Genomic DNA, 243,793 nt, shown 5'->3' with positions numbered 1-243,793 from the left:
TCCACTCTAAAGCGGTGGCTCTCACCCTGATGCACGGAACCACCGGGGAGCTTTGAGCAGCCCAGATGCCAGGGCCTCACTGAGATTTGATGCTATTTGTGCGGTGGGGCCCACGTTGGGATCTGGTAATCCTCCATGCAGCCCCCACCCGAGTGGTCTGACATGCGGCAGGGCTCTGCATGCGCTGAGGGCTGTGCTGTGCGGTTGGCCTCCCCATGGAGCTGGAGCATGAGGCCCGGGCCTCGGGTCCCACATCTAGACTCTAGCTGGGCCCCCACTCCAGCCTCACAGCAGCACCACCTGCATAGCCACGGTGGCGAAGTTGTCACTGCTACGCCCTGAGCCTCAGCTGTCCCCCCTGGCGGAGTAAGGCTGCCCACGGGCCTTCCCTGGGGGAGTCCTGAAGTAGCTGCTGTAGGGAGGGGGGAAGGGAGGGTTAGCAGGCGAAGCTTCACTACAAAGAAAATCAGCTCAGGGATACCAAAACTAGCTTTAATTTGTCCAAAAGCCACACAGAGTTGTGTAGAAACTGATCCTGGGAGGGAAGCTGAGACAGTCCATGATGCGCAGGCCCCAGGTGCCTCTAGAAGTTCTCCAGCAAGCCCAGGATGCGCTTTTGCTCGTTCTCCCGGAACTCCGGGCTCCGGCCGTCCCCGATGTTCTCTGCATACTCTAGGGGGACAAAGATAGAGTCAGGAGTGGATCCCAGGCATGGGGTCCACCATGGCTGTGTCGCTTCATACCTTTCCCAGAACCCCAGCTCCCACAGAGGTACAAGTTGCCCTAATGCCCCCACTGTAGCCAAATTCCTTGGGGCCTTGCCTTCGAGGCCCTCAGTGGAAAGGCGCCAACTTATCTTTCCATGCTTGGATTCCCCTCCTAGCCACACCCTTCACTTCCGCCCTCATTTATTTATTCACTTCACCCTCATTTATTTATTTACTCAACACACACGGCGTGGATGCTACTAAGGTCTGAATGTTTGTGTCCCCTCCAAAATTCATGCTGAAACCTCATCCCCAATGCAGCGAAGGTCTTTACAGGGTGATTAGGTTCTTACCATCTAATTACAAGATTAGATTAGGTCTAGATTAGGTCTAATCTAGAGGGATTAGACTCTTGCAAAAGGACTCCAGGGAACTCTCAAGACCCTTTGCCCTTCTCCCTTCTGCAATGTGAGGATGCAACAGGAAGGCCCTCAGCAGACACCAAAGGTTGGCGTGGTGCTCTTGGATCCCCCACCTCCAGAACTGTGAGGAAGTACATTTCTGTTCTTCATAAATTTCCCAGTCTCGGGGATTTTGTTACAGCAGCACGAACAGACTAAGACAGACAGCCGCTGGGCAGACACTGCTCTGGACTAGTGGTTCTGAGTGTGGACCTGATCAGCAGCAGCTGCAGCAGCACTGCATGGAAACTTACTAGAAACATAAATTATTGGGACCACCCTAGACCCACTTAACAGGAAACTGGGGTGGGGCCCAGTGATCTGGGTTTTACTGAGTCTCCAGGTGATGCTGATGTATGCTCCAGGTTGAGAACCTCGTTTTGGGAATGGGAATAAAGGAGTGATGGAAACAGATGCAAATCTCTGCTTGTGTGGAGCCTACTTTCTTTCTAGTGAAGGTCACAAACCAAAAAGTGAACAAAATACACAGGTGGCTGTCAGCAGGGAGCATCTGCTTAAAGATCAGAAGGAGATGAGTGTGGAAAGGTCTGGGAGCCAGTGGCAGGGCAGCCAGGGCAGAGGATCTAAGGTGGCGGGGGGCGGGGGCGCTTCCTTGGTTTATCTGAGGGTCAGCGAAGAGGTCAGTGTGGCCACAGCCTGGAGCCACGGGAGGGGGCCATACCCAGATGCACCATGTGCACCATGGTAGGGGTTGTGGCCTTTCTGTGGGGTGGAAGTCCCTATGAGGGTCTTGAGCAGAGAGGAGTGACGTGATTTGACTTTTGCCAGATCCCTTCCGATGCTGTGTGGGGGACACCACGGGGGAAGCAAGGGCAGGGCAAGGAGATGCGACATGACAGTGGCCTGGATCGGGCAGGTAATGGTGGAGGTGAGGCGACGTCTTCAGCTTCTTGATGTTTTCTGAGGGTGGCTCCAATAGGATTTACAGATAGACTGGAAATGGGGTATGAGAAAGAGATGTGAATCTCTTGGTGGTTGCAATCACCAAGAAATACGACAAGAGCAGTGGAGAGGCTGACAGTGAGCCCATAATCCCCCCAAGGACTGGGGGGAACAGGTGCTGGTGCCAACAACAGGGAGGGGCTGTGTGGGGGGTTGCAGTCCCCTGACACAAGCTTCGACAGCTGGGTGTATTCAGGGAAGGGAGGGAGAGAGAATGGTCCAGAAGTACTGGAGCATGGAAGACCCCCCCATGTCTCCAGTGGTAGGAGTGGTGTGGGAGCGCCAGGCTTCAGCGAGACCAGGAAGAGAAAGGAAACATTCCTGAGGAGCGTGAGGCTCCAGGCACAGTTCTGGCAACAGTTCGGCAGAGGATACCACTGGAGAGTGTCACGGTGGGCAGGTTTGGGTTCTTGTCTCCCCTGTTGTCCCAGCACAGTGATCCTTAAGACTCTGTCTCATTTTTTAAAAAGTGTCCTGGTAACCCAAAATAACATGGTCACCCTGGTTTTTTCTGCAGATGGTGAGGGGTGATTTGGTGACCCTGGACTTCCTGCAGTGGCTCCTAGAGCAAATGTAGGGGATCTGGTGGGAGAGGAAGGAGGAGGATGGGGTGGTCCAACCCCTCACTGCCCTCTGACTGTCCCCTGCCCACAGCCAGAGAGGAAAAGGTGCAACATCGGGCTGCGACCGAATCCTAGCTCTGACTCACAAGTGCCCTTGGGTGGTCCCCTCTGAAAATGTTCAAATAACAAACGTCCAGGGAACATGAGTTCCCTCCCTGAGCCTTCTTTGCTCAGGTCAGCAGTGGCACTGGAGAAGTCCCATAGCCCCTCCGGGTCCCCTCCTGAGACGTCTTCTCTGTGGAAGCCTGCCTGGTCACCTCTCACTCCCACGCCCAGCCCCAGGCCACTGCCTCCAGCACACGTGGGCCTGACTGCCAGACCATCCTCCCTCGGCCTCTCTCCCTAGATGGAGAGCTGCACGAAGGCAGGGGCTTTTGCCCTCCTCCCCGCTGAGCCTGGCCGAGGGCCCCCAGCAGAGTGGGGTGCTGAAGGATCTCCTGCAGGGGGTGACTAGGATGGCTGCTTACACTTCTGCCCCCTGGTCCCTTACTGGGGCCTGAGTTGAGAAAGAAAACGGAGAGAACTCTCTAGTAAGAGGCTTTTGCATAACAAAACACCTGCTGATCCAAACCAGACAAAGACTGGGGAGAGCAAACAAAGCGTGTGGCCTCTCACGCTCCCCGTCAGCCCCACCCCCGCCAATGCGGAGGGGGGCGGGGGGGAAATAATTTGGCTCCTGCGACCTCTTTATTTTGCCCCGTTCCTCTTTCTTACTTTGGATGTGTGCCAGAAAATGGGATTTGGGATTCAGGCGTGTGCCAGCTGTGTGTCTCCCCCCGGAAATCATCCTCTTCTGTTAGGCCCATCCATCACCTCCAACAGCAAATGGTTGTGATGCCTCCTATTAAGGCCTCTTAGAGAGAGGGCCGGGGTGACGAGACAGGAACTGAGCTTCGGGAGAGGGCTCTGGGGCTGCGTGTCAGTGGTATCTCTTACTCACATGTGAATGATACAGTTGCTGCCCCAGGAGAGAGAGAAATGGCCATGATGGCATCTAATATCCCCGGAGGCATGGTCTGGAAGCAGGAGTCTTAATGGATTGAGCTAACATTTGGCTCTCCTAATGTCTTCTCAGACCCAGGAGGGAGGGAAGTGGAGAACCAGTCTGATGCTTTGGGGCAGTGATTTTCCAACAGTAAAGCCAGCTTCCTTGAGTTCTTTCTAGGGATGCACAAAGCACAGGGAACCCATACCTGCATCAATTCCCTTTGCCGAATCACCTGTGCCGAGGCCTCACTTACACATGCCGATGGTACACAGAGCACCCATCCCATGCGCAAGTCTCCACTGTCACTCCAACTGTGCTAAGAAGCAAACAGAGTCACATCACCCATTCTCTGGAAAGAGGATATCCGACTGGCCCGCAGGCAGTGAATGGCTTCGTGTCCCCTGGAAGAGGGCCTGTCCCACACAGAGCGGAGTGGAACTAACATGTGCTGTGCACTGCTATGTGCCTGCATTATCTATGTTGTCTCACATGTAACCTTTGCAGCAACCTTACAAGGTAAAGAACACCATCCCTATTTACCCAGGAGGAAACGGGCTATCAGAGAACTGAAGCAACCTGCCCAAGTCTAGGATGTAGAGGAGCCGGAATTCAAACCTTGAAACGTGTGGATAGGGGGAAAAAAAAAAGGCCCTTAAAAAGCCACTGGGAGTAGGCTGGTCCTCACAGCAGCATCCTGTTACCTAAGCAACAGGCTACCCTGCCTGGGCCCCGGTCTCCGGGAAAAACCCCTGCTCTGTGAGTGTTCCAAAACAGGAATGTCTTGTGCTACAGGGGCCTCGGTGGCCAGGACAGATGTGGGTGGACTGGCTGGGGTCACATTCTCTTATGCCAAGTTGCCAAATATCACAGCTGGAAGGGTTCTCAGAAATTTATTGCAGCACTGAGGGGGCAGGTGAACGGCCAGGGTCCCAGAGTGAGCCAGCCACAGAGCCAGGCCCAGAACCAGGTCCGACGACCTGGCTTGGTGCTCATCCACTGCCCGGCGAAGCTGCACCCCCAGGCACCGCACCCTCACCCTTTGCCCTTGCTCATTCTTTGTTTCTATGGCAGAGTCCTATTTGGAGCAAATCGTGGTGGTGCCAGCTACCTCTGGTTATTACAGCTGCTGCAGCAGTTTATAAATATTGAACAGAGCCCTCCCAGAGGTCTTGGGAAAGAGTTCTCTTTGCTGTATGTGTGTGTGTGCGTGTGTGCATGTGTGTATAAGAGGAAAAGAGACTGCAGGATGAGGGGAGAGGGAGAGAAGGATGAGAGGAGAGAGGAAAGAGGCTAAGTTGGTGGAGAGTGAGAAAGATGGCATACACGTCAACTCCTTTCTCTACTTCCCCCACATTTTCAAATGCTCTTATAATAAAGGCTTTGATGGAACTCAGAAACAGGCAGCAGTGCTGAACACATAAATATTAAAGCAAACTTTAGACAGCAGGTTTACTATTCAGACATGGAATACAAGCTGTTCTGTTTATGTTGAGGGGGAGAGGGAGGGGGCACCGAGGCTGGTGGATGGGGAAAAGTCATCTTCCAGGGTGGAGACCTGGACCAGTATTCACAAGCCTGGTTCAGATCCATGAATCTTAAGCCTTAAATGTTCACCTTTTTAAAAATGCAGGAGGAAGAGGGAAGAGAGAGGAGGAATGCCCAGTATTTTCACATTGAAAACTCTTGAAGATGTACACATAACCACAAAATAGAAACCGAGAAAGGAAAATCCTTCAGGTCTAACAAGATTCCTTGACAACAACAAGGAACTTGGAAGGTTGAAAGCTGCGCTTCTCCAGGAGTAGAACATTTTGCTAGGCTGCCGGTTCTAATTTCATCAGGGATGTCATTCAAATGAAACCCGCTTACAGAGAAAGACCCTTGCTTACAATGCTAACGGTCAAGTTCTCAGAGTCCCATGGATGTTTTACCTGGTTGGAAAAGCACCCACTGACACCCACCCACCCCCACAAGGCCCCGGGAAGTCGAGCCTGTGTGCAGTGACTGCCTTTCCCGGTGGCATCTCAGTCCAAGCTGCTGCTAACTCCAGGCGGACGGATTAGGTCAAGGAAGGAAGGAGCTTCCATTCGCTGAGTATGCAGCTTGGTCCCAGGCACCCAACTGCATCTCAACCTTGGAGGCTTCCTGAGAGAGGCAGGATTTATTTTACGTGTTTTTTGTTTGTGTTTTTTACAGAGGAGGAAACCAAGACTTAAATATGTTACCTACTAACTTGCCCGGAGTTACACAGAGATCCAGAATTTATGCTGGTCTGAGCATGTCTGATCCTGGGTGAGCCTGGACACTAACTATAACAATAAAGACAGCTAACATGTAACAGGCATTTTCCAGGTGCCAACCACCATGTGAGCACTATACATACAGCACTTCATCTCATTCTCACAGCAGCCTTCTGAGACAGGTTCTCCCCATCTTACAGATGCAGGAGCAATGGCTTGGAGAGGGGAAGAGCTGCCTGAGGTCAGACACTAGAAAGCGACAGACAGAGCTTGCTTGTGAACCTGGGCAACTCACTGCAGGCTCCACCGTCTTAGCACAGTTGGTTCTCCAAGAGTGGTTCTCCCTCCCTCTCTGCATACCACCACCACACTACCCCAGGCAGCGCTCAAGAGAGCCCTCTTGGGTGAACTGGGTGTGAGGCCTGGGGGCAGCAATCCTAAGGCAAATGTAACATCTTTGCTGGAAAGCTCTCGAGGTGTCCTTAAGATGCCTCTGAGCCCTGTCAAGGCCGCTGGCTACAGGGCTAACATACAAGTCTCTCTCCATGATCCTTTCCTGCCTCCAAATGCCCTGCAGGACACCGTATCCATGACCAGGTGCAAGTCACACACACGTCAACATGTCATCAAAAGATAAATCCTATCAGCCTCTGCAGCTTTACAACCACACAGACAAATTGGGTTACCAAGAGCCCCAAATCAATATGGAAATACGTTTATGAGCTACTAGGAGGAGATTTTAAGCCATAAAGAATACTCGCAAATCAAAGGGCCATGGGCCAAATTCTAAAAGCATTTAAGTTCCTGGCTCATTCTTTTTGCCCAGCAGTGAGAGAGTTTTGAGTCAGTAATCCTCTAAGCTCTCCTCTGCAAACCAGCCGCTGTGCAGTAGCCGTGGCTGCTCCCGGGCATCTGTGTGGTCCTCCAACAACTTTCACCAGGAGACAAACAGCGGCAAGACCGGCCAGCGGCTTCCACTGCAACCCTTGGCACAAATATTGATATTTCAAAGCATTCTCAGGTCACAGCTCCAACGCCACAGCCAAGGCGATGACTGCTCAATGATGCCCGTGCACAGCTGCCTACGGAAACCCTTCCCATGCAGCCAGCCACAGAGACAGAATGCAGAATGGTGGCTGCCAGGGGCTGGGGGGAGGGAGGAACGGGGAGTTCCAGTTTTCCAAGATGCAAAAAAAGGCCTGTGGATAGATGGTAGTGATGGTAGTAATGGTCAAAATGATAGATTATTATTACAATAATAAAAAATAAAAAAGCAGCCACGCTTTCCGTACAGCCTTCCGTACAGCCTCCCTGGATCTCTGGGCTCCTTTTCATGTCCAGCCAGATTAACTGTGAGTTAACTGTGCCACCTTCATTCCCCTTGGACCTCTGTATCCCAGCACCGGCTCCATTCTGCTTTGCGCTATGGTCGGTCACCTGACTCGTGAGGGAAGTATGCCTGCGGGGGACAGAGTCTCCTGGGTGTCTCACTTATCTTAGAAGCCTGCCTAGCACCCTGTGATGGGCGCTCCCTAAAGGTGGGTGCCCTGCATTTTTCTGCTCTCCTAAAAGCCCGTAGGAGCATATGGGCCAATCAGCAGTTGGCACATTCCTTACCGCTGTGCATAGCTCCTTCTGAGTCTGGATCCAGTTTACATCACCAGAGACCCAGGAACCTCCACTAAGCTCAGTGAGTCTCAGTCTCCTTGTTACCCCGCTTTCTAGGCCTGTTGTGAGGACCAGAGGTAATGACGCTGCACCCCAAATGTCTGACCCAGAGGAGGTAGGAGCTCGGTAAGTGACCACTCTACCTACCATGGTCCTGGATTTCTGGAATAGCACAAAGAAGCCTACAGCACCACCTCAGCACGCACCCCAACTGCAGCAACTGACTCCTTCTCTCTGCCAGTCGGGGCGCCGAGCACCACAGCGATAAATGGCGGGAAGTCTGTTGCTGTCCTCGCGGAGCACACGGCCCCGTCTGCCCTTCTCTTTGTGGTAATCTCAGTCCTCAGACCACGGTTCCCTAGGAGGCCCACAGTCCTCCGGCCAGAGGTGCTGCCGGTTCTGGGGAAGGCCGGACGTCGGGAGTGCCGAGTAAGCCGTGTGCAGAGCGAGGGGCTTTAATGAGCCATCAATTATTCCCTGCGCTCTTGGCACCCCCAACAGAGGAGGGAGGAAATTGTGAGAGTGGGGGCTGAAAAATAACGGGAAAAGTCCCCCGCTGGGCTTGCCTCATCAGCGTTTTCCTGAGACCTCAAGGGATACATCAGCTGTCATCCTGCCAGCAAAACTTAGGAAATATGTAGGCCATAAAATCAAAGAAAAAAGCCTGCATCTAATTAGTATGTTAAAGAAAAAAAAAGGAAGCAACCCAAACTGAAAAACAAAATTAAAATCAAAGAGGACAGACTGATGAGCTGGTTTTCTTTATGAGGCTTTGTTTTCTTGGGTTTTCGATTGAAGGAAGGGTAGGAGGAGTGGGGGTGGTATGAAAAGGAGAACCAGATGGGCTTTTTGGACGGGGGTCCCAGAAGAGCCCAGCCTCCCAACCCTCCCACCTCCATGGGAGCCTCAACCCTGTCAACCTCAGCACCACCCTCTCCACCCAAGTGAGGGCTCCTGAGGGTTCTTGCAGCACCCTGTTCAGGGGTGCTCCCAGAGGCAGGCCACACCACACAGGCTCCACACCCTGCTGCAGACTGGCTTCCCCTGGCGTGGGTGAGGCAGGACGGGGCATGCCAGTGGCAGGGCTGAGAACCCTTTATGACAACATTCCATCTACAGAGAACTCTTTTAATTGCCAGCGTGATGTTCGGGGCCTCTTCAACCTGAGCAATGGCGTTCAATTCCCAGACTCTAGATATCACCTCCACACTGATGACCTCAAATTTCCCAAACGATTCCCCTAGCACTAATGAGAATGTCTGCTGTCTGCTGGTCAATCAACGGATGCAGTCACCCCTGGTACACCAAACTCACTGTGCACCTAGCAGAACTCAGAAGCCCGGCCCAGCCACACCCCACCCAACACTCCAGCCTCCTGCACCTCTGCTTGGACCCCCTGACCGGGCTATCGTCCTCCCCAAGGCCACTGCATCCTGCCCTGTCCTCCTCCGGGCCTCTGCTCCCTCTGCCTGGTTTGGGCACCAGTCTTAGTCCTGAGGAAGAGAAGCGGCTCCCTCCCTGCTTCCATAACTGCCTCTGTGACACTCCCACCCTCAGCACACTGTTCACAACTTGACAAGTGCTTAGCACGTTCTAATTAGTTTTGAGCCTCTTCCCCTAGACTGTGAACGCCTGAAGGATAGGGATCTCGCTTATTCCTTTAGTATCTCTAGAACTGGACACAGAGCCTGGCATCGAGCAGGGCCAGCTGAGTAGTTCCTGGAGCATGCGTTCCACTGGTCTTGGATTATGGTCAATCATTTATACTCTATGTCCCCGGAAGGGCGTAAACTCCATGAGGGCAGCTGCGGTGTGACACCTCTAGCACAGCACTTAGCACTGTGCCCAGCTAGCCCTGAGGAGAGTCACAGTCAATGTTTGCCACATTAAATTCATACAAGGGTAAGGTTTCCTTCCACAATGTCTGAAATTGTTACTGGTTCCCATCATGTGCTTGGCATTGCTCTGGGTGCTGGGGAGACACAGTGAACAAGGCAGACAATGTCCCGTCATGGAGCTTATATTTTAATGTATGAGACAGACAAGAGCAGTAAACAGACACATAAATAAAAACAATCACAGGTTGTGATAAGGGCTCGGATGGAAAGAATCAGGGTGCTATGATGGGAATAATGGATGCAGAGAAGTGGATGGATTCAAGGTTGAGTTCAGAAGCAGAAGAGGTGGGATGGACTAAGGAGCTGGCTATGAAGGGTGATGGGGAGAGAACTGAAGGGCTGAACCCAGGCCTGGAAGGATGGCTGCGAGGGTCTGCATGGAGGTGGTAGAGGTGAGGGTGGGCAGAAAGCAGTGGGGGAGAAAAGCAGAGGGGTGGGAGTGAAGATGGCGCCTGTGCAGACCCTTCACCAGTTCACTCATCTGCTCGCTTGCCCAGGCGCCCACTCAACAACCCTCCACTCACTGTCCAGCGTGGGCTCAGCGCCTTAAAAGGCACTGGGGAAATAAAGCAGGATCCAAGGGAGACAGAGGCCAGGGCTCACAACAATGGGAAATTGCAAATCACTTAGGTTGTGTGTGGCAGGGTTTGAGAAAGAAAAACATCCACTACTACACGTCAGCACCCATTAAAAATGCTTTCCCTTTCTTGGAAGATCACTGTTTTGATTACAAGGATGGAGGTGCAGGGAGAACACTCAGTGCAGGATAGCAGAACTGAGTGTAGTAAGAAGTTCTAATTGAACAAGTGGGCGTTAGAAGTAAATGCCATTTAAAGGCTGGAGTTGCAAATCACCACAGCTACCCCTCAGGGAGGAGGCGAAATGACGCTCTGAGCAGTAATTCACACGAATCTGACACTGAGGAGGAGCCCCCAGGGTGTCACTCCGGAAGGCATGAGTGGGGCTAAGTGTGTCCACTGGACCCCTTTACTCTCTTTTTCTCTAAGGAGAAAACAACAGATTCCAATGCCTCATACTCTCTGTCTACAAAATGGGCACAATGGATTTACCATTCCCGGATGGGGAGGGCTGAGCAGACACGAGATTTCCAGTCCCTATGCCTTCACTCACAGTGCTGTTTCTTTCTGGACTGCCTCTGTCCTAGCCTCTTAGACCAGTTCAATGCCACTGCTCTCACAAGGCTTCCCACAGGATTTTGGCCATGTCTCACTTAAAATAATGACGACAATGATCTTCGTGGTATTTTGTAATACTCACACTAACGTTCGCTGTTAACTTGTGTCACCTCATTCAATCCCCTTGCCCATTCTAGGCAGTCACAAGAACAACTGGTATCTTGCCTGAGGTAACAGAGTAAACAACAGCGCCAAGATTCGGATCCAGAAGCCTCTGACCCTAGAGCCCACGCTCTTAACCTTGCTTTGCTTCGCTGTGTGGACTACATTTATCTTCACGTTTCATCTGCCACCTGGAATGGGAGCTAGAAGCAACTTAAAGGCAAGCTCTGAGTAAATCTAGCCTAGTCCTTCATCTTAGAAATGGGTAGAATGAGAGCCTGAGGGGAACACTGATTTGTCTGCAATTACCCAGTTCATCTGGACTCTCCCTGAACTCAGACATCGTCAGTACTGGAAATTCCCACATGGGCCTCCACTGCCACACGTGCCAGCCGGTGCTCCCCAGTTAGTCCCTAGGTGGCTGAGGGTGGGGCTGTACCCAGAGCTCAGAAGACGGGCCCTGCCTTGTGACTGGGGGCTTGCTCACTGGCCAGAGGCCTCTCCAGCTAAGTCAGGTCCAGTCGAAGATCCAACAGCATTTAGGGAACTCCATGGGGTGGGTGGGGAGGAGGGATACCCACACTGACTGAGCACCCACTGTGTGCCAGGTACAGACTGGACGCTGTAGTACCTCCTGTAACCTTTGCAAAATTTCTCCCAGGTAAATATACAGCTGTAATCATGCTCGTAGCTAGGGGAGGCAGAGCTAGGCCCGGAAGGCAGGCATACTCTTTCCACCACTCCACATTGCCTCAATTCACTGCAGAATTCCAGTTACAGTAGTCCCCCGCATCCTGACGGATGTTCCAAGACCCCGATGGATGCCTGACCCTGCACACAGTACTGAACCCTATGTACACTGTGTTTCTCCCTATAGATCCACACCTATGATAACTACATAACTATGATAAAGGTTAATTTATAAATTAGGCACAGTAAGAGATTAACAACAATAACTAAAGAAAATAGAACAATTATAACAATATACTATAAAAAAGTTGTATGAATGTGGCCTCTCTCTCTCTCAAAATATCTTATTGTACTGTACTCATCTATTTCTGGACAGTTGACTGTGTGTAACTGAAAGCAAAACTGTGGATAAGGAAGGACTATTGTATTTCTTGTCATTTCCTTGCTTTTTTCCCTAAGAAAGCAATTTCCTTCTACTATGTGTAGTTTGGAATTGAATTTTTTGCTTTTTTAAAAAAATTAACAACTGTTTCAAGCCCTTGTGCCTCTTGTTTATGGTTGGAAGTTCTGGAACTGGAGGGTCAGAGGCAGAGAACAATGAGGCTAGTCTTCAGTATTCTGACAAAGATGACCTGGACACACAGTGAAATGGACAACTTAGGCTTTCAGTGCAGAAAATGCTCCGCACCAGGGATACTGACAGAGCCTCAGACCTCTGGAGCCCCAGACATAAGTAGCATCCAACTCACCCTTGATGATATGCCTGACAATTTTGATGGAGCTTCCTCGCATGTTTAGGATCTGGTGAACTCTCTGGCGAATCTAATAAGGGAAAAAATGGGTAGAGAAAGACAGACAACCATTTGTCCTGACACACTAGAATGTATCACCTTGAAATTATTTACCTCACCCTATCCCTGAAAAAGAAGGCTCACATAGAGTAAAGGAATTCAAGGAGAGCGCGATCCCCTTCTTTCCCTGAGACTCTACCTAAGCAGCTGGCGAGGAAGGAGGCAGGGATAGATAGGCCCATGCAGGGGACCCTCCTACCTGGGGGACATTGGCATTGCAGATCTCGGCCATGATGTAGCAGATGTGCTGGAGAACAAAGAGCCCTGCATCTAGGCGCCGGAGGTAGAACTCCTCCTCGATGTCATTGTCTATGATCTCTCCTCGCCGGACCATGTCCTAGAAACAAATGAACATTTAGGAATAAAAGCTGGACAGTGAATGGGAGGAAAGAATGGACTCCTAGTCTGGCCATAATACACACAAAAATAGCAACTACAACAACAGCAAAAGAAAACTACCTCATCTTTTTGATTTGTCTACATCTCCCATTACTCTAAAGTACCTTTCACATTCTTCATTCTTAATGGACTATAGAGGCCCCAGGAGGCGAGCTTAAAGTCTATTTTTTCCTATCTGATGAATCAGGGCCAAAATGATCTCATCCACATATAAAAAAAGCTTAAAAAAAAAAAAAAGCTGAAGGGACACAAATCTAAGCTATTTATCTGCTTCCACTCATTTTTTACTCTTTGGTTTGGGCCTCCATAATCTCTCTGTAAGGTACAGTTGGCCTCTGACTTACCATGGATCAACTTTATGATGGGGTGAGAGTGACAGACATGTGGTAGAAACTGTACTTCTCCTGCAAGGCTGGCAGTGGCCTCAGCTCCCAGTTAGCCATGCATTTTCTTTTCTTTTTTTTTTTGAGATGGAGTTTCGCTCTTGTCCCCCAGGCTGGAGTGCAATGGTGCGATCTCAGCGCACTGCAACCTCCGCCTCCCTGGTTCATGCAGTTCTCCGGCCTCAGCCTCCTGAGTAGCTGGGATTACAGGCATGTGCCACTACGTCCAGCTAATTTTTGTAGTTTTGGTAGAGACAAGATTTCTCCATGTTGGTCAGGCTGGTCTCAAACTCCTGACCTCGGCCTCCCAAAGTGCTAGGATTACAGGCGTGAGCCACCACACCCGGCAGCCACGCATTTTCAACTCATGATATTTTCAATTTACAGTAGGTTTATCAGGATGCAATGCAATCGTAAGCTGAGGAACATCTGTACGTTTAAATCTCCCTTCCAAATCAAGTTAACCACAGCAGAGAAAGGTCCCCTTTCTCCACAACTCTGAAACCAATGGCACAGGCACCCAACTTGCGAACATAAGCCCTCTGGCCTAGGTGTTTTGTCAGAGGCCATGCTGCATTTCACACGTCCAACACCCCCCAGGCCAAAGCCCTAATTAAGTCACGGGAGTCTCCTTTGTAACCCTAGACCTCTCAGACTTGCTGTCCTCATATCCAGTCCTCCCTAGTAGATTCCTTTAAAAACAAACAAACAAACAAAAAACAGCTTTATTGAGATATAATTCACATACAATTAATCCATTGAAAGTGTACAATCTAACAACTTTTATATATTGAGTTGTGCAATCAATTTTTAACATCTTTACCATCCCCCAACCCCAATCCTCCCACCCCTCATCCTGTGCGCTGTGAACACTTCTGCCAAGATGGCTCAGAGCCCTACTGCTTTCCCTCCTTAGGATTCTGGGGTATGGTTCAATCTCACATCATTTTTAAGCTACATCCATCACAAAGGCCTTCCTGATTTTTATTTAAGGCTAACAACTCTCCTTTCTAAAATTGCTGAGAGCACCTTGACAAACCACTCTGCAACATGACCTCCTCTCCTCCCCATCATCTTCACACTGACTTCAGTCCCCACCAGCTCTCTCTGTCTCCAGCCTTTATTTCGTGGGAGTGGACTGTGAGCTCTGTGAAGGTAGGGCCCTAGCTCAGTACATATCTATGCAGCCAATGAGACAATGAGAGGAAAAAAGACATCTCCGTTTTTTTGTTTTGTTTGTTTGAGACAGGGTCTTACTCTCCTCCAGTCTGGAGTGCAGTGGCATGATGTCAGCTCACTGCAGCCTCGACTTCCTGGACTCCAGTGATCCTCCCACCTTAGCCTCTCAAATAGCTAGGACTACAGGTGCATGCCACCACATTCAGCTAATTAAAACTTCTTTGTGTGTGTAGAGATAGGGTCTCACTATGTTGCCTGGGCTGGTCTTTGGGCTCCTAGGTTCAAGTGATCCTCCTGCCTTGGCCTCCCAAAGTGATGGGATTACAGGTGTGAGCCACTGCATCCAGCCAGACATCCGGTTTAGGCTATGAGCTCTCAGGAGTGAGAACTGGGTGTGGGGACTTGTTCTGCGTGACTAGCACATGGGCCTAAGAAGGCAGGTACTCAATATATGCTTCTGATGGCAACAATCCATTTCATAATTCTGTTGGTAGCTTTATGGCCACCGTTCCTTCTGACAACTCGGGCTCCTGTCACTGACGGAAGCCCTTGGGATCCTGCTTTCCACTCTTCCACATTCGAAGAACTCACCACTGTGGTCATCAATCTCCACCAAGAATCCTTCAGAGACTATTTAGACACAGATAATGCACTTCTTTATTTGCCCGGGGGGCCAGCCAGTAGCAACACAAGGCTACTTTTCATCTTGTTCCTATGAGACCTCTATCTTTGATGTGGAATGAGTGAATCTACTTGGGAGGACTGGATATGAGGACAGCAAGTCTGAGAGGTCTAGGGTTACAGAGGAGACTCCTGTGACTTATTAGGGCTTTAGACTGGGGGGTATTAGACGTGTGAAATGCAGCTTGTGCCCCTGACAAAACCTGAATCCTCTTTGGCCTGCAGACTGCTAGGCCCTGTACTGCCTGGCAAATCACTAACACTAATTCCTAGCTTCATTTAGTAGCAAATTCATTGGTAATCTGGTAATGGCATTATGTTCACGAGGTAGTCATGGAGCACTGGACTGATGTCCAATGAGTTTAAAAATAGAAGGTTCTCTTTAGTTTCTCATTTACTCATAATCATGACTTCCTGCTCCGGAACGCTGAAGTGTTCAGCAGTTACTACCAAATTTTAAAAGGGCAGGAAAGGGATTATTCGTCCCATTGTATGAATTAGAAACCAAAGCACACAGAGGTTAAGTTGCTCATAATTACCAGTTGCTAGAAAACGGATTCCCCAGGGATAGGAATCGTGTGGGATTCATCTTTGATGTGGAAATGAGTAACTTGGCACAGTGTTGAGACCTCTGGCCCTACTAAGTGCCTAATGGCAAGAACACTACTCTAAGCACTGAATTAAGGCAGTAAAATAAGGAAAATGGAGGTAAGGGAAGCCCTGGTTTTAACCACTGAAGAGGTCGGTGGAAGTCACAAACTTTTAGGAAATGGCCAGAAAGTAAGTATAGTGTGCCCACATGTTAAAATAATTGTGATAGGTGCTGATCGGGGTTGGGTGAAATGTAAGGGCGTCCTGGAAGAAGTGACTTTTGGGTAAGGTTTCAGGGTACATGATGGGCAGAGACAACAGCATGGAGTGCCTTAGAGGTACAGTCTTTGCGTTGCGTGAAGGCCCTACAAGAAAAGACTTCTGTTGGCCATACTTTCTGCTCACCCTCCCTCACCCCAGCCCAGCCCAGACAGGCCTGGGTTCCCTTCCTGGTCTTGCCTTGCTCCTCGTGTTGGTACCGCCCACTCCTCAGTCTCTATCATCATATATTGAAAGTCTACAATGTGATGTGCCTCACAAAATGTTCCCTGAGATCCCCAAGCAGATATGATTTTTCAGTCCCCTTCAGTGGGGACTCAGTACAAATCCCCACACCCTGGATTTGTACCTCTGTTGTGGTACCTCCCACGGTCTGCCTTGAACTAGCCATTCAGATCCATGCCTCTTCCTTGTGTGCGTTCCTTGAAAGTAAGAGCTGTACTGTGCTCATCTTTGTACCCTAGGAAGCCCCTTGTGTAGCATTTTTTGCTTAGTAGGCTTTTTTTTTTTTTTTTGAGGAGTTTTGCTCTTATCACCCAGGCTGGAGTGCCGGGTTCAAGCAACTCTCCTGCCTCAGCCTCCCAAGTAGCTGGGATTACAGGTGCCCGCCACCAAACCCAGCTAATTTTTGTACTTTTAGTAGAGACATGGTTTCACCATGTTGGCCAGGCTGGTTTCCCCTTCTGACCTCAGGTGATCTACCCACCTCGGCCTCCCAAAGTGCTGGGATTACAGGCGTGAGGCACTGTGCCCAGCCCTTAGTAGGGTCTTGGAAAGCATTTGCCAAACAGTATTGAAAAACAATGAAGGGAGAAGTTCAAAGCTTTTTAATGAGCTGTGTGTGCTGAGACTTGCATGGCTGGGGCAGAAGTGAAAACATCAGGAAATGGGGAAGGACTGTGCCTTGGAGGGTGAGCTGATAGCAGGCATACAGGCTGGCCAGAGAAGTCAGATATGATGGGCTACAGACTGTCAGCCAGCACTGTGCAGGAAAATGTCATGAATCAGAATATGCAAACAGCCAAATGATGGACACATCGGCTTAGAGCATGGAGAAGCAGGTAGAGTGCATAGCTGGAAGACCAGGGTATCAGCCTACGTGAGAAGGGGAAGGGAAGGGAAGAGGCCCAGGAGGTTACAAACAGGGGAACCTGAAGTGGAACTCATTCATTTACCCACTCAACAGAGATGTCTTGAACAGCTAACTGTGCCAGGTGCTGTGCTGGGACAGCAAAGATAAAACAGTCTACATAATCGAGGTGCTTATAATCTAATGAGGTTAATGAATATGAAATTCTTTTTGAAAAATGTAATAATGACTATTATAAAGGACCTTTCAAACTGTACTGAGTGCTGTGGGAACCCACAAGAAGGCTGGACTAAGTCTGTATGGGGGGTGGGGTCAGGAGTGCTTAAAGAAAATGTAACATCTGAGCTGGATTTTGAAGGAGTTTGACAGGCTGAAAAGGACATTCCAAGCAGAGGAAATAATAGCATGCATAAAGGCACAGAAAAGTCAACTTGGAGAGAACAACAGTGGGACATCAGTATCACTAATGGAAACAGAAAGGGGTAAGAGGAGGTTTTTTTGTTTCTTGGCTTATTAGATCACAGCTTTCGGTAGATCATATTATTTTTGATTGATTGATTACTACATACTAGACATTGCGTGAGGCAGTCTGGATAATAACTACTGCTGTCATTACCCACCTACCAGAGAGGAGCAGCTCGTGTTACTGGGGGCTTACTATGTGTCAGAATAGTGCCAAGGGCTTTCTGTATATTAACTCCTTTACCTCTCAGAAATATTGAGAGGCAGGGGCCAGGTGCTGTGGTTCACATGTGTAATCCTAGCACTTTGGGAGGCTGAGGGGGGTGAATCACTTGAGGCCAGGAGTTTGAGAGCAGCCTGGCCAACATGGCGAAACCCTGTTTCTACTAAAAATTCAAAAATTAACCAGGAGTGGTGGAGCACATCTGTAACCCCAGGTACTCGGGAGGCTGAGGCAGGAGAATCACTTGAACCTGGGAGGCAGAGATTGCAGTGAGCCAAGATCGCACCACTGCACTCGGCCTGGGGGACAGAGCAAAACTCCGTCTCAAATAATAATAATAATAATAATAATAATAATAATAATAATATTGAGAGGCGGGGATTCTTACCCCCATTTTAGATGAGGAAGCTGGCTCAGGCAGAACAAGCTCCTCAAGGCTAGTGGGTGGCAGAACTGGGACTCAAACCCCAGTCCATGCTCTTTTCATGCTACCATGTTTGTGTGGGTATAGATTTCAGAGTTGTCTGGAGAACAAAGGAAGATGTTAAATATTAGTGTGATAAGGAGGCTCACGAATGGAGCTTAGCAAAATTAAGTTTCTCTAATTAGGTCAGCAGTAGCCCTGGTGATTTTTTCCTTTTTCATACTTTTCTCCATCATCTGATCTTCTTTTAACCAGTTAGGTACACACTGCACCTTCTAGTTTCTCTATATTGTCATGTAGAAAGAACAAACTCAACAGAGCAATGCCAAACTCCATTTTCTTCTCTTTCCTCAGAACATCAAGACTCTGACAATGTTCAATTCGACATTCTACTTTTAGCCGTATGGCCACATGATTTGAAAGTGAAATTTTCAAATGTAGATCTGAGATACGACTATAGCTCATCTCCAAGAAACGCATCACCATTGCTGCACTGAACATGCACAGAGATGAAACAGAGATTGGCTTCTGAAGACGAAGTTTCTGCCCTGACAGTTTTAGAAGTGCCATAGAAACCAGCGTGCAGTGAAGTTGACTGTTGTCAGGATAGCCCTTATCTAGCCTGTTACAACTCTGTGGCATGGAATATTTACTGCTGAATGGATTCAGGGAAGCCAAACATAAATGTGTACTCAGTGTTTAAAAGGAAATAAAACAAGCAGAATGATTATGGAAAATAAGAAAGTGAGAAAATGTGGGCAGTTCTCTATCTTCTCAAGTTTTAGTCTGTTTTAAAAAGAAGATGGCGTCACCTTTATTCTCCACCCATCTTACTCCATATAGACAGGGTCAACTTATAAATGGATTAATACACTTCTGACTCCTTTTATGGGTCCCCAAGATGCCACATAAAAAGCTGATCTTGAGATAAGGACTCGAGATGATTCCTTGGCTATCTGTGTGTGAGGAGGTAGAGCTGGCCATCTGAAAGAACTTCGAAGGGTGCCTGAAACTCCAAAATGGCTGTTGTAAACTCCACCCATGATCAGCTGGCTAGGAGTCAGTCTCTGGAGAAGCAATGTAAGAGTTCTAGAAAAAAATTATCACCGCAAGCTTCTCCCTGCCTTATACCTTCCCTCATCAAAGGTCCTGGAGGAACTGAAGCTGTCTGATCTATAATAATACTCTGACGGCTATGCACTAAAGATATACAAGTGCACTTGTTTCTCTAGTGGCAGGGAAAAACTGAATTATGCCCAACCGACCAATGAGACATGTTTTAAAAATGGCAAGGAAAAGAACAGACGGAAGTTAGCTGGCCCATGTGGAGATCATACCTGCCTCCCAACCTCCTTAGTATATGGAGACTGAACTAACAGGTTACAAATATCCCATTCTAAAGAAGGCACCCAGCTTCCCCTTGCCTTCTTTCCCTCTCAAGAGACCTTGTGTGAGTGCAGGAAATATTCAAATTAGATACTGGAACTCCACTTAACTATGATATATATTATAAATTCTACAAATAAGTTCCTCTGCCAAGGTGGAACAGAGTCCTAAGAAAATGGGATCAGATCCCAGCTCGAATACTAATTTACTAGTGTCCTTAGGCGAGTCATTTAACTTTTCTTGGCCTCAGCTTCTTTGCTTGGAAACAGGAAGCCTGCACTAGATCAGGGAAGGCAAACAGAGTTCATCCCAAGTGCCAACTCAACCCACTGCAGTGAGTACAGAATATGATACAAAAATCTGTCGTGAAGCCGAGGCGAAGCTCAGCGGAAGCAGCCCTGAAATCATTAGCAATGCCCACCCTGACCGCAGGAGGGGAGAGTGGCAGTGTGCCTCACCCCTCTTTCCCTGATCCAGTGCTCCTGAAGGTTCCTTTTGGCTTTGATAATCTGGGGCATGTCCAGGACCAAAGCACTTTCAATAGCCAGCTGTAACAGATTTCTACCTGAATATTGGTATGTGGATGGATTTAGGATGTTGGCTGATGGCGTTCCCAGAGAGAGGAGCCGCTATGAGAAATGCCTCAAGCTGGAGACACACATCACCGCTGCAACAGGACATGATGGTCAACACTGACGATTAGCTCATCCTTTCATCAATAAATTCATCTTTGCCGTGACAAAGACACAACCCCTGGATCTGCTGTGACCTTAGGCCATTTTAAGACAACAGGGGCATGCAAATCACATACCCTTCAAATGGGAATGTGATGAGCAGAGATTAAAGGGACGTTCCAGGAATCCAGTAACTTCCTTAAGTGTCGTAAATATTTCTCACTTTACAAAACTTCAGAGTGAAAATCTATATGTACGTTGGACTGTATCTGAACGAGACAGGAGAGTTAAGATTTAAAGGGAGTCTTCCACAAATCAATTCACTCAACTCTCACCTTTGAAGAGCCTGAAGGTGACTGTCTTCTTTGTGAAGCAATGACAACTCAGCATCCATGCAGCATTTTTTGCTGTGCAAAGCAGGGCACCTGCATTAACCTTACCTGCTGTACACGCCCTGTGTTGGGTATGTACAACAAATACCATTTTCAGATTTCACAGATGGAAAACATGAGACAGATGCCAAATGACTACCACTGGGTTTCAGCTGGAGACTTGAGTGGAATGTGATTCCACAGTCCCAGGCCTTTTCTATTAGTCCTTTCACACTGGCAAGAGATGGACAGCAAAAACCGAATCCTAACAATAGGGAAACTTCTCAAGTCCTTACTGAGTGCCAGGCACCGTGCTAAGCACTTTCATGGATTTCTCATTTTTCCTCTCAAGAATTCCAAGAGGTAAAAACTATTACTATTTTTACTTTTCAAATGGGAAATTGAGGCTTAAAGAGATGAATCTCTCCTAAGGTCACAAAGCTCACGGGGAACAGGAAACAGAACAGACACAGGACAGAAACTCATGCAAATTTGGCTCCAAGGCTGTGTTCAATTTACAGTTCGAAAAAGGAAAAAGGCTTTGTTTTATGTACTTTTCATAGTATTAGCGTATAAACAAATAGATGGGATATTTTTCTTTATGCCGTATCTGGTGACTAATGCAAACCAGTAGCATTAAAATGTAAGATCACCTAGCTTCTTGGCCTATAATTTCCTCTTACATTGAAGAAACTTTTAAAAGGAAAACAAAAAAATCTACAGCTACACCAGCAAATTCCACATGCAATCTGAAAGAGCTTAAAAAAAAAAAAAAAAAGAGAGAGAGAGAGATACTCTGATAGGTTTTGTTTTGTTCATTCTGTAAGAGAGGGTTAGAATAAAAACTTAGATGGTAATTCAGTGAATGGCACATTAAGTAGAACAGATTGCAATTCACAGCAGCATAAGCCTGTTTGGGGGCTGCTAAAATAAACAGATTCATCTCCGAAGATACACAAGGAGGTGGTATGTGCAGCACCAAGGTGCCATTTCTGCAGGGTTGTGTGTGTGTGTTTCTCCCTCTTCCAGCCACATACTCACTTTAAATGTTAATCTGTCCTCAGGAGCACTACCAAATCACCATCTTTCCACACACCTCCATCTCTTTCAGCAGTCAAGTCGCAAGCCCTCCAAATAAGCATGTGGATGTCATTTCTAATCTGCCCCTGACAGGCAGTGAGCTGCCCCTTGCTGATAAAAGGAGACAGTCATAAAAGAGGCTGCTATGAAGCCAATACGAACCTCTCTTGCTTTAATAACATGGGACATGACTCAGAGCTGAAACCTGAGGCCTCCACTCGGTCTCTAGTCATGGGTGGGAATTGCCTCACCATTCAGAAAATGCTGGTTGCCTATTTTCTTCCAAAGCACGGGGAGAAACTTGAACCATGGGAGAGGGAGGTAACTAGAGATGGGAGAAGCATCAACACCAGCAAAACAAATCTTCTTCCAAAATCTTCTAAAATAGGGCGGACTATTAGAGAAGAATCCTAGAAACTGCAAGTCTTTTAGCTGGAAAGCTGAGCCTGGAGAATCAGTAAAAGAAAATTCTTTCAAAAATGCACAGCTAACTGATGGCAGCTTTGGTAAGAATCCAAGGCTCTCAGACCACAGCTTTGCCCATAAACAAGTGACTGGCTACACATGTTAGTTCTGTCTTAGCACATAAGCATGTGGCAGACTTTTACAAACAATCTCATTAATCTTCAAAATGACCCTATAATAAAGCTATCATGAAAATGAACACACACACACACAGGGCAAGGCATTTCCCAAGTGAACAGAGATCACGTGTGGCAAAGCTGGGATTTAATCTTGGGCTTGTATGACGCCATACTCATGTTCCTTCCATATTACCATGATGTTGCCATCACAAGTGTGATGCAAATTCTAAATTTACTTAAATTCAGTCAATTTCTAAATTTACATCCCCAATAAAAAAAAACCCAGACTGCTCATTTGAATTTTGACAACTTATACTCCGGTCTTGAGAGAATCAGTACTTCTGTGATAGCAGATACAATAATACAAGGCTGAAAATGACAACCCTACTGGAGAAACGGAGAAAGTAAATAAGATTAGTCCCTATTTGTGAAGACTTAGAGTTAGTTTAGAGGGAGAGACATAAGCATGCAGGCCCAAAATACTTGTAATAATAGCTACCACTTAGGACATACTTCCCTGTGCCAGGAAATATTCCAAGTGATTTACATATACTACATTTACTTAGTCCTCCCCACAATCCTACATGATAGGTACTATTATTCTCATCCTTTTCACTCATGAAGAAACTGAAGCAGAGAGTTTAAGTAACTTGCTTGTAATCACCCAGCTGGTAGGAGTCCGAGCCAGGATTTATGTCTATACAGTCTGGCTCCAGAGTCCCTGATCTTCAGCCTGAGACTGCAGTGCAAGGGTGCACTTGGGGCAAACAGGAGGGGCTCCTGGTGGTCTCAGGGAAGACTTTCTGCAGAAACTGTCAGGGAAACACTAAGCAAAATGCTTAGTACATGACAGACACTCAATACATGTTTATTGACTAATTTGTTTCTCAAAACTCTGAAGGATACAGAGTAATAAATTAGCCAGCTTCATGAAATGGATGTGGAAAAGATGGCAGAGAGAGGTATTCTGGGCAGAGTTCAGAGCAACGGGCCACTGTCTAGAAGGTTTGAGAAAGCACAAGGTCAGGAAGCGCGAGTGGTACAGAATGGCTTTCGCACATCACAAGGGTGAGGGATGTAGCTAGAGCAGCCAGCAGGCACCAAACTGGGCGAGGAGGCACCACGAGGCCAGCGCAGAAGGTTAGACTGCATCCCGAAGGTGATGCAAGGCCACTGTTTATTGTGTTTGGGTGGAGAAGTGCATACATGAATTTTCATTTTAGAAAAATCTTGGGTTGTTGTGTAGAAAATGAACTGGAGGGTCCAAACCTACAGATAGGCAGACTAGTTAGTTAGGCAGGTGCTGCACTAAGGGAAGAAAACAAATGATGGTAGCCTGAATGTAACTATTGGTAGTAAAGAGAAAGAAAAGTGGATAGGCTGCAGAGATATCAGAGGTAAGCTGACCAGACTACGAGAGGTGGGAGGTGGAGACAGAGGAGTAAACAGATGATGCCTAGGTTTTTGACCTGGTCAAACTGGTAAACTGCCCTAATATGGGGAGTAGGGGAAGCGATTATATAGGGTCAGGGCCACAAGCCTGGTTTTAGACTCGCTAAGTCAGAAGAGCCTATGGGTGATGTCCAAGTGGCAGCTGGCTACATGAGTCTGCAGAGATTGAGGAGGCCCTGGCACCTAGCCCCGATCTCAGCAGACCTTGCAACAAGCCTATGGAGCTTGGTAGAGGGAGAGCCTATTAGCACCACTGAATGAGGACAGAGAGGATCAGAAAGGCAAAACAGTGCCCAAGGTCATACTGCAAGGTAAGTGGCAGAGGTGTGAGACAAGAATTCAGGTCCTCTGACTTCTCTTCCAAGAGTAAGAAGGATGATTGTGACTGGCAAGGGGGCAGGCAGGGAGGCAGTAGAGGGTGAATGAGCAAATGGTCGGAACTGGATATTAGGTAAAAGCACCACGTCCTCTGCCTCCAGCCCCCTCGTCACTAGCCTTTACTGGCTGTAAGCTGTCTTTTGGCAAATCTATGGACTGAGAAAGTTTGGGAACCACAGGTTTAAAGAAGAGCCTAGGCTAGGCGCAGTGGCTCAGGTCTAACTCCAGCACTTTGGGAGGCTGAGGCATGAGGTTTCCTTGAGCACAGGAGTTTAAGTAAACACCCTGGGCAACATAGAAAGACTTTATCTCTACAAAAAAATGCAAACATTAGCTGGGCGTGGTGGCATGCGCCTGAGGTCTCAGCTACTCAGGAGGCTGGGGTGGGAGGATTACTTGAGCCCAGGAGTTTGAGGCTGCAGTGAGCTGTGATCACGCCATGCCACTGCACTGCACTCCAGCCTGCGTGACAGAATGAGATCCTGTCTTAAAAAAAAAAAAAAAAAAGGCTGGCAGTGGGAGAGGAGCTGGTAGGAACTCTCAGCAGGATTCTTTTTCAAAGCTTGCCCCAGAATCTTCCAGCAAGTTAGCAGAAAAATCGATGGCAGCCTCACACTTTCACTGTCTACCATCTCACCCAGTGTGTTAGGCGCATGTACCCCACACATTCACTCCTGCACTTCACCCCCTTTCATATAAATCTTTAAATGAGTCTCGAATGCAAAGGACAAAATCTGTTTAAGACATCAAGTCCTGTGGATACTGTTTCATTATAAGGAGTCCATCTTTTTCTTTTCAGGTAAAGCCTGGAATGATTTAACCGTGACAAAATTAGCATGCAATTTGTAAGTCATTACAGTGTAAAGTATGTGGTAAGAACACTTTATTGAACAAATCTGCTGAGTATAATTTTCCCAGGAACTGAAAAAGAGAAAACCTCTCTCCAAGGCTCTCCTCCCTCTTTTAGAAAAACCCTGCTAGTACCTGTATAATTATGTCTTCCTTCTGACGGCCAAAAGCCAGGCACGCTCTGTACATTTAGCCAATGGAAACGGGAAGGAATCCACAAGAAGTCAGGATGCCTTCCCAACAACAAGCGTCTTAGTATTTTCTGGGCTTCAAGTCATTTGGGGAGTCAGGTGAAATCTGCTGAGACAAGAACCCTGGATATTTCCAGATCACAAGAACTGCTGCTCACTAGATGGGTCTTAAGAATTACATGCCCTTGAAAAGTTCAGGCCTAATCTTGTTCACCAGAAACCACTAGGGTATGTCCAGAGACATTATGGCCCTGGAATCTCAGAGACTTTGAATACAACATAAAAGCAGAAGGCCACTGCCCAGGACATGGAAGTCTTTGCTAGTTACAGATTATTGTAATACGTGATTTGAACTAAATGTGTATACAATTATCTCTCAGTCCTGTTGATTCTTCCAAGTATTTTTCGTTATTAAATATTGCTACAGTTATGCCACAGAATCCACAAAACCGTACTTAAATATTTTTAGTGACGGGTCTAATTACAGAGAAAACACAAATCAGGGTTAAAAATTAGTGTTAAGAAATAATGTGGAAAGCCCAGGGTGACTCGCCCTATCTTCCTTAACACTCACAGACAGATACTAATTTCACCTACTGAGCAGTGGTCTTTCATTTACTGAATGTCAGGCACAATGTCCTGAGAAAATGATGAACAAGAGAGATTACAGTCCCAGAGATAGACAGTAAACAAATAAATGAAATAATTACAGGTTCTGAAGCAGCTAGGGGGAGAGGGCTCGCTTACATATGGTAATCACTGAAAGCCTCTCTGAGGAGGCGACATTTTACTGAGACCTGATAGCAGAAGGAATAGCAAGGAGAGGAGGCTCAGGGCAGAAGGGAGTGGGAAATGTAAAGAAGAAAAGAAAGGCTGTGTGGCAGGAGGGGCCTAGTGGCAGGAGAAGGGGTTGGAGAAGCAGGGAAGAGTCAAGTCATGCAAAACCTTCTGTAGCAGGGAATCAGGACAATGGGTGTGTGCATGTGTGTGGGGACGAGGCAGTGGGGACGCAAACAGTCCCTGTAGAGAAAAGAAAGCTAAAGGTTTTCTGACCACCTTCTGTGTGCCAGGCCCTGTGCAAGCAGCTTTTGTGCATAATACATTCACTGACATCATATCCCTACATACATAACTTCTCAAAGTACACAAATTGGGACATACACCTTAAACACAAACCAAACACCACCAAGGAAGAAAATAAGGACAGGGCAGTTCAATTGTTTGCCCAGTCGGAGAACCAGGAAAAAGCCTGGCTATAAAGCCCATGCTTTTCCTCTCACACCCTCCACTCGTGGAAGGTACCCCTCCTCTCCGCCTTCACTTGGCTTCCCACTGCTGCTCCTTTGCTGTTTCACTCCAGACTGGAAATGCCCTAGACATCCCTACCTTTTTAGGTTCAGCACGAATGCTCAGCCACAAAACTAGCCCCCCTAGAGTTTAGGGTGACTCCAGCCTTAGAGGACCTCTCCCCACTCCCTGGACCCTCCAGTCCTCGGCCGTAACACCGCCCCTAGGCCCATTCTTTTCTTGGCATTTTTACTTCTCACCCCCAGCCAGTGCCTGCCTTTGCAGGCACCTCATCAACATTTGCCAAATGACTAGATTCTCTCTAGTGACCTGGTTAACTGCAAACCATGGGCACTTGCACTGCACCCAGAGAAGTCTGAAGTTCACAGGGAAGGTGATGGCTGAGACAATAAAAATACCAATACTTGAGCCTGTTATCTTAGGTTTTTTGGTTGCAGACTTGGTGAGGTATGTGAGAGATTATTCATTACTGATCTGATAGTCAATGTCATCAAAATGCCCGAAAAATAAGCATTCAATTCAAGTCAACAAATATTTGCTGAGCTCCCAATTGGTGTAGGACATTCAAATTTAATGGGGGTGAGGAGACAAACTGTCTGCGACTTCAGAGAGCACACCGCATGAGGCAGAGGTGAAAAGGAGGTCGTGTTGTTCTAAGTCACTTTACACCTGTGAGGCGGCTTCATCTGCTAGGATGGCGCCTGAGTGCTGGCAGCAAACGCTGCTCACAAACTCATCCCTCACCCCTACCCGCCCTGGCTCTCTGCATAACACTGAGGCTGCTGAGCACTAATGGCCTTGGAATGTTTGCCAGTGCCCAGCAAAACGGCCTTGGCATCAAGGAGACAGATGTTTGTCAGGGAACGGCAGGGCCCCGGTGCCCGTGGCACACAGCAGCTCTGTGAATGCTGGGAGAGTGGCTGCAGCGATTACTCTCCGTCAGTGCTAATCAATTTCACACCCTCTTCAATGCTGATAATAGATAATCTTTTGGGAAGCAGGCCAAGTTTCCTAACAGCTACGAGCAAGCTGCTCCCTGACACCCAGCCACTTATCCGGTCTCCCTCAAAAAAAGTCTAAGCTGCACCTCAAACAAAGCATCTGACGGTGCCAACACTGTTCTGCTAGACGACTCCTTCTGGCAAGGGGGATGCTCTCAGGAAAACGACTGTCTGCCTTACTAAAAAGTTACACAAGAATTCCAAAGGAAGCTAGGAAATTCTAGCAGTAGCAGCGGCGGCGGCAGCTTCTACTTACTGAGCGAAGTACTTTCTATACTTTATGCTTAGTCTTCATAATAACCTTTAACGGGAGGTGTTTTGTTTTTATTTTTTGAGACAGGGTCTCGCCCTGTCACCCAGACTGGAGTGCAGTGGCACAATCTCGGCTTGCTTCAACCCTCACCTCTAAGGCTCAAGTGACCTCTCGGGCCTCAGGCTCCCCAGTAGCTGGGATTACAGGTGTGTACCATCATGCCCAGCTAATTTTTGTATCTTTAGAAGAGATGGGGTTTTGCTCTGTCGACCAGGCTGGTCTCAAATTTCTGGCCTCAAGTGATCTGTCCGCCTTGGCCTTCCAAAGTTTTAGGCCTACCCTAAAAAGGTAGGCTGTCTGGCCTCCCAAAGTTCAGGTGTGAACCACCGCATCTGGCCCAAAGGGAGGTGTTTTTATTCTAATTTTACAGATGAGAAAACAAAGCTTAGGAAGGTCACCTCGATTGTCCAAGACCTCAGAGCTAGAAGTGGCAAGATTACCTTTTCTACTAGACTGCACCTCTATCTAGAAGACCAGTCAGTCACTGACCAACCTATCACTGTGCTTTTAATCCATTCCATTGTCCAAAAATGGCAGAGTTACCAAAGGGTGTTTAACTTAACCTGAGGGAATGAGGGAAAACAGGAAGCTCGAGGGGTTGGATCACCTTGCCCAGTATCAGGTTATAGCCCAGAAACTGAGGCTACATGAGGCAGAGTGACAAGCCATAGCTGGCAGTGATTTAAAGGTGGTGATTGCTCTTAAATCCTAGGTCCCCTGACTCCCAGGTCTTCCTTTTGCCACCCCTCAAAACCTCCCTAGCAGACAACATCAGGGATTCCGTCAGGGCTGGAGTTCTAACTGTCTAATGACTGTTTCTTTACAAAAGTCCAGGGAATTTCAAGTTGTTTCTAATTATCATTCAGATAAAGAGAAGGGGTACATTACTCCCACAATTTAACAACCACTGAGTGTCCTTCATGTCCAAGTTACTGTATAGGGAAGAAAAGCTAGAAATGGAAAGTTTAATTGAAGAACAAAGGGGTTGGGGTGAATTGGAATGAAAGAATTGTGGTGGAACATGCTAGTATCTAAAGTCCAGCCTCAGAATTTAGAGTCTTTGCCTTTTATCTTGCAGTAGTATCACTGTATAAAAGGAGAAAGCCCCAGTTAATCAATTCAATCAATCCACAAACTTCTGAGGACTTACTAAGTTTAGTGATCATAGAGAAATCACAAGAATGAAAAGTACAGCTACCCATCTGCTGGGGTTCATGAATGAAGGTACATTTTATGAAAGGGGAGAGGTGGATAAGAAGCGGCAAAGACAAACAGGACACAGGTAACAAGGCCACTGTCTCCCCACATCTCCCCAGCCCTAGTCTCTCACTCTGGCCTGAGGCATGCCCTGAAGGAAAATGCTGGTGTAATTCCCAATGCACACGAAAGCCTTAGCTGAATGGTCCCAACACAGGGGAGGGGAGGGCTATACTAAAATTAGTCCTTCCACCAGTGAAGTTCAAAAGCCTCAAGTGTATCTTTAAGACAAGACTGAAAAGAAGGATGGAGTGATGCAGCAAAACAAGATCACAAGGAAAATGAGGTCTCCTGTAGACTTGGAAAAAAGTAAGCCAGGCGTCATTTTACAATGTGACTGAAGACTTGAGAAGTATCTTGTAGGGGAGCCAATACAAATCGGACATTAAACAGTGACAGGAAAACTTACCCTGATTAAGGAACACAGATGGAAAGCTACAGTGGCCAGAGATGGCAGAGAACAAAATGGAAGGAAGTAAAAAACACAGAGGGTGGGGTAACACCATAGTAAGCAGAGTCCCTCAAGAAAAAACGTCCAGCAGGTGTCCCTTCTCTCAGCAGCCATCAACATGAGAAAACAAGAGTTAGCCCTTCAGAACCTGTGGTTTGGCTTGGCTGCAATGCATCTGAGCTTCCGTTCTCTAGGTCTCCAGTTTTCCATCTGTAAATGGGGTAACTGGGTTCCAGGACCATTCAGTTTCCTTCCAGCTCCTCTACCCTGTGATCACCCTTCCTCAGCATGTCTCCCTCAGGATTTCAGAAGCCAGCAAGTGTGAGTACTAAGACATGCTCTGCCAACATGGTACCAGGTCAGAGCCCTGTACTTTGGCCAGATTTTCGAAGAGAAGCTCTTGTCAAGGGTGCCTGTGCTGTCCACCCAGACTCCCAGGTCAGACCTGGATGTATACTACACATTCTTCTTCCTGAAAGGCTGTCACTGTTGTCAGAAGGGCAGTCATGACCACTTGGCAGACCATCATCTGCTCTACTTTTACAACATGTTAGATGGCACTGCTGCCCTTACCTATCCTGTGGGGAGATACGAGGAACAAAAGGGAACCAAATGGAGGGCAAGTCAATAGCTGGTAAAAAGAAAGACAGGGATACATACGTGTTTTTCCCCTTCAATCTTCTTGTCCGCCACCTGCATTGCACCCAGATATTTAAAATGCAACTCCATTAGTCTGTCAACCTGAAAGAGAGAGATTTTACAGGCCTGAGTGAGAAGGAAAGACAACGCACAGCAAGAGAACAGTAGCGCTCTTATTCATCTCACTGTCGCTCCTTACAAAGGGAGGCCTGCTCCGGCACTCCTTACAGCGGATGAGAGAAGCTTTGCTTAGGGACACATCAGGAATGGATCAAAGGGCTGGGGCAGAACAAAGCAAACACTTAGGATGAATGCAGTTTGAACCAGGCCATTCCCGAAAGGAGGCTATGCATTCTCAGCCCTTCTAGAACTCCCAGGAATGCACGTTGTTAAAAACAAATAAATAAATAAAAATTCAAGTCCCTTCTTGCCAAGAGAAGGAGCTTGAAGTTACACACTTGATATTCACTTACAACTTTGCAGAAATTTCTTTTTTCAAACTGAAACCTTTCATGTTCAGATTCTGCCCCAGAGCTGATCTTTTTAAAAAAATGCCTGAGTCAAATCTTTTTAGTTGCTTTTGAGTCAGAAGACAGAGCAAGAAAACCTCCTTCAGCAACTTTAAAAAAGGCCCTGACTTTTGCTTGGCAGTAACTTAAAAATCAGTTTTAAGTTGAGCAAAGTCATGCTTCAAACATGGCTTGAGGAACACTCAGTGGGTTTGAAAAAGTTTTGTTTTTTTCCCCAATACTCCAAAATGACTGAAGAAACACTGTGAAGCCAGCCCAGACTCCTGACTTCTCTTTTTATCAGGTTGGCACCATCATAGCCCTTGGCAACTCTGGCATTCATTTACCCAGGAGCTGATACTGGTTGGTTAATAGGAGATGTTCCGTCAACATGCCATCAGATAGTCTGAGAAGACTGTGGTCACACCTTCTTTAGCCAACACTGATGACCCTAAGACCTTAATGTTTCAGCTTATAAAGTATTTTCATGACCATTATTTCCTTAAACTTTGAAAAACACCTGACAAGGTGTGCAGGGAAGATAGGTAGCAAACCCCATTTTAAAGATGAGGAAACTGAAGCACAGATGTTAAATGATGTCACCAGGGTGACGTGACTACTAAGATACTCCGTGTCCTAACTTGAAGGCCTCTTCATCATGCTATACTCCTGGTGAGGGTAGAAAAAATGGTCAGAGGTAGCTCAAAGAGACAGTCTTAAACCTTTCTTGGGTAAGTTACATAATGTCTCTAAGCTTCAACTGCCTTGCCTGTCAATGCAAATAATAACTATACAAGGATAAATAAACCACAGTGTTGTGAGAATATATGCAACGATGAAAGTCATCTGTTCTATTATCCAATCCACAGTAGTCACTCAATAAATGGTAGCTCTTATTACTGTTAAAAATCCCATCGTCTGGCATACTAGATAAAGATATAAAATATCCATCTAAACTCATGTCACTGGGTTCCCAGCTTCCATAGCCCAATCCATCTAATCTCATGTAATTGCAGTCCCAGCTTCCATAGCCTGATCCATCTAATCTCATGTAACTGTGTTCCCAGCTTCCACAGCCCGATCCATCTAATCTCATGTAACTGTGTTCCCAGCTTCCACAGCCCGATCCATCTAATCTCATGTAACTGTGTTCCTAGCTTCCACAGCCCGATCCATCTAATCTCATGTAACTGTGCTCCCAGCTTCCACAGCCCGATCCATTTAATCTCATGTAACTGTGTTCCCAGCTTCTACAGCCCTATCCACCTCATGTAACTGTGTTCCCCAGCCCATAGCCCCATCCATCTAATCTCATGTAACTGTGTTCCCAGCTTCCACAGCCCGATCCATCTAATCTCATGTAACTGTGCTCCCAGCTTCCACAGCCCGATCCATTTAATCTCATGTAACTGTGTTCCCAGCCTATAGCCCGATCCATTTAATCTCATGTAACTGTGTTCCCAGCTTCCATAGCCCGATCCATTTAATCTCATGTAACTGTGTTCCCAGCTTCCATAGCCCATTCCATCTAATCTCATGTAATTGCGGTCCCAGCTTCCATAGCCCATTTAAGGCAGGCTGTACCATTTCCTTATCATTATCTTCATTTTATTACCACCACCTTAGTAAGACCTTATCTAATTCACCTCCCATTGACCCTCCAAGATGAGTATTGATGTCTCCATGTTGAAGCTGGGGAAACTGAGGTTCAGAGCGGTACACATCTCAAAAGTGGCGAAAACAGGCTCAAATCTCAAGTCTGTATCCAAAGCCAATGCTCTTAATCACTTTGCTATGCTGTGCAACACCCCTCAACAAAAATCCTAGTCTAATTCATGCTCTTTGGATCTAAAAATCCCCCTCAAGCACTACTAGTGGTATCATCCTCAGGTGTTACGACTCCCAGGAGAATGCATTTGGAGATGAAAAGCAGAATGACCAGAAAAGCCTTTGACATGCAAAACAACAGGGCCCAGATGCTAGAAAAGAGAATTCTAGGGTAGGACCACTACCTAGTGGTCAGATCACATCAGGTAAAGAGCCTTTCTATCAGTCCTGGTCCCATCTTTACAGTCCAACAGTCACCCACCTTCTCGCTGTCATTTTCAGTGAATTTATTCAGAAGCCGGGTTCGCTGCTGCCCTCTCAGGTTCCGCAGAAGGGAAGCCAGGATCGAACAGACATGCTCTGGGTTGGGAAAGAGAAAAGAGAACATGCTGAGATCAGAGCAGTAATTATTACCTCTCTTCAACCTCGTCTGGTTCTATCGAGGGGGGGATAAGTAGGCCTCTCTGACTGCTGCTATTGATTAATAAGACAAGAACCTAAATTGTGTCACTAAAAAACCGAACCGATCTTCACACCGCACAAAAAATATATTCAAAAGGGATGATATCCTCAAGGACAACTTGAGCAAGTGAATCAAAACTAAGTTAGAATTCCTTTTCCGTCTGGAATTAATTGATTTTTATTGTCCACAACAGAATCTCAAACTAATCCTGCCTTTACAGAAATAACCTGTGAATAGAATATGAACACCAGCCATGACATGAACAAATAATGGATGAGACATGTTCTATCGAATTCTCAAATTACCTTATAGCTTTCCCAAGTAAACAGCCTGGAATTAAATATGAAATATGACAGGGACCCAGTGCTATCACTTGCATTCTGGGGCAGCTAACACCCCTGCTTCGAGTTTAAAGGTGGCTGGACTGTAAGCACTTCAAACCAGTTAACAGGGCTTTCTGAGTTCAACAACCTAGCGGCTTCTATTATGAAATACTATTATTCTACTCTGGGAAGAAGAGGGTAATTGAAGGGTATATTACAGGCTTCAGGTGTAAAGAGATTCTTTTCTTTAAAAAGAACTTTCAAAAAATCAAGAATAATGACCTTGAAAAGGAGGTGACAAAAGTCTACTCGTGGAGAAATGGCAGAACAAAGTTTATTTTGAAATAAAATGCTCACAGTGTGAACAACAGTTTATTTGAAAACTGAGGAGCATCTTCCTATGCCAAAGTTACCTTGGGTTCCCAAGAATGTCACCTGACTATGGAGGTCACAAGGAAGCATTCTTACTTCTCGGATTATAGCACGGATATCATTTTGTGCCAGTGTGTTTTTCTTCACTTAATAAGCATCCCCCACCCCCTCGCTTCCCTAATTTCTTAATGTTGGAGTTATAGAGTCCTTAAGATTTCTATTTTCTATTTATATACACATCCCTGGTGATCTCATCTTGTCCTATGGCTTTGAAAACCATTTATATGCTGACGACTCACAAATTTGAACCTATAGGTCAGTCCTGTCCTCTGAATGCTGACTGATGTATTCAACTGTCTACCTGCCCTCTCCACTTGGCTGCCTAACATCCTATCAACCTTTTTTCCTTAACTTTTATTTTGAGACAGGGTCTCATACTGTCACCCAGGCAGCGGCACAATCAGGGCTCACCGCAGCCTCGACCTCTGAGGCTCAATCAATCCTCCTGCCTCAGTCTCCTGAGTAGCTGGGACTACAGGCACACAACACCATGCCTGGCTAATTTTGTAATTTCTGCAGAGATGGGGTTTAGCCATGTTACCCAGGCTGGGGCTGAACTCCTGGCCTCAAGCAATCCACCTGTCTTCACTTTCCAAAGTGCTGGGATTACAGGTGTGAGCCACTGTGCCTGGCTGGTTCTTTTAAACTTAACATGTCCAAAAATAAGCTCTTGATCTTCCTCCTTAAACCTGTTTCCCATAGTTGTTTCCATCTAACTAATGGCAACCAGAATCTCCAGTTTCTCCCGCCAAAACCAGTGAAAATGCCCTTGATTCTCTTCTTTTTCACATGTCCCACGAGAAACCTCATCAGCTTTACCTTCAAATCATATCCAGTATCTCACCTCTTCTGACTACTACCACCACTGCTACTACACTACCCTCGTCCACATCACCATCATTTCTTGCTTGGAATAGTCAATAGCCTACTAGTGAGTCCGTCTGCTTCCACCCTTGTCTGCTTTGGCCTAATCTCCATAGAGCAGCCAGCACGATTCCTTAGGTTAACACCTAAAGTCAGGTCTGTTTAAAACATTCCAGTGACTCCCTAACTCAGACTAAATGTTGCTTCTAACGTCAGGTTGTTCCTGCCTCGGGGCTTCTGCACTTGCTATTTCCTCTGCCTGAAATGTTCCTCGGCAGATTATCTGCATGGCTTACTCTTTAAATCTGGTTTTACTCCACTGTCATCCTCTCAGCAAGGCTTCCCTTTGACCACCCTATTGAAAAATGCAATGCCTTACATGGCTATTCTCAAGTCTTACCTGCTTTATTTTTCTCTTCGTCATGTGTTACTTTCTAAAATACTCTATTATTTATTTATTTATTTATTTATTTATTTATTTATTTTGTTCACCATCTCCCTTCAATTAGAACACAAATTCTCTGCAGGCAGATATTTTAAGTCTGCTCTGTTCATTTCCACATCCCTGGTTCTAAAACAATGTCTGGCACATGGTAGGTGTTTTGCGAATACTTGCTGAATGAATGGGAAGAAAGCAGGTTATCAATATAAAAGTTTTCAGTGGTGGAGGTGGGCGTGGGGGCAAACAGGCCACTTTTGAATTCTGGATATGTTTCAAATGCCTTCAAATACCTTTTGCACTTCTATATATAATGCCTACCCCCAATTCAGAGCAATACTACTTTTGCATTGATATATGCTTTCAAACTGTTCAGTTACAAAATGGTCCTTAAAGAGTTTTTGTACGTGGGAGTAGGTAAATGGCTTTTTCTGAGGGTGCCATCAATTTCAATAACATATTTCTAATTGGTAGAATCCATTTTTTTAGGTATTGAAAATACAACATTTTTCTTAAAATATGCTGTGGACAGAGGTACTATATACCTTCTCAAGACCCCAGGCTCCCCCAGTATCTTCCTCTCAACTTTTATGTAAAGCTGGGATTGAGCTGGTGGAACCTCCATCTGCCGTAGTCACTCACTGGGGTGGGGTGAGGGTAGAGAGTAGTGGAGAGGGCCCTGCCTCCACAGGAAGACAAAAAACCCCACGAACCCAAGGTAAGGACGGTGAGCTAACAGAGCTCAGCTCAGAGTGAGAAAGTAGGGTAAGAAAGGAACGTCTGTGAAGACGCACTTCGGGGAAAGTGCTCCGACCTTTGTGTATGCCAAGAAGAGAAGGTTAGGGGCGGGAAGAACGAGGGACAGGATCAACTCTGTAACCTTGTGCCAACCAAGCTGGAAGTAGCTGTGATTTCTTCAGCTGGTGAACAGATACGGGACAGGCCATAACAAATGCAGTGAATTCTAACAAGATCAGTTCTGAAACTTTAGAATTATTTAGTATGACAGCTGGTGACAACATCCTGGTATTATATACATGACAATCTGACAACTACAGAGGAAGAAAAAAAAAAATCAGAGCCAAAGCTCTCATTGATTATTTGAGACAAATTTCTCATTGTATGATGGAAAAACTGAGGCCCAGAGAGAAATGACTTGTCCACACAGCTAATTGGTGGAAGAGGTAGAACTCAAACTTCAGATTACTCACTCCCTCATTCACTGACCAGTTTACCTCTGTGCCTAGCAAGTGCTGAATGTTCAGGGCCAAAAACAAACAACACAGCCTCCCTAACCTGAAGGAGCTCCTCATTTGGTGAAAAAACCGAAACAATTACAGCACTGTTACAAGTTCCATTACCGAGGGAGGCAAACAGGACGTGGGCAACATAGAGGAGGCACAACTGACTTCCAAGGATTCCCACTGGACATAACCAACAACTGAAAATCTTAAAAAACAAAGAAGAGCCATAGCCAACAAGACAGAGAAAAGGAGAGAACATTCCAGGCAGAAGGAACAATACATGCAAAGATCAGTTTGAATCAGTTTGAATGGAGTGCCATGTCCATGTGGCAGAGGGGAGGCCAGTGAGGAAGGCAAAGGTTGACCATGGAGAACAGGGGCAAGGGCCTACCAGTGAATTTTAAGCTGGGAGAGAGAGCATTGGATCTGAGTTTACACCAATCTCCTCAGCAGCCACAGTCCTTTCAGAGATCAAGATCAAGAAAATGTTTCTCTTTCCTGATACATTTTTTGTATTTCCTTATCAACGTTCCTTCTTTGCCTGGGCTATTAGGAAGCTCAAAGATGAATTTATACTCAACCACAGAAAGCAATTTCTTTTATTCTTTTGTTGTTACTGATTCCCTTCACCCCCTACCAATGGAGTTTAAAATAAAAGCAATGGATGTATGAGGTAAAAATCAAACTACATGAAAAGGTACAATGTGTACTTGATATTTATTGAGCATCTATACTATTTCTTTTCTCATATTCCTTCCACAAACTCATTCTTCTCTCCCAAGAAAAACTACAAAGTACCTTGTGAACATTTTCAGGGGGAGAATTCTGCATTTCATATATAAAAATATTCCCTAATATATCTTTCCATATTGGCACACACACTTCATTTTTAAAAATGGCTATCTAGAATTCCACTGAGCTTCTTTATCACAATTTTAACTAGCGCCCATTCCCGGGTATTTTAGGTAGTTTCCAGTTTTGTGTTATTTTATTCTTGCTGTTAGAAGCAATGCTGCAGTGAGTATACAAGTCCACATATTTTGGCTTACTTTTGCACAAATATTCTGAAAGTCCATTCCTAGTAGTGGAATTAGGGCATCAAAAGAAATTTACATACGAAATGTTGAAAGACACTGACAAACTGTCTTCCAAAACGGTTATATCAATGACATACCCACTATTAGTATATATATGAGCATCTGTCTTCCCATATCCTCACTCAGATTGCACATTATCCAACTTAGTAATTGTGACAACCCACAAGGTGAAAAATGAGATCTTCTTTTGATTAGCATGTGTTTGTTCTTGTTACGAATGAGGTGAAACATCTTTTCCTATGCGTATTATGGTTCTCCAGAGAAACAGAATAGGATATATAAAAATATACAGAAAAAGATTTATTATGAGGGATGGGCTTGTGCAATTATGGAGGCTGAGAAGGCCCGTGATCTGTCATCTGCAGGCTGAAGGCCCAGGAAAGCCAATGGAGTAGTACCAACCCAAGCCCAAAGGAATAATGTCTTGCCAGTGATTTGGGTATCCCACAGCCCAGTCAACTGAACATAAAATTCACCATCACACTATGTTTATTGGCCACTTGTATTGCTTTTTCTTGAACTGCCTGGCCTTATCCTTTGTTCAATTTTGACTTCTATGAACTCTTCATAAATTAAGGATATTACCCTTTTCCATATATGTTGCAAATAGGTTCCCTAATGTAACATTTGTGTTTTGACAAATTCTTATTCAAAGCTAAGATTTAGTGCCACCATATTGTTTTGCTGAAAGCTCCTTCAAATTCCTATTTGAACATAAGTAGGGTATAATAATAACTGTCATCATTTTTATTGTTTATCTATGCCAGTAGGCTTGAGTCTGTACACAATTTTTTCACTGAATCCTTACAACTAAGCTGTGGAAAAGGTACCATCCACATCTCCATTTTATAAATGTGGAACCCAAGGCTCAGCGAGATTAACTGACTTAAGGTCATGTGCTTGAGTAGGTGGCTGGATCTTAGATCTGAATCTAAGTTGCCTGATTCCAAACTGTAAGCTTTTCCTACCATGTTATGTTTCCCACATATAAAAGGCAATCATCAATGCTATTAAAGAAGGAAGGTAAATGAGACCATGCAAAGCCTGAAAATATGCCTCATATTTGGGCTCACTGTGCCCAAAAGACAGGCACTATATAAATGTGGATTTAAAAAATTAACAGTTTTAACAAGAATAAAATGAAGTAAAAGGCCATATGGAGTAAGACATGAATAACAACCGTCTTTCTCTATTTTACAGAATTAGTCTTTGCAGAAGCAATTTCCACCACAGTCTAAATAAAGAAGAGACTTTGGGTTTCAGGCAGTTCCACAAAAATACTGAACCAGAACTTCTCAATAATTTTCTCTTTTAATCTTGCTGATTAAGATGGATGAGAAAGAGTTGCAAGAGAATGTTCTTTATATACCTCAACAAGATGGGGGAGGGAGGGCTGGGTGCTGGTGGTGCAGAGAGGGTATCAGGAGCTGTAATTTTCAAAGAGAAAAATGTAATAAACAGAATAACCATCTTCTTTGGCAGCAGATGACACTTGCATGCATTTCCACGGCTCACCCCTGTCTGGAGCAAGATATACCATGATCAATTGCAATGGTATATTAAGAATAAATGACATTTACCTATTTGTTTGGTATTTAAGGCCAATTGATGCCTATGGCCTTCCACCTCTCTATCTGGATGCTGAGGCATGCCACAGGCTACCGGTGCCTATGACAGGGAAACACTTCAGCCATCCCAAGTTTACACATATATACACACACCAAGTTTCATTAGCTACTAATAAATATAGCTTCCCCAAGAACAGATTTCAGCCCAAGGTGGTGTCAATTTTTCATGCACCAAGGAGATGCGGAGAGCTGCTGGCACAGGGAGCAGGGGAGATAACAGGTTTATCTGCTGGCCAACACTGCTCAGCTGCTCCGTCATTTCGACAGGATAAAATGGAGGTGAAGGATGGTTATGGAGCTGTCAATGCAGACCGGGTGGATGTGGTAGTTCCCACTGCAGAGAACAGCCTCTAAGGGAGGGCCCAGGAAGTGCAGAAAACACACACGTGTGTACACACACACACACACACACGGAAGCAACATGGCTCCACCAAGGGGAAGGCTAGGCAAATCTACATTTTCAAATCCCTAGGTAGGGAGGTAGGCAGCCTGGCATCTAGGTGGAGCATTAGAGCGCCAGGATTGAAATTGTGCCAGTGAGAGTCCCTGCCTGCTGGGCTCCCTGCTCAACAGTCAGACAACCGGCTGCCTCAGACAGACACTAATTACTGAAACCGCCTGGAGGGAGGCTCTAGCCCACCCTTCCCCCAGCTCAGCTCTCTTCAGGGCTTCTCAAGGGTGATTAACGAAGGGTTAGATGCCTGTTTCTATGTGAGAGGGCTAAAAGTTTGATTTTCCAGGGGGCAGTTCGAGTTTTATAATTTTCAGAGCTGGAAGGAGGGGTAGAAATCTCTGATCTGATTCTGGGGTTCTGAGTATGGAAACAATAGCCCTGAGAAGGAATGTGATTTGCCTCAGGTCCAAAGTATCTTTGTGGGCCACTGGAATCTAGATCTGCATTTTTTTCCCTCCAAATCATGACAGACATTTGCGAGACTGATGAACACGGAGGCATGCGTACCCCTCCCAAAACACATACACAAATGTAACATTTCCCACGGAGTTTCAGAGCAGTCACATCTCTTAGTGATGGCTCCTTAGTTAAGAACCCTTGATCTAGTACACCCAAATCAGATGTCCTTCCAGAACAGCACAGACTGTGGCAGTCACTCCAACCAGCCAAAATGGTGTGCACCATTTCTGTGAAGAGTGGGATGGACTGGCATTTCTCATCCTTACTCTTAAAAAAAAAAAAAAGTATGGTCCACATTCTAGTAGGTGTTTGGTTAACATTACCCGTTCTCTATGAGAGCTATTTATCCATAGACAGGCCTGCTTATAAGTAGGCCTATTATGGTTCCATTGCTGGAAAAGGCACACAGGCATATGGAGAACACTAACTCCTGGGATCTGCTCCAGACTGCCAACAAGTGAATTAATTAATCTTATGTGGGGCTTTAGGATCAGAGAGACATGGATTCAAATCTTGTCTCTGGCACTTACTAGCTGGTTAAGCCATAAGCATGGAGCTTAGCCTCTGAGTCTCAGTTTTCTTATTTGTAAGATGGGGCTGTCCCTCCCATCTATTAAATCCATTCTTTCAAATGAGATATGTGTATAGTAGGCACTCAACAGAGAGCAGTTTGAGATCTGTTGTACTGAAAAAGAGAACCACAAGGGATTCGCTCACCTACGCACCTGTCATAGATCACCAGATAACTCCTTCCACACTGCAACCTGATCACATGTCTGCCACTGAACATGTTTCAGTCAGCCTGGGTCATCCTAACTAGCTCCTGCTGAGAAAAACAGAAATCTAGATTGCTTGGCTTTCTCAGCTGGTAGGGCTATTTTCTCTAACTCAAGATTTGTTCTAACCCTAAAATGGAGCAAGGCCAACTTCGCTCAGACTCTCTAATCCCACAATAAATTAAAATAAAGTGCTTGTGTGTCGTTGGCTATAAAGCCACCAAATAATACAAGATTCTGGGAGACCTGCAGACAGTGCTAAGGCGGGTAGTGACTATTTACTAGTAAGGTGACGGACACAACACATCTAAGTAGAGATGGTCCTATCTTTTAATAAAAAGAAATGTACTTGGCCATGATAATCATTTGCCTTTTGGTCTTCCTGCAAGAACTGAAAATACAATGTGTGATCTGTAAAGAAATGAAGATTAGCTTCTTCTTCTAGAGTTTTATAATCTTAGGATAATTACAGGGCATGAAGTGGTACATCACCAGCCCTCCCTTTACTCAAAATTCTGAGTACCCACTATGTGCCAGGCAATGTAGCAAGTACTAAGACAATAGCGATGAAAGACAGCCCACTCTAGAGAAGTCCATCATTTTATGATTAAGGCTAAGAAATAAAAAACTACAATAGAGTATACTGGCATGCATGGAAAATACTCAGCCCATATGTGAAGAGCCCCTAATTCAGTTGGGGTAGGAAAGAGGAGGGCCTGAGAAGGAGTGGCTACACACTGAAAGTTAAGAGGTCAGAATTGAGACCTGAGGAAAACATTCTCCTCTGAGACTCTGGGAGAGATGCAGGGCTGGATGTATTACATTGGCAGGTGAGTGGCCGTGTGCTAGCAGCTTCACGTTTTCAGTGGTAAAGTTGGTGGACAGAAACCAGGATTTGGGGTTCTACAGGCACACTTAGTTTTTGGAGCCTAGAACTGGGCCACATTCTTGGAGTCAGCGATAAATGGAATACAGATGGTTCCTGATTTATGATGGCTTGACTTATTTTTTGTCTTTACGATGCTGCAAATGCAATATGCATTCAGTAGAAACTGTACATCAAGTACAACCATTTTTTCACTTCAGTATAATATTCAATAAATTATGTGATATATTCAACACCTTAAAAAAAATAGGTTTTGTGTTAAATGATTTTGCCCAGCTGTAGGCTAACGTAAGGGTTCTGTGCATGTTTAAGGTAGGTGAGGCTGAGCTAAGATGTTTGGCAGGTTATGTGTGTTAAATGCATATCTGACTTACCATATTTTCAACTCACGATGGGTTTTTTGGGACATAACCCCCTGGTACGTTGAGGAGCATGAGTCCTATGTACACTAACAAGTCTCCCAGGGTGGGAGTGGGAGAATAGAAGGAAAAAAGTGACAAGGTGCACAGTAACAATCCCTAAATTTGACTTTCTCAACCTCTGTGCCAAGAGAGGTGCCTCCAGATTCTAGAGGGGTCCTGCTGGAACCTCTGTTGAAGTTTTAACATGGCGGGGCAGGGGAAGGCTCTGTTCACCAGAAAGGAAGAGGAGGCCCTAGCAAGTGGAGCTGGGTCACAGGAGGAGGCTTTTAGGAATCTTTGGCACAGATTCACTCATTTACTCACGAAATAGGTATAAGAACCCTACAGTGTGTTAAGACTCATGACAGAAAATGCTATGCGAGATGATGGATATGTTAATTTGTTTGATTGTGGTCATCGTTTTATAATATATACTATTCATATGTCAAAACAAAAAGTGGTATACCTTAAATATATAAATTTTTCATATGTCAATCTCAATAAAGCTGTTAAAATTTAAAAAAAAATAAAATTACAATTGGGCTCATGCTTGTAATCCCAGCACTTTGGGAGGTCAAGGCTGGTTAGATTGCTTCAGGCTAGGAGTTTGAGACCAGCCTGGGCAACACAGTGAAACTCTGTCTCTCAAAATTAGCTGGGCATGGTGGTACACTCCTGTGGTCCCAACTACTTGGGGGGCTAAAGTGGGAGGATCACGTGAGCCCAGGAGATCAAGGCTGCAGTGAGCCATGATCGCACTACTGCTCTCCAGCCTGGGTAACACAGCAAGATCCTGTCTCTTAAATAAATACAAAAAATTACATGATAGAAAATGACAGGGGCAGAGACTAATGATGGAGAAAATGCTCTCCCAGCCAGAGGAGCTAAGAATGGTAGGAAAGGTAGCATCAGAGTTAAGACTTGAAGGACAGGTACAGGGAAGAGGGGAAATGACAGCAAGGATATTCCAAGCAGATAGACCAACATGAAGTAAAGAATTAAATTATAAAGCACAGGATATGGACAAAGAACTGGAAAGAGATCAATGTTGCAGGAGGGAAGGAAGTAATGAGGTTGGAAAGATGGGGTGCAGATCACAGACAAATATGAACGTTGGACTATGAAAAGCAGACCCTCACCATCATCCTGATGGCCTGGCATTTACCTACTGGCCCAGCCTGATTGGTCGCTCTGCCCACCCAGCTTCAGAGCCTGCACCTGCCTTCCACAGCCCAAATGCTTAAGAAAGACACACATGGGTCAGCCACAGTTCTATTCTTAGGATGGAAAGGGTCCCTGCACTCCAACCATCAGGCCCACATCTTGGCAAGACCTTGCAGGGCCACCTTAAAATCCAAGGCCATGCTGCAGAGCTGCCTTTGTTTCCATAGAACATCTAAGGCCATTGGCTCTTTTGTTTTAAGGAAATCAAACAGCAGTGTTCTTCTCTCACTTCCAAAATTACAGCCTGTGTCTGTTTTATTGCCGAACCTTGCCGCCCACCTGCCCCCTGCCCCCTGCCCCCCAGAAGGACAGACGTCCTGGTTTCTGATAAGACTCTAGATGCAAACAGGATGTTTAAAATACCCTAATTAGATCGATCTTGACTTCAGCAGTGGTGTGTTGGAATACAGATTAATCTGTTCCATGTCTGGCACTGGCAGCTGAAGTAGCAGGAGGCCCTGTCAAATCAAGCCATAACATTACACTCCTCTGCCTTTATTATTATTTTTTTCCCTTCTTACATTTCATTATAATGGACATCTGCCTAGCAGGGGATGTGGCAACCCAAGAAGAGTCACGCGTGTGTGCTCAGCCACTCTGGCTGAATATTGATGTAAGTCAAATCAAACACCCTTCTCAAGACAGATGGATCTGTGTGAGCATCTATATATAGCCCCTTTTAACACATACACAGTGTACATATATTCCTATTCTTCACAAACACTGAATATTGCATAAGTGGCAGGCACTGGGCTAGGGGCTGGGAACTTCAAGAGGCCACATCTATTGCAAACCTACTATATGCCTGTGTGTGCTTTACACATGTTATCTCATTTAATTCTCACAACAATCCTATGAAACACATTTTATTAGTCTTCCCATTTTGTAGACAGGGAACTAGAGACTGAGTTGGGAAAAGAAATTTGCCTTCCAGGGTCTCACAGCTAGGAAGTGACCTAGTGAGCTTCGCCATAATACAACTTGATTGTTTTCCTCAAGAGTTAAAATATACCCAATAGGCACATTAAAAAAAAAAAAAAAAAAAAAAAAAAAAGCACCAACCTCACTAGTAATGAAAGTAAAGTCATGGGATAGTTTCGTGTGGTGAAGCTTTCAAAACACCTAACGCTTGGAAGGATGTGAGAAGATGAGCGCTCATTCTCTGCAACACATGTGAGTGCTTATCGTGTTGTACTGAAACTACCCTGTTACAGGAACCTCAACAGACGGTAAACTCCTCAAAGGCCAGGCCCACGTCTCAGTCTTACCTGTACCTTCAAGGTCTAGTCCTGTGCTATGAGTTCAACTAATGCTGAATGTGATATCATAACAAACCACCATGGTAAGTTAGCTTGAAGAGGTACATATGTATAAAAAGGGAGTAACTGGCTCTCTGAGAGGGTCTGGATGAACCAAATCCTGAATAAAGAGTACGGAATTTATCAGGGAAACAAAGCGGGAAACGCATTCCCGACCAAACATAATAAGCTTAGAGGCCCGGAGGTATGAAGGAACATGGCATGGGGTGGGCTGCAGGGGGTGGGCAATAAGATGGAAGGTGGGGTGAGAGAAGCAGGAGGCCTGCACACTCAACTACAGAGTCTGGACTTTCTCCCACAGGCCCTGTAGGATGATGGAGATAAGCTGCCTGACCAGGTCTGTGTTCCACAAAGACCATCCTGGAAGGAACAGCTGCAGGGATGTACACTGGAGGAGAAGCAGGGTCAGATCCAGACACTACAGAAGTACAGGCATCAAGCACAATCTCCTGCACCCGGGTATATCTAACAGTTAATTCTCCCCAAGCAACAATGGAAATAGTTAATGATCTTCTGGAAAGAATCCGGATTTCCTTCTTTCTCAGGGGAAGAAGGGAAGTCTGCTATAGAGAACACTAGAGTTAGGAGACAAGAGTTTCTAGTCCATGCTTTGAGAAAAATCTTCTCTGTAACTTTGAATAGGTCTCTTTTCTACCTATTCGCTGGGTCTCAACATCTTTGTCTATAAAATGAGGTGGCCTGGATGATTTATAAGGTCCTTTCTCAGTTCAATTATAAGATCTTAGTTATCAAAAGAAATGTGAATAGCTACCCAATGACCTGGCAATTCCACTCCTAGATATTTACCCAAGAGATCATGAAAACCTATTACCACAATAAAACTTGTACAAAAAATTTTTATAGCAGTTCTGTTCATAACGGCCTGTCAATAGGAAGAATGGAAAAATAAATCCACACACTGGAATACTACCCAGCAGTAAAAAGGAACAAATTACCAGGGGATGCAACAGCCTATGGTGAATCTCAAAAATGGTATGCTGAGTGAAAGCCTAACCCAAAAAGAACATACACTGTATGAATCCATTGATAGGAGGTTCTAGAGGAGGCTAACCTAATCTATGGTAAAAACTCAGAACAGTGCTTACCTCTGTGAGGCACAGGGAGGGATCTGCCCAGGAAGGGGCATGAGAGAATGCTCTGGGGTGGTGGGAATTTCTGTATCTTGACATAGTTTGTATTTGTCATCACTCAAATGGTGTACTCAAGATCTGTGCATTTTACTTTTATTTAAAAATGCGTATTATACATATGAAACTCAGTTAATTTATATGCATGCTAAAGTGTCTAAGGATGACGCGTAATGCTGTCTGAAACTTACTTTCTGCATCAAAAAAAAAAAAAATGGATGGATGACAGAGAAAGACATGGATAAACATGTGGTGAGGCAAATACAGCAAAATGTTAATTGTAGAATCTGGGTGGCAGGTACATGAGTATTTGCTGTATAGCTCATCCAACTTTTCCGTATGTTTGAAAATTATCTTAAGAAAATGTTGAGAAGGAGGCAAGAAAAAGTGTGCACTTGGAATATGAATGATGAGATACCCAAAGGCTATTTTTCCAGAAAGCAGTTTTTATGTCTGTTGTTTGAAATTTTGAATGCCTTTTCCATTGAAATAGGTCCACTGAAACCCATTTAATGTGAAATATTGCCAAAATTAACTCAGTAGTCTCATCTTTCAGTTGTGATGAGGCTCCACAAGCATTGTCTAAGCACCTACTGGGTGCAAGGCAATATGATAGGTGTTGCCTTTGGTTAACTCACTTGTTTTCACTGTTCCCGTGGGATTCCATTCTCTTCTTTCAGAATATTCCAGTGCATTATGGATTTTAAAAGTGTTTAAGTGTTACCTTAACTAATTTACAGCGCCGTATCTGTGGGAACACGTGCCTTGCAGCAAGAAGTGAGTATGTATGCTCAGGAAATGCTTCTCTGTGCTACATTGCTTCTCTCTATGAATGCAGAGTGAACAGACCGGAATGATGTGGCATCTGACATCACCTTTCAGAGCTTGGGCGGAAGGCATGAAGTTTCCTAGGTCAAGCGTTCATATATTAGGGAAGGCCCATATCTCAGATGGGTTGAAGGAGAGGTCCACGAAGTCTTAAGTGCTTGCGATGTGTGTACACAGCCACCTCCTGTGGAAAAGGAGATTCCAGCCTGTAGTTTCCTATCTCATTTTCTACGGCTCCTACAATGGGCTTTGTCAGTGAAACCAACCCCATCGCTACAGTGGCAGCAGTGTGGACTGAGGAAAAATGTTAACTCTGGGGAGTGCCATGAAGAATGAGCTCGACACCAGTGACTGGAGGAACTCAGAGAAGGTCTGTCTAAACTCTGCTCAAGAGAGATACTCTATACACCAAAGGGCAGCAATCAGACTGGCTGAGACTGCCAGTTGCCTAATATCCATTCTCTTCTTTCTTTTTTTTTTTTTTTTTGAGATGGAGTTTTACTCTTGTCACCCAGACTGGAGTGCAATGGCACGATCTCGGCTGCAATCTCCACTTCCTGGGTTCAAGCAATTCTCCTGCCTCAGCCTCCCAAGCAGCTGAGATTACAGGTGCCCGCCACCATGCCCAGCTAATTTTGTATTTTTAGTAGGGACGGGGTTTCACCATGTTGGGCAGGCTTGTCTTGAACTCCTGACCTCAAGTGATTCACCCACCTTGGCCTCCCAAAGTGCTGGGATTATAGGCATGAGCCGCCATGCCTGGCCTCAGTTTCTCTTTTTATTTATTTCTTATTTTTATTTTTTGAGACGGAGTCTCACTCTGCTGCCCAGGCTGGAGTACAGTGATGAGATCTCAGCTCACTACAACTTCCACCTCCCAGGTTCAAGCGATTCTCCTGTCTCAGCCTCCCTCGTAGCTGGGATTACAGGTGCCTGCCACCATGCCTGACTAATTTTTGTATTTTTAGTAGGGATGGGGTTTTACCATGTTGACCAGACTAATCTCAAACTCCTGACCTCAGGTGATCTGCCCACCTCGGCCTCTAAAAGTGCTGGGATTACAGGCATGAGCCACCACACCCAGCCCATTCTCTTATTTCTTAGTCATAGTACCCATTTTATTTGGAGGGATACTGTGACCAGCTTAAAAAGCACACAACCATTACAACTTCCCTTATAGTTGGTTATGACCATGTGATTAATGTCAGGTCAGAGACTCGGGTTGAACTGGTATTTGGGACTTCCCGGAGGGGACATGTGTCCTTCGCCCTTCCTTCTCTCCTTTTTGCTTTCCTGCTGTTTGGAATATAGACGTAATAACTGGAGCTCTAGTGGCCATCTGGGACCACGAGGCAATCTTGAAAATAGAAGCCAGGCACTTTTACAGGTGCTTGGGGCACATTAAAAAGCACACAAACATCCCTGGCCCCGTGATAAAAATGGCAGAATAGAGTGACAGTAGGAACCTGGGCTCCCAATGACACCACGAAGCTGCCATTCCAGTCCTGCTGACCTCTGGACTTGTTTTGCCCAAGAGAGAAATAAACCTTTATGTGATCTATTTTGTTTAAATCATTGTTATTTCTAGTCTCTGTTACTAACAATCAGTTGCAACTCCTGATACACTACCCCAGTAGGTTCTTTTATAGGAAGTCCTAAGTAGGGCCAAAAGAGAGACTGAGAGCCCTGAGAATTCAGGGGCTTATCCCAAGCAAAGTTGAGTGCACAGTCACACTCATTTTTGGAAGCAGCTGCACAATCCAGTGGGGAAAGTCCTAGTGCCAAACATAACCATTGGTGAAAAGGTGCATCCCCTTCTTTTCGCCTCACTCTCCAGGGTCTCCTTAGAACTCTTTCCCATTATTACACATGGACTCCAAAGAACCTGGCTGGAAGCAGCGACAGTTTTTTCTTATTAACTCACATCCTTGTAATGGAAGAAATAGTAATAAATGCCTGGAGTTTCAGCACCTTTATTTTATCTTCGTATTCCACATTTACTCACCTTAGCAGCACCTACACCTGGCAGTATGCTGAAGAAGTGCTATGCGGCTGGCTTCTGAGCTTCGGCCCGAGTCCTCTAATGAAGACAGCTATACGTCAGCGCGGCTGGTTCACTTTCGTTTCCTGCAGCGCATCACTTTTAGCAATAGCTCATCTAAAGTAATTTAAACTGACTCTGTGCCCTGGAAGCTCTTTCAGGATTTGAAAAGTATATTATATAGTTACCACTCCTCTCTCTACCCCCATCCAACTAAACACATAAAACATCTTTAGATCTTAAAATGAGACTTTGGTCTTTTGTAGAGCCCTTTTCAGTGGTTTGCTCATTGTCTTCTCCACTAGCCCTGGACAGCATGCCAGGGCCTAGAGCCACAAACCCAAGGCTGAGCATGAAGGCTCAGCTGGGAACTTCCCCACATTCTCCCTCATCAGCAATGTCTTTGTTCTTCCATTTCCCCACTGTCCAAGCATCAACCTACCCTGGTGCAGGAGAGCCGAACACCACAGTCCCAATGCGGAGAAGGTGTTCACACTCCTCTGAAAATCCTCCCTGGATGCCTGCTTTAGACAGAAATTCAGTTGGTGGGGGAGGGGGCCTGTTTCCAGGGCCTTCCAGGAATGATCTAAACCTATCTCTTCACTGCTTTCATCTTACTCGACAGTCCTGCCTTTCTGCTCTTCAAACAGCCGCTCCCTCCTCCTCCTATTCTTCCCACATTAAGCAGCAAAGTCCTCCTTGAAGCTGCTACAGCCTCACCAACTGTTGAGCTCCACACACACTCACACTCCCTCCAGGCTCCAGGGCTTCAGCTGATTTCCACAGAAACTAGAAAAGCTTGCTGCAGACCCAAGGCAGCCTTATGTTCATTTTCTTGAAGTCTGACTTCCCGACCCTTCTTCCTTCAGCCAGTCAGGCGGCAGTTAGAGGACAGGAGGAATTTCAGTGCTGCACTAACATAGCTCTTTCTTTTCTAGTCTCAGACTAACAAATGAAACCATCCTATAATCTTTCACCCTCAGAGACCACTGGAAAAACAGGCAGTCATCTCTGTAGTGAAAATGCTTCAGGACTACATTCCAACAGGGATCAGACTCATCACAGAGAAGAGATAAAATAACCCAGTTAATCCTGAAGAACATACTGCATTTGTGAAGAATGAGTCCATGCTGTTTTATTAACCTGGTACAATCAACAATATATATTGGTAAATATATTAAGTACTTTGTTGCCATCATCATTTTCTCCAAAGTTAATCTTTCTATACACCGAGTGCAACCATTTTAGAATTGTACAAATAAAGAACTAAGGGCCTACAAAATCTGTGTGCCTTTCCAGACAGGTCTTTCTGAGGAGCAAAAAAACCATTTATTAGTATTGTGTGCTGGATTCACATGCTGGGTGCTTCATATACTCTTTCTCACTTAATATTCACGACCACCCCTGGACTGAATTATTCTCCCCATTGTATAGATGTGAAAAAATACGGCCCAGAGGTTATGCACTTTCCCCAAGTTTTCAGAGATACTGAGAGCCAGAGAGTCTTTGATCTCACTTCATGAGCCAGCTGTCTCTCTACCACCCTAAATCTGCCTTCCTAGTGGCAAACTAAATTTACTAGCACCCAACTTTCCAGGGCGCTGCTTAGCAGAATGAGTTGTGAGAAATAAGCAGAGAGTCCATTTTGAACAAAGCTATAAACTGAAACTCCAATGTCCCTTTGCTTTATATAAAACAGATGGTTTCTGGCAAAAACTAACTTCAAAGTAATTTCTGTGAAACAAATTCTACTTGTCTACCACTATGGAATCCAAGATGCATTCCCAAGGAAAGAGCTCCCCGGCCCGCTTCATCATAAATATTTGGTAAAAGGGAATGATCGGCAGCCTCGGCAGATGCTGGACACGGTTGCAAATCAGCAGCAGTGCATCCTTGCTGGCAGCAGTATTCCATAACTCCCCTCAGCCTGGCCATGTCGTCTTCTCTGTTCAGGGAAGACACCCGCACCAGGGCCAAGGGAATTCTTCCTGCTCCTAGGCAGCCTCTGATATCACCCTGGTAGCCCCGAGAAACCACATGTGGTAGAGTAAGACACACGCTGGCACAGGAAGCAGAAAACACAGATTTGATTCTCTAGCATAATATTAATAAGCATAGTAATAATCAGAAAGGCACACTTCCTTTCTGGGACTCAGTTCCCCAACTGTCTCTTGAACAGTCCTGAGATCTGGAAGATCTCAACAGCTATAAAATTCTTCCCTTTCTCTATGACAGTGGTCCTCAGTGGGGGGTTGTGCAGGGGAGGGTTAGGAGGATTCCAGTGTTTAAGATATTCTGCAATTTTTATGTGTGTGTTTGTGATGACTGACTGGGGGTTGCTACTGACATCCAGCTGTGGCAAGAGGCCAGGGATGCTGCTGAACACTCTACAGTGCGAAGGAGAGCCCCCTACAACAAGAAATTATCTGGTTCAAAGTGTCAATAGTGCCAAGGGTGAGAAACCCTGATCTAAGTTATTTACGGCATCTAATGGTATACAGCTGAACTATCAATAGATTCTATTGCTAACATATATATTCCAGCTAGGAAAATGCCTAAATCCAAGGCTTTTGCTCATATCAGCCATTGATTGTATAAATTAAAAATTCCACATAAGGTAAAATTACATGATGTCTAAGGTTGCCTTAAAGTATTACAGGAAAAAAAGGAGGGGAGGGGAACAAACAAGACTGGCAAAATGTTATTCACTGAAGCTGAGTGATGGGTACATAAGGATTCAATATATAATTTTCTCTACCTTTGTATATTTCTGAAATTTTCCCTAATAAAAAGGTTTATTTTTTCCTTTTAAGTATACTTAAAGGGATATAAAGGACAAAAGGGATTCCCCCACGCGTAAGGCATAGTCCTTGCCTAGCGGAGCTCACAACTGAGTGGAAACAAGCAAGCCAACCACCACTGTACAAAATGGATGCTGCTGGGAGCAGAAGAAAGGCAGCAGTCTCAGAACAGAAATGGAAAATCAGGAGAGGCTTCAAGGAGGAAGTAGAATGAGCGAGATTTCAAAGAATAAGTAATCAGTCTTACAGAGACGTGGGTAAAAGAGCATCTCAGTGAGGGGACGCATCCAATGTCAAGACGTGGAGGAGAGAAAAGAGTAACACCAGGAGGGGCTTCCCTAGTTTAGACTAGGTGGAAACAGGGCAGGGGATAAGCAAGCGGGTACCGACAAGAGAAGGCCAAAAGGGCAGGTCTTCTGTCATGCAAAAATCTAGATTTTATCCTAGACCGTATTAAGAAGCCCTGAAAGGATCAAGCAGCAGAATCACGGGATCTTATTCATACTTTACAGCCACCAGAGGCAGTTCATTTGTGTATGAGTTCCCGTTCACACTACTATAAAGATATTACCTAAGACTGGGCAAATTACAAAGAAAGGAGGTTTAATTGACTGACAGTTCTGCCTGGCTGGGGAGGCCTCAGGAAACTTACAATCATGGCAGAAGGTGAAGCGGAAGCAAGCACCTTCTTCACAAGGTGGCAGGAGAGACAGAGAAAGCACGTGGGGGAAACTGCCACTTTTAAACCACTGGATTTCGTGGGAACTCCCTCATTATCACGAGAAGAGATTGGGGGAAACCGGCCCCAAGATCCAATCACCTTCCACCAAGTCCCTTTCTGGATACGTGGGAATTACAATTTGAGATGAGATTTGCATTGGGACACAGAGCCAAACCATATCAATCTGTGTCTTCTGGGACGCTGGAAGGAGCACAGGACAGACTGGAGAGGGGCAAGAATTCCAATAGTAAGCCAGTTATAGAAGGTTGTCGTTATCTGAGAGAGGAACTAAGGGGAACAGGGTTACTGGAGATGGTATGAATTGCAAAGAGATTAAATTCAAGAGGTACTTATGTTATTATGTTATTCCTAACTGATGTCATTAAATGAACTCCAAAGCAGAGACAGAAGGAAATGTTTGCCTTAAGGAAACCAAAACCAGGATCAACACAGAAGAATCTACAAAAGATCTTAAAAGATAAAATGAATTTAGTAGATTTAAAGATGATACTCAAGGAAGACAATAATATGCGGACTATGATTCCTTCCTGACTCTCCGTTTCTGAAGATTTTAGGCTTATACAAAAGCTATGACACTGTGGCTAGAAGCGTCTATTCAGGCTGGTGTAGGAGGGAATCCAGTCATAATTCTGCATGTTAAAATCTCAAAAATGTAATTCTGGGAAAAATACTTTCAAAATTCTTAAAAGATACTTATTTACATTTTAAAAAGGGGTTTATTTGAGAAATATATAAAAACATGACAGAATACTTCATAGGCCACTTTCCACAATAAAATAGGCAATAATTACATGCGTATTTTTGTGAGCATAAACACTCAGGTATACCAATGACAGTGGTATGGGTATGACAGTTATAAGCAGACAAATCCTATTCATAATGAGGTAGGTAAGAAAAAGGGAAAATGTACAGGTGCATATCACTAGGGTTGGTGATGGTGTGCACCCAGCTTTATAATTTCAGTCATCTGAAATACTGTGATGAATAACCTAAATCTTGATGAGATCAATCAAAAATGATGCTGGGTCACCACTGTACATATGCAGTCATCCAAAGAGCCTAGATCTTGAGAAATTTTACATTGAACAAATGCAGATACACAAAAAGACATCTCTTCATTTACAGAGGAAGTTTCAACGTTTTTGCATACACACACAATGCTTATACACAAAGGCAATGGTGTGATAATGTACTTTCGTCAAGTGGAATTTGCAAAAAATGCATAAAATGAATTCGAACTCTATAAAAGTCCCTACACAATTTATACCTGCAGTATTGGAAATGATGCAAAGATGAAATACACAGCAAAGTGAATTGTAAGAAATAAGGCTAACAATTTAAAATAGTGGTGGGGGGAGCCTAAAAAAGGAAAAAAAAACAACAGAAAGAAAATTTGACATATGAAAAGTATATTACAGAGACAGATTATGGGCAATTACACAAAGCTAGTCCATAAGAGGTGGTCGACTTTCACGATCATTAACTATATTTTCAAGTCTTGTGTCACAATAAATTGCTACTTTTTTCTTTTAGGACATGGCTCTCCTCGGAGAATATATTCACATTCATTTTCTCTGGTGCTGCTCTTTTGGAAGTTTTTCTGATTCCTGTGATTCTGATTTTCAGGATTTTAGAGTTCAGGGATTTCAACATTCAGGATTATGGCATTTGGGATTGTATCTTTCGGGATTATGATCCAACCCATTTAGGAGAAGGTTGTCCTGGTCCAGGTACTCTGCCTGTGTGGTTACCCCTATTAAGTCTTGACAAAGACAGCAGTCTGGCTCACTGAGCTTTTAGGTCAAACCCCAAGAGCGCAAAGCTGAAATACTTGCCTTTCCCAGAGTCCCACCACATTCTCTGTGCCTTTGTATATGCTATTCCCTGGCCTAAAAGCTCTTCTGTTTCTTGTCCACTTGGGAAATTTCTACCTAGTTTGAATCTTTCTAATCTCCTCAGGGAGACTGGAGGATCTCCCAAAGTTGACTGGAAGTCCATTTCTTCCTTCGGTGCTTCCAATGACAACTTCATAACCTCTAATGTATGTATTGTAATCATTATTTGCATGCTGTCTCCCCACAGAAAGGTAAGTGCCTCTAGGGTGGGTCTGAGGTGGGTCACTGTGTCTCCCAGGATCTAAACCTTGCCTGGAATCATTAAGTGTTCAACAGGTATTGTCTGAAGAACTGAAGAATGATGAACTCACGGAAGAAGTCAGTTGAGGTTTCCTTTGAGCCACCTTACAAAGGTTTGCACAGAGACTTCCTAAATGACTCCAGTTCTGGGCTAACTCCTTAAGATGAGCCTCTGAATCAGATGTGGGCTTCTTTCATCTTAAAGCTTAATCCTGAGCTCATTACTTGCCAAATGCTTTCTGTCATCTGGGACTTTTGACAAAGATAAGACATGCTAGGAATAAATATTTCCAGATCCACTTTTTAAAGGCCATCCCCAAGAGACTCCCAGGTATGTGAGGAGAAGGGAAGAGGACTTACATTTGTTAAGCATCTACTACATGCCACAATAAACTTGTGAGGCAGATATTAATATCCCATTTTATAGATTCTTGCTACTTAAAGTGTGGTCAGAGGAGCAGCAGCCTTGGCGTTACCTGGGGGCTGGTTAGAAATACACCTTAGGCCTCACCTCAGACCTACTGAAGCACAAGCTGCATCGTAACAAGATCTCCAGGTGATTCGTCTGTGATACAAACTTTAAGAAGCACTGTTATAGATGAGGAATCTGGGATCAATGAAGGTAATTAACATGCCAAAGGTTACACAGCTGGTGTGAGCTGGGATTTGAACTCATGTCTGCATTTTCTAAAAGGCTGTGTATTTCCCACCACACTGCTACTGAAACTCATGCCAAGCTTGTAGCTTAGAAAAACACATCTAACGTTGTATGAAATATATTTTAAAAACTTTATTACAGCATGGTTCATTATTTCAAAATAGAAGAATAAAGTTATTTTTAAAAGTTCACATCCCACATTACCAAATACAAAAATCCTAATCATAGAGGTTTCCTGCCTTGGCATGCCAGAATTAAAAATCTTTCTAGTTTATTTCTAAAACAGCTAAAGGTACTGGATTGTTGCCTTGGTGATTAAAATTCATGTAAATTCTTAGTTCTCCGATGTCTCGAGAGACTGAAGCCTGGGATCAAGAACACAGGCTTTGGGGGGTCCTAGCAGACATTAAACTGCACAATTTGAAAAAGTACTTAACTTCTTTGGGGCTGTTTTCTCAGTAATAAAGCCGGCTAATGATAACCCACATGGAGTTGATGTTAGGGATAATGACATCACGTATACACTGGAACACAGCAAATACTCAGTAATGTAAGACACTATCACACTATTGCCATCATCAATATCTACCGCAGCCTCAGACCAGATGACACATCATCAGGAAAATCACCCAGTTAACTAGGCTAGCAAACATTGTTATTCCAGAAGTTTGCCAGCCAGCAGGCATACTTAACATAGATATGATTTATTAGTAATCAATACATTTAAGAAAGTTGTAGGCTTTTTTTTTTTTAAGTGATTATCAAAATGACATGCTTAACTTATTTTATGATAACCCTGCAGCTAACAGGGACAAATTTTTTTTTTTTTTTTTTTTTTTGAGACGGAGTCTCGCTCTGTCACCCAGGCTGGAGTGCAGTGGCCGGATCTCAGCTCACTGCAAGCTCCGCCTCCCGGGTTCACGCCATTCTCCTGCCTCAGCCTCCAGAGTAGCTGGGACTACAGGCGCCCGCCACCTCGCCCGGCTAGTTTTTTGTATTTTTTAGTAGAGACGGGGTTTCACCGGGTTAGCCAGGATGGTCTCGATCTCCTGACCTTGTGATCCGCCCGTCTCGGCCTCCCAAAGTGCTGGGATTACAGGCTTGAGCCACCGCGCCCGGCCAACAGGGACAAATTAACCATACTTTTCTTTCTACTTTGGAGCCAGGGACAAGGAAGAAAAGTGTTATTCAGAAAAAGTTTAAGGAATGTAGAAGAGACAGGGGAAAAACAATGAATGTAATACACACCACAACACTACCATGTCATACATGTGCATAATTTTATAGTATATAAAGCACTTTCTCGTGTATTATCTTATCCAATTCTCACATACTGTGAAACACTGTCTCCATCTTAAAGGTGAGGAAACTGAGGTTAAGAGAGCAAACGACACTCAAGTCACAGAACTCAAGCACAACAGTCATGGCAGAAACACAAACCCAAGTCTTCTGAACCCAGCCCAGGGCTACTTTCTATGAGACTACCCACGTGATTTAAATTTACTACTCTCACAAAGAGAGATGTTCAGCGTCAGAAAATCACCCCCAGGACCAGTTCCCAGCAAGTTTCTACAGCCCCATCCCCAGAGGTGACCTACCCAGCCTAACATACACACCCTTTAATAGACTGCTCCTAAAAGACAACAGGGCTGCTTCTCTTGAACCTGATACTTGAGAATAATTTCTGTTTGGGGATCCTTTGTTTGGCTACCTGGAAACAATGTTCAACATCTTTTCAACCTCCTTCTTATGCTAATTACAGCTCATCAGCATCTGGACACCCACAAGCAAAATCAATCTGGCTACAAAAGCAAGCCAACAACATTTTCTTATTATAAAAAAAACAAACAAGTAAGACTGCAAGATGATTAAATACACAGAGCATTTCCCCAGCAACCTGCAGGCTGCTGCATATAAAAATCACATCCAATATTACAAGAGTCCAGGAAGGTAGACACTAACAAACATCTCACACACGTAATTGTATTCTTTATGAGCAGTGAAATGTATACAAGTTTATTTTCAGTTTACTCCCTTCCACATTATATCTTCTGTTAGATGCCAACATGTCTAACACATTCAAGTATTCACACATTAAAAAAAAAATTCCATTTGAAAGGCATCTTCACTTCCCCTTCTTATGCTATAACCAAATGAACCTGGATGCATTAGCCTTCAGTCTGCAGCTCACTGTCTTACTACCCTGAAGTCCCAACACATTCACAACACTTAGAAGAGCCAATGTCGGCCAGGCATGGTGGCTCATGCCTGTAATCTCAGCACTTTGGGAGGCCGAGGGGGGCAGATCACCTGAGGTCAGGAGTTTGAGACCAGCCTGACTGACATGGTGAAACCCTGTCTCTACTAAAAACACAAAAATTAGCAGGGCCATGGTGGCGCATGCCTGTAATCCCAGGTACTTGGGAGGCTGAGGCAGGAGAATCACTTGAACCCAGGAGGCGGAGGTTGCAGTGAGCTGAGATGGCGCCATTGTACTCCAGCCTGGACAAGGACAGCGAAACTCCATCTCAGGAAAAAAAAAAAAAAAAAAGAGGAGCCAATGTCACCATCTAAGCCCAGCTCACCTTTCCAAACTGCTATTACCTCCACAACCTAATCATTTAACCTGAAATATATCCTGCCTTCTAAAAATACAGTCTAGTTCCTAACTGTATTAAAAGGCCCTCCCCTGCTAAAAAAAATGCCCAAGATGCAGTGAGTAAAAACAGTATATCCATCATGAATCCCTTTATACAAAATTACACACACACACACACAGTCTCTAACATGGTGTTTGAATGGATGGCGTCCATGATGTTTTCAGTAATTAACTCTGGCTGGTAGGATTGGGAGTGATTTTTACCTTCCCTTCATCTTTTTTCACAATTTAAAAATTTTCTACATGAGTTTATTTTATTCACACTCAGATAAAGCAATAAAGCTGTGTTGAACAAGCCTTCCCCAAAGACCCACCATTCAAAAATCTTCCAGTGGCACAGAGAGAAAGTAAAAGGGGTGCTTACTAAGGCTTGTGCTGTGAGAATGCTGGCCAGTAGCTCTCAACACTCGCTGGGCAACAGAATCCAGAGCCCCTACCTCCTTTTTTTCTTTCATTATTCTCTTTTTATAGGAGGATCTGGAGCTTTTTAAAAATATAGATGCTTGGAGCCCCAGTCCTCAGAATTGTTGGAGGAGGGACATGTATTTTGTCAAAGTTCTTTAGGTGATAACTGACCAGTCAGGGTAGAAACTACATATTTATGTCTCATTCTCAAGAGGGGGACAACAGGGAGAAAGGCCAGAATGCTAAGGGAAGTGTTTACCTAAAGGCACGTAACTTTGCAAGGTAACCAAGCAGGGAATGGTTAGGAGCAGAAACTGAAGGCTGAGTAGTGCTGGGCATCAGGTATGGAAGACCATGAGTAGAGTGGATACAGTGGGTACAAAGACACATCTTAAGGTCTGAAGACCAAGAAGAGGCACACAAAGTGAGGCAGGGCAAAATGTTTGGGATTGAGAGATGAAGGTTATTTATGCAGTACTGGGGCCAAGACTACTGACAGCTTAAGAGACTGAAGAGAAAAGACACCAAACAGTTTAAATTATCCCACTACAGGTTAGCAACCTTAATTTATGATTTAAAAAACCAAAACAAACCAAAAACAGAAGAGCACTGCTTGTGATTCAGTTTTTGGAAGCTGCAGGAAAATCCCAGGTACAGTTCCTAGGAAGGCCAGGTACTAGCTGTGTGACCTTCAGAAAATGACAAGTTATCTGGGCCTCAGTGTTCTCATCTATAAAGTATGGGTAATAATACACAGCTCATAGGGTTACTGTGAGGATTAGGTGAAATGAGCTAATATATTTAAAAGCCTATTAGTGGACAAAGAACAAAAAAGGCCCCCAAATGGCAACATTAGGAAGCATATCCCAGTAAAGATTAAGTGTTCACTTTTAATAAACCAGATCCCACAGTTAATTACTTCCTAGTTCCTAAGTTACTTCCCCATTTTGGCACCACTTACAAATGCTGGAGAAATAACTAAAGGAGTCTGGCTATTTCTCTACTTTTGTTTCTACATTGCTGGCATTTGTTTTATCTATAAAAGAGATATACTATACCCTAAACTATTTCTATAAAACTTAATCAAGATTATAAATGAAAACTAACAGAGTTATACTGACACAATAACAGAGCATCAATGGAAAATTCTACTTCTAAAATAAGAATTCTGGTAATACTGCCCCTAAAAAGCCAAGTTTCTACCAGGCAAAATGAAAAACACAAAAGAAAAACAGGAGTGATAAGTGTTTCTCCTTCATCCTCCCCAACCAAGCCCTCAATATCAAAACTGAATTTGGGCTAATTAGCTGAAACTATCAAAATAACTGAAATTAGTACTATACCTATGACCTGTAAAACTTTGGGAGAGTCCTCTGTCAGCATAGCATAGTTAAAATAACCAGCCTAACACCAATGACTACTAACACCTAATGAATACTTACTAGGTACTAGGGCACAAGTACTGTCCTCAACACTGTCCAGAGATTAACTAAGTCAATCTTTGCAATAGATCTACAGGTCCTTCCAGGTCTGGCTTCTGCTTACAACTATCTAACCTCCATACTCTCCTCAGCAAGGACTGGTACCAGACTGGTCTCAGAGGATGCTCCTGTGGAACTTGGTAAAAATACAGATTCATTGACTTTATGCAGACTGCTGGAATCAGAAACTCTGAGAGGACGTCCTCAACATTTCAATGAGATTCCTGATGATTCTGATGGTCAGCTAGGTTTAAGGCTCACTGCAGTTTGTCCCTCCCAACTTTTTTTTTTTTTTTAAAATACATGCTGCTTTTTCCATTGACTTTCCTTTACCTGGCTAACTTTTACCAAAGGTTTGGCTCAGGGGGCCACATTCCTAGGGTGGGGCTGTTTCTAATCACCCACTCTCACTACCCAGGTCGGACGGGGAGCCCCTCCTGTGCTCCCACAGTGCCTCATACTTCCTTCTACATCTTTACCTTGTAACATAAATGCAGGTTTCTGTGTCTGTCTCCCTAGCTGAGCTGTCAGCTCATTTACCTTACATTTTTACCTCATAACAGAAATGCAGGCTTCTATGTCTCCCTAGCTGGGCTGTGTGAGCCTGTTTACCTTCTAACTACAGCACCAAGCCTGACACAAAGCAGGGACTAGTGGTTTGTTTAATATAAGAATGAATGAAGCCTCACTGACCTGCCTTTGGGGCATCTATCCATAGAAATAGACCCTCTGCAAGGGCAGTCTAAAATGGGAGCTTCAAACTGAAACAGAAGAGTCTGGTACCTATTTGAAGACATAATGAATTTGAAAAGGGCTAGCATAACCAGGATGGTAAGTGAGGGTCCAGGGTAATATGCCATCACGCAAAACAGTGGCTGTCCCGTTTCCTAAGAAGCTCCTGTTATGACCCAGTCTATCCACATATAAAGTCCTGGGTCACAGCTGGGCTTCGTACCCACAAAAGGCAAGAGGTTTATATCCTGCATGTAAACATGAAAACTGGAAGAGGTAGGGACCCATTCTATTTTTGAAAGAAGGCAAATGTGCAATAACTATATTACCATATTGAATGCTGACCTGCTAGAGACTACATCAGACACTCATGATCATTATTTGTCACAAAACATTCTAAGAAAGGTTTTATCAGGCTTATTTGACTGAGGAGGAATTCAAGGTCCAGAGAGAAGAAATAACTTGCCCAAGGCCACTAGCTAGCTTGCGGATAGAGCTGGGTATGAAATCAGGCCTATCTGCCTACAAAAGCAATCTGCCTTCTATGACTCTGTGCTGCCTCTGGATTACCAACCAGAAAACCACTGGAGCCACCCTGGTGTTGGAAGAAGCTTTAGAAGTAGACCTAGGCTCAAATTTTGCTCTGTCACTAATGTGCTAAACGGTATTTTGGTAACTGACAAACTCTCTGAAATTCACCTGTGAAAAGAAGACAGAAATGCCTAATTCATAAAGGTACTTATGTGCACCTGTAAAGCCCTGAGGCTTAGTAGACAGATGCCCAATAAATGTGAAGTGACCATTCATCAGTTTTCCCCACTCCCTCGAAAGAGAACAGTTGCTTCCAGAATGGCAAATTCATCCTGTCTCACTGTCTTCTTCAATGGCAAACAGCTACGCTGTGCTCTACTTGGAAAGACCTGTGGGTAAATCCTTAATATGACTTGAACCAGTTAACAAACCAGATGTGCACCACTCAAAATCATCCCCTCAAGCCTGATGAAAGGAACCCCAGATCCAAAAACATTGTTTATTTCAGCATCCCTACATTTTGTCATCTGAGGTCAGGAATAAGACAAGCAGCTGGAGGTAAAGAAAAGGAATTGATCCAGAAACTATTCAATTATAAGATTTTCAAATAGCAACAAAAAACAACAGCAAGACATTTTCATCATTATTTAACATAAACTGCTGCTAGTACATGGCTTAATGCCATCCTTAAATACTGTTCACTCTTCACTGGCTTATTGTTCTGACCACTATAACCAACTCTGTGATTATCAAGCTTGAAGTATACAAATATGGGCACACGGGTAGTGGGGGCAGCCTCTGAATCCTCTGTTTATAGGTTAGACAGAGGAGAAATAGGGACCTGAGATTCCTTGGTATATCCTCTCAGGGAAGGTTTTTATCTTGTATTCCACATAGAACTGGCAAGTTTACAGCCGGCCTCTAGGACTGGCAGATTCAGGAAGGAAAAGAATTTCTTCTGGCAAGTACTTCTAAAATTACCAACATAGAAGGAGGAGGAATACAAACTGGAAACTCATCCTCATTCCAGCCACGAATACTAATGAAACAGGGTCTATGCTAAGCACTTGATCTGTATTATTTCATTTAATCTTCACTTGTCACCCTTATGAGATAGATCCTAAGAGTAACTCAATTTTACAACAGAAAAAATTGCAGGCTCAGAGAGGTTAAGCAACTTTCCCAAAGTCACACAGCTGGTAAATGACAGAACCAGGACACCAACCTAAGTCCTGTTTTAATCCAAAGCCCATGTTCTTCAGCATGTATATCACAATAACTAGCTATACATGCCGAGTGCCCACTGTTGCCTCTGCCATTCCTTCCCTGGCATAATAATTAAATACTATTTATCCTTTGAAGAGTACTCAAATGTTATCTCATCTCTTAAGCCTTCCCAGAATCCCTAAGGATACTCCTTTCTCTGGGCTTCTTCAACCACTAATGGGACATTTATTATAGTGTGATGTCCGGAGTTGGTATTAAAATGATCTAAACCAACATTTATCAACCCAGCTGTTATGGTCTAGATGTGGTTTATCCCCACCAAAACTCATGTTGAAATTTCACTGTCAATGTAATGGTGTTGAAAGGTGGTGAGACCTTTACAAGGCATCTGGCTATGCGAGATCCACCCTCACAAAGGGATTAACGTAGTCTGGTGGGAATGAAGCAAGTCGTGCTCTTGCTGGACTAGATTACTTACCGCGAGAAGGTTGTTATAAAGCAAGTCTGTCTCTTGTGCTTGCTCTCTCCACACAATCATTTCGCTTTTTGCCTTCCACCATGAGTTGACGCAGCATGAGGCCCTCACCAGATGGGCTGCCTGATCTTGGACTTCCCGGCTTCCAGAATTGTGAGCCAAATGAACTACTTTTTTTAATACATTATGCAGTCTCAGGTATTCTGTTATAGCAACACAAAATGGACTAAGATACCCCCAACATTGTGTTAGATTTGCATCAGTTACTTCAAATAATTCTTACCCAAGAAGGTAGGTGTTAATTTTGATCTTAAAGATAAACAAATAAACAAACATATATTGAAAACTACTACAGGACAGATGCTGAGCAGCCTTATGGTAGAACCATAAATTGGTTAACTCATTAACAACACTCTGACTTTCATAATGCTCTTAATGACTAGCATGTGTCTCATGTTGATTATAACCAGTACATGATACAAAGGTGTTAAATAAATTCATTTATTCATTCACTCAATATTTACTGAGCACCTACCATGCACCAAGCACTACGATAGGCGGTAGAAATGCCAAACAACAATTTCATCAAGTTATTTTGCCATCTGCCCCTGATAACTTCTATAATTTGAAACGGTAAGAGTCCCTACCACTACGACGACTTGTCAAAGCACCAAGGTCTTCTGATCAAGAACTCCTGACTATCAGCAATTCAGAGAAGAGCAGGCTAGTCCGGACCCATGACAACAAATAATAATGGCAATGACTTTGTGAAATGAGTGTGACATTTGTGATCAGGAGCTGAGGAAGGGCCTGACTCCCAATTTAGCCACTTACCCACTGTATGACCTAAAGCCATGATTTCAGTGAGTCTCACAATGACCCCATCTTCAGAATGAGAAATAACACCAAGCTTAAGGGGCCGTTGTAAGGCTCAAACATGATCAGATGTGTAAAGACACTCCTAAAAATGCTGAATATAGGGAATAACAAATGAACATGTTGGCTGAAATTCTAATGCCTTTTGTTTCAGTCTGTACCATAATCTCCCTCCCACCAGAAGTGCCTTCATCTGTAGGCATTTCTGTTCTTGTGTTCCCTCTAACAATGAAACATTCTTGTCAAGTATGTCTTTGTAATTGTAATATAGTTTTGTGGTAAATATCTATAAAATTGCTTTTTCCTCATGTCTGTTTTCCTCCTTCTTCAAACTGTAACTTTGCTGAGGGCTGGGAGTCTCTCCTACCTGGGTGGTAACTTTGAGAGGACATGAGAATTGGGAGACTAAAGCAGACAGACTTAAGATTGCAGTGAAGTTCAGGAGAGATGATGAGGGCAGAGACAGTGGCAACATAAAGGACTGGTTAAGAGTTTTTCTAAGGTGAATTCATAGGGCTGACGATCAATGACACATGGGGAATATTAGAGTTATGCATGACATGTTGATTTCCACAGAGGGTGGTGGGAAGGAGGCTGGTGCCATTTACCAAGCAGAAAAGATGACGGCAGTGAAGGAATGTATATGGTTTTGAACAAGCTGAGTTTGAATATCTGGTGCTGTCTGCTGATTATTAGCTGCGTCAACCAGAGTTTGGGAGTGAGAACTAGATTGAAGATCTGGGAGTCAATGGCAGATAGATAAAGGTTAAAGCTGCAGGAGTAGATGAGATCACCCAAGGAGAATGCATGGAAGAAAAAAAAGGGAACTGGGGCAAGACACTGCCAATCTATTCAAAAAAATGCCTGAGGGCCAGGCTGAGGAAAGGATCTGGAGATGGAATACTAGGAAGAGCAGTCTAGTCTCCCCCAGGGCAAGCCCTGTATTCTGTTCCTTGTCTCCACTGGACCTGTCACATACTAGGTCTCTGTTATATTTTGAACATAGCAGGAGCCCCAGTAAAAGCTGGCCTCAAACAATGCCATGTCATTACAGCCCAGCACGGAGACTTTTAAAAATGTTTCATTTTGTCTATGTTGGCTAAACTCCCTTCTTTTCTGACTGCAGGAAAGGTTTTGCCATTTCCTTCTTCTAATCCTAGGAGGCGGCGTGGGAGCTCTGACCCAACTTCCTCGCTATTAGGAAGATACACAAGGCAGCTGTATGCTACCTGACATGTGGAGTCCACCGGAATCACTTATAATTCTTTGCTGATGACAGAAAAGTATTCTTTAAAGCACTGACCTATTATCAACTGCTGTCACTGCTGAAAAGGTAAAAATGCGTGTATATACCTAGCATGCACACCACACACCTACACGCTGCTCAGTAGCTCACCCCCTTAAAGCTCTTAACAGCCTCCAGGGGAACTGTGTTAAAACAGTGCAATTAACTAGAACTGCTACAAACTCAATAACTCACATACCTAATGAAGCAATACGAGGAAAACTGGACTTATTTTAATAAGAATTTTAAAAAGAGACAAGAAGTAAAGGTCAGATGCCATTTCTGGATCCCACCTCTTTTCTTCTTCCACCTCTTTTCTTTTTCCCTCCTATTCTGAAGCAGTTAATACCAAGGAGACAATATATACCGTGCTATTCTTTTAAAACCAAGGAGGCAGCCAATCGTGCTAGTGCACCCAAGGGCAAATCATTTCTTTCCAACCCATCCCCCAAGCTTAGTGCCTGCCCTGATCTATTTCTGAAGGTTTTATTATGCAAACCTGAATGGATTTCAATTATAATAATTCTTTTCCTTCCCCATCCCAAATCACAAAAGAGGAACTAAATTCTAGCATTCTAGGTTGTAAGGGCAGTTTTGCTTTTACTCCCCTCTTTAGAGTCACCTTAATCTAGAAACTCCCATCTCTCAAACCCTTCTGTTGGTTTGGGAATATAGCTGTTTATATGTCACTCACTACTTAGCATAGCTTGACTCCTGACACTCCCATCAATAATGGATTTGCCCACTTGCCCACAGTTATCATGGAGCAATTAGATCACAGGCCAGTAAAACCGACCTACCCTCTCCTGATCCTCCCACAGTAGAGGTGTGGGCATTTTCTCTGCCTGGCCATCCCCATGGGTATGTGTGACTAAAGCCAGGGTGGGCAGAAGTAGAGACAGTTTAAGGTCTCTTACGGTGCCTGCTTTATTCTGGGGCCTACGCTAAGCATCTACATGTCATCTCATCTGACTCTTGCAAACATCCTTCATGGTAGATTCTAGCCTCATTATTTTACAGATAGGACAAGTGCAGCCCAGGGAGCTTAGGAACTTGCCCAAGATGGCACAATTGATAAGCAGCAGATCCATCTGTACCACCTCAGGCTGCACTGTGACTTTGGGAGTCAGGGGAAGGCCCTAGGAGGTGACAGGGGCTATGATTGGACCAGGATGGACTTCAAGAGGCAAACCAGAATGTGTGATATTTTGGAGGGACCAAAGAGATGCCCCTTTTTCAACTAAGATGGACTCTAAGGTTAAGGAAATAAATGTTACCTACAGGTGGAGGGTTTGGGGCTCAGCTGGCAGAGTAACTCCCTGAATTGCCATGGCTACAAGAAAAAAACACCCTCTTGTGAAACTCAGGCAAATTATCAGGCAAATTATCAGACCTCTCCGAACTCTGACTGGACAGAGGATTGGCTCTGCAAACATTCTTTTCTGATAAGCAACTGCAGACTTCAACAAGCTCAGAGAGACTGTACATACACTTTGTGTCTTACAGTTCACCTTTTGACGTAAAGAGCCAAATGCTACCTCATTTTAATGCTAAAACCCCGCCCCAGAGTGAACGCGGGATGTGTTACCTATGTTTACCCATTGCGTATGCACTTGACTCCTCTCATAGTATGTGTAACTTTCCCCCCAAAACTGCTGAACGTGTATGACTCTGTTGTCTAATACAGACCTTGTGAGGCCTAAAACCCAACCTGCCCTTTCGCTTTTTGAAGACAGAGCACCGCTGGTACACGCCACAGATTGTCTCTTCCTAGTTGACAAACTCCTATCATCAATAAACCTCTCCTTTCTGCTAGTTAGCCATCCTGGTGCTCCTGTGGACAACAGCGACAAGCCCCTGAAGCTTCACAAGACAGAAAGGGAAGAGTGTGGGATAGCTCTCTAGAGCTTCTGGACTGGCGAGCTGCTTCCCAGGCCTCAGTGCTCCACCTAGGAGCTGGGCTACCCCTAGGTGCCTGTCATAGGGTGGCCTTGCCTGTAGGGAAAGTCTGTGTACAGCAAAGCTCTTAAGGGTGTGGCTCTAAAGTGGGGGTTCTGCCATAATCTCCAAGCCAATGTGACAGAGTAAAACTTAGGGCTAGCAACCCACTCATTTTAGCTTCCAAACAAGCTGGGGAAACACCATTCACTCTATGTGTATGACTGACTGACAACCATCAATCTGAACTGAAATCAACTGTATTGACTTCAACCTTGTCAGTTTCTGAGGAAAGCCCCAAACCCATGTTTGTCCTCAATGAGCCTTTCAGGGAAATGGCTGTTCATTACACAGTCAAGAAACATTTACTGTGCATCTACCACATGCCAAGCACCATGGGACCAGGCAATGGGATCTAGAGGTGACAAGGCCATTGGTTCCATAATTTCAAGGGCTATGAAGGCAGAGTCCTGAGACCAAGAGTCCACTGAACAGAAGAGTCTATCCTAGTCTAGGGGTTCATGACATGCTTCCCTGAGAAAGTGACATCAAAACTAAGGACCAGGCTGGGCCCAGTGGTTCATGTCTATAATCTAATCCCAGCACTCTGGGAGGCCAAGGCGGGCGGATCACTTGAGGTCAGGAGTTCAAGACCAGCCTGGCCAACAGGGTGAAACCCCATCTCTAATAAAAACACAAAAAGTAGCTGGGCGTGGTGGTGGGCGCCTGTAGTCCCAGCTACTCAGGAGGCTGAGGCAGGAGAATCGGTTGAACCTGGGAGGTAGAGGCTGCAGTGAGCCGAGATCATATCATTGCACTCCAGCCTGGGCACCAGAGTGAGACTCTGTCTCAAAAATAAAAAAGAAAAAAAGAAAAACTAAAGATCAAGGACAACCAAAAGATAGCCAGGCAGACAGGTCGGAGAAAATCACTGCACATGGAGGGAAGAGCGTGGTGGAAGCCCGGGGGCAGGAATGAGCTGGGCACACCCACCAGTGTTCCTAATGCTCTGGGACCACTGTGCTCTAGCTCAGCACACAAATCTGGCCCACTTACGTGAGAAGGGCTGGCACACAGAGGCCAACGAAGAGCACAGTCTTACCCAGAGGACAGGACAAAAAAACCTTGCACAGTGTGCACTGCTCTGCTCTGCCTCCGTTCTCACTTGGCCATTCATGGCCGAAGGTCGGTTTGCAGGAGTGGCAGCCGGCAGGGGTGGCAGGAGTGGAGGGCCATGCTTTCTTCTTGGGGTTCACTTCTGCTCTCTGGGTGCTGGTCCACTCAGGATGCAGAGCACATCCTCCCCAGCCATTACAGCCCAAACATGCCATCTAGGAGATGTCTTACCAAGCCATTGCCCTCACTAACATAATGCTATCACATTCCTAATGCGGGTACTCTAAAGCAAATGTACTGTTGCCAGCAGGCCACTGGGCACATTTTTTCAGAAGAAAAGTAGCTGCTCACTGAATCTGTCACTTCCTCCTCTTCTCAGTGCCATGCCAACAGAGCAGGAGCCTGCTAAGGTCTGTTTTCCTTCACACTCTCTTCCAGCACACTCAAGATGTAGCCTCAGGTCTCTCAGTGGAACCCCGCAGGTCAGCCACAGCATCGACCCTGAGGAGTGTCCTGGCTCACAGGCAACCCTGACAACCAGGGCTTGTTCCTGAGAATCTGAAGGTGTGGCTATCAGAGCTTCTAGTTCACTAGTCCACTTCCCTCATCTTATAGACCAGAAAGGAAAATGTAGCACAGGGAAGTTAAGCCAAGGTTCCAAAGTCACGCAGCTAGTTAGCTGCAGAACCCACGGCTCGGTTGCTGTCTCAGTTCATCTCCTCTAAAAAAAAAAAGATAAGGATGCCACCAATACTTCATAGGTTGTGAGTTTTAAATATGATAGCCAATAGTGCAGCCGGGCCAGGAAACTGGCAGGCTTTCAAAGAATGGTGACTGTCTGAAAAGTTTATCTTCTAGATCTCCAAGACTCCCTCCAATCCCTCTCCCAGGGACTCATTTTGCTGAATTTTCAGCGGGGAAAATCTAGCATGGGGTTAACATCTTTATAGCTAGCATTTGGTCAAAATGAGTTAAACTGAAGTCTCTACTTGTTCTCAGGTCTCTAGGCCACAGTATTTGCAAGGCCAGCTCCTCCTTTCTCCAGCCAGATTTCCTGTTGTCTCTGGAGAGTTGATTTGATAGAGAAGGTATCACTGAAGGTAACCACTGAAGGTAGGTCACACTACCTTCCCTTTAGCCACTCCAAGTTGGGAGAGACTAAGCCAAGTCAATTGGAAAAGAGAGAGGCGGGAGTTCTCAAACTTTTGTCTACGAGGGTGAGGAATACAAAAGATCCTGCAGATACCCATGCCAATTCCACTAAGCACTGACAAAAAAAAAGCCTCCTAAACCATGGGACGAACATTGCTTCTGAGAAGACAACCAAATGAGCCAGTCAGCTCAGCTTCTCCTCCTCTCTCAACACACTACCTCCCCACTCCTCTCCACCCGCTCCCCACACTTTAAAATAACCATCCAACCATGTAAATTCCCTGGTGCAAGTGTCTGCCAGGCTCCAGCAGAACTGTCAATGCTCATAAATCCCTGGCCTTCCAGATTGCACTGTGGCTATTTATTGGGGAGAGGGCTGCAGCAGGCCACTAGACAACAGCAGGAAGAGACTGGCCTAGCAGAAACTACTCTGGTTACAGCGTCGCAATTCATGGCAGCATTTTGCTGGGAGTGTGCACCATCAGGGAGGAGAAACATAAAAAGGGGAATCTGGGCTATAAATAGTTTATTTCAGCAATTCCTGATGTTGGCTGAATCATACTTTAGTACAGAAATACACGAAAGCACCACTCTGGAGGTGACATGTGTTGCCACCTCATTACTCTTTTCAAAAGGGTCTTCCATCAGAGAGACACCTCGCTACAAATGATAGTGAAGAAAACAAAACCCTCACACACAGACTTATTAACAGTCCAGAAGGAAATGGAACCACCAGGATTCAAACAAGCAGAGAACTGGTGTAACAAAGGCTATCAGTCACCTGGGGTCTCGTTTTCATTCATGAAAAATAAGAAAATACTAAGAAAAAGGTAGCACTCTTTCTGTCTACCCCCAAACACATCAGAATTTTTCAAAGCAGTTCACATCTCCCTATTTCTCCTAACGCACCTACATTAGGCTGACTCGTCCAGTGAACCCTACCTTCGTGTTCCTTCTCAGTGGTTCCCACTTTCTTGATCTTCCTGGGAGATTTCATAAAGAGGGGAAAGATGGTTCGTAAGCCAAGAATGTCAACAAACTTATGGCAGTTGTCTGTGCCTTCGGGGCCAATCATGGCATGGTCCAGCACTTTCAGGGCACTGCTCCGGGAGATCTTCTTTTCCCTGTGAACAAAAGAGGTTTCAGATGAGGTATTTCATGGCGAAATTATAGTGCTTAGGAAAAAAAAAAAAGGTATTTGCCGCCATACACATTGTATATCTAAATGGAAATATTACATACTTGTTAACCATTAGGAGAAGACATCTACAATAGGGTGGACAAATTCTTATGGTCAGAATGATAAACACAAAAGGCAATACTCAAAATTCTTTATGAAGCATTACCACAATTACACATGAAAAATGTACATTAAAAATGACTGGAAAGAAAGAGATTAAAATTATAAGAGATTATTTCATGATGTTAAGATTACAGACATTTCATTATTCTTTTTTCTTTAACAGCTTTATTGAGACAATTCACATACTATACAATTTCTACCATTTGAAATGTACAACTCAATGGGTTTTAGTATATTCACAGATATGTCAGCTACCACCACAGTCAATTATAAAACATTTTCATTACCCTGAGAAGAAACCACCTACTCTTATCACCCCCTACCTTCTTCTTCCCATCCCGGCCCTAAGCAACCACCGATGTACATTCTGTCTTATAGATTTGCCTATTCTAGACATTTCATGTAAGTAGATACCATATATTACATGTTCTCTTATGACTCGCTTCTTTCACTTGGCAATGTTTTCAAGGTTCATCTACGTTGTAGCATGTATCAGTACTTCATCCCTTTTTATTGCCGAATAACACATGCCACAATTGGTCCATTTATCAGTTGAGGGACATTTGGTTTGTTTCCACCCTTTGGCTATTATGAATAATGCTGCTATCAACATTGTTTGCTTAGTTTCATTTTTGGATTGCTTATTGCAAGTGAATAGAAATAAAACTGGTTTACTTCCTGCAAACTTGCTAAACTTGTTTGTTAGTTCTAATAATCTTTTAGTAGATTCCTTAGGATTTTCTATATATATTATGTTAACTGCAAACAGTTTTACTTCTTCCTTTTTAATATAGATGCCTCTTATTCCATTATATTGCCTAATTGCCCTGGCTAGAACCTCCAGGACAATGCCCAGCAGCAGTGATGAGGGTGAAAATCCTTGTCCTTGTCTTAGGAAGAAAATATCCACTCTTTCACCATGAAGCAGGATGTTAGCTATGGGTTTTCTGCAGAAGCTCTTTACCAATGGTTAAAGAAGTTCTCTTCTATTCCTAGCTGAACTATTGGTATCAAAGAATATTGGGTTGTGTCAGATGCTTTTCCTGCATCTTATTTTTCCTTCTCCTATATCTCAGTTTCTCATTTTTCCATAATGCACATGTAGAATTAAAAAAGATAAACTATTTTCAAGAAAAAAAAAAAGGTGTTTTTCCTCTTGAAGCAAAAGGTCATAGAATAATAGTGTCACTGGCTGCTATTCTTGCAGATACTTCCCTAGGGATTATAATTTTTCCACAATCTTAATTTTTTTTTAAAAAATACTCTGAAGTAGAGAGAAGCAAGTCAGTTATTTCCTATCTTGCTACAGCTGGTAAATAAACCAACCAAACCAATATGCAATATTTACTGAGCACCTACTTAGCACTGTGGTAGGCACAAGAGAAAACAGTAAGAAATGGGTTCTGCTTCCAAAAAAGAAGCTAAATCTGGGGAGACCAAAGTAATATGAAAGGATCAGAGAAAAGTATAAATCAGCATATAATTTTTCCCCACGTATTATTCAATCTACAAATATTTACTGGATAACTCTCACATGATTGGGAAAGACTGTGTCCCAGTTCTCAAGCAATTTACATTCTCACAGCAGGAGACAAAGAGAAATCGAGATACCTGTTAATGGTTAGTGTCAAGGAAATAAAACAAGGCCATGTGAAGGAATGACTGGCGTGGATCTCTTAGATTCAGTTATTAAGGAAAGCCTCCTAAGGAGTCACACTGTGTTGAGAACTGAGTGATAAGATGAATCAGTCATGTACATTTTAGGGGCAAAACAACATTCAAGACAGGAAGAACAGCAAGCACAGAGGTCCTGAAATAGAAATGAGCTGTAGACAGGCAACTGGTGTGTTTGAGGAACACCAAGGAGCAGAGCGTTCCTAGATTCATTCAGGGAGGGAAAGATGGGCTGTATCAAAGGCTGTCACAAGAAGGCATCCAAATGAAGAAGTGATTCCAGGAGTCACTTCTGGAATGCAATTCAACGTGTTGGTTCTGAGATTGTCATGTGTTACATTAAAGTGAGAGGGACAAATTACATGTATTTGGGAGAGTGTGGGGAAAGAATAATCTATAGGTAATTATTTAAAATAAATGAACAAATAACTAGGTAACAAACTAATAAGTTAAGTACAGTGGGCACACAAGCAAGGCATACTTTAGTCAGAGGAAGGAGACAGTTTCTGAAGAGATTCCAGCCTGTCAAAAAACAAAAGAAATGGCCACCAGATTCCACCATCAGGAAGCCACTGGCAACCTTCCAGAAAGCAGTGGTAGGGCAGAAGTGGAGCGAAAAGTAAAAGGAGGTGAGAAAGTAAGAGGGGTGAGTGTAGGTTACGCCTTAGTAAAGCCTGGAGGAGGAACCCCATCAGTTTGAGAGGGAAGCCAGGTCGAAATTTTTTTAAACTACTATTTTTAAGAACAGCCAATGGTGATGAGGAGACCAAAGATAAACAAGGGAGAAATAAACAGCTGGAAAGAAGTGACTGGTCTTGCAAGAGAAGGCAGTACTCATCAAAAACGGGGTAATAACCCAGAGCCTTTCATCCAATTTCTCATGTGAAAGCCAAAGAAAAGGAATCAGAAATAATATCCCCTTTGGACAGTCTTTTGTAGACACAGCACTATTAAAACACTGCACTATTAAAGTGCTACTGCTCACAAAGAGTGCTATCCTGGGTCAGACTAGCCAGCCAGGACTGGGTCCCAACAGTAGAGGAAAGGAGAGTAGGTACAAAGCTTGCTGACAATGCCCCTTGGAGCTACAGGCCATCCTAGTTTACTTAGGACTGTCCCACTGAAAGTACCACATCCCACGACTCCTCAATCCTGGGCAAAGAGAAAGAGCTGGCCGTCCTACTTCATGCTAACCTATTCCCATCTTTATTTCCCTTGTGGATCAATCAAAACAATACAAAGATTCACAAATGCCCGTCAATCCAACTATTGAGTTTCAAAGAAAATAAGGCATATACTATTGAGTGTATGTCTTTATGCAGCAGGCAGAATGCTAGCTGCTAGGAACTATAAGGTCCTCGTCTTTAAGCGATTTAAGAAGAGGTAAATAAAAATGCTTTCAAAAGTCTGAAGCAATGAAAATTAAGTCCAAGATGATGAGAAGAGGAGATAATTTGCCTTATCTGGGAGAAGTCAGTCAAGGTGCCAAATGGCAGGTGACTTCTGCACCAAGTCTAAGGAATGAGTATTTCCCAGGCAGAGAAGGAAGAGCGAGGACACTGTTGGGAGTGGCGGGTGTACAGCACGCGCAAAGGTGTGTGCAGCCTGTGGGAGCGTGCCAGCCAGGGAACTAGAGGTAGTTCCGAATGGCCAGTGGTGGAAGATAACTGAGGAGAGGCGGGGAGGAACACGGTCATGACAGGCTCCACCCGTGCTGTCGGAGAACCCAGGCTCCATCCTGTAGACGTTGAGAAGGCGTGAGAATTTCAAATAAGGGAGGGCCCTGGACAGATACATTTTAGAAGGCTTAATCCGGCAGCAGTGTGAAGAAGGGATGGGAATGACAGCACTTGGGGGTAAGGGAGGACAGTTAGGAGACTCTGGCAACAACAAAAATGAGAAATGACCAAAGGTTCTGACTATGGCAATGGTATGAAAAAGGCCTATTTCAGAAAAGCATGAAATCTTAAATATGAGAAGCCAGGTAAACAAGGCTCCAAACTCAGTAGGAAGGAATTTTTTGTATTAAGATGAAAATTCCAACAGAAACTTGTTTTCACTGCAGCTGGATTTTAGCATCTTACAAACTTGAATTTATAAAGGTCATGACTAGGGCAGATAACCATGTGAGCAAAATTTAGGAAATTGAGATATAATATCTGTATTGTTTAGTCACTCAGGAAAAGGCCTCTTGAAATGAATGGCGGTCATAAAATAGAGCACCTTCAGTTACCATTCAGCATACGCTCAAACCATTTCACAAATAACACAGAACTGTTTGAAACACAATTCAAAAGACTCTGGTGCAGCCAAGTCTCTCTTTTTTTTTTTCCTGCCTAAGCAAATTCAACAAACAAAAGATTTTAAAAGTGAAATCCTTCTTCAGGTAGGCAGTGTAAGACACGTTTAGAGGGGGCAGTAATTGCATATTGATCACCATTTAGGCAAGCAGCATGGAGGTGAACTTTGGAATATTCATTGGGCTTGAGTTCAGGCTTTTAGCAATCAATAGCTGTTTGGCCTGACTTTCTTGGGTTGACTTTATTTGAAATATTTATTCTACTGGAGGACAAGTAGTTTATCTTAGTCTTGTCTGGGTTCATCAGGCTGTCGATCACGCCAGGACCAATGTGAATGCTAGCCTCTATAAAACTGGGGGGTTGTGGGAAATGGCTGAGAGTCATCCACTGCTCCCTATTCTGCTAACAGTGAGCCTTCTGATGCGGGAGAAAACGTTTTCTGTTGTAGTTTTAATTAGCTTATTCTTCTTTATTATGCAAAAACACTTTTGCTATAAACATAGATTCTGAGTATGATTTTCTTTGTTCATTTGTTCCCTCATCAAATATTTATGAGGTAGCTAGCAGGTGCCAGATATTAAGTACAGGATGCAGACAAGGCACAGCTCATTGCTCCCAAGGAGTCTGGTCCACAGGGGAGACTGACATGCAGAGAATAGGCAGACTGAGAAAAGCTAAGTCCTATGGTGGAGGTATATACAAAGCAGAGAGTGAATGCGGGAAGGAGGGCTGACCATGTCTGAGTCAGGGAGGACTCACAAAGGAGATGATGCCTGAACCAAGCTTCAGGGGATGTTTTTCTTGGATAGGCAAGGAGGGAGAGGGTATTTCACGCAGAAGGAAACAAGAGCACATGCAAAGACACGCATAAGCATGGGACATTCAGGGAAGTGGAGCATGGTACTGCTAGAATATAGAGTAAGAGGGGCAGCAGCAAAACGTAAGACAGGCTGACTTTTGTGTGTAGGAAAGATTACGCTTGCCACAGTGTGTTGGACAGTGATGGGGACAGGGGAGCAGAAGGAAGAGAGAAACAATATTAGAGGCAGAAAGACTGGTAAAAAAGGCGGGGGTGCAAAGGGTTGAGTTCTGATTGAACCTGAGATGCCTGTGGAACACGGCAGTGATGTCCAGCTTGAACTTATATGTCTGAAGTCCAGGAATGAAGTTACCAATAGGCAAAATCTTGAAAGAGTCATGAAATCTATGTGCAGTAATTAATCCATGGTATGAATAAGATTACCCTGGGAGGGTACAGAAAATATTCAGAACAGAAGACTAGGACCCTGAAGGAAACTTACTTGAAGGACAAATGAAAGAGGTAAAATCCTCTCCTTTCCCAGACAAGGGAGACTGAATAATTAAAAAAAAAAAAGCAACATGTGTTCTTTAAAAGATTCTGTGAACCAAAAACTAATCCTGGCAAGAAATCTGGATAATGTCACATGAGATCATATTTTGTTTGCTTTACAATGTGCATGATAAAGTTCACTTACATTACACAGCCTGAAATATAAGATCACTTTACAGGATCCAGGATTTCTATGAATTAGACAGTAAGATCAATAGGACCACAGTCAGAGGGTGGGGTGGGTGGAAAATGAAAAACAGAAACAAAAAATAAATAAACAATAAATATGACCACAGGCAATTTCAAGCGACTAATATGATATCACCAAATGCAGTGACAGGAAGAGATGTGCACCATCAGCTCTCATGAACCTATATGAGCCGGCTCCAACACATCACCGCTCGTATCACACCCCCGCCACCACAGACCTCACACTTGGCCATGTGACTGTGTATGATCAATAAACTGTGAATGTAAGTAACGTGCACTTCAGAGGAGAAGTTTTAAGATTTATTGCATTACGTGGTCTCTTCCCTGAACCATGAGATAGGCATGTACCATGAAGCCCTGCTCCTTCAGCCCAAGTCCTGAAATAAAGAAGGTGTAGAGCTGAGCTTCTGATGGCCAGTGATGAATGAACCATGAGTAAAAAATAAACACCTGTCATTGATAGTCCTTGAAATTTTGGGCTTGTTATTCCAACAAATAACAATGTTATGACTGATGCCTGATACGTGATAGAGCAAAGTTGCTAAATATAAGATCAATACACAAAAGTTAATTGTGTTACTATCCACCAGGAATAAAGAATAAGAAAATGTAGTTTAAAAAGTGTCATATAGTGCTGCACTTCCACTCTGGGCCAAAATGGGGTAACAAGGACTGGGTTTACATCCTCCCTAACCCTGAAAGTTAAAAAAAAAAAAAAAGATGAACAAAACAATGCTTTTTAGACACTTTACATCAGGAGGATAACACATGCAATAAGCCCAACTGACTGCCTGGAGAGTTTCCAGGCCTTGGAGAAGGGAGGAGACAGAGCTAGGAGTCCGGGCAGACCAGTGCAGCTAGAGTTCACAGGGCAGAGGACTACAGCAGAGAGCTGCACAGAGGTCTTCAGAGGGCCCCTTCCAGTCTCCAGTACTGACAAGCACAAGCATGTGAGGAAACTAATCACTGCTGCAGAGAGAAGTTGCCTAAGAGAAATAGGAAAAGACAATCCTAGAGCTCACAGAGGGCCAGGAATAGTCTGTATTCCCACCAGTTACAGTGGAAAAATCTTATTAATTCACAGTGCACCTGGCGGAGTATTAAGATAGGTAGTGCTTCAGTAGTGAGGCATTATTAGCCATAGACCTGCTTAACAGCGCTTAAAAGTAAGTCTCAAAACGACCAAACTATTTCCAAGTAACTTTCCATCTTAGAACAAAGCTCCAGAACATTTACAGAAATACTCCTCCAAAAACAAAAAAAAATTCAACATCTAACAAGGTAAAATTCACAATATTTGAATTTCCATTAAAAACTACTAGGGATTCAAAGAAGGAACATATGACCCACAGAGAGGGGAAAAAAAATCACCAGTAAAAATAACACAGGTGACAGAATTAGAAGACAAAGAGAGTAAAAGCATAATTATAACTACAATTGATACATAAAATGAAGAAGGTCGAGAAAAGCTTCAGCGTGTTAACTAAAAACATAGAAAAAAAGATCAAACTGAGCATCTACAGAGGAAAAATACAGTAGATGAGATTAACACTGCAGAAGAAACGGAAGACTGAACTTGAGGACGCAACGATAGAAACTGTCCAAAATAAAACACAAAGAATAAAGAATACAGGAAAAAATGAACAAATCATCAGTGAACTGTGGTTGGGAAATTTCAAATGGCCTAATATACAGGGAATCATTTTATAATATACAATTTATAATTATATAATAATTTATAATTATATCACATACATATAATTACACTCCTGAAAGGTAGATGGGGGCAGGAAAAATGTTTGAAAACTATAACTGTCCAACCTGGGCAACATGGCAAAACCATATTTCTACTAAAAATATATTTTTTAAATTAGCTGGGCACAGTGGGGCATGCCTGTGTAGTCCCAGCTACTTGGAAGGCTGAGGTGAGAGGATCATTTGAGGCCAAGAGGACGAGGCAGAGACTTCAGTGAGCTGAGATTGCATCACTGCATGCCAGCCTGGGCAACTGAGTGGGACCTTGTCTCAAAAATAAATAAATAAATAAATAAATAAATAATTATATATATATACACACACACATACACCTATAACTGAAAAATTTCCACCTGTGATTAAAACTATAAACCCAGAGATCCAGAGCTCAACAAAACTCAAACACCAGAGACGTGAAAAAACACCAAGGCGCACCATAAACTCAAAACCAAGGAGAAAGAGAACATCCTAAAAACAGCCAGAAAAAAGGGACAAATTACATATAGAGTAACACATATATGAATGATGGGAGACTTCTCATCGAAAACCAAGAAAGCCAGAAGCCAGTGGAGCAACTGAAAGTATCGAAAGGAAAACAAAACAAAACAAAAACACCCAGAAAAACCCTATCGACTTAGAAAGCTATACCTGGTGAAAATATATTTCAAAGATGAAGGCAGTCAGGCATGGTGGTTCACGCCTGTAATCCCAGCACTTTGGGAGACTGAGGTAGGAAGATCACTTGAGGCCAGGAGGTCAAGACCGTCCTGGGCAACATGGGGAGACCCCGTCTCTACTTAAAGTACAAAAAAAAAAAAAATTTAGCCAAGCATGTTGGTGGGTACCTGTAATCCCAGCTACACAAGAAGCTGAGGCAGAAGAATCGCTTGAACCTGGGAGGTAGAGGTTGTAGCGAGCCAAGATCGCACTACTGCACTCCAGCTTGAGTGACAGAGCGAGACTATCTCAAAAAAAACACACACAAAAAAAAGCAAAAACAGTCAGGTGTGGTGGTGTATGCCTGTAATCCCAGCTACTCAGAAGGCTGAGGCTCAGCAATCGCTTGACACCAGGAGGTAGAGGTTGTAGTGAGCTAAGATTGTGCCACTGCACTCCAGCCTGGGTGACAGAGCAAGACTGTGTCTCAAAAGAAAAGAAAAAGATGAAGGCAAATATTTTTTCAGTCATACATAGCTGACAGAAGTCATCACCAGTAGACCAGCACTACCAGAGATGTTAAAGGAAGTCATTTAGGCAGAAGGAAACTGACCCCAGATGGAAATCTGGATCCACACAAAGGAATGAAGAGCAAGTAAAATGACAAATAACTGGGTGAATAAAAAAGACTTTTTCTCTTTATTTTCGAAAATCTCTTTTAAAAAGATAACTGACCATTTGGCCGGGCACGGTGGCTCACGCCTGCAATCCCAGCACTTTGGGAGGCCAAGGCAGGTGGATCATGAAGTCAGGAGTTCAAGACCAGCCTGGCCAACATGGTGAAAACCCGTCTCTACTAAAAATACAAAAATTAGCTGGGCGTGGCGGTGCACACTTGTAGTCCCAGCTACTTGGGAGGCTGAGGCAGGAGAATCGCTTGAACCCTGCAGGCAGAGGTTGCAGTGATCTGAGATTGCGCCATTGCACTCCAGCCTGGGCGACAGAGTGAGACTATGTCTCAAAAAAAAAAAAAAAAAAAGATAACTGACCACTTGACCACTTAAACAAAAGTAACAAGTATAACAGGGCTAATAACATTTTGAAATAAAAAAGTATGACAACAGAAGCATAAAAACCTGGAGACAGAAACAAGTTCACTCCTGTAAGGTTTTACCCCACAGGTGTGTGCAAGTACTTCTGGTGCCTCTTCATCTTCTTACAAGGATACCAGTCTTTTTGGATTAAGGTCCCACTCTTATGGCCTCATTCAATCTTAATTACCTTCTTAAAGGCCCTATCTCCAAATTCAACAAATGAATTTTGGTGGGGAGCAGGTCACAGTTTAGTTCATAACAGAAGATAAAAGATACCATGCGTTAGCACTAATTAAGAGAAAGCTGTAGTGGCTATATTAATATAAAACAAAGTAGATTTCAGATCAAAGAACATTACCAGGGATAACCAAAGTTATTTTCATAATAATAAAAGGGTCGATTAAACAAAAGAACATATAATCCTAAAAGTTTAAGCAGCTAAAAGAACTCAAAATACATGAAGCAAAAGCTGATAGAACTGAATGGAAAAATAGATATATCCAGAATTATAGTCAGAGGTTTCAATATTCTTCGCACAATAATTGATAGAATAAGACAGGAAATCTGTAAGAATATAGATGATTTGAACAACACGAAGAGCAACTCAACCTATTTGACATTTATAAACCTTTCCATCCAACAACAGCAAATACATATTCAAGTATACAATATTTAGCAACATAAGAATGTATTCTGGGCCAAAAGCAAGTCTTAATAAATTTTGAAAGGTTCAAATCAAACTACGTTCTCTGACCACAATGAATGGTATAAAAATCGAAATCAGTAACAGAAAGATATTTAGAAAATTCCCAAATACCTGGAAACTAAACAACATACTTCTAAATAACTCATTGGTCAAAGATGAATCAGAAGAGAAATTAATACTTTGAACTGAATAAAGATAAAAATACAACTTATCAAAATCCACATGACATAGCTAAAGTAGCAATCAGAGGGAAATTCATAGCAGTAAACACCTACAGGTTGAGCATCCCTATCCGAAATGCTTGGAATAAGTAGTGTTTTGCAATATTTTTTTTCCAGTTTTGCAATATTTGCATTATACTGGTTGAGCATCCCTAATCAGATTTCCTAATCAGAAAATCTAAAATTCAAAATGCTCCAATGAGCATTTCCTTTGAAAATCATGTTGATGTTCAAAAAGTTTCAGATTTTGGAGCAGTTGGCAGGAAAAAGAATAGCAAATTAAACACCGAGTAATGTAAAGAAAAGAAATAATGAAGATTAAAAGCTCAGCATCATGGTGCATTCCTACAGTCCCAACTACTTAGGAGGCTGAGGCAGGAGGATCTTTTGAGCCCAGGAGTTAGAGGTCAGCCTGGGCAACATAACGAGAACCCATCTCAAACACACACACACACACACGCGTGCGCGCGCACACACACATACAGACAGAGAGAGAGGGGGGGAAAAATACAGACCAGAGCAGAAATCACTGAACTCAGAAACAGAAAAACAACAAAAACAAAAACTGATAGTTTGAGATCAATAAAACTGATAAACCTCTAGCCACACTGATCAGAAAAAAAGGCACAGATTACCAACATCAAAAATAAGAAAGAGCACATCAAATACAGATTCTAGTGATTTTAAAAGGATAATAAGAGAATATTTATGAACATCTTTCTGCCAACATGTTTGACAACAGACAAAACGAATAAATGTCTTCAATGACACCAACAGAAAAAGACTACTGGAACAAATAAAAAATTATACTTCATCAAAACTGAAAATTTTCCAAAAGACTGTCATGAAAAGCAAGACATGAACTGGGAGAAAATATCTGTAAAACATGTAGGTCTTACACGATATAAATCAGTGTTCCCCCACCTTTTTGGCACCAGGGACCAGTTTAGTGGAAGACAGTTTTTCCACAAGGACAGGGGATGATTTCAGGATGAAACTGTTTCATCTCAGATCATCAGGCATTAGATTCTCATAAGGGGCGCACAACTTAGATCCCTCACACGTGCAGTCCACAACGGGATTTGCACTCTTATGAGAATCCAATGCCACTGCTGACTTTACAGGAGCAGAGCTCAGGCAGTAATGCTCGCTCACCTGTCGCTTAACTTCTGCTGTGCATTCTAGGGGTAAGGGGGGTAACATCTGATATAAATCATATAATATATAAAGAACTATTAAAATTCAATAAGACAAATAACCCCTTACCCACAAAATGGGCAAAAGATTTGAAGAGACACCACAAAAAAAGATATATGGATGGCAAATTTGGACATGAAGGATACCTGACATCATTAGTCATGAGGGAAAAGCAAATTAAAACTTAACTACGGTTAAGACAAAAAAGACTGACTATACTGCTCCATGTGGAGCAACTGGAACTCTCACACACTGCTGTGGAATTTTAAAATGCTATAACCATTTTGTAAACAGTATGGCAGTGCCTTAAAAAGTTAACTGTATACCCAACATATGACTGAGCAATTTAACTAAGTATTTACCTAAGAGCAATTTAAAATGTCTGCCCAAAGATGTGCACATGAAAGCTCACTGCAGAATTATTCATAAGAGCAAAAAACTGAAAACCCAAATATCCTTCAACAAGTGAATAAACAAACTGCGATATATCCATATAATGGAATGCTACTCAGCAGTGAAAAGTGAACTAATTATTGATACACAACATGGACGAATCTCAAAATAATTACAGTGAGTGAAATAGGTCAGACCAAAAAAAGAACATACTGTATGATTCCATTTACATAAAATTCTAGAAAATGCAAACTAATAACAGAAGGCAAATCAATGGTTGCCTGAAGACACTGAGGTAGGGGGAGAGGATTACAAAGGGGCACAAAGAAACATTTGTGTGTGACAAATATGTTCACTGTCATGCTTGCAGTGGGGGTATGATAGGTCTATACATATTGCAAAACTCACCAAATTGTATACTTTAAATACGTGCAATTTAAACTACACTGGAATGATGAATAGCTATAAGGTCTGATGGCAGAGCTTAGACAGGCCTTACACCACTTCCTGCCAGGTAATCTTGATTCAGTTTATCTGCCTTCTTTGCCACAGCACTTTCCCATTTATTAAAACGTAATGCCAGCCTGGAGGACTGTTGGTAGGATTACTTTGTGTTTTGGAGTATTTTTCTGGTTCCTAGAGAACAGGTGCAAACTACTACTATCCATCTAAGGGAGAATGGTAATATTAAGCTTGAAGAGGAAAGAGGATGCTCCTTGTTAGACGAACAAGCAAGATCTGCATGTGCAGCTCGTAACACAACCTGTATACGGCCCCATCAAGAAGCACAGCTGACTTCTAAAAGATTTCCATTATTATTTTGCTTTTGCACTTGAATCCTGGCAGACTAGAGGTTAGAAGAAAAGACTCTAGCTCTTGAAAAACTGTAAAGGATGACAAGAATAAAACGCAATATAGTTTGGACCTTCAGATGTTCATTAGGAACAAAAGCAAAGTAGAGTAAGGAAAAGAACAAGGGAATAAAAGTCCAAAGCTCCCCAGGCGGGCCTATCTATATGCTTTGCCACAAGCTCACAGTTCAGAATTGGGCCTGCAAAAACTTACCCTGCACGTATTATACCATTGCCATTTTACTTGTTTACTTTATCAGAGACATTTTTCTTTAGGTTAAGGAAAATCTTATTGAAAACCTTAGAACAACAACAACAAAAAAAACTGGTGGTTCCTGAAACAGATGTGGCTGTGTATCCTCCTTTTTCTCTTTTTGCCTTTACAGTTAATAACCAAGATCGGTTCACTGTATTTATTCTACATAACCCAAAGCTGCATTTGTACACATCCCCTGGGATCACAGTGGTCTCTTCTCTTTCTAACCAGAACAGGGTTTTACAGCAGAAGTAATAAGCTTCATGTCAACATTTTCAAGGAAACTGACAATATAATTCTTTTGTCTCCCACTGGCTCTGTTGCTCCTTACAGAACACTGAAGTATTCTGATACAAGGACATACTGTTAAAAAGTGCTTTGTGGTGGCAAGAAGCAAATGATTTAGAGTGCAGGCTATAATTAAACCTGATATATTGGAATCTTCTATTTGTAGCAACCATCTTACCAAAGAGAGGTATCTGTAACGAAGAAACGGAAATGGCAAACCAGTCTCCCTCCAGGGACAGTGAGGGCACTGTTACAGTTCCATCCTCATTTCCTGACTAATTCTAAAATGGCCACCACAAGTAAGGATAATTTTGTCTTATTTTTGTGGATTGGAACCTCTGAATCTGATGAATCTGATCACTTTGTTAAACAGCACAATAAATTGTGACTTTCCTGAATTTTATTTTACTCTCAAACATCCCAGACTATAAAACTACCACGTGGTTCATGTTCATATGTTAATTCTTCTGCTGCTTGCCAAAGACCATCCAAACATCCTTGCTGTAACCTAACTCTTGACTATCAAACTGGTCCTCTCTGCCTTTCAGTACACGGTTCTCCACTGCTTGAGAGGTTCTGTGTCTTCCACCCTTACCTCATCTTTTCTTTTCATTTATCAAAACACTAATGTGACCAAATGAGAAATTTCTTTTCTTTTTTTTGGTTCCTGTACTCTAGGACGGCTACCCACTGCTTTCTTCACAGCACTAGTTCCACTTTTAAACATCACCTAAACAATCTTTTCTTCTTTTCCAAGATGTCTTCATCTGTCCTTTGGCAAAGAGAGAAAAACAAGAAAGCTTTTCTTCTTATTGATTCTGTCAAGCACTGTGAAATCTAGACAGTCCGAACACAGGAATGGAGAAAAGTCATCTGGGTGACAGGGGAACTACAGGAGAGAGGGCTGTGAGGTAAGGGCGAGTAGGTATGATGCTTCATAAACAGCTCCTGGAAACGGAAGCTCAGAGACTACAAATCTGCATGAAGAACTTCTTTGAACCTCGAGAAGAAAGGTGATAAGAACTGAAAACCCAATATAACCCTAAATACCTGGGAGGATAATGGAAGAAGAGAGTTGAGAGGCAAAGGGGAATAAGCTCATTTGTGGAGCTTGTGCAGCTTCTGTTTGGAAGCCCAGCATGGGCACAGGCCAAACGGGGCAGCGAGCCCCCGATTCGAGTGGACTCCCAGCCTCCCCTGAGCCTCAAGATCAGGATTACAACCATACTATGGCCCTGTTTTGTGCTCTCCATGCACTGAAAAATTTGACAGGGAAAACAGAACTAAATATGTTCAGGCAAGAGACTAGTTCTCGGCAACAGGCTTTTTACTCCTCCTTCTTTGGGTCTATGAACAGGGTTTGCCAGAAATTCCTTGGGCCAATGATTCTAAACAGCAAAATGTTTCTCATTAATTTAGAAAACGTCCACAGAAAACCAAATGTGTATCTTTTGCTAGGTACTGGAGATACAAAGAGGAAGAAGAATCTGTCTCTGCTCTGAAAAGTATTACAGTACAATTGAAGACACAGCTGTGCAACTTACCATGCATGGCATGGAAAGTGCTCCGACAGAGGAAGCAAAGGATGCTATCACCCAACCTTCAAAACTTAGGGGTGGGGATGTGAGGACAGACATGGGGGAAGTGACATGGAAGAAAATGGCTGCTTAGAGAAGTTTAAGCCTAAACATCAAAGGAGATTCATCAAAATAATAATAACAACAAAATGTGTCAAGGGATCTAAAATAGTTTGGTTTAGAGAGTGGAATGTAAATGTAAAGAAAGGAAAGAATGAGAGAGACAGCAGCAGGAGGATGAGGCAGAGGCCAGATCCTGAAGGGACTAGAAACAATTTCAAATGTTCATAGACAAAGAAATAAAGCCACATTTCTAAAAAACTAAAGGTAATCACTAATAGAAAGAATAGTATTTTCCAAATCTCCAAAGGAGGAGGAAAATAATGGAAGTGAAAAAAGATAAGACAAAACACAATAAAACCACCAAGGAAACCATAAAACAAAATAAACAGGAAAAGGGCTAAACATAATAGTAATTACAATAAAATCAAATAGTTAAATTCATCTACTGAAAGACAAACTTTCACATTGGATTAAAAAACACAGTTATGTGTCCTTAACAAGAGTTACATGTAACACAAAATGACATAAAAAGCTAAAGGTGTGGCAGCAGGTGCCTATCATATCAGCTACTTGGAAGGATCATCATATTCCAAGACTTCAAGGCTGTAGTGCATTGTGATTGCCTCCTGTGAACAGCCACTGCACTCCAGCCTGGGTAACATAGTGGAATCCTGTCTCTTTAAAAAAAAAAAAAAAATGCTAAAGATATGGGAAGGATCAGAAGAAACAGAAAAAAAAAAAAAAAATCCACAACCATGGTTAGAGACTAAATAAATTAGGGGATAAAAAGGACAGAAAAGAACGGAATATATTTGCAAAGTTGATTTATGATATAATTATAGTATTTTATACCCTAGAAACACAAATTCTATTCAAATGTTCATGGAATATTTAAAAAAACTACCCATATATAAGGCCACAAACAAAATCTCAAATTCAGAACAGTATTTTACAGCCTCTATTTTCTGTTAATGTAATAAGAAAATAAGACTTAATCACTTGGGAATAGAGAATAAAACTAAGCAATATTGACAAGAAATTTTTCACCTGAAATGTTTTTATTTTTAAATAAGAGAATTATTTTTTAAAGCATTAAGCGTTTAACTCAGAAACTTGGAAAAAGGGCAACAAAATAAATAAAAAAGTAAAAAAGAAGAATTAAAGGCAGGGGGAAAGGTATACAAATATACAAAATGCTATAAGCATTGTAGACCATGTATATATGCATACATATGCATATTTATATCACACATATATGCATATATATATACGTAAACACACACACATATATATGCATATTTACATCAAAATCAAGAGTTGGTTCTCTAAAAAAAGATGCCCTCCAATAAAACAAATCCAATTGGTGCAGCTCAGTCGCAATAGAATAAAGCATCAGGTAGATTTCTAAGGTTCCCAACTCCAGGCTCTGGCTCTCAGGTGGCATCTCATGAGCTGCCTGGGGCTGGGGGGCACTTGCTGTCCTGAAAGGAAGGACACAAGCCTGGCTGGACTTGCCACCTGTTAACTGTAGAGCCTTTGGGCCACGAATGAACAGAGGCAGTAGTCAGGCAGTGGTCAATGTGAGCCTTGGGTGAAACCAAGTGCTGTGCTGGCTTCAGGAACGACCCAGCACAGTCCCAGTGGTGGCCACAGTGGTGCTTGCTTGTGTCACCCCTCCCCTAGCACCAGGCAGCTCAGCACAGAGAGAGAGAGAGAGACTCCATGTGTTTGGGGAAAAGTCAGGGAAGAGAACAAGAGTTTCTGCCTAGTAATCCAGGGAATTCTCTTTGATTTTACCCAACGTTGGTACCTCTGCAAGTCTACAAGAGCCAGAGCTCTGAGCTTGGGGTGCCCCCTAATGCAGACACAGCTGCAGTAACCAAAGACTTAGATCACAACACCCAAGACTCTCTAAATACCTGGAAAGCCTTCCCAAGAAGGATGAATACGAACAAGCCCAGACTGCAAAGACTACAATAAATACCTAACTCTTCAATGCCCAGACACTGACAAAGATCCACAAGCATCAAGACCATCCAAGAAAACATGACCTCACCAAATGAACTAAATAAGACACCAGTGAACAATGCCAGCAAGACAGAGATACGTGAGCTTTCAGATAAAAAACTCAAAATAGCTGTTTTGAGGAAGCTTTATGAAATTTGAGATAACACAGAAGGAACGCAGAATCCTATTTAATTTTACAGATACTGAAATAGTTAAAAAGAATCAAGCAGAAAAATGCAACATACTGAAGAATGCATCAGAGTCTCTTAACAGCAGAATTGATAAAGGAGAAGAAAGAATTAGTAAGCTTGAAGACAGGCTATTTGAAATTACACAGTCAAAGAAAAAGAAAAAAAGAGTAAGAAAGAATGAAGCACACCTACAAGATCTATACAACAGCATCAAAAGGGCAAATCAAATAGTTACTGGCCTTAAAGAGGAGATAGAGATATTCGGGTAGAAAGTCTATTCCAAGGGATAATCACAGAGAACTTCCCAAACTTAAGAGAAAGATATCAATATTCAAGTACAAAAGGTTACAGAAACCCACCAAGCAGATTTAACCTAAAGAAGACTACCTCAAGGCATTTCATAACTAAACTCCCAAATGTCAAGGATAAACAAAGGATCCTAAAAGCAGCAAGAGAAAATAAATAATATATACAATGGAGTTCCAATATGTCTGGCAGCAGACTTCTCAGTGGAAACCTTTCAGGCCAGGGAAGAGTGGCATGACATATTTATAGAATAGTATATCCAGTGAAAATATCCTTCAAACATGAGGGAGAAATAAAGACTTTCCCAGACAAACAAAAGCTGAGGGATTTCATCAACACCAGACCCATCCTACAAGACATGCTAAAGGTAGTTCTTCAATCTGAAAGAAAAGGATGCCAATGAGCAGTAAGAAATCATCTGAAGGGACAAAACTCACTGGTAACCATAAGTACACAGAAAAACACAGAATATTATAACACTGTAATTGTGGTATATAAACTACTCATACCTTGAGTACAAAGACTAAAAGATGAACCTATTAAAATAACTACAACAACTTTTCAAGACATAGACCGTATAATAAGATATAAATAGAAACACAAAAAAGTTAAAAAGTAGAGGGGTGAAGTTGAAGTGTAGAGTTTGTATTAGTTTTCTCTTTGCTTGTCAGTTTGTTTCTGCAGTCAGTGTGAAGCCTGTCATCAGTTTAAAATAATGGGTTATTAAATAGTGTTTGCAAATCTCATGGTAATATCAAGTAAAGAGACATGGAACAGATACACAAACAACAAAATGCAAGAAATTAAAACATACCATATGAGAAAATCACCTTCACGAAGAGAAGGAAATACCACAAAACAACCAGAAAACAAATAACAAAATGGCAGAAGTAAGTCCTTACATAAAATACTGAATATAAATGGACTAAACCCTCTAATCACAAGATATAGAGTGGCTGAATGGATTAAAAAAAATGGGACTTAACAATCCATTGCCTACAAGAAACACACTTCACCTATAAAGACACATATAGACTGAAAATAAAAGGATGGAAAAAGATATTCTATGTAAACGAAAACCAAAAAGGAGCAAGAGGAACTAGGCTTAAATCAGACAAAATAGACAGCAAGACAAAAATTAGACAAAGAGACAAAGAAGGTCATTATATAACGGTAAAGGGGCCCATTCAGCAAGAGAATATAGCAATTGTAAATACATATGCACCCAACACTGGAGCACCCAGATAGATTAAGCAAATATTATTAGAGCTAAAGAGAGAGACAGATCCCAGTAAAAGCTGGAGACTTCAACACCCCACTTTCAGCACTGGACCAAACATCCAGACAGAATATTAACAAACATCAAACTTCATCTGTACTATAGACTAAATGGACCTAATAGATATTGACAAACCATATCATCCAAAAGCTGCAGAATACACATTCTTCTCCTTAGCACATGGGTCATTCTCAAGAATAGTTCATATGTTAGGCCACAAAACAATTCTTTAAAAATTCAAGAAAACTGAAATCTATCAAGTATCTTCTCTGACCACAATGGAATAAAACTAGAAATCAATAACAAGAGGAATTCTAGAAACTATTCAACATAGAAATTAAACAATATGCTCTTGAATAACCAGTGGGTCAATGAAGAAATTAAGAAGTCTGAAGCAAATGAAAATGGAAACACAACATACCAAAATTTATGGGATACAGCAAAAGCAGTATTAAGAGGAAAATTTACAGCAATAAGCACCTACAACAAAAAAGTAGAAAAACTTCAAATAAACAACCTAACATCTTAAAGAATTAGAAAAGCAAGAGCAAACCAAACCCATAACGAGTAGACGAAGAGAAATAATAAAGACCAGAGCAGAAATAAATGAAACAAACAAACCAACAAAAAAAGATACAAAGGATCAACAAAATGAAAAGTTAGGTTTCAAAAGATAAACAAAATCAACAATCCTTTAGCCAGACTAAGAAAAAAAGAGAGAAGATCAAATAAATAAAAAACGGAAATGAAAAAGGAGGCATTTGGCTAGGTGCAATGACTCACACATGTAATTCCAGCACTTTGGGAGGCCAAGACAGGCGGATAGCTTGAGCTCAGGAGTTCAAGATCAGACTGGGCAACATGGTGAAATCCCATCTTTGCCAAAAATATTTTTAAAAAATTAGCCGAGCCTGGTGGCATGCAAGGGAACTTTTGGGAGTGATAAAAAGGATCTGTAGATACAGCATCCTATATGGTAGCCACTGTGTAGCTACTGAGCATCTGAAATGTGGCTATTGTAACTGAGAAACTAAATTTTAAATACAATTTAAATAAATTTAAGTTTAAAATTTAAAAATTGATACCAGACTTATTGGAAAACATTTAAGTTTCTTTGGACAAACTTAAGTACGAGAATCTGTTTTCAACTCTAAATTTTATGAAATCTAAATACAAATCAAGTATTCTGATGAAAATTTAGCATCTGAATTGGGATGTAAATGTAAAATGTTCACTGGATTTTGAAAACTTAGTCTCAAAAAAATGAATGTGAAATGGCTTACTAATAATTTTGTTATATTGATTACATGTTGAAATAATTTTTGACTGTGTTAAATAAAATACATTATTAAAATTATTCTTGTTTCTTTTAACCCTTTAAATGTGGTAGCTATTAAAAATGTAAAATTACCTATCTCACATTACATTTCGACTCGATAGTGCTGTTCTACATCTTCACTGTGGCGGTGGAAACATCTGTCAAAATTGTACACTTAAAATGCATACATTTTGTTGTATAAAAATTATGCCTCAATAAAGTAGATAAAAATATTAAATTGGTAGCGAACATATGCTTGTGTGTGTGTGCACATATGTGTGGGAAGGAGGGCATATGTGGGAAGGAGGGAGTATGTATCAATGAGTATCTTGTTTGTGATCTTTCCTTATCAATAATCAGAAAGGAAAAAAATTCACTGAGTACATACATGCAAAAGTAACTGTTCTTCTGAAGAGTCACCATATTAAATTATATCATAGTTATTTAATGTGTGGATCCCTCACTAGACTTTGAGTTTCTTAGAGGCAGGAACCCTGTTTTGTGCATCTCTGTATAAACCTAGCACTTAACATAGAAAGTTAACATAGTACCTTAGCAGTGTTTTGCAACTGTAGAATTCTCCCAGATACTTTATAGAGTTTAATTCTGTCAAAATCCCTGTAAATATGGTATTATTAGTGCCAGTTTTCAGATGAAAAACTGAGAATGAGAAGGTCACAAAGGTTAAAGTAACTCACCAAATATCCAGAGCTAATAAGTGAAACAGCATGTTCCAAACCCACACTTACAAGTCCCAGGCCCATTCTTCCACCCTCCTCCATACTGCCACCTCTCCACGTGGGCATTTCACAACTGTCTGATGAATGACTGAGTCAAAGTAAAGATTTGTATTTAGGGGCAATGGAACCACAGAAACTTTCCTGAACCTCTAGTGTTACAGCTTCTTAGTCTTGAATAGGCTCTCTCTAGACAAAGAGCCACCTGGCAGCTCTTACTAAAGATCAGAAAGGGTGACTATAGTATGGAAAAAAATATTCCATCCCAATTAAACTTTCCATTTGGGAGTCTGAAGAAGAAAAATAACACAGAACAAAGAGTATGGGAAAGAGAAAAAAGGAAATGCTGAATCTGCTAATATAGCTAATTAATGCAAAAGAATGAATATAACAGCAACTTCAGCATTCAAAAATAAAAAGTTAGGAGATCTAGAGAGGTACAGTTTCTAAGTCTTTTGGAGCTCTCCTTTAATTAGCCTCCCTGAATCTCAGCATTTCTGTTTGAATAATCCATATTTCTGGTTATTTATTCAGCTCCCCACTGCTACGCAATACCAAGCCATATGCTACAGAAATATATCACTTCATATTTGCACTCAACCATCCAAAGACACTGGCAATTCAGACCTTTAAGAAGCTTAAGGAAAAGTCTCTTCAGACCATTGTGTTAAGGTTAGAAGACTCAAGAAGCCAAATGTATCTTCTATTTATGCTATTTACTTGAGAGAAGGTGGGTCATTTCAACAAAAGGACAAGCAATTAGAAGGGTAAGGGAGATAAACTAAAGACTCAAGAGAGTAAAACTAGCAAAAATCAGCTAAACACAAAAGGCCTCTGAGTAATTTCTCATGCCCCTCTCTGCACTTTAAAAAAAAAAATTGTTTTTAAAAGCAATTCCTCAAAGGAAGACTTCTGGTCAATGCAAGGTCTGGTACGCACTGGACAAATGAAGAGGTCTACTGTGCCTCCAGCCCTTCAGAAGCCTTTTAAGATGTTTTAGAAATATACACAAGTCATCACTTAACATCACAGATAGACTTGGAAATGGCAACTTTAAGTAAAACGGGATATAGCAGGTCAGATCCTCAAATAATACCGTTGTAACAATGATCAGAAAAACCGGTTTCATTATACATCATTTCGCTTAAAGTTGTGGTTTCCAAGAATGTTATTGATGATGTTAAGTGAGAACATACTGTACCTGGATAATCCTAACATCATTTTAAACACAAAAATGGTCACTGTAGAATTTGTTATAATAGCAAAACACTGGAAATATCCTCAACGCCAACAACAGAAGAATACTAACTAAGCTACAGTCCCTTGGAGGCCATGATGCAGTTACTGAAAACTCCCATGAAGATTATTCACAGCATGGGAAACAGCATGCTATGTTTGAAATGTCGCAATAAAGAAAATCGTATGTGTGGCAGGCTTAAAAAGTTGTTAAAAATTATAGAAAAAAGACTAAAAGAAAATATACACCCAAAGACAGGCTGTGTTTAGGTCACAGAACTGTTTTTCTAACTTTGTGGAGACAGAAATTCTGTCTTAGGTATTTCTGTGTATGCCCAGCACTTAACATAGTACCTTGTCAATGTTTTAATAGCAGTTTTGTATTTTAGTATTCTAAATTCTATTTAACAAATATATATCACATTTCTGAAAAACATTTCCAAAGAAATATCTTAGTTCAACAGGGCTTTCAGTATACTTGAAGTTTTAAGACAGCAGACTCTGGCTCCATTTCTTTCTGTCTTGTTTTTTCTTTAAATCTCAACTTCCTCCTTCTGTAGGGCACAATTTCATAATGACTAGAATCTTCCAACCACATAAACATGCTCATTTTTTTTTTTTAAAGTCCCTGGACCCTATGGCACACTCTGGTTATCCTCTCAGCCTTCCCCCACACACTTCTCTACTCCCCTTCCTAGACAGGGTCTCAAGAATTATCAATATAAGCTTCCTCTTCCCTTTTTGCTTCTAACTTTAGGATTCTACAAAATAACTGTGAAACTAATATAAGATCCAATTTCAGGAATTAGAGTATAAATAATAAGACATACAAGGCAAGTACTATAAATAAAAGTTTCTGGAACTATCTTGCACATTTTCGTATTTCCTAAGCTAGGCATACAGCACATGTACAACTCATTACTGAATGAGGAGTGAAAAATACAAATGATATACTGCTTTCAATAAAAATACAGAAAAACATATGGCATAGATAGGTCTATGTGATATATACAGAAAATCAGTTCAAGTTTAGAAGTAATGGCTAGATTTCCCCAAAACTAACACACTACGGGAAGGAGAGGAAAAACACCAATGTCCTTCAATGGAGCGGACATATTAGCAACCACCACAGTAGGGCACAAACAGAACACAATATACTTTTTATTCGTCTACTCTAACTTTAGGAAAGACCACATACCTACACAAACACATCCTCATGCTTGAAGACTTTACTCTTCAGGGTAAAGTCTAGGAAACCCAACAGAATAAATGACCATAGCTACATGCTCTTGAATTCAGGCTAACAGTGAAAAGTCAGGCAAAAAAGGTGGGAAAACTAGGACATTCAAAACATACCTGAGCATGAGATTCATCAGCTGAAGACCCTCGCCCTTCAGGAAGCGCTCACGGTTAGAACTAAGCATTAGACAGGAGCAGAGGGAATCAAACAGATTCTCCATCATCTCCTGCTCCTCAGCCGTGCTGGGATTGTGTCTTTTAAACACCTGTCAAGCAAAAACAGCACAAAGCACAGAACTATAAGAGAATGTTTTTTCATGAGCCTCCATCCAACAATTTCTAAAACCTGTGGGTCATAACTCTACGGTTGAGGAAACAGAAGCTCACCAAACAAAATTCTCATCAGTTTCCATTTTAGAGAAACTAAATAATTCACATACATTAAATAAATGCAAAAAAAAAAAAAAAAAAAAAAAGCCAAAACACTCAACTGACCACTGGGTCCATCAGTAATTGACAGTTTCAGGCAAGCAGATTTTTTTAAAAACCAAAACCCAAATAAAAACCAAAACCTTTTTATTGTGAAATATAACACAGATACAGAACAACTCCATAAAGGACACATAAAACTAAATGAATGAAGTGAACACCCCTGAAATCATTATCCAGGATGAGAAACAACTTTGCCAACTACCCTCAAAGCCCTCCACTTGCCCAACCCAACCATATCTCATTTCTTCCCCTTCTAAAAGCAACCACAATCCAGGGGGGTGAAACATGGCTCAATATAAGGAAGCGTTTCCTGACAATCAAGGCCACTGAATTCCCTCACAGGGGAGCTGGGGCTTTAATTCATGGGAAGTGCTTACAGCAGAAGTCTTCTTTTTGCCAGAGATGTAAGGCATGTTAAGAGAAGCCTTTAAACAGTATATGCATACCCATATAGTCTACTACGAGAAGATCAATAGTCTCACAGGAAAAGGACTAAGCACCTTCCCAGAACTGGAAACAGATTCACATTTCAAAGCTCTATTTTTGGGGTGGAGGCCAAGCCACTCAGGCTGCTGGCACCAAGATGGAAGCTGTATGCAAACTGACATCTCAGACTCTCCCAACACTCTCAAGATTTTATCCAAATGATCTATTTTCAGTCCTGTTTTTAGAATAACACAGATGAAACTTGTAAGAGGAAATCTTAACAGTATTTTCAGAATGCCAGCAGAATAACATTTCAACTGGATTTACATTTCTTACAGTGAGAAAATGGCAGTTTCCAAGTTCTCACTCCAGCCTTCAGCACCACATCCTCCCCTATCCTCCCCTTGACCCCCACCCCACTGCAGTGGAACTTGGACTCCTTGAGCTTATTCAGATCCTAAATGAACATACTCCATTTTCACAGCAGACTGAAAGGAAGGTTAGTGAACAATCTTGGGAGTGGGTCAAATGAAAATAATTTGGTATGCCTGGCCCAGAACATACACACTTAAGCAGGAGGCACATCTTTTTTGAGTTGACAATATCATATCAGAAGACGAAGAAAATTCATATCTGACACACAGTGATGTCTGGTCATAAAGAGCAAATGACTAAGAAAAGGAGGCAAACCATGTCCCTCCATATAACCCTCAAACCTGCCAACATACTCCATATGGCTTGCAGCACATGGCTCATTCCTTCCCACAATTTCCAGCTCCACCTCCCGTTCAAAGCCAGCCATGTATCTTAGAGCAGACAGGAAGCATAAGAATTACTCACAGATAACTGCTGAAGAAGCACATCGATTCCATCCAGCTCCCCAAGCAATTCCCTGTTTTCTAAAAGGGGGAAAAAATAGAGGAAGAAAAAAAAATGAACCTAACTGTCAGATTTTACAGCCGTCTAACACTGATACATCAGCAAACAAAATCAATACAGCTTGACAGAGTACAAAAGCAGCACAGGGAGCGAGAGGGAGAGCAAGGGGATGCCAAAGGCAAGAGAGCTTGCTGTCATGATCTGAAACAAGCCTGGCTCCTATCCTAACAGAATATCAATACTGAGAGGGCGCCTCACCATCATTGTCCTGGAGCAGTATGGCCAGCACTTCACTGCAATACAGTTTGTTGGCATCGAAAGGCATCTTTGCCTATGGGGAAATAGGAGAAATGAGAAAAATGTTAAGAGGTCTTGCTTCCTTCCCCAGGACAAATTTTTCACGAGTACTACGATCTGAGTTAGAGAGAAGGAGAAGTTAGAAAGGGAAAAGGCAGTTAAGGGGAAAAACGTCGGCCTCTGCTCTCAAGAGACCAGAACCAAGTAAAGTGACAGACTGAAACAATGGTTCTCACACTCTTAATGCCCAGGTATTAAGGTTACCTCCTCGGTAAAGACTTCCAAGATTTCCCATTTTGAGTCCAGAGATTATATATGTCTAGCCCATAGTACTCAAATGTGAACTAGAAGAATGAGAGTTTTGAACTTTTAAGACTAAAACTCACCATGAAGCTTAATTCACAAGCTACAATCATGAAATTAGGCTATAAATTAGTTAATATATGAGCAGAGAAGTTGAAAAGAAAGCAATTCTTGATTAACTGAATGTATTTATCACAAAGTAGTTCCTTCTGGATTTTTTTAATGCTTAAAATTTAATTTGAAGTCATAAACCTATCTGCTTGCATGCCATAATCTGCCTATTATTTAAAAAGGAAACCACATTAAATATGCAAAAATGTGTTAATATTTTAACACCCAAATTACTACCCACAATTCTTTCCCTGCTGCATGCTCTGCTACTTGGGAGTTTCAGAGGGGACACATCTACTGCACAGACTATTTTTCATGGCTGTCCTCACTGTTGCTTCGGTAGTGAGACTTAAATATCTCACCATTATCACTGCCCCTTGGATGAAGGTGCACAGAGAGGAGCGAGTCTCAGTGATGTGTTTTTATTTATGGTGTCCATGATCCTTAAAATGCAGGCACGTAAACAATGACTATTAATCAGCAGCAACCTTTGCTACCTATCTGTGTTTTTGAAATGACAAAGAATTTCTGTACTTGGAAAAGACAAGGGAAGTATTTATTTTGGAACTAACACTTCCGTCACCTTACCACCATTCACAGATCTGTTTAGACACTGGTTTTGTACTTAAAGAGGAAGAGTTGCACCTAATCAAGCAATATTCAGCATCATTTCAGTTTTCTGTGCACGTCTCCCTCATCAAGCTAAGTGCAGCCTACAGAGTTTCAGGAGGTCGACCAAGTATGACCATCTTAGGTTAAAAGATCTATAAATGCAAGGTCTTACATGTGCTAAATGTAAGGTATGCTCCCGGGGCAAGCTTGAAGTCTTGTTTCAAGAAATTCAGCATAATAGTCAGGGCTTAATGCAATCTGTGGTATGTTTCACTTTAAGAAAAATGGTTTCATATTAACGAAAATCAAAACATGAAGGTGAAAAGCCAAGGAGTAAGCATCCCTATCAAAATCAAGGATTCGCGAATAAAATTTCCCACTCAAATTATGTAAGTTCCAAGTATTGCTATTATATTTTGAAAGATTTAAGCCGCACCAACTTAAACGTTAGCTTTGCAAGGGCCATGGTTCTTGTTTAAAACAAGATACTTAACTGAAAGAAGTCACAAGACAGTAGGTCATTAGAGCCATGGCCTTTCTGTGGATCTAATGCCTCTTGTCCTTTATGCAATTTTGTAAGCTCCTATTTTCAAGTTGGAGGCAGTTTTTCTTCCTTTCAATAAATACTTATTAGGCACCTGCTATAGGGAAGACACAGAATTAAGCAAGAGAACAAACAGGTGTGACTTAGATCTGAACCCTGTCCACTGTTGTGGCATTTAAAAACCTTACACTGAATTAAAATTAATTCTGTAGAAATGTCAAATTTCAAAAAAGAAAAAAAACACACGGATCTGGCATTAGACACACCTAAGGCTGACTCACGAGCACGCCACTGCCTATGTGAACAAGTCTGCAGTTCTCCAACTATGTGCTGTGGCAACTGGGGTGCCACACTGAATTCACCACAGGATATTTAAAAATTTCATGGAGAACACAGGGAAATGTGACATCTGTTGGGCACTGCATTAACTAGGAGCTCAAGGTACATTTCTTCTGGTGACATCATATCTTTGTGGAGCTGTGTTTGGATAGCTGCTCTGACAAAAATAACTGTGAAAATGGATGTGAAATCAGAATGACGGCGGTGGTGTTCAATCGGATCCTAAGGTTGGAGGATTTGAGCAGTATCAAAAGGCACACATACCATTAGGAAGTAACTATGGTATTTAAAAATGAAATAAAAATATTTTTTCTTTCAATTCGTGTGTATTATCTTCTCAAATGGCTAACAAATTGTAAGGACATAAATACATATTAAATGGTTTGGACATAACTACTTAATAAATGAGACTATTAGGTACTTTTTGGCATAGCGGTGCTGTAAAAACAAAATTACTGAGACACTAAAAAACACCGTAAATTGACAATAGGAATCCATGACCCAAGGAACGTTCTTGGTCTCAGTTTCCTCATCTGTAAAATGAAAATAAAAAATAGCACTTTTTAAATTAAGGGCACTGACATGAAAAAAAGAAAGAAGAAATAGAAAAAAAAAAAAACCACTTATTTGGAGAGTTACTATGAGAATTTAAAAACATAATATGAAAGTACCTAACACACAGTAGGTACCACAAGTTTTTCTGACAACCATAACCAGAAATATCTGTATTAGAATCTCAGCTCTAACAGTTACCAGCTATGCGACTGGCCAAATTAATATCTTCTTCATGAAGTAGCTGTACTAAGGGAACTGGTGTATACGTAACAGGCACCAACCAGCTGAGTTTCTTGCTATTGAGAATTCCTGGTTCCGCAGAAAATCTCCACCTTCTGCTGTAAGACACTACTAAGAGTTTCCAATCTACCCAAAGTAAGTTTTTAAAAACCAGACTGATAACTTCATCATTTTTTAATTAAAACGTAAGTTCTGACTGACAAATTGACATGAAGGAAGAATCTAATCAGGAAACCAAAATGATGAGGCCTGATAACTCCCCAACGCTGAGCTCTGCAATGCTTCAGAACCTAAAAGCAGTACCAGCTGGGAAGCAGCTTGGCGAGAGGAGGTGGCTTCAGAGATGCCAAGGCCCAATGCTCACAGGCTCTCCCACGTGGTTCCCGTGTGGTTTGAGCAACACCATTTCCTCTCTCTGGGATTCTTTCTTTATCTGTAAACTGGGGATAACTGCACCCTCTTGGCAGGGTTGTGAGGATTAGAAATAATGTATGTGGCCAGGCCCACTGGCTCACACCTGTAATCCCAGCACTTTGGGAAGCTGAGGTGGGAGGATCACTTGAGCCCAGGAGTTTAAGACCAGCCTGGGCAACATAGTGAGACCCCATCTCTAAAAAAAAAATACAAATATTAGCCAGGTGTGGTGGTGTGTACCTGAAATTTCAGCTACTTGGGAGGCTGAGGTTGGAAAATCACTTGGGCCTGGTAGGTTGAGGCTGCAGTGAGCAGTGATGGTACCAATGCACTCCAGCCTGGCCAACAGTGTGAGACGCTGCCTTAAAAAAAAAAAAAAAAAAAAGAAAGAGAGAGAGAGACAGAAAGAAAGGAAAAGAAGAAAAAGAAAGGAAGGAAAGAAGGTTCTAGAAAAACACTTTAGCATGTAGTGAGCAGTCAATACATGAAACTCATATCAGATGGTGAAAACTTAGTGATGATGATGATGATGATGACAACCAGATGTTTTAATCTGGTAGAAAAGAAATAGAAGAAATTAGGCCAGGTGGGAAGAAAGGAAAGTAATCTTTCCTGTCTAGCCAAAGACAAAACTTACAAAGGATATTTTATTTCTGTTTAAATCTCAACCAGAGATTGCACAATACCAAACCGCCAAATTTCAAAGACATTTAATCAAAATTAGGAGAAAGGAGATTTTACTTAGCAGGTATAGTCTCTTGGATTTTGCAAAGTTAATCAGCGGGACTTGGAACTTGTAGGGCTCTCTTCTATCCAGGAGCCTGGCTCTCTTAAATCTTTCAGCTGTCAGAGTAATTATAGAGTCATGCATAGGTTTGTACTCAGCATGTACTAGCCTTGAATAAAATTAAACTTCACCTTTTTGGGAGCTGCTGCTTTTCTGGAAAGTACAAAACAATTATGCTACCACCCACAGCCAGAAGCTGCAGGTTATATCTGTAGCTCACCTCTGGTACCTGGAACACATGGGGCAGGTTCAGACATATCTACAGTACTGTAGAATTGTCAAAGCAGATTGTGCCCTACAAAATCCCAACCTCTGGTCATACAGGCTAAGAACTTTAGCATCAACCAGTTGTACATAAAATACAACTTAACTGAATGCTGCAACTGTTTCTGAAGCATTGGTTTAACTGGGTAACAAGAGGTAATCTTAATTTTGCTTTTTTAGAAAAGAAAAAAAACACTTGGTTTTGCTGTTATTTTCAACAGTATGTAATATCCTAATAAGCTTGTATTCCCCATTAAAAACATTAATTGTGATGCAGCATCTCTCACACTACTGTTATCTACGTACCTGTTAATCCATTTAATGTAATCATCTGCAGTGGTTTTTATCCTCATTAGAATAAATTAGTGAGGTTTGATTTGTTGGATGAAGAGATCCATGAATATCTCTATATACTGCTAGGCTACCATACAAAAAGGAGAAATCCAACACTACAATGCTGTCACCAATGTGTCACTCACTTAAGAATTACTCAAGGATTACTGAATAAATATGGGATGATCAGTCAAATTGCAAGGTTTTATCAAGTAATCTAGACATAAGTACTCTACTTTAGCTTACATCAGAATCACCTTGAGGGCTTATTAAAACACAGACTGGGCCAGGCGCGGTGGCTTACACCTGTAATCCCAGCACTTTGGGAGGCCAAGGAGGGTGGATCAAGAGGTCAGGAGATCAAGACCATCCTGGCTAACACGGTGAAACTCCATCTCTACTAAAAATACAAAAAAATAGCTGGGTGTGGTGGCAGGCGCCTGTAGTCCCAGCTACTCAGGTGGCTGAGGCAGGAGAATGGCGTGAACCCGGGAGGCGGAGCTTGCAGTGACCCAAGATTGCACCGCTGCACTCCAGCCTGGGTGACAGAGCAAGACTCCGTCTCAAAAAACAACAACAACAACAAAAACAAAAACACAGACTACCAGGCTCCACTCCAACTTTGCAGATTCAGTGGGTGTGGGTGGACCCAAGAATGTGCACTTCTAACAAGGTGCTAGGTGATGCTGATGCTCCTGGTTGGGAAACACAGTTTGAGAACAGCTGGGAGGAGATACAGATATGACATAGACACAGTCCTTGTAATTATAAAATTTAGAGATATTTGGAGAAAGAAAATCAGCACACATAAGAATATTCAAGTTGGCCAGGTGATGGAGTCATCTCCACTTTACAGATGGAGAGAAGATGCTCCAAGAGCGTCACACAGTTGCAGGTAGATGCTAGAACCCAGACAGGCTAACTCTCACAAGAGAACCCATTGGAAAAAGATGAAGGGGTTGATTTTTTTATAAAAGAAAGTGGGCAGTATAGGCTGGGGGCAAAGTACTACGGAAAGGGGGCATAAAGAAAATTCTGGAGGCTTGGGTCTTAATCCTAGTTCTATCTCTAACTAGCTACAGGGGTTTGGGCAAGGCACTTAATATCGACAGGTCTCAATTTTAAATTTTTTATCTACAACAGAACTTACAGATTTCCTTTTAGTTCTAAAAGTGAAGATTAGGGATTTAAGCTGTTTCATGAAGGGTGTGTAAAATTTAGAAATACGAATGGAAGAGAGGAGCCAGTTATTCCTGATAGAATCAGGAGCAGGAACAAAGCCAGACACAGAGGTCAAGATAATTTTGACCTTTGCAGAGCAGGGGATAGGTTTAAAAAAAAAAAAAAAAAAAAAAAAAGGTATCTAAAAGGTAACAAAGGCCAATGTTTCAAAACTGAAAAATGAACAGGTCAAACTGGGCCAGGGTAAGAGGCAGAGAAGGTGGGATCTGATGTAGAAGGCACAGCATCACTCCAGGTAAGTTTCTGAATGGGGAATGGCATAGTGAAAATGGAGTTTTAAATTAGTCTCCAGAGTAAAATGGTTAACAAGAAGGTCCACATTTCCAGAGACAAGTGGATCTTAGTGAGAGTTGTACATTAGAATCATATGTGTTTGAAACATTTCTAAAATATACCAAAGACAGCGACTGAGACGGTAGGTCTAGGGTACAGCGTGGGAATCTATTTTTTCAGTTCCACTGGTGATCTTAATACAAACCCCCAGCTGAAACCCACTGCTATAACATCTTTACAATTTAAAAGCATTCTCATATTTGATTTCATAAGAACCTTGTGAGATTGGAAGGGCAGGGAGTATGATCCCCATTTTTCAAAGGAGAAAACAGGCCAGAAAAGTTAAGAGGCCATTACCCACAGCTACACAGCTAGTAAGTGAAAGTCAGGATCTGGGTCCAGGACTCACTAAGAGTCACCATGATGTTGAAGAGAGTGAAGATTATAACAAGTACTTCCCTAGATTATGAGAAATAAGAGCAAGGCATTGTTGTGAAGGACATGCCCTCTTGCTGGCCTCACTCTTTAGCAGGACTTTATTTCATTAACTAATTAATGAAAGAATTAATTAAGCCTGGGCAGCACAGTTTTCTTCTAAAAGCACTTGCTTACCAGTAAAAAACCTAAATAGCATTTTGATGTTTAAATATCCCTAAAAGCTTGAAAACTGTTTCAGAGACAGCAACATGGCTATTTACGCCCTGAGGATCACACCAATGCAGTGCCTACGTGGCAAGAGTCAATAGTTTGCTAAACTAGCAAATGGGCCCCTTCATTATGATCATAAGGGTAATGGCATCCAAGTCAAACACTCAAAAGTCAATTTCCCTTCCAATGTTACCAATTAAAAAAAAAAGACTCTGGGAAGTTTCAACAACTTTCAAAAGGCAGAAGGTCTGACATTCTAGTTTAATGAAGATCCCTGAACGAGTATTAAGTCTCAAGTAACTTGGAAAAATCTGTCCTGACATAACAGAGACAAAAAAAAAAAAAAAAAAGATTGAATTATTTTGTATATTTTAAGGTTGCGTCCCTAACCTGGGGTTACTCCCCCAACAACTCAGCTCCCTGACATCTACGCCACCCCCTAAAACTCAGTGCTCTACTTTCCTCTCCTCCACTTGTTGCTCCCAAAACATCTCAAGGTTTTCGGAGGATAAAAACGTGTTGAATACTGAGGAAAGAAGAAACTGAGTTTAGAGAGATGTAAAGGAAATTAAATGAGAAACAAGTCTAGTTCTAAAACCAAAGGATATTTAGACTCAAGAGAGGAGGTCAAAAGGAAGTTGCAAATGACAATGCACAGATTAACTACTTGCTGGATGCAAGACTGAAAGGCAAGAGGGATGGGGGTTGGAGGGAGTTATAGTTTACTGACCTCTGCTAGGCAAATGTGCCCATACCCACTAATGGTAGCAGCTGGGCTAGCTGAGCATCCTTGGGCCAATATATTATGTAAATCAAGGCTAAAGATTTAATGCGAACAAATGGTTGAAAAAACACGATTGGAAAAGACTAGAGTGTCAGAAATGGAGAAAACCAAGGAGCATATGATATCTTAGGCAGAACCTTCTCCTTTAGCCCTGCCAAGACCGTGCAGGACAAATCTGACCTGATACAGCCCAGACTTTCTGGATGTTTATGACACTCTGAAGCAGAGCAAAGCCATTAATTAGAGCATGACTTTAGCTACAAACAAGTGCCTCCTTCTCACCAAAATGTTGGGATCCTTGCCTGCCTGAGGACCATTTCAGTAGCATATAAGCAGTTCCAAACTGCCTCCCATCACACCTTTGGTTAAAACTGTTCTGAAAGGAGCTCTTGCCTCTTCTTTCCCCCATTGACTCTATTAGACAGTACTAACTGTTAAAAAGACAATCACAAGGACTATGCTAAGAAGGAAAGATAATGAACAATCCAAGAGAAATATGGACAAAGAATATAAACATGAAGCTAAAAGACATGAATACAAATGGCTAATCAACAACAAGAAGCCAACACACTTCACTTGACTTTAAAATTACAAATTAAAATAATACCAGTTTTCACCATCAGATTAGCTAGAAGCAGAGGGAAACAGATAACTCTAAATCAGTGGGGCAGCTGATCTATCAGTGGGATGTGATAAATCAGTGGGAATAATTTTGCAATACTACAAAAAATGTTAATGTGCATAGCCTTTGGCCTATCAATTCTACTTCTATGAATTTATTATACAGATAAACTGAGACAAATGTGTATTTTTAAAAGTTTGTATATAGTAGTCCCCCCCTTATCTGTGGGGGATAGGATCCAAGGCCCCCAGTGGATACCTGAAACTACAGATAAATTCTATATTTACTATGTTTTGTCCTATATATGTACCTATAATAAAGTTTAACTTATAGGCCAGGCACAGTGTTTCACACCTGTAATCCCAGCACTCTGGGAGACCGAGGCGGGTGGATCACTTGAGATCAGGAGTTTGAGAGCAGCCTGGCCAACATGGTGAAACTCCATCTCTACTAAAAATTCAAAAATTAGCCAGGCGTGGTGGCGCACACCTGTAATCCCAGCTACTTGGGAGGCTGAGGCAGGAGAATCACCTTAACCCAGGAGGCAGAGGTTGCAGTGAGCTGAGATCATGCCACTGCACTCCACCCTGGGCAACAGAGTGAGTGAGACTTAGTTTCCAAAAAAAAAAAAAAAAGTTTAATTTATAAATTAGGCACAGTAAGAGATTAACAACAATAATAAAATAGAACTATTATAACAACATACTGTAATAAAAGTTTTGTGAATGTGGTCTCTCTCTCAAAATACCTTTTAGTATATACTATACTTACCTGTTTTCAGACCATGGTTAACTGTGAGTAACTAAAACGTGGAACGCAAAACCACAGATAAGAGGGGACTACTGTATTCACAGCTGCACTGTTGATAACAGTACAAACTTACCAGTGGGAATGATAAGATTAATGTTGGTACATCTGTGTGGTGGAATATTAACTAGGCAACAATTAGTTCAGTGAGAAAATCAACTTGCATAAGAAAATATTATATAATTCTGTTTGTGAAACACACACTCTCTTACATACACAGAAAATTTCTGGGAAAATGGATATGATATTGTTAACAGTGACTGCCTCTGGGAAGTGGAACTACAAGGGATCAGCAGAGGGGATCTTTTCAGTTTTATACCTTCTGTATCACATGAATTTGTATTTATAACACGTTTGTATTTTCAGAGGTACTAAGACTATTTTCAAAGCCTCTTGTTTTAAAACAAACAAAAATGGAGAAGAAAGAAGCAAGAGGTACCAGAAGCTTCCCAAACCAGATCATATGGCCCAGCATAACAGTCTATGCCAATAACCCAGCATCAATCACGCCCAGAGCAAAGATAGGTGTGAGCTGCAGTTCCCCACAGCCAAACTCACCTTCAGCCTCTTCAACAGCCACTGTAGAAGACCCTGCTGGGCACCGTCTGTACACATCTCAGGCCGGAACTCAGCCATGTTTTCCACAATAGCTGGAAGGAGACAGACACCAGTCATTTGGGAGGACAACTTTGTTTCTGTCTGCAACAAGCTTGCTTCCCATGACAGGCATGTTATTCCTCTCCCCACTTCCCTGCATTCCTCCCAGCCAGATGCTGGGTTGTCATTTTCAGATTAACCAGGGAGTTGCTGTGGTTTTCTCCTTCCAGTTATGCTATAAGTAAAACTCATAACTGAAAATGGTGGAACTCACAAAAGGGCTAAGTGATAGATTTTCTATGCTAATAGGGAACACTAGAGCAGAACACACAAAAGGGTGGATATCTGCCTAAGAAGTTTCACCCAGTCCCGAATGAGTCCCAGAAACCCATAACCAAAGAGACAGGGAGCTAGGCAAAAGCCTTAGGGAAAAATCAGGGGCTGGTGAACTCAGAGTCTCTCCCTTTCCTGATTCATCCATTTGCAGTTCTACTTCCCTGCATCAGGTGGAAGCAAGAATATTGCAAAGCAGCCAAGCATGGTCTTTTTAATTGAACAAAATAACATGCACAGAGGGGAAAGGTCATGCTGGCAGAGGTAACTCCCAGGTACTAGGAAGCAAATATATATGGTCCAGCTATCTCCTACAACAGCAAGCCAAAGTGTTGCTTAATAGAAAAATTAAAAATTAGGAGGAAAAAAAAGTTATTGCATGACTATGATACTGAAAAGGAGAACTTTTTTTTAAATCACCTGGAGTCCTTAATATCAAACGGTTTCATTTCTTTCAGCCCCCCTTCCACTCCATATCCTGGAATATGTTACTATCATGAAACAGCTACACTTTTGTGTTCCCTAAGCACAATACCCAGAACACACTGGGTGTGAATTTTGAAGAAGAAAGGGCTGAAGAAATCATCACACCTCCTATCTTCTTTCTCACTCCTTTGCCCACATCAGCCTCCACAGTGGCAAGTTAAAGGATGACCAGGCAGGGGAAGCACGAAGCTGTGGGAGCAGAGGAGTAATGAAACCCTGAGAGATGAAGAGCACTACGACACCCTGAATTACCTTCTGCCATTTCCTACAAAAATCAACTCATTCGTTTTAATCTTCCATGCCTTTATCCTATTCTTCTGCTTATATTTTAGATGGTTTCCTATTGTTCACTTGAACAAAATCCAAGCTTCCTGCCATGGTTTACAAGGTCTTCCATTATCTGGACAAACTTACTCCTCCAGTTCCATCTCCCACCTCTGACTATCACAGGCCATTTCCAGTCTTTCCCCAAATCCCAGCCCCATTCATGACTTTGCAAATGATACTCCCCTGCCTGAAGGCCCTTGTCCCACTCCTTCACCTGTCAAAATGCACCTGTCTTCATATTCAGCCACAGTCACGCACAGGAGCTAGCTGCTCCTATACAGCAGTTTGGAGGCTCTTCTTCTTCATTCCCACAGTGCTTTTCACTGACTCCTATGATACCATATGTCACCCAGCATTGTCTTTCCTTTCTTTTCAAGACTCACCTGTCTGTCTGCCCTGTCAGGAGCAGAACCATGCCTACTTCACCATAATCTACCCTAGGACCTAGCACAGTGCCTGACAAACACCAGGCACTCAATAAGCGAGAGAGAGGGAAGAATCTCCTGAGCTGTTAGTAGCTGGCCGAGCTGCAAAAAGACCTCTGTAGACTGGCAGGCTGGTACTTTTTATTAACAGACAGTCAGTAGTCAGTTAACAGACTTTTGATACCGCAAAATCCAGCCGTCTGCTAACAAATGGCAATGCCAAATTCTGGCTCTAGACTACAGCCAACCCAAATTACAGAGTGTTGTGTTCCTCCTCTTCCCCCCAGGTGCCCATCTTTCCCCTTCTTTATGATAATCCTCAAGGAAAAGAGTCCAGAACTACAATAGAAATACGTGGTACACAAAGGAGCTAAAAATAAAAATCTAATCTCATCAAATTTTCTGCTTCCACTGGGCCTCGTTCATTTCTCAAGCTCTGCTTACAGATATGTCATCTCTGGTTTTATAAGACAGTGACCAGTAATAAAGAGGGCTACCCCCAAAACACAATTTTAAATAGGATATTGGTTCAACAACTTTACAAAAGGAAAGACTGGGGAGATTCAAGGAGGAGAAGGAAGAGGAGGAATACTACAGAGGAATCATTTTAAATGAAAATCTGATGTAGGGACAGTCAAGTAGTAGCAATATTTCAACTCACAGTTTACATGGTAGTCTATACCTAAGAAGAGAAAGAAACACTAACTCTTTTTTAAATAAAATATCCTACAAAGGTACAGAGCGGTCCAAAAGTTTGCCGTTCCATTGAAGGAAAGTGATAAGAAAAACCAACTTAAAATGATTTAAAATGTTTAAATATACACATTCCAAAGGAAACAAAATTAACCAGCATAGACTTCATCCTAACTTTTGGAGGCAAAGGCCTGCTAACCAGAGCCAGCGGTTTCTGACTAGGAAGGTTACCTACTTAGTGGATTTCTGCTTTTATTACCTACAAGCCAAACCAAAGCTGCAGTTATATGAAATTTACACAAAGGTCTTCATTTCTGAGAAGGCAGTTTGGGAGCAGAAGGAAGGAAAACACTCCTGCTATTGACTCTATCATGAAGGAAGGGAAATGAGCACAAAGTCCCAAAACAAACACAAAGCAACTCGGGCAATGGCAAGCACCCTTCCTCTCACCCAGAGTGTTGTGGACGCCATCTGCCTCCTCTTTCACAGACTCATCCAGGCGCTCCAGATTCTGTACCAGCAGTGCTACCACCTGCCCATCCACCTGCAAGAACAGCGAAGCAAAAGGAGAGAGGGATGTTACAAAATGGTCCCCAAAATGTTCTCGTTCCCATACTTACTTCTCCACTACTTGAATGAACAAAGTAAGTAAAAAAGCAGCAATCTATGGTTTACAAGGTGCTCTCCCATCCCATTATCTCTTTTAAGTCTTAAAGTGACCCTGAGGTAAGTAAAAGGCAGGCATCATTATCTCTAACTTCAGATGAGTCAACTGGAGCTCAAGGAGACAAAGTAAAATCCAAGGTTAAAAGGTTGGTGAGTGACAGTGTTAGCACTTGAACACAGACCATCTGAAACCAAGCCCTGTGCTCTTTCTCCTTCTCTGTGGTACTTACACAACTCACGAGAATGCCATCTTAAGTCAGGTCAGCGGTTCATTCAAGCCAAAACACATTTCTAGGCCAATGCACCAAAAGATGTTTCGCTGGAATGTTCACCAGTCACATTTTATGTTGACCTCAAAACATTCCTGTTTCCTTGCTAAGCTTTTATGAAACTACTACTTATAAAGAATTTATAGTTCCCTCTTAAAAGGAATAATCAACACAATAAAATATCTTCTATTTGTATGACATGGGATGCACAGAAAGCTACTGCATTTCCCTTAATGGAGTCAGACACGTTGAGACAGATAGGAAACTTTCAGTAGCCACACCATACAGCTGATGTTCAAGACGTTAGTGACTCAGCCAACACCACACAGCTATGGAGCAGTGGAGGCAAAGGCAAAAACCAGGCTTCCTTCTCCTTAGGTGAAATGATGCTTTTACTACTTCATGCTACCTCCTGTGCACAATCTGTGTCCTAGGGAGACTGCCCTTAGGTAGCCCTGAGACACACCAAGGAAGATAACTAAGGAAACACCTAGTTTTCTGTCATCAAGAAGGGATGATCCATCTGGTAACGGATTCTTAAGCACAGCCAATAAGTAAAGCCACCTGAAGACACGGTCTGCTGCATATCTGTGTCATCCTCCCTCTCAGTGTTTCCTCACTTATGAAATGGGGATAAGTTCTAAAGAGTAAATGAAAATATGTGACAGGCCTTACCCTAGGTCTAGTTCATGGCAGCTGCTCAAAGAATCAAGTAGAAGGTTTGAATCTAGCCCTTTACCCTGTTGATACCTGATTATTCACTGTTCCTCTCTTCCACTGGCTAAGAAAAAGCCAAGTTCCTGAAAGGCAGGCACCTTGCTTCATTCATCTTTCTATATCCTAAGTCTACTACAATGCTATATACAGCAGATACTCAGTAAATCTTGCTAAATTTAAATAAACTGATGGAACACATAGTTTGTGCACTGTAATTGCTCCATTTATCCTCACGTAATTCTCACATCTTTCACAGGCGAGAAAGTAAAGGCTCTCAGAGGTTAATTAGTCTGATTGAAGTCACAAAGCTGGTGGCAGAAGTGCCCAACTCCAACTCTACTTTTTCCCATAATCCCCCATTATTTCAATGAGGGGAGAGAATGAGGGAGAAAAAAGAAGGAAATGATCTCATCCAACCAAATACTTCCAGAGCCCTTGCATGTAAAGTATTCTATAGACACAATTCAAACCGAGCTTGAGGAGGCAAGCAATGGCAGGCGGCATAGATCTTGAAACATGGACTCTTTACTCTGTCTGGGTGAGATGTAAGGGAAATATGTGGACAAGGGAAACGTGAAATTATTGACTAATTTGTGATACCTGAATCACAAATGAATTAGATTTTTCTAGGCTCTCCTTTATGGCGTGGTGTGAGGAACAAGGAGGGGATACTATTTGAAGAAACACTGATGCCAGATTTGGGAGCCTGTAAATACAGGAAAGTGCTGTTTTCCCATCTTGTGCCAAGAGCTATACAATCTTGCTCTCAAATCTCATAGCCAGCAAAAGCTTCACTAAAGAAATCCACTACAATGTTTTCCTTAATTAACTGGACAATTTGAGTATGTAAGAGAAAACAGAAAAACATCTGGGGGAAAAATATGAACCATGTCACAGTATGTTTTTCCCTAAATCACCCTGATTGACTTATAATCTCCCTGAATCCTAAAGCAGCAGACACCACTACTCCACTGGGTACCACCCTGCTTGCCAGTTCTGCAAACTGCTTCACCAATTTCAATAGCTTATTGCCACTTTATCTGCATTATTTTTCCCCCTTTCTTTGATTCTTAGTTATGTTTCCCATCTCTGCTGTTTAGAAGGTGGTGGGGACACTGTCAGTGAGCAATGCGTTTAAGTCCTAGAGCTGAATGGTTATGGATAACAGGCCTCCGGCTAGAGGAAAATCTTTTTTCTTGCTACGGAAATCCAACCCCTTTTTAAGCTTGCAAACTGTGAAACTTTATGTTTAGTTGGGTTAAGTGCAATTTTATCTGATTGCAGGAAGGCCAAAAGCAGTCAGAATACATTTAGCTCAGAAAAACCTTAAAAAAAATTTATATTATGCATGGCTCTGGATATCACTGAGTAAAAGTACAAATTAGCATTCTGATCTATTCCCTCTAGCCCCTTGGGCCTACGTTCAATTTTCTGGACCTGTGACAAAGTCTGAAACTAAAAACAAATCCTGCTTAGGGATTAAAGCATCAGCTGGAGAACCCTTGCCTTGGAAATCAGGACTGTCTTGGGTGTGATGTTTTCTGATAAGTCATTTGTTATTTCTGATTGTTAGTAGGCCTCCCAAACAATATTCCGGGAGGTCCTACTGAGATAAAGTTCAAGGGCACGATCAGACATTATCTTCCACTTGACCAAAGAGGATGGATATAAGAGAAGAGGAAGAAATAAAAAAGAGACAGATGAGAGGGTTTGAAGGAGGATTCTTTTTCTATCTGGTACAATCTGCCAATAAGCTTTCTCAAGAGTTAGACTGGGGTTTTTCTGCCTACTAAGAGTTTCAGAAATTTCATATTTAAAAAACAGTAATAACAATAAAACCCATACCCACTGAATCTTGATCAAACAAGTTTTGAGAATAATACAGTAACATGGTCATAACGCAAAACTCAGGCCTTTTGTATCCGAGCTGTAACTTTTCAGCTTCCATTCTTGCCCCTCCAGTCCATTATCCACACAGCGGCTAGAAGCCCTGTTTAAAACGCTGGTCAGGCTACGATACCACTCCCCTGCTTACATCCTCCAATTACTTCCCTTCACCCTGGCAATGCCACCCAACCTCTTCACCAAGGCCCACAAAGCCCAGTGTGGTCTGGCCCTGACTCTGTGTTCTCCCTTCACCCCAGCTGTACATTCACAAGACTGGCCCCTTCTCTGTTCCTTGAATATGTCAAACTCAGTCTTGCCTTATGTCTTTTGCCCTTTTCCCATCCTGCTCTTGAACATTCTGAATGGCTGGTTTCTTCGAGAACTCAGGCCTTGCCCGACTATTTAATCCAACCTGACTTCCCAGCCACTGTATCTCACATCACTCTATTTTAATTCTCTTAAACAGGGAACCACTCTCTGATAGTTTTCTTGTTTATGTATCTACTGTTTCTCCCTACGCTCATACCATGTAAGCTCCACAAAAACAGAAGCTTTGTCAGGCTTGCTCACAGCTATACACCTGGTTCCCAGAATCAGGAACACATCAAGTGCTCAATAAACATTTAGTGAACAAATGAACAAATGAATTTTGCTTTGGAACAAATACAGATGAAGGTGAGAACATGAATGGAAATGGGAAGGAATAAGATCCAGGAATTTTCATAGTAAGTACCCTTACAGCAACATAAACCTGGCCAACCTCAGTCTCACCTGGGCAGCACAAATCCATCGCCAACCAAGTCCAAGGCAAACCGAGATGGGGCTTCAAAGTTTAACATCTCAGTAGGGTTAACTGAGTGCAGGAATGGGTATGGAGGGTAGTTCCCTGGAAGCCCACATCAAAGCCACTTTTGTGGAACTCTATAAAGAGTTTCTGTAAAGCAAATGCTGGCTCCTAGACACTGGCCAGCTACACCACCCAGCCACACTTCATCTCCATAGGCTGGGACACCTCCATATGCTCTCATATCAAAGGCCCCCTTCAGAGGCCATTGCTGATACCTGCAGCTCTGCAGCCCTTCCTGATTATTCCATCAGAAGTGAGCGCTCCCTCCTCTTGGTGTCCACAGAAGCATGCCTCTCATAGCTGTTTTCAATGTTCTGCCTTGTATTATCATTACTTATTTCTTCCTTTTTTTAAAAAAATAAATAAATAAAAACTAAAGCTCTATCCTCTCATGTCTTATTTAGGCCCACCCCACCTAAATGTGGTTTTATTGAGTGTTTGTTCAAAATGTCTTTGAAATATTTTTTAAACTGAAAAAAATGTTTGTTGAACTCAATATTCACAGACATCTTACTGTGTGGCAGATGACACATACAATTTTAACCTGACATTTGCTAAGTGCTTAATATCTGCCAGGCATAGTACCTTTATAATGATAATGGTCAACATTTATCAGGTGTTTACCCTGTGCCAGACTGTTCTAAAGACTTATTAAATATCTCACTTGTTCCTCGCTTTGGTACTGTATGATAGGCACTGCTGTTATCTCCATTTTACAGAAAAAGAAACAGTATGGAGAGGTTAGTAACTTTCCCAAGGACACAGAATTGGTAAGTGACAAAGCCACTGCTCTGACCACTGCCCTGATGGGGATCACCCCTCAGGAAGGACAAACTTATAAAGAGACGTCTATAATCCAATGTGACAAGTGCCAGGATGTACAAAGTGCTAGAACAACACATCCTGCTGAGGTGATGAGTCTGGAAAAAACTCAAAAGGGAAGAGATAAAGTTTAAGTCAGGCCTCACAGGATGAGAGGTAGTATTCCAGGTAGCCCCAGAGAAGCAAGGCTAGGCAAGCGGAAGGCAAAGCATGAGCAAAGGCATGGGACTACCTAGCACATGGCAAGTTTTGGGACTGGCAAGTAGAAAAATGACTGTAATTTAATCATCACTCTCAAGAAGTTCAAAGTCATCTGTGGAGAGGGAAGCCAGAGAATTGCCATCAAAGCAATATACCCTCTTGTTTACCACTCTTCAGAAAAGAGTCCATTTTCCAAGCTACCAGATCAACTTGTTACAAAGCACAAATATTTGCCTTTTGTGTAAGTAACAACAGTAGATATGAACCAAATTTTAAAACCCTGAAGATCCCTGAGAATGCCAGGACAGTGTTCTTTCCCCACAAATGTGCTATCCTATTGCTTAGGACTTCCAACTGGGAAAAAGACCAAAGCAATAACTGCAAACTGCACACCACAATAAATTCTGCCACATGCCCTCTAGCCTCTGCTCATGCAATTCCAGGCCTCAGATATTGGCCCCAAATTAAAACTACAAAGACAACTCAACCCTTGTAATATGAGAGTACTTATCAAATTTCTTCCCGAATGCAGCACAAGAGTTAAAAAAAGTAAATGGAAGAACACCGCCAGTTCTGTTCTCTGATATTTACTGATGACTTCTGACTGGTTGCAGACAAGCAAATAATCTACTGGAGTCCAGGAATGTTCAATGCTTGTGATTCCTACCAGCCCCACCAGGATAAACCTGTAAGAGTCAAAATCTTAAACTAATATGATAATAATAAAGACTAAACTAAACAAACAGAACATCCTGCATAGCAGTTACCTAATGGCTCCCCAGACTGAGGGTGAACTGTTTCTTTCCAAACAAACAATAAAATCTGCCAAGATGCAGTTTTTGTCGGTGGGCTTGGCAACATGGAAAAAACAAAGGGGACTTTTGTGTGAATTGCTGTTTCTGGGTACGTTTTACATGCAACAGCCAGACTAGCTGTTCCTCTCTCGTCTTCCCTATTCAGACAGGCAAAGGATGGTAATTAAAATCAGCCCAGGGACCAGGCAGGAAGGCTCATTCAGAGCCATGTAATTAACCTCTGGAAGGTAAGACTGCACAACGACACTGCGGGGACACAGAGTAGGAGCAAGTGCCACAGTCTTTCCTCAGATGCCCCTCAAAACAAAAGGACTTCCCAACATCATCCTTTTCTTTCTGCACAGTGGTTCAAAGGAAAAATAAAGGCCCTGAATTCTATAAAAGTAGCAGTTTGCTCTCTAAAGGAGCCTGAAAGAAAAATGGCCATAGAAATTTTCATTATACTCAGTCATAAATGGCCCTGCTGGACTCCAGCCTCACTCCCTGTAAGAGCCAGTTCTTCATAACCAGTGGGTTCACAACCCCTTCATTCACACCAAATGCCAGCAGCGAGCACGGCACATGGGAAATTTCTAGTGTCGAGAACATTATGAGAAAGGGTGAGGAGGGAGTGGGCAGTGTAGCAGTGGGTTTTGAGATCATCTGGGACCCCGGGCCCAGCCATTCTGATTCAGTGGGTCTTGGGTAGGACTAGAAAGTAGCCAAACAAGCACCCCAGGTGCTTCTAATACAAGTGGCTGTAGTGATCTTTGATAAACTGCTAACTGAATCAAAACCAATACCAACATCCTTACCAGAGAGAAAAGACAAGAGAAGACAACAGAAGGAAGAACAATCCACAGAGCCTTGAGGAAGGATACAGCTCTGTAGGTGGACAGAGCTGCACAGGTGGTATCAGGGTAGGGGCTGGACTAGATGCACTTCTGCCACTGGCCAGCTGGGGTGCCTTTTCAGCTTTGTGGCCCTCTCTGATCACCAGTGAACTAGGAAATCTAGGGCAGTGGAAACAGAATTGTGGTGGGGATCAGAACATGCAGGCTCTTTTATCAGCTGTCACAGGACTGGCTGAGCAACCCAGTGGGAGTCTTCACTTCTGCAGCTGGGTTTCCTCACATGTAAGGCAGTTCGACTTTCTGGCACCTGGTCACAGCTGCACCTCACAGACCAGCTCCTCTGGGTTGGCTGCTGCGTGGATCAATAGCTGAGGAATATTCTGAGGCCTGGCCTAAGGCTCCTCAAAAGACTGCAGACATCGACTGCCCTGTCTTCTACAGGCAGGGAAAGACATTCTGGCCTCAATGAGCTATAAGGTTTATTCTCATTTTTAACATTCTCCAATTCCTCTCTGATGACCTATTTGTAAAATAAGTAATAATACCTGTTCTCACTGGCACTTGGGATTAGAAAGTCCAGATGAGAAAAACATTTGTGAAAGCTCTTTGTAAAAAGGTCAGTAGCAACAAAAGACAGGAGGAAAGAAAGGGGCAGAAAATATAGAGTCTCGGAGACCACAGGTTCAAATCCTGGCTGTGTGACCACGGGCCATTTGTTTGGCCTCTCTAAGCCACAGCTTCATGGCTGTATATGGGAATAGCAGCAATAATGCCAATGTGAAAGGATGTGGTGAGAAGAATGAGAAATGGCCCTGCCCACTGCAGAGACTTAATGAGGGCGAGGCCTCTGCCTGACACAGTTTCAAAGCATAAAGCACTGCCCCAGTCATATCTCTACTTTTTCACTCTCCTTATTCACTCCGGTCTCGCCACAGACCAGCGTCACTGTGGAGTTCCACCTGGTACCCACTCTCAGAGACGATGGTGGTGGTAATGCCAACAACTTATACAAACCTGCAAAACCCCAGAGGATGTGTAACTTACCAGAGCATCGATAAGCACTTCTGCTCCCTCTTCACTCTCATGGAGGGTGTCTATATCTGTTAATTCCTGAAGCAAATCGACCACGGCTATGGACACATGTGAAAAATGTTAAGGGTATAACACACACACTGAAACGCTACCGATATTTTTCTTCCCTTCTGTTTCCTCCTCAATTGCTTTATCACCATTTACCTTTAACAGACTCCGGTTTTATTAACATCTCTTCAACAGGGTTCTACCCACAGTGGGTATTCATTAAATGTTAACTGACTCACTCGGTCTCTTTCCTTATGCTGCCTTCCTCGCTGCTTAGTCCATAGGTTCACTGAATTTTCACAGATTTCAAAATTTTAAATAGATCACCTGGGAAGTCACTTTTCCAGTGAGAAATAGACCAACACCCTCAACCTCATCTCGTAATTTAAATTCTTGAAACTCAGTATAATCTTAACTACCTTGTACAGTTCACCTTCGAAGGCAGTAATCATTTCTAAGAGGTGGCTGATGTTCACCAAGGAGTCTTCAGAGATCAGGACATGACATAATTGGTTGAAAACAAAGGGAAAAATTTATATGGAATTGGGCTAGTCCCCATCAACCTCTGTCCCCTCAAATGTCACACTGCTACGAATATAAAAGGAAGAATAGAGAATTTAAAACTGTGCAAAAATAGGAAAAGGAAAGGGAAGTACAGGGCCAGGCACAGTGGCTCATGCCTATAATAACACCCAGCATTTTGGGAGGCCAAGGCAGGAGGACCGCTTGAGCTCAGGAGTTTGAAACCAGCCTGGGCAACACAGTGAGACCTTGTCTCTACTAAACATTTAGGGGAAAAAAAAAAAAAATCAGCCAGGAGTGGTGGCACATGCCTAACGTCCCAGCTACTTGGGAGGCTAAGGCAAGAGGCTTGCTTGAGTTCAGGAGATCAAGGCTGCAGTGAGCTATGATCACGTCACTGCACTCCAGCCTGGGAAACAGAGTGAGACCCTGTCTCAAAGGAATAAAGAAAAAAAGAGAGAGAGAGAAAAGAAAAGAAAGGGAAGTATAAAGAAAGGGAAACATGAAGGAGAGAGTTATATTTGGAAACTGGGTGGCAGAACTAAACTTATAACTAAGCTTCCTTTCCCTCACCTGAAAACTCTCTATCTCTCTCTCTTTCTCTCTCTCTCTCTCTCACACACACACACACACACACACACAGGTGCACACACACACAACGGGGGCGGGGAGAGAGAGAGAGAGAGAGAGAGAGAGAGAGAAACAGATACCTTGCTCCAGCAAACTGCATTTATTGAATGCCCATGATGACTAAAGCACTGAACATGATAAAGGCCAATCCATTCTTCATTCTGGGCCTCAGTTTCCTCATCTGTAAAATGAGAAAGATAGATAATCTAAAACAATTTTAAAAACCATACACCACAGGCAATAACCAACATGTAACAAATGAAGAATACACACGGACAATATGAACCACACGTGTCCTGAAAAGGAGCAATCAGATGCAGCTGGGGAATTAGTAATGACTTGCTAGAAGAAGACTGCTCAGAAAACAGGCAACTAAAAATATGAGGACAGGCAGACTAGAAGGTAAAACCATGGGAATAAAAGCAGAGAGACTGGAATGTACAAAGGCATTTGAAAAGAAGAAAGGATTGGAGGAGAGGGGAGGGAAGTGGAAAGGGGAGAGAAAATTGTAACTAGTTGAAGAAAATAATATTTTGAAAGAATAAGCTAAAAGCTGTGTGCAGGATGCATTAAAGCACGGTGAGCACGAGGGATGGGGGGTGGCACACAGGAGCCACCACGTGGACAGCATGTGTGGGTAGTTGTGGGAGCCAGGCCTGAAGGAGAAAGGCCTATTCCAAAGCTACCACATACAAAAGAATCCTGAAGATTCAACAAAGGTCAGAATCAGGGCAGTTTTACTAAAAAGAAAAAATAAAAGATGCAGAACATATGAACAAAAATGACAGGACCTGCTAGCTGATGACTGATGTTCTGGGTATTATATGCAGTCTTTTGCTGAAAGAAAAATTACTTGAAGGTTTGCTTTACTCATCTCTAACTGACCAGCTGACCATCATGAATATGTAATTAAGCTTTCTGTGTCTTACTCCTTCACTCTCAAAGGTGATATTTACCCAAAACTTAATATGAGCAAAGAGCTTAAAGGTCTTTGGACAAAAATCCTTCATGCTTAACATCTTCATCTAAAAAATAATCAGAAAGCTGTTGACAGAGTCAACATATGTGCCTGATATAGAGTAAACTGAAACACACAAATTATTTGAATCAATTATAATAAAAAACAGCAAAAATAACCAGGCTACCAAACTAACCCCTAGAAACCCTAGAGCTACCCTTGACTCGTAGGAATTAGTAGTTCTCCCTCTCTAAAATTAAAATAGTCATCATCATAATAGCCGCCATTTTTAAAAGTCACAGCATCATGTCTGGTGCTATGCTACTGGAATTCTTTCAGCAGCATTATAAGGTTCGGTGTAAGTACTATTTAACAGATAAGAAAGGTAAAGCTAGTAGTTGTTAAGTTCTCTGGCCTGTGGTGGCTCATGCCTATAATTCCAGCACTTTGGGAGGCCAAGGTGGGCAGATCATTTGAGGTCAGAAGTTCAAGACCAGTCTGGCCAATATGGTGAAACCCTGTCTCTACTAAAAATACAAAAATTAGCCAGGTATGGTGGCACACACCTGTAATCTCAGCTACTCAAGAGGCTGAGGAAGGAGAACTGTTTGAACCCAGGAGGTGGAAGCTACAATGAGCTGAGACTGTGCCACTGCCCTCCAGCCTGGGTGACAGAGCGAGACCCTGTCTCAAAAAAAAAAAGTTATCTAAAGGTCACTGCAATAGTAAGGGAGAAATGTTAGGTCCACCTGATTTCAATAACAATGCTATTGCCAACTATATTTCATATTAATGCACAAGGGGATATACACTCAGTTTAAATATGGCTACATTCAGGTAAATTCTAGCTATTGACCCTGCTGTAACCACAGAGAAAAGAACTATCATTTAATTCCACCATAAATTAGTAAAAGACTCAGGGAAAAGAATAAAATGTTAACACCTCCCCATTCTTCCAAGAAACTCCCATATTTATTCTCTTGAAAAGTTAATAATCCATTCAAAAGCTTATTTAATACGTATGGCAACATTCACCTAAATCCATCCATCCATCCATCCATCCATCCATCCATCCATCCATCCATCCATCCATCCCCTCACTGTGGAGTCAGATGTCTACAGGACAACTGACCTGGGCACGGTTGCTTATGCCTGCAATCCCAGCACTTTGGGAGGCCAAGGTGGGAGGACTGCCTGAGTCCAGGAGTTTGAAACCAGCCTGGACAACATAGTGAGACCCTGTCTCTATTTAAAAAAAAAAAAAAAAAGCAAATAAATAAATGTCTATAGAACAAGGATCTAAATCAGGCATGCAATAATGCAATAAGTAGTGTTATCTTTATATCTCTTGAATAACAGCATGAATGATTAAATACTTATTAACTTGTATGTGATGATTATTAAGCAATAGCCTCAAAAAGATAAGTGAAGTATATCTAAAAGATGAACAGATGAAGAGTCAAAGCAGGCTTGAGGACAAAGGTCATGTCATATTCATCTTTGCCTCACATCTTTAATGATCTGAATGATCCCAAAATTATCACCAGCCATGTAATCTTGTGCAAGCCCCTTTATTTCCTTAGAGCTTAATTTCCTCATCTGTAAAATTGGGGTAATAGTCTCTGACCAGCCTCTTCCACTGAGTAGCTATAAGGAATAAATGAGATCAGGTATGTCAAAGGCCAAGGAAGTTAAAATACTCAAGAAATGTAAAAGCACTATAATACAGATTGTTAGTCAAGTCTTCCCACAGAATGCCCAAAGCCCTCACTATTGCCTTCATTTTTCCAAAAGCCTCTAAAATCTAAAGTTTAAGCTAACAACAGCATGGTCCCCCCTTTTTGGGTCACAATGGGTTGGAAGATCTAATTTTATATTTCAGCTATGCCACAGAGATTCAGATTGATCAAGTCCTTTATCAGCCTTTCAGGTCTTGTGGGCAAGATATCACATTTTTCTCTGATTATTCTTATACCACGCTCACAAATGTGTCACATGAAACCTAGAAACTTAAAAAATAAGAAACATTTTAGACAAAGGTGATTTTATAGAAAAGCATAAATGGCTTTTCCAGGAAAACTTGTTTCTTATCATGTTTCAATGGATATCTACTTGCCTACTTTCCTGCCTCAGTTGAGAAGTCAAATAAGAAATCAGCTACCTACCAGGCCTGGTAAACATCTCATCAATCCTACCACTAACTGATTTTATATAAATTCCCAACTTTCACAAAATAGCATTTTAGCAAGGCAGTAATAAGTCTGTAATTGCCATCATCAACTCCTGGGTAATATAATATGACCCAGAAGACAGAGGTCATTTGAAGACCAGAAAGAGGAATGAGAATCAAAACTAAAGACAGACAAACTCTCAATCTTGATGAGAAAATTCAGCATGGTTGGCCATCCCTCCAGCATTTCTTCACAAGCAGACTCTGGGCATGGGTGATAGGTTTTTCCACTGTAGTTACAATTTCATTTCACAAGGTAAAAGGCTCTTCTGTCCAAGTATAATAGGAAAAGAGAGAGCCTGTCTCCCTGCGAATTACTAAAACACAGTTTTTGATAGCCTATTTTGTCATGTCGAGTAGAAAGGCCACCCACGCACTCCCTCTGTACCTGTCCACTACTGGGGCAATAAGTTAGTGTAATAATAGGTAAAGCAGAAAAGACCAGCTGGGCACAAAATGGTCCATAACACAATGGCTCTTGGAAAAAAAGAGTGGTGTTTACTTCTATTTTTTGGCTCTGGATATTTGTTTTGGGGTCATATCCCACTTAGAGTCTTGGCACAGAAACTAAGCATTAATCTCATTAATCTCCAATGAGATGGGTCCACAAGGAACAAAGTTATGAAAAAAAAACAAAGAAAGAGAAATAAGATGTATTAAGCAGATGGCTTTTTAAAAGTCATTTCAAAAAAGCTTTCTTAAGACAAATAAACCAGTATAGATTCAGAGAATATAACTGTTAATGCAATAAATGTGAGCTTTTTAAAAAATTCTCTTTTCTTTAAGTTCTAGACTAGGACAGTAATTAGATATGGCTCAATTAATGCAGATGAATTTCAAAACAGACAAAATGGTCTTTTTCTCCTTCAAAAGCAGCTGGCACAAAGCTACCTAGAATGAAACTGGACAATCCTAGATCAGACTAATATGAAGGAGAAAATGTACTCATTCAACATTTATTAAGTCCTTATTAAATGCCAGTGGGGAGTAATATGCCACAGGGGAAATGTCCAAAGCAGGCTACAACCACCCTAATCTTCCGGGGACATAGATTTCACCTAAAACAAGACCAAAAGTTACATTAATCTGGTACCAGGTTTTGTTTGTTTCAAGTTACATTAAAAGATCCTTCTTCTACATTGCCATTTTGGCACTTTTAACCTAAGGTGTTTATCTTCAGAGCATATTTAATTGGCTCCAAAAAATAAGTGGTTTATCAATACATGTCAAGGAAGTCAGATGACAGATGAGAAAAAGAAGTAAATTCTTCTAAATGTAATTTTAATTCTGGAAATATCAAGACAAATACAGCTCCTAGCAAAATAATAGCTCAAAATACGTAAGTCTTCTTAGACAGTGCTGGCGGGAAAGCAATGGAGCAAATACCAACTCCCTCCCAGTCCAATTAGAAGAAAGCCCCTAAGGAGGCTCAAACCCTTCCCAGCCCTATTCTTGCTCATTAGCACTGGGTCTGCAACACAAGGCACCCTTGACTATTGTACACACCCTCTGGGACAACATGGTGAGTCTCAGTCAGTTTGTTCCACTTTAGTATTCTCAGACCCAGATTACTCAAGTTCAGTTGATCCCTGTTGATCTAAAACACCGATCTCCTTATTTTCCAAATTCCCACAGTAATTCTTCACAAAACTCACTTGACAACTCTGTAAGTTCTCCTGGTTTTCTAGAATCAGAAGAAAACTAAATAGTCATTTGGAAAAGAACAGTGCTAATGACCACTCCCTAAAATTATTCCACACCAAAAAGAGCCGTCCCATCAGCACAATGATCTACTCTGCCACTTACAAATTTTTCCCTGCTTAAATATTAGCATTCAACCCAATGTATTGGTACCTTAAGTTAATATTACAGTGAGACCTCATTTTTCTGTCTCACAAAGGGGTGGAGAGAAAGCAGACTTTGAATAAATTGGGTTCAGGTTACTGGATTTTTTTAATTTTAATTAAAGAATAAGGCATTTAGCTGGGAAGCAGTAGTCATTGTTTTTTTTTGTTTGTTTGTTTTTTGTTTTTTTTTAATTAAGCCATGGACCTGATACCTTGATAAATTTGTAGTGACTACATGAGCAGCCAGCAAGACCACATCAGCTTCCATCCATAGTACGAGGAATGGCAATGTCCATCGCAAAGGGAGAGGCTACAAAAATAAACCTGAAATGCATGCTAATCTCCACGTCTGTCAAAAGCTTACCCATCTCCACTCCCCACACCCCCAAGCCAGAGATGACACACACCTTCTCAGGGCTCCAGTCAGTGGTATTTCCTGAGCATACTGCTCCAAACGCACTCTCCAGACACACCATGGGGGTGGGGGGTGGGGGGTGGGGGTAATTAGAGGGTTTTTGCTTTAAACTGGAGTTATTATTTTTTATTAGCATCCAACACACTTATCATACAAAGGAGGAACCCAGTAAATAACAGTGATCTACCAAAAAGACTTTAGAAGGGACTCCACTAACCACTCAAATTGAGAACATGGCAAGCGACACACAAAAACAGAGTATTTATCCATTTGGCGCCATGTGATTGTTGTTGTGGTTTGTTTGTTTGTTTCCCTTTTATTCCTCCTTGTTCCTTTGGGCCAGTGGAGTAAATCTGGCTTAAAGCAGTCCACAAAAATGGATTTTTTAGCAATACTTTAATATGTTTAAATGTACTTTTGGTTTTATTTTTCCATAGAAACACTCTAAAAGGTTCACAAGAAAGGAGCTCTAAACACGTTTAATGATTTACTTTAAAGGAAAAAGTGTTTAAAAAGCATTATTTTGAAAAGGCAGCAGCTGCTGGGTTCCACCTTCTGCTCCCTCCAACTGCATTTAGAGTAATCCTCCAAAACCATGTGAAGTGTGTGCTCCCCACCCCCAAGATATGCTCTCCACAGATCAGAATCCATTCTGCAGCCAACCGATGGCTGGGCTCCAGCCTCTCAAGGGGGCAGATGAGGCACAGAAGCGCTGACAAGCCCTCACCAGCAGCAGTGATGCAGAGCGCCAGAATAAACTCTGAAGCTGCTTCTCACGGTTGAAAGGATGAGGCACAAGCTGTTTTCTCACATCCTCTGCCTCTTAAGGTTACAACAAACCAGCCTCTGATCCAATTAAAATCCCTACAGTTTATGTTTTCGCAGAGGAGGACAAAGCAAAGATGACCGGTGCTTGCTGGGAACATAACCAGCCATGTATGGTCTTGGTTGATAAATGAAGAGTTAAAAAAGATTAAAAATTTAAGTCATGACTGCCATGAAATTGTTTATTCATGGTAAGGTGTTTTGGGCAGTTACAGCTGTACAACAGTAAATTGTTAACAACCGTTTCCTGAAGAAAGATTTCCATTATAGATCACAGATAAGACAAGCAGCAGAGTGCAATGTTGCAGGGAGAGCAACGTTCCGACCAACAGAGGATATGGTAGATGCAAGTCAAGAGGACCTACCCTTTCCTGGAATCACTTTCAAGAAAAATCGTACTTTGAGGAGGATGACATTTACCCTAATTGCTGCCTCTAATTAAAATTAAGGTAATTAAAAAAATTTCAAATGCACTTTAAATTTGATGTAAGACATAATTAAAAATCAGATTTTAAAAAATATCATTAGGGCAGTTGGGTGCAGGTTGGCATACAAGAGGGAAAAAAAAACAGTTTAGCTCTCAGAAAACAGGAGGGAAATGGCAATCTGTCAAAGTTATTATAGGGGGATGTGTTTTTTCCCTTTTTAAAGACCAGAACTTAACAACTTGGAACATCTGTGCCCTTGCCTTTCCCAAATATGCCGATGTCGAGCAGCGTTTTTTTGTGTGTCAGTCTTCTCCCCAGCAGGAGCCAGGCTGGTGAATCAGCAAAATGTCAGTATCTTCCAAAAGCTGTTACTATTATTTTGAGTTAGCAGGAACAGAAAAAAGAATGAGAGTGGTGTTTCCAGAAAGAAAATAAGTCATTTCTGTACTAATACACAGGGTAACAGGTGACCATGCGACTCTGTCAGCAATGTCGTAAATCCCACAGGAAGACTCGAGGTGCACTGGAGGAACACTGGACTGAAAATCACAGACCTGGAGTGCCCGTCTTAACCTCAAGTTAGCTGTCCAACATCTGGACCTCACATTTGTCACTAAGTAAAAACAAACAAGGTGCTCAGCTAAGTCCTCTCTAAGGTCTGATCAGATTCCGAAATCTACCCTTCTGTAGGTGAACTGAAATGTGAAGTAACAACTAGAACTCGTAGTCTCTGAATCTGTGAAGATCATTAGTGCCCTGAATAGAGCTAGGCGTATGGCAGTTACCTGCCAAAGAAGGAATGTTTATATCCCCCCACAGATTCATATGTTGAAGCCTATCCCCAACGTGATGGTACCTGGAGGTGGGGCCCTCGGAATTAGTGTCCTAAAAAGAGACCCAGCGAGCTCCCTCACTCCTTCCACCATGTGAGGATGCAGTGAGAAAACAGCTATCTAAGAACCTGGAAGCAGACCCTCACCAGATACCAAAACTGCTGGTGCCTTGGTCTTGAACTTCCCAGCCTCTAGAACTGTAAGAAATAAATTTTTGTTGTTTATGAGCCACCCAAGTTCACGGTATTTTGTTATAGCAGCCCAAACAGACCAAGATAATGCCCAATATATATTTACTGACTGATGCTACTTGAGCAACCAGCATAGCTTATGGTTCCCAAGGGCCTAGCACAGTGCCTGGTACATCATGAGCACTCACAGCAGGTCTACTGAGTGAAATTTCATGAGACCATGTACTGAGCTCACTCAGCAACAAGTTAACTAACTAGGGTCCTTATACAACCCAGAACCCCACAGCGAACCCTGGTGAACAAAGTCATAAATCTGGGAGCTAACAGATCAATTCTTGATGCTATCTAACATTACATGAAGCATCAGAAATGTCTTAAGACAGTCCTTCAAGAAGCCTGCATTAAAATTATTCACTGATTTATTTCTATGAGAATTATCAGCCAGGCAAGAACTTAGTCAGACACGCTCTCAGGAGAGAGATTACCAGAAAGATGAAAATAACATGAAGCAGCAGCAGATTCCCTGTGAATATCACTCAAGCAGACTAACTTCATTTGTCTCTTACCTTTGGAAATCTGGATTTAAACAGAACAACTACTAGAAGAGAATTTGGTTTAATGAACATAACCCTGTCCACAGACACATCAAAAGCCTTTGCAATAAAGCTACAGCACATCTGATAGCCAAGATAAAGTATAAAATGGTTTTGGAAGTCACGATTCAGATTCAGTGACAAGTAACATTTACTAAGTGCCTACTACGTATCAGGAACTGTGCTCAGCATTTATACACTCCTTTGATCCTCTCAGTAACACGGAAAGCTACTCCAGAGGCTGAGGCAAAATCACTTGAGGCCAGGAGTTTGAGTCCAGCCTGGGGAACATTGCAAGACCCATCTCCAAAAAATAAAATAAAATAAAATAAAAATTAGCTAGGATGGTGGCATGCACTTGTAGTCCCTCCTCAGGAGGCTAAGGAGTAGGATCACTTAAGCCTAGGAGTTTGAGGCTGTAGTAAGTTATGATTATGCCACTGCACTTCAGTCAGGGTGACAAAGCAAGACCCTGTCTCTAAAAACAAATAAAAATAACACTGAAAGACAAAAATTATTAACTCTACCTGTGCAAAGAATACAAGGTGTGGAGGGGCACCATCTTTCACACAAAAATGAGGCTGAGAGTCAAACCTAGATTGTCTCTTTAGGCCTAACATGCAATCAACAAATATTAAATGTTATTTATTATGTGTTGTACCCAGTCTTTTTTTTTTTTTTTTTTTTTTTTGAGATGGAGTCTCACTCACTTTGCTGCCCAGGGTAGAGTACAGCGGCATGATCTCGGCTCACTGCAACCTCTGCCTCCTAGGTTCAAGAGATTTTCCTGCCTCAGCCTCTCGAGTAGCTAGAACTACCAGTGTGCACCACAACGTCCCGCTAATTTTTATTTTTATATTTTTAGAGATGGGATTTTGCCATGTTGGCCAGGGTGGTCTCAAACTCCTGACCTTAAGTAATCCAACCACCTTGGCCTCCCAAAGTGTTGGGATTACAGGCACAAGCCACCACAGCCAGCCTCGCTTTTAGGAACTGGAAATATAGGAATGAACAAAACAGAATAGCTCCCCTGTCCTCCTGGACATCCAAATGTGCTTTCTACCACGGTTCACTACCTTCTCTAGTCTCAACTCCACTGGACCATCAGTTAGCAGAAAGATGCCTAAATTAACAGATTCAAATCTGTCTGGCTTTGCCCCCATAAGGGGCCTTCCAATCCACATCCTAAAAAGTAAAGCTGTTAATGTATGAACAAATACATCACGATTAATTCTAGTACTAATAAGAGCAAATAGGACAATTAAGGATTGCCCAAGATTTGCAAGATTTGTTAAGAGAGAAAAACCAGATTTTCAAATGAGTAAAAAGCACTATGTGTTTCAAGATAGAAGATAATTAGAATGGAAACAGAACATCAGATTTTACAGCACACATCTACAAAGAGAGACAGGAGGGAGAGTAAATAGCACTTCCCCACCATGTCAGCTTTCCTACTGAGGTCAGATCTGAAAGGATATCTGTATTATCATGTCCAAGCAAGCCGAGAAGCGACTGTACGGCATTCAGCTCCACCAGAAGGTGGTACAGGTCTGGCATGGTGGCCACCACGTGCATCTCCTGAATGATGTCATTTAGGTCCAGCTCGGATTCCATGAACCTAGGAGGGAAAACAAGACATCATTAGAAGTAAAGGAGCACTATCAGCAATGAGGAGCAAACAGCAATAATCTAGACAACAAGACGATCTGTCAAAGTGTCTACAACAGACCAACCAAGAAGTACACTCATCCAAACACCATACTGTCACACAATTTCCTTGGGAAATCGATTTCCTCATTACAAAAATCAATCTTGGATTCAGATCTCATTACAGGGTTCCCTTACTCTTGCAGTCACAGGCTGCCTTTCAGAGGCTCCCAAAGCATTTTGTAGCACTAAACGATCTGCCCACCAGTCCTATAGATTAGCTACCATTACCCCTTGGTGTGGCAATTCACTCTGTTGCCCTGAACACAGTTATCCTACTACCCATCCAAAAAGGGTTTCTCTTACTTCCCACTTCAGATCAAGGGCCAGTTATTCCCCTTACCCAAAGGAAGATAAGATTTTCTGTATCTAAAAATACCCTCCCTCTCCCTCCTCTTTGGAGCTGATTCAGAGGCAGATACCAAAGAAAAGCAGACCTAGTCTCTGGCATTCTACAATCACCACCAACTTTACACAGCATGATACTTTACTCACATTTCTACACCTGAACCTTTCAACAAACCTACGCCCAGGCGCTAAGAACAGAACTACTTTGCATTCACGCTGCATGCCCTCCCCCGGTGTTTGACATATAAGAAATGCCGATTAAGCCTTGGATGAACAAGACAGGAGGGTTTGTTCTGAGATGGAAATGAGCTAATCTGGCGTAAGGCAATTGAACAATACCCGACTGAGAGTGACTGAGAGGAAGCAGTTTTTAAACTGACTCTGGAGTCAGACTATCTGGGTATGAACCTGGCTTAGCCACCTACTTAGCCTCTCTATGCCTCGGTTTCTTCTGTAAATAGGGACAATAATGTTACCTGTCTCACAGGGCCGCTGTAAGGAGTAAATGAGTAAGGGCATATAAAGCACTGAGAACAATGTCTAGCATAAAAAAGCACTATGTAAGTATTTGTTCTCTTTACTATTGCTGCTACTATTACTGTAATATGTCTATCTTCTCTTCTCGAAAGTAAACTTCTTAAAGACAGGAACTATATCTTTGTCTCTTATATCCACAGATGCCTACTGAATTAAATCGAGGGCGCAAAGAAAAGCGACACAAACAGGGACTCTTGAAGTCACACAGGATTCATCAACTTCCAGATGCTGTCGGTCTGGGTAGATACAGCTTCTCCAAAAATCTGAAGTCAGTAAGGAACAAAATCTAGAGACTTAGAATTCTTTAAAACATGTCCATATTTTAGACAACATCTATTATTGTTTTTCTACATTAGTATTTTTAATTATATGCTTATATATTTTTTCCCAGTTATAATATACTTCTAGTAGAAAACCAGGGAAAGAAAAGCAAGCCCTCAAAAACGTAAACAAATCATCCATAAGCCTACTAACCAAAAATAACCATTGAAAATACTCTGTATGTTTAAGCCTTTTTCTCAACTCACAGACCTTTAAATTCTATTTTAGTGTATGATATAAGGCAAAGATCTAACTTTATTTTCTGTGAATGTTTGACCAACTGCTTTAATACCATGTATGTTTGCCTGTATGTTTAAGTCATTTTTCTCAACTCACAGACTTTACCCCACAAAAGTAAGCCTACATAGTATATAGTTCTATATTCAATTTTTGCTGTTGTTGTTAATATAGGCTAAATAATTCCCCTTATCATTATTCTACTACAATAGGATAAGCCAATACCTGACAAACTGCTATAGGTCCTTCTCCTTCTACATAGCAAAATCCCTCACTCACCACAGCACTCTTCCCTGCTGAGCTGACATGGCTGGCCTCAGAATCCTTCTCAACACAGTGTTCCAAGAACAGACTATGAATCAATCACAGGCTGGGTGTGGCAGATTAAGCTTATCTACAATCCCTGTTCTAAATCATAAATTAATGGCCACATAGTATTCCCTTGAGTAGATATACTGTGATTTAACTAACCAATCCCCCTTTGTCAGGCATTCAGATAATTTCCAATTTTTTTTCCCTTTAACAAATGACACTAAGATGTATATGCATTCCTAATTATTTTGTTAGGATAAATTCCCAGGAAGGAAAGGGCCAAGTCAAAGAGTATGAATGACTTAAATAGATTTTGATATATTTTGCCAAAAAGTACCAATAGCACATGAAGTGCCTGTTTCCCCTTACCCTCTTCACAAAGAGTATTTCCTCCAATTTGAGATAGAAAAGAAAATTCATTTTGTATTTTGCATTTCTGATAGTAAGATGGTTAACATTCTTGTAATGTTTACTATTTGTATTTATCCTTTGCCCATTCCTATTAGGAGGCTCATTTTGTTTATAGATTTATAAACACTGTATATTAAGGAAATTAATCTCTATTCTATGCTGCAAAAAAATAAAGTGCCCTTTAATTTGTACATTGTGCTTTTTGATATAAAGGCTTTTTTTTCCTTTTGACATAAAGGTTTTAAAAAGTTCAAGTAGCAAAATCTTTGCCTTTATGAACTCTATTTTACATGTATCCTGAGCAAAACATTTTCTATGCTAAAAGAAGATATATTTTATGGTGTACTTTTATGTTTATATATTTAAATATTTAATCCATCTGAAATTTATTTTAGTGTATTGATACAGGGCACGGATCTAACTTTATTTTCTGCAAATATTTGGCCAAGTGCTCCAATACCATAATCTATCCTTTCCCCACAGATTTAAAAAAATGTCATCTATCATACACTAAATTTTAACCTGTACTTTAATCTGTTTCTGGGCTCTTCACTCCATTTCATTGATTCGTCTGTGAATTTCTGAGTCAGGACTACACTTTCACATTGTTATAGCTTTATAGTATGTTTTATGTCTGTTGCTGCAAAACACTCCCTTGTTGTTTTTATCTTTTAGTGTTTCCTTGCCTGTTCTCACTTATTATTCCAAGTAAATTTCATAATTATTTTAGCAAGATTTTCCCCCAATACCTTTTTTTTAAGAAGCTCCCTTCTCTGCTTGCAAATAGATTTTTTTTTTTTTTAGATCACTTGAAGTGTGGAAGCTAAATCAGAATCATGACTCAGTAAGGCTGGTGCAGAAAGATTCAAATAGTCCATGGGCCAGGAGATCTATATAATCCTTGAACCCAAAGGCCTCAACAAACCTCTAAGGCTTATTTGCCTTATGTGAATGTGTATATACAAGATTTCTGGAGAACAACCTGACAAAAGGTTTTTCCAGTTCACTTGGAAGAACCGGCAAGGGAGACTGGGCACTAAACAGTAAAAAACAAAATCATGCTGAGTGCAGGATAAGATCTGGTGATTTGGGTGATCAACAGCCAACGTGATGGCTCATGCCTGTAATCCTAGCACTCTGGGAGGCCAAGGTGGGCGGGTCGCCCGAGGTCGGGAGTTTGAGACCTGCCTGGCCAACACAGTGAAACCCCACTGCTACTAAAAACACAAAAATTAGCCAGGTGTGGTGGTGCACACTCGTAATCCCAGCTACTTGAGAAGCTGAGGCAGGAGAATTGCTTGAACCTGGGAGGTGGAGGTTGCAGTGAGCTAACATCGTGCCACTGCACTCCAGCCTGGGCGATGCAGCGAGACTCTGTCTCAAAAAAAAAAAAAAAAAGTGAAAGACTGTCAGTCACCTGGAGGGGTCTGTGCTTAGTCCTGTTTAGATCAAGTATTTTATTATTATTTTTTAATCAATAACATGAGCAAAGATATATAAAAGGCAAAACGAAAAAATGTTATATGACACAAAGCTTAAAGAGACAGTAAGCACAGCAGCTGACAGAATCAATTCAAAAGTTCCTGACAGGCAATAATAATGTGCCAAATCTAACCAAAGGAAAATTACCTGGGATCCACACAGAAAACTGCAGGCAACCAAAAAGTCAAGTACAAATGTGAAGGCTGGGAGAGATACAGTTTCATAAGGGCACATGTGTTTCTTTCCGAACTTGATGGCTTTAGTGAACCATAACTGTGACACAAATCAGAACATGAGACAGTTCTGCCAGAGACAATTCCTTATTCATCTCTGGACATCCAGCACCTGACGCAGGCCTTGGTCCAACACAGAAACTTGGGAGATGCCTGTAAATGGGGGCACAGATGAAAACAGCTGCCACAAGGTGGTTTTAGGGTACTTAAAAGAGAACAATACAGAGTTACACTGATTTAATGACCCTAAAACTTCATGACATCTGTTCAAGGAACCATCTTTTAGGAGGGATGTGGAAACCAATTCAGGGAAATGACCAAGATTCTAAGGAGTCTAGATAGATTTCATATACGAATTTGTTGAAATGCTTTCTCATTCTGAGTTGAAATTTTAAGAGCCAAAGATGCCAAATGATGGAATAGCTTTCTTTGGAAAGTTAGATCCTTCTCACTGGGATAGTTAATAAAGGGTAACATTAAAAAAAAAAAAAAAATACCAAGAGTTAGATGGTAGAATAGACTGTGCTTCTCAAGTTCCTTCCAACTTTGAGACTCTTCTTCCAAATATGGTCTCAACCCAATGCTTTTAAGTTCAGGAAGTCAGAAAATTATCAAAACAAAACAAACAAGCAGAGAATAAAATTGCAAGCAGGGAAATACTACAAAAATATACTGGGTCCAGTGTTACGTGAGTAACAAGATATCGTGAGAAATGCTGGACTTGGGAATGAGATTGACCTGGGTCATACTCCCAGCCATGCTATTTACTAGATGTGTGGGCATGAACAGTGAATTGACAAATATTTACTGGGCACATACTAGGTGCCAGTCATTGTGTTAGGCACTGAGGATATAACAGACAAAATAATCCCAGTTTCTGGCCTCCATCAAATATAAATAATCTATTACAAACAATTAATTATAAGGGTGTCTGGCACTACCCAAGAGAAGTGTCACTGGAACACAGAGTGTGGTGTCCCAACCTGATCAAGGAAGACACAGAATATTAACTAACTTATTGCTAGATCCTGATTTCCTTATCTTCCTATAGTGAGCGTTAAAAGAGATAATATATATACAGTGCCTAATAATAGCTGGCATATAGTAAGTACTCAATGAATCTATGTACCCTCAAGTTTGTTATGCTGTCACAGTTGTCTTCTGTTTTGCCTGACCAAGCACAGCCTACTCAGGAGCCTATTCATTTAAAGCACACACTACTATTTGCAGAGAACTGTCTTTAGGAATTAGGCATACTTTCAGCAATAGATGACTCACAGCTGGGGGAAAGGATCAAGTTAGAGGTGACGGGAAAGCAATAGAGCAACATATTAAAACAGTAACCCAGGCTGAGATGGGGTCATCAATTCCATCTGATATGACAGAGAATATTTTCCTAGCCTGCCCATGTGCATTTGCTTCAGACCAGCAGGATATTCTCCTTCAACCACAGGGGTGAATATCAGCAAATGACCAGCAAAGCTCAAAAACACTGGGAAAGCTGCAGAAATTGACAAGTCCTAAATGCAATCACTGGTGGGGAAACATGATGCTCCCTCCATCGAACTAAATCAGCAGTTCTCAAAGTGTAGTCCCTAGGACCCCAGGATGGGGTAGTGGGGTGGCTGGAGATCCTTTCAGAGAACTATAAGATCAAAACTATTTTATAATATATCTCAGACACCATTTGCCTTTTTCACTCTCACTCTCTCAGGAGTGTACAATGGAGCTTTCTGAAGGGCTACATGACATGATGACATCATTGCCCTGATGGCTAATGAAATGTGTGCTTGTCTACTCTTGTATTTTCCAGAATTTTCTAAGCACTTTGGGATATTCCATAATTTAAGAGTACAAGGAGATCCTGAGACCAAAAAGGTTGAAAATCAGTAAACTAAGTAAATCTGTCCCTGCAAAAATAAAGAGAAGAACAATTAAAGGACTTTCTAGGGAAACAGCACACTCCAGTCAAGGTGGTGTTTGGGAGAAAGATTGCACGGTGCAAACTGGAGGTTGCATAAGGAGAACTGTCAACTGAATCTGAAATGCAGTCCAATGAAGAGAGGCATTTTTGGGTACACGATCAAAATGACAATTGGATATATGGGAAAATAAATTTGAATGTTTCTGATCTCAACCGGAAAGTTTCATCCGAATACGCTCTAGCAATTTTCATCTTAATTGCACCTCGCTGATCTAGAGAATTATGAAAGACACTGCACCAGTAAGAATTCAAGAACTCAAGGTTAAAACACAAGGTAGTTTCCTAACTGCTTTTTGACAGGAAAAAAAAGTTCTTTATGCATAATTTCAATTTTCATATGTTCAATTCTAAAACTAAAATATTGTATGCATTGTCTGAATCAAAAACACTACTGATTTTTTAAAATAAAATCACACTGTCTTAAAACCAGTTAATGAACTGTAACACTAAGTACCTAAGATGTAGATGGTGAACATAACCTGCAGAAACTCTGCTCCATATTGACAGACGTGTATCTACCAAGTGGGCAAAGGAAATACCGGTGTTCAAAGAAGTAAGCTGAATTTCTTACATTTCCCGTGTTATTAACCTGCAGCATAGCTTCTTCATAATGTATCCTTAGGTTCAAGCAATGCGGACGTAATAAAGACAACAGGCACTACATAAGCTCTCTTATGCTTATTAAGCACCTACAGCAAGGCAAGTACTGTGGTAGGCACTAGAGACAAACAAGACACAGTTCATCTCCTAAAAGGAACAGAGTATAATGCAGGAACCACTGAGTACAGAAATAACAACAAAATAAATGGCAAAGATGTTAAAGACTGATCACACGCATTGTGGGCAAGAACACAAGAAAAGAGATGCTGCTGCTGGAGGAGAATTTAAAAATAGAGTGAGAAAATTAGCAGTAGCCATCATTAAAATGTACATACCCTTCAATCCGGGAATTCAAAATTTACGTATCTATCCTACAGAAACATATGCACACAAAGACACATGTACAAGTAGGTACACTATAGCATTCTTCATAAAAGTCAATATTTAAAATAATCAAATGTCCATCAATAGAAAATAATTAAATAAGTCATGGTATTTCCAAACCATGAAATACTATGCACCAGTTAAAAAAACACAAGGTAGACATGCCTGTACTACCATGGACAGATCTGTTATATGACCCAAAAGATCAAGGTGCAGCATATGTACAGTGTGATTTGAGTAGAAACAAATACATTCGCATAATTAACTGTTCACAAGGTTCCTCTAGGCAGAGGAATAGAAAGAGATCAGAGCAGTGAAGGAGAACTTTCATTTTTCACTCTACTCATGTACCACTGGTATTTTCAGAATGACAATCTATTCATGCATTACTCGTGTAATTACACACACACACACAAACACACACACACACAGTGCTCCTGTATGGTGGAGATCAGTACAAAACCTGAAAGGACTCTGGTGCTGGGCAAGCTGGGCCCTGCTCTATTAATAGCTATTCCTACTATCAAAGAGGGCTGTGGCCCTAGGCCCAGTAACCACATTCTCCCCACCCTGCCTTCTCATTCACAGCATAGGGACAACACAGTTGACCACGTTGGCCTCACTAGGTTGCCATGAAGACTCTGTGCCCTCTGACACCTCTGGGCCTTTGTTCATGCTCCTCATATTGCCTGGCATGCCTTTCTGTGTTCTTTTCTGCCTAATAAAAATGAATCTTCAAGGCTCAACTCAACTACTATCTTTTCTGTGACGCCCTCAATAGCCCCCAACTTGGTATATACTGTTTCTTCTTCTAAGCACCCACAGAACTCTGCTCATATCTCTTTTCAAGTGTCTGTTTCCTTCTACCTTGCCTTTATAGTCAGTCTCCCTAGTAACCTATAAACTTGAGTGCAAAGACTGTACTACTCAACTGTTAATTGCCTGGGGGCCTTGGGCATATTAAGATTCATTAAAATTGTATGTCCTGGGAGGGACAAAGATAGGGAGAGAAAGAGAGGTTTAGAACATTAAAACTGTATAAATGTGAAAGTCCCCTTGGTTAGGATTCAAGACAGACTGAAAGATGCCAGATTCCTCATATCAGCACCTCACAGTGCACCAAGGTGCTAGTGCAGTAAAACTCACGTTAACTGTCATCTCATGGGCACCTACTATGTGCCAGGTACTAAGCTAAACACTTACCATTATTCTCCTTTAATCTTCATACAACTCTGTGAGGAAGGCATTATTTCCTTATACAGATGAGACACCCAAGGCTAAGAAAGGGGAAGTGACTTATTCAAAGGCATGTGTGTATCACACCAATATTTGTCAAACTTCAGAGTCTTTGACATGATCTCCACAGTAAAGCTATCACTAATGGCAGGCACGATCAGTCGTCTTTGGGCATTGAAAAGAATAATGCAGGAGAGTTAACATAGCAGGGCTGATCTTGAAAAGGGCTGGCTTACAAGGCTGGCCCTAGGCTGACAGCCAGGAACTTGGCTTTTGAAATGTTCCCTAAGTGATAAGGTTGCTGCTTTGTCAGCCCAGGGCACTGAACAGCTGCTTTCCTTCCAGGAGCCTACAATTTTGTTAGTTATTACTGGCAGAAAATGCCTACATGACCAGTCCTCCATAAAAACCCTGAACTCAGAGTCTCAATCAAATGGTCTTCCCTGGACAGCATCACTGCACACATGTTGATGCGTTTCACTGCTGAAGAAAGAAGCATGTCTGTATGATCCCACCCACTGGGAAGGAGAAAACATAGGAAGCCTGTATCTGAATTTCTCCAGACGCCACCTGATGTTGTGTTTCTCCCTTGCTGATCCTGTTGTGTGCCCTGTGTAATAAACCACAGCCCTGAGTATCACTGACTTTGAGTCCTAGGAGTCCTTCTAGTGACTTCCCAAACATGGAGGTCATCCTGGGATTCCTGGCCCAAATCACAAAAGCCAAAACAAACCAAACCCAAAACAAAAGTAGCCAACGAAACGCCACAGAGGAGACAGGGTGTCAGTAGAACAGAACCTTACTTCTCTGGATTGTCTGGAAACTTAATCCGCAATTCTTGGTTTTTATATGATCTCTTTTCAAATGTGAGGATCATTTTCTTCACTGAGCTTTCATCCAATGGCTCCTCCTGGTACAAAGAGACAAATGCAACAACTTCAGTCCCCAGGGGTTTCACATTCACTGTCACTACTTTCCGGTGGCTCTTATACCCCACCTCACTCTGCCATTGATCTTTCTGGGTTAAATGTACAGTACACACCTTTTTTTCTGAGATGGAGTCTCGCTCTGTCGCCCAGGCTGGAGTGCAGTGGTACGATCTCACCTCACTGCAACCTCCACCTCCCAGGTTCAAGCAATTCTCCTGCCTCAGCTTCCTGAGTAGCTGGGACTACAGGCACACGCCACCACACCTGGCTAATTTTTTTTTTGTATTTTCAGTAGAGACGGGGTTTCACTGTGTTAGCCAGGATGGTCTCGATCTCCTGACCTCATGATCCACCCACCTCAGCCTCCCAAAGTGCTGGGATTACACGTGTGAGCCACTGTGCCCGGCCACAGTACACACTTTATCTCCCCAATTACAATGAGGAGTAAGGGCCTGTAATCACATGCTTCTTTTTGTGTATATCACTTTCGATGTCTCACATAATGCCCACTATCTGTAACACAGGAAATTCAGCTTGAGGTGTTAAACACTGACTGGGCACTTTGGCACTTCAGCACTTCAGGAGGCCAAGATGGGTGGATCACCTGAGGTCAGGAGTTTAAGACCAGCCTGGCCAACATGGCAAAACCGTATCTCTACTAAAAATACAGGCACACGCCTGTAGTTCCAGTTACTCGGGAGGTTGAGGCACAAGAATCACTCGAACCCCGGAAGCAGAGGTTGCCGAGATTGTGCCACTGCACTCCAGCCTGGGTGACAAAGGGAGACTCCGTCTCAAAAAAAAAAAAAAAAGAAAAGGTGTTAAAGACTCACTCATTCAACAAACATTTCTTGAGCACACTGTATGGCACAGAGTAAGCAACAATATTAGATAATATTATTACACATTTACCTTGTCTGCCTTTGCTATACATGTAAGATAAGACTGAAAGGTTTAAAAGAATTGTTTAAGGTCAAACTCTGGGTCAGTGACAGTGACCCTTAATCTTTTCCTACAGCAGAAGTTGGCAAACTGCAGCCCATGAGCCAAATCCAACCTACTGCCTGTTTTTGTACAGTGCGTTAACTAAGAATGGTTGTTAATTAGCTACAGTCACTGCTTAGCATTTCTTATATATTACTTTGCCTGGTCCTTACTAGATGCTGAGAAGGAATTCAGACAGGTACTTTGAATCCTGAAGTAGCATCAAGAATTTAGTAACCCTGCCTAGAGAATGCAGAAAAAAGCTAGTAGACCATACAGAATTTTCTGGCTTCATACATTGGAATAATACCTATGAAAGCAAATAAAATGAATATTTGAAAACTAAATCATTTTTTCTCCAAAAAATCTACACTAAAATTTCACACATTTTATCTTCAGTTTACCTTCCAGTTTAAATTAGTGTGCTGCAATGCACCCTGCTTCTCTCAATACTATCCCAACACAAAGCTTCACAGCTTTGTAGTCATTGACCATAACTCACGCCTAAAAGCGATAAAGAAACTGCTATTAAGAGAACCTGAAATAGATCCTTTTGGAAAGCACTGAATCATTCCATAATTTTATAAGTACTTAAAAATGTTAGCTATTATTCTATTATTAAATTTCTATTTCCACATATTGGGCTTTAAGTGGGAGCTACCCATAAATTCATTTTCGGCATGACACATTTCTTAGATTATACCAATGATTCCTAGATCCCAAGGTTCTCTGTCGAACCCCTACCTCCTCCCCAGGGTCTACAGCTTAAAGAGAGGTTCCCTGATGTGGTAAAAACAAGTCAGAGTCCTGGCTCAGTCAAGACTCAGAGCCTAATTTCACTACTTCCTAGCCATGTGACAATGTTACTTTGCTGAATATATTCCTCAAAGCTTCATCAAGTCCAGCTAATTCTAACTCCTAAATCTTTCCTGAATTCATCCACCACACACTGAGAATAAAATCCCAAACCCCTCACATGATCTATGTAAGGATCTGGCAGGATCTGCCCAGATAATCTCTCCAACCCCAAACCAGGGCAAAGACCCCCATTGCTAGCCCATGTCTACTTGTTCTGTAGACTCTCCAGTGTGTGGCACACAGCGGGTACTCCGTGAAGATCTGAGGAAGGAAAGAAGGAAAGAAGGAAGGGAGGAAAGGAGGAAGGGAGGAAAGGAGGAAGGGAGGAGGGGAGAGGAGGGGAGAGGAGGGGAGGGGAGGGAAGGGGAGGACAGGCGAGGGGAGGGGAAGGGAGGGGAGGAATGAAAATGTTACCTGTATCTCTCAAGGTCATAGAGATGACCTAAAGAAAATATGTACATAAAAGTGCTTTGTAAACTACATGAATGCAAGCTGTTATGGTTATTATTAGCAACAGGCACACTGTACCCAACATCCCACTAGAATTTAACTAAAATAATCAAAACATTTCTAGGAAAGGGTTAAATCACTTTCAAGCAAGCTCAATATCTGCTACTTTTCTTTTTCTTAGCTAACATCGTGCCCCACTCTGGAGAAAAACCACATTAGTGTTAACACAGCTCTCACGGGATTTCCGAAGTCCTAGCCTCTCCAGGGTTTGGCCTTCCCTCCTTTAATTTCTCTCCAACACTGGGGGAAACTGAATTATCAGTCTTAGTCATCAGCCACAGCAGTATCTCCAATAGCTCAACGTCAGAAACCAGAGGGAGATTTCAGAAAGATGAATGCTGGTGATGTAGCACAAAAAGGACAATAATATTTTACAAGTTCACGTGACTTTACAGGGGCAAGCATCACTTGTTTTTCATCAAATGGGACTTTGGTGGCAGTGAGAAAATAACTCCTGGACTTGTAGCCTTCCATGTGTCATTTTTACAAAGTGATCTCTCTTTCCCTGTCCCTTAACAGAAGGGCTGGTCCCACATTACATTTCTGTCTCCCAGGCTAGAAACCACTTACCCATGACAGCTACTATCCTAATCCTCCAGTACCAGCCTTGCCCTACATGGGAATTATACCTGCCAATTAACTGCTGCTGCAGGGCTAACAGATTGAGCAGAAGCTGGTGAGGAGGGAAAGGAGGGAGGATGTGCTACACACACTGTTTGTCTAAGCCCTGGCAAGGCTGCTGCCCTCAGAGAGGAAATTCAAAAATTCAGGACTGTCTCCCACCACATATTTCTAAAGTGCCATCATCTTTTAGGGGCAGACCCCCAAATTAACACTAGTACAAATCCTAATAAGGAAATAGCTACTGTCACAACACAGTAAAGACCTTTTTGGAATATGAATCCATTTTTTCTTCTTCTCAGATTCACACGCCAGCCTCATTTTTTAAATCCAAACTTAGCATCGTGTCTTTGAGGGAACCAAAAAACAGCTGGCTCTTAAGACTCTATTTCCATAATTCATATTGAACAAAATGCCAGAGTGAAATAACATACAAGTTAACACTTAAAGATTTAAAAAGACACAGAGGTAAGGTCATTTCGTTTTTAATCACTGATATTTTACCTCCACTCTTCCCAGCTTCATTCATTTATTCATTCAATAAATATTTATTAAGGGCCCACAAGAGCTAGGTATTGCTCTAGGTACCAAAGATAGAGCTGTGAACAGAACAGAGCCAGTCTCTGTTTTCATGGGAGGTTGGGAGGAGGACAGCAATGAGCACAATAAACAACTAGAATTTCAAATCATGATACATGCTGTGCAGACAATATACAGAACACAGTGATGAGGGAATGAGAGAACGGCTTGCAGGGCTACACAGGAAAGACTTCTTGGAGGAGGAAACATCTCACTGAGACCTGAATGTGAAGAAACCAGCCATACAAAGCATCAAGGAAGAACAGCATTCCAACAGAGGGCACAGAGGTCCGAAGGTCCAGAGGCAGGAATGAGTGGAAAAGCCCCAAGGCATCTTGGGGAACAGCAAAGAGAAAGGCCCTGAGGAGTCTCCTTCCCTAAGCTGTACTTTTGCAGTCACATCTAAATACCTAACAATGTGGCACCCCCTTAAACTTCTCCACTTTTGTTGCTTTGCTAATACCACCATTTTCTCTGCCTAAAAAGCCCTTCCTTCCACTTGATAAAATTTGACCCCTCTTTCAAAGGTAATAACACAAGTGCCTTCTATGTGTCCTCAGTAAGATCCAGGAAGCCTGCCCTGACCCTCCCCTACAGTACATAATAAGGAATAATTCGAAAACTCTGTCTTGTTCTTTACATCTCGCAAGATGCTTTCCCAACTGCCCTAGCCCACTTAACCTTCACATTAACGCGATGAAATATGAATTCTTAACCCCATTTTACAGATGAAGATGGGAAGCTCAGACAAGCTGAGTATTTGGCCCAAAATTACATCCTATAGGGCCAGCCATCTCAGCTCCCACCCATCGCTGCCACGTTACCTCTTCCTCTTCCTCTTCCCCATCTCTGTCAATAATCTGAAGCAGCCTTTTTTTGTCATCATCCGCTTCTTCCACCACAGTCATTTCTTCTTCCCGATAGCGGCCACGTTCTCGAGTACCAGTTTGTTTCCGACGCATCTTCTGCTCCTCCTCTTCATCATCCCGGGGACGTTTTGTGCCCCTATTGGGCTGAGAGAAAAGAAACATAGGATTTTAGAGCTGGACATGACATAGAAGCTGGGCATGGTGGCTCACACCTATAATCCCAGCACTTTGGGAGGCCAAGGAGGGCAGATCTCTTGAGCCCAGGAGTTTGAGACCAGCCTGGGCAACATGGCAAAACTCTAACTCTACAAAAAATACAAAAAAAAAAAAAGACTTTGCAAGGCATAGACAGCAAATATCCTAAAAGCTTTCAAGAATTCTCTGACTCAAAAGCAGCCAGCATACAATTTCTCCCACCACATGGAGTAAAGCTCTATGTGGTCATTTTTCAGATCCTTAATGATTCTATAAATATACCATGAAAGTCAGTGGGAATTTTTTATATACAGTTTTGCCATTTCACAAAAGTTCCTATGTATATGGAAATAGCAACAAAGCTATCTTAAGATGGTGACGCCGGGTTAGGCTCATGTACTAGTCAAGATATAACTCCCAATGTCAACCTCTTAGCACCTGGTTTTAATTCACATCTATGAAAGATTACAAAGCCTTTTCTACAGTTACTCACAAGTAGTCCAAATATAAAATATTACATATGTAACTTCTGAATGTCTACTGTACTCCCAATTCTATTTTACAGAAGAGTTGAGTTAAGGCCCAGAGCCTGGGCAAAGGACCTAAATAGACACTTCTCAAAAGAAGATATACAGATGGCCAGAAGATACATGAAAAAAAATGCTTACCATCACTAATCATCAGGGAAATGCAAAGAAAAACCACAATGAGTTATCATGTCACACCTATCAGAATGGCTATCATGAAACAGACAGAAGATAAAGTGTTGTTGAGGGTATGGAGAAAAGAGAACTCTGTGCACTGTTGGTGGAAATACAAATAAATACAGCCATGATGGAAAACAGATGGAGGTTCCTCAAAAAATTAAAAACAGAATTATTATATGATCCAGCCATCCCACTTTTGGGTATGTAACCAACAGAACTGAATTCAGTATGCTGAGAAGATATCTGCCCTGTGCATTGTAGCGTTATTCACAATAGCTAAGATATGGAAGCAACCTATGTGTCCGTCACTAGATGAATGGATTAAAAAAAGTATATATACACAATAGAATTCTACTCAGCTCTAAAAAGCGGGGAAATTCTGACATTTGAGACAATCTAGATAAAACTGGAAGACATTAAGCTAAGCGAAATAAGCCAGGCACAGAAAGACAAATACCTCGTAATCTCACTTGTATGTGGAATCTAAAAAAGCTGAACTCATAGAAGTAGAGAGTAGAATGATCGTCACCAGCGGCTGTGGAGGAAGGGAATGGAGGGAAATGTTGACTGAAGAGTATAAAGTTTCAGTAAGGCTGGGCGTGGTGGCTCACACCTGTAATCCCAGCACTTTGGGAGGCCAAGACGGGCAAATCACCTGAGGTTGGGAGTTCAAGACCAGTCTGACCAACATGGAGAAACCCTGTCTCTGCTAAAAATATAAAATTAGCCAGGCGTAGTGGTGCATGCCTGTAATCCCAGATACTTGGGAGGCTGAGGCAGGAGAATCGCTTGAACTCGGGAGGCGGAGGTTGCGGTGAGCTGAGATCGTGCCATCGCACTCCAGCCTGGGCAACAAGAGAGAAACTCCGTCTCAAAGAAAAGAAAAGAAAAGAAAAGAAAAGAAAAGAAAAGAAAAGAAAAGTTTCAGTTAAACAGGAAGATAAGCTTTAGTAACTTATTGCACTGTATGCTGAATATAATAAATAATGCACTGTACATTTAAAAATTGATAAAACAGATTTTAAATATTTTCACCACAGAAAAAATATTAAAGGTGATGGATTTGTTAATTAGCTTGATGTAATCATTCCACACTGTAGACATATATCAAAATACCACCTTGTACCCCATAAATATATACAATTATTTGCTAATTAAAAGTTTTTAAATCAAATATAATAATAATAATAATAATAAAAGCCCAGAAGCCAAATATGACATAAGATCACAAAACCATTAACGCACCACTGAAAACAGAACTGGCACTTCCAGACTCCTAGGCCAAGGACCTTTCTACCGTACTCTGTTAGGACCTCATTTTGCCTTTTATTGTTGTTGTTGTTTACTTTTTAGAGATGAGGTTTCACTATGTTGCCTAGGCTGGACCTGAACTTCTGGACTCCAGCAATCCTCCTGCCTCAGCCTTCTGAGTAGCTGAGACTACAGGTGTGTGCCACTGCAGCCAGCTCATTTTGCCTTTTACAATGCAATCAATTAAGAAGTTCTTAGTGTTGTTTTCCATTAAATTAGAATAAAACAGAGCAGTAGTGAAAGGGGCTTCAGAGCTGAAGAGACAGAGCACTGCCCAGACACCAAACAGCTCAGTGTCTCCATTCAGCTCAACTTACTCCTGATTCGACTCTGGGCCGGTCGCCTACCTCTCTAAACCTTAGTTTCCTTATCTGTAAATGGACATTATAATTCTTTCCTCTGTGAACTTCAAGTGAAAGAATTCTAAACCATAATGGTATTAAACAAATACATAAAATCATCACTGTGAGGTAATCCACAGGATTCTGTCTTCTCCAACAAAACATTTGTGTTAGATTCTTCAATGAGATTTTCTTTATCTGATATAGTAATCACACCCACCAGCAATATGCTTGGTGCAATGTGGTCCGTTACTACCAAACAGAAGAAAATGCCACTTTCACTGCCAGCCTGCTAAGTTGTTTGGTAATAAGAGAAAATTTTCTATTATACATGTTACACATCTTCCCTTTTGACTTTTATTGAACTGTACTCTGCCAGTGGTAGAAAGTCATTCCCCTCTTTATTCATGTTTCCTGCTTGCTCCACATCCCAGGTGCTTTAGTAAGTCTGAGCATATGACATTGTTGAGAAAACTCACATTCGACAATTTAGTTTGTAGGGTACCACCTGCTATTTTTCACTCTCTTCCTAGTCTCCCTGAGCTAGATGATAATTTCATATGAACACACTCTATTTTCCATAAGGACAAAAATTACAAAAATCTACTATCATCATTACTACTCTACCCTAAAAAAGAAAAATAAAAAGGAAAGCAACATGCCAGTAACCACAGACAAGCTACAATAAAAAAGGAGGTGGTGGTTTTCATGTAAGAAGAGGAAGGGAAGGTAGATTCATCCTAAAGGAGGGCAGCCTTCCAACCGGAAATCTGTAGCTCCTCAGCAGGTAAGGAACTTCAGCCCTCTGGGAAGACTAATTCTTTCAAGCTCATAAAAGAAGCCCTGCTGCGATTCTGATTAGCGTGAGCCTACTGCAGCAGCCAAGTCAAGGCATGAGCTCCATAGTTCTCCACGGAAAGGAGATTTCTAGATTGTTTATCTCCGAGGAGAGAAAGAAAAGGCAGTGGGCCACAATTAAAAGGAGAAAGCTAAATATTGCCACAGTTAAGAAATGCAAAATAGAAAAATACACTAGCAATGTCTCTTTAAACACATCCTCCAATCCTCTCCTTTAAAACAAACATTTCAGAAGTCAGGGGAGGACGGCCACTGCACTCCAGCCTGGGTGACCGAGCGAGACTCCGTCTCAAAAAAAAAAAAAAAAAATTTCAGGGGAGGAGTTTCATTTATTAAATTCCCATTAAAATGGCACTTTTCTTCTGCAGAACTTCAATCTTCACCACATCTCTGGCAGTGAGAAGTAGTTAACAGCTCTATTTTATAAGCAGTAAGACAGGATGCCTAAGATCTTTTAATAAACTCTTGCAAAGACAACCTGGTCCCTTCTCAAAGTTGAATCTGATCTCTGGAAAACTGCCAATCTGCCAAGATTCCAGGACCCTAACTGAGACAGATCTGAGGAATTCTCAGGCAAGAACATTCACCTATAAATATGTCACATAAGACCTTGGTTACATTAAAACAATACTTTTTAAATCATTAATTCAACAAATAACTTACTAAAGAGTCATAACGCTTGAAGGGTCTTCAAGCAATCAGCTGCCAGTCCCAGGCTTCCAAAGGGTCATGTATAATTAGGGACACAGGGATAAACAGGGCCAGTGTGGATTCTTGAGACAAGAATAACTCTGTTAACTTTTATTAATAGTGTTTAAGTATAACATCCCTAAGAGGGCTACCTTTAAGTTCACCAACTGTTTCTCCAACCTTCTCCCTCACACACAGTATTCAGCTTTAGCTTTAGCTCCTCATGACAACTCTCCGGCAGAGCCGAACCCAGCTGCGACAGCTCCTTCAGCAACACAGCAGCTCCCAACTCCCTCTCCAACAGAGAATACGCCATGCAAAGGCCCTGATATGGTTTATTTCCACATTTCTCTTCTAAAGGCAAAAACTGTAAGAACTTCTCTTCATTTCTCTTCTTAACCCTCAAATGTCTCTTTTTCAAACACTAACACTGCAAATCGAAAAGTTTTGAATCATTCCTGAGATTTGACCACTCTGAATAATAAGAGTTAGGATTCATTTCTTCAACTAAGTGCCAACTGTATGAGGTACTGTGATGGGTACTGGACACATAAGTGTGAACAAGACAAACAGAGCTTAACAATCTGGAACAGTGTTCAATCGAAATATAGTACAAGCCACAGATGTAATTTAAATTTTTTAGTAGCCACATTTAAAAAGAAACAGGTAATAATATGTTTATTTAATCTAACATACCCAAAATATCATTTCAACATGTAATCTATATTTAAAAATTACTAATTTGTTATTTTACATTCTTTTTTTCACACTAGGTCCTTGGAATCTGGTATGTATTTTACACTTATGGTGTATCTCAATACAGACTGGCCCAATTTCATATACTCAACAGTCACATGAGGCCAGTGGCTACAGCACTGAATAGCACAGGCCTAGAGGATTTCCATCTGAGGGGTTCCAGCTCCCTGATACAAGCTAAAATGGATTTGCCTTTCCAGCAACATTGAATGAAATATGGACTAAAAAAGTGGAAGTCCTGCCTGTTCGTGAAAGATTCACACTAAAAACTATGAAGCTAACTCAACACCCTGACCAAGAAATAAACTTTCTAATTTATATTTACCCAATATTCACCACTGAGAGAGCGATGGGTTATATAAAACAAAACAAGAATTGTAAGCAGGGAAGAAGCTCAGAGCTGTCAAACTGATTTCACCAAAGGGAAGCCAAAGGGCTCTTGATCCACAGAAAGAATGTAATACTCACAGCCTGTCACAGAGGTCAACAGCTCAGGCTGAGCTCTCCCTGTGTCTTACACAACCAATCCCAAGAGGCTTAAGCCATTCTTACCAGTCACCTTTGGAGACTAATTTGTTTTGGTATCTGAAAGGTATTTGGAATCCCTCAAGATGAAGGAATGACAAAAGCAACTGTTCTTAATAAAGTCATTTCTCTGCCTCTGCTGCCCACAGGACTAGAGAAAAATGATTAACTCTTAACTTCCGAACATCAGCCTTTAAGAGTTTTTACAATCTTCTACAATTCCCTGCCTTACTCACAATAGGTGGTAAGTGGTATAAAAGCTAAGTATTTCCCACCAACCAACCACACAGCTGGTAGCCTTTCTAGGATAAAGGTTTCCCATTCACTCAAAGCTCAGAGTAGACTTCACGATAATAGATAGATGCCTTTACTCGCCAATAATCTTGAGGCCTATCACGTGTGTGTGTGTGTGTGTGTGTGTGTGTGTGTGTGTGGCTCCAACCATACCCCTGAAAACAGAAATCAAGACATCTTCATGAGAGCTCTGAAGGAGTTAAAAAAATTAAATAAGCAATCTGCCTAGGATACTCCCTGCGTACCCAGACAATATCCAACCTAAGCTTTGGGTTTCATTTTTCCCTCTTTTTTTTTTTTTTAATTAAAAAGCAGTGAGAAGCTGTAGCTATAATGAGGGGCTGTGGGAACATGCAGTTATATTGAGCTCAAAGTAATGTACCATAGGAAGAGGCTACATCACCAGAACGAATCCTAAATTAAAACTCCACTATGAAACCAACCCCATTTCCTCTGAGCATGCAATCTATATTATCACATTTATGGGCTGTCTCGACCTCAATTAGGCTTGGGGGCGGGGGGTAAAAAGAGAACTTCTGTAATGAGCAATAATAGCATCATTATGATAAATTATGAAAACACACAATGCAATTATTAATGTGAAGAGCGCATTTGTATCAGAATGTAAGAGTGTAAATGTGTGCATGTGTGTGTGTCTAAATATAGCTCAACATTCCAAGTTCCCTAGCTAAGAAAGGGGATAATTTGTAAAAGGTACTTTTATGAAAAAAGATGTCCAATTCTAATAAGAAAATGGAAAAAGTCAAAGGAAACTTCTAAACCTTGTAATAAACCAAGAATTCTTCATCTAGAACTTAGGAGCTTGGCTAACTTCAGAAAAGGATCTTCCAAATGGGGCATGAAGTACTCTTTCCAAGATATCAGACAACAGGAAAGACAGTAATTTGAACCAGGAGAAGGAGATAATTTAGTCTTCGTCTCTCTTTATATTAATAGAATAGGGAAATCTGAGGTGAGTGAGTTTAAGCTACTTGCCTATGGTGAGCAAGACCACAAGGCTTCTAAATCCCAATATAGTGCTTTTCCTTTTTCTCCATGTTACCTTAAAACTGGTTGGTAAGAAAATAAGAGGACCCAGAAGCAGCCACTAGTAAATAAGTAAACAAAGCTACTATTAAAATATAAGAACACAAGACTAGTGGCTATTATAGACAGGATATAACTAGAAATAAACCACCATCAACAGGAAAAGGCTTTCAATTCATTATTGCTAGAGCTAATGATTCCTAATCTGCTTGCAACAGTGACAAACTGTATGGAGAATCAGTTTTGAAGTCCTAAATTCAAATCCTAGCACCTCTACTCAGCAGCCCTGGAAAGTAAGTTATTCCCTCTACACTTCAGTTTTCTCAGTCTATAAGCTGAGAACAATAACCTCTTTCACACAGACATTTATGCATATACGTATGCATGTACATAAAAGCCTGTTTCTTTTCTTTTTTTGAGACGGAACCTCACTCTGTCACCCAGGCTGGAATGCAGTGGTGCGATCTCGGCTCACTGCAATGCAGTAGTGCGATCTCGGGTCACTGCAATGTCCGCCTCCTGGGTTCAAGCGATTCTCCTGTCTCGGCCTCCTAAGTAACTGGGACTACAGGCATGTGCCAGCACACCCAGCTCATTTTTGTGTTTCTGGTAGGGATGGGGTTACACCATGTTGACGAGGCTGGTCTCGAATGTGTAACCTCAAATGATCAGCCTGCCTCGGCCTCCCAAAGTGCTGAAATTACAGGCATGAGCCACTGCGCCCAGTCTAAAGGCCTGGGTTGCTAAAGTACAGAAGCAGTTTGGTCCATAGAAAACACCACACTGAGCTCCCTATCTCTCCTGACATACTTGATTAAAAAATCAAAGAGGCGGGCTAGGTGCAGTGGCTCACGCCTGTAATCCCAACACTTTGGGAGGCCGAGGCGGGAAGATCACCTGAGTTCGGGAGTTGGAGATCATCCTGGCTAACATGGTGAAACCCCGTATCTACTAAAAATAAAAAATTAGCCAGTCATGGTGGCGCGTGCCTGTAATCCCAGCTACTGGGGAGGCTGAAGCTGGAGAACTGCGTGAACCAGGGAGGCGGAGGTTGCGGTGAGCTGAGATTGTGCCACTGCACTCCAGCCTGGGCAACAAGAGCAAAACTCTGTCTCAAAAAAAAAAAAAAAAAAAATCAAAGAGGCTCAAGGTTGGAAAGAACTCTGACCACTAATAGTTAGGTTTTTAAATGTGGATCCCTTTTCTAATGTCAAAATATTTGACAAGACCAATCAGGTGAAGTGGCGCACTCCTGTAATCTCAACAATTTGGGAGGCAGAGGGGGGAGGCTCGCTTGAGCTCAGGAGTTCGAGACCAGCCTCAGCAACATAGTGAGAACCTGTCCCTATAAAAAATTTTTAAAATTAGCAGAGCATAATGGCATGCACCTGTAGTCCCAACTACTGGGGAGGCTGAGGTGAGAGGATCACTTGAGCCCAGGAAGCTGCAGTGAGCCAAGGTCGTGCCACTGTACTCTAGTCTGGGTGACACAGACAGACCCTGTCTCAAAAAAAGAAAAAAAAAAAATGACAGGACCACCTGCCCCCCGGACTTCCATTTTTTGGTACCCAATGATTAAGACACAATGACGACGAACAAATAAATTACTATATATTATTTGGTAATATTTTTCATTGAATTTGTGTTTTTAATGTCCACATTTACAAAAAAAGAGAGGAGAGAGAGAGATTATGTATTCATTTCTCAGAAAATGCTTGTGTACTTCTGGATCCACAACTTCTTGCAATAATTCTGAGGCTATCTGGAGACAGTTCAGGCATCAGGCACCCTTGATCTCACCCAGTTATCTATCTTAGGTTTTGAATCCTTTTTAACATATCTCTGCCCAGGCATACGCCAGGGCTTTCCTAACACCTCCAGTGACCAGATACTCACCTCCTCCCTAAACTGTGCCGCCTCCACCTTTGAATCACTCAGTTAGGAAGCTCATTCAATTGAGGAGAGACCTTTCCACTTACACTCTCCTTCATGGTTCCTAATACTTCCCCCTTTAAGGAAATGTAAAACATGTCTAGTCTCGCTCATATTAAAAAAAAAAAATTACATTTTTCAAGACAGCAATCCTTCTTATTTCTTCCTTCCCAATTGCCTTTTCTATTTCAGAATAAACACTTTCAATAAGACGGTCGGGCAGGGGGCAACGGGGGGGGGGGGGTACACACATAATTATATTCCTTCCTACCATTATTTTGGAATTTCTTAATTTTAAAGCTTTCTAATACCTCTTGGAATAATTAGACATATGGAATGTCGCAAACCCGCTTGTGGATGCATTGGTCTAACCAAATTGAAATGCTCAGAAATCATCTGCTGTTAACCTCTTCTGATTACCTTTTGTCAGAATAAAAGGGAGTTTTCAAACATTCATTTTTACCAGATGGTAGTGAGTGGCCTGACCCAGAAGTTACAGATGAGTTGCAGTAATGAGTTTTCCCTTGCCTTTACTGGCTGCACATTCACTGGTGACATTTTACAACTAGGACTTCTGGCTCAATCAATATTTGCAGGCATGAAACCTGCCAAAGTTAACATCAGGGCTCCCTTGCAAATTTGCTTAAGGCACCACAAATGAAAAAGCTCACACTCTCTAATGCTGCAACTATCATCAGCCAAAGTTCATAATTAGATATCAAAGGAATCCGAGACAGAAAATGCCACTCACCTCAAAGGGCTGTTGTGATGATTAAACAATACACCTTACAAAGGTGCCCTAGGTAAACTACAAATCGCTATACCAATGAAAGGTGTTATCATCATCATATTTTTAGGAAATGTCTGAGTGAAAATGCCAGATATTCATATATAAATACATATTACACCTCTGCAAATTTGCAAGACTAGCTTCAAAAAAAGATCAATGAATTATGTCAACTTACTACCTTTTTTTCTGGAGGAAAAAATAGGTATCAAGAACTCCTCAAAATCCCAAAGCAGAGTCTTTGCAAAATATAAAAGAGAACCACCATTTATGCCCAATTAAAAAAAAAATTACAGGCAATAAGACTACAGTAATTACTGGAGAATATGGTCTTTATCAATGTTCACAATGAAGGGGAAAATATCAATGTATCAAAAATCAAAATTACAAACAGTCTCACTTATGATCTGTAATCTGATTGGCTGACAGCTAAGATGGATGTGATTTATGATTTAAATCACTAGTCATGAAGACTACTTAATCCATTTTTCCTACCAAAAAATTCTTATTCCTTGTTAAAGCCTGAATATATATTCATCTCACCGCCAAAGGGTGTATAGATTTCTTTTTTAGAAGTACAAACTATACTTTAATGACCATGATTTACTTTGACATCTGCTCTGATTGATTCTACAGCTACATCAGAAAGCTGAATGTTGATTTGGTTTCTTTATCAAAACTAACATAGGCAGATTACTTGTAAAGTTATTGGAAGGCAAACTATCTCCATTTTAGCACACTTATGAATCTGTTTTGTCAGCTACACCAGAACCATCAGCATCCATTCATTCATTAAGGAAGTATTTACTGAGCTAAAAGAACCTTAACATCACTCTATTAGGTGCTGGAGGGACTGTTAGACATCAATTTAACAACAAAACAGCACTGATCTAAAAGAAGTAAGGTGGTACAATGCAAATAGCAAACCAAAAATCAGAAAAATCTGCGTTCTAGTGGTAAATCACTTAAGAGCCACGTGACCTTGGATAAGTCATTAGACTTATCAATGCTGCATTTATAAAAATGCTCAGCCCTTGCTTTGCTATCTCACAGAACTAACTTTACTTTAGTAGGCTAAGGGATAGGAAGATTAAAATGAGATAAAAATACAGGACTTCGGAGAGAAAGCACAGAATACAATTTCTCTCATTGACTGCAAACTGCAAAGCCCTGTATATACAACAGACTTTCTTTCTTCCTTTCTTCCTTTCTTTCTCTCTTTCTCTCTCTCTTTTTCTTTCTTTCTTTCTTTCAATTTTAGATAGAGTCTCACTTTGTCTCCCTGGATGGAGTGCAGTGGCGCGATCTTGGCTCACTGAAACCTCCACCTCGTGGGTTCAAGCAATTCTCCTGCCTCAGTTTCTCAAGTAGCTGGGACTACAGGCGTGCACTACCACACCTGACTAATTTTTGTATTTTTAGTAGAGATGGGGTTTTGCCATGTTGCCCAGGCTGGTCTCAAACTCCTGACCTCAAATGATCCGCCTGCCTTGACCCCCAAAAGTGCTGGGATTACAGGCATGAGCAACCATGCCTGGCCAGACTTTAAATTATTTAAAGCCAGCTTTTGACAAAGAACATAAGAAGATGATCGTAGAAGAAAAAATACTGAGTAGCCCATAAGCATATAAAAAGTAGTCCAACCTCATTAGAAATCAGGGAAATGTACATAAAACCATTAGTTATCATCGGATTGACAAAAATGAAAAAATAAAAAATCTGGTAACACCAAGGGTTGGTGAGGATATGGGGAAGCAAGAACTGTTAATACTTGCTGACAGAGAAGTATAAATGAGTACAGAGCAAATTGGTGAGGACGAATACCACTGATGCATATATTCTATGACTATCTCAGTAGTTCTACTACTAGGGACATAGACATTAGAGAAATGGCACACATATGCACAAGGAGTTATTTAAAGAATGATCACTGGACAATAAGAAACAAAGTTAAACGATCTATGGATGCATGCATAAGTAGTAACAGTAAGAAAAAAGTACATAAGAATAATAATCACCAAATTCAGGACAGTGATTGCTTCTAAAGGAGGTTAAGAGAGAAACTGGATTAGGGAGGAGTATGCGATGAAATGAGATTAGGGAAGGGTGCAAAGGAGACTTTATCTATATTTATAATGTTTTATTTCTTAAAGCAAGATCTGAAGTAAAGTTGGCAAAATGGTGTGATTATGGCACACACTGAAGAGAAAAAGGTTGGGGGGACCACCAGAAGCTAGCAGGGATCATGCAGACCAAGTCATGCCCAACTGGCTGTGCTTCTTTGATATTGTTACTGTTGATTAAGATTAAGGGTTTATAATACTCACAGGGTACCTGAAAGTCAACAAGATCTCTCGCAGAGTTATTCAATGAGTCAACAGGATGACCAGCTTTAATTATTTTTAAAGCTAATGCATAGTATGGGTGCACTTTTAGAAGTATAAAACCCAATTCACCCTAGCTCGACAGCAGTGAGTTAGCTACTGTGCGTTAAAAGAGACATTACCACCTGGAGAATATACGAGCAGGATAGCAGAGGGTCTGGAAGCCTTGCTATAGGAAAAATCAATAATGGAATCCAAGAAGATTCAGGGAGGGACCCAGGAGTGAATCGCCATCAGTTATTAACAGATGCCTTAGAATAGAGTAAGTGCGAACAGTGCTACAAAAAATGGCAGATCACCTTCCATCCTCCTTCACTGCAACTAGAGAAGTCCTACTCAGTCTTAAGCTCCCGCTCAAATGTCACCTCCCTTGAGAGTCCTCCACATACTCCAGTAAGACTTGTCAGCTTCCTCAACGGTGTATCAGATCTCTCCCAGTACACCATGTATGTGTGAATAAGTCTCTGTTTCCTCTACTAAATCATGAGCTAGGTCTTCAAGAGTAGGGATCCTAGGATTTGACCCTTGCTCCTAACAAATATCTTGGCGCCTAAGAGTGCCTTGTTCATAGCGGGCACTTAACCCTAAATCAATGAGAGACAGATTTTTGGCTCCATATATATTAGCATATACATACTCACTAAAGTGAAAAAGAAAAAGACACATTCACTGTAAGTGTCCCAACAGAGTCCAAATTACATGTCATGCTGCTCTCAACAGGCCCTCCTGGTTGGACTCTCTAGACCTCTAAGATTCTCGTAGTCAATGTCCGGGCCTTAACCCAACTTAAATGAAAACTATTTTTCTGTTTTTCAAAACAATAATTTACCACCACCTTTTTTTTAATTTAAAAATAATTTATTTTATTCATCCTGTTAAAAAGGTTTTTAAGTTGTATAGGCCATGGAATGTGGCTCACACCAGTAATCTTAGCAATTTGGGAGGCCAAAGCAAGAGGACTGCTTCAGCCTAGGAGTTCAAGACCAGCCTGGGAAACAGTGAGACCCTGTGTCTACAAAAAATAAATTGAGGCCAGGCACAGTGGCTCACGCTGGTAATCCCAGCACTTTGGGAGGCTGAGATGAGCGGATCATGAGGTCAGGAGATGGAGACCATCCTGGCTAACATAGTGAAACCCCATCTCTACTAAAAATACAAAAAAATTAGCCGGGCGTGGTCGCGGGCACCTGTGGTCCCAGCTACTAGGGAGGCTGAGGCAGGAGAATGGCGTGAACCTGGGAGGCAGAGCTTATAGTGAGCCGAGATCACACCACTGCACTCCAGCCTGGGCGACACAGCAAGACTCTGTCTCAAAAAATAAATAAATAAAAAACAAAGTTTTAAAAAATTAGCCAGGCACAGTGATACATGCATACGCCTGTAGTCCCAGCTACTCAGAAGGCTGAGATGGAAGGACTGCTTGAGCCCAGCAGACCAAGGCAGCAGTGAGCCGAGATCACAACACCGCACTCCAGCCTGGGCAACAGAGCAAGACCCCATCTCAAAAAAAAAAAAAGAAAAAGGAAAAAAAGAAAAACAAGTTGTATAAATACCAGTCATGAACAAATGCAGGATGAAAACAAAACAAAATCTTTCTGCCTACAGATTATATCTCATTTCAAATAAAATAAAATGTCTTCTAACATTTTTCTAAGGTTGCTACATTTAAAAAGTAAGACAAATCCTACTTAATAGCCAATGGGTGTCATGTATACAGGCCCTTGTGAACATGAAGGGGAGATGAGAAAGGAACTGTCCTCATTGAGCTTTACAGGGCACCCTTACTAAGCACCTATACAGCTCCATGCCAGGAGCACAAGGTTTAAGAAACAAAGAAATAAAAAAGGCATGTTCTTTCCTTCAAGGCGCTTTCAATCTTTTGGGAACCACAACATGGACAAGTCAATGGAGGATTATTGAAACTTCTGGTTAGCGCCGTGGCTGAGCAGGCATAGAGAACAGAGAGACCATGGATGGGGCATCTGTATCAGACTGGAGATCAAGGAAGGTGGCATAATTCAATGGGAGAGGACAAGTAAAACCAATGAACTCACCAGGAATCATAATTTACTATTAGCAAATACATGCAAATTCTCCAAGTTCCTTGGACCATTAGGGTGACTGCAGCCAAGCAGAATTCATCCAAGTCTTGGGCCATTAGGGTGAATTCTCCAAGCAGAATTCATCTCTTCTCCATCTACCTGTCTACTTACTTTATACCACACTGGGCTATATCTGTATATAATCTGGTAAATTTTCCAATGGTGGCATCAAGGATATTCAGAGGCTAAGTATAGTAAAACTCAGATTCAGACAAAGAATACTAGTCTAATCCTGTAATTTACAGATGAGTAAACTGAGACTCAAATTAGTGACAATACTTGAGCCCGAAGCCATAGAACTGGGCCTGGAATCTAACTCTCATCTTAGTAGGAGCAGTATTACACAACCTCCAGACTCCTTTCCTCAGTCAAGACCTCAGAAATTACCATCTTCAAGGCATACTTTGCATCAGCTCTCCCTGCTGTCATTATCTTTCAGCCAACACTAAAATCCCTTTGCTGCTTTTCTGCCCATGCTTTTAATCAGGTGAGTTCCTTCTGCAGTTGTTCTTTGCCTATTTGCAATTTTGCTATCCAGAAGAGACTAGTGTCATCTGTCTAAATGGAGATTCCAGTAAGAAATTCCTCCCCCATATCATTTAGAGGAACCCACACTAAGCACTGGGTCACCTACCACTGACACCAGTCCACTCTGAACCTTTAAACATTAAATAACAAATTAATATGGGAAAGTTATTTAAAATTATTTATAGGTTTAAACCAAGGCTCAGATACAATAAATTTACTTTACTATTTAGGATGACACAAATGCCGATACTTTATAAGTTTCTAAGAGAGGAGGGTGGAGTATGCATTCTGCAACCAGCGAACCCATACAATGCTTCTGCATGTTACAAGACATATCTGTTAACAGAGAAGTCTCCAGCCAGTGGAAGACTGCCTCTAGCAATGCATGATTTTATTAAGACCAAAGTGGGCAAAGAAATATTTAATTATTTTTTCTACAAGTTGTCTCTGAGGTCACTGCCAAGACTAAAAACGTAAAACTGCATTCCTTTTTCAAACAGGGGTAGTTGGGGGAAAAGGGTGTATACTACCAGGAGTAGAGACAGGAAAAAAAGAGAAAAGATGTTTTGGGAAATAGGAAGAGAGGAATGAATGATCCAGGACTGAATGAGTGAGAACCAGATCATGTGTGAGAAACTAACCATTTTATTCACTTACAAACACCTGCTTATTCATTCCTTAAGCCTTCTTATATGGTTTTGGTCTCAGAAAGCTTAGGACCTTAGACACTGCCATTGTTTCTTCAAAAGCTTAAAACTTATCCATATAAGTCTGTTATTCAATAGCTGCCACATTTATTTCAAGGAAGATAGAACGCACATGGAACTTTCCCTTGAGTATCTTGTTAAAGAAGAATATTTTTCAACATTATGGGCAACACTTTAGAGTCTGAAAATGTAGCAAGATTATATAATATACTTTCCAGCACTTGAGTGCTGATTTACCTATCCCCCTCAGCTTGAATGAAGTATCTGGTGTTATGGCCTCAAAACATGCCTGTTGATGGGTCCATCAAAGACAATGAAAAGATATGGTTTAATATCTGCTTTTGTGTAAGATGCACTTTATTTTCCTCAACTCAAAGGTTTTACTATTTCTAGAAGTTTTACAAACCACTAAAGTTAGCAAAATACCTCCATTCCCAATGAAGACAAGGATGGTGAATGAGTTATTCTTAGATAAGACAATTCAGTGTCAGAAATACTTCCCCACCTGGAAAAAACAACGAGAACCCTGACCTCCTGGCCATGTGGATGATCAAAAGGAATCCTCTGGCAGCCTGGACAAATGCATCCTGGCCACCTACAAATTCTCCCTACAAGTTCTATCCACACCGCCACAACTTTCTCTCAGGGAACCTATAAAATTGATTTCAAAGTGATTTTAAATTAACACTTGCTCACTTCAAGAACATTTTAAGATACTCAATTTCCTAGCAAGCGCATCTAGTAGACCAAATAGGCAAAATGCATACTTGCTGGGCAGGAAGAAGCTCTACCAAAGGTAATATAAATAAGAAAATAAGTGTCTTATACATAAAAACAAATAAATAGTAGAATAAAATAATTATTTTGACCCATCTTCCCCTATTTAAAGTTTTTTTTGAAGCTTGGCAGCCTTAGGGTATCAAAAATACTTAAGAATTGGTTGCCTTAAAAAAAAAAAATCGAAAAACAGTGCACAGACAATACTACATATTACTATAGCTTTACTTTCTGATAAAGGAATGTAAAGTGAATTTTCATAAGCAAGTTTCCTCTGTGGGTGAATCTCCAGTCAGTTACAACCAACTCAAAGAGAGCCATCAAGGCAAACTACCCATTAGCTGTCAATTTAGAATGACTTCAGAGAGCTAGCCTCAGAGCTCCACTGATATCTTTTCAACAACCTCTTAATCTTGTTTATAACACCTGTGTTAAGGCAGCCTGACATCAATTCTACTCACTTGTCTCAGACTGAAATTACTTAGAAACCTAAGAATTCCAGTAAACATACCAAAAAAACCACAAAGATGCATGGCCTGAAAAACCCTGTACACAAGGGAATTCGGCCACTTCTTTTAAATAAAGCTGCATACGTGAGCCAGAATGGGCCTCAAAAGGCAAAGTCAGATATAAATCTCACAAATAACTCCTTAGAAGGCACCGAGGTCACAGCATTGTGGGGTTTACAGAAACCATAAAGAATTTCTCCTACAGCTTCCTCACCAAACGATTATACAAACTATTCAATAGTTACCATTAACTATGTGCCTACTCTGTACCAGGAACTTAACATTTTCATTATCTTTTTAACCTCCACCCAACTCTTCTAGGTAGGTGATACCATTTCTCATTTCCACAAGTAAGGAAGCCAAAGTGCGGTGGCTTGCTTAGCAAACTGCCAAAGACCAAAGAGCTAGAAAACAGCGGAGATGGGACTCAAATGCTGCCTGCCAGTCTAAGCCTAAAGCTCTTTCTATGACATCATACTACCACCATGAGTTTGAGAAATCATTTTGCTGTAACTGGTTTCTGCGTTTACTACAGATCTGTTTCTTGAGGCTCCTTTAACTCAAGTGAACTGTTAGCAGCTGTAGTACTTTGTTCTAGAAATCCATGTTTGTCCTAGGCCTGTAAGAAACATAAAACACATAAGGAATTGATGCTAAACTAGTCCCCTGAATAGGGGAGTGCGGTACAGTGAAGAGAATGGACTTTGGTAGTCAAAACCCCTAGGTTTGTTGTCACTAGTGTGTGACCCTGGACAAATAACCACCGTTTCAGCCTTAGTTTCATCCCTGGAAAAAAGCATCCTAGTGTTGTGGGATACTAGTGTTGTGGAAGTACCTAACCCAAAAAAAAGCACTCAATAAATGTTTAAAGAAAGAAAGAAAAATGTCAAATGGAAATGGATAGGCCAGATCCAACCAACACAAAATAAAACCTAATTTGGTTGTTCTGTACGAACTCTTACTGTTTGCTTATAAGGCTGGGTAAAGAGAAAACAGCAATCATGGCCCACAGTAGACTTGCAACAAATCTTTGGCAAATAAATGAATCAATCAATCTCCTGCTTTAGTGTCAGAGACAACATCAGCCTTTAAAAGGAATGCCAGTCAACTCTCAGATTACACAATAATAGAATCAGGCTTTTATGAAGATCATCTACTATTACCTAAAGCAAGATTCATTCAACCCCGAGTTATCGATGACTAGGGCTACTATCATTCACAAAAACACCTTTATCTGCTCCCATCAAGGAAAAGGCAAGAAAAAAGGCAACTGGGGAGGTGCTAAGCCTCAATATAAAAAGATACCTAGAGAAGACTCAAATTCAGTCACCTAATCATTCATTCACTGTTCATTCATTCATCCTCATCCTTTCCTTTCTTTAGTCAAGAGATATTTATTGAACATTTACTCAATGGCAGGCACTGATCTGGTCACTGTCCTTGAACAACTCACAGTCCAATGAGAAGAAAAGTATGTAACCAAGTAATTCCAATAGAGAGTGGCAGGCAGAGTAGACTTGGAGGCAAGCACAAGGTAGAGTAATGGTAGGATTCTGCGGCAGTTTATTCTCGAAGGTCCTTCTCCTTCTCCTTCTTCATTTTTGTTTAACCTACTTTCATCCACTGGAGCCCTCTTCTAGGAAGAAGATTCCCCATCCACTTAATGGGTGGGCAAGTTACTAAACCTCTATGAGCTTCCTTTCCTCATCTGCAAAATGGAACTAAGAATATTGACTTCCCAGCGTTGCCTTTAGGATGAGATGGGATAACATACATAAGTCGAACAGCACAAAGCCTGGCTCTCAGTGGGCTTTGATACCGAGTAGTCCCCAGCCCTTTGTTTTGTTCTTTTGGCCTGGTTTCATGGGAAGGAGAAAACAAATATTCTTTTATTTCATTAAAAGTAGGAAAATTTCCATGCTCCTCTATGAGCTGCTTTGCATTCACTTCAATTCAGGAACACGCCATCCCTGTAAGTGACACCCTTCCCATAAACACAAAGTCAATCTGTCAAATGAAGGGCAAATCTGCCATTAGTGCAGAGACAATACCTCAAGGCCAGCTGCACACCCACCTCATGATATTATCTGGCTAGGCTTGGTGTCATGCTCCTGAGAAAAGCTATGCTCACTACATTCAGCAATCAGAAAGTTCACACGGTCAGAGGTGCCTCTGCCTCACACAAGGTGAAGCACAGCTAAAAATTGCTTTTTTAATTAAAATAAGACTTCCTCAACTGCCTGCTGACAATCACAACTAGAACATGGAGCCCAGAACCAGTTAACCAGTCTCCAGCCTGCTCTAATGGTGGTTTTAAGTACTCAGAGAAGGGAGGGGGAAAAATTACCAATTTAAACAAAATGTTTCATCTTCTAATTATGGGACAGGCTCCAAGAGGATGGGAAGTGATTTGCAATCTTCATTATGGAATCCCCATGCGACCACTGGCACACGTCATGTCAGCCAGACGTACATGCCATCTTTTTCCCCCACTGAGTCTTCTGTGTCCTTGTAAGTTTTGTGGTAATGGAAGAAGAAATCTTCAGTCAAAAAAATGGGGCAAAAGCTTACGAATTTCTGTCTCCAAGTTCATCATACTGAGTGAGGTGTGAGGATCCCCAGTGAGGAGCCAGGGAGATAATATTCAGTGACTTTACACTGGCAGGCTTAGCAGCCTGAGGCCCTTTGAAACTCTAAAATCTTATAAAAACTGCCCAGCTCAGGTGGTGCTTAAGCCATTTTTTAAAATTTGCTGAAAAGTTCTGTCATCAGCGCTAAGAGATGCATTGAAAATTAGGGCGGTGCCCACCAACGGCACCTCTGGCCAGAAGGAAATCTGTTCCTCTGCAGATATGCTTGTATCTTTGCTCATTTGTGTTATCTCTGTCCGTTCAGATCTCTATGTGCTAACTCAGGAGAAAATGTCCCTGCCAACCAACTCTGACAAGTCTGATGGCAGAACTCCCACTGGAGATCCAGCAGAGACAGCAGAGGCAGGCAATTATTCCCTTTCATTAAGGACAGTTCTTTTTAAGTTTGGGTGTTTTGTATTAGTATTATTTTGAACACAAAAAGTAGCCATTCACAATCGCTGCTCAATGCAGTCACTTAACACAACTGACAGAAACTGTAATTTCCCCATAAGCCAACTGAAAAAGATGTTCTGGAAGTAACTAGAAATGGTTGTGCCCCCTTAATTACCCACTGTAATGTAAAACCAGACATGGAGAGGATGGCCACAGCAGATCTGGGCAAAGCGGCAGTGATATTTAATCATCACTTCAGACCATCTGCAACTGTTTTGCAGAAGCACATCAAGTTTATAGATTCTAAAGCTTCCTACAAGTTACCAGGTGCTGAGGGTCAGCTGCATTGTCCTCAGGCCACAAGGGGCTGCTTTCTTCATTCTCTCCAGGCCAGGGTGCTCAACAAAAGGCACCATGCCCACATTTTCTGAGCCAAGCCTGGCACAAGGAGAGTGCTGCTTCTTGATTAAGCCAGAACACAGATTAAATGTTTAGAAGTGGAGATTGTGAAAACAACCTAGGCGGGAAAGCAATTATCCCAGGAACAGCACGGCTTCAGCTGCAGCCCTCTGCAGCACAAAGGTGAATTCCACACCCTCCAACAGCTAAGCTAGCCAGAATGCTCCTCTACAATTCTCCACTCTGTAGATGCAGCCATCTTTTAAAACATAAACCAAATTGTGTCACTCCACAGCTTAAAATCCCTAATGGCTTCCTATTGTGCTAGGAATAAAGTTCAAAAATGTTAGGATTCTCCCTCCTCCCGAAGCTGGCCCCTCTGTCCTTATCAACTGTCCCTTCTTCACTCACCAAGCTCTGGCCATACATGACAAATCTGTTCCCACCTCAGAGTTTTTGTTGTGGCTTTTCCCTTGATCTTTACTGCTAGTCCCACAGCTCTTCATATGTCTGGATCTTCCTCATCATTTAGCTCACAGCTCAAATGTCACCTCTCAGAGAGGCCTTCTAGAAGCTTCCAAAATAAACAGCCACTGCTCCCTCAACACTGTTACATCAGCCTATTTTTCTCCTTCATGTTCCTATTTGAAATTATCTTGTTTGTATTTATCTAGTATGTGTTTGCTTGTTTAGGTATTGCTATTTATTGTCTGTCTTGCCTCCTTGGATGTAAGTTCCATAAAGACAGGGACTACAACTGTCTTGTTTAGCACTCTATTCCCAGTGTCTAGTATAATACCTTACATTTAGTAGGCATTTAATAAATACGTATGGAATGATTAAAGAATGAGAGGTTCAATATGGAGCACTAATCCAAATGAAATTTGCTAACCCCCCCAAAATCTGGATTGTCTCACAGCCCGACTAGCAGCATATGTCACAATGCCCTAGAAACAATGGTAAATAACATCCTATTTCCTCACCAACCGCTGGTGAATGACTAGGAAACTATGGCAAAGGGTGATAAGACCGAGAAGGAGAACTCACAGACTGTCAAAGTTGCAGAACTGGAAAATCTGTAAGCTTCTCAAGCAGGGTTTTGCTCAAACTGTCCTTTCACAGGAGGATCAGCTGGGTCAGATAACGGGCTAGGGCCAAAGGTTGGGTCTTACAGGTCCAGCTAGGGTAGGGTACACCATATGAGGCACACTGTATACGGCAGCTGCCGTCCCAACCATGCAGAGCCCTTACTAATAGACTCTGGGTTGGGAGCCGGAGAGCACATGTACATACCAAGCCCAAAAAAACTGGTATGTGTTGGAGGGGAGGGGAAAGGAGAGGTAGGATATGACAGAGAGCCAAGAGTCAGACACAAGACAAGAAGTGAGCAGAGGCATAAACTGGTGAAGAACAAGCATACAGCATCTCAGGTGACTGATACAATTAGATTTCACAGGCCTGTGGGTGTGTGTATTTGGATATAAGGCTGACTAAAAGATACAGGGTTTAGGCAATCAAACAGGTAAATGGCTACCCTCCAGAAAGATAAGTAATCATGAAAGAAAGGATCACCCCACAGAAGGCCAGGTTAAAGCCCCTATTTGTGAGTGCTAGTTTCTCTTGAAAGACTCATGATTAGTGGACAACAGCAATTGCTCAGACGTTCTCTAGACCCCAGGATGGCGGGGGGCAGAGGTGGGGAGGTGCAAAGAGATGCTAAAGGAAAAGCTACCCGGAAAATAAAGACTACTCAGGCTAAAATGATTTCTAGTATCTCGCAGACTTTGGAATCTAGCAACAGAGCTCTAAAATGTTTTGCAGTTCATCCAAAAATGACCAAGAATACTAATGCTTCATTCATCCAACAACTTCAACTTTTCAAAACACCATTAAAAGAAAAGGCAAAAAAGGCCTCAGAGGTTAGATAACTTATCAAACAAACAATAACACTAAGGAGTGACAGCTGACACCAAGGAAAAGAATGCAAACTACACAAAGTAGGCACAAGAACTCAAAATCCCTACCATTCCACAGTGCAGGAGTAAAAGCTTTCCACATTTCAAAAGGTCATGAGAGAATCCAGGCACAACTAACATGTACATAGTGAGGCTCCTGAGATCACAGTGTGTCCTACTGAGAAAGGCAAGAATGTTTATGTTTTAGAAGGATCTTCATACTAAATGATGAAAAATGCATGTTCTGCACATGGAAAAGAGAAAAGCATCATCATGGACACAGCACTGTCCTGAACCCCATTTTGTCACCAAATCATTGGGGTCCTAAAGTTATTCCCTCTCTGGGCTCTTTGGTTTACCCATGTGTACAAAGAAGCAGCTGGAATAGATCATCTCACCAATTAAAAGCTTCAGTTACCTGGAAAGTCTGTTTCTGAAGGGCACCACACTTTCCAAAGACACCAGAGAAACAAGAAGTTAGTACAATTCAATACAACCTGTGCCACCTTTCTTAAAAAAGGAACCTCATCATGGGTTTCTTTCAGCTACCACCCTCAATCAATCATAATGTCTTTTTCATGTCCTTGTTTATTGCTGAGTTTCACCATTCTGTTAATCCTTTCGCATCTTTACCTTCCCTTGCCCAACAGAGGTACTCCAGGCCAGAGCCCCTATTCCATGTTTTAGCTTCTCTGTGAATAACTGTGTAACCCTAAGATGCTCAAAAGTTTCCCTCATCATTAATCCTATTATGGAAGTATTGATGTTGAGAGCGTCTGCTAAAAGATAACATGACAAACTATAGCTACAATTTGTTTCTTTTTATGCAAAGCTGAAAAGAAAATCGCATTCCAACATTATGTACCAGCAGAGGACTGATGTGCTGCTAATGTTTAACTCTATCAAGGATCCCAAAAGAAATTTTAAACTGAGATGCTTTTAACTGGAAATAAGGGATTCAAATAAAGAAATGTCATCAATCCTCAATTTTATGTATTAACAGAATGAGCACATGAATAATGCCAAACATGAAGCCAGAATCTGCAATAAAAATAATAATGCCAACAAAACTGTTCAATAATCAATCATGCCTGCTTTTGGAATAAAGTCAGATATATTCAGAGAGATGCATCATGATACTCTACTTGGTTTCAACTCCCTTTTTTTTTTTTTTTTTGGACAGAGTCTTGCTCTGTTGCCAGGCTGGAGTGCAGTAGCGCGATCTCGGCTCACTGCAACCTCCACCTCCTGGGTTCAAGCAATTCTCCTGCCTCAGCCTCCTGAGTAGCTGGGACTACAGGTGCACACCACCACACCCAGCTAATTTTTGTATTTTCAGTAGAGACGGGGCTTCACCATGTTGGCCAGGTCTCAATCTCTTGACCTCATAATCCGCCCACCTCGGCCTCCCAAAGTGCTGGGATTACAGGTGTGAGCCACTGCGCCCGGCCAGTTTCAACTCCTCCTTAGTTCAGCGACTCTAGATATTGCTGGGTAGCTAGCTGAAAGGAAGTCCAAAGAGCCAGTGCACATAATCTGCTTACAAGCAGCTGATGATCCAAAATGAGTTAAAAGATAGAAAGGCACTGCAGTAGTCTCACTAGATCCTTCACTGAATCCCAGGATGAAGAAAAGCTAATTTCCATTTACCAACCCACAATGGAGCTGGAGTTCTAAAGTTTAGGCTAAAGCATTTTTCAGATCAGTCACTGCTGGCATTCTATGGAAAAGAAACTAGTTCTGAACTACAAGCATACCTCATTTTTTTTTCCCCTTTGCAGATACTGTGTTTTTTACAAACTGAAGAGTTGTAGAAACCCAGCATCAAGAAAGTCTATCAGCCGGGTACAGTGGCTCACACCCGTAATCCCAACACTTTGGGAGGCTGAGGCAGGCAGATCACTTGAGTCCAAGAGTTTGAGATCAGACTGGGCAACATGCCAAAACCCCATCTCTACAAAAACCACAAAAAAATTAGCTGGGCGTGGTGGCACACACCTGTAGTCCCAGCTACTCTGGGATTGCTCGAGCCCAGGAGGTCAAGGCTGCAGTGAGCCATGATCCCACTGCTGCACTCCAGCCTGGGCAATAAAGCAAGACTCTGTCCCCAGAAAAAAGAAAAAGAAAGTCTATTGCTGCCTTTTTTCCAAAATCATGTGTTCACTTCATGTCTGTGTCACACTTCGATGATTATTGCAGTGTTTCAAACTCTTTCATTATTATCATATCTTTTATGATAATCTGTGATGGGTGATCTTTGATATTACTACTTTCTTTTCGGGCACCACAAACCACGCCCATGTGAGACAGCGAACTTAATCAATAAATGTGTGCGTTCTGACTGCGTCAACCAGCCTTTCCCCTTTCTCTTTCCTCAGGTCTCCCTATTCTCTGAGACATAACAATACTGAAATTAATTAATAACCCTACAAAGTCCCCAAGTGTTCAAGTGAAAGAGTCTCACATCTCTCACTTTAAATCAAAAGCTATACATGATTAAGCTTTAGTGAGGAAAGGATGTTGGAAGTGGCAATGGGCCGAAAGCGAGGCCTCTTATACCAGATAGAAAAGTGTGAATGCAAAGGAAAAGCTGTTGAAGGATATTAAAAGTGCTACTCCAGTAAACATATGAATAGTAAAAGAGCTAAAGAGCCTTACTGCTTATATGGAGAAAGTCTTAGTGCTCCAGATAGAAGATCAAACCAGTCACAACATTCTCTTGAGCCAAGCCTAATCCAGAGCAAGGCCCTAACTCTCCTCAATTCTATGAAGGCTAAGAGAGGTGAGGAGGCTGCACACGAAGTTTGAAGCTAGCAGAGTCTTATTCATAAGGCTTAAGGAAAGAAGCCACTTCCATAACATGAAAGTGCAAGGTGAACCCAGAAGTGCTAATGTAGAAGCTGCAGCAAGTTAATCAGAAGAATTAGCTAAGATCATTGATGAAGGTGGCTACACTAAACAACAGATTTTCAATGTAGACAAAACAGCCTTCTGTTGGAAGAAGAGGCCATCTAGGATTTTCACAGCTACAGAGGAGAAGTCAATGCCTGGTCTCGAAGCTTAAGGACAGGCTGATGCTCTTGTTAGGGACTAATGCAGCTGGTGACTTTTAAATTGAAGCCAATGCTCATTTTCCATTTTGAAATCCTAGGACCCTTGGGAATTATGCTAAATCTACCCTGCCTGCGTTCTAGAAATGGAACAACAAAGCCTGGATGCCAGCATATCTGTTTATAGCATTGTTTACTGAAAATTTTAAGCCCATTGTTAAGACCTACTGCTCAGAAAAAAAAAAAAAAAAAAAAAAATTCTTCAAAAATATTGCTGCTCACTGCCAATGCATCTGGTCACCCAAGAGCTCTGATGGAGACGTACAAGGAGATGAATGTTATTATATGCCTGCAAACACAGCATCCATTCCACAGCCCATGGATCAAAGAGCAGTTTCAACTTTCAAGTCTTACTATTAAATATTTAAGAAATGCATTCATAAGTTCATAGCTGCCATGGATAGTGATTCTTCTGATGGATCTGGGCAAAATAAATTGAAAACTTTCTGGAAAAGATTCATCATTCTAGATGCCATCAAGAACATTCATGATTCATGGGAGGAGGACAATATATTAACATCAACAGGAGTTTAGAAGAAGTTGATTCCAATCCTCCTGGATGTCTTTGAGGAGTTCAAGATTTCAGTGGAAGAAGTAACTGCAGATGTGGTGGAAACAGCAAGATAACTAGAATTCAAAGCACAGCCTGAAGATGTGACTGAATTGCTGCAATCTCATGATCAGACTTGAATGGATAAGGAGTTGTTTCTTAAGGATGAGCAAAGAAAGTGGCTTCTAGAGATAAACTCTACTCCTAGTGAAGATGCTGTGGACATTGTTGAAATGACAACAAAGGATTTAGAATATTACATGAACTTAGATGATAAAGCAGCAGCACAGTTTAAGAGAACTGACCCTAATTCTGAAAAAAGTTCTACTGTGGGTAAAATGCTATGAAACAGCACAGCTTGCTACAGAGAACTCTTTCAAGAAAGGAAGAGTCAACAGATGGAGCAGACTTCACTGTTGTCTTAAGAAATTGCCACAGCTACCCCAGCCTTCAGCAAACACCACCCTAATCAGTCAGCAGCCAGCAAAAGCAGGCAAGACCCTCCATCCACCAGCAAAAAGATGACAACTTGCTGAAGGCTCAGGTGTTGGTTAGCAGTTTTTAACAACAAAGCATTTTTAATTAAAGTATGCACATTGTTTAGACATAATACTATTCCACACTTATTAGGCTTCAGTATAGTGTAAATAGAACTTTACTATGCACTGGGAAACCAAAAAATTCATATGACTTGCTTTACTGGAGTGGTCTGGAACCAAACCCTCAATATCTCCAAGGGATGCCAATATTCAGCTGAAATACTAAAGAGCTAAATGGCTGACCTTGGAGAATGTAAAAGCAGTATCAGAATTCCTACTACATCTTCTCGTAATTCCAATTTCTCTACAGCTACACAAGACTTAGACCAAAGTCAACTACTTCCTTTAGGACGCTAAGGGGAAAAAAAGACAAAGGAAGGAGCAATTTGTAAATGAGATTCTTGGAGCTAGAAAATAGGAAAACTGAGATATCTTAGTAATATTTAAAGAGACCAGGGGAAAATAATTACTGTGGTGATGACATAATTCTTGATATCAATGGCTGCTAACTGTGGTGGAATAAGGTTGTATTTTAACCTACTGTGAACATTTCTATACTGTGGCACGTGTGGGCAACAAACTGTTCTCACTTCTTTGTATAGGATCCTGAACCTTAATCTCCAAGGGACCAATGACCTTGGGAATACTGAGGCAGCTTTATAGAATTAAATTTTTAAAAAATTTTTTCGCCATGTTGCTGTAGCATGTGTGTTCTTAGTAATGAGATAAATAATGAAAATTAATGGCTAACACTTACTGGGCACTCACTATGTGTCAGGCACTGTACTACTTAACACTATCCAAATTGTCTCATTTAATCCTTTTTTTAAGAAAGATGGGAAAGCAGAATTTTTTTTAAAGATGGTTGGGCTGAGATAGACACTATTATACAATCTCTATTTTATTTATTTATTTTTTTTTTGAGACAGAGTCTCGCTCTGCTGCCCAGGCTGGAGTGCAGTGGCCGGATCTCAGCTCACTGCAAGCTCCGCCTCCCGGGTTCACGCCATTCTCCTGTCTCAGCCTCCCGAGTAGTTGGGACTACAGGCGCCCGCCACTGCGCCCGGCTAGTTTTTTGTATTTTTAGTAGAGACGGGGTTTCACCGTGTTAGCCAGGATGGTCTCGATCTCCTGACCTCGTGATCCGCCCGTCTCGGCCTCCCAAAGTGCTGGGATTACAGGCTTGAGCCACCGCGCCCGGCCTCAATCTCTATTTTAAAGATGAAGACCTGAGGCTTAAAAAGGTTAATTAACGGACCCAAGGTCACACAGCTAGCAAGTAACAGAGCTGGGATTCCAATGCAGGCCGTCTGACCCAGAGCTCATGTTCATGCACTACGCTAAACATTAAGGGATGCCTAACAGGCTTTGAAGTATTTTCTCCAACAGTGCTGACAAGCTATTGTGAACCATCCACATTCTCCAGTGAAGTCGTTTTTATATAGGAAAACTTCTCTACTGGGTTAAACTTTATAAATTCAATCCCTCAATTTAAACAACGACAACTACTGAGAGATTGCAGAAATGCATAGCTGTCTTCATCAAATTCACCTTCAAAATTAGCGAGGCAGCTTAGTAAGAAGACCTGTCTCCAAGGAAGCTGAACTAGGTAGGACTGAAGTCTATGACTGAAGAACAGTGTCCTCTGTTGGCCTCTGTTGGATCTCGCCTTGCCAATATGAGATTCACAATGGTAAAAGTGAGACCACCCAGGAGGCTACTTATTTGACAAAGTCTTCTTTTTTTTCTTTCTTAAGACAGAATCTAGCTCTGTCACCCAGGCTGGAATGCAGTGGTGTGATCACTGCTCATTGCAACATCAATCTCCTGGTCTCAAGCAATCCTCCCACTTCAGCATCCCCAGGAGCTGAGATTATAAGTGCGCACCTCCAAGCCCAGCTAATTTTTTTTTTTTTTTTTTTTTTTTGAGACGAGGTCTCACTGTGTTGCCCAGGCTGGTCTCAAACTCCTGAGCTCAAGAGATCCTCCCACGTCAGTCTCCCAAAGTGATGGGATTACAGGTGTGAACCCCTACACCCTGTCAACAAAGTCTTAAGAGTCTACACTAAGGTGGCGGTGGTTGGAACAGAAAGGAAGGGATGGAGAGAAGACTCCTGAAGATGCAGCGTTCCCTCCATAAAGCCTTTCCCAGCTTCCCAGCGGCAGCGCTGCTTGTGCCTTTGTGCTACCACATCTTGTTCATGGCTCCATAACAGCACCGACAGCACTGACACTCTGTACTTGGATTTCAAATCTGGGATATACCCCCATTAGACTGCAGGCTCCAAGAGAGCAAAAACTGTGAGTTAATCATTTTCATATCCTAACACCTTCTTTACTTTGAGAGAGAGGCAGGCTCTGTGCTCATGAGACTGTACAACCCATGAAGAAAAGAACCACGGCCGGGCGTGGTGGCTCATACATGTATTCCCAGCACTTTGGGAGGCCGAGGCGGGTGGATCGCCTGAGGTCAGGAGTTCGAGACCAACCTGACCAACATGGAGAAACCCTGTCTCTACTAAAAATACAATATTAGCCAGGTATGGTGGCATATGCCTGTAATCCCAGCTACTTGGGAGGCTGAGGTAGGAGAATCGCTTGAACCCAGGAGACAGCGGTTGCAGCAAGCCAAGATCGTGCCACTGCACTGGGCAACAAGAGCGAAACTCTGTCTCGGGGGAAAAAAAAAAGTAAAGAAGCTTGTCTTTCATCTTTGAGCCCTTTCATCTTTGAGAAACAGCTCCAAGGCTCCTTTCAAGTCTGCTGAATGTCAACACCCCTGACTAAAATGCAAAGTTGGCCATGGGGATAGGCAGGGGAGGAAGCAGAGAATTATATGATATCTGAACATTTGGCCAGAATGTTCAGTACACACATGAAACGTTAATCAGGGATGGTGAACTAAGAGCTGTCTGCAAAAAGATGCTGAAAGGAGAAGAATCAATGAGTTCTTCTAAAATGATGAAGAAGAGGGTTACAGAGTCAAATTCTAGTGAAGATTCCAGAATAAGGAGACCCAAGAAAATCTTTGGCAAAAGACAGCACTGACAACTTCAAGAATGTAGGTTCTGAACATTCTACAAAATAGCTGTCCAGTACTCTTCAACATCAAAGACAAGGGAAGACTAAGGAAATATGACAAACATTATGTGGGATCCTGGATAGAAACCTGGAGCAAAAAAATGACCAGACATCTCTGATGACATCTGAATTAAGTGTGCAGTTTAGTTACTAGTATTACACAAATGTTAATTCCCTAGTTTTGATCTTTACATAATGGTTACATAAGATGTTAACTTTAGGGGAAGCTGGATGAGGAATATATGGAAACTCCACTATTTTAATAATTTTTTCTAAGTTTAAAATTCAAAATAAAAAGTTAAAAAGCAAAGAATGTAGGTTTTGTAGCAAGAGTGGCAAGATATGATAATAAGGAAGAGGAAAATGAGTAAGCAACTGAAGTATCAGATGTGAACCCAATTTTCTTGAAGTCTGACATGAAAGCACAGAGATGTAAGCCAACAAGCTAACAAGATAGTAGAGCAAGAGCTTTCCAGAAGGGGAAACTACCAGGGCATATACAAAGGCATGCCTTCACAGATGACATATACTAGTCTACAGTTTAGTAAAGAATGTGTGTAAAAAGACATATAAATAGAATGTGTTTTGTAAGTGTGAGAAGAATGGGCCAGAAAAAAGAGATGATGAGAAGAATGCAAAGGGAGGAAGTGACCTTAAGGAAAAAAATCCCTCATGAGATGAAAGAGAAAAACAGTCTGAAATGTTATCAATGAGAATAGTTCTGTATCCTTATCTGTTATAGTCATACTTCCAACAAAAAGTAACTTCAAAATGTACTAAACTGACATGCAAGAAGAGCCTATATAATATGACTTCATGATTAGAATCACATTCTTAGGGGCTACTGGGAGGAGGCCTTCACAGAATGAAGGATGTATCTGAGCAGCAGTTTTCAGATTTTCAGTAATGTTTCTTATACACACAACAACAACCACCAAAAAACCCATAAAACAGAAAAACTCAATTACGAAATTACAACTACTACCTTATGAGACACACAATAATACAAATGATAAACTCACATAAGAAAAAAAAATAATGTTTATTAAAGCAACCTTGAACTAGTCTTTCATATACCTACTAGATTAGTGGAAAAAATAAATTATGACAACTAGTTCTATCAAGATTGTAATAAAACTGGGGCCAGCCACAGTGGCTCACACTTGTAATCCCAGCACTTTGGGAGACTGAGGCAGGAGGATAGCTTAAGACCAGCCTGGACAACATAGAGAGACCCTGATTCTATTTTTTTAAAAAGACTATAATAAAATTGGAACACACACAAACAGTATACTGTTAGCACTGTAAAACAACCAATGATTCATTTCACGTGAGTACGACGTATTGCGCCACACATCTGCAGCTGAGATGACCCCCATCGTCTCCGGCCACTCCCTGCTTTTTACCCATTGCTGCATTTACCCAATGCTCTGAACATATCACTCCCCTGCTTTTGCTCTTAATAACCCCAGTCAAGAATCACTGTCCCCAGTGTCCTTTACCACCCACAGAATCCCTACTCATTCATCAAGGCTAGGATTCCAGTGTCATCTCCCTTTTCTTCAATGACCAAACCAAATCCATCCCCATCAATACATCCCCTTTCCATACCCAATCCTTCCTTCCATTGTGCTCCCATAATACTTTTATTCATACAGTTAGTTTTTTAAATGTCTGTCTTGCTCCTTACATTATGAATTCTTCTTTAATGTCCATGGTCCATGTCATAATAATTTTAGTGCATGCAATACTTGGTACAGGAGATGGCACATGGTAATTACTAATGACAGATGGGAAGGAAAAAAACGCTACATGAACAAAGCACTTCACTACAATGCTCTCTCCAAGAACAAAAACCAGAAAACCACCTAAATATCCAATTATAGAAGAGCAATTTAGGGAAAATGGTCTATCACTCAAGCAAAAAGTATGCAAATATTAAAAATAGCATGAAGGCTATGTAGAAACGCAGAAAATATTCCTGGCAATGTTAAATTAAAAACATAGAACACAAAATAGTATATATGCAATGGTTCCAGCCTCACAAAATACGTAAGGACTCTGGGAACAGAAAAATATTGATTGAATTAGGGTAATAGTTTTCCCGCTTCTCAAGTATTTTCTTTAATACTATTTCTATCCCTTTATTACCGTTCACAATTTTATTTCAAAAGAAAAGACTAAGAGGGGGAAAGGAGCAAGTTTAGATATTTCTGTAAGCTCCTGCAATCCAAGCGATATGCTAAGATATTACTGATAGAGGACAAGAGGAGTGGGTGTCTGCAATATCACCAAAACCAAGGGTCCCTGAACCCAATTTGCCTCAAAAAGAATACCTCTCATGTCACAAGCCACACTAAATGTGAATTCTTTATTGGAAAACTTCAGAGGTAAGAACTTTTTCCAGACATCTGTGGAATTAGATTTAATGAGAGTGCCCTGGAGTTCATACATGCGTCTATGCCAGCAGAAACTTCTCAGCCAAGGTACTGCTGGGCACACTTCTTGATGAGATGTCTAAGCCTGAAGGCATCAAAAAAGTACATTTCCATATTGGGAACATAACTGGTTTCCTCTTGAAGACTTTTTCCACCACCTCCTGCCCATATTGTAATTCTCCTATCTCCTCAAATGAATAGTTAACATATGTCAAGGATATACGGCATATACTGAGGCGCTGAGTGCCTATCTCCATTACTTGTAGAAGAACCAATCTCAGCAGAAAATTGGAATCTCCCCACCAAGTTGCCTCAAAAATGAAAAGTAGTAAGCACCCAAAAAATGCTAAATACTTTTAATAAACATGTCTTGACACTGCATGATATTTTTCCTGGCTGAGTCTCTGAATTTTAGATACAGCATCCATCTTAGTCTCTGAATTTTGGAAATGAAAAGAACCAGAAGTCATATCGCCCAGTCTCCTCATTTTACAATTGACTGGAAAAAAAAAAAAAAAAGATGTACAGAAAAGGAAAGTGACTTGTCCTGAGTCACCTAGATAAGTAATGATAAAAGTGGGATTAAAACCCAAATCTCCCAGATTCTCAGCCCCACTCAGTCTACCACATGAAGCGTTTTTATCCCTTGAAATCTCTGGAGCCCCAGTCTAAATAATTAGTACCACAGAATTTTAAAGCTAGAAGGGGCCTCAGAGAGAGTTGCATACTTAATCCCCTCATTAGGCATATGAGGAAACTGAGGCCCAGGAAGATTAAGTGATTTGCTCTCAATATCTTGAATGGCAGGGAAAAAGTATAACTTAAGCTCAAAAATCTGCAAACCAATGCCCACAAGAGGGGAGGAGTATGTCTCAGCTGGGGAAAAACTGTTCAAGGAAGGTAGATCATTTCAGACCAGGGGATCACAAAGTACAGCGTCAGCATCACCTGGGATCTGGTTAGAAATGGAGAATCTAAAGTCCCACAGGAGACTGAATCAAACTCTAGGGATGGGGATGTTTAAATCAGATAATTTTGTTCCTTTATGTCCCCAAGAAGCAAATTTCAGTGGTCGTGCTGAGTCCACTTTGTAAATGATAACTATAACCAAAGGCTCATTAGATGAACGCATTCTCTGACATGTGGACTATACCTCAACTTTAAAAAGTTTTCAAATCTGAAAACAAAATGGAAAACTACCTCTGGGTGTTCAGTTGGCTTCAGTTCTGGCCCTGCTCCTTACTGGCTGTCTGGCCTTCAGTAGGCAGCTTAACCGCCCTAGCTTGAGTTTCCTTTCCTATAATACAGGCATGCTGCCGACCTCAGAGGGCATGTTGAGAATTAAATGTGATAACTTGTCTGAAAACACTTTGGTTCTGCATCTGGCATACAGTAGGCAGGCAGTACGGCACAGTAGTTAGGAGCTCCAACTATGAAGTAAGACTGCCCAGGTACCCTGGCCTTCCTCTACCTGGCTAGACGCCTTAAGGTAGGTGCTTTTTTTGTACCTCAGTTTCCTTATCCGTACAACAGGGATTAACAACAGTACCTTCCTCATAGGGTTGTTATGAGGATTTAGATAGATTATGCTGGTTAGTAAAGCATCTTTCATGTCTACAAAATGTTACTGTTTTCAAGGAGTTTTTTTGTTTGCTTGTTTGTTTTTCATTTTTGAGACAGGGTCTCGCTCTGTCACCCAGGCTAGAGCACAGTGGCGTGATCTTGGCTCAGCAAAACTTCTGCTTCCCAGGCTCAAGTAATCCTCCCTCCTCAGCCTCCTAAGTAGCTGGGACCACAGACACACACCACCACGCCCAGCTAATTTTTATACTTTTTGTAGAGACAGGTTTTCACCATGTTGCCCAGGCTCGTCTGGAACTCCCGGACTCAAGCGATACGCCTGCCTCGGCCTCCCAAAGTGCTGGGATTACAGGGGTGAATGACCACGCTTGGCCTCAAAGAACTTTTGCATCCATAAACTCACGACTTTCTGCAAGAGGATGGGTGCAACCGATTATGAACTAGATTCCAGACTTCACCATCTTTTAGGAACAGGAAGAGGGACATGGATCTTACAAAAAGGAAACTGAATGAACAGAACACAAGGGGAATGTACAGAGCTGGAAATAAGGAGACCAGGATTCTGAGACAAGGCCAGGTGGTATAAGGAAGCCAGGGCCTCAATAAGGTCCTGAGGTAGATTTTGGGACCGGTGCTGCTTTCCAAGCCTTAGACCATAATTCTGAATTTGGGTTCTGAAACTTAGCCTTGAATTGAGGATATTTCGCTGAGCAAAGGCCCAGAGCTGGTTTTTGGTGCCTAACAGGTGGGCCTCTCACCTCTCGAATGGCTCTGGCCGGTCAATTAGCCAAAGTGGGGAACTTGCGATAGGGAAGGAGACGCTCCTGGCTGGCCAGCTGGACGTGAGCATGCCTGCCCTACGCTGGCGAGATGAAAGTGCTCTCCAGTAGCAGACTTAGGAGGTTTCAGCCCTGTCACCCAGTTCAGTTCAGTATTGTCAACCTGAATTAAATGAGTTCCACTACTGTAGTTCCTTATTGTGCAACCAACATATTTGCATTTTAAAACTCTTAGGTTGAATCCTCAGAAAATGTAAACATAAAGGCCAAGATCCAGGATAAGGAAGGCAAGTAAAGTTTTGTAGTTCAGGAAAATTAGCCTGTGGCAAGCCCAATCTACCTGCAGGCGCTAGGCATATTTGCTCTTGGTGAGAGCGAAAGGGGTCAGATTGACAAAGTGAAATACTTCTGGAATAACACAATAAACAAGTGTTGATGATCAAGAAGCAAAGCTACCTAGATTGGAATCCTTGAGGTACATTTCACTTGTGTGAATTTGGACATGTTTTTTATTCTCTATACCTATTCCCTCACCTTTAAAATGAAGGTTCCTATATTAACATATTCAGTACTGTCATTAAGATTAAATGTGGTAAGATGTGTAAACACTAAAAAATAATAATAAGGAGATCAGGATTCTAGTTTCAACTCTGGCCACCACCTTGGCCCACAACCTCAAGTGAGTCCCTTTATCAGACTAAGGTTCACTTTTCATCTGTGAACAAGTGGGTTGAATGAAGCTACCTACCGTAGCTCTCAAAAGTCAAGGTCTTTATCATGGCCCACAAGGAAGGCCTACACAGTCTTGTCACATGCCTACATCTTCAACTTTGTCACTTACCATTCCCCTGCTCACTTCCCATGTTTCAGCTACATCGATCCTCCTTCAAGACTGCACCAGCTTCTACCAATAGCCTATGTCCATATTTGCTGTTCTCGCTGCCCCCCATCATTCTGCTCCCTTCACATGACTAGCTTCCTCTCAACCTTCAGTCCTTTAATATCCTTTCCTCTGTGTCCTTCCTCAAACACATTACATAAAGTAAAAGGTCCTGTCCCCAACTCCCAAGGGTTATTTTCTACTAGAGTGCTGTCCAATAAAAATACAACAAAAGCCACAAACAAAACACCTAACTTTACATTTTCTTTTTCTTTTTTTTTTTTTTTTTTGAGACAGAGTTTCGGTGTTGTTGCCCAGGCTGGAGTGCAATGGGATGATCTCAGCTCACTGCAATCCCCACCTCCCAGGTTCAAGCGATTCTCCCGCCTCAGCCTCCCAAGTAGCTGGGATTACAGGCATGCACCACCACACCCGGCTAATTTTTAATATTTTTAGTAGAGACAGGGTTTCTTTTTTTCTTTCTTTTTTTTTTTTTTTTTAGAGACAGAGTCTTACTCTGTCTCCCAGGCTGGCGTGCAGTGGTGCGATCTCGGCTCACTGCAAGCTCCGCCTCCCAGGTTCACGCCATTCTCCTGCCTCAGTGTCCCCAGTGGCTGGGACTACAGGTGCCCGCCACCACGCCCGGCTAATTTTTTTGTATTTTTAGTAGAGACGGGGTTTCACTATGTTAGCCAGGATGGTCTCAATCTCCTGACCTCGTGATCCTGCCTCGGCCTCCCAAAGTGCTGGGATTACAGGCGTAAGCCACCGCGCCTGGCCAGCGAGACACGGTTTCTTCATGTTGGTCTGGCTGGTCTCAAACTCCCGACCTCAGGTGACCCGCCCGCCTCGGCTTCCCAAAGTGCTGGGATTACAGGCATGAGGCACCACACCTGGCCCACTTTACATTTTCTAGTAGCCACATTTTAAAAGTTTTTAAAAAGGCAACACCAATTTTAATAATATATTCTCTTTAATCCAATACATCCTAAGTGTTATTTATTCAACATGTAATCAGCATAAAAGTTAAGATACTGTACATTATTTTCATGTGGCCAGTGGCAATGGCTCACACCTGTAATCCCAGCACTTTGGGAGGCTGAGGCTGGCAGATCACCCGAGGTCGGGAGTCAACACCAGCCTGACCAACATGGAGAAACCCCGTCTCTACTAAAAATACAAAATCAGCCAGGCATGGTGGCGCATGCCTGTAATCCCAGCTACTCAGGAGGCTGAGGCAGGAGAATCGTTTGAACCTGGAAGGCAGTGGTTGTGGTGAGCCGAGATCACGCCATTGCACTGCAGCCTCGGCAACAAGAGCAAAACTCCAACTCAAAAAAAAAAAGATATTGTACATTATTTTCATACTAAATCGTTGAAATCCAGTGTGTATTTTACACAAGTAGCAGATCTAAATTTGAAACTAGTCACACTTTAAGTGTTCAAGAATCACATGTGCCTAGTGGCTACTATACCCAGCAGTGCAATTGTATAGCATCCTCTGCTATATTCCCTTCCTAGCACTCACCACAATCTGAAATGTCTTGTTTACTTATTATCTTGTAACTTCCCACCAGATGCTCCACAAAGGCAAGAATCTTGTCTTTTATTCAGTGTTATATACTCAGCGGATAGACTGCCTTGAACACAGTAGGTGTTCAATATATATTTGTTGAGCAAATGAATGAACCTTTTCTAGCTTTAACGGGCTAGCCATTCTAGAAATTCCAAGAAGGCATACAATCACTCATTTAATAACTTGCCTATTTCCCTTCGTCTTTCACTATCAATTAAACTGTCTTTAAAAGAAAAATCTCTTGGCTATATAGCTCCCCATGCTGAATTGTTCTTTCCCATGATGTCTTAAGTGTCCAGGGTCAATTTCTTGTATGTTGGCTGAGGGAGTGGTATGAAAATAACTGCTAATATTTACTGAATGTTTACTCTTTGGCAAGCATTGTCTAAACACTTTACATTTCTCAACAGCTTCACAACAGCCCTGTGAGGCAGCTACTGTCATTGTCCCCCATTTACAGATGAGGAAACCAACGCACAGAGAAGTTACGTATTTTGTTCAAGGTTACAGCAGCCAGTTAGTAGCAAAACAGAGATTGCCAGCAACCTAGGGGTCCAGACTCACGGTTCTTAATCACCTATTCTTGATTGCAGAGCTGTCCAACAAAAATATAAGCTGAACTATATATGTGATTTTGAATTTTCTAGTAAACACATTAAAATGTCAAGAGGAGCAGTTAAAATTGGTTTTAAACATATTTTATTGGCTGGGTGTGGTGTGTGGTGGCTCATACCTGTAATCCCAGCACTTTGGGAGGTCAAGTGGGAAGACTGCTTGAGGCCAGGAGTTTGAGACCAGCCTGGGCAACATAGCAAGACCCTGTCTCTACAAAAAATTTAAAAATCAGCCAAGCATAGTGATGCCCCGCCTGCAGTCCTAGCTACTTGGGAGGATAACTTAGACCCAGGAGTTTGGGGCTACTGTGAGCAATGATCATGCCACGGCACTCCAGCCTGGGCGACAGAGCAAGATCCTGTCCCTAAATAACAAAATAAAATTTTTAAAATTAAGTATATTTGATTTCACCCATTATCCAAAATATGATCATTTAATCAATATGACCAATAACCAATGTAATTGATATAATCAGTACGATCATGTTATCAATATAAAAATTTTACTTTTTCCATACTAGTCTCCAAGCCAAATGTGACTTTACACTTACAGTACTTCTCAATTCAGACTAGTCACATTTCAAGCAATCAACAGCCTATGTGGCTAGTGGCTATCACATTCGGCAATGCAGCTCTACTGCCCCTCACAATGACCCTCCTATGGAATCAAAGCGGGGGAAAAACTTTGGGGTGGAAGTCAGTACGCCTGAGCTCAAATTCCAGCTCCTTGTTTCTGAGTGACTTTGGACAAGTCCTTTCTGCTCTCTAGGTCCCAAACAGTTTCCCCACAAGTATCCTAGCCAAGGGGGACCCTGAGCAAGATTCCTAGAAACTCGTTCCATGCTAGAATTCCCAACTTCTCCTCCAAATCGCAGTAAACACAAGCACAGCTTTCCACACTTTAAACCCAGCTTTCATATACATCAGTTTACGGTACAGTCCTCAAACAACCCTACTAAGGCAGTTATTAGTGTCTCCACCATATAGATACAAAAACTTCGTTCAAAGAGGGGGGGAATGACTTGTCCAAGAGCCACACAGCCAGTCAGTGGAGAAGCTGGAGATCAAATCCAAGAGCGATCAGGGCGCTCCCACCGCCGCCACCACCATCACCTCAATGACTGGGGGAACATGAGAGCTGAGAGGACATGGTTGTGAAAAAAGGATAGTCCGGGGTTTCAGAGGAGTTTCAGGGAACCAGGTCCCAGGGTGAGGAAGAGGAGGTGAAGGGTTCAGGTCTTGAGAAGGGATGAATCGAAGGGGCCCAGGAGGGCTTCGGAGAGGAAAGGAAAACGAAGGGCTGAGACCCCGGGTGGCATGAGAAGTTAGAGGGCCCGGGAGTGAGGCGAGAGGAGGTGAGATGAAGGGGCTCTGGCCCCTGCGACCCCTGCCGAGGTGAGAACGCGGTCGCTCGGCCCTCCCTGTCCCTCGGCCCTCCCTGTCCCTCATACCTGGTAGCTCAGAAGTTCGCCCACGTCCATGGTACCCGGCCCAGCAAATACTCCGCTTCCCTGCACTCACTCCCAGACCGCGGGCCCGTCAGCCGCTGCTCCAGCCACACTGCCGTAAAGTGCGGCGAGCGGGGCCGCAGAGCCAATAGGGCAAAAGTGCGCGCGACAAGCGAGGCGGCCACACCGCGGTAAAAGGACGCGCCGCCGTAAAGCGCGCTGCATTTGGAACAGGGTTGCTTCCGCCTGGAGCCTGAGGGGGCGGGGGCGGAGACTTAAGAGGAGGGATGGGAGGGGAGAGCAGGGACCAGAAGAAACCAAACTTAAAGGCGCGCCCCCTGTGTCCAGGGCGGAGTGCCAGGTGCTTGGTGTGCGCTCTCGCGAGCTTCCAGTCATTTATCCTCATTTCACAGAAAAGGAAACTGACGCTGCCAACTGCACCTTCCAACACTTTACGCATTAGCCACATATGGCTACCTAGCGCTTGAGATATGGCTACTCCGAAGTGAGATGTGCCATAAGTGTAAATAAAATACACACCAGATTTCTAAGACTTATATTGATTACAGGTGGAAATGATATTTTGGATATATTGGGTCAAATTCATATATTATAAAATGAATTTTACCGTTTCTCTTTACTTCTTAAATGTGGTTGGTAGAAAATTTTTAATTACACATATGGCTCTCATTTGTGGTTCCCACTAATTTCTATCAGATGGTGCTGGCTCAAAAAGTGACTTGTCCCAAGGCTATACAACTATTACTGGCTGAGAAACTGTTGGTGATTACATGTCTCTCTAGGCTTGTGTCTGTTCATCTATGCAAAGTCAAACGGTCACTAGATGATTGCTACCCAGGTGTTATAAAAAGGTTTCTGGAAGAGAAAGTTAAACAAGATCAGAGTGCACCTGGGACTTAAGGCTCTATCGTCAAAGGAAATTAAACCTCCTTCCATAAGCCCCTGCCCTTTATATTTATACTTATATTTATATATTATATTTATATGCCCTTCATATTTATAATTGTGGTCCCCATCCCATCTCCACTGGCTCCAATTTACAGAAAGTATTCTTATTCCTCAAAATGATGAATCCTCTCCCCTTCTGCCTGGCCATCAGCCCCACACCCATCCAACTCTCTCATCTTTCAGGTCTCAAATGTCACTTTCTTAGAATGGCTTCTTCAACTCACCCTCAGTCCAAGTAAGCAACCTCTGTCCTCATTATTCTTTTTCCAAGTACCTTCTCCACTACATATATATCTCAGTCTATCATTTTGTGCTTAATGGTTAACTATTTGTTTCTTGACAGCCTCATTTACTGGACTGCAAGCTCCATGCAAGCAGGACATGTGTATGTCATGTTCACCACTGTATCCCCCGAGCCTCGTACAGTACCTGGTAGAGGGCGAGGTTTCATAATGGGCCTTGTGTGCCATGGTAAAGAGATTGGATTTTGACTAGGTGTGGACGGGCGTGGTGGCTCATGCCTGTAATCCCAGCATTTTAGGAGGTCAAGGTGGGCAGATCACTTGAAGTCAGGAGTTTGAGACCAGCCTGACCACCATGGTGAAACCTCGTGTCTACTAAAAATTACAAAAATTAGCTGGGCATGGTGGCACGTGCCTCTACTTGGGAGGCTGAAGCAGGAGAATCGCTTGAACCCAGGAGGCAGAGGCTGTAGTAGCTGAGATTCCACCACTGCACTCCAGCCTGGTGACAGAGCAAGACTCTGTCTCAAAAAAAAAAAAAAAGAGAGAGAGAGGGAGAGAGGTTGGATTTTATGCTAACAGCATAAGGAAAGTTTTAAGCAAGGTAGTTTTGTGATTGGGCTTATGTTTTTAAAGGATCACCTATGCAATCTGCATTGAATTGAGTTTATTTGGGTGTCTTCCCCCTCCTACTTACATTCTATCAGAATATAGACTGTGCCGGGCTGGGCGTGGTGGCTCACGCCTGTAATCCCAGCACTTTGGGAGGCTGAGGTGGGCAGATCACGAGGTCAGGAGATCAAGATCATCCTGGCCAACAATGGTGAAGCCCTGTCTCTACTAAAATGCAAAAAATTAGCCGGGTGTGGTGGCACGCGCCTGTAGTTCCAGCTACTCCGGGAGACTGAGGCAGGGGAATAGCTTGAACCAGGGAGGTGGAGGTTGCAGTGAGCCGAGATGGTGCCACTCCAGCCTGGAGACAGAGCAAGACTACGTCTCAAAAAAACAAACAAACAAACAAAAAGAATATAGACTATGCCTTGTTCGGGAAGACAGGAGAGAGTAATGGTGAGGGTATACCCTTCGGACCGAGACCCCTGTGTTCTAGTTCATGGTATGTTAATGCCAACTTGCATAGACAGGTTTACAAAAGCCCATGGTTAAATTTGCAGGAAACTTGCAAGCTGATTGACACCAGGTGGATAGCTTGAAATCAGCCATGCTAGGAGTATTTATACAATGTAAATCAGCAAATGCTACAAATCAGGGTTGTTAATGTTGTGTTTCCAGAGAGCCACTTGTAGGGTTTTTTTGTTTTTTGTTTACTTTTGAGACAAGCTCAGGCTTTATCACCCAGGCTGGAGTGCAGTGGCGGGATCTCAGCTCACTGCAACCTCCGCATCTCAGACTCAAGCCCACCTCAGCCTCCCGAATAGCTGGGACTACCGGGGTGTGCCACCGTGCCTGGCTTATTTTGTTGTTGTTGTCATTGCTGTTGTTGTAGAAATGGAGTTTCACCATGCTGCCCAGGGTGGTCTCAAACTATGAGCTCAAGCAATCCGCCGGCCTTGGCCTCCCAAAGTTCTGGGATTACAGGCATGAGCCACTGCACCCAGCCGAGCCAGTTGTTAAACATCTACCAACACACCCTGATTCTGATTCTAGTGGAAATTCCACCACATCTAGCTATGGGTCCTTGGGTAACTTACTTTCTCTGTCTCTAAATTACACTTTCCTTATCTGTAACATGACTCATTCATTCATTCATTCATTCATTCAACAAGTATTTACTGGGAGCCTACTCAATGCTAGGCACAATTCTGGGCTGTGAGGATACAGAAGTTTATAAAACAAAGCTCCTGCCTTCTGGAAACCTACATTCTAGTTTGGGAGAAAACCTCATAGAGAAAATGTTGATATCAGTCTTATTTTACAGATGTGGAAACAGTGGCAAGGAACTTCACCTCTACATACCTGATTTTCACCTGCAAAGTGGAGATTCAACCAAATCTACCTCATAAGGTTATGGAGGGTTGACATGAAATGCTGTATGCAAAGCACTTGGCACAGCACCTGGCACAGAAAAGTGCTGAATGTCTTAGATTAATATTATAAAGAGCAAGCTGACAGCTGGACACGGTGGCTCACGTCTGCAATCCCAGAGTTTTGGGAGACCAAGGCGGGTGGATCCCTTGAGCCCAGGAGTTCAAGACTAACCTGGGCAACATAGTGAGACCCTGTCTCTACAAAAAAATAGGGGAAAAAAATTAGCTGGATGTGGTGGTGTGTGCCTGTAGTCTCAGCTACTCAGGAGGCCGAGGCTGGAGAATCACTTGAGCCCAGGAGGCAGAGGTTGCAGTGAGCCAAGATTGCACCACTGCACTCCAGCCTGGGTGACAAAGTAAGACCCTGTCTCCAAAAAAAAAGGGGGGGGGGGTTGAGTGGGAGGGGGGCAAAGGAGAGGGCAGGAAGAATGAGATAATTCCTTATAACCTTTCCTTTTTAGGCATTCAGTCTTGTCTGTTTTTGTAGAGACCAGTTCTAAAACATAGAATTATAAGGCAAAAATCCTGTAAGAACCAGGTTTGGTGAGCACCCTGAACTGGGGGTAATGTGCTCTGCTAGAGGTTTCCCTAAGAAAGTAACATCTGGACAGAGGTTTAAAGGGGAAGAAGAGTTTACCAAGAATATACGGCAGGAGAATAGTGACCCAGGCAGAGGGAACCGCATGAGCAAAGACGAGGCAATTGGACCCTTCCTTGTGGAGAGAGCTTCAGATGTGTGGAAGAAATGATGGACAGTAGGCAAAAGAGGCTGGCTGGAGAAGCTCATGAAGAGGGTTAAGAGATTTAGCAAATAAAAATACAGGACACCCAGTTAAATCTGAATTTCAGACAAACAATGAATTTTTTATAAATTTGTCTCATGCAATATGTAATGCCATACTAAAAATTTTTTGTTGCCTATCTGAAATTCAGAATTAAATGGGCATTATTTATTTTATCTGGCAACCCTAATCTTGGAGACACTTGAATGCCAGATTAAGATATTTTCATTTTATCTTGATGAGAGGGTCCATTAATAATTCTTTGGGAACCCCCAGGGATGAGACTTGGGGCACTCACTCTTCAGGTCTCAGCCTAATCGCACACATCAGAGGAATCTTTCCTGACCACAAGATTTAAGACAATTCCTTCCCTTCAAGATTCTCTATCAGCATTCCTGATTATTATTATCTTCAGAACACTTATTGTTTTTGTTTTTATATTTGTTTGCTTTTTACTCATTTGGGGACTGCTTTCCCTTCCAGATTCTAAGCTCCAGAAGGCCAAACATTGCATCATTTACCACAGTAACCTCAGAACCTAACACAGTACCTGGCGCTTAATTGGTACTCACTAAATAGTTGTTGATTTAATAAATGAACCAATTAATCTACTGATTGATGCATTAATTCCTGGTCATAATAATCTCAAATACCTTCAAATTCTCACCCAAGAGCCAGGTGTGATGCCTCGTACTTATAATCCCAGCACTGTGGGAGACCAAGATAGGAGGATCACTTGAGGCCAGGAGTCTGAAACCAGCCTGAGCAACAAAGTAAGACCCGGTCTCTACAAAATAAAAATAAAAATATCAGCTGGGTGTGGTGGCATGTGCCTGGAATCCCAGCTACTCAGGAGGCTGAGGTGGGAGGATCGCTTGGGCCCATGATGTTGGGGCTGCAGTGAGCCAAGATCACACCACTGCACTCCAGCCTGGGCAACAGAGGGAGACCCTGTCTCAAAAAAATCTGTTTTTACTTCTCACCCAAAATCCTAACAATGTGACTATATCAATTTTAAAGATAAAAAAAAAAGAATGCTCAGAAGAGCTATGTGCTATGCACCAAGCAGAATGAAATCGTGATGATAATGATTTCAGAGTGGCATCCAGGAGGGAGTTGGGAGAAGAGTACCATTCAAGAAGCCAACTGCTGGGCTGTAACCTTTTAAAGAAATGTGGAAGAGTTACCCCTTCCAGAAAGCTTTTAAATAGCCATGGGCTGCCTAGGTTCCTTAAACTTCATGCTTTAGATGCTCCAAAGTGTCATCAGAGTCACCTTCTCCATTTTTCATTGCCCAGTAAATTATTTATTGGAACAACCTTTAAGAAAATATTCTCCAAAAAAAAAAACCACTCATAAAATATATTTGTCATCAATATTGAGCTCCTACCCTACAATCTTGGGTTGATTTGAAACATACAACACTGCCGAAGAAATCCTGACTCTTCCAATCAGTGCCTGAATGGGTGAAGAAGAGTTACAGAGTGGACAATGGAAAGGGGAACCTGTTTTCTGGGGAGCAGAATGCAATTTCTGGGGCTCAGGAAGAGTCTGTTCCCTCTGCTTCTTATTCCCAATATCCAGGTCCATGAGTCCCCTGTACTGTCATATTTTTAAAGAATTGTGATAACTGAGATCTGGAGTTTAGCTACTTGCCCATAGTCATAGTTAGTAACTGGCAAGACACCAATCCAAGTCCATCTGACTATGCATTTCACAGTAGGGATTTGGGCTCAGTTAACCTTTCAAATAGTACTGACACTTACGATCCAAGCACAGGAGATTATTGACTGCTAACGAGTAATTATCTCTCCCAGCAGGCACAGATCTCACTTAGACACAAGGAGAATTTATGTCCCCAGACAGACTGTGAGCCACGTACAAACTCAATAGTCGTGGCTATGCAATGAAAAGGAATTATTTGGTGTGGGAGGGAAAGGGAGTCTGAGGTATGATGAAGGAATTGTGATTGTGTTAAGAGTCCTCATCTTTTAAAGATACATACTAAAATTTATGTATGAAATAATATAATGACTAGGATTTGCTTCAAAATTGTCAGAGGTGGGAGAGGTATGGATTTGAGTGGAAGTATAGATGAAAGAATTATTGGTAAGTTGTAATTGTTGAAGGTGGGTGACAGATACATTGGACCTCATTTTACTATTCTTCTGGAAATGGGATGGCAGCAGCAATTCCAAGAACAGCAACAGCAAGAAGAATAAGAGAGATCATCTTTTCCTGGGGCTCTCTCTTAGAAAGAAGGGAGAAGGAATGCTGGTAAGGACCAACTGTGTCCTTTGCACAAAGAAAGTATTCCATGGCCAAGAATGTTGAGCTGTAGAGCAGCCTGGGAAGCATGACAAAACCCCATCTCTACAAAAAATACCAAAATTAGCCAGATGTGGTTGTGCACACCTGTAGTCTTAGCTACTTGGGAGGCTGAGTAGGAGGATCGCTTGAGCCTGGGAGGTGGAGGCTGCAGTGAGCCGCGATTGTACCACTGCACTGCAGCCTGGGCAATAGAGACCCTATCTCAAAAAAAAAAAAGAAAAAAAAAAAATGTTGGGCTGTCAACCCCGAGAAAGCCAATTTTAAAACAGAAATAATAAAAAACGATATTGAGCTGGAAAAACCATGAAACCAGACTCACAATGAGTCATAAGAGTCAAAGAAATTGCATAAACCCCTAATTCTGAGAAGTGCCACTCATTAGTGCCCCATACCAACGACTGTCATGAGTCAGACGTTTCAGAGATGCTTAATATGAAAGGACAGGGAGAACTATTTGTGCTATTACCATTTGGGGCCAAAGGACATTGGTCAAGACCACTTTTCGCTTGGGAAGTAAGCACATTCCTTAGCTAGTGAGCTGAATTGGTTGCTTATTACACAGCCTTGGCACTAAGTATGTGTATTAGTTATCTATTGCTGTGTAACAAGTTATCCCAAAACTTAGTGGCTTAAAAAAACTAAGAACATGTATTATGTTACACAATTTTGGTGAACCAGGAATTTAGAAGCAGCTTAGCAGGACAGTTCTGGCTCAGGGTCTCTCATAAAGTTGTAGTCACGATGTCGTTCACTTCCAGGACGGCTCACCCACATGGCAAGCAAGTTGTACTGGTTGTTGACTGGGGACCTCAATTCCCTGATGCATAGGTCTCCTTACCAGGCTGACTGAGTGTTCTCACGTGGCGGCTGACTTCCTCCAAAGCAGGTGATCCAAGAGAGAACAGGACAGAAGTCACAGTATCTTTTGTGATCTAGCCTCAGAATTCACAGTCCATTATTTCTATGATATCCTATGGAGTACACAACACAGGCCTGTTCATTATGGGAGGGAACCACACAGGACATGAATACCAGGAGGTGAGATTCACTGGGACCATCCTGGAAGTGGAGGCTTCAACTCTGGCCAAGCCTTTAGGTGACTGCAACCTCATGAGATATACGAAACCAGAATCACCCATCTAAGCCATCCCTAAATCCCTAATTCACAGAAACAGTGAGATAATAAATGCTTTTTGTTGTTTTAACCACCTACGTTTTAGGCAATTTATTGTGCAGCAAGAGATATACAAAGTCCAAGCAGGTTAGGTACCAAAAAGTGACAATTCTATCATTGGTAGCCGCTGTGACCTATTGATAAACAGAGCAATTGATAAACACCAATTAGATGCCCTGAATCATTCCCAGCAGCTATCAGTGAAATTAACACCAGCAACAGTGAAAGCAAAGAATGTTCCAGCACCCCAGATTGGGAAGAGGGGTAGCTGTTAAACTCACATCTTCTCAGGGAGACTCATTATGCACATGAATATATGAGAAGCCCTGTGCAGTCTTGTAGGAAGAAAACTCTTTAACTGTTTCACCCAATGTTTTCCAAACCCATTTGATAACAGAAGCTATTTTTCATCTAACACCTATTAGCATCCTGTGGAACTAGTGTTATGAAATACACACCTTAAGAAAAACTGATGTACCTCAACCTCAGAAGTTTCAGAAAATTACGCATCTTTTTCCTGTTCTTTCATTTTCTTAAAAATAAACCTGACATTGAAAACGTAGAAATCACAAGTTTTTGTTTAGAAAAAAATTAGTCAGGTGTGGTGGTGCACACATGTAGTCCCAGCTACTTGGGAGGCTGAGGTAGGAGGATGGCTTGAGCCTGAAAGGTCAAGGCTACAGCTAGCAGTGCCACTGCACTCCAGCCTGGGCAATAGAGTGAGACCTTGTCTCTAAAGTAATTAATTAAATGCCTATGTATATATTTAAAAGACCTAAATTTTTCCAAGCCTGACCTTCTGAGCACATACATGATTCTACATTGATGTTCATTAACTTTCTCTGACTCAAGAGCTTCCACATGCACCAGTAAAAGAATCTGAGCCCAGCTGTCATGAACAACCATGTTCTTTCTGCATGTGCTTAAGCTCGTGTATACTCCTGCCTCATGTATACTCCTCTCCAGGGGTTCTCTGCTCAGGTGCTGCGTTGGTATCTGCAGCCCCCATGTCACTTGAAAGGGGAGCCTCACCCCTGCCACTGCTGCCCTACCTAGGGCACTGCTCCCAGGCACTTCAGTAGCTGCAGGACCCTGAAGGGGCATGGCCTTCTGCTTGGGTACCCATAGCAGCAGAGCCGTACTGTGCCCTGTAGAAACATGGAGTACAGGCAGCCATCCTCAGTGCTGAGTTACATTTGTCTGGGCACCAAGGCAGTTCTGCTTCTACCCTGTTTCTCACCTCTGCTGTCCACAACATCTCACCCTAGGTGGGTTAGATTTCATCCCTGAATCGGACCAGGCAGCAGATAGTGTCTGGTCCTCTCAATTCCCAGTTTACCCTCAAATGCCTCAAAGGCACACACACACAAGCCTCAAAGATTCTTTCTGTTCCCGTCATTACCTTCTCCCTCTTTCTTCCCTTCCCCCTCCTCTTCTTCTTCCTCCTGTACTCCTTTTCCTTCTCCTCCTCTTCTTCACCATCCCCCATTACCTGCTCTGATGGAGCATTAATCCGTCAGACCCCAAGCCCTATTCCAAGCCCTGCTGGGAACTCCTCTCCAAATCTTGAGTAAAGAAAATGAAAAGGTGGGTGCGATGGCTCATGCCTGTAATCCCAGCATTTTTGGAGGCTGAGGCAGGAGGATCACTACCATCCTGGGCAGTATGGCAAAACCCCATCTCTACAAAAAAATACAAAAATTTTACCCCCATCCAAATTTCACCTAAAGAAGTTTGTGGTGGTGATCTCTGACTAGTGAAATATGGATGACTTTTATTTTGTTCCTTTTTACTTATTTGTATTTCCTCAATTTCTACCATGAACAAGTATTAGAGAAGTAAACAATAAAAGAAATATATTAAAGCTGTATCTATAAAAGTAAGTAATGAAAATAATTTTTGGCGAGGTATGGTAGTTTATGCCTGTAATCCCAACACGTTGGGAGGCCGAGGTGGGTGGATTGCTTGAACCCAGGAGTTCCACACCAAGCTGGGCAACATGGCAAAACCCTGTCTCTACTAAAAATAGAAAAAATTAACTGGGCATCATGACATACACCAGTAGTCCCAGCTACTGGGGAGGCTGAGGTGGGAGGGTCACCTGAGCCCAGGAAGCTGAGGCTGCAGTGAGCCGTGGTCGCACCACTACACTCCAACCTAACTGATGGGTGTGAGATCCTGCCTCAAAAAAAAATAAAAAATAAAAAAATAGGAAAAAATATACATGTTTTTATCTCCGTGGTATTTCTTAAAGTGATCTGTAATGCTTACACTTTGGGTTTTGTAAAATCACACACATCAGCCCCCACAGGATGCACATTCCCCCCCAGCACATCTCTAATCATCTTATTTCTTTCTGCAAAAAAGCAACCACTGTTGATATTTTAGGAATAGGTTTTTATAGAGCTTGTTACATTTTATATTTATTTATATTTATGTTGTATGTTTTTATTTATACCACCATATTATTACAGAAAGGATTTAAGATTGCTGACAAAGATAGGTAAAGCACAACAAGGTGGCATAAATGAAAACAAGACATAAGAAAAAGAAAAGTTGGTCGGGCGCAGTGCCTCATGCCTGTAATCCCAGCACTTTGGGAGGCTGAGACAGGTGGATCACCTGAGGCCAGGAGTTTCAGACCAGACTGGATAACATGGTGAAACCCTGTCTCTACTAAAAATTCAAAAATTAGCCGGGAATGGTGGTGGGTGCCTGTAGTCCCAGCTACTCTGGAGTCTGAGGTTGAACCCCGGAGGCGGAGGTTGCAGTGAGCTGAGATCGTGCCACTGTACTCCAACCTGGGTGGCAGACTGAGACACCATATCAAAAAAGAAAATAAGGCCAGGTGCGGTGGCTCATGCTTGCAGTCCCAGCACTTTGGGAGGCCGAGGTGGGTGAATCCCTTGAGGTCAGAAGTTCAAGACCAGCCTGGCCAACATGGCAAAACGCTGTCTCTACTAAAAATACAAAAACTTAGCTAAGCATGGTGGCAGACACCTGTAATCCCAGCTACTTGGGAGGCAGAGGCAAGAGAATTGCTGGAACCCAGGAGTGGAGGTTTCAGAGAGCTGAGATTGCACCATTGCACTCCAGCCTGGGTGACAGAGCGAGACTCTGTCTCCAAAAAAAGAAAGAAAGAAAACCTCAGAGAAGAGCATAAAACAGAGACAGAAGTGGAGCTAATACAAAAATGCTTGCAGGGAATCCTGTTAGTGTGATCTGGGGAGGTCATGAGTTGGTTTTAAGGTACTAACGAGCAAATATGAAAACAGAACTTTGTCCATTAATTAACTGATCCCTCCTACTTAACCAGCTCATCTACTGGTTTTCAAATTATGCGCCTGTAGACTACTTCTGTGAACTGGACCCAGCCATTCTACCACTAAAATCCAGTAGCGGAGAACTGGTGGTCTTAGGCCAATCATGGGAGGGAAGGATGGAAGGGAGAAGTACCTTCATTTGTGATTATTCTCCAGTGCACTTCCCCAACTTTTGCACCTGTTTCCAATTTTTATGGTGGAGCCCAGTACAAGATGTCATTTGATTTTGTATAAAGTTATATATTTACTCATTTTAACATTAATTTATCACTATTTTATGGTAGTATGCAAGAGAGACAATGATGTCAAGGTACTTCTTGGCTAGGCACGGTAGCTCATGCCTGTAATCCCAGCACTTTGAGAGCCTGAGGTGGGTGGATCACTTGAGGCCAGGAGTTGGAGACCAGCCTGGCCAACATGGTGAGACCCCGTCTCTACTAAAAATACAAAAATTAGTGAGGCATGGTGGCATGCGCCTGAAATCCCAGCTACTCGGGAGGCTGAAGCAGGAGAATCACTTGAACCTGGGAGGCAGAGTTTGCAATGAGCCGAGATCACGTCACTGCACTCCAGCCTGGGCAACAGAGTAAGACTCTGTCTCAAAAAAAAAAAAAAGAAAGTACTTCTTCACCACCATCTGAAAAAGCTGAGGAACACCCAGTCCAGGCTGTCTGTGAGGATTCAGTTGAGCAGCCATGTTTGCACACCCACAGTGTACCAAGTGTTGTGCTAGGCAGAGTGAAAGATTTAAAAATGAGTACAAAAAAAGCATGTCTTCTAGGAACCTACCATCTAATGCAGCAGATCAATACATCTTTATTTATTTTATTATTATTCTTATTGGTCACTGTGATTTATTTTTGAACTATTTCCCCTGTAGTTTCTTAATATAAAAACTAGGGCATCAAGACTTTTAATTGCATTTATTCCACAAATATTAATTGAAGGCCTACAACGTGAAAAGCAGCCTTGGCTACATGTTGCACATATTCTGGAGTCAGAATCCCAGCTCTGCAGGCTGTAGCTGTACAAACCTAGGAAAGCCACTTTCTCTCTGAGACTCTTTTCTGCCTTCTATAAAATGTGGAGGAAAATACTGTATTATTCGAGTTATCTACTGTCATAAACAACAAAATCGATGTTTATTTCTTGCTTATGCAACAGTCTAATGTAGACGCTTGGCATGTGGCCTTCCACATGTCAGGTCAGGCGTCCAGGTTCTTCCCACTTTGTGGCTTCACCGTCCTTTAGGACCTTGAAGACTTTTGCTTCCAATCTGCAGGTGGGAAAAGAGCACATGGAGGATCCTGTGAGAGGTATATAGCCTGCAAGTGGTGTATTTTACTCCCTCATCCTGTCACCCAGGAAGCAGTCCTAAGGACAAGGAAGGTTAGGAAATGTAGTCTCTCCACGGGCCCACGAAGAAGAGGGAGTGGTGAGAGAAAGCACCTTTGTGGAGCAGAGAGGAGGCTGGGACCCGGGGAGCGAGGGGAGAGTGGGATGAGGGGAGGAGGCAGGAACTGGCCCACTGAGGCCTGGTAGAGTGGAGCAAATAAGTTGGGTCTTCACAGTGGCTCACGCCTGTAATCCCAGCACTTTGGGAGGCCGAGGCAGGTGGATCACCTGAGGTCAGGAGTTCAAGACCAGCCTGGCCAACATGGTGAAACCCTGTCTCTATTAAAAATACAAAAATCAGCTGGGAGTGGTGGCGGGTGCCTGTACTCCTAGCTACTCAGGAGGCTGAGGCAGAAGAATCGCTTGAACCTGGAAGGAGGAGGTTGCAGTGAGTCGGCATCGTGCCATTGCACTCCAGCGTGGGTAAAAGAGCGAAACTCCCTCTAAAACAAAACAAAACAAACAAACAAAAAAACAAAAAAACCCAAAGAACTTGGGTCTTTACTCCAAAGAGCAGAGGGAAGCCATCAGCGGGCTTTAAGTCAAAGCCTGTGTCTGATAGAAGAGATGCTGCCAGCGCCTCCTCGCCCACACCCCCTGACCCTCACACTTAAGTGTGCACTGGGCAGACTTCCAATTGCCAGCACTGTGTCTTTTTTTTTTTTTTTTTTTAAGACAGAGTCTCCCTCTATCACCCAGGCTGTAGTGTAGTGGCGTAATCTTGGCTCACTGCAACCTCTGCCTCCCTGGTTCAGGTGATTCTCCTGCCTTAGCCTCCTGAGTAGCTGGGATTACAGGTACCCGTCACCACTCCCAGCTGATTTTTGTATTTTTAATAGAGACAGGGTTTCACCATGTTGGTCAGGCTGGTCTTGAACTCCTGACCTCAGGTGATCCACCTTCCTTGGCCTTCCAAAGTGTTGGGATTACAGGCGTGAGCCACTGCACCCAGCCCACTGTGTCTCTTTACCTAAAGACTTTCTTTGGCCGGGCGCGGTGGCTCAAGCCTGTAATCCCAGCACTTTGGGAGGCCGAGACGGGCGGATCACGAGGTCAGGAGATCAAGACCATCCTGGCTAACACGGTGAAACCCCGTCTCTATTAAGAAATACAAAAAACTAGCCGGGCGAGGTGGCGGGCGCCTGTAGTCCCAGCTACTGGGGAGGCTGAGGCCGGAGAATGGCGTGAACCCGGGAGGCGGAGCTTGCAGTGAGCTGAGATCCGGCCACTGCACTCCAGCCTGGGCGACAGAGCGAGACTCCGTCCCGCCCACTGTGTCTCTTTACCTAAAGACTTTCTTTAACAACTCTGGAGCACACTCTTCTCGCCTGTGAAGCAGGCCAGAGGTGCCTGAGAATGAACACCCCCCACCCCCATAGGACTCAGTAGATAAATACCCGACTCCCCCACTCCACAGGCAGGAGAACTCCGAGGGCTCCCAGAGGTCTGGTGGAATCAAGCCCCCATTATCCACAGTGTAACCTGCTCGATAACCCTTTTCCTGGCTGCATACCCCTCCCTGTCTTCCTTTCCCACTCCCCTACTTCCAGGTGTTTCCTGGGATGGCCATGCAAATAAATTCTGTACATCCAATTCCTTATCTCAGGCTTTTAGGTGAACTCATATAAGATAGTCTATAAGAAGAATGAATTTGCCGGGCGCAGTAGCTCAAGCCTGTAATCCCAGCACTTTGGGAGGCCAAGGCGGGCAGATCACCTGAGGTCAGGAGTTCAAGACCAGCCTGGCCAACATGATGAAACCCCATCTCTGCTAAATATACAAAAATTAGCTGGGTGTGGTGGTGCACACTGTAATCCCAGCTACTTGGGAGGCTGAGGCAGGAGAATAGCTTGAACCTGGGAGGCGGTGGTTGCAGTGAGCCGAGATTGTGCCATTGCACTCCAGCCTGGGCAACAAGAGTCCGTCTCAAAAAAAAAAAAAAAAAAAAAAGAAGAAGAAGAAGGAGGAGGAGTTTGAGAGCAGCAGAGGAGGATGGGGTAGACCAACTGTTGAGGCAGGAAATACTTGGGGACTTGGACTGAGTAATGCTGGACATAAAGGAAAGGGCAGGTGAAATCAGTAGGACCAAGGGATGTAGCAGATGTACAGGGAAAGGAAGAGGATGATGCGACGGCTGCCTCCTGGGCTTTTGTCCTCCCTAGAAGAGAGGGGAAGGGGAAGGGTCAATAATACATATGTTAATTTTTTTGTGTGTGTCACAGAACAGCTTGTAACCACCAGATTTTCTGCAACTCTCTTCTGTCTTCTTGCCCTGCCTTGACTCACCAGACTCTAGAACAACGTAGCTGCCATCGTCCGGGGAAGCCTGTGTTTTCTCCTGCAGGGCAGGATCCAATAACAGTGTTCTCATCCAATAAAGGAGGCTGGCGCACAGGGACAAAATATTGAATTAAAAACAATACCAGAGTCGCTGAGCTTGCACCACCCCTGAACTGCCTGTGCATGCCTTTGCTCTGCAAATTGGTAATGGGAGCCCCAGGGAAATACCGTTCAGGAGAGGGGGCGGAAGGCGGGCACGCAGAGCAGGGAAGCAAAGTCAACTCTTAGCCACAGTCGGCCAAGCCAACGCCAGGGAGTACAGCAAGAATTCAGCACCCAGAAATCCAACCCTGAGCTCTGGGCCCTGGCCTTGGTGCTGGCACCGTGAATCTGCCTTCCAGAGGCAGGAGGATGCAATGGTTACACACAGAGCTCTGAGCTCAGGCCTGAGATGCAGCCTGCCTCCACCATACTGGTTGACTCTGTGACCTTGACTAAGTCCTCAGACACTCTAATCTTATCTATTTATTTATTTATTATTTTTGAGATGGAGTCTCGCTCTGTCGCCCAGGCTGGAGTGCAGTGGCCCGATCTCAGCTCTCTGCAAACTCTGCCTCCCAGGTTCAAGCAATTCTCTGCCTCAGCCTCCCGAGTAGTTGGGATTACAGGCGCCTGCCACCATACCTGGCTAATTTTTTGTATTTATAGTAAAGATGGGGTTTCAACATCTTGGCCAGGTTGGTCTTGTATTGCTGACCTTGTGATCCACCTGCCTCGGCCTCCCAAAGTGCTGGGATCACAGGCGTGAGCCACCGCGCCCAGCCTCGAATCTCAATTTTTTGGTGGTTGTTCCAAGGCTTAGCACATGGTAGTGCTACACTCGGCACTTATTTAATCCTAACAGCCTCTTTATTTCCATTTTACAGATGATGGAGCCAAGGCTCAGAGGAGTTAAGTAGCTTGTCTGGGTCACACAGCCAGGTGTAGTCAGATTTTGGACCAAGGCAATGTGACCGACGCATGTACCCTCCGCTATGGTCCAAATGTTTGTGTCCCCTGAAACTCATATGTTGAAACCTTATCCCCAGTGTGATGGTATTAAGAGGTGGGGGCCTTTGGGAGGCTTGACACCCTCTTTATTTCTTCTATCAGCCAGAATAGGCTGCAAAAATGAAACCACCAATCCAGCTGGTTAACAGTGAGAAAAATGTATCAACTCAAAGATTAAGTTCCGTGGTATGGTGGCTGTAGCAGTCATTCATTCAGCGGCTTAATGATGTCCTTCCCGTCTTCCCACTGAGTCATCACCCATGTGTTAGTTCCATCTGTGTAGTCACAAGGCAGCTGCCACAGTTCTAGGCATCACGCATGTGTGTGACCATGTCCTGCAAAAGAGGAGGGGCTTTCTCTTTCAAAAAGCAAACCACAAAAACTGGGCACAATGGCTCATGCCTATAATCCCAGCACTTTGGGAGGCTGAGGTGGACGGATTGCTTCAGCCTAGGATTTTGAGACCAGCCGGGGCAAAATGACAAAAACCTCCCCTCTACAAAAAAATACAATAAATTTGCTGGGTGTGGAGGTGCACACCTTTAGTCCCAGCTACTCAGGAGGCTGAGGGGGGAGGATCACCTGCACCTGGGAGGTTGAGGCTGCAGTGAACAGTGATTGTGCCACTGCAGCACTGGGTGACAGAGTGAGATCCTGTTTAATAAAAAGAAAACAAACAAAATAGTATTTTCCAGAGGTCCCCGAGCAAACATTCCTCTTATTTCATTCATCAGAATTGTTCTCTTTCCTGTTTCAAAACCAGCCACTTACAAGGGAATTTGAACCTCATGAATGTCTTGGTAAAGCCCATGGCTCTTTATAGGAGGATAGATTACCAACTCCCCCAAAATTTTGGCTCTATTAGAAAGGAGAGGCCGGGTGCGGTGGCTCATGCCTGTAATCCCAGCATTCTGAGAGCTGAGGCAGGCAGATCGCCTGAGGACAAGAGTTTGAGACCAACCTGGCCACATGATGAAACCCCGTCTCTACTAAAAATACAAAAATTAGCCAGGCATGGTGGTGGGCGCCTGTAATCCCAGCTACTTGGGAGGCTGAGGCAGGAGAATTACTTGAACCTAGGAGGCAGAGGTTGCAGTGAGCCGAGATTGTACCATTGCACTCCAGCCTGGGTGACAAGAGCAAAACTCTGTCACACACAGAAAACATAAAAATAAAAAAAAGAAAGGGGACAGTGTCTGGTTGGGGTAAGCAAACAAAAATGTATGCAAATCCTCTCCATTTATCTTCTCACTCCCAAAACCCTCTCTTCCTAAATTGTTGCCTTATTTCTCTATCATTTAACATTTTACTCCCCCTTTCAGGACCAACTCAAATGTCACCTCTGACAGGCAGCCTTCCCTGACTTCCTCCTTTTGGATTAATTGCTGTCTTCACGGTTCTTCCAGGGAACATGGCACGTGCTGCTGCTTCTGTGGCTTTCTTTTTTTTTTTTTTTTTTTTTGAGACCGAGTTTAACTCTTTTTGCCCAGGCTGGAGTACAATGGCGTGATCTTGGCTCACTGCAACCTCCACCTCCCGGGTTCAAGTGATTATTCTGCCTCAGCCTCCCGAGTAGCTAGGATTACAGGAGTGCACCACCATGCCCGGCTAATTTTGTATTTTTAGTACAGATGGGGTTTCACCATGTTGGCCAGGCTGGTCTCGAACTCCTGACCTCAGGTGATCTGCCCACCTCGGCCTCCCAAAGTGCTGGGATTACAGGCATGAGCCACTGTGCCTGGCCCTGTGGCCTTTTTATCACATGATTGTGGAGAGAGGTCAGGCTTTAGAGCAACTAGACCCAGGTTCAAATCCCAGGTCTTCCACTTACTTCATGGGGAACTTGGATATGTCGTTTCTCCTCTTCAAGCTTTGGTTTCCTCCTCTGCAAAAGTCTACATTCTTTTTAGGGCAGTTTGGAGAATCAAGGTAGACACTGTGTCTGGGATTATTGTCAAGGGAGGGAGGGAAGGAAGAAGGGAGGAAAGAAATGATCAGGATGTCCCAGAAAAAAGTCAACTCTCAGCAAAAAAAAAAAAAAGCAAAAGTCACTCCAAGGTGCTGACCAGACAGCCCCTCACCCTGAAGTTCCCCTCCCCCGGGTTCTCCCAAGAAAGTCATTTTTCATCTCCAAAGTCATTTGGCTTAGAGAAAGGGGAGAGAGGCAGTGGCAGGGTCTGTATTGTGCCTGCCCTGCCACCATCCATCACCCAGCCGACAGAAACTCACCTCCCACAAATAAAGTTATGACAAGCGTCCCCAACCCATTCTTTCAGCCGTCGCCTCCCTGTTTCCATCATCTCTGACATTATAAGCCATCAGCCAAGCTGTTTGTCACGCCTCTGACAGGGCCTTGGCAATGCAGGCAGGAGGGCTGTGCTGAGGTATGGCTGGACTCCAGGGTGCATGTCCCACCCCCGCCTGACATTGGTGATCGTGAACTATGTCACAGGTGCTCCCAAAAAGGGTTTCTCCCCTGTGGGGCAGGAGTCCAGAGGTGGAGCAGAACTGGAAGGGAACTTTGGTTCATTGATTCATTCAGCAAACATTAGTGAACACCCCTACTGTGCCTGAACCTGTGCGAGGCACAGCTGCAGCCACAAAGAGAGGACGAACACAGTCTTTGCCCTTGTGGAGTGCCCAGTCCAGTAGGGAAGTAGAGAGCAAGCCAGGTCAACAGATAGTGCCAGCATGATTGGCACGGGTGGTCCAGGAAACTGGGAGCACAGAGAAGGGTAGGAACCCAGGGAAGGCTTCTTGGAGGAGGTGCCATTTGAACTGAGAGTTACAGGACAAGGAGGAGGCAGTAAGAGCAATTCCTTGAAAAGGTCTCCTTTCTTCTCTGCAGATTTGTCCACTTATAAGCACCAAAGGGCAAGTTGAGAAAAAGTTTGGGAAAGAGAAGAGGATCATGTTCCAGGCAATGGAACAACATACACTAAGCCTCTGGACTCATTTGCCAGGGCTGCCGTCACAAATTACCACAAACTTGGGGACCAAAGACAACAATCGTGTATTTTCTCACAGTTCTACAGGCCAGAAGTCTAAAATCAAGAGATCAGCAGGATTGGTTTTCTGGAGGCCCTGAGGGAGAATCAGTTTCATGCCTCTTTCCTGGCTTCCAGTGACTGTGGGCAAGCCTAGGTGTTCCCTGCCTTGCAGATACACCTTTCCCATCTCAGCCTCTGCTCTCCGTATTCACATGACCTTTCTCTGCGTCTGTGTCTCAATTCTCTTTCTCCTTTCTCTTATAAGAACACCTGTCATTGGATTGAGAGTTTATCCTAAATCCAGAATGAATACAACTCGAGATTCTCCACTTCATTACATCATTAAAGACCGCATTTCCAAATAAGATGACATTCACAAGTACCTGGGATTAGGACTTTGACCATTCTCTCTCTCTCTCTCTCTCTCTCTCTCTCTCAAACGGGGTCTCACTCTGTCACCCAGGCTGGAGTGCAGTGGTGCAGTCTTGGCTTACTACAGCCTCCCCAGGTTCAAGCAATCCTTCCGCATCAGAACCCCCATAGCTGGGACCACAGGCATGTGCCACCGCACCTGGCTAATTTTTGTGTTTTTTATATAGACAGGGTTTTGCCATGGTGCGCAGGCTGGTCTCAAACTCCTGAGCTCAAGGAATCCACCTGCCTTGGCCTCCCAAAGCGCTGGGATTACATACGTGAGCTACTGTACCTGGCCTAAAAGTTCTTAAGGGAAATTAAAAGTGCCACTCCAGTGAACACAAGAATGATAAGAAAGTGAAACAGGATTATTGCTAATATAAAAAAAGTTTGAGTGGTCTGGATGGGAAATCAAACCAGCCACAACATTCCCTTAAGCCAAAGCCTAATCTAGAGCAAGGCCTAACTGTCTTCAGTTCTATGAAGGCTGTGAGGAAGCTGCAGTTCTGTGAGGAAGCTGCAGAAGAAAGCTTAGGAACAGGCCGAGGTTGGTTCATGAGGTTTAAGGAAAGAAGCCATGTCTATAACGTGAAAGTGCAAGCTGAAGCAGCGAGTGTGATGGAGAAGCTGCAGCAAGTGATCGATGATCTAGCTAAGATCATTGATGAAGGTGGCGTCACCAAACAACAGATTTTCAGCGTAGATGAAACAAAATAGAGTTTCGATGTACACTAAACAACAGATTTTCCTTATTCTGGAAGAAGATGCCATCTGGTACTTTCATAATTAGAGAGGAGAAGTCAACGTCTGGCTTCTGATCTTTTTGAGGCGGAGTCTGGCTCTGTCACCAGGCTGGGTGGTGGCGGGATCTCAGCTCACTGTAAGCTCCGCCTCCCGGGTTCACGCCATTCTCCTGCCTCAGCCTCCCGAGTAGCTGGGACTACAGGCGCCTGCCACCTCGCCCGGCTAAGTTTTTGTATTTTTAGTAGAGACGGGGTTTCACTGTGTTAGCCAGGATGGTCTCGATCTCCTGACCTCGTGATCCGCCCATCTCGGCCTCCCAAAGTGCTGGGATTACAGGCTTGAGCCACCACGCCCGGCCGCTTCTGACCTTTAAAGATCAGGCTGATTCTTTTGTTAGGGGCTACTGCAGCTGGTGACTATGTTGAAGCCAGTGCTTATTTACCATTTTGAAAACCCAAGGGCTCTTGTAAATAACTAAAAGATTAGCACAGGATGAATCTACTCTGCCTGTGTTCTATAAATGGAATAACAAAGCCAGGATGATAACACTTATTTTTTCACCATTGTTTAATATTTTAAGCCCACTGTTGAGAACTATGGCCAAAAAAAAAAAAAAAAAAAAAAAAGATTCCTCTCAAAATATTACTGCTCATTGACAATGCACCTGGTCACCCAAGAGTTCACGGCAGCGTACAAGGAGATAGAGATTAAAGCTGTTTACATGCCTGATAATACAACATCCATTCTGCAGCCCATGGATCAAGGAGTAATTTCAGCTTTCAAGACACATTCATAAGGCTATAGCCGCCATAGATAGTGATTCCTCTTATGGATCTGGGCAAAGTAAACTGAAAATCTTCCAGGAAGGACTTACTATTCTAGATGTCTTTAAAAACATTCATGTTTCATGGGTGGAGGTCAAAATAACATTAACAGTTTAGAAGTTGATTCCAGTCCTCATAGATGACTTTGAGGGGTTCAAGCCTTCAGTGGAGGAAGTAACAGCAGATGTGGTGGAACTAACAAGAAGCTTAGAATCAGAAGTGGAACCTGAAGATGTGACTGAATTGCTGCAATCTCATGATCAAACTTGAACAGATGAAGAGTTACTTCTTACGGAGAAGCAAAGAAAGTGGTTTCTTGAGACTGACTCTACTCTGTTGAAGATGCTGCGGACATGGGTGAACTGACAACAAAGGAGTGAGAATATTACATGAACTTAGATGATAAAGGAGCAGCAGGGTTTTGGAGAATTGACTCCAATTCTGAAATAAGTTCTACTATGGGTAAAATGCTGTGAAACGGCATCGCATGCTACAGAGAAATCGTGTGACTTGCTTTATTGTTATATTTGCTCTATTGTGGTGGTCTGGAACTGAACCCTCACTATCTCTGAGGTATGCCAATGTGAAGTACCCCTTCTACACTGAATACTGGGCTTAGTCATGTGACTTGCTTTGGTTAATAGGTTATTAGCATGTGTGAGGCAGGAGAGACTGCATAAGCACTGGTATATTTGTGCTTGATGTCTTGGAGTGCTCCTTCTTGGAACCCTGCTGCCATACTGTAAAGAACTGCTGGGGACAGGGGCTCACACGTGTAATCCCAACACTTTAGGAGGCCAAGGCTGGAGGATCACTTGAGTCCAGGAGTTTGAGACTACCCTGGGCAACATAGTGAGACCCCCATCTCTACAAAAATTTTTTAAAACTTAGCAGGGTGTGGTGTCACATGCCTATAGTCCTGGCTACTTCAGAGGCTGAGGTGGGAGGATTGTTTGAGCCCAGGATGTCAAAGCTGCAGTGAGCCATGATCATGCCACTATAATCAGCCTGAACGACAGACTGAGACACTGTCTCAAAATGCTACCTTGCTGAAAAGAGAGATCGTGTGGAGGGGCCCAGAAGATGAGATGCCACATGGGAAAAAGGTTACACAGAGGAGAACAAAGATACCCCAGATGACAGTCACCACAAAGGGTCTAGACCTTGGGAGAGGCCTTTGTAATAAAGGAGGGTGGTGGTCTGCCCTAAGAGGGCTGGAGTGTTTTATCACTAACATGCTTGAGAATTTCCAGCACCCAGTGAGGATAAAAAACAGATGGATTTTTAGTCAATGTTACGATTTTTAAGCTCTCTGCAAAATATGTACCTCTTGTTGCCTGCACCTGGGGTGGACCAGTCTCACTGCTTTCCACCCACTGCCCCCCCATATGCCCCCTGCCGCCAAGCACACACACTCACGCATACACAGACAGTATTGACTCCTGGCCCTTCCAGTCCTGCCACAGCTGAATGGAGCCACCTGAATGACCCCAGCCCACAACATATGGAGCAGAAGCCCTGCCCTGTTAACTCACAGAATCATGAGAAATAATGAATTATTGTTGTTTTAAGTCGCTATGTTTTGGGAGTGGTTTGTTATGCTACAATCAATAGCTCAAACATATGAGGAGCTCCAATTCTGATTGCTGATGGTTCAAGTACATCTAGAAAGAGCAAGACTTTTCTGGCAGCTCCTGCAAACGTCCTGGAATTCATTCTGATTTGCTCCCCTAGGGTCATGTGCCACCTAAGAGCCAATTGCAGGGTCAGGGGAGCGTGATACACTGATTGGCTTAGCTTGGGTCACGTGCTTTACCCTGAAGCAGGAAATGGAGTCTCCCTGGGACCACATGGACTGAGGGTACAGGAGGGATATGTGTCTAAAGGAAAGCGGGGCAAAAGGGGAGAGATGCAAAAGACATTTTGTGGGGGTGAAGCTCAGGGAAAATTATCCTTGATGTTCTCCATCCAGTGACAACTTACACCTAAAAGAAAGGGACAAAAATGGATCCCAATTCTAAGGAACCCTGTGGTAAGGAAAGGAAAGAGACCATTATACTTTGTCCTGGGCTCAAGTTGTGGATCCAACTCTAACTTCCTTTTTGGAAGCTGCTTTGGACAAACTATCTAACCTCTGTGTACTCATCTATAAAATGGGTTTGTTAATTCCTATGTGGATGGGTTGTGGTGGGAATTAAATCAGATTATGGTTGTTGTAGAAAACAAAAATAGAGGCTGCCCAGACACTCCTTTAAGGAAGGCTTGCTGTCTGATGTGAGGAGGGCAGTCAACCTCAGCTACAGAAAGCCACCTGGCCAGAGGTCACACCCTTCCCAGGGCAGCCTGCGCCCAGTGACCAAGCAAATAAGGATGTAAAGGTTTGGCCGTTTCAGCCTGATGCAGAACAACTCCTCCAAGCAATGCCCATTCCCGGGCTCCCTGCCCAGTTGGCAGAGACTTTGTAGAGCCTGCATCACCATTGTCTTCTCCCTGTATCCAATCCTGCTTCTCCCCTTCCTATCACTGGCATTGATCCCTAATAAATATCTTACACCCCAAACTCTGCTTATGAGATCCCAATCTGTGATAGATGCCAAATGCTTAACCCAGCACTTGGCATGCAGGATGAAGTGGTGAAAGTTTACTAAGTGAAAATTAGCTCCTTGAGTGAGGAAAGGAAAAAAGAAAAGAGGGGCAGATGAGGGAAGTTGGTGTGAGGATGGCAGGCGCTAAGCAACTGTTGTCATGGAAAGGACCTGCAGGCTGGCACAGCAGCTCCTTTCTCGGAGGGGAGAGGATGGTCTCTCTGGGGGCATCTCTCCACCTCCACACACCTGCAGCCCCCTGCTTCCCAAGCAACTGTATCTGTTCTGCGTGAGGCTTCATCCACCGCGGTAGACCTGAAGACAGGGGCTGATTTTAGTCTTCCTCCAGGTTGGTTCCCAACCCACGGTGTCTGTCTGGGGTCCTGAGGCCAGGTGGCCCCTGGAGAGGTGGCAGAGACAGCTCAAGTCCTGAAGCAGAGGCTCTCTCCCCTGTTTGTAGAATCTCAGAGTTCTAGAATCTTGGAAGTGAAAATCAGCATTCCAGGACCAGCCATGAACACAAAACTGCGAACAACTCAAGAGTCTTGGAACAAGGGAGTCTCTGGTTTAAAGGATCTCAGTGTTTTCAGGCTAGAAAGGGCCAGGCAGTCTCTTCATGTGAGCTTCTGTCTCCCTGAACTATGTGGCCTGGATGCAATGATCATTTTCCTCTAGACAGGGCAGACAAACCCCTGGCTGCCAGGTCCCAGGCGTGGAGTCACCAGCACACAGGAAGAATCCAAGAGGACTTAGGAGGCGAGGTTTCCTGGGCAGGAGAAATGGCAGGAGCACAGGTGTCACAGATGGAAAGAGCAGTGTGTGTGTAGGAATGGGATAAGGAGCAGTAGTTATGCTGGGAGGAACTGTATTAAAGTAAGTAAGGGCTTCAGATGAAATCATACACACGTGAAGCACCTGACAGGTGCATTGCAGATACTCAATAAATGCTACTTCCCTTCCCCTTCTCTTCTGCTCACAAATCTCTATTTCCTGTTTTTCTGCATTATCCACATTTATACTGAGGAGTTCCGAGAAATGAAAAGATCTTCTGGAAGAGAGACACAGGACCAATTTCCCCCACCCAGAAACAATCACCTATCACAATGGGTAGGGGCTGTGTCCTCAATATAGGCCAAGACTCTGCAGGGAGGATGGCTGACTGATTGCTGAGAGAAGCCGCAGGAATGGGATATTTGAACTGGGTTTTGAGAGTAGAAGAGGAGTTTCCCTAGCAGAGAAGGTGGTGTTGAGAAGAAAGGAATTCTATGCACTTTCTGGTACTGTTAAATGAATGAATTGCTAAGATCTCCGGATTTCTAGTTTATACTTTATAAATAATTCAGGCAACTACCCAACTTTGCAAATGGAAAAACTGATGGACATGGGCATATACATGAAATTTCACACTTTAGCTCTCATTACCAAAATCCCCAAGCCAAGAAAACAAAGGGAATAACAGTGTGTCCTGAGCCCTCAAGGTAGACCTTGAGATGGAGAGAAGTTTCCAAGAGTTTGGGTACAAAATGAAGAAAAGAAGAGGGTTTTTAATAAAGCTAAATTTATTTCACTTAAAAGACTGTCTTTATTCTGAGGTCATGTTCTTCCTACTTTGGGAGTGTTTTCAACGTCTTTTCATTTATGAAATCATGAAGATAGTAAATGGCCATTCGTAGTTGAATTGTTTTTTGTTTTTATTTGGCAAAATAGTTAGTAACCCTATATTAGTTCTCAAAGAAAAATTTTTATATTGTACAGTCCTTGAAACCTCACATTTTCAGAACCATGGAGTCAGAAGCCATTGGTGGCAGAAGTGTATATTCTTTCTCAACATTTGGGCTGTGCTCAGGGGTCACCTAGCCAGTGACCCTCCCTGATGGCCCTGCCTAAAGTAGGTCCCCTCCTTTTCCCTATATTTTCTTTCTATTCCATCTCCCTTGCATTAGTCCACTGTCATGCTGCTAATAAAGATATATTCGAGGCTGGTTGCGGTGGCTCACGCCTGTATTCCCAGCACTTTGGGAGGCTGAGGCGGGAGGATCACAAGGTCAGGAGTTCGAGACCAGCCTGACCAACATGGTGAAACTCTGTCTCTACTAAAAATACAAAAATTAGCTGGGCATGGTGGCACGTGCCTGTAATGCCAGCTACTCAAGATGCTGAGGCAGGAGAATCGCTGGAACCCGGAGGTTGCAGTGAGCCGAGATAGCACCATTGCACTCCAGCCTGGGCGACAGAGCGAAACTCGGTCTCAAACAAAAATAAAAGCAAAAGACGTATTCTAGACTGAGTTAATTTATAAAAGAAAGATGTTTCACTCACAGTGTGGCATGGCTGGAGAGGTCTCAGGAAACTTACAATCATGGCAGAAGGGGAAGCAAATATGTCCTTCTTCACATGGTGGCAGGAAGGAGAAAATGAGAGCAAGCAGGGAGAATGCCAGACATTTATAAAACCATCAGATCTCACGAGATTCACTCATTATGAGAAGGGCATGGGGGAAACCACCCCCATGATTCAGTTACCTCCACCTGGTCCCATCCTTGACAAGTGGGGATTATTACAATTCAAGGTGAGATTTGGGTGGGGACACAGAACCAAACCATATCACCCCTGTTTCTTCCTTTTAGAACACTTATCACTCTCAGAAGGCATCTTACTAATTTGCACGTACACTTATTTATTTCTGCCTTCTAAATTTGAATATAAGCAGCGTATGGTCAGGGGCCATGTTTGTCTTGCTCACACACTCTTCCCAGCACCTAGCACAGTTCTTGGCACAGAGTGGGTGCTCGGGAAGTGTTTGTTGAGTGAATGAAGGAAGGAAGGAATGGCCATGGAGCTTGAGGACTCAGGCTGTGTGCAGCAGGGATAGTAGAGTGTGGTAGATGCTGCGAGTGCCACTATGCTGCAGGCTTGTGCCCCTCCTCTGGCCTCAGCTGCAGCTGGGCTGCACAGCTGTCATGCACGCTGGCAGATTCCGACCTCAAGTGCCTGCCTAGTCTCTCAGCTTTGCAGCCTCAAGGCTGTCTTGGAAGTCCTGGTCCCTTGTTCTGTGACCCAAAGGCACAGCCCAGAGGTGTGGAAAGTTAATGACCTACCTGGGGTAATGCTTATCCCTTGGGGGAATAGGAGTTAGAGGATAAATGCCCCAGCTTTCTATCCTCTGGGTGAACAATTCTGAGATGGCTTCTGCATAATACTCAGAGGCTATTCGCAGAATCGAATCCCAATTATCCACTGCGGCAACCAGCTCCTTCCCTGTCTTGCTCTCTTGGTTCCCTTGCTTCTACTTCCTATGAGCATCTCCCAAATAAAATATGTACCCAAGCATGTACTCAAGTCTTTGTTTTAGTCTCTGCCTTTCAGGGAACCCAACCTAAGACAGGCTGCGCCAGTTTCTTGCATCTCTAAAATTCCCTTTCACTCATTCTCCTCTCTGAGTACCACAATCCACCCACCCTGCTGTTCCCATTTGACTTCTAGAGAAATGCCCCTCCCACAGCCCTCTGAACTTCTCTGGCAGACAGGCTGGCAGGCCTTCACTGTCTTCCAACCCAGCCCCAGTTCTGGGAAATTTTAATGAAGGGACTTGGCTGGGCACTTGAGGGTCCAGGTGCTTTGGAGGCAGGAAGGGAGGGAAGGGGCGTCTCTAAATGAGTCTGTAATGACTAAATCATCTGCTGTCCCCTGCGCTCCACTCTGCCTTTTGTTCTTGGACTGAAACATGGCCCCCAGTCCATTATCTTCTCTTTTATCTCTTGGCCTCCCACTCTGCAGCCACCTCAGCAGAAACACTGATACGGGCTGAAACAGAAAAATCCAAAGTGGATACTGAATTTTACAGTCTACAAAGAAGCTTACAGGCTTAGCATTATTTAGAAAGCATTTTCTTATTTACAAATCATTTCTTTAGTATTATTATTATTGATGTTGTTTCTTTTCTTTCTTTTTTTTTTTTTTTGAGGGGGAGTCTTGCTGTGTCACCCAGGCTAGAGTGCAATGGCGCGATCTTGGCTCACTGCAACCTCCGCCTCCCAAGTTCAAGCGATTCTTCCACCTCAGCCTCCCTGGGACTACAGGTGCATGCCATCACACCTGGCTAATTTTTGTATTTTTAGTAGAGATGGGGGTGTCACCATATTGGTCAGGCTGGTCTCGAACTCCTGACCTCGTGATCCGCCCGCCTCGGCCTCCCAAAGGGCTAGGATTATAGGCGTGAGCCACCGCGCCTGGCCTGATGTTGTTTTCGTACCAACATTTGTTAACCCCAGGGAGCAATTCATTCCCTTATGTCTCTTTTGCTAAACAAGGGTAGAATCTGGCTAGACAAGCCATGTAATCAAAAGACATTTATTCATTCATTCATTCATTTACCTTTGGGTAGCTTCTCTGTGTCCAAACCCTGGGGATACAAGGCAGGGCCCTTCCCATCAGGAAGCTTGTCTCCTGGTAGGGAAGTGTATGGGTCAGTGTCTAACCAGGAAACACTTGAGTACTTACCAAAGAGAAACTTTAATCCAGGGCATGGAAGGTGGCAGAAGGTCTGAGAAGACAACTGGACATGGCAAAGCAGCCCGAAGACGAGTAATAGCAAGAGGCTGCCACCACCCCAGCCCAGGAGGAGGGTCACTTGGTGGAATATGGGACCATGGTGGGGCTCCAGGAGAGCTAGAGACATGGAGGAGACACAGCCACTGCTGGAGATGCTGCCCAAGATGGAAAGGAGAAATACCTCGACTTCTCCCTTCCTTCTGCCCTGTAGCCCCCAACCAGCGCCTCCCATTGGCCAAACCCAGCCCCCTGAAATACAGAGCAGAGGGGCAGAAGGGTGAGAACCAGAGATAAACGGGTAAGCAGATGATACTACACGAGAAGTCTGAGGACTGGGTAGGAGCACAGTGCTGGAGAGCATAAGGAAAGAATTGTGACTTTGCCAAGAGATGTCAGAATATTGGACAATCGGGTCATTTGGAGCTGGGCTTTGAAGGATAAGTAGGAGTTTGCTGAGCATCAAGGTAGAAGGGTGTAGTCCAAGTAGTAGAGATAACATACACAAAGGTGTATCCATGGAGGACGTTTTGGCTGTAACAGAAAATCCCCACTGCCAGGCCTGTACCTTTGCTGGTTCCTCTTCGTAGGATGCTCCACCCCCTCACTCTGGCCCAAATTCTTCTTCTTGCCCCAAATGCCACCCCTTCAGTCACCTGTTCCTAAACCTCAGAGCTGGAAGCCACAGTTCCAATGTCCCTTCACAGCTGTGGCATTTGCCGATGTGCCAGTGAGGGCCTTCCTGACTCACTTTTTCTATCAGCTGGGAGCTCCCCGTCCGAGGGAGCTGTGCTTTCTGTACCTCTCTGCTCCCTGTCAGAGCCTAGCACTGGGGCAGGCACCTGGTAGGGGCTAATGAATGCATGCTGAATGCATAACTAAATACATTAGCAAGTGAATCAATAGATAAATACATTCATGCTATTCCCTCTGCCTGGACTCACCACATCTGCCGTAACAGTAGCCCTTTTCATTAAGTTCATGTATCAACTTCCATGCTAAATTGCACGAGGGACCTTGTTGAATCTTCCCTAGCAATCCAGTAGGCGGCTGCCAATATTATTTTCATTTTACAGTGGAGGAAACTGAGGCTCAGAAAAGTTAAGCAACTTGCTAAGGTCATCCAATGCTTAAAAGGATAAGCAGGATGGAGGCTTGACCTTACTAGTTGTGTGAACTTGGGAAAGGCATTTCAAGACTCTGAATCTCAGAGTCTCAAGACTGAGAAGAGCTCCCTCCAAGCCCAGCCTCCTCTGGGTCTACCAGGCCCACACAGTTAACTTGTCTGTGCTCCGCCACCATCAGAAATAACAGTAATAATAATAGCATCTTATGTGAACTGGGAGTTTATCATGTGTCAGGGACTAAGCTCAACACCTTACACTGACATCCTCTGCATCCTCTTTACACAGAAAACACTGAGTCTCCACAGCAATCCTACAAGATGAATGTTCTTAGCTTCATTTTATAGATAAGGAAACAGAGGCTTGAGAATCAGGAGTCAATAGTAGAATCAGTCAAGAAGACAACAAATATTGCTGAGCATCTCTGTGCTGGGCATTGCTAGATGCTGGGGACACGTGACCAGGACAGCCATGGGACCTACTCCCACGGAACTGACTATTGAGAGAAACAGACCCTGAACAACTAATTAGAAACCATTGTGTGAACACCCACAGTGGGCAAGGTGCTATGACCAAGTCCATCCTGATTGTAATAGAAGGTGTGTGTAATAAGAGAAGCTAACCTTGTCTGGGGACCAGGGAAGGCTTCTTGGAGGAGATGACAGTTAAGCGGGGGTTCGAGGATGAGCAGGTGTTATTTAGACCCCATGTCACAAACTCTCGCCTCCATGGGGGCCTGTGATCAAGGGTCTGTCCACACTGCATGTCCAGATTGGGCCAATACCCCAGCATCTCCTGAACACACTAACTCTGGCTGGCCGTGCTCTTGGCTGGGACGGTGCAGCTGGCCCACTGCTGGGCCTTGCGATAACTCCTAGGCTACTGTTGATGAGAGATTCCTGCCAGGGCCAGAGCATCTGGAACACATTCAGCCCCTCACGAGCCAGTTCCTTCAGGAGCTGCCCGGCGGGCACGGAGCCTTGTCCTCCAAGCCCTGCTGGCTGCCTGGAGCGTTGGCAAACGGTCAGGAAGAGGCGGCTGGGAGGGGAGGACGAAGAGAATTCGATTTTCATTTTGCTCTTGGTTCCCTGTTTCCAGTCCAGATGCCTCCAGATCTAATTCCGAATAAATAATTGTACTGAGTAACCCGGGTCCCTTGGTGATTAAGTAAACACGCTGAGGCGGGTGGAAATTGAATTAGTGCGGTGTGCTCAGCCATTATTACCCGCCCCTTCTCATAAATATTAATGAGGGGTTATTAAGAAATGTAAATGCTGCCTCAGGGGGTTGGGAAATGGGGAGGGGGTCAGGGTTAGAGGACAGACCGTTCAGAAGACCGTTCAGAAGGCAGCGTGATTGAAGGCATTTTAAAAATTATGTCAGATCTTTCTCTTCTGCACCGTGGCAATGTTTCCGGATGCTTCATTTTTATTAAAACGAGGGTAAGGGAACAAATTTTAATTCGAGGATAAAATTAGCATTTTCCAGGCAGCCTTGTCGGCAGCAAGGACATATTTTGCCAGAAAATGGACATTTGGGGTGGGGCGGTGCGAGGTTGGGGGAGCCTGGGCTGATGGACGAGTTCCCTCGGTTCATCTCCAGGCAAGGGAGTAAACAAATTAATCTCTGAGCAGGGAGCAGCCTGGAAGATGATGGAAGCCTGTAGGATCCAGAAGTGTCTTTGCTGGGAAGCCAGGGGGTGTTACCAAGACCTAGGATGGCCTTACTGCTGCTCAGAGAGGCTAAGCACTTGTCTGAGGTCACACAGAGGTGGGTGCTCCGGCTGGGTTTTGTGGGCAAGATGAACTTTGAGAATGAGGCTGCTTCTCCCAGGCGAGCTCTAGGCAGAGATGCAGCCTCTGCTTCCCCATGTCTCTCACTTGACCTTTAGGCTCCCTGGATAGCTCACCTCTCTTGCTCCAGCTTCTGCCCTCACAGCTGCTTCCTAATCTCTGCTGCCAGGTTCACTTCCCCACTTTCACTACACCTTGTTTCTGCTCCACCGCAGGCTTGAGTGACTCACTATTGCCCCTAGGCTAAAGATCAGACTCCCTCTGACATTCAAGTCCCCCCAGGATCTGACCACATCTCCTTTCCCTGTGTAAGCTCCTGCTGTTCCTTGCAGCTGCAACCAGATGTACCAAAGAAGGACGAGAAGAAAGTGAGAACAAGAGGAATAAAAGAAGGTGAGAAGACAGGGAAAAAGGAGGAAGGAAGAAAAGGAGGGAGAAAAGTAGGGAGAAAGGAAGAGGAAACAAATGTTAAGTACCAAAATATCCCAGATTTGCTCAGTCTTTTATAGAGTAATGATGATGGTGATGTGATAATGATGATAATGACAATTGCTGCCATCCAGTGAGTGCTCAGCCTGTGTTAGCCACTGGCTCAATGCTCCTTCATCCTCCTGCACTGTCCCTAGAAAGCAGGTGTTATCTCCACTTTACAGAGGAGTAAAATGATTTGCTCCAGGTCCTACACGTTATAAATGACAGAACCAGCCTGTTGGACATCAAAACCTGTTTTTTTGTTTTTGTTTTTGTTTTGTTTTTGTTTTTGTTTTTTTGAGATGGAGTCTTGCTCTGTCACCCAGGCTGGAGTGCAGTGGTTCAATGTCAGCTCACTGCAACCTCTGCCTCCCAGATTCAAGCGATTCTCCTGCCTCAGCCTCCCGAGTAGATAGGTCTACAGGTGTGAGCCACCATGCCCAGCTAATTTTTGTATTTTTAGTAGAGACGGGGTTTCACCATGTTGGCCAGGTTGGCCTTGAACTTCCGACCTCAGGTGATCTGCCTGCCTCGGCCTCCCAAAGTGCTGGGACTACAGACGTGAGCCACTGCTCTGGGCCCAAAACCTGAATTATTCACTACTGCACCTCCCACCTCATATGGGCAGTTATTCTTATCCCTATTTTACAGATGAAGACAAAGAGGCTGGAAGAAATAAACAAGCAGAAGCAAGAGGAATCAAAATTCTCTAAACCAGCCTTATTCCATCTTTATAAGCACCTCTTCCAGAGAATACAGGGAAAATTCACTGAACAACCTCATTCCTGCTTCCTGCAGTGGATGGTGTCAGACAGCCCAAGAGGAACTTACAGGATCTCGGAGACCCAGCCCCGAGTAGTGTCCACCAGATGAAGCCTGCAGGTTGCTGCTGCTGGTTCCCATAGGCCTTCTCACCCCAGGCCATGAGCCCCAGACCTGCCAAATGAAGCTCAGATATGGGACCCAGGGACTTAGCCCCCTATGCTCTGGAAAGGAAAGAGTGAATATGATCAAATTCATGCATTTTAATGACTTCTTCAGCACGCCTCGCTCCACCCGCTCTAGCTCGCAGGAATAAAGGCTGACAGGTGCAGCTGAGTTAATCAGGGTGGATAATAGAGGGAAAGACAGGAATCACTGGCCAAATTGCAGCAGAGAAAAATGGGGGCAAAATAGGCCGGGTGCAGTGGCTTACACCTGTAATCCCAGCACTTTGGGAGGCCGAGGTGGGTGGATCATGAGGTCAAGAGATCAAGACCAGCCTGGCCAACATAGTGAAACCCCATCTCTACTAAAAATACAAAAATTAACTGGGTGTGGTGGCAGGCGCCTGTAGTCCCAGCTACTCCAGAGGCTGAGGCAAGAGAATCACTTGAACCCGGGAGGCAGAGGTTGCAGTGAGCCGAGATCATGCCACTGCACTCCAGCCTGGTGACACAGCAAGACTCTGTCTCAAAAAAAAAAAAAAAAAAAAAAGGTTGGGGGACAAAATTATGAGATGCAAGTCAAAAGTGTCCAATTAAAGTGTGGTGGTGTTTAAAGACGGTGCATGTCTGTAATCCCACCTACTTGAGAGGCTAGGGCAGGATAATTGCTTGAACCCAGGAGGCAGAGGTTGCAGTAAGCTGAGATCACACCACTGCACTTCAGCCTGGGTGACGGAGCGAGACTCCGCGTAAAAAAAAAAAAAAAAATATATATATATATATATATATATATATATATATAGAGAGAGAGAGAGAGAGAGAGAGAGAATCTAACACGTATGGTTTGATGTATATTATTGCCTAGAATTAGTCTAAATTTTACCCAAAGATGGGATTTAGTTGCTAGTTAATTAAAAGAAAAATATATTTTTAATTGTATAGATGAAAGAAGAATATGGCAAAAAAAAATATGAAATTGGCTCTTATGTGACTGAAGCTTAGGAAACTATATTCTGGTTCCTTGTTACTCAAAGTGGGGTCCATAGACGAGCAGCATTAACATTACCCAAGAGCTTGTGAGAGATGCGGAGTCTAGATCTACGGAATGAGCATCTGCATGTAAGAGTCCCTGGTGATTCATACACATGTTCATATGTGCATTGTTTTAAAAGCACTGATCTTTCTTATTTATCAGCAGGACATTGAAGACCCTTTCAGACTTGATCCCAGGGAAAGAGCCCTGGACTGGGAATACATGCTAGCTATAAAACTCTATAAATTGAGAACAGCTTGTGAGAACAGAAAGAAAAAAAAGACTGTAATTTTGAAGAGTTTACAATCTCATAATTACAGAAGAGGAGACTGAAGTCCAGAGAATACAAATTCAAAACTGCACCATGCGATTGTGTTACGGGTTCAGGTTCACTCCAGGTCTTCTAACGTATCGGCCAGTGCAGGAGGGAACTGCAGATAACAAACAAAATTGCCATCAACAGCATGACGTGTTCACAGCCAAAGAAATGAAATGAAATAAAATTTCCAAAAATAAAGAAAATTAATTGTAAAAAAAAAGAGATAGTATGATGTAGCTTTATAAAAATGATGATTAAAGACATTGCAAGGAAAGAAAACTACAGACTAATTTCTTTATTGAAATAAAGATGGAATATATATGGAAAACTCCTCAACAAAGTACTAGAAACACAAATCAAGCAACATACAAAAAGGATAAGACACTATAACAAAGTGGGATTTATTCCAGGAATGCAAAGTTGGCTTAAGGTATGAAAATCAATTAATGTAATACATCATATCAATAGGATAAAGGATGAAAAACCATGATCATCCCAATAAATCCAGGAAAAGCACTTGACAAAATTTAATACCTTTCATGATAAAAAAAATTCAATAAACTAGGAACAGAAGGGAACTTCAGGCCGAGTGCAGTGGCTCATGCCTGTTATCCCAGCACTTTGGGAGGCCAAGGTGGGCATATCACTTGAGGTCTGGAGTTTAAGAACAGCCTGGCCAACATGGTGAAATATTTTCTCTACTAAAAATAAAAAAAAAATCAGCCAGATGTGGTGGTGCACACCTGTAATCCCAGCTATTCAGGAGGCTGAGGCAGGAAAACCATTTGAATCCATTGGGCAGAGGTGCAGTGAGACGAGATCATGTCACTGCACTCCAACCTGGGTGACAGAGCCAGACTCTGTCTCAAATTTAAAAAAGAAGGGCACTTACTCGATCTGATAAAGGCTATCTCAAAAAAAACAACCCACTCCTGACATATCTAATGTGACTAAAGGCATTTTTCTCCTAAGATCAGGAACAAGACAAGTATGTTTCTCTCATCACTTCTATTTAAGACTGTATGGGAGGTCCTAGCCATAGCAATCAAGAAAAAGAAATAAAGGCATCTAGACTGGAAAGGAAGAAGTAAAACTCTCTCTATTTGCAGATGACATGATCTTGTATATAGAAAGTCCTAAGAAATCTAAAAACAAACAAAAACAAAAGCCTATTAGAACTAATACATGGACCAAGGGATGGTGGCTCACACCTGTAATCCCAGCACTTTGGGAGGCCAAGGCAGGAGGATCACTCGAAGCCAGGAGTTTGAGATCAGCATCATAGCAAGACCTCATCCCTACAAAAAATAGAAAATAGAACTAATAAATAAATTCAGCAAGGTTGCAGGATACAAAATCAATATAAAAAATCAATTGTATTTCTGTACTCTAGCAATGAACAGTACAAAATGAAATTTTTAAAAAATCCATTTATGATAGCATCAGAAAGAATAAAATCCTTAGGAATAACTTTAACAAAAGAACTATAAAACTTGTAGTCTTGCTTAACAAAAAGAACAACAAAACTTTTAAAAAATCCATTTATGATAGCATCAGAAAGAATAAAATTCTTAGGAATAACTTTAACGAAAGAACTACGAAACTTGTAGAACTACAAAACTTACATTTCAGCAATATAAAATGTTGTCGAAAAAAATTAAATAAGACCTGTATAAATGGAAACATCCCATGTTCATGGATCAAAAGACTTAATATTGTTAAGATGGTAATAGTCTCTAAATGAATCTACAGATTCAATAAAATTTCTATCAAAATTCCAGCTGGATTTTTTTTTCCAGAAAATGACAAGCTGATCCTAAAATTCATATGGAATTGCAAATTGTCCCAAATCATCAAAAGAATTTTGAAAAAGAAGAACAAAATTGGAGAAGTCACACCTTCTGATTTCAAAAAAAAAAAAAAAGATCAACAGAACAGAATCAATAGTCCAAAAATAAACTCTTACTTTTATGATCAATTGATTTTCAACAAAAGTGCCAGTGAAGAAATAATCACCTTTTTCACAAACAGTGCTGGAACAACTGGATATACACATCCAAAGAATGAAATTGGACCCCTAACTCATACCGTATGCAAAATTAACTCAAAATGAACCATATGGTTTGGCTGTGTCCCCACCCAAATCTCATCTTGAATTCCCATGTGTTGTGGGAGTGACCTGATAGGAGATAATTGAATCATGGGGCAAGTCTTTCCCGTGCTGTTCTCGTGATAGTGAATAACTCTCATGAGATCTGATGGTTTTATAAAGAGGAGTTCCACTGCATAAGTTCTCTCTCTTTGCCTGCTGCCATCCATGTAAGATGTCACTTGCTCCTCCTTGCCTTCCACCATGATTGTGTGGCCTCCCCAGCCATGTGAAACCATTAAACTTCTTTCTTTAGAAAATTGCCCAGTTTCAGGTATGTCTTTATCAGCAGCATGAAAATGGACTAACACAACGGATCATAGCCATAAGTGTAAAAGCTAAAACTATAAAAACTCTTAGAAAAAAAATCACAGGAGTGAATCTTTATCACCTTGGGTTAAGCAATGGTCCCATAGATACCTAAAAGCACAAATGACAAAAGAAAAAATAGATACATTCAACTTCATCAAAACTAGAAAACATTTGTGACACAAATTACATTATCAAGAAACTGAAAAAGTCCAGGCGTGGTGGCTTATGCCTGTAATCCCAGTACTTTGGGAGGCCGAGGCAAGCAGATCACCTAAGTTCAGGAGTTCAAGACCAGCCTGGCCAACGTAGTGAAACCCTGTCTCTACTAAAAAATACAAAAATTAACCGGGCGTGGTGGCAGGCACCTGTAATCCCAGCTACTCGAGAGGCTGAGGCAGGGAGAATTGCTTGAACCTGGAAGGTTGAGCTGAGATGCACCACTGCATTCCAGCCTGGGTGACAGAGCACACCTCCACCTCAAAAAAAAAAAAAAAAAAAAAAAAAAAGAAAAAAAGTGAAAAGACAACCCATAGAATGGGGGAAAATATTTGCAACTCATACATCTGATAAGGAACTTGTATCTTTCAGAAGCGTGTGAACCAGAGCAACTCCATCTTAAACAGGAGCTGGGTAAAATGAGGCTGAAACCTAATGGGCTGCATTCCCAGATGGTTAAGGCATTCTAAATCACAGGATGAGATAGGAAGTCAGCACAAAATACAGATCATAAAGACCTTGCTGTTGAAACAGGTTTCAGTAAGGGAGCTGGCCAAAACCCTCCAAAACCAAAATGTCCGTGAGAGTGACTTCTGGTCGTCCTCGCTGCTACAGCCCCACCAGCACCCTGACAGTTTACGAATGCCATGGCAACATCAGGAAGTTACCTTATATGGTCTGAAAAGGGAGGGATGAATAACCCACCCCTTGTTTAGCATATCCGCAAGAAATAACTATAAAAACGGGCAAGCAGCAGCCCTCGAGTCTGCTCTATGGAGTAGCCATTCTCTTATTCCTTTACTTTCTTAATAAACTTGCTTTCACTTTGCACTGCGGACTCGCCCTGGATTCTTTCTTGGGTGAAATCCAAGGACCCTCTCTTGGGATCTGGATCGGGAACCCTTTCCTGTAACATATCCAGAATATATGAAGAATTCTTACAACTCAATAATAAAATAACCAACTCAGTTTTTTAAATGGGTAAGCAATCTGAATAGGCAGTTCTCCAAAGAAAATATACAAATGACTAAGCACATGAAAAGACGCTCAACTTCCTTAATCGTGAGGGAAATGCAAATCGACACCACGAGATACTACTTCACACCCGCTAGGATGGTTATAAGTAAAAAAATAAAAAATAAATAAATACATAGCAAGTGTTGACATGGTTATGAAGAAATTGGATCCCTCATACGCTGCTGGTGGAAATGTAAAATTGTGCATCCGCTTTAAAAATAGTGTAGTGGTTCCTCAAAATATTAAACATAACATTACCATATGACCCAGCAATTCCAATCCTAGGTGTACACCTAAGAGAAATGAAAACAGGAAGGGTGTGGTGGCTCACACCTGTAATCCAAGCACTTTGGGAGGCTGAGGCAGGTGGATCACCTGAGGTCAGGAGTTCGAGACCAGCCTGGCCAACACGGTGAAACCCCATCTCTACTAAAAATGCAAAAATTAGCCAGGTATGGAGGCAGGAGCCTGTAATTCCAGCTCCTGGGAGGCTGAGGCAGGAGAATCACTTGAACCTGGGAGGCAGAGGGTGCAGTGAACCGAGATTGTGCCACTGCACTCCAACCTAGGCAACAAGAGTGAAACTTCGTCTCAAAAAAAAAAAAGAAAAGAAAGAAAGAAAAAGAAATGAAAACATACGCTCACACAAAAATTTGTACACAAATGTTTATGGGAGTATTATTCACAGTAGTCAAAAAGTGGGAACAACCCATATGTCTATCAATGACGAATGGGTAAATAAAATGCGGTCTATGCATACAGTGGAATATTATTGGCAATAAAAAGGGATACGGTGCTGATACATGATACAACATTATGCTAGGTGAAAGAAGCCAGTCACAAAGAACTGCATATTGTGTGATTCCATTCATATGAAATGCCTGGGATAGGCAAGTCTATGAGGTAGAAAGTAGACTAGCAGCTGCCTAAGCCTAGGGGAGGTGGGAGGAAATGGGAGAACTGCTCATCGCTGCACATCTCTTTTCCAGGTGATGAAAATGTTCTAAACCTGATTGTGGTGGTTGCCGTCAACCCTGTGAATATACTAAAAATCATTGAATTGTACATTTTACATGAACGAATTGTGTGATGTGGTAGACAGAATAATGGCCCCTTAAAGATGTCTATGTCCTAAACTTCTGAGCCTGTGAATATGTTAGGATACATGGCAAAGAAGAATTAAGTTTCCAGATGAAATTAATTCAGTTGCTAATTAGCTGACTTTAAGACAGGAAGGTTAGCCTGGATTACCCAGCTAAGCTCAATGTAATCACAAACGATCTTAAAAGTAGAAGATGGAATATGAAGAGAGAACCAGAGAGACAGCATCTTGAGAAAAACTCAGCCCAGTGTTGCTGGCCTTGAAGATGGAGGAAGGGAGCGATGAGCCAAGGAGGGCAGGTGGCCTCTAGAAGCTGGGAAGGGCAAAGGAAACCCATTCTCCCCTAGTGCCTTCAGAAAGAAACTCAGCCCTGCCAATGCCTCGATCTTTGTCCAGTGAGATTTGTGTCACACTTCTGATCCATGGAACAAGATAGTAAATTTGTGTTACTTTAAGACGCTAAGTGTGTGGTAACTTGTTGCAGCATCAGTAGAAAACTAATATATACGGTAAGTGAGTTATATGTAAATAAAGCTATTTTAAAAAATGATTGTTTTCTTAGGTGGCATAAATAGAAGTATGACATGTGGAAGGGTGGAGGTGATATCTCTTTGCAATCTGAGTGAGGCAGACCCCATCTGGAGCTCAGCTCTGAATGCCACACTATAAGAGGAATGTGAAAAAAAAACAGGGCAGGTCCCAAGAAAGGCCACCGTGATAGATGGTAAACAGGTTGGAAATGATGTTGGGTGAGAACCCATCAGAGAACCTGGGGGTGGTCAGCTTGGAGAAAGGAAGGCCTGTAGGTTGCTATCTGCCTGATCTTAATGGCTATGGTGGGACACTGAAGTGGGGATGAGATTTTTGGGGACACAACAGGGCAGACCTAGGGGCAATAGGGAGTGTTACCTGCAGAGAGGATGCAGCTTGGGATAAAGACGAGCTTTATCCTTTGTTTTGAAAAATATTTTCCCCAAAATGCGTGTTCATAAAAAATTAGGAAATATACAGAAGCAAAAAGAAAAAACAAGTCAAGCGCAGTGGCTCACGCCTGTAATCTGAGCATTTTGAGAGGCCAAGGCGGGTGGATCACTTGAGGTCAGGGGTTTAAGACCAGCCTGACCAACATGGTGAAACCTCGTCCCTACTAAAAATACAAAAATTAGCTGGGCGCGTTGGTGGGCACCTGTAATCCCAGCTACTCAGGAGGCTTAGGCGGAAAAATCTCTTGAACCGGGGAGGCAGAGGTTGTAGTGAGCCAAAATCGCACCACTGCACTCCAGCCTGAGCGACAGAGCAAGACTCCGTCTCAAAAAAACAAAACAAGAGGAAAAAAACAAATAGTGACATACCACTTTGTTGCAAGTTATTCATGTTTCTAGCTGCCCTGCTCTGGGAAGGTAAAAACCACGTCTTTCTTTTTCATTGTTATATTCTCAGAGTCTGGTTCATGGTGGGTGATCATGGAATGCTTGTTGAATGAATATGCAATGCACACACACACACAGTGACATTTTTAATTTACGAAAATGGGATTCTACTGTATGTATTGATTGATAACTTGCTTCCCCCACCCCCATTACTAATATATTATGAGCCTCTTTCCAGTCAATAAATATACATTTACATCAGGGATGTAACAGATACTGCCAGACTGCAAATAGAATTCTGGGGATCTGTGAACTTGAACAGGAAAAAATTATACCCTTATTTTCACTAACTTGTAACTGAGATTTCTCATTTCCTTCCATTTGAATATAAGCAACAAGCTGCAGTAGCATTAACAGTATCTGTGACTTCACTACCATAGTGATGGTAGATATTTTCGTACCAAATTACCATTGTTGCAGCTATTTTGAAATACTGTTTACACTCATCACTGCTTTGAAATTACAGTGGTTATTACACCTGCCACCACATCTTGTTAATGAATATATTAATAAAGAAGCATGTGTATTTCTACATAAGAAATTTTAAAATATTTTGATAACTGTATTTTAAGATAATTGGTCTTCTTGGAAATCTTAAACATGTAATTTTATATGTTTAAAACCATTATTCCGAGAAAAGGTTCATGGGCTTCACCCAAAAGGCCATGGCACAGCAAAGGTTAAGAAGTCCTGATCTATACCGTCACCTTTACTTTAAACTTTTTATTTTGAAATAATTTTAAATTTATAGAAAAGCAACAGCCAGGTGCTTTGGCTTACGCCTATAATCCCAGCACTTTGGGAGGCCAGGGTGGGCAGACCACCTGAAATCAGGAGTTCAAGACTAGCCTGGCCAACATGGTGAATGCCCATCTCTACTCAAAATACAAAAGTTAGCTGGGCGTTGTGGTGAACGCCTGTAATCCCAGTTCCTCGGGAGGCTGAGGCAGAAGATTCGCTTGAACCTGGGAGGCAGAGGTTGCAGAACCCGGAAGGCAGAGGTTGCAGTGAGCTGTGATCGCGCCATTGCACAGCAGGCTGGGCGACAATGAAACTTCGTCGCAAAAAAAATAAATAAATAAATAAATAAATAAATAAATAAATAAATACAGAGAGCTCTCATGTATTCCTCACTCAGCTTCCCCTAATGTCAACATGTTATATAACCGTAGAATAGTCATCAAAGCCAGAAAATTAACATTGGTACAATATCATTAAGCAATCTTCAGGTCTAATTGGAATTTTGCTTGTTTTTCCACAACTGCTCTTTTTCTGTTCCAGGAGCCAGTCCAGGATCCTACGCTGTGTTTCGTTGTCATGTCTCTGTGCTCTCCTCCAATCTGTGATAATTCCTCAGACTTTCCTTGTCTTTCATGACCTTGACACTTTTGATAAGTACTGGTCAGTTAATTTGTAGAGTGTCCATCAATTTGAGTTTGCCTGATTTTCTCACAATTAGATTGAGCTTATGCCTTTTTGGCAAGCATAACCCAAGAGCGATATTGTTCCCATCTCAGGGTGTCATATTAGGGACACATGATGTTAATACATCTTATTCCTGTCCATAATGGCTACAGAATATCCATTGTATATTTAATAGGATGTAACATGTAATTTATTTCATCAGTCCTCTTCCAGTGGACTTTTAGCTTGTTTTCTTTTCTTTTTTAATTTTGAGATGGAGTCTCACTCTGTCACCCAGGCTGGAGTGCAGTGGCATGATCTCAGCTCACTACAACCTCCACCTCCCCGGTTCAAGCGATTCTCCCACCTCAGCTTCCCAAGTAGCTGGGATTACAGGTGTGTGCAATCACACCCAGCTTATTTTTGTATTTTTAGTAGAGATGGGGTTTCACCATGTTGGCCAGGCTGGTCTCGAACTCCTGACCTCAAGTGATCCACCTGTCCTGGCCTCTCAAAGCGGTGGGATTACAGGTGTGAGCCACCGTGCCCAGTCTTTTAGCTTATTTTCACCTTAGGACTGTTACAAACAGCACTACATTGAACAGGATATTGTGTGATGGGCAGAGCTGCTTGGAGAAGAAAACAGCAACCAGGAGTGATGGTGCCCCTCTTGAGGCATACATCAGCAGGGTGGCACCAGATGCTGCTCCCGTTTCCCCACTGAAGAGCATCTGGTGACCCAAAACACTAACACAGTGCACATGGGCAGTAGTAAAGGTTGCTCTCCTCCTCTAGCTCTCCACTCAGCCTATCCATCTGCAAGGCAGGGCTTCAGCCCAGGCAGGGGGAAAAAAACGCTCTCCCAGCTAGGCCAGATCTGGTTAGTATTCTGAGCTCCTTGCTCTACTGAGGGCTAATTGCCCCTAAGAACTGAGATCATTGGAGAGGAAAATGCAAAGTGACCTAACCTCTGCTGGGCTCAGCAAGCCAGCCAGCCTCTCAGCAGAAAAGGTTGGACTACTCTCACCAGCCCCCTTCTCCCTGCTACGATTGCTAATGGAGCAGGGTGGCTCAGGGTCCCAGCACCTGGTGGAAGTGTGGCCATGGTAACTTCAACCTCGGCAAGGCTGGAGCTGCAGGAAAGTCAGCACTGAACCTTCTGGCTGCTGGTTCCTAGAATGCATGAAGTACAACCATTTAGGAAAACTGGTTGGCAGTATTTAGGAAAGCTAACCACATGCCCACTGAAAGACCCAACCACTTCAGTCCTGGATATATGCCCAAGAGAAATACGTGTGTATGTCTACCAAAAGAATGTTCACAGAAGCTTTATTGATAATTGCTGAAACCTGGAAACAGCTCAAATGCCCATCAACAGAAGGGATATAAACTAATTGTGATATATTCATACACTGGAATACTATGTGGCATTTAAAAAACAAGCTACTGGTCCATGCAGCAACATGATGACTCTCCAGATTTTGTGTTGAGTGAGAGAAGCCAGACACAAGAGGTCATACTGAATGAGTCCATGAATATGAAGTTCAAAACCAGCTCCATTATGAGGGACCCCTTCTAAGATGCTAGAAAGGTTCTACATCCTAATCTAGGTGGCTGTTCTCTGAGTGTATACCTAAGCAAAAATCCACCAAACTGTGCACTTGAGATTTTATGGTACTTAAGTTCTACTCTAATTTAACAATGACCACCACAGAATGATGCGTGAGAGCCACAGGCAGGCTCTGCTGGCATCAGGAGGTGGAAAGGGGGAAGGAAGGGAGTGATAGGTTCCAGCTCAGCCATGATTGGTATGTGACCTGAGCAACCAGATCAACTTCTCCTTCTCCAAGTTCTTTTTTTTTTCTCCTGAGATGGAGTTTCACTCTTGTCACTCAGGCTGGAGTTAACTGTCAATGGCATGATCTCCGCTCACTGCAACCTATGCCTCCCGGGTTCAAGCAATTCTCCTGCATCAGCCTTCTGAGTAGCTGGGATTACAGGCAGGTCCCACCATGCCCAGTTAATTTTGTATTTTTAGTAGAGGTGAGGTTTCACCATGTTGGCCAGGCTGGTCTTGAACTCCTGACCTCAGGTGATCCACGCGCCTCAGCCTCCCAAAGTGTTGGGATTATAGGCACAAGCCACCCTGCCCGGCCAACTTCTCCAAGTTCTTCTGCTGAGGAGAGAACTGGTGACACCTTGCTCCTTTGCTGATATTGTGAGGAGCAAATGAGAAGGTGCATGAGAAGCCACATTCTGAATTGATGGTGATTTTCATGTATTGATTCAGCCAACACATGTTAAGCACATGCATGTGCCTAGCACTGGACTGGGCACCTAGGTCATGCAGACAGGTTAGACCCAGCCTTGTCTAACTCTCAACCTCAGCAGGGAGAAAGACAATTGACCCACAAACAAAGGAGCAATTGTGAACCATGATGAGGGTTACAGAGGAACCAACAGGTGCAGAGATGGAAGTGGAGTGGAAGTCAGGAACCCATTGGGGTAGGGTTTGGGGAAGGCCACTCAGCAGAGACCCAAAGGACAGGGAGAAATCTGGCCCACAGAAGGACATTGCACATAGAAGAATCAGCAAAGGTGAGGACCTCACGGCTGGAAAGAGCTGGGTGCACTCAAAGAACTGGAGGAAGCTCTGTGTGGCTGGAGAGGACTCCAGGGCAGCTGGTCCATGGTGTGGGCAGGACATGCATAGTTTGGCAGGCAGGGAAAGTGCTTGGGATTCTACTTAAAGGTTACTGAGAAGATATTGGAAGGCTCTTAATTAAGACATGACATGATCTGATTTGTGTTTTCAGAAGATAACTTCGATACCTCACCAACAGCCAAACACAAACAACTACATTCAGCATGACTGTATTCATAGGAGATCCAAAATCTCACAAAACTAGCCTGTGGTGAGAGATGTCAAAATATTGGTGAACTTTGAGGGTTGTGGCCTTGGAGGGGGAGTGAGGGAGTAAGAGGGCCTGGAAATGTTTCATGCATTGATCTGCATGGGATGTACAAAAATGTAAAAAGTCTTCAAGATGTAGACACAAGATTCGGGCTCTTTATGGTGTAGTGTACTATTTGTACGCCATACCTCAATTTAAAAAGTAAAATAAATTTTAAAATTAGGTTGTGCACAGTGGCTTATGTCTGTAATCCCAGCACTTTGGGATGCCAAGGTTGGCAGATTCCTTGAGTCCAGGAGTTCGAGACCAGCCTGATGATGTGACAGAAAAGAAAAAACATTTTCTGAGGAGAAATTCAAGCAGCCTGCAGAAACTTGCATAAATAATGAAGAGCCAAATGTTAATTACCAAGACAATGGGGAAAATGTCTCCAGGGCATGTCAGAGATCTTCACAGCAACCCCTCCCATCACAGGCCCAGAGGATTAGGAGCTAAAAATGGTTTCTTGGACGAGGCCCAGGGCCTTGCTGCTTTGTGCAGTCTCAGGACTTGGTGCCCAACATCCCAGCCATGGCTAAAAGGGGGCAATGTACAGCTCAGTCCATTGCTTCAGAGAGTGCAAGCCCCAAGCCTTGGTGGCTTACACATGGTATTGGGACTGTGGATACACAGAAGTCAAGAACTGAGATTTGGAATCTCTGCCTAGATTTCAAAGGATGTATAGAAATACCTGGATGTCCAGGAAGAGGTTTGCTGCAGGGATGGAGCTCTCATGGAGAACCGCTGCTAGGGCACTGTGGAGGGGAAATGTGGAGTCAGAGCCCCCACATAGAGTCCCCACTGGTGCACTACCTAGTGGAGCTGTGAGAAGAGGGCCACTGTCCTCCAGACCCCAGAATGGTAGGTCCACTGACAGCTGGCATCGTGCACCTGGAAAAGCCACAGACACTCAATACCAGCCCATGAAAGCAGCTGGGAGCAGGGCTGTACCCTGCAAAGCCACAGGATGGAGTTGCCAAAGGCCGCAGGAGCCCATCTTTTGCATCAATGTGACCCGGATGTGAGATATGGAATCAAAGGAGATCATTTTGGAGCTTTAACATTTGTCTGCCCCACTGGATTTCAGACTTGCATGGGCCTGTAGCCCCTTTGTTTTGGCCAATTTCTCCCATTTGGAATGGGTGTATTTACCCAATGCCTGTACCCCCATTTTATCTAGGAAGTAACTAACTTGCTTTTGATTTTACTCATAGGCAATAGGGACTTGCCTTGTCTCAGATGAAACTTTGGACTTGGGCTTTTGGGTTAATGCTGGAATAAATTAAGACTTTGGGGGACTGTTGGGAAGGCATGATTGGTTTTGAAATGTGAAAGGAACATGAGTTTGGGAGGAGGCAGGGGCAGAATGATATGGTTAGGCTTTGTGTCCCCCACCCAGATCTCATCTTGAATTATAATCCCTGTAATCCCCACATGTCAAGAGAAAGACCAGGTGGACGTAATTGAATCAGGGGGGTGGTTTCCCCCATGCTGTTCTTGCTATAATGAGTGAGTTCTCACATGAGCTGATGGTTTTATAAGGGGCTCTTTCCCCTTCACTTGGCACTTCTCCTTCGGCCACCCTGTGAAGAAGGTGCCTTGCTTCCTCTTCATCTTCTGCAATGATTGTAAGTTTCCTGAGGCCTCTCCTGCCATGCTGAACTGTGAGCCAGGTAAACCTCTTTCCTTTATCAATTACCCAGTCTTGGGCAGTTCTTTACAGCTGTATGAAAATGGACTAATAACACCTGTCTAAAACAAATTAAAATTAACTGACAGTTTTACTAGCTAGCATTATGTTTTAAAGTGAGGTTTACTGGGATATAATTTCCATACAATAAGATTCATCCCTTTAAAGTGTGCACTTGGGTGAGTTTTGAAAGACATGTTCACCAGTATACTCACCACCACAATCAAGATATTGAATATTTGGCTGGGTGCAGAGGCTCACGCCTGTAATCCCAGCTACTCGGGAGGCTGAGGCAGGAGAATAGCTTGAACCCAGAAGCGAATGTTGTGGTGAGCTGAGATCGTGCCACTGCACTCCTGCCTGCACTTGAGCCCAGGAGCTCGAGACCAGCCTCGGCAACATGGCGAGACCCCCATCTCTAAAAACACCACCACCAACAACAACAACAACAAAAAGATATTGAACATTTCTGTAGCCCCAGAAAGTTGCCTGTGCCCCTTTGCAGTGGATCCCCTCACCCTTCCCTAGCCCCTGGCAACCACCGATTTCATTTCTGTGCCTACAGTTTGGCTTTTTCCAGGTTGTCATTAAACAGAATCACCTGGTATTTAGCCATTGGAGTCTGCTTCTTTCACTTCACAGAATGCTTTTGAAATTAATTCGTGTCATTGTGGACATCAGTCGTAGGTTTCTTTTCCCTGCACCTGGTATTCCAACATATGGATGAGCTGGAATTTATTGATCTATTCACCAGTTGATGGACCTTTGGGTTGTTTCTAGTTCAGGGCAATTATGAATAAAGCTGTTATGTCCAGGCGCGGTGGCTCACACCTCTAATCCCAGCACTTTGGGAGGCTGAGGCAGGCAGATCACAACGTCAGGAGTTCAAGACCAGCCTGGCCAACATGGAGAAACCCCGTCTCTACTAAAAATACAAAAATTAGCCTGTTGGGGTTGCATATGCCTATAATCCCAGCTACTTGGGAGGCTGAGGCAGGAGAATCGCTTGAACCCAGAAGGCAGAGGTTGCAGTGAGCCAAGATCATACCACTGCACTCCAGCCTGGGTGACAGAGTGAAACTCTATCTCAAAAAAAAAAAAAAAAAAAAAAAAAAAGAAGGAAAAAGCTGTTGCAAACATTTGCATACAGGTCTTCGGTAGACATGTGTTTTTATTTCTCTTGACTAAATGGTAAGTGCACATTTAAGGTTAGAAGAAACTGCTACCATGTTTTTCAAAGTGTTTGCCAGGCACTAAATACATTATCTCATTTTATTCTCAGAATAGAGGAGGTAAGTGAGGCTAAGAGAGCCTAAGCAAATTTCCCACGGCCCCCTGGTTAGTAAGAGGATCGCAGAATCCTGCAGGGAAACCCTCACTACCAAGCTCCTCCAGAGACCACGCACATGAGCAGGGCCAGGCTTAGACAAGCCCTAGATGAAAAATTCGGACCATGATGGAGGAGACAGTGGTAGGTAGGCCACATTACCCTTCCAAGCAAGATCAAATGAAAGAAGAAGAAGAAGAGCCAGGTGACATGAAAGTGGAGAAAATTGCCAGTTACAAGCAAAGCATTAATTCACTGGAAGCCAGCCATTCTCCTCTGCTCCCAAAATCCCTCGGTCCCATGGCAAGTTTTCAAATTAAAGTGCCGAAGGCCCCCTGTCTCCTCTTCCCCCCAGGTGGCAGGGCTGGACGCTGCGGCCTGAATATTGTCTGAAACCAGCAAACCAGCAGCCTCACCCAACCCCAGCCCCAGACAGCCCTGGACCCTGGCCCGCTGGGAGGTGGCACCCCCATCCCGAGACAGGCCTGACCCCTGCAGGGCCACCAGAAAAATGGAGGTTAATGAGATTTTGATGAACCCGCAGTTTCCATTTTGCGAGGGAAAAGGCTCCAAGCCCTGCTCATTAAAGGGAACTGACCTGTAAAATGAGCCTGGGGATGGACGGCGGGACAGCAAGGCCAGCCAAGAGAGGAAGGGGGAGAGGTGGGACCCCAGCAGACTCGTTGAAGCATTCTAGCTGGGTGGAGAGAGCAGGCCCGGAGAATGGAAGAGATTTTTGCCCAAGGACACACAGCAAATCAGATTAGACTTGGGTCCTGGAAGGGGTAAGGGAATTGGAGGGGAAAACCTGATAAACAGGGACATGGGTAAAGAGACAGACAGAGACTGAGAGAAATCCACTGATTGTGTATTACATAATAATGTCGACCATTCACTGAAGGCCTACTCCATGCCAGGTACCGGGCTCAGTATCGCCATCTGTCATCCCATTGTCTCATTTGATCTTCACAATTCCAGGAGCTAGGGATTGTTACCCCCATATGGAGAAACAGGTTCAGAGAAGTTAAGTGACTTGCCCAAGGGCACTAAGCCATCCAGGTCTACCTGATTCCATGCTGTTGATCACCTGCCCCAGGCTTGGGGTGACCCTGGGTTCCATTTGACACATGTTGTCCTGGAAGAGTGCCACTTTCACTGTCCAAAGTGATTCAGTTCAGGAAAAGTATTGTATGACTGCCCTACCTCGGCTGCATCTTAGAAATTGCTTCCTGTGTGGCATGTGTAACCCAGGATGCAACACACAGCCTGTGCTCAACAAATAGTCAAACCTAGATAAGATGCCATTTCTGTCACATCTTGGAATTGAGGCAGTAGAGCACAGTGACAAGAGACTTGGGCTCTGGAGGTAGCCAACCTGGGCTTAGCCCCAGCTGTGTGACCTTGGACTAGTCACTTGGCCTCTCTGGGCCTCAGTGTGCTCCTCTGTAAAGTGAGGATAAGCAAGGATTCTTCCCAAGGTTACAGGGATGCCATGAAGAGAGGGGTAGAAGGTACCAACGCAGGTTTGCTATCACTACCCGGCAGACACAGGATTTTAGCCTCCATTTTTTCTGGGGCACAGCATGGATTTCCACCGGGTGTACCCAGTCTGTTTGCCCTGAGCTAAAGCCTGTTCCTTTGTTGACTTCAATGACTCACTTTGCAGTTCCCTGCCCTAGTGCCTTTGCATGTGCTGGGGCTTTTTGTTTGCTTGCTTAGCTAAACAGCCTGTCCAGGCACCATTGTAGCATATTATGTATGTAAACCCACTTAATTCTCACAATAATCCTGTGTTTACAAATGAGAAAATTAAGGCACAGAGAGGTTAGTTAACTTGTTCCAGGATCACTCAGCTGGCTAGTGACAAAAACTGGAATTTGAACCCAATCAGTCTTGCTTAAGAGTCTAGCCTCTCCAGCACCTCCCTCTGTCCTGGGGGTGCCATCCCACGCCCACCACTGACCCCACCTCTGCCTTTGCCTGGATAACTTCTACCCACCTTTGTGCCTTTGCTGAAATACCGCTTCCTCCAGGAGACCCTCCCTGAGTGCTCAGCCTAAATCACAATTCCCATCCGTGCCTATAGAATAATTGCTCACCCCACTCTCCCCGTTTCTTGGGAGCTAAATTCAGTGTGTTTTTCTCTATTTATCTGATCATTCGCCTTCCCTGCTAGACAGTGCATTCCAGGAGGGCAGGGGCTATTTGTATATTCTGGAACAGTAGCAGACACATTTCAGATGCTCAATAAATATTGGTTGAAGGAGGGAAGGAATGAATGAAAGAGGAAGAGGAGGCAGGGAGGAACTAGAAACCCCTAGTTCCTAGCCCTGCATCTGACGCTGTTTCATTGTCCTGGGAGCCCGGCCGAGGGTCTGCAAGGTGTATGGTGTGACCATCGTACTTATAACTGACAGCATCAGCAGCCCGGCAGACCCCGCCCCCCAGGCCCTGGGGTTCAGGGAGGCCCAATGGGGCAAGGCCCGGTGGCAGGCCCTGGGCAGGTAGGGACCAAGCCCTCGATAGCCACGGCCTTTCCTCTCTGGCTAAATCCTCCATCCCCCAACCCAAGCCCTCCCTTCTCCCTTCTTCTTTTCCTTTCTGAGATGAAGCAGTGAAATGATTTTTCTACTTGAGCAGTTTTCAATTAAGATTAAGAAAAATGCGGTCTGCAGTCACTCGGCAAGAGGCCCTGGCAGCCTGTCCCTTCAGGGACTGGGTTTTCTAAGCCGTTGACAGAGCTGATTCTGGAATGAGGGGAGTTTGGAAGAGACTTATCACACCCTCTGCCTTCCCCCCACCCAACCCTCAGCCTCATGACTTGGCCTCCTCCTGTCTTCCTGGGTAAGGGCCCAGGATCTAGAATCAGACAGATCTGGGTGGGTTCAGGCTCTATCCCGTGCAAACTGTGTAACCTTAGGCAGGTCCTCTACCTCTCTGAGCCTTCTTTATTCATCTACAAAGTAGGTCAATGGCAAACCCTCTCAACTGGTCCTGCTTCCCACCCAGAACAAAGGGTCCCCTCCTGGTCTCCCAGACGGTGGAAGAATAAACAGCAAGGGTGACACAAGGATGTTTAGCTAGGGTAGGACAAGGTGGGCCGAGCCTCCAAAACCCCAGGGCCAGGGCAGAAAAGAGGAGAGAGAGGCTGAGAGTGAGGGAGGCTTGACTGGTACAAGAATACAACAATGGATGGAAGTGGGCTGGGCACCGTGGCTCACACCTGTAATCCCAGCACTCCAATCCAGCCTGGGAGACAGAGCAAGACTCCATCTCAAAAAAAAAAAAAAAAAAAAGAAGAAGAAGAGTAGATGCAAGTGTCCAGGGTGACTCTCAAGGGCTTGACCCAGAGGTCAATCAAGGCCAAAGACAAGGGCAGGGCATCTATGTGTGTCATTGGGCAGAGGAGGAAGGAGACAGAACTCTGAGGTCACTTAATTCCCTTCTAATTCCAAAATCTTTATGCCTGTGGTAGATGATGCTGTTTGAGAATGTTGCTTTTCAAAATGGAAGTGGCTTTTTTTTTTTTTTTTTATGAAAGGCATGTGCCAATTGTAGTTAATTCTGGGGTCAGGCATACCCAGGTCTCTTTTCCTGCACCTCCCGTCAGTAGTTTTGTGATCCTGAGCAAGTTACTCAACTTCTCTGAGCCTCTCCAAAATAATGTATAATTTTCATACTCCTGTAAAAAATTATCTTGAAATCGACTTTATTGGAGTATAATTTACATATGGTAAAACTCATCCATTTAAAGTGTACATTTCAGTGAGTTTTGAAATTTATACAACCATGTAACTGCCACGATGATCAAGAAAATAAGCTTTTTGAACATTTTTTTGAGACAGTCTCGCTCTATCACCCAGGCTGGAGTGCAGTGGTGCAATCTCAGCTCACCGCAAACTCTGCCTCCCGGGTTCAAACAATTCTCCTGCCTCAGCCTCCCGAGTAGCTGGGATTACAGGTGCCTGCCACCACACCCAGCTAATTTTTGTATTTTTAGTAGAGATGGGGTTTCACCATGTTGGCCAGGCTGGTCTCAAACTTCTGGACTCAAATGATTCTCCTGCCTTGGCCTCCCAAAGTGCTGGAATTACAGGCGTGAGCCACCATGCCCCTTAGTTAGACAGAGTCTCACTCTGTTGCCCAGGCTGGAGTGCAGTGGCTCTACGTCATCTCACTGCAACCTCTGCCTCCCAGGTTCAAGCTATCCTCATGTCTCAACCTCCCAAGTAGCTGGGATTACAGGTGTGCACCACCACACCCAGTTAATTTTTGTATTTTTAGTAGAGACAGGGGTTTCTCCACATTGACAAGGCTGGTCTCAAACTCCTGACCTCAGGTAATCCACCCTCCTCAGCCTCCCAAAGTTCTGGGATTACAGGCTTGAGTCACCACGTCCGGCCTAGTTTTCTAATATACGTGAAAATCAGTACTGCACTAGATTGTATTATTATTCAACAATACTCATGGCCCCTCCTTACCAGGTCCCTCCCTGCAAAGGTGTATGCTTCCCAACCTCATCACCATCAGATCTGGCCATGTGACTTGCTTTGGCCAATGAAATGTGAGCAGAACTGTTGGATGCCACCTCTGAATGGAAGCTTTAAGAGTCATTGTGGGGTTCTGCTGTTGATCCTTCTGCTGCCATGTTACTAGCATGTTCTAGGCAGGGCCACCCCTTCAAATTGGTTCCCAGAATGACAACGTGGAGCAGAATCAAGGCAGACCCAAAGCTACCTGATGGCCAAGTAGCATGTGCCAAAAATAAATCCTTATTGTTGAAAATCCTTGAGATTTGAGGGAAGGTCGTTTGATACCCGGCATAAGTTTATTTAAGTTGATGGATAAAAAATGTTTCACTCTTAAAATGAAAATTTTATGTACCACCTGCAAATACACAGCAAATTTGAGAAACATGACATTAGCCATGATGACCCAACACTGTATGGTTGAGTATCCCCATTTAATAGAGGAGTAACCTGAGGCTTATAATGGTTAAGTAGTTTGCCCAAAGCCTCTCTGCTAGACAAGGCAGCAGAGATGATTCAGGGTACCATTCTCTAGGGGTCTCAGTCTAGTGGACAGGCAATGGAATTTTCCTTTGGCAAAATAGCTCTGTCAGAGATGTCTCTCCTGGACGATCTTTTCTTCTCTCATAGCCCCCTTGTGCTCCAAGACCACCAAGAGCCCCTCCTGGCCCCAGTCCTGAAAGTTCTCGCAGATGAATGCCAGGTGATTCCCGTTATGGAGTTAGCTGCTAACTAAAGGTGTTAACTGCTAATGAAAGTGCCAGCACTAAGATATTAGCTAATAAGGATTAACACCTTTCAGAGTGTTGGTATATTAATAAGGGACCTGGGAAGACCAAAACGATTTCAAGAGACAGAGGAACAGAGCCCAAAACGTGGCGGAAGAATTTGGTTCAACAATTCTTTCTGCCCCTACTGCGAACCGGGTCTTGAGCCAAGACATGCAGGCAATGTGTTGCATATACATAGAGCTTTGCAGTGTACAGCACTCAGCAGCTTACAGAGCACTTCCTCATCCATCGCCTCCCCTGCTCTTCACATCAGCCCAGTGAGGTAATCTCTGCCAGCCCCAATTCACTGATGAGAAGGCTGAGGCTTGTAGAGAGGGAGTGAGTTACTCAGGGTCACATGGTAGTGGATAAGAGACACTGGACTTGCTCCCATGGCTGCTTGACTCCCAGCCCAGTGCTCCTTTCATGACCCCTCAAGCCCCCAACACAAGTAGAGAAGAAATCAATGGGGGTCAGACCATCTTCTCCCTTCTTGGACCTAAAATTGACTCTGACCCCAAGGAGTCAGGGCCAAGAACAGTGAACACCCATACCTATAGAGCTCCCTTTCCAGTCTAAACTTCCATTCACCTTTTTAGACTCAACTCAGAGAGCGCCTCTTCCTGGAAGCCCTCTCAGATGGTCATAGGCAGCCTCTTGCAGGGCTGACACAATATATGGGGCATATCTTGATGATACAGATTGCTTTAGAATCACTGTGTCCCGGCCGGGCGCGGTGGCTCAAGCCTGTAATCCCAGCACTTTGAGAGGCTGAGACGGGCGGATCACAAGGTCAGGAGATCGAGACCATCCTGGCTAACCCGGTGAAACCCCGTCTCTACTAAAAAATACAAAAAACTAGCCGGACGAGGTGGCGGGCGCCTGTAGTCCCAGCTACTCGGGAGGCTGAGGCAGGAGAATGGCGTAAACCCGGGAGGCGGAGCTTGCAGTGAGCTGAGATCTGGCCACTGCACTCCAGCCTGGGTGACAGATCAAGACTCCGTCTCAAAAAAAAAAAAAAAATGACTGTCTCCCCAGTGCCGTGCAGGCAGCACAGAATGACCGAACCTGCTGTAAATGCTTGTTGAGTGGATCAATTAATTAATGACTCCTTATTTTTCAGAACAAACTCATCAAAGTGAATTCCACTTACTACCCTCCAAGACAAGATTTATACAAACTGTGGTCATTTTAAAATGAAACAAGAGATGAGCTATTCCCATTTCTTCAAAGTCCTATTAATATTTCATTAGCTACCAGAAGTAGTTGATATTTGTATCTTTGTGTGTCTCTGTGTATAAGTGTGTGTATAGACCACATCTGCCCATCTAGCATTTCTAAAATATGTTCTTTGGATGAGTGAGTGCTGCCACATAGGAATAGGGTACTATGGGGGGAAAAGAGGCAGATTTCTTGGCCAGATATGTTTGGAAAGTCCTGGATTTAAGATGTATCCATTGCAGGACTTCTCAGAGCCTTTAAAGGTAGCATCTATTGGGCGTTTACTATATTCCAGGCAGTGTGCTAAACACTTTACATTCATTACCTCATTAGCTTATATCCCTCTAGAACGTAAGCTTCTTGAGGACTGACACCATGTCTGTCTTGCTCACCAGCGTATTCCTGGAGACTGACACACTGTATCTACTCAGTTAAGGAATAAATTAACACATGAATGAATGGCCCTGTAAAGTACATATTGTTACTATTCCCATTTGATAGAGGAGGGAACTGAGTCTGACTACAGAGCCTAGGCTTTTTAACTACGATTGCAGCTCGTCTTCACTGTAGTAACATGCCTGGCAGACCTGCGGGACAGAGTTCTTGCCTACAGCATTTCCAAGCCTGATTTGCCTAAGAACCTTTTTCTAAAGAAGTATCTTGCAGAATAGGATCGTGAGGAACATACCCTACAAAATGATCCTCTGGGCTCTGCAAGCTGGGAGGGCAGGCCTCCTTGTCTTTGATTTGTCTCCCTAGATAATGGCGCATAGAGACTGCAGGGCAGGAGGGAGGGAGAAGCAGGGTATTTTTCTGCTCCCTCTACTCAGGGCAAGGTCTCCACTAGCTGCATCTCCTCCCTGGTTTCTAGTCTTTGGAAAGGCAGCCTCTCCCTCTGTGCTTCCAGCTCCTTCTAGGCAGCCCCAACTCCTGGATTCTTTCTTGTAACATTGCTTCCTCTTTTGGCCAGTTATGGAGGCTCACGCCTGTAATCCCAGCACTTTGGGAGGCCAAGGTAGGAGGATTGCTTGAGCCCAGGAGTTCGAGACCAGCCTGGGCATATGGAGAAACCCCATCTCTACAAAAAAAAAATACACAAAACTAGCAGGGCATGGTGGTGCATGGTGCACACCTATAATCCCAGCTGCTCAGGAGGCTGAGGTGAGAGGATCGCCTGAACCTGGAGGTGGAGGCAGCAATGAACTATGATCATGCCACTGCACTCCAGCCTGGGTGACACAGGGAGACCTGTCTTGAAAAAAAAAATCACTCCTGTCTTTGTTCCTCCAGTCTTGGGGTTCTTTCCCTCACAGCATCCTGTTTACTTGTGCAGCACTCACTAGTCCAAAGAGGATGCCTTCGACAAATGGTGAATATAGTCCATAGCATTTTTTCTGCTATTGATAATCTCCAGCCACGCACTTTCAACTCTTCCAAACCACTATCACGATTTCCCTGGATTCATGCTCTCCACTGAGCTGCCTGATGCAACCCTGACTAATATAGCCACCTAAAACAGCAATAGCAATAATTTCACAAACACTCACTCAGCATCATGAATGTGTTAGCTCATTTGATCCTTGTAACAATCCCATGAGAGATATTCTAATTGCCATCCCCATACTATGGATGAGTAAACTGAGTCCTTGGGAGGTGAAGTAACCTGTTCCAGGTCATACAGTTCATGATTGGGAAGCTGGGATGTGAGCCAGACACACTGGGTCTGAAGCATTATTCCTACCATCCCCACCCCCAAGATAACGGTAATGGACGGTTCCTGGGGGTCAGAAGATCAAACAGAGCCCTTTATGCCTTTCAGTTCCTGGAGCACAGTAGAGTTCTAGAGGTCTTTCTCCTTGTCTGGTAGTGAGCTTTTCAGCCCTGGAGGTGTGCAAGAAGAGATTGCAGCATTTCTTCACATGATATTTAAAGGTAACCTCCTTTTGTTTGGTTCCCTTCGCTAAACCAAAATGAAAAATATTTTAAAATTAAAAAAAAAAAAAGAAACAGAAGTAAACCTCCTCGCAGCGGTCGTCCAGGTGGACCAGATGGTGTTTAAGGCTCCCCAGACTTCTCCTCTTCCTGGTCCCCTGAAAGATGAAGACACTTGTAATGTCATCAAGACAGGGTCTTTCGAGATCCTGATGAAATACCACCTCTGCTATGAAGCCGCCCCAGGACCCCCAGCAGAAAGGGGAATTCCCTTTCTGTCACTCAGCATGGCTTTTTATCTCTGCTGAATAGAGCCAAGCTCGCGTTGTCTGGTTTGCGTTTGGGTCTTCTCTGGCCTACTGGACTGGAAGCTCAGGGAAGACAGAAACTGATGCCAATGCATAGACCTCCTTTTATAGCCCAATCCAGCACCTTGGGATTCAATAGATACTCAGTAAGTGAATAAGTGTTGGGTGAATAGATGACAGACAGATGGATGGATGAGAAAATTTTAAAAAGGAAGAAAGAAGGAAGGAGAGAGAGAGAAATGGGTGGATAGATGGATGGAGGGGAGAGATGAGAAAATATGGATGAATGGATGGACAGATGGATGACGAAAGTATGGATCAGTGGGTGGATGAAAAGATGGATAGATAGAAGAATGTATGTATATATGGATGGATGGGTGGATGGATGGACGGATGTATGGATGGATGGAAGGATGGGAAAATGCATATAGATGGCTAGACAGTAGGTTGATTGATAGATGTGAGAATGCGATGGATGGAATGAGTGGATAGATGGATGGATGACAGGATGGATAGATGAGGGGATGCATGGATGGATGGATGGATGGACTGGGTGGATAGTTAGATAAATGTATTTACAGAGACTGTGAGGTGCTGTGCAGTAGATTCTCTAGAATTTCTATGTGGGGCCCACAATCTGGCTAGAAGGTGGGCTTGCCACCATATTTGCAGAACATTTTACATAAGATTGAGAAACTAGCTATTGCCCATGTGAAAGAAATGAGAAAGATGTAGCAGAGATTATGGAAGGTTAAAGCCCCAGCAGCCACCACTGCAGGTGTGACTATAATCATCTAAAATAGTAAGATTCTGAAAATCTGTGGCCCTAAGAAGATTCAAAGGTTTTAAAGTTCTGTGTCTCTAAGACTTAGACTTGAAGATTCTGTGTCTTTAAGAACTCTGAATCTACCACTATGAGCAACATGCTCTGTGCCGGGCATTGCTCTAAGCACTTTAGATACAAAGATTATCTCCTATAACCCCCACAGCCACCCGTGGTCTAGACACTATGACCACCCTCATATGAGGTACAGAGATGCTGAGGTGTTTGCCTTAGATAACACAGCTAATAAGTGGCAGAACTGGGATCTGAACTCAAGCAGGCTAGGTGGGATCCAGAGTCCCTGCTTTTAACCACCACTCAATGCTGCCTCAAGGAATGGAGGATTGTACACATCTAAGTTTCAAAGATTCAGCGACCAAGACTTGAAGAGTTCTGAGGCTCTAAGCGTCTTCACCGTCTCCACACCCAGGACTCTTCAGACGCTGAGAGAGAGAAAAGGAGGGAGAGTCTGGCCGGCTCCTGCGATCACCAGCCCTGCTGATGTCAGACGCCTGGCCGTCGCTCTTCCTGTTAACCTTGGGGGAAAAACACATTTGTGGCAGATAACAGGCATGAGGGTGTGCCGGCCCTCTGCTCACTCCCAGGCCTGATGGATGGGCTACATGGGCCCCCCCTGACCTGTGTGTGTACTGTTATCTGCTCAGCCAAGGGAAGCTGTTCATCACACCGACAGCTTGGCGAGGCACACCTGCGGGGACTGCGTCAGCCGGAGCCACCAACATCCTGGGAGGAAAGAGGGGAGGTGATGGGAAGGGTAGGGCAGGGGAGACACAGAGAGAAGGGCCAAGGGCTCAATATCAGTACCATCCCCAGGCCCAAGACTGGCCCAGAGGGTGGCACTAAATTCTGGGTACCGTGGATGTGCTGTGTGATCACAGATTAGTCACTTAACCTCTCTGAGCTGTAAAATAAGATTAAGCTTTGCCAGAAACCTGGAGGCCGTGCTTTCCTCCTTCTCATGCTCCACATCCAATCACAAGGTTCTGTCCATTCTACCTCCCAGTCTGTCATGATCCTACCCATTTCTTACCAACAACTCTACCGCAACCACCCTGGTCCAGGCCACCAGCATCTCTGCCTGGATGATGCTACAGCCTTCTCCCTGGGCTCCCTCCTTCCTGCCCACTATATTCCATTCTTCACATTTTACAGTTCAGAGAGGTTAAGTGACTAGCCTCTGGTCACACAGCACATTCGTGGTACTGCCAGGAACGGAAGTCTGGCATCACGCCCAGAAGCCAGCGCCACGGCAGCCAGAGGATCTCTGTTACAAAATGAGATCACTGCACTCTCCTGCTTAAAACCCTCTAATAACTCCCTGTCACACTTATAAATAAGTCCAAACTCCTTGCCAGGGCCCTACAAAATCTAGCCTCTCCCGCCCTGTCCATCCTCATGTCACACCTGCCAGCCCCCTTGCGTACCAAGTTTCAACCACGCCACCCATCCCTTTTCCACCTCTTGGCCTTTGCACATGCTGTTCCCTCGGATGTGAACACTCTTCCCCAGCCCTTTACGTGGCTAGCCAGCTACCTCTCATCTGCCGCTCTCAGCTCAATTGCCACCCGCTCAGAAAGGTCTTGCCAGCCTGAAGTACTACTCCGGCTCCCAATCTCACTCTGTCATGGCCCCCAGCGTATTCCCTTTCTGGGACTGATTGCAACCTGAAATTGTGCTGTTTCTTTGTGTGTATATTGTCTGTCTCTCCCACTAGAATGGAAGCTCCAAACGTTATGGGTTGTTGTCTTACTGCTGTGTCCCTGAGTGCTTCCTCAGTACAAAGCCACACATTCTCTTCCGCCCCAGGGCCTTTGTGTCAGCTGTCTCTCTGCCTGGAACTCTCTTCTCTGCCTATTTAATCCCTACTCACCCTTCAGCTCTACGGAAGGGTATATTTTGCAAAGATAGTCACAACAGCATGTTTTATCCTACGTGTTCTTTATAAAATATGACCTTGAGACTCGCCCTGGGGAGAGGTGGGGCCCATGTTCCCTGCCCTTGATTTGGGGCAGGCTATCACTTGTTTGTGGCCAATAGGATGTCATGTAAGTGACACTGGGACACTTCTGGAAGGAGGTCAAGGACATTGGCTCTGGAGCCCTAAGCTACATGTAAGCAGCATGACTGTCCTGAGGATGCCATGCTACGAGGAAGCCCAAGCCAGCCTCTGCAGAAAGACCACATGGAGAATCCCTGAGATCACCTACAGAGAGGGGAAAGAGATGTCCAGCAGCTTCCAGCTGCTCCGGCTCCAGCCATCATCTAACTGAAACCTCATGAGAGACCCTGAGTCAGAGCTGCACAGCAGAGCCCCTCTGAACCCCTGATCCACAGAAACCACAAGCATCAACAAAACTTGTAGTTTTAAGCTACTAGGTTCATTTGTTATACAGCAATAAATAACCAGAACAAGATCTCAGCTTATGTGCCACCTCCCCAGGAAGCCCTCCGTAACTAACTAGGTCAGGACCCTGTATTTCCATTTCATTTCATTTTTTATTTTATTTTATTTTATTTTATTTTATTTTATTTAGATACAAGGTCCTACTCTGTTTCCCAGGCTGGAGTGCAGTGGCATGATCACAGCTCGCTGCAGCCTCCATCTCCCCAACTTAAGCGATCCGCCCACCTCAGCCTCCCGCGTAACGGGACTACAGGTGTGAACCACCACAGCCAGCTAATGTTTTAGTTTTTGTAAAGACGGGGTCTCCGCATGTTGCCCACACTGGTCTAGCACTCCTGGGCTCACACTCCTGGGTTCAGGCAATTCTCCCACCTTGGCCTCCCAAAGTGCTGGAATTACAGGTGTGAGCCATCATGCCTAGCCTACTTTTTCTTTATATTTTATAATATATATATGTTATAATATATATATAATTACAGTTGGTAATTGTATAGTTATTTTTGTGATGGCTGATTTTTTTTTTTCTCTCTCTCTCTCTCTCTCACTTAAATATAAGCTCTGGGAAGGGGGAGAAGAATCCTTATCTTGTTCACCATTGTATCCCCAGCAGTGAATAGTCCCTGGCACATAGTAAGTGTTCAGTGAATACCACTGATCAATAATTTCACTAAGTTACTATAACCATCCTGTAATGCTGGCTTTAGTATCTCTATTTTTCAGACAAGGAAACTGAGATTCAGAGATGTTCTGTTCTTGCCCAAGGCCACACAGCAGAGCAGGATCCTAGCCTGATTCTCTCTGACTTGAAATCCAGAGCCCGCCTCCTGACAGGTGGAGGGATGGGGTACTAGCCTGAGGTCCTCTAAGTTGTAGCTGAGTAGGGCCACAGATGTCCTTTTATTTAACCTTTTGTCTTAACCCTTGCAGAAAAAGAGGCCCAGAGAGGGGAAGGGACTGACCCAAGGTCACACAGCTCATCAATGTTCAAGCTGGGACAAGACCCGGGCCCCATATTCTCGACCCAGAGCTCCTCTCACTGCACCCGCAAACCTGCCTTCAATACCTGCCATGCACGGAGCCCAGGACTAGACTCCAGGAGGGACAGACACAAGAAAATCAGTGGTCCCTTTGGGGAGAGGAGAACTCAAATGTCTACATAGTGAAGGGGACAAGAAGAACAATTATTGATGAAAATCAACTGTGTTCCAGACAAGCCTAAAAGACACTTCTCATGACAAGCCTGTAAGTTACCCTCACAAGATATTCTTTCACAAGAGGAAACTGAGGCTCAGAGAGATTCAAAGACTAACCCAAGGTCACCAGACTTACAACTGCCAGCTCAGAATTTGAATCCAGAGTTTTCTGTCTCCAGGACGCCCTCCAGTGTGTCAGGCTGTCTCACCAGAGCTAACGGAGCCTCGAGGCCATGGGGAATGGGCTGGGTATGGTGGCTCATGCCTGTAGTCCCAGCACCTTATGAGGCCAAGGAGGGTGGATTGCTTGAGCTTAGGAGTTGGAGACCAACCTGGGCGACATGATGAAACTCAGCTCTACTAAAAATACAAAACTTAACCAGGCATAGTGTTATGTGCCTGTAGTCCCAGTTACTTGGGAGGCTGAAGTGGAAGGATCACCTGAGCCTAGGAGGTAGAGGCTGCAGTGAGCTGTGATTGCATCACTGCACTCCAGCCTGAGTGATAGAGGCCCTATTTCAAAATAAAATTTAAAAATAAGGATTAGGGGCTGGGCACGGTGGCTCACGCCTGTAATCCTGGCACTTTGGAGGCTGAGGTGGGCGGATCACAAGGTCAGGAGATAGAGACCATCCTGTCTAACAGGGTGAAACCCTGTCTCTACTAAAAATTCAAAAAAAATAGCTGGGCGTGGTGATGTGTGCCTGTAGTCCCAGCTGCTGGGGAGGGTGAAGCAGGAGAACGGCATGAACCCGGGAGGTGGAGCTTGCAGTGAGCTGAGATTGCACCACTACACTCCAGCCTGGGCAACAGAGTGAGACTCCATCTCAAAAATAATAATAAAAATAAAATAAAATAAAAATAAGGTTTGGAAATTAAGGAAAGCTGCATGGAGCACTTAGCACCAAGGAGCAACCTGAGTTAGTCCTTGAAAGAAGTAGTGTGGTTTCCCAAGACTGAGCAGGGGAGAGCGTGTTCCAGGCAGAGGCAGGGCGTGTGGGCAAAAGTCTAGAGGTGGACAGGGCTGACAGGTCTGGTGGCCCAAGCAGGAGGCATGCGAGTTGAGGCTTGGAGAGGTGGACTGTGCAATTCCTGCCCCTCACTGCCTCTGCAGCCCCCAGTTACCTTCCCTGGCAGCCCCCCCATCCGCCATCCACCAGAGCAAGGACTGGAAAATGAATGAGTCTGTTTATGAAGCCCATAATGTTGCCAGCAAAACAAGGCACTCAGCGGAGCTGCTCGGCGCCTCTAATGGGATATTATTTATGTCATTTTCCTCCCGGCGCTGGAGCCATTACCGCCCGGAATGGTGCTCTGTCACCCTCCACTCCCCCAGTGATGTGCCAATGTCACACTGAAGGATGCGCGCTGCAGTTGTCATGGGCAGCACCCTGCTGCCAGCCTCCAGACCTGGGCTTTGGAGAAGTGGCAGGGCAGGGGGGTGATGGGCAGCCCCCACACCCTGCCAATATGAGGTCGTGGGGCCCACGCTTGCCAGTGGGATCTAGCTTCTCCTGGGTTGCTCTTGGTGCCAGCCATGCTGCCAGGTGCTGAGAATCCTCCCATGGCTCCTCATTGCCCTGCAGACAGAGCCCCATACCTCCATCTGTCAATAAGCCCTCTGGACTGTGGTCCCTGCCCACCTTCCCAGCCTTAGCTCTGGCCTCTTGTGTGTAAGTTCTGGAATCAGACAGGCCTGGTCTCGTGTATCTTCCCAGATTGACTTGATCCACCTGTCCCCTCTTGCTCAATGATGAACCCGGCCGCTGTCTTTGGCTCTTCTTCTAGTCCAGCTGCCTCAGTTTCCCGCAGGTGAGGACTAGCCTTCTGCAGACACCGCATCAAGCCTGTCAAGCTGCAGCAGCTGACCCCCGGGTCCAACTTGATCTGAGGGAGGCTCTTTCCACCACTTTCACATTCAGACAAAGCACCGTGCTTAGGGCAGGGGATCAGGCTTCCCTAGTGGCTTCCTGGAGGGGCCAAGTAAGAGCACTCCTTGCAGCAAATCGGGAACATTGACAGTCATGAGCCAGGAAGAAGCCACAGACAAATGGACCATTCCAAAAATGGGAGGTTCCACATGGCCTGCGTATCTGCCACCCCAAGTGACCCAGCACCCACAGCACCCAGTTGCATTGACTCAAAAAGATGTTTCTACAGCCAGCTCAGAAACATAGCACTTTGTGTCTACTTCCTATTCTTCTCTATCTGCCACCCTGTCCCCCTCATTCTTGCTGCCCAAGAATTGCACCTCCCATAAAGTATGTACACTTTGCTCCAGACTTTGTTTTAGGAAACCCAGGCTAAGCCACCTGGTTCAATCTCAACTTCATCACTTATTTGCTGAAAGATCTGAGACAAGTTAATGAACCTCTCTGAGCCTCAATGTCCTCAGCTATAAAATGGAGATAATCTTCATCCTCACCTCGCAAGCTTGTTGGAAGTACTCACTAAAATCAGGAATGCTTGCATTTCCTCCACTTTGACACAACTTCCCTTGCATCAGACACTGGCATGTACTATTTTCTTGGTCAAGAATGCTCTCACAATAACCTTGTTCATCCTCATATTTACCTTACACACCTCCTTCTCGGGGACAGGACATGGAAGAGGGTCCTGCCTTCAGGAAACTCACACGAGTGGGGAGATGGCGAGGCTGGAGGGGAAACTCTTTGGGCTTGGATGCAATAGTCCTGGGTTCAAACCCTACGCGATCTTAGGAGAGTTGCTTAACTTCTCTAAACTTCAGGTTCCTCATCCATACAATGGAACCCAACATTCCTCTAAGACGGAGCTTCCAGTAAGATAACAGAGTTGAAGGTGCTGCATAAACTGTAAAGTCCTGTTCATAAGATGTTGCTCTCATTGGCCAGATATTCCAGAGCGTCACTGAAAACAGAGCAGGTCCCCTTGAAGTGCTAAGAGAAAAAGGCAGGAGGCTGTCGACTGAACCCCCTCTGGGTATCAGGCTCCTTCTGAAGGTTTCACTTAAAATTCTTCTGCCTGTGAGTGGCAGGGTTTGAAACAGAGTAGGGACTCAGGGGTTATTCTCATCTCAGCCTTTTTCATGTTTTACGTAAAGGAGACTGCCCAGAAAGGTGAAGTGACTTGCCCAAGGTTACACCATTGGGTGGTAGAGGAGCTGGGATTTTCACCCATCAGGATGGGTAGATGGCTGGGGGATCTGAGGGTCAGAGATATTTCAGGAGGGGCCAGGGATATAGGCCCTGAGTTTTCTTCCCCCTGCTCTTCCCTGGAACGCTCTTGGGGACCAGGCGTGGGCATGAGGGTGAGCAAGGCAGGCGGCCTCTGCCCATCAGCAGGGAGTGTGGGTCTGAGTGCCATGGTCAGCACCCAGTTCCCCCCTTGACATTCTGTATAAGCTTCAGCATCTCCCACCTGGAATATCAGCTCCCTTTTGGCTACCCTTGCTGCCTCCTGTCCCCACATCCAAGCCACCTCAGACAGATGTGTTAAATCCCATTGGGCCATGCCCCACCCCTGCTCAAAATTATTTAGTGACTCCCACACCTCTGGGACAGGGTTCAAATTCCTCCTTCCAACATTTAAGGATCCCCTGATCTCACCCCCTCCATCTCCTCTCCTTCCTCATCTCCCACCCTGCACATACACACACACAAACACACACACACACACACACACACACACACACACACACACGGATCCTGCAGCTCCTCCTACACCTCGTGCCTTTGCTTCTGCCATTTCCTCCACCAAGAATGCTGGAGCTCCAGGATGCCCAGCTCCTGCGCTGCTGCTTCTGAGACTGTGTCCTTGACCTTCCACGTCAGGGTCACTTGCTCCTTTCCTGCAGACCCTCAGCACGTGGTTTCTTTCTCCATTAGAGCCCTTGCTTTCATTCCAGGCTGTGGATAGTAGTGATCGCAGGTCCGTGGCCACCGTCCGTGGAGCTCCCCTGGTCACCGGTGCTGTGCTAAAGCACATTTGAATGCAGGCTCTCCTTGCCTCCTTGCAACCCCTTTGACCATCCCCACTTGACAGATTGAGAAACAGAGGCTTAGAGGTATAGAAAGTTCTCCCAGGGTCACACACCAAGTAAAAACCCAGGCATCCTGACTCTGGTCAGTAATCGTAATTCTGCGATTGCACCACTTCACTGCGGATCCCGCTGCTTCAAAGGGGAGGCTGTGCGGTTCATTTAGATTACAACAGCACTTAACACCATGCCCAGAACAGGTAGGTTCATTTATTCACATCAATGTGTTTTGAATGAAATATTAGATAATAAGAATGGATGGGTCGACAACTACATTCTGTACTTTATTGAGCACCTACTATGTGCTGGGCACTGTTTCAGATGCTAGGAATAGAGCAGTAAACAAAACAGGTACAAATCTCTGCCCTCAGAGAGTCTAGTGCAGAGAATCGGTCTGCTGGGGAGAAACAGACAACAACAAAAAAGGATGTAAATCAATTTTCAAGCATGTCAGAAGGTGACAAGGGCTCTGGAGAGAAATAGAGTGGGGCAGGAATGTGAGCCTCGGGTGGAGTCCACAGTAGAGGGCAAAGGTCCTATCCTGAGGTCCTTGGGCGGAGTCCACAGTAGAGGGCGAAGGTCCTATTCTGGGGTCCTCGGGTGCAGTCCACAGTACAGGGCGAAGGTCCTATTCTGGGGTCCTCGGGCGGAGTCCACAGTACAGGGCGAAGATCCTATCCTGGGTTCCTCGGGTGGAGTCCACAGTATAGGGCGAAGGTCCTATCCTGGGGTCCTCAGGTGCAGTCCACAGTAGAGGGCGAAAGTCCTATTCTGAGGTCCACTGGGGAAGCTGATCGAACAGGAGGCGCCCTCCAGCCAGTGGGTAAAAGGGCAGAGTCGCAGAGTGGCGGGGCGGAGGGTGGGTGAGGCCAGGGTGAAGTCCCACTCCCTCCTCCCCTACTCGCCCTTGTCCTCACTCTCCTTACCTCCCTGCCTGGTGTCTAACAGGCTCAGAAAAAATGGCCCAGGGGAGGAGCCATCCAACCTCCCTTGCCTTGGCACTAAAAGTAGCAGCGTGATGGGAAATGGTGGTGCCGCGGAATTACCGCTTTCTCGTTGGCCTTGTTTGTGGTCCTCACTGCCTTCACTCCTGCCCGCCAGCCCAGGGCTGGGAGGGAGGGAGAGGGGGCTGCTCTCTGCCTGCCTGGCACATGGTGACCTTGGGGACAGCATCCCCGAGAGGAGGGGTGGGCATTGGGACCTGGGTCACTGGTTTTCATCTGGCAGCCCCAGTGCTAAGATCACTTCCTCTAGGAAGTTTCAAATGTCCCAGTTTTACTCAAGGGGAGTGGGGGTAGGAGAGGGGACTAACCTTTATTGAGACCTCTGTACCAGGCCTTTCATGCATCTCATTTCTTTTAATGCTCACAATCATCCTATTGTTCCACTTTAGAAATAAGGAAACTGAGGCTCAGAGAGGTTAATTAATGGACCCAAGGTCACACAGCAAGTTAAAGAGATCAAGATCTGAACTCAGGTCACTGTGATTCGAAGGTCTTCACTTTTCCCTCTGGACCTCTGAGCTCCCAGGTCACTTTTTATCTCTCTTACATCTCTTAGCAAAGTCCAGCACAAATCATCAGTAGCTGCAGACAGGGTAGAGTAGTGGTTAGTAGCCTGGGCTATGAGACCAATCGAGTCTTAAGTTATACTTCTGGTTGTGCCTCATCATAGGTCTCAGACCTCACGCAAGTCTCTTTCCCTTTCTGGGCCTCAGTTTCCCCAGCTGAAAGGTGGACTAATAATAACCTCCTTGTTGTTAAGGGTGGATGAGATTACAGGCAA

General features: G+C 43.3%; 1 protein-coding gene and 1 long non-coding RNA gene across 3 annotated transcripts; one reads left to right on the top strand and one right to left on the bottom strand.

The window, feature by feature from the left end:
* Positions 1 to 471: 471 nt before the first annotated feature.
* Positions 472 to 178,022, bottom strand: CTNNBL1 (catenin beta like 1). 2 transcript variants are annotated; one of them, XM_003904763.3, is made up of 16 exons: positions 177,830 to 178,022; positions 139,356 to 139,544; positions 134,854 to 134,960; positions 125,737 to 125,876; positions 114,751 to 114,848; positions 107,100 to 107,193; positions 104,347 to 104,438; positions 94,872 to 94,944; positions 94,575 to 94,633; positions 92,934 to 93,082; positions 69,550 to 69,731; positions 32,631 to 32,728; positions 30,054 to 30,134; positions 12,587 to 12,724; positions 12,286 to 12,358; positions 472 to 672 (listed from the first exon to the last, which is right to left on the bottom strand). In XM_003904763.3, the coding sequence occupies exons 1-16, from the start codon at positions 177,857 to 177,859 to the stop codon at positions 584 to 586; spliced, it is 1,692 nt and encodes a 563-aa protein (XP_003904812.1). In that variant the 5' UTR covers positions 177,860 to 178,022; the 3' UTR covers positions 472 to 583. The 2 variants fall into 2 exon arrangements, with proteins under 2 accessions (XP_003904812.1, XP_009214407.1); XM_009216143.4 differs by lacking the exons at positions 134,854 to 134,960; positions 139,356 to 139,544; positions 177,830 to 178,022 and adding an exon at positions 127,634 to 127,806 and having other exon boundaries at positions 479 to 672.
* A 27,090-nt stretch (positions 178,023 to 205,112) lies between these two features.
* LOC110740508 lies at positions 205,113 to 209,256 on the top strand. Its single transcript, XR_002515140.2, has 3 exons — positions 205,113 to 208,088; positions 208,281 to 208,416; positions 208,772 to 209,256. It is a non-coding gene; the product is annotated as an uncharacterized LOC110740508 (long non-coding RNA).
* Positions 209,257 to 243,793: the final 34,537 nt, after the last annotated feature.

This window comes from Papio anubis, chromosome 16, assembly GCF_008728515.1.
Source record: "Papio anubis isolate 15944 chromosome 16, Panubis1.0, whole genome shotgun sequence".
In the NCBI taxonomy this organism is placed as follows: domain Eukaryota; kingdom Metazoa; phylum Chordata; class Mammalia; order Primates; family Cercopithecidae; genus Papio; species Papio anubis.
The sequence above is the reverse complement of the archived record's forward strand: the minus strand, read 5'-3'. Positions and strand labels throughout refer to the sequence as shown.

What these genes read in the sequence shown, in the direction of transcription:
- CTNNBL1 (XM_003904763.3), bottom strand. Translation starts at nt 177,859, where the DNA reads ATGGACGTGGGCGAACTTCTGAGCTACCAG. An exon ending in TTTCCAGACAATCCAGAGAA is followed by an intron (nt 125,877 to 134,853) that starts GTAAGGTTCTGT and finishes TTTCCCTCCTAG; the next exon opens with GTTCATGGAATCCGAGCTGG. An exon ending in GCTTGGACATGATAATACAG is followed by an intron (nt 114,849 to 125,736) that starts ATATCCTTTCAG and finishes AACATTTTTCAC; the next exon opens with ATGTGTCCATAGCCGTGGTC.